Here is a 268,264-nt window from a genome sequence, read left to right as displayed (position 1 = left end):
AGCTGGGCTAGAAATAGGCACCTTGTCTCATTAGAAAAGCGGGCATCTCTCTTCCAGTGGACTCAAACTCCTCATTAGCCTTGAAATATTTCTCACTGCTCCCATCCCCCAAGTTACAGTTTATTTGGCCAATCCATTAGTTCTTATTTCCAGAACTGCTAAACTCAGAGGGCATCTGAACTGATTACAAGTGTGACTGTAACATAGGTAAGGTACCTGACCTAATTTTCGTGTAATTGGCACAGATTACTTGCTGAAGTTGCTTTCTTTTGTAGGAGATGAAAGCAAGCCTTGCAGAGTATTGGCGTACAGTCTTGGAGCTTTTATAGGACACAGATGAAACTCCTGAATTTTTCTCCTTAGATGCTTGTCTGTGTTTGCTTAGACTCTCTTTTGGAGAGTTGCTGTAACTAGTTAAGTTGGAAGACAAAACAAATAAAAACCAGAAATGCAACTGAGCTACAACCCCCTAAATGCAGTACTCTTAATTTCTGAACCTAGCTGATTGGATAAGATAGCAGGTATGTAAGCAATACGCTCCACTTCTGGCTGTCCTAGTGTGCTGTTCCTTCCCTTGCTGGGCCTATGGCCAGCAGCAGGCAATAGTCTCCTGTCATGTTTAGGTGCACAGTGGGTCTGTAACCTGAACTGTGGAGTTCAAGCAGATTAGCTCTGAGTGTATTCAGTAGGCTTGACAAAATGGAGAGCAAAAGGAAGATACTACTCTAAGGCTATGTATGTTGTCTGTAAATGTAGTCACTCACCATCTCTTCTTTCACTGAGCTGTGAGTAATCAAAAGATCCATGCTAGGTTGTTTCTGAAGAAGATACTCCCCCATTTAACTGCCCTGCATACATTGATACAGCCCGAGCATATGTACTTTGTTTCTGGTGTATTGGAAAAATGTTGTAATGTGTAAAACTGAAAATTACGTGGGAAAAACATGAAGTGCACAAAATGGTGACATTCCATGGGTAGAAAGATCTTGTTAAATGGACTTAAACTCTCACCAATATAATTTTAGCGTGGTTTAGCTCTTCCCCCCCCCCCCCCCCCCCCCCAATGTCTTATTCATGTGATAAGATGTTTTGTTCCACCAACAAAACAGAGCATTAACTTAGAGTGCTGGATTACTCACAGCAGAAACATGGCTGTTATGTGCAAACTTTCTATGTTCTGCCAAGGTCAATTTGTGGGGGTTGAGATGAAACTGTTTCCTAAACTGTGAAAGTGATCCTGGGTACCCAGCCTCCTGGAATGCTTGGGAGGTTTTATGGATTCCTTCTCCTTTAAGCCCTCTAGCAGGATATCTGCTAATGTAGGCTTTCTATTCCTGCCTGCATCACTCTAGTGAGGCTGACTTTTAAGAAAGGAAAGCACTGCTTTGTTTTGTCTCCTAGTTTTGTTTTATGATTCCTTGTTTGCCTCCAGAAGGAGCATTTACAGCAGCCTTTTCTGTAGATAGCTAAGGCAAAAGGGACTTCAGGTACTGGAAAAGATGAAAGTAACAGACTCATGGTTGAATATGAAAGCAAACCCACAACAGGAATTGGAGGGTGTTGGCTTATAGTCAAATCTATTCTCATAGCACCTAGGAAAGGTGTTATCTGTTGCCAGCAGTTCAGTGGCACTCCTGCTGCTCACCTGGCTGGGCACCACATGTGCTGTTGTGCAGGTACAGCGCATAGTGTTTTGCAGCCTGAGGGGAGGTGCAGTGGCCAGGTGCAGCATGGCCTAGGGACCCTTGCTGCCTGTGACCAGATTTTGGGACTGACAGGCTCACATGACTAACTACCTGGAGCCAAGCCAAGAGACAGAGTTAAACCCCGGTAGCTTTATGTGTCTCTAATCTGGCTCACTCCTTAGCTGAGAACCCTAATTTGGGAAAGGCTGGTGAAAGGTCTCATGTGATTCAGGTGATGGAAACTAAAGGTAGCAAAATAGGTGTTGGCCTGGGGCTGAGGATGCGCGATAGGCTTGCTCTTCTCACCAACTTAGAGGGGGTGTGTGCTTGCTGGTCCCATGACCAGGCAGGTCTTAGTAGTGCCTGAAGGTTACTGGAAAGACCACTCCTGAGGGTGCCTTCCAAAGCACCAAATACGTTGCCCCATGTGAGGGTGATTTTGCACCACCCCCCCGCCCCGCCAAAGTTCATAAACAGCTGCTGGTCTGGTTCTGCTTGCCCAGTGCTCCTGCAGGTGGCCACAGCCTCAGCCACAGCTTCCAATTTCTGATGGCTCCGAACAGAGCATGCTCTGGGAAAGCTTACTGTCAGATGCATGCAACAAAATGAAGGTGTCAGAGTGGTTTCTTCAACTGCTGATGCAGTTACAAACCATACCTCTTCATGAGCATGCTTTATGGAAGAGTGTAGAAGACTAACAGGATTAAGCTGATTAGCAGCTTTATCTTTCTAGGTGCTGCTTATGTACTGTTTTTCTATATGTAATGCAACCCCTAAGTTTTTTTTAATGCATCTCCTTGATGTTGACTGGGAACAAGTCTGACTTAAATTCAGGGCTTGCATGCAACTATGGAGAGTTTGATGCATATTTTCAGAACAACACAAGACCAAACTTTGCCTCTGCAGAAGCAGAGAGCTGTGCTGAATGCACAGAGGTGGTATGCTACAGGAGTTGACTAGAGTGAGCCTAGATGATGGAGATAATGGTCCTTCAAGGGCAGGACTCACCAAGACCATCTTAAATTGATGGTAGCCTTTGAGATGAACCCATTCTCAGCCTATGAGGCAGACAAAGTTGGCAGTATGTGCTCAGGGTGAAGTAGGGGAATCGCACTTGAGTCAGATTATATTCCTGAATCTGCATTTGTCTACCTTCTGATTTTTGAAATCATTCATTGTTTGCCTCTGCTATACAGGATGTTCATTCAGGGCTTAAAATCTAAGGGACGTCTGACTCTGCTGAGATTTCCAGGCTTTCACAATGTAGCTGGCAGACTTGGATCCTGGGAAGCTCTGTCTTGGGTCAGGACCTGAAGATGAAGGTTCTGTGTAAATACAGAAAATAGCACTAAATTTCAATCAGACCTAGAAGGAAACAGTGGTGAGCAGAAGGATGTATTCCCTCAGCTGAAGTAGTTGCTCTTTTCAGACCTGTAAAGAGGACCTTGCCCGAACTCCCTGAACTCACTTTAAAGTACAGCCGAGATATCGAGTAGATCTCAGCTCTAGTGTTATTTACTGTCTGAACAGAAACACAATGCACTACAGCCTCGCCCTAATTTTATCTGAATCAGCTGATGCTACTCTGGAGCAGAGGCAAGAAAAAACAAAATTAATATCTGAATAAACAGCCCATTAATTTGATGACAACTGTTCTTCATTTCAGGGTCCAGAAAGCAGCCTGGGCAGTGAGCTAATGAGAACACCAGAGCTATGCAGACTTGGGGGAGGTGGAGGGTAGAGAAGAAAACAGAACAAACACTCTTTTTGTAGCTTGGAGGTAAGGGGATTCAGCCAAAGGTTAATTGCTTTCTACCCTAAAATGCTGTGAAGTGTTGCTGCATGGTGTCATACAGCTGCTTTGTTCCAGCTTAGGGGTGTCTGTTTCAGTGGTGGGTGGCATGAGCCAATATCCTTTTCGTAAATGCATGGGGGTGTTGCAAGGTCTTCTGAGTTAAGACTTCCAAAAATCTGGTAGAGCTTGGTTGGTGTTGTTTAGGATGTCACTGCACCATGGAAGCAGTGAGCAAAAATACCAGATGAGCAGCCCCTCTGTCTCCTCGCTTCTCCCTCACTGGCAAACGTGTGGAGAGGGAGTGAGTGGTAAATTCTTGATGGATGAGCCCTGTGTAGCTGGGAGGAGCTGGGAACTCGAGGAAAGGGACACAGTCTAGTGCTCTATGGTCACCCGCTTGTGCAACAAGTGTGTTTGCTGCCTTCAGCTGCCAGTGGCCAACTAATTGCCCAATTCTGGGTGCTTGCTCAGAAATGGGGGTACTCGGCTCGTGTGCAAACCATCTTCTTACCCTTACCAACCTCCTTCCACTGCAGGCTTGAGTCTCTACAGGGAATAGCTAGCCATAGTCAGCCCCAAGGAAATGGTGAAAACATCAAAGTATTTTGAGCAAAATGATCGGGGGCAAAAAGAGACTGTGGGTGAGACCTGAGAGTAACCCCAACAATCCAGGCAGGACCCCCAGGCCTGCAGCCATCTGGTACACAGGAGAGGGGGATGGAGCTTTTGTGCTCATCACGTCTGCCCTGCAACTGTTTCTCTTGGATAATCATGTCCTAACAACAAGGAAAGGAGGTCTGTATGCAAGACCTGACTGTACAGCCACCTTTGTAGTGAAAGGCAGAGTCCTTTTGTTTTCTACTTGTGCTCAACTGGGTTCCAGTAACTTGCTGCTTGCTCTTCAGTAGGGATTTTTTTAAGGGATATAAGTTCATTGTTTTCTCTGGCTGATCTTTAGACTATTGAGTAAAAGATGCTACAGGAATCAAAAGATAAGTACAGAAAGGAAGTCTGGAAGAGACTTCCAGAATCAGAGGAATATAAAGTCATTCACAGAAGTCCTGGTCGGCTGGGGATGGAGAGCCCAAGGGTTAGATTCAGACACTGAACTGCAGGTCTCTGTAATGAGAGCATTCCCATCATGGTCAGCTTGCTGTACAGCAATCTGGGAGCGTTTACTGTATTTGTATATTCTCATCTTTACTGGAGGACTACTTCTGGTGCATATATCTGGAATAATAAATCCCACAAGTTTCCAAGTACTTTCAGTTTGGGACTCTTAAAGACTTGGGTAGACCACCAGTTGTGCAGAGAACACTTAACTTGTCATCTATAGTGGTTCTTCATAGACCCTGATGGCTGCTCTTGCTTGTCGCCGAGTATGGTCAAGAGACCCAGATCTAGGAGAGTCTAATAGTAAACTTCATGTTAACGGCACCTTTGTATCTTAGCCAATGTTTCTTGTGTGAACTTTAATTTTAATGCTCAAATCTGTTATTCCTAAGACTTTTTCTTCCATGCACAATTCTATCTGTCAGGCAGCTTTCACACTGTGCAGGACTTAAAGCAATAAAATAACTTTCCACTAGATTGGGGCTGTTGTGACAGCTTGGAAGTCTCCTGCTGGCTGGTGGGAAACCAAAACTCTCAAAAAACTCAGGAAACTGGAAGGGGGGAAAATTGCATGTACTGTTGTGCAGTCCTGTGGCACTGACCAGGTTTCCCTGTCTGGAGATCATCGTGGTGGAAGAGAATTGATACTTGTGTGATTAGATGGAAGTAAATGGAAATGCTTCTGGCCTCTGACCTGTCTGTAGAGTGGGTAAGGTTCTGACTTTAGTGTTTTTAGGTGAAGTCCCAATATTGCAAATGATTCTGCTGATACCACTTCTGTGACCTGCTTGTCACTGTTTCTCCTGCCTGGTCATTCTGCCTGTTTCCTTGTGAACATTGTTTCCTTGCTTGCTTTTACTTGTGCTTTCAACACCTATTTTAGTTCACGACCCCACGTCTTAAGTTTATCCTATATATGGTTTAAATTCATTACCTGTTTTTCCTAGCTAGTTTTAAGACATTCTGTAATTGGATTCTAATGATTAAGCAGTGGCTGGTCTGGGCACAGGATGGGAAAAGCTTACAGGTTTGGTCCATGCTGAAATCTGCCTGTGGATGAAGGCAAACATGTCAAATGAATAATGATTTGATTAGTAAAACAAATGTTTATAGCTCAGAACTATACGCCTGAACTTCAATTAAGCTACAAAGCTGCATGGGTGGGGAGGATGCATTGTAGCAGCCCATGTGGGAAAGGATTTTAACTTCCACTGTCCTTGCTGAGTAGATGTGAGCTCAATGCTTTCCACTGTGGTGTTTGCCATGGCAGTTGCAAAGAGTAGCAATAGAAACTCTCTTCCCTGGGAATGCTGAGGGACCCTTGATCTGCTGCAGCAGCAACTGGTTCCTGGCACTGCGTGCAGTGGTGGGTTTTTCCTTGAGTGTGTATGTGTATAACGAACTTTCTCTAAAAGTCTATGAAATCTTAATGTTCTCTCCTGGCTCCTGCGTAGTCAGGATAGCATCACTGAAAACTGTTTTGCATGAAGCTTGATGCAGGCATCCTATTCACTTGTGTTTCTGATAATGTCATGGATTACCATATCTGATTGTCTAGATATTGTAACTTTTAACTCTGTATTACGAGTATGTTATTGTAAGGGCTCAAAGTATGGCTATTGTAACTGGCAACAGATATTGCTTTGAAGAATAAGCTTTCTGCCCTGAAAAACCTGTCTGGTGCCTCTTGGTTGAAACTCTGCCTTAAACAAAGGAGTACCATAGTGAAATTCTCCTTAAACTCTTTCTTGGTCAACTGTAAAATATGACTATCTCTTCTTGACCTTGCTAATGTTTTCTGGTTGAAACTGGGTGCTAATATAAAAACCGCCTAGCCTATCTCTGTACTAATAATTTCTGCTTGAGCAAGTGTGTGCTCATTTAATGTTGGAGCTTGACTATTTTCAATGCCCAGCTCAGGTAAGGCAGAGTTGTTTCCTCTGTGATTCTTATACCGAATGACAGGATGGTCTGAGAAAGCCCTGGAGGTTTTATTAGTGTCTGTTCCTATCTCAGTCATGTGTGCATGGCTCACCTTGCACTGCTGGGTGCCCAGTCTGGTTCCACCCAACTGCAAAAAGGCAAAGTGTAGGATCACAGCACTGTTCCAGATAATCAAGCTTTTTCCAGACTTAATCCCCCTCAGTAAGGAGAAGGTGCAGGCAATAGGGGAACTAGGCATAAGTGTGCCTTGGGCTCTCATTTGCCCTCCAGGTAGATCCCTCCTTCTTTTTCTGACAATGAAAGAATAGGCCCCAGTTGGTCTCCTTCTAGAGAAGAGTGTTAAGTTACATGGTGCTCGGGCAGCTAGTGATCAAATTTGGACCACAAATAACCCTTAGTGTTTGGCTGGCTGGATAAACTGCTACTGAGAAACTTGCTGCTTACCTGACAGCAGTATGCCTTGAAGCCAATGGTATGCCTCCTTACAACGCAGAGCTGCTGTTCTTATTACCTGTGTATGTAGTCCTGTTAAGCACTCCCAAGAGCTGCATTGGTAAGGGTTGGCCTTCTCTGGTTGATGAGGGGAGGAAAGGCTGGGGTAAGCAGGTACCGGGCCTAGGTGGGAGTGCTCTGCATGGAGGAGCTGTCCTGGGGTTACTGCAAGGGCTGGGCTCTTCCAAGCTTTCTGTCCTCGGGTTAGCTCTTGCACCCTGCCCTGCCTCTGTTCTGAAGTGGAGATAAAGTGAATAGGCCTTTGCAGTTTTGCCATATGTAAAGTGGTTAAAGCATCTTTTCAACAAGGTTTTGATATGTATTCTGCTTTTGAAGTCTCCTATTTCAAATAGGATGATGAACTCTCTGCTTTTGTTAGAGCTGGGTGTTGCAAATAGGATGAGGCTCTCTTTCTGCATGTCAGTACAATAGAAAACAGTAAGTTTTTCTAGAAGAAACTTGTCTGAGTCAGCAGGATTGCCTAAACTTTTAGAGAAGACTACAGCCCACACTACCAATGGTAGAATTGCATGGTATCGATCTCCTATTTTCTTTTCGCTACTTGCTTTCTGGTCTAACTGAAGGTGCTGAAGCTGACTTGTCAGTTTGTGACATGAATGGTAACTGAACCTGTAGTCGACTGGGGAGAAGGTTTGTAATATTACTTGCATGGCTCTATTAGCAACACTTTGTATGAGTAAGTTGGTAGAATAGGGTTGTTATGAGCCATCTGCCTGCATCTGCAGTTGCTCAGCAGCCTGAAAGTGCACTTTGAAGTGAGCTGTAGTACACACAGCCCTAGTAAGCTCTTGGTTTTTATTCCCAGAACTGTTGCACAAACTTGACATTAAGTGTCATAGGAGTCTGAATCTAGTCAATGAAGCACATGGGAAGTCTGGAAGATTTTGCAGGGCCTGAGAGATCTCCAAAGTAGCTTTAGACTTTTGTGACTATTTCATGGGGAATGAATCTTTCCTTGTTTTCTTTTTTCCACTTGATAATACTATTAAACTCATTTTCAGCAAACCTGCTTTCAACTGTCTGGCTAATTTATACTGGAAGTAATTGGACACACCTAATGAAAAGCACAGCAGAATTTTGCTATGAATTGCAATGTTCTCTTCAAGCCACTGGTCTCTTCCATTTGATAATTGTCATAACAGCAGTTAAGTAACCTGACTTTTCCCTGCCCCCACCAGTGATGAAGGCTTAAAATGAGTCTTCAAGACCGTAACTATTCGCTAAAGCTTCCTTAACAAAATGGCATTTATTACTCTCTCACTGTCTTGGTATCTAACATTAGGCTACTGCTTTGCCTTCAGAGTGATCTTACTGGAATAGTTAACCATGGCAAGGGCTTTAGGCACTTTAGAGCTACTGCTTTTCTTGTTGAGGAGTCCAAGAGGATCATGGTGATCCTGTTTGTTTGACTGCAGTCTTCTTGTAGAGAGACCATGTTCATCTACTCTCAAATCCATAATATATTCATCTTATGTGCTTATCTACTCATTCCATAATGGGATCCTGGTCCATACCCAGAACTGTAGTGTTTCTGGGCAATAGCACTGCTTATTCTGCTATTCTGGTTGCAGCTCTTCCTAACGTGCCCCTAGCATGGCAGATGCCATATGTACGGTGTGTTGAGTTCCCACCCCTCTTCCGTAGGGTTCACTGAATACCACTTTTCTTGTGCTTTGTTGAAGGGATCTCAATCATGTAGATTTCTTCAGCCTTTTGCAAGGTTGTGGTGATGTGTAAAAGCCCATGGGTGGCTTTTGAGCGCAGAAGGCACAACAGAGCTGTTAGCGAGCATGTTGCTGTCGTCTACCAGCTAGCGTGGGGAGTTCCCACCCTGTGTGGTGGGTGCTGTGAGCTTTGCCCTAGCTCTGTGAGGATGTGTCTCTGCCTGGGCCTGTTCTCTGCCCTTGGGTCCTTCTTGTGATCTGCTGACAGAATAAAATGTGTGTCCTGGTTACTTCATGAAGGATCATGAGCCTAAAGTATCGGAGTAGTCAGCCCGCAGCTGCCTGCTAGGGCTGTGTCCAAAGCAACCTTTGCACTACTTCCTTCTCCAAGATCTTGGTGTCTCTCAAATGTGCATCAGGTCTTTCAAGCCAATGGAAGAATCTGAAGCACCAAGGGACTGCAGCTTAGTCTAACATGGGCTTGCCAGGCAGCAAGACCAAGTCACTCCACTGTCTGCAAGCGTTAACTGCAATGGGTCTGTCTGGAGAAAAGCAAGAGCTGAGCGGCAAACATGCAAATGCTCAGCAGCCTGTGTTAGGCGGCAAACCCATGCTCTTTCCAAAACAAAAGCCCTAGGGCAGACCTGCCTCTGAGGGATTGCTTACAGCACCAACCCTTCAAAGATTTAGTAAGTGGCATTGCTTGTTGTTAGCTTAGCAGTCTGTGCAGGCTGCATCCTTGACCTCCTGTGGCTGCCCTCTCTCCGCAAGAAAAAGTGTGGAGATAATGCTTCTGAAGAAAAGCTGATTTCTCCCTTCAGAGGTGTGAAGTTGTGCCTTGATATTCCTTCAACATGTGGTTGATGTATCCCTGAATGGTGCAGGTGTTGCTGGCCTCCCAGTTCTTGGGGCAGCTGAAGCAGGGCTGAGAGCCTGGCTGAAGGGGCTTCTTCAGAAGGAAAAAAACTCTCGAAGGAAACAGATGTCTCATCTCATCTCTTAATAGACAAACTGACTTTTCCCGTAGGTGCATTGGGGGGGGGGGGGGGGGGGGGGGGGCAGGGGGCAGGGAACGGATGTTTTTCTAAGGTTTTTAAACAGCCACCATCTAGCATAAACTTATATAGACTTACGCTAAAGGGTCTGGTCCCAGAAGGTTTTTTAAGCCATCTAGAGGGCTCAAAGGCATTTGGGCTGCTAAAGTGTAGCCTGCTGTCTGTGAGAGCTTCTGCTCCATGTTCAGTCCAGGAAGGCTGGACTGCCCATCTATGTGAGAATAGCTGTAATGCTATGAATTATTTCTTGTGGAAACTTTAGCTATTGTGCTTACTGGGTTTACAGGAGCTTTTTGAGTCTGCTTTTAATGTATTTGTGTTGGTGGGGATTCTGATTGGAATTACATGCCCGGGCTTTCAGATGACTGCTGTAAATACACAGATCCACTCCAGTCTCTTACTTCACAGTAGCAGCTGCTGCAGTGTTACAGAAACTTCATAGCTTTGACTGCATCTTATTAGTTCAGCACACTATTAATATCCCAGCAGCTTTTTGTATTAATTTCCACACTTAGTATTGGTTCTCCTTCCTTATTCCCTGCCCCCCCTTTCTTCACACTCAGTGATGAAACTAAATTCATCTTGTGCCTGTTTCATTTAAGATGCCCTTGCTGCCCACACCAAAGAGGGGAACCAGACTGGAAGCAAAACAATTGTGCTAACAGTCACCAGGTATATTTAGTGGCAGTGTCATCTGACATGCATTTATTGCTCAGAACTAGCATCTTTCTGCTTCCATTTGGAGCGTTTGTAGTGCTGGCAAAATCTTTCCAGAGAAACAGCTGCTGATTGGCTCTTCTTGTCTATTTGGGGAAGGATCTGTCCTCAAATACTTAGTTATTCTGCTTGCTAAAAATGGCATCAAACACTTGGCACTATCAGGATGGACTTGAAACTTTACTGAGATGTATTGGTTGCATTGCACGAAGACCTGGTGAATCCTTGTCTCTCCCAGAGAAACGACTGCACAAATACCAGCAAGAAAACTAGTGGGTGTAGGTGGTACTTGGGCAAGTCACTGCATGGGACTCTAAAATGCAAATTACAATCTTCCTCTGGAAGGTTTTAAAACCAAATATCACATTATTATGGTTAAGTGGCTCTGGTGAAAATGCTACAAGACTGAGGTGCATCTCGGCTACTATTTGCTCTTAAGGTAAAGAAATGCTATCCCAAATGGCAGAAATGTCTCTTTTTGCGGTCCTATATCTCAATTATCTCAATGCTCTTAAAGTAAAGAAATGCTATCCCAAATGGCAGAAATGTCTCTTTTTGCAGTCCTATATCTCAATAAGTTGGAGAATACAGGTTGTCTTCTGAGTAGAGACTGGGAGCCAACTTGCCTTTGCCAGTCTGCTAATAACCAGAAACAGGGCAGGAAGGAAGTCTCCATCAAGCATTTGGCATGACTTTCCCAGCCCCCAGGTGGGTAAACCACCTGTCTGACAGCTAACTCAGAGTGAGGCACAGGTCCTAGGTTGGGCAACTCACCAAGGAGAATAAAAGGGTTTTACCCCTTTGGTTGAGGGTAAACAGTTGCCAATTGTCCCCAGAGCTCACAAGGTCAGAAGAACATGACATCCAGACAGCTGGCAGAGTACCAAGGGATGGGTTTTGCCCTGGAGCCCAGGGGGTTTGCTCACCTCTGAGCTCTTGCTGTGACACCTCGCATAACTGTGAGCAGTGAGTGAATTCATATGATACTGCCTTGAAACAGAGGCTGGCGTAGGGCAGTTTGAGGGTCTAGGGCACTGAAATACCTTCCTGCCCAAAATAGTTTGAATTAGTTGATCTGCATGGCTTGCTGCCAGCCTTCAAGGAGAACTGGGGAGGCCTGGCTACTGGTCAGCAGGCTGGACTGGGCGATAGGAAGTTATTAATAGCAGCTCTTCCGTGGAAAGAATGAGTTTGGCTTAGACGTTATGCAAAGCTGGTACAGCAAGCAAATGCTGGACATCTTGTTGATTAACATTTGAATGAGCAGCTTATGCCCCATGGAGAGCTTTGAGCCTCATGGCCTTTGAATCCAAGTTGTGTGGTCAGGCTCTACAGGTGCAGGTCTGAAGAAAAGAGGCTGCCAGCTCTCAGTCAGCTTCAGGGTGTGGTGGGTGTTTCTTCTGTTCCTCAGTAAATTTAGGTTCCCTCAAGTTCCCTTATGCTCTAGTTCTCACTTGTAAGAGTCAGCTCTCTGTTTCTGAAGCAGCTTGATTTAAGGACAGAGAAGTAAGGAAGATGCTTTTCCACAGACTAAAATTTTAGTAAAGAAAAATTATTCAAAAAACTAAACCCAAACATGACCAGTGTGGAATAAAGGGTGGAGGAGATTTGGAGAAGGAAGCAAAGAAAAGTTCCCCTCTCGAATAGAATGGCAATGAGGAACTCCTTATGGAGATTTAGCTGGATCAAAGGTTACAGAAAAGCACACAAGTTTAATAGATGAGCTTTTCCAAGAGTCATGCGTATCAGCACATTAAGAATATGTTTATCTTCTATGAATTTCCTTAACTCACTGAAAGAATGTTAAAACTTAACACCCTTCAAGGTCTGGAAAAGCCACTTTTTCTCAACTGAAATGGGAGTCCAGTTTTCTAGTTGCTTTGGACATGGTTTCTGTATGACTTCACTTGGAGTATGATGAGGAAAATGCTGTAAGGTCTCTGTCCATATAAAAATCCACCTCTGAAAGTGTGTGGTCATGACAGCTTCTTGCCCAGCTTTGGAGACAGCTGAAGTCAGGTGTGCAGTAGCTATAGCACACCCTGGTCCTCTGGGATGGGACCAGCTCCCATTGGAAGAAGAGGAGGTGGCATAGCATTTCACAGAAGGTGCTTGGTGAGTGTCTTGATCAAACCATACCAACAGGTCTTCTCCTTTAAATGGCTTTTGGGCAAACTATGATCAGAGTTGCTTTAATGATGTTAATGCAGGTATCTGTTGGGTTTGTTCTTGTGCCTTTGATTGGAGTTAGGCACTAGTGTTTGGTTTGGATTAGTGTGGTTTTTTGGGTTTTTTGTTGGTTTGTTTGGGTTTTTTTGTAAGGTGAAGGCTAGGAAAATAAAGTGGATTGTCTTCTGTTGAGGCTTGTATTTCCCTTTGTATCCTTCGGTTCCCTTCAGGAACAGCTACCACTTGCAGGAAACTAATGCAAGGCTCTGGCTTAGTACAGAGCTCTCCAAGCCAAGCCCTGTTTCAGTGGGACTCGCGTTACACATCCCTTGTTAACGACTGGTGGTTCTTAAGGGAGCTGCTATCTCCCAGAATAACTCCATAGATCAAGTTTTGTCCTGTCCCTCATCATAAAGTTCAGGCTTCTGATTGTCCTGCTTAGAAAGAGAAGGAGGGGCAATGAACAGGAGCTGATGGAATATCCATTTCTTCTTATTAAAAATGGTTCTTATGAAAGTAGTTCTTCTCCCGACTCTTGCAGAGAAACTATTTCCTTGGTGCTTGTTGCTGATCTGTGTTCTTGTCGTTTTGATTTCCACCCTGGAAAACAGGTGTAGAGGTGCTATAAGTAGCAAGAAGTCTAATGCATGCAGTGAGTTCCTCACAGACTCTAAATTACAGTTTTCCTTCCTGTGCTACAACCTCAGGTCCCTGACCTGCAACTGCAGCATATTTTCTGTGACTAACAGCTGTAATTCCCTAATTATCATGCTCTGTTCTCCTGCTGTGCTGTAGATTTTGTTACCAAGGAAGCAAACCAAGTTTCCTCATTCCTACCCTTGCTCTGTACACTTCCAACTGTTTCAAATCCACCATTTGATGCAGCCCATAAAGACAAATTACTATCTCTTGTTTCAAATATTCAAAGTCTCCAGAACATATTACGTATCTACATGCTGGGGAGGAAGAGGGCAAAATAAGTCTTTCTGGCTGTTCTTTTAGTGAAGGCAGCTGGTCCAAAGCTATTCCTAGGTTAGAAAAAGTACCTTTATTAGCTGTAACCATCCTGTGCGGAGTGCTGGACTAAAAGTGGTCTCAGACAGTGGGTCCAAGTAAATGGTATTTCTGTAAAGTGACTGACAAAACTTCTGTAAAACTCTGGAAAACAAAGGTGCATGTTAAACTCCAAGGGCAGGCTGTATATGTGTGGTGTAATTGGCATACAAGCCTCATTGTTTGGGGATTACTGACATGGTAATGGGGCCAATGAGTCATCTTCTTTTTGCCCTCTCCATTTTTGAGGTTGGGGACAAATGATTGCGTGCCGGATAGAAATGAGAATAAAACTATGCTAATCTAGATTAGAGCAATACAGCCAGACTGTATTGTGACAAATAAGCAACTGATTAATATATCACAGAAAAATGTTAAGCAGCAGGAAAACCTAATTTCTACAGAAAGCACAGCTAAATATTAACCTACTAAATACCCAAAAGTATACTTGTCTACCGCATGCACCTTAGGCTTTATTGGATGATGTCCAGCATCCCCCTGAAGGATGCTCACAGGTAAGTCTAATGCTCTAGACAATTGTCAGCTTGGACTTGATCATTCTAATGTGGCTGTGTCCAAGACGCTTGTGTAAAGCCCCTGTTGCACTTGGTGGGAGTCAGTGATAAATGGGAATGCTTTCCATGGGCCCAGCCTCCAGTAACTAATATTTCATGTCTTGGTCCAGAAATATCATCTAAGTTGCAACATGAATGATGTCTCCTAGGTCACAGGATAAAAATTACTGACTCCAGGGGGATTTGCTCCTTGACTCTTCTGGCCATTAAGCTAAGATGGAGGAGGCTGCTCTTTCCTCTGGATCGCTGGAGTTAAATCCACAACAACTGGGTCTAGAAAACATGACACCCAAGGGGGGCAATAAAGGAAATTATCTGTTTGGCCTCAGTCAGAGGAGAAGGAAAGATGAAACACAGCTGGCAAAGAAAAAGAATAAGTTTAGGCAATACAACAGATATCCCTAGAATTAAGATTGCCCAGCACCACTTCATCTACAGACTTCACAAGGGGCTGTATAGAGTGCCTTATATAGCCAGCGAGCATGGGTCAGGTATGGATGCACATACATCTACATCAGGCTCCATAGATTTATCTGCACTACAGAATAATGGTGGGAAGAACTAGGTGACCTTTGAAGATGCTTTTGTTCAGTTTCTGCGACTCTGGTCTTGTGCATAAGTGTTTAAATGTTAAGTATTGTACCCCTTAGCATATACCTGTCAGAATACATTACTGTAACATAGAAACTCACTTTTAGGATGCACTGAACTCAAGGTTAGAGGCAATAGAGTCAAACTTTGTACTTCATAGAAACTCAAGTTATGGTGGTGGTAGCTCAGCAGATGTTTTGACTTCATGGCACCATGATATGGCATTAAGCTATAATATGCTGCACTAGATTGTAACCGTAACAATGCCTAATCTGTGCTAGCATGCAAAGTCTGAATAAAATTAAAGGGGTTTTTGGTGAGAATTGTAGAAAACCACTGGGTTTGCAAACTCTGTTGGATGAATTCAGTTTTACTTTGATCACTGTAAATGTTTGAATAAAAGTACCACTTGCATGAGCTCTGTGCAACAGAGGAATGTCATGAACTTGGAAGAAAAATTCTTGGTCTCAGTGCCTATGATATAATCTGTCCACACCTCTGCCTTGGAAGAAGAACTGTTGAATAAGGGTGCCAAGCGCTCATGGCTTTGACAGATGCAGTGGTTGTACTAATGTCTTACTGTACATCTTTATGTAAGGCAGAGCTTACTGTTTGATGCGGTTGTAACTGGTTTAGGTTTCTCTGGCTGCTTGCTGAGTGTACCCCTCTATGTCAGTGAGGCTTCCTGGGATGGCTGGCACCTGGGTTTGCCTGAGGCTTAGGTCGGGAAAAGTCAGCCGTGCATGTTGTGTTACCTGTCCTTTTCATTGTGTGACCCTTCACCAGCAAGGTGGGCAGGTCCCACTCACCCCACCAGCAATATCATTCTTTCTTGGTAGTATCAAAAGCCCTTCTAAAACAGGAGTTGGAGGTGTAATTTAAATTCTTTTTTTCAGGTATAACAAAGGACCCAAGGTGTCTTTTCCCTTCAACATGACCTGGGAGAAACGAACTACCTTGTACCACTCTACTGCTAGTACTCATTAAATTGGTAACAGTGCCTCGAAGGGGTGTAATTGGAGGTCGTCTCATGCACTGAAGATCTGTACTCCTTATGTGGCAATTCTGAGTTGTTCAATGTATCCAGGTTTCATAAAGTCTGCAGGTAAAGTTCTTGTCTTCCCCTGCACTGAGCTCTCATAGACATGGGCTGCTGGTGGCCTCAAGCTCTGAGTGAGCAACTGCTGGTGGACAGCTGTTGGTGAACAGAGGGTGGAGGGAGGAGGGTGCACTCATCTGTTTCTGACTCAGTGAATAAATAAATAATTTTAAAATCCCAAAACCAAGGGGGCAGTCACCTGTACAGGACAATGAGTGAATAACCTGATGAATGATCCTAATACCACAACTGGATGGAGTAAAAAAAACCCAGCTGGATTGCTGTGGTGGAAATGTGGAAACTGCTTGTCTTAACATAAACTTTATGGACCAAAATGGGTGTGATGGACTTGACGGGTATCTTACCGTGGTGATCCTTTATGTTGTGTAAGCATTAACTGTCAAGTGCTATGGTTGGCACATGGGTACCTTCTCTTCAAACTTAAGTATTGTAACTGAAGGTCATTCTAGATAAGCAAAAGGTACTATTTTCATTAATCTGTCATAATGTGGGTCTCAAACAGGGATGCTGGAGACAGAGACTGGCTGAGCACAGAGAGAGAGAGAGAGAGAAGCATCTAGATCTTCTGCTCTTAAACTTGGAGGTCTCCAGTGGTGGAGTCCTGCAGCTCTGACTGGGAGGCAGCTCAGGGGGTGCCTGGCTATGTACAGTGCTTGATTGCAAAGACAGAGTGGGGCCTGGTCTCTTCAGGCCTGCACCCTAACAGCAGCTTATAGTGCTTAATGCCTTTGTCTCATCTCATGTCTGTTGTCAGGTGTTGTCCATGTCCCTGTTTCCGTGCCCCCCCCCCAAGTTCAGGCCTTCACCACAGCAATCCAGGTGTTTTACACGGTCCAGGCTCCCCCCCACCCCCCCAAAAATATGGCTTTTGCACTAGGCTTGTTTTGTTAACACCACCAGGAGAGGCTAAGATGTGAGAAAGCTGGGCGTACAGACCATCTGCCTGCTGTGCACGCATGTGCCCACAGGGAGCAGGAAGCTGCTGTGTCACCAGGTTCCGAATCAAAGCTATGCTTAGCAGCCAGGAGCACTGTCCTTCCTGCAGCATTCCTGCTAAGGCACGCTCACAGCTGAAACACTCAAGCTGTGGCACCAGGGAGTTGGGTTACACAGAGACGCAAGCTGACTCTCTCATGGCTGAGCATCTGCTGTGCCACAGCACAAGCACAGCCTGAGTTGCGTGGGGGCTACCTCAGGCTTGCTTCTGTGGAGGTCGTGTCAGCTGAGGGTGTGGTACTGTGTCTCTGGGGCTCCTGAAAGGGGAGAGAGGGTGCACTGATAACCAGCTTGCTTAGGTGAAATGCTTGGGAAAGAGTGCTCATACCTGGCAAATAAAATGAAGCTCTGACAAGAGAGTTGTGACTTAAGTCAGCCAAACTGAGGCCCAAATGGCAGAGAGATGGTTGCTGTATGATAGCACTAAGATATAAAAGCTTATGGGGTTTTTTTGCTGGTTTGGGTTGTTTGCTTTTTTTTTTTTTTTTTTTTTTTTTTTTTTTTTTTTTTTAAAAGCAAGTGAAGCAAAGCTGATACTTCATGGTCATTGAAATTAACCACTGTTCTTAAACCGTTGCAGGGAAGTGTGTGGCAGTCTCCAACTTCTACAGCCTTCTATTGCTGTGCTATCCAATTGTATTTTTAGCACTAGGCATGGCTTACATACTGGTGTGCCAGCTACAGCGTTGCCTCAAACAATGCCTGAAAGCAAGCTGCTATTGCTGGGGGCAGAGGGATAAATGCCTTTGGAAAGGTAAAAGACTGAGCTGGTCAAAGCAAATGTTATGGCTATAATTTGGTTGTGGTGTTAAAGCTGATGGGCAGAGGAAAGGGCTACACATGAGTGGAGATGGATGGATGCTGCCTTCTCCTCAGTTCTACTACCGGAGACTGATGTGCTTTACATAGAGTGATGTGCTTTTTACATAAACATATTTAAAAAAAAAAAAACAAAAAAACCCACCAAACCACCACAAACTACCAAATCCAAAAAACCCCACCCCACACAACAACTTACTGTAGTTATGTTACAAGACTTTATTGAGCTTGAGTTATGGAACAGCACCTTCCCTGCACAGTAAGTACCCATGGAAGATGGGGGCCCCACAGGTGGCACAAGATGCCTGTCTGAGTTATGGGGTGTGGGAGGGTGAGGGGCACAGGAGTGCTGTGCGCAGGTGCATTGGGTGAGTGTGGAATAGGCACGTTTTGTGCCCTACATGGCCATGTGTTCACGGACTGAATCGGGGTATTGTGATTTGTGTCATGAGTAGTGTGTGATCATGTTGGCACATGCATGTGGAGTGTCCTGTGTGGAGCAGCATACATTTGTGGTGTGTCATGTCTGCAAGCACATGTGTGGTGGGGTATGTGGTATCACAAGCATGGTGTCTCATGGGTGTACAGCATCAGCTGTGTGATGTTATGCATGTGCAGCATCACAGGTATGGTCTTTCATAGGTGTGGTGTCACAAGTGTGTGGCAAACATTGGTGTTACACATGTGCAGTGTCCCACATGTGATGTTTCACACCTGTGCAGCACTATCACAGCTGCGGTTCAAGCATGCAGCACATGTGGAGCATGTGTGCAATGCAAGTGTTGTGTCATGTGTGTGGCACACACAAGTGTTGTGTACTCACAAGTGTGGTGCAAGTGGCACAGGAGTGTGGTGCGGTGCACGCCAGTGCTGTGCATGAATGGATTTTGTCTCCAGCAGGTGTTGTGTGTTGGTGTTTTTTTTTTTTTGGGGGGGGAGGATGTTTCATGTCTCAAGTGCAGTGTGCACCTTGGGCACACACACACGTGGTTGGTGTCTCACCTCTGCAGCGTGACTGGTTTGTGGGGCACATGAAGACAGCCCCCTGGGTGCCACTGAGGTTCTCCCCCACAGCTGCCCTCCAGCCTGCTCTGACTGATCACATCCCCCTCCCTCCTACCCAGCACGGGTGTTGTCATGGCTGGCTGCAGCTGTCTGGGGATGAAGCACCCTGTTAGGGTGCCAGCCAGTCTGGCTGCCGTGCAACAGGAGCCTGCCTGCAGCCCCACTGGTGTTTTTCAAGGCTGGAAGGGTGTTGTGTGTCCTACTCCCCCTCGCTAGCCCGCCCTGCTCTGTGTGAGCTGAAGCCCTGTCAAGGGAGGTGGTGGGCAGACACTCCCTCTGCACCCATCAGCAGGTTTCTGCTACAGCAGACCCACCCTGTCAACCACAGTCCCAAAGGTGAAGGCACAGGCAAGGCATACTGCTCCCATGGAGCACCTCCATTGCAGCAGGAGAGATGCTGAGGGTGCAGGAACAGGTCCAAGCATGGTGGGACAGAACGGCAGCTCCTGGGGCCAAGCCTTCTGCTCTTCCTCCTCATGGCAGCACAGCTGCAAAAACCTAAATCCAAAGAAAGGTTAATGGTTAGAGACATTCCTCACTGCAATCTGGCTTTATAATTATTTGTCTAAGGGTACTGTCACTCTGCTAGCCCACTGGGGGAGAAAGTCTTGAAAGCACCTACACCAGTCAGGAACCAAAAACTCACTGGACTTTGGCTCCAGAGCTGCGTGGATGCTTTTGACCATTTACCCTGTGTTCTTGTGTGATAACAGTCAATCCAAACACAGAGGAACATACTGAGGGGCATTAAGTGCTTGTTTTCAGCCCACTCACCTTAGTGTCACAACTCGGATTTATACCGCTTCATCAAATGGACCACAACTCTCCTCTGTTTTTGCCATTTTAACTTAGCTGAAAGAAAACCATGTATACATCATATCATGCTGAATGTTACAAGTATTCCTCTTTTGATTTACAAAGCAGCTCTTTCAATTTGTTACTAGTAATGTGTATTTAAAATACACAATAATGATAAATAAATGAAGCGGGGGGGAGAAGGTATGCTATTTGTACCTCACTTACTTTACTTAAACAGCAAGACAAACCACATGGTAACAATTTCCTTCCCTCCTTTGCAGTCCTTCAAAGATCTTCCAGTGTTTCACCATCCACCAGAAAAGGCTGATTTGGGCTGCTGGGCATGTGTAGCTGGGATTTATTCAGTGAAACTCCTTGCACAGAGGCTGTGGGCTCAGCTGCTGAAACAAGAGTCACACATTAGAGAAGCTGCAAAGCTTTGACCAAATGGCCACTGCATCTTCTGCACCGATTCAAAGCTCTGCAGCCCTTTCTCAACCTGGCAAGAAAGTCAGACATTTGATTTTTTTTAATATGTGCATGTACATAAATGCTGTATATATATACACACACACACACACAGAGCCACGCATAAGTACATATATATTTATTTACATGGGTAGATAAACAGATGAAGATAGACATATGCTTGACTAAAAAAGACACTTGGAGTGGCCAATTAACAACCAAGCAGTTCATTATCCAGTTCAGCAATCGGCTGCAATCCTGCACGCCTCACAGTCACAGCTAGTAAGCTAAAATGCAACTTTTTCCGTTTTAACCTACATGACAAATTTAACCCTGCTAAGGGCCAGCAGCAGGTAACCTGCCACCAAGGGCTGTTCAGAGACCTGTTTCCACCTCAGCAGCTGAAACTGTGGCCAGTGACATTTCAAAGCCCCCAGGTCACAATTTTTAGACAGGGAACAAAATGAGGCTGAGGGTGAAGAGACAGCAGGAGTGCGGAAAGCTGCATTTCCAGAGACATAATGGTTCCCGGTGGCAGACAAGAGGTTTCCAGCCCCTCCTCTGGGGCGAGGATTTGGGGTGCCAGGCTCCACAGCCTCCCGGGACATGGGAAGGCTCATGCCACTCAGCTGAAGCCTGGGTCAATGGCCCATCATTTCTTCCTGTGGTTTGTCCCATCCCAACGTCTTCCTTCCCCTGACCCAGCCTCAGGTACTCAGCTCCTGGTTGAGCCACAAGCATTAGGTCAGCTGCTGTCCATTTGTAGTTGAAGTGTATTCAGCACCTACTGAAACTGCCACAGCCCTTTATATATACATATATTAAAAAATTAATATATTTCATATATAAAATAATAATATATACTACTATATGTAATATATATATTTATATGTGTGTATATATACCAAAAATGTATAAGACAGATAAAAGATCTTTTATATACATGTATTTTTTTTCCTGACCTGTACAAAGACATCTGGCATAACCAACTGACCATCCAATACTGCCCAAACAATCCTGTCACCCATGAATGAGTGCAGTGACGTGTCACCAAAACCAAGGCAACTGAAAAAAAAAAAAAACAGATACAAACAGTGCGGAGTATGCTCCTACACACGGCGAGTGTGTGCGCACCAAAGCTATGCTTTTTAGCCCGTCTCTTGGAAGTGAAAGCATAGGGCAAGTTACCCTGCAACGTATGTTTTTTCATAAGAGAGGAAAGCATTCAAAATTTACAAGACAATTCTACAGCTGTAACAGGAGCTTGTACTGTACATGCTTCTTACGGTGCCTTTTTAACTAGGCTCCTGCTATAGAGACCTCACTGTTATCTGCAGAAGACTTTGTCTCACTGGACATTTTCTGCACCAAGCTTTGCATTCCTCCCCTTTTCCCCAACCATCCTTCCCCAACAAAGGCTCTTTTTTCAGGAGAATTAAGGCGCAAATCATCATATCTGTTCCAAGGGCAGAGCGTGTTGGTCTTATTTACTCTGTGAGGAGCACTGGCATTCATGGGACGCCAACAGCTGGATCTGAGCATTTCCTTTAATTGAACAGGTTTACAGTCTTTCTGTGCTGAAGCAATTCTCCACATCACACAAGCCTGCATACCAGAATAAAATGAAAATTTAAGAGCGCTGGCTAACAAGACCGAGAAGCTCATTGTTTAAACAAGAGGCCGATTGTCTGGGTACTCCAGTGCCCCGTTCCTCCAACATTAAACCCACACGAGGGACAGCAGCCTAATCCACAGCTTGCCGCCAGGTGGTATAGAAATTAATCTTCCCCTTACCCGGGCTATTAGTTGCGGTATTCATAAAGGTTTGCAGCCCAGTGAGGTTAGCAACTGAAATTTTCTCCTTGTCATGGAGGGTCGTGGCAACGTGGCAATATGAAATATCAGCCTTCGGGGGTGTCCCCCAAGGCGAAGAAAGCGTGGACCATAAGCACTGCAGGGAGACTTGGGGGGGATGGCCCCTGGGACTTTCTGCTTCAACACCCACAGCCCCAGGCTGTCTAACTGCACAGCAAATATGTTGGAGGACAGAGGATGGACTGGGAAAGCCCAGCCTCACCAAGGACCCAAGCATAGTCCACAATAACATGCAGGGCTGAGCAAGTTTGGTGTTTATGAGGAAATAAACTAAATACTGATTTTTCTCACCTTTTAGCAACAACAAAGCTTTCATTTCTAGTCTGACAGGACCCCTGGGAGTGCTGGATATGAAACACAGGGACCCTCACTAGGTCTCCCAAAAGCCCAGGGGCATGCTTCAGATCTGCTTGCCAGGATATTTAACTCATCTGCCTAAAAGTGTATTAGCAGAACAGAGGAGGAAAAGAAATCCAGTACTTTATTAGACTGCTGCTCCGTTAAAGTCCAAGGAGGAAAGGGAAAATAATCAGCAGCAAGCAGGTGATCAAAACAGAGACAACACAAGCTGGCCCACGTGAACATTTGGAAAGGTAAAACCTCACTAGTGTTTAGCTCAATCGCTTCCAGTTTTCATCTGCTCCCATTTCACTGCAGACCTAATTCTTTGCAAAGCGCTGCCAAAGTTTTTCACAACACCAAGATACATATAGTTTGATGCAGATAATATTTACAAATATTACAACTGTTTTCCCTATTCTTCCCTAGTGTTTTCCCAGCAGCTTACAATCCCATCTGGCTACAGCTCTTCTTACTGCCCTCTCAATGACTTTCCTAGCCCCAGGAGCTCGCTCTCCCGCCACAGGAAGATGGCAGCCTCTTAATTTGCCGGCGTGGTGACCGACCCACTTGCTGTGCAAATGGAAACATGGACAGTCAGGACCAAATGCAAGTCAGTCCCTTGCCACGTGTTTGCGCATGACTCTGACTTGGTGCCCAGGTATGTCTCCAGGGCGTCCCAGGTCATTCCCCATCCCGGAGAAACACTGCAAAACGCAACAGCTTTTCCCAAATGCTAATGCCACAGTCCCCCTTTGCTCCATATATTCCTCCTGTCCATGTGATCACATGGCAGCAATTTAACAGTCTATGCACCATCTTCTTACATGTCTGCTATCAAATTTCCAGCTACACCAAATTCTTATTTTTTTCCAGGGTTTAATTAGGCTAAAGGTCCAAATTCTGCAAGATTATAGAAGAACTGAACACATCTGAGAGGCTTTAATGCAGATTTTTATGGATCCCATGAATAGCAGCAGAGCTAATGCAGATCTTGGGCTTAGAGGAATTTGAATCTGAATTATTTTTGTTCCTCGTTTGGCTTGCTTTATAAAACATACAGCCAATAATTCCACAGCCTGTGTCAAACTCCTTGCTATAAATAACAATTTACCATTGAAAAGAAATGTAAAGGGTCAGAGCTGTGCTCAGAGATTCACATATCACCCACAAAAGGAGCTTCCAAGCAAGCTGGACACAGGCTGAAAAGTAAATTTCCCAAAATAGGAAAAAATGGGAAGAACGGGACAAATAAGGTGTTTAATTCCTTCTGGTCCCATATCTTTACTTAATCCAGTGTTAATCCCACCTGCAAGCATTGCCCCAGGATGAGTCACTAGACAACCACACACCCAGACCCAGCCTCCAGCCTAAACCTGAAAGGCAGGGAAAAGAGCAGGAGCAAGTCTGCAGTCCCAACGCTAACCTCCATCCTTAGCTCTCACTAGATCTAGCCTTTGGTAACTCATTCTTGAATCAAAACTAGCAAACCAGTTACGGGGAACAGCCGGGGTCCTGGTGGTGGGAGCTGCAAGGCTGTATTTAGCAAGATGGTGTATCCCTGACCAACACTGCACATGATAAAGCATTCTCCTTTTCCTCATCCAACTCCCAACTAAAGTACAAGGATCTAAGAACTGAACCAACAGCCTTGCCTTTCCTGAGCTGGACTCTCCATCTCAGCACTAACCACTACCTTAATACTACAGAATCATAGAATCGTTTAGGTTGGAAAAGACCTTTAAGATCATCCAGTCCAACCATTAACCTACACTACCAAGTCCACTCTAAACCAATCAAGGGTAAGCATTCAGTTCCATTTAGGAAAACCAAAACTTAACCCTCCTCCAAAGAGGAGCAGTTTTCTGCAAATGCCAGTTCTCATCCTACCTATGCAGGAGTATGTTCCCACAATAAATGTGTGTCTGAATCCCCTGTGTCGACAGATGTAAAGCTAGCTCCAATTCTACTCATAAACAAAGCCACAATCAGGAGACCTAGTCATAATCATCATGGGTATTTCTGGCAAATGCTGAACAGAAATGTGTGTGTCTGCTAAAGCTGGCCTTTATCTTGTAGCTGCAAACATTAAGAGATCCACCAGTTACGCAGGCTCAGCCACCTCTCTTTTTTTTTGAAGCAACCTTATTTCCCAACTTTGTTACTGATCTTAAGATCAACAGCAGCCTACCAGACAAGAGTAGCAGCCTGTGCATGAGACAGCTCATGTCTGCCCTTAAACTGCCTGGCCAAAACTGGCATAAGGCAGAAGACTTACGACCAGCTTTCATCTGAACCATCCAGAAAAAACACTACCCTAAGCCCTGACCCAGTGACTAGAGATAGCCAATTGTCCGTGACCTGCTTTGAAAGAGCAAGGTGGCATTTAGCGACTCCAACACCAGCTCCCTTTTGCGAGGATTAGCTTTATTGTGCGTCTCTGTTATCTAGGTCAAAGCAGCTCTCCAGTTCCAAACTTAATTTCATCCCCACACAGCAACCGCCAAAGTGCTGCTCTTTCAGTTCCTCCTGGCTGAAGATGTGGGAAATGGTACTCAGCTCTGCTGTCCCATCTCCCTGTGATTAATGTGAACTGTTAATAATAAGGCTTCTCTGCTGCAGAAATTAGACCTAAGCAAAGCTTGAACTCCAGACTTAACTTTAGTAAAAGAAACATGAAGCATCAATGACTATTGCTTCATAAGGTGAAAAAGATATTACATTAAAACAATACCAGTGTTCACTCTAGAAGCATTAATATTAGCAAACACGCAAGTACACCTACTTTTTGGCCCAAGGAGAGCTCTTACCCTAAACCCCAGTCTAAAGCAACTTCAAGACTTACCTTGGAAAAACTTTTCTCACTCCTACCAGATGAAAATGCAGAAAAAAGCAACCCTCCCCCCCATCCCCCAAATAGCAAGACACTTCAAGCCCTTACTTTAAGACTAATTTGAATTGTTAGTATTCACTTACTCGAATTGTAGTTACAAATATCACAACATGTCCCAGACCATTGCTCAAAGTCTTAGTTTACAATAAGACTCACACGGACTCCCAGTCTGGAACAGCAGTCATCCTAAGCAGGTACCCATTCCCCCAGATGAACCACCTCTTAATCACAGTCTCTAACTTTTTCCATCACTACTTTAATAGACACTGACTACTTAAGGTAGGATGACTGCTTCTTTGAAGTAACAGCCCCTAATACTGTTACAATTTGAGAGGGTACCAAGATTTCTGTTATACAGCCTACTGAAGGCTGGGGCTGTAACATCACTACAAGCTGTTTCCTCCTGGAAAATTTTGTTACTCAATATGAGAAAACCATTTCATTTGATACTAAACTTTACTTGAAACTATCTTTGTGTTTTACAAGCACTGAGAAGTTAAAAAAGTTGTCTCTCTATATATCAGAAATATATAATTACTAACTGAAATTTTACAGCCGGGTCCATTGTCTGGTAAGAGAGTCACCTCTGCTCCTTTATTTCTCTTGAAACACATAGCTGAGTTGCATTTCCCACCAGTGATTTGCTAATCTTTATACATAAAACCTACCTACTTTCTAGGAGCACTTTAAAATATTTGTAACACCTCCATCGCAATCCTAGATTAGCCATGTGCTACTCTGTGCAGATGGAAATTAGGGTGGAAGTGTGTGCAATGGTTTACAGGAGTGACTATCTTTATAAAAAAAAAAAATTAGCTACTCATGGGCTTTGTGCTATCAAATTGCTATCAAATACAACTAGGCAGAGGACTATTTACTTTATACATACAGCATTTTTCCACACTGTGGTTAAAACACAGCCCCACGACTGCTGCAGGCACCACAACCTCGGAGAAATACTTCAAGCCAAATTCTGCCCTTTTAGAAATCCCCTTCCACAAGCGTGAAATTTTGTGGCCATCTGTTTTGCACAAAACCAGCATCATTTGCTGGGTACACTGCCTCGGCACCCTGGAAGTCCCAGTCTGGCAAGCGCCTCCCCTCTCGCACCCTGCTATTGTCCATCAAGGGCCACTATGATTTTTTTTTTTTTTTTGAACTTACACAGCTCTCTCACTTTCACACTGGCACTTCTGGCTGTATCTTCTAAAACATGGTTCCAGTCTTGCAAAAGTGAACTCCTGTCCACACACACTTGGTCCACGTGTGATGAGTTCAGCAAGAGCTCTTGACAGAGGACTACCCTGCTGCCACCCCAGCCAGAGCCTCCCCTTCTCTCTAAACCAATTTTGAAAATGCAACAGTATCTCCCAGCAAGCTCTCCTCTAGCAAGGACAAATGAGAAAAATGACTGGTATCCAGTATTCACATGCTACGCTTACAGGCTGCAAGACACTCAGCAACTTTGAGGATCAGGGACATACAATGCAAACAGCTGCAGCTCTCCCTTTACAATCGGGGAAAAGAAGTGGCCAGTTGAGGGCAGGATTCACCCAGCCTACTGGAGATACCTATTTCAGGAAGAGATGCATTGTTATTTCTGTCCATTATCAAAGAGGAACACCTCCAATGTGGGTATCTCTTCAGTGTTTTAGGAGAGTCCATCTCCCCCCTCCCCAAATGGGAAGCGGTACTTCAGTGGGACATTTTAGTGCTATGAGAAGCTAAATATCTATCGACAATTACCAAAAGCTGACTATCCCCAAGTACTAAGGCATTTGTGGAAGTGGACATGTGAAATATTTACTATTGCTCATTCTTCATGTGAGAAATAGGAAGATCTTTATGGCCAATATCTAACACTTCATTTCTAGATTTGTCACATTCAATGGGGATTGCTGGGGAGAAGTAGGAGTCCTGGTTTTCTCAAAACATATGTAAGTTTGGGTATACTAGAAAAGAAATCAAATTTGGCAGAGCCCATTCAGTCCTGTAAGAAGGAGGGGGCAGGAAGCACATCATAACTGACCCATCTTTGACTTTTTGGCCAACAATATACACAATGCATTTTCATGGGAATGTTACAAAGCCAACTACTAAATAGAAATGTTTTGTCTTAAAGTGCAGAAGAGCTACAAAAGTCTCTGGAGAATCTGTCTGCTCATAGCTGGTTTGGGCTGTTTGAGGTACACTTTTCTAGAAATGAATAACGTTAATTTTCAGGAGACTACAAATTATGAGAGAAATAAACAGAAATTAAATGCTTTTTTTTAAAGACTAGGGGTTTCTTCTTCCAGTCATTCTCCATTGCAGAATATTCTTTATGTCCTTCATCAGTCTTGTTCTTGGTTACAGATGGAAAATATTAGCTCTGGTTTACAAAACATGGCCCCGTTTCCTGTAACACGGCACAGGTTGGACAAATCTGTCATTTGAGTAGTGTGTCTATTCTGTGGCCAATTCTGTAATCTACAAGCAATGTGATCCTAAACAAGGAATCTCATGTTAGCAGCCAAGATTGGAAAATCCCTGTTTAGTGCGATTGCTGCCAAAACCATCTCACTTGCTAAGTACAAACTAATTTTCAGTCTGCAGTTTGTGAGCTGTTGCTTTTCCTTTTTAGCTCTTTTTTTTAATAAATAAAACATACCTCACTTTCTAAGATGACACAAATACACATTTGATATTAAAAAATGCAAAACAGATTTAGAAAAAAGTTTAAGGCATATGAAAAATATCACACTGTCTATGAAAAGATTATTCCATTTTTTAATACAATTTGAACAAATGGCATTTTGCAAATTTGAAGAGTTGTATTTCAGAACAAAGAGCAACAAGATTGTTGTGTGCAAATAAGAGGAGAACAGCAAGGGAGAAAAAAAAGGGGGGTGTTATACCATACAGATAGGACACAGATCAAGGATGATCTAGATACAGCTTTAAATGAGAATGCGATCTCAGTTTTCAAGATGGATCAGGGTGATATAAATAATGGCAATGAGGATATGAAATGATCACAACTAAGATGGAAGCAAAACTCAAGAAATTTAATATATCCAGGCTGGCAGACACAGAAGTGAAAGAAAGGTGGAAGCACCTACATTAAGTATTTATGATAAGTTTTCCAGGTCACAGATGCTTCCAGCTGATAAAGAACATAGTACAAGAATATAGTGCCGATATTTAAAAATAGAGCTCAGAGATATTACTCCAAAGAATTAGATTTAAGTATTTAATGCTTTTGAAGAATCTTGAAGGAAAGAAGAGAGAAGCTTGACAAAACAAAGAGGAAAGCAAGCGTATAACGTAGACCAACTTACCAAGCATTGTGTATACCCAGTCAAATGACTTTTTTCTTCTAGAAAACTTTTATCAAAGAAATCTGATGTAAGAGATCTCTCACTTTTGGACATTAATAAACCGTTTCACAGAGTGACACAGGAGAAACATTACTCAAAAGATGATTAAGATTAGCAGAGAAACTGTAAATTGCATGAAAAGTTGAGCCAAGACAAAATGGAATTTAGTATTTTTGAAAATTATCAGGTTGGAGACAAATTACTGGCAGAAATTGTCAAGAACAGCTACAGGACAGATCTTTAAGTATTTTCCTTCACTGTCTTGAGACAAAAATACAAAATCTTGCCATGAATTAAGTTGAAAAGCATTGCCAGCAGACAGGAATTTGGGGGCTGCTGTATATAAGGAACTGGCTAAACTTAAGAAAAAAAATGCAAGCGAGGGTGACCTTTCCATAGTGTAAGACACGATGTTAAATGCACAAAACTAATTGCAACGGTTTATTTTTACAATTTGCTAACTCATTAAAAGCTGAAATGATTGAGAAACAGTTGTGTGCCTGAGCTGATCCTGCAATAGCTACCAGCATCAACATGATGCATTTATGAAAGCACTGAATGCTATTTTATGCTGTACCACAAGAGTAGTCCTCAGCAGATGTTCGGAAGTATTCATGCCGCTACGCAAGTGTTAATGGTATCTCCTTCAGTGTATCGGGTATGGTTCAACTCTCTCAGTATTTAAGAAGGAGGAATTTTACCTGCAATATGTGCAGAAGGGTCACAAAAACCATCGTGAGCCAGACCTGGCCTCATTTGGTATCACATGTACCTTTTCCAGGGTTTGAATTTTCCTTTCTTTGCCCTTCTAAATGCGCCCTCTGTGGTTTCCTATGTGAAGGGCTTCTTTCTGTTTTAAGAAAGTTGGGATGGGTATTGTGGAAGTTTTTTTTATTATTGTTGGGGTTTGTTTTTTGGGGTTTTTTGGGGTTTTTTTTTTTTTAGTTAAATATTACTAATGTTAATTTTTCCTGCCTTTTCACTCCTTGCAGAAATTTGAATTTGTACACACTACAGCACCTCACATTCTTTGCCAGCCTACTGAGCTCAGGGGGTTGAGGGCTCATCTTAGGAAGCAGGTACTCAAATAGGAGGAAGAAAAAGAAGAGGTTGCACTGTCAGAGCAATCAATGTCTGGAGCAGTTTCTCACTGAGAGACATATGAGCAAGACTCAAGGCCCTAAAAGCAAGCTCAGTGAGGTTAGGAGACAGACTGCCCCACATTTCCCATGAGAGGGCTGTACAGCACAGGAACCCCAATTTTCCATGTGTTACTGACATGGCATCCTCTGAGTATTGTAATCCAGGTGCAGTCATCAGTGTCTGTCCAGCAGGTCTGTACTTTGCCACCTGCCTTCAAATGAAGGGACACCCTGGTCCTGCCCAATTTGATAACGCAACACAGAAAAAAGTTCAGTTTTAATTCCCCAAGCTGCCTCAACTCATGACATTTTTATCTCTTATCTAGCACACTTTTTTTTTTTTTTTACACTGAAAAAATCCCTTTTAGCAAAAACACACTGCAAGTGTTGGACTCAGCAGTGGAATTGCCCAGCACCTCTCTGCATCTATCACCCTTCACCTCTGTCGTGGCACAGCCTGGTCCAGACTGGCTCCCGCTAGGAAACTCCAGTCCTGAAAGCTGGTGTGTAGGCAATGGGTACGGGAGTCTTGGGGAAATTTCCCTGGGCTCCTAAAGAGCTTCTCTCATTCCCTGGATCTTCTTTAGCAGAGTGCAGGAGCTAATAATATCCCTCTACTTCTGTTATATAGCATTTCCTCCCCTTTATTTAAACTTACTGGTTGCATTACCAGCTGCTCCTTTGCCTCTGCCACATGACCAAGCGTCAAAAGAAGCCATAAATCAGCTTTCAGTATTCATCAAATGATGAAATCGGCACTTTCTACCCTTCTGAAGGACTAGGATTTTAAAATGCAACTTCTAAATATACTTTAAGATTTTATTATTTTAGTTAATATTAAAAGACAACATAAATCCAGCTTTCCTTGGAGGAGGCATGTACTGAGATTTCTTAAGAGAGTCACAGCCACCGATCAGCATAAGAGGGACAAAGCCACAGCTCCCAACCATGGATGTGCTGGGGACCAGAGCTGGGACAGGCAAAACCCAGCGCTGTCCCACTCTTGAAGGTGCACTTGTTGGGGAACTGGAGCTAAACAGTAGGATGGGCATATGCGTACTGGGACCAAAACCCCAAGTCAAATCCTCCATGTATCTCACCCTGACACTCCCCCTGTATCCAATCCCTCACCCATTTTTTTTTTTTTTTCGGTTAGAGACAAAAACCAGCACAGCTCACAGATATGGGAAGCAACATCCTGTCCAGCGTGTCACAGTCTGACCAGAGCCAAGAAGCCTCGATACGAGACAACCATCAGAGAAGTGAGGAATTTCCAAACAACTCTTGTGATCGGCTCTATGTTTTTCTTTCAATGGCTATTTCTAAAAAAACCACATAAATTATCAATATAGGTATTTATTGCTTCCTAATACAAGTGCAGCAATTGCACATTAAAACAGAACAAAGTATATGATTATGAATGTATATGATTTCTTATCAAATTGACAAATAGCTGTTCTCTTAAAATTTATATTAAAAGGCTTTGTCTAAATAGTTTCCTGAAATATTTTCTCAGCAACAGTGATTCGATTTCAACATTAGATATAAGCAATGAACGATTGACCAAGAAAAAAAAAAAAAAGAAAAAGAGCGCTAAACATTTTTATTTAATTCAGCAGCTAATTTTGAACAACTGAAATTTAAGCTGCTTGCGTTCATCTAGGAAATACTAACAGGAGTAACAATTTGCTCTCTACTAGCAACCCGTCTTTAGTTTCTCCTGAATGACAATCCAGGCTGCTTTTGCCTTAGGAGCTGGGGGTTGTGTTTCCCGCTGACCTTCTACAGAGGCTTCCAAAAATAGGGAAAAGCAGGAGAGGGACGGCACCAAGCCCCTGCGGAGCGCAGGCAGCTCTTCCTGCTTTGCACCAGAGATGCAAAGGATTTCAGCTTTCATTTTCTTAAATGCTTTTTCACCCTGTCTCTACAAATATGACCATGAAAACACAAACTAATGAAAGTCAAGTGCTTTTTTTTTTTTTTTCTTCTGTCAAAAAACTCATCTCCTTTTCTCTTCTAAATAGTTTTACTATACTTCCACAAACACTCAGGTATGACATTTGGAGCTGTCAACTAAAAGATCATTCTTTTTAGATATTCACTTTAAGGTACATGTACAATTTTTTAAATGTAACAACTAAAATCTAATGACATCCGTGGAATATGCAAGTGTAAAAATGAAGTGACTGATGCACTGTGGTCTTTTTTCCCTCCTTTGGAGAAATAGAGAGTGAACACCTATGCAGCAAGGACAGGACAAAGTGAACTAATATTTAACATAAAAACTGGTGTGGTATCCCCTCTTCTACAGTTCTTTTCAGCTAGAAAATAAGTAGGAATACAGACAAGTTGTTAATTTTTAAGATTACTTTTAACCCCAATACTACTTGGTTTTGGTTCTCAACCAAGAGACCAAATGGCACCATACCTTTTTTTGTTTTGTTTTTAAAAGACAAGCAAAACCACACAAGTCCCTGTTACCATTCCTGAAAAGCAAAAGACTTTCACAAGGAATACTACAATAAATTCAGCCTTGCAAGTGACACTTGCTCACAAAGTTAGTCCGTATTTAATTTCGGGGATGGAAAGTTGTGTCAGAACGTCTTTAACAGTATATTTCCCATTTATCACACATTCTGCTTTAACACATTTGTTTTCACTCCTGCAATATGCTTTTGGCTAAGGCACAATAGACTGCTTTTCAGGAAGAAATATTAATTGTTTTAATTGTTTGGAATTTCATACCCCATGCAGGTGTGAAAGGCTCTGGTGACTATTCCTCCAAGTGGTGTACATTTCAGTCGTAAAACATCACTAATTATCTAGGCATGAATTACACTTTTCCATTATTCTTTAACCCCCCTCCCAAAAAAAAAACCCCAAAAACCCAAACACACCAGTCCTGCAGGGGTTTTATGTAACATTGCCATTTCTGACATTTTATATGGCAAGTTTTGTATTTTTAGTTCCACAAAGAGAACTTCACAAGGAATTTTATTCAGTTACCCACTTCTTTAAGACATTTTCAGATTACAGACCCATTCCACCCAACAAATAATGGATTTAAATAACATAACCATTAAGGGCATGAAAATAAGACTCAATACACTAAGAACTACTTAGAAGTCATAGTTCAGCTACAGCACAGAAGTCTGTCAAAAACTCAGGGAACAGGTAACTTACTCAAAACTCTTTCTTAGAGCCTTATTAAACTGAGCTTATGTCTTACCCTACAGACCCACATAATAAAGCTGTAAACAATGCTGAAATCCCCACTGCAAGGTTGGCTTAGCACAACAGACGAGATACCTAAAAGAAAACTTGTCTGGAGATAGGGAGGCACATTCCCATCCCAAATGGGGGGATATTTTTACTCTGCTGCCCATCACAAGACTCCTAGAGTTGAATTTACATTTACATTGTTGGATTTACCCACAAAGGTACACACAAATCTACAGCTGATGGACTAATTATTTATTCCTTTGGGTAAGGAAAAACAATGTCCTGAATACTGAAGGTCTGCATGCCACCTGAAGATACAGGATTTTAGACAGTAACACATGGGAGCTTTATTGAGAGCCCCACGGAGCCACAAAAACAAGTACAGAGATTTCTTTGCACTGACAAGCCCCAAAGAGGAAAGCTGACAAAAAAGTCCTGTCTGGGGATCAACTGAGCAGTGCCTCAGTTACCCCTTTGCAAATGCAGATAACAGCATTTCCTTTGCTGGTACCATGATGGTACTAGAGGGCATCAGATATTTACTTTACTACTGCTATGTGAATCTCTTGAGAGCTCATAAGCATAAAGAAGAATCAAATGAGGCTGATCTATAATACTTTTCATTTCCCTCCCCAAATTGTGAACACAGGATATGGGAAAGATCTATGAGATCAATCTGATTTAATATGTAATGTGATATAAAACATAGCCGGTCTTCATCCTTCTCACCTGCTCCAAAAAATGTTGGAACCTCTTTATTTTATAGAATTGAAACAAAACAATTTTCTTCCACAAATATCCAAACATTTTGGGTAACTCAAGTTACATTGTTGGTAAGTTTTATATCATTTTCCCTTAAAATTCCCCTAAAACTATTGCTACTTTTGAGGGTACAGGGAATAAAAGTTTTCCTATCATTTATGGAAATTATTCTCAGCTACGTCTATCAAACTTGTGTGTGCTACCAATGTACAAGTTTCCCCCCCAAAAATGTATATGCTAAATATCAGCTGCCTCCAAAGTGCACCATGAGATGTTGGTTAGACACAAGGCAAACTGTACCAGCCTGGGGATGCAATCTGCTGCCACTACAAAAAAATGATGGCATTGCAGAGGTGACAAGAAAGGCCTGAATCTTTGCTAATTCATTTACAAGCACATGCATAGATTTATATTACAGATAAATTTTCATTTAAATCACTACATCCATTTCAAGATAATGTGAATAAACTTTCTTACCTGGTATTTATTACAATTTTATAGAAAACTGCTGTTCTTGTGAGAGAACACACCCCAAAGATTATTTTGGTTCAAATTATTTTCAAAATATTTTGGCAAAGCAATTTTCTGCATTTACCTGAGACTTGTTGGACTTGGGGTTGTATCAATTCCAATCTGTTATCCAGATGCAGAAAGTATTGGTACCAAGAAGTTGCATATAAACACCAGTATGTGCAAAGGTATTTTAAGGTGATGAAAAAAGCACCACTTCAAAATTAAAACTAACAGCAAATTTAATTAAATTAATTTTCTGTCTAAAATAAATCTGAACATACAATATCATGGCATGCAAGAATGCAGCTTCGGAAGAACCTTAATCCAAGCAGAGGATGAGAATCCCAGGGGATTTCTGCATGAAAGGTCACTGACAGCATGCAAGGGATAACTTCATGTGTGCATTATCTCCACAAGTCAGTGAAGTACTTGCCCTCAGGAAGACAACAGAGCTTGATTCAAAAATAGTCTAACTGGCAGTATCTCACAAAGAATGTAGTCTATATGCATGGAAAATGTGAAGAAAATATCAATTTTTTCACATTTTTATAAAAGCAATCATCTGTAACTTTCTACAAACAAAGCAACACAAATGTGAGCCAACAGAAGAAATTTTAAAAATACTTTCTTCCAAAAATACTCCCCAATACCTGAAATCCTAAATGACAAGGTGATAATGTGGCTGAGGAAATTAGAATTAAATAATATATAGTTTTTTATATATAAAATAAATATATAAAAATTATATAAGTGATACAGATGAGAAGTCCTAACTTCACATATAAAATTACAGACTCTGAAGTGACTGTTATTATTCAGGACAGATTTTAGAATTTTAGTACCCCTTCTGTCAATCTACCAAAATTTCAGAAACAGGCTGAGCGGTAGGAAAAGAAAGCGAGGACGAATAAGAAGAAATCATTACGACTCTGAACAAAAACTCTTATCACACCCAGACCACCCCATTTCCTAACAGGCTGCAGGGGGACCTCTTGTCACACTCTGCACAGCTCCTGTGACAGGGTTTAACGAGAGGATGCTCTTAAACTTAAAAAGGGCAAACAAGTTGCTGTCAATTTGTTAGCATTACTGGTACTATCTAACAGGACTCAATGAATGTCTTCTCTAAAAAAAAAGTTGCATAGTTTTAATTATGTATGTAGAGTTAACAGACGTGCAGCTCCTACCTACTCACTGGGAATGATTCCACCAACATAAGTCACCTTTTCAATCCCTCAAAACCAGTGCAATAGGCTGAGTTTCCACCACCATCTCATGCTTTCACAGAATTTCACCAGCTTATATGTCTTCCCATTACAGTGTTATAAAAACAGTTGCCAGTAGTGATATTATTTTTTTAAATATGTCACTCCTTTTGCATAAATAGGTGCAGCACATAAGAAAACCCTGCAACGACAGTCTAGGTCCCGACCAGGTCTAAAGCTCTCATTAGTTTTTCTTCCAGGTCTCCTCAAACCCTTCTCCCAACAGCCACACTGGGCCAAACCCTGCCCCGTGCCACCAGCCATGTATCCACTGCATTGGTCCTGGGGAAGGGGGACCTTGCAAGCTGCAAGCCATCACAAGCTGTCAACAGCCCCAGCAAATCTCACAGACATCTGTGGCTTATCAAGCCAGCAGCATTTTTCCTACATTAATCTCCACTAGGCCTGCCCCAGCTTTCATTTCAAAAGGCTTGGCATGGTATCTTCAAAAAAAAAAAAAAAAAAAAAAAAAAAATTTAAAAAATTGCTTGATTTCTTCAGATGCAGCTGGTTGGGAGGACCGCCTTTGAAATCTGAGTACATCGCGGAGATGTCGACATGCTCATTGCAGGCAGCTTGCAGCATGGGGGACAGCACTAATGACTGCAAAGGGCTTTTCAGTGCTGCCCTTGGGTGAGCCCTCCCCTTCCTTTGGGGGAGTTTGGGGAGTGTTTTAAGTAGCTCTTGTGTTGGGGGGCTCATCTTGGATACAGCGCACGCGTGTTGAACACCCTCCTCCAGCCATCAGTTCTCCTAGCAGCTCTCAAAAACAAGCCAGAAGGGTTGCAGCATCCTCCCGCTGGTCACCAGCAATGGCAGTGCATGTGTTCTCCAATGCTGGCATTGGGGATAGTGCCCAAAGTAAGGCAATAGCCTTCACTACTAATGTTATGTGATTAAAGCCTGGGAAACTGCTCCGCCACACTGCATGTGTCCACCTGGGACCCCCCACCCCACTGGTTACCCCAGCCGTGCCCACGATGTGGTCCCTATCACCACCCCTGATGCTTGGGGAGATCCCAGCCTCTGCAAACAGGCTCCCGAGGGCACATCTCTTCACTGGAGACGCTTCCGTTGCCATTACACGTAGGCTCATGTTACACCACATTTTAAAAGGCAAACAACTCCACTGCACCACTCTTACTAGACACTGAAATTCATCTTTGGACAACAGAGATTAATTAAGAGAGGTTAAACTCCTGTTAGGACCAGACAGCACCAGCCTGACCACCTGCCTAGTAAAGCCCACAGACTTTTCTCAGAGCTTCATGAAACAATTTGTGTCAGATCCAAAGCATCTCTTTATGGACAGCAACTAGGTCTTACTTTTTTCTTGCCTTTTTTAAAATAATAACCTGAAGGATCTCTGATGACCTTTTCATAAAAATCTTACAGTATTAACCTAACAGTACCAAGTCCACCACTAAATCAAATAAGGGTAATTAACATTTTCAGTTAATATTAGTACAGCCAAGAAATAGTAGCACAACACAAAATTCTAGCTGCCAGTGTCTCAGTTTATCTGGCACCTTTCAACGCCCCTATGGTGTGCAAGTGGGGCAGGTAGACTGCTGTCCTTATGGGTCTAAAAGCAGAGGAGGAGCGATGGCTGCTCTCCACACAGACAGGGAAAAAAGGACTAATGGTGTTTATAGTTACAGCCTGTCTTCAGCTCCAGCTGTCTCAAAGCAGAGTGACATAAAACACGTAAGTTGGTTGTGTTTCACAAGAGGATATCCATATGCTTTCATATGACATTAAAAATGTCAAAATATCTTTCTGTCCAGAGTGTGCATGCCAGAAAACTGTCAGAACAACATTTTCAATGTTGAGCACGTCGTGCCCATCACCAGGCCAACTCTTCACTGCCATGAGAATCTCAAACTGAGTTATCAAGAGCCTTCCTCCTTACCTCTACAGTGAAGCAATGAATTTAAAAGCAGAAAGCTTAACATACACACACACACACACACACATGTAAAAGAGAGTACTACTACACCTGAATCAAAATACATTTAAAAATGTAACCCAAACTTCAGATCAATCTTAGAATCACAGAATCATTTAGGTTGGAAAGACCTTTAAGATCATCCAGTCCAACCATTAACCTAACATTATCAAGTCCACCACTAAATCAGTTAAGGGTAGAGTAGTAATTTCATGTTTCCTGCCTTGGTGGCTGGATTATTTTTAATGAAAGTAAAAACTAGGAATCATTAAGATTGGAAAGGACCTCTAAGATCATCAGTCCAATCATCAACCCAACACCACCATGTCCACTAAACCATGTCCCAAAGTGCCATGTCTACCCATTTTTTTGAACACTTCCAGGGATGGTGATTCCACCACCTCTCTGGGCAGCCTGTTCCAATGCTTGACTACCCTTTCTGTGAAGAAACTTTTCCTAATATCCAATCTAAATCTTCCCTGGTGCAGCTTGACCCCATTTCCTCTTGTCCTATTGCTAACTACTTGGGAGAAGAGACCAACACCCACCTCATCACAACCTCCTTTCGGGTAGTTGTAGAGAGCGATAAGGTCTCCCCTCAGCCTCCTCTTCTCTAGGTGATACAATTCCAGTTCCCTCAGCCGCTCCTCATAAGGCCTGTGCTCCAGACCCTTCACCAGTTTCGTTGCCCTTCTCTGGACACACTCCAGCACCTCAATGTCTTTCTTGTATTGAGGGGCCCAAAACTGCACACAGTATTCCAGGTGCGGCCTCACCAGTGCCGAGTACAGGGGGACAATCACCTCCCTGCTCCTGCTACAAACATCTTCTTCTCTGGTCAAGAGAATGTTGAAAAATTAACTTCTAATTGCTCCAGAAATTCAAGTAAGCAAGTACATTGTTAGTGTGTCCAAGAAAAGAACTGGTAGCTCACTTTTCTCTTTATAGTGGTCTACGTACATTCAAGGAAAGATTTATTGCATTGTGGGCTTAAAGTTACTCACACTGAAGCAGCTTGAAAACAGCTTTCAGTATCACTGATGTCCAATGGCTTCATTAAATGAATGGGACACCAAGACACAGAGTCAGGCAGGAAGAATTGTGACTAGAAGTGGACTAACTTCAGATGTCTTTTTACATGAAACTTTTTGGATGATTCATCCTAGTCCTGAAGTAGTGGAACATTTATAGCTCACTTACAGCCTTGAGGCAGGGTTATAGTGAGGAGAGGTTGGAGTCCCATCAACTTTGACATAGGAATTTGTTACATTCAGAGACCAGGAATTTAATAAAACCAGGGTTTTATGAAGAGGACTGCCAGAAACAACCAACCAATATCTCATGGGAACTCTGGTCTAGGCTCAATTCAGCAGTAGTCAGAAAAATATAATCTGCACCAATTTTCTAATGATTAATCAGAAGACAAATCTGCCCGACAGTCACATTTCTTTAAAAATTAGATTTCCATGTTACTAAAATGATGAGGACTCAAAAAGACAAAGAACTTCAGCCCTCTACACTGAGTTTACAGAGTGTCCTGTCTCCTCTGGGTAACACTTCCCAAGCAGGAGAAAGCTTTGGGACACTGGGATGAGCACCCCAGGGATCATGCACTCTTCTCCAAATTCCATAATGGAGAACCAACTGTTCAAATTTGATGATAACTCTTACCTTGCATTTTCAGTCATGGTGGGGGGAAGTAGTATTTCTACATTAAAGATTTCCTTCCTTCAGCTAAATAGGTAGTTCCCCACTGATAAACCCCAACAGTTTATTCTTAAGAGACAAATTTGAAAGAATGAAACCAAAATCAGTACAGTTACATTAATGCAAACACTAAGCACAACCATAATTAACTCTTCACTCTACTCTTAACATTTGCCTTTCTCTGAGCTACCATGAGTCTTTATGAAGATACAGGGGACCCACATCATTGTCCAGACTACCAACTAGTGTAAATTGACGTAACACCACTGAGGTCACCTTTACAATTCCAGGACCAAAATCATGAACCACCAATCGTTTCTTGCTGGCTTGATCTTTAAGGGAAGTTGTGAACATCAAAGAACATATAGTTTCACATTTAATGCAAAGTGAAATGCAACTCCATAAGAGCAGTCAAGCATCTTCCTAAATGACAGATTTTTTTTTCCTTTTACACATCACCCATACTACCTCATCTTAACCTATTTTCTTTATCTCAAGCACTGTCCCAGTCTTTTTGTCTACTAGAGACCAGACTGCCATTTTTTCCAATGTCCACACATGTGCAACCATAGTGGTCCATCAGCTCTTTGCTATGAACTGCAGCCATTTCTATTTCTTATTTGAAATAGTCTTACTCATGCAAAAAGGGGACGTTGTTTGGCTCGCTCTTGTTACAATAAGATTTTGTGTATATACATATGATAATATATATAAAGTACATATTTAGATGACATGTTATTTCGATTTTATTTCATCAAGTCTTCATGTAACTTGAGGATTTCAAACTGAAGTGGTATTTACTGTTCAAGGTCTAAAAGCCTTCCCACTTACTAGCAGCTTCTGTCTCTCAATGCTCATGCTACTGAGCACTAGCACAGCCACGACCTTGGCAGCTTTCCTTGGTGCTGGGTTTGCCTGCCACCAACTAAACCATAGAAAAAATAAACATGTTTCATTTACATCTTGTCTGTTCTCAAGCTTGATTTTAGGACATGTTTTAGTAGCTCTGCTTCTAGTTCATAACAGCTTTTCCATATAAATCAGTAGGGTTGTTAAACTGTTTGGCTCATTGCTTCCTCCAGCCTTCAAGCCGACCGATAAACAGTTTCAGGCTTAATGCAAGTGTTTGCTTTTGTAGCAGTAACTTACAGCGCTCCTCACTATATCCATCCCTACTGCACTCACAGTACTCAGGAGTGCTTCATTGACATCATTACTGTAAGTGTGATGTCACTGAACAGCTCCTGTACAAAACCAAGTTTCACATTTTCTTTAATTGTCCCATGCCCCTTAAAGCCCCTTTGCTACTCTATCAGTCTCAATTCTATAATTCTTCTGTCTGCTTTTACTTTTTGTGTCTCCTATGTGTCCCACCTATTTTTATGAAAGCTTTTAATTAATTAAAAACAGTAAAGAAGAACAATGTTATTTTTGGTTGTTCCCCCTACCAAAATGTTCTCTTTCCCCACATTATATTGCAAGAAACCAGGTATGCCCAACACCACCAAGAACAGTATGGGTCAACTTCAAAGCAGGCTCCTATTGACATACTAATTCCCTATCAGCTCAGAGATATCACGTGCCAATTTCTTCAATAATTAGGCTCTGCTAGCAAAGAAGTGAAGTTATTATTTCAATATTAGCCTTCCTTTTATCTTTGATAAAGAGCATTTGTTTTGGCACTATCAAGACAAACCTTAATAAATTGACTGGCAAACAGTATGTTTAGCAACGAAAATGATACCCGGGCAGGGATTATAATGTAAGCAATAAGAGGGAATAGAGAGATTTAGGAAAGGATGTGATTTATAATGACTTTAAGGAGGATAAGCTTCTACATCTGTGATTGCTTGATTCTATAATATTTTAATTGATTATCAGAGCTAACAGGTTTATTTTTTCATATGTGAATAAAAGCTGTTTTACTTTAGCTTTCGTTTGCATTTATTTTACAGCCTATATTAGCATGGATTTTTTTTCATACATTTTGGCTCCATCATGCTGTACTTATTCCATAGGCTTAGAAACCTAAATTAGCTTGGACTGGGGGAGGGAGCAGGGAAAGTCTGTGGTTACACCTGTTACTCTGCACGGTAGTGGAGGGGGTTTTCAGGATTTTAGACCAAAACCAGTATCACTCTGCACTGACTCACCCTCCTTTTCTTTACTCTCGGCTGACAGGTCCCCCAGCAATTACCGCTCTCCCTTTCAGGCCAGTTTTCAGCCATGTTGACAAATTCACTGAAAAAAACAATGAAAAAAAAACAACACAAAAACCAAACAAAACCCCACATTCTCCCTGCAATTCAGGGAGGCAGCTGAAGCCATCCCAAGGCACATTTTTTGCATGCTGCTGAAGGCAACATGTCCTAAGCTGGTAACTCAACCTCCACACCTTTTGCTGAAACAAGGTAGGGTTGGTTGTTATTTATTTCTCTATATACTAATCCTTCTCTCACCAACTCAAAATTCAGGGAAGAATTTAGGTGCTGGCAAAATGGACAGAAATGCACAGTGCCTTTCAGATTGGACTGCTCTCGTACAGGTGGTTTTAACTCACATTTATGAAAAGGGTGGGATTTGGAAATATTTTCATGAAAATTCTATTGTTTATAGAATATATTGTTTATAATTATTTACAAACAGGGTTCAGGAGTGCGGAGGGGAGCACACCCTGAGCTGTTCCTCCTCCCCTTAGCGACTTACATGGGGTGGCCAGAGGCATCTGTGCCCACTTCTTATTCAGGGCAGGTCAACTAACCTTTCCAAGATTTTTATAAATTTTTTATTCTCTTTTAAGAGTTTTCAGGAACATTTTCAGCATAATTTCTCAACTGAAAGCCCTAGAAGCCAAGAACTTTAGGAAAAATCTACTTCAGTTGATTCAAGTAGCTATGTGAGAGCGGACTCATTTTGGAAATAATAAAAATAAAAAAATAAAATCAAGATCTACATGTAGATGCTAAACTTGTTCTAAGCAGTGAGAAACACAGATATCCTAAATAAATAAGTAAAATACAGGTTCAGGTCAGGAGGGTTCTGATGTCCATGGTGGAAGGAAGCAAGAAAGCCTGCCATATCTAAGCCTACAAATTATTTCAGTGACATTAGTACATATAGACCAGCCTTTATATCTGTCAACAGAATATCTGTTAACAGAATAATTAAGTACACTCTTAAAATTCAAGATGAAATGACTGCTTACTTTTCTCTCCCTACAAATCTTGCAATTCTCATTGTGCAATTTCAGAGGAAAGCAAATAAATATTTACTTTTAAAGTACACACTTGAATGTGATTTACATACATACAAAACATTTGCTTTTATTAGAACTGTTCAGAAGAAAAAAGATCAGCCTTTAACTAGCCACTGTGTTAGATTTTTAAGGGAGTAAACATCAAATTAAAATGAAGGTCATCCCTTAAAATGTTATACAGCTCAGAGCTAAATCTGTCCCTATGAAGATTAGTAGGGATTTTGTGGGTTTCACCTGTGTGAGACACCTGTAGAGCGCCTTGCTTCTGGCCCAAGGAAGACCTGTATTTTTAGTGTACTGCAGTGCCAGTTTTACCTTTCAACACTTGATGGAGCAGTTTCCCTGGATTTCTGTTTGCCTGGGTCCCACTCCAGTCTACCTTCATGCCACCTCAGTCCATCAGGAGTGTTTCCTAGCAGCTTGCTCCCTTGGTGCTATTAATGAAATGAGCCCAGATTGAGAGCCTTGTGGAAAAGCATCCTACTGAGTGTAACCCTACACAGAAAGGAAAGTCAGGAGCTTAACATTCAATTCCTTACATTCATATCGCTAATTTTTAAAATGCTGAATTTCTCTGTTGTTTCAGTAGAAGCATTACAATATATTCTGACTTGGGGGGGGGGAACCAAACCCAAACCAACAAATTAAGCAGGGATTTGGAGAACAAGCCTTAGGGCTCTGTTCTGGAACGTCTTCCAGAAAAGAAACTGGATCACAGGCAGGCAGTGTCAGGTATGGCCAGTATCATCTGAAGGAGACTGAAGTTTGCTCTTGCCCCAGTATAAGAACAGACTTCAGCATGGGTTTCCCCACTCATGTTAACACTGTCAAAAGTTTGTCTCTCTATCACAGCAATCTGTAAAAGAAAAAGAATCAAATTCACATAGACAACTACAGAAATGGACCAAACTAATTGATTGCATCTCAGCAATGGGAGACCTCACATTTCTTATGAAATAAGGTCTCCATTTTATTAAAGATACACAGTCACAAGCTAACATAGAAATAAGGATACAGGATGCTGTTCTGAAGGCTTAAAAAAAAAGAAATCCTCTGTAATCAATATACTGGCAAATTGCAACTTTAGCGGCAGCAGTTTGGTATCTGGCTTACTTCCTAATCCTTTAATCTTGTCTGCTACAGCCAAGCCAATACTGCCAACAAATGCCATGCCATAGAAGGTGGGTATTCTCACATACTTTCCTATGCTTTGCATGATTAGAGCTTAAATCTACTCATCACGAACCTCCTGAATGATAATGGGATTTGGGCAAACAGTCAAGATTTCATGGTGACACTTGTGAACTGTAGTCAAGTCTTTGGCTAAGAAGCATCATCCCTTTAAGCATATCAAGAATCCAAGTGTCTTCTACCCTTTTCCATTTGCAAATTTTAGCAGTCTCCCTTTGTGAAAAAGAGATTGTTACTCCTTATTTTTAATGTAAGGCTTTGTACAGCTGCAGTAGTAACTGCTAATAGAGCTGATGCCATGGGTGACCCACAGCTTGCAACCAAGCAGAGAACTGGGTAGACCCACGTACAAGACTGCTGGCCGCTAGCCTAGATCTATTTTAAAGAAAGCTGCCATAAGTTTCTTGTAGTCTTGTGCTGCAAGGTATCTATTACATATTTTGGTTATGAGAAAGACATCCTAGGAACAGGCTACTGTCAGTTCACACTTCAGGAGTTGAACCAAAACTTCTTATATTTCTATTGGAGTTGACATTCAAGAGGAAAACAAATTCAGGGACCAAAAAAACACCCAATACTTCTGCTTTGATTTAATCTGATGCACTTCCAAAGTTGACAAACAAAAGGTATATGAGCAGCAGGAGAGGAAGGAGGGCAGAAAAGGAAAGAGGCAGCCCTAACATGGATGCAGAGCTGCTGAACTTAAGAATTTTTGAAAATAAAAGTCAGAGATATTTCCTCCTGTCAATGTTTTAACCTGACATCTTGGGCCAAGCCCACGACTGGCATAAGTCACAGTAGCTTTGCTGAAGTTGCCTCTATTTATAACAGACAGGGACCTGGTACTGCAGCCATGCAGAAGTTAGAAGAGCTGGTTTGTACATGTGTAGTTCCTACCAAGTTCACAGCCGAGAAGTGTACCGGAGGCAAACCTCACATACTATCATGGTGTCAAAAATCAGTTCCTACTTCTTCAGAAGCCACTGTAGTAACCTGTCCAGGCTAGTCTGGAAAACAGATACCATTTCCTCTTTTACCTCTTTCTCCTATAGCCCTGGCACTGCAGGCTTGCAAGGACACCTTCTAAACAACTTCTCTGTCTGAATGAAGGTTAGAAATTACTCTTTCCAGGAAGATAGCTGGGTGTTCTTTTCATCTGACACACACACACACACACTAAGACAACACAAGCATTTGTCCCATCATCACTCCAGGGCTTGGCTGGGCACTATATAGTCTACTTCACTTTTATTAAGTTGGAGAGCACGCCATAAACTTGCTTAACTTATTTGCTTTGTTACTCACCTTAAAGAAAAACAAAATCCCAAACCCACCCAAAACAGAACCAACACGGTGCAGGAACAACAGACCAGTGAATTTTAAAGCAAAAAAGCAGCAAGTTTCTTCCCCCACCACTTGCCAAGCTCCATCAGGAGAGTGGCAAACTCAGACCCTTGAAACTACTTGGCTTAAAGGGTTGTAGTGAAACTAAAATCCAAGACTGCAATCTGGGAGCGTACCTTGTCCCACCTTGCAGCAGGAGGGCAGTGATGTCCAAGCTCCTCAGAGACTGTACATCTGAGCATCCTAAAATTCCTGCTGTCATAACCCGAAGTGAATTGTTCTCAGCTTTACAGCCTAACTTTTTATGGTACTTCTCCTGTGTTGTTAATGGATTTCCCTTTTCGAAGCAGAAAAAGCTTTCAAGCTCATTACTGAGCAGACCTTACCTTAAAGGAGCTGCTGTCCCTCAGGAACATAGCAGAAAACATGAAATCACAACAAAAGTTATATCTGGAAACTTCTGATGTGATGAGCTGAAACTTTGTTATGGGAAATAGGCTGCTTCTGTTCAGCAACAACCTTGGCAGAGTTAATTTTTTTTCCCAGAAATCAAGTCCCACATTGCTATGTGACGAAAGTAAATAATGACTCATTAAATGATCCTAAGAAGAAAAACTGAAGCTTTGCTCCTCTCAAAGGAATTTGCACTGGGAAATTTGATAATGTCACCAACCACAGCAGCAAACATTACTTGAAGATTTTCTCTCTTCTTTGAGCCAGCCAGCAGCATGCTGAAACCACCGCTCTATGTGGTTGTGCAGTCATCTTCACAACAAAGCTTTGTTTTTCCATCCTCAAAGATCAATACAGAAAAAGCTATATGTCAAAAAGGCTGTGTGAAGAATTAGACAGAAGCTCTGCCACAGCTGGTCTTCTCAATGCCAGGCACACTGCACTTGAGACCAACTCTCTCACTGGAAGGCTTATTTTAATTCTACTTGGGTTGACTAAATACTCCAAAAACAATTCCTTTAACACCGATTACCATAGTACTCACAGCCCTTGTACCAAACTAAAAACTCGTGCCAGACTCTCAAAGACAAGAGGCAGATTCATTTAACAAAAATAGGAAAGCACAATACAGAAAGAGTGATATGGAAAATCTATGTGAAATGTCTGATACTACACGGCAAACCCACCACAGAGCAGGGACTTGAAGCCAACTCCAAAGGCATACTGAAAATTAAATAAATTATTCTTCCCCTCCATTTCACAACAGTTAAGGCACCAGCACTGGCACAGGTTAAGCAGGCAATTAGTTTACTCCGAAGTTACCTCATCCATAGTAAGTTGTCTTGGTTGGGGTTTTGGTGGGGAAGAGGGGAGGATGGGTTGTCTGTCATTTGCAACCACCACTTTGACACTGTAAGGTCTCTGCAATAATATTCTTATTAGCAAACTCTCTAGCACCTACAAGAATGGTGCCCTGACATTTGATAGAGACTACAGTAGCAAAAAGTCATATATATTAGATTGAAAACAGATAATTTCTATTTAAGAACAAATTAAACCCTTTTATGCATTTCTGCAGCTAAAATTTGTGGCATATTCAGACCTGGCACTTTAGTTGAGTCTTTAAAATGCAAAGAAAATTAGATGTAGCTGTCTATAGTAATGAGGGTATTCATATTTGCAGCTTGACTCTCAACTCTATTGAGACTTTTTTTTTAATAAATTTTCATCCAACTAAGTATATATAATTAAATCAGATACAATCTTTCTACAATGATTTCTTCACACTGTAGGTTTATAGCTACATTCCTTTTTCTTTTAATGGTCATATCTTTCTGTGTGCACTCCTTGGGTATGCATTGGCATCTCAAGGTGCTATCCATCACTGACCGCCACTGCCAGAAGTGAGAGGCAGGAGGTCCCCAGGCAATCCTGGGCATGCCCCGCCACGAGCCCGGGTGCTATTCCAGCCCCAGACTGTTCTCCTGAAATAAGCCTTGAATGCATTAACTTTGGGGCACTGCTCATTATTCTTTTCAGTCTTCATTTGACAATAGGATAGGGCTGTGTCTGTCTTAGGGGAAAAAAGTTCAACACCCACTGAAGAGGAGCATATATCCACCAAGAACCAAGAGAGGGATGGTGCTTCATGTGCAACACTGTGCTAGTGGCCATCTTGATATCAGTAGAGGCAGGGTGATCCTTTCTGCTTGCTGTGCACTGCTCTGGGCCTGGATAACATTTGCCAAATGCAAAACCTCTGCCTGCATCTAACTTTCACAAAAAGTAAGCTTTTTGTATTTAGGACTGAAAATCCTTCTTAAGAAGGATTTTTTTTTTTTTTTTTTTTTTTTTTTTTACATTCACATCCTTTAAGGTTCCAAAACTTTCTGAAAGACTTCAGTTCCTATGCCCAAAAGTGATCTTAGACTGGGACTCTATTTTCTTTTCAATACCAAACTGCTTGACTTATCTTCTCCCATGATGCATGACCTCCTTGTGGACATTTAACATATGTTTGTATACTGTGTTTATTGCAAGAGGCAGAGTGGTGGAGTTTTCCTCAGTTTATAAATATGGACATGCTCCTTAAGCCTTCCCTGATAATTCTAGATATACGGAGAGAGCAGGTTTTGTATCTACCTGTAAAGCCTTAGGTCTGCCATTTCTAAATAATTCCAGTAAGGAAAAAGCTACTGAATTTTAACAGTTTCTGTTCAGCAAGCACTATGGTGTCCCACACAAATGTGTTTTAGCCTTCTGGACTCTAGTTCAACCAAACAACTGCTTGTCATTCCTACAAGTGGCTGCAGTTTATTGCAGCTTTTTCCTTAAGCCTACTCTCCTTTACAATTTTTAGATAACAAAAATCCTTCTGATAATTAAAGTGACTAAATTCTGAATGCTGCTAATGCCATGATCTTGTATATAGACCAAGTTGCTGCTCTTTTATAGCTCCCTAGCACTTTTACAAGCTGTCTTTATCACCGCTGCAACTTCTTACACATATTTAGGCACAAATCAACTACTGTCAGTACTGCAAACAACAGTAACTGCTTCTTTACATGTAAAACACTCTTAAAAGCTTTGCGGCTATCCTCTGTTTAGTGTGCAGGCAGTCATTTACATAGTGGAAATACTTTATTTACCATTATCAGTGGGTTTGAAGCAGTTCATTTTGTGGCAGTTCCACAGCCTCAGCAAATATTTTTTTAAAAAATCTGCGTAAGAAATATTTAGATATTTTAGTCCCCTTTAAGTTGGATAAAACCACCGCCTTTTTTCTTATCTGTTACATGCACAGGGTTTAAATACAGTGTTGTGGGTACTGCTCAGCTCTGAATGCCTCTAAATTCTCTTTCGTTTTCTCTTTTCTACTCCCCACCTTCTTCCCCATGGTCCACCTCCTGCTTTCTCACATCTGTCTGACAATACTCAGAAAAATTTGGGAGGGCGAAAAAAAAAAGCAATAAAATTTTAAGATGCACTGAAAGCCAGAGCAGCATTCTCTTGATATACAAGAGTCTTATCTCCAAAGTCAGTATTTCTTGTGAATAGCATACGCATGTCAAAATTAACAGGCTGTGTGCCCATGTCCACATTCATGTCTCATTTCTAACTCAACCTTTCCAGACAGGTTAGCACAAGCTGGAGGATGCTGTGCTTCCATTCCTGCACATGGAAAGCGATGGCAAGTATCTCCAGCTCACTCTTTTCACTGCAGTCATTTCAGACCCAATGCCCAAAACAATCCATACTTGTTAGAGGACAACCTTTCTAGATGAAAGTAATGTCTCTCGCTTGCAAGAACAGCAGGCACAGCCACCCACGCTTAGCAGATACCATGTACAGCACATCCTCCTAAAGCAACACCCAGCAACGTTAAAGCAGAGCCTCCAACCACAGAAATTACTCGAGCTCTGCCGAGGTGCATGAACTGGTGACAATCATCTCTACCTGACAACCTGCTCCAGAGGACATCCTGCTGTACCAAGTTACATCAGCACATACATTTGAACCACGTGGACTACTAAAGGAAAAAGGTAAAAGGAACAACTCAAATTCTTATCAGAGACTGCTTTGGCTAGAAATACCTAGTCAGGAAAGGTTAGCAAGAAAGCATGGGGCTGTCTCTGACAAAGACCCTACCAGAGGTGCTATTAAAGGTTGAGCAACTGATCTTTCCCATAAGTAATCCCCAACTTTCATCTGCAGGTAGCTGTTGGAGTGGATTTTTCCTGAGCAGCTCAGGCAGGCCCCTGCAGTGCCCTTCTCCCAGCGAGCTGCTGTCTGATGAGGCGTAAGGGAAACCAGCTCGGCCCACAGCGGGGTGGAACTATTTTAAGTAATAGTGTCTGATACTAGAGGAGCATGAAATTCAGTCCTGTCATAGCTGAAATACTTAAACCCCCCTAAACAAAAAAAGCTATTGCAAAACCCCTCCCAGAGGCTTATAAACTGAACTCTGGAAATCGCTCTCAAGTTGTAAGCCAGTAAAAGTTAAGTTCTGTATCTTACACCTTACTATTAAAAAAATTAAACAAAATACATCCAGCCACAGCAACAGTCACAGTTTTATCTATTGCTTGAGGATCGAGTTGTCAAGATAAGTTTTCTTGCCTCTATTCTAAGAGCCATTATTGTGTACACAAAAGCAGCCCACATAGCGACAACATATAATCAGCAGTACTGCTGGCCAATTATACAAGGCAGCAGAAGACGCAGGGGAGAAAATGCACTGTCACAATAAATGCCTGTAGGCATACATCCCCTCACTTTCTAATACAAAAACTATGACCAAAGAGTGCCATTGATTTGGCTTTAGTCAAACCCTAAAACATACAGGATTCCATCTAGAGAATTAACCTCAACTAAAAACATAGAGGAAGGAAGAGTAAGAGCCATAATTATTCTTGATTTTATCTTCATCATTCCACACAAGCAGTGAAAAAACCTGTACCAAGAAATGCTTAAAGCTTATGTCTGCCAAGTTTCCCACTATTAATTTTCCCTTCCCCAAGAAAGCCACAGACAGTGCAATCATGGGCAGCCCAGGTTAGCCACACTGGTGGTTTTGGTTTGGTTTTGTTGGGGGTTTTTTTTGTTTGTTTGTTTGTTGTTTTTTTTTTTTTTTAAACCATTGCAGAACCAGAACCCCAAACTGAAATGTTAGTTGAAAAGATGACCAAGAAGAAAAAAAAAGGTAATTTTCTTAATCATGATAAACACAGCATCCAAGTGCCCCAAAACCATAGACTTTTAACCACCTCATTGATAGTGTTTCCACAGAGCCAGGAAAGTGGGGTGCCTCCTGTCTACCTAAAGGCAGAGACAGACAGGCAAAAAGGAGGTGGCCAGGGCCCCAACACCCCAAAGGACACTTTTTCCCTGGTGTGAGGTGAGAGGGGCACCTCTGCCCTAAGCTCCTGCACACTTTGCCCATGTTGTAAGCCCTGGGCTATGCTTTAGGAAGAGACCACCTCAAGCCCAAGGCAGACACAAAATCAGGTTGGGTTTTTTGGTTTGTTTTTGTTTGGGGTTTGTTTTTTTTTTTTTTTGGTTGGTTGGGTTTTTTTTTACACCTGGTCCTTTTCTCCAGCTTCTTGCACCATTCTTTCTGATTTAATACACAATTTTAGCTCCCTGTTTCATGGGTTATTGGCATACTGAGCCCTTGCTTAAGAGTGTAAGCAATCTTTACACTCTGTCCTAGCCTACTAGTTTCCTTAACAGATATACTAAAATATCTGATTAAATGCATTTACTCATTCACTGTAAATAAGTCACAAAAATATATAACTGAAGCTTTTTTCAGAGCTGGTATTCAGCCAATGTTACTAATCATAATTTGCTGCACTTTTCTGTTGCAAGCAGAATGCTTGGTCAATGTAATTCAATAGTTGTGGAGGAAAGGGCAGGCCCTTCACTAGGGTAAGTTGTCAGAAATCCACTGAAAAACGCAGAACCATAGTGAGACGCCAGCTGAGCATTTGCCCTTAAACACAGCCCTAGCCATAAGATGCAAAAGTCATTTCACTGAATTGTATCTTTGCATGATACCGTTCACAGTCTTAAAATGAATAATAATAATTAAAAAAAGAAGCAGATGAGGCAAATTTTGGCACATCATGGAGAAGTAGCGACATTGCAATGGCTCAGCAGATAGTTAGCAAATATGTTAAAAGTGCAATTCAGAATAGGAGGGAAAGCTATTCCCATCCATCAGTACAGAGTAGACTTTTACTTCCCATTTACAAACTTAGTTGTCGGTTAGTGGAAGAATAAACCTGAAAATTATACAGCCACTTCAGAAGTGAGGAATATCGCGTCCTGGGATGCTTATTCCTGTTTTGAAAAGCTTAAACAACATCTAACACACTGAACAGAGTCAGGAGACCCGATTACAAAAGCAGCAGCAGAGGACAAAAGCACTGTTATAACTCCAGGTTGCTGAAACACTCGTATACTAACATGAAGATGTGAAAAATGTTGTTATACACACATAACGCTGCCTGTCTTCTTCAAATCTAAAATATCTCAGTTTAAAATCTATATTCCTCTTGAGGATAATGCAGCAAGGCAGGAATACAAGCAATAACCAATGGGAGAGGGTATTTCTAAATATTAGTGCCATGAGTTGAGGTATTCTGCTACTCCACTCGTGAAAATAATAGCATATATAATAGCATACAACTGAGCCACAAATTAAAGCCAGGTTAAGGCAGTGACACACCATGCTGAGCTTTTAAAAACTTCGTCTTACTTGCCATTTCCCCCTGTTTCTCTATTGTACGTGCTCCAAGCCTGAACCTGCGAGTAGCTTGTTCCTCTAATGCCCAGCATTCAACCCTCCCCACCACACTCGGGCGTCAAAGGCAAATGCAGCAATGCTGCCAGCAGAAAAGCTAAGTGCACAGCTCCAAGGGCAGATGTTTAGCACGCTAGTAAATGGTCATTTTGCTATCCATGCGTAATACGTTGGGACTTTAAAACTTCCACGTTTAATGGATGAACAATGAATAAATGTACTCGGAAAGGTCATGAAAGAGAAAGCACTTCTTCAAAGTATGAAACAAGCTTCAAAGTGTACATAAATACTGGTGGCACCTACCTATCCACAGTAAGGGATCAGGGGACTACTTTGCCAGACACTATACAGACACACTTTCCTTATATTTCTTATGAATGAAGAAGCCCTGTTTAAAAAAAGCAAGAGCAGCTGTTAAGCTGAACACTGGGCTCTTTGAAAGTTATGTGACATCTTTAGAAGGAAAAGCCTATAACTCTATCCACAGAAATGTGTTGCTTATATAAGTGATGAAACAGAAAACAGTTGAAGGGTGGTGGTTTTTTGGTTTTATTTTTTTAATTGCTTACACCATGACTAATGCAAGTCCTCTTTGGTTACTTTCCACTGAAACATCAGAGCGTAAAAATATTACCCACCTATCTGGTATCTGTTGGAGTAAGTCACTTAGCCTGTGCCACACTATAAATAATGATATTAGTGGCAGGGAGTCAACTGGTCGAATACTAGCAGATCCCCAGCACTTTACTTGTCTGGGCAAGCAAATGCTTCAACTCCACACGTCTTTTAAAAGAGCAACTGTTGGTCACTAAATCTTACATTCATGCTTTTGGGTTGTGTTTGGGCTTTTTTTGTTTGGTTTTGGGTTTTGTTGGGGGTTTTTTTGTTGGTTGGTTGTTTTAAAATGGTTTTTGCTTTTCAAGAATGCAGAGGGAAGCACAATCTCCCACAAGAGGTAGGTTTTTTTAACCATTTATTTTTCCTTCTGAAGGCTACCCCCCAGCTTTCTACTTGTGTTTTGTTTAATAACACACTTGCAACTGGATCATAGGTAGAAATAATTTATTATGCCAACTCTGTAATAAGAAACCCTCTAGAGGCTTATCACTGAGCACAAACAGGTCAAGTCCTACGAAATGAGGAAATGTTGAAAAACTCATTTTAGAAACTGTCTGTATTGCTCACCAGTTCTCTGATAACGGGAATAAGAAAAAGGTTTTAAATGCGTCCTGCATAGCCTAGCATTCAGCTTGGCTACACGTTTAACTTCAAAATTACCCGAATTAAAATGAATAGTTTTACGCATTTGCAAAGTTAACTTAGCAATGTTTTTGCTAAGAGCCGCAATATGATCCTTCTCTCTGTCTGGGAAGATGTGTTAAGTGAGGGCTTTTAGGCCCCTTAGGCATCGTTGTACTTCTGCTCTGAAGCACATAAGACATCTAGAAACTGCAGAGCACACGGTAGCATTAATAGCACACGCAGTTGTATGTGACCCATTTTAATGGCACACGACAGCGATCCTTGGGTAAACCTGGATTGTCATGAGCCAGAAGAGCACTCTGCAGACAAATGCATTTAATAGAGTTTCTCCTCTGGTCGTGCAAGTGACCCAAGCATGAGTACAGGCCCCATAAAACCGGGGCCTCTGGTGCTTTTTGAGTCTGCATTTTATCTTACATGCATGCGTGCCAAGCAGCTGTGTGTGAGAAGCTACCCCTAGCCACCGCTTTAGTCAGGGCTGGCACCTGTTAACCGCACTCACTTGCCCTGGGGACAGGTAACTCAGTACCATTTTTCCCCACAGCATTCACAAACTAGACTTCCACAACAGAGATGTAATTGTTTATAAATGGATGATTTGCCAGGTCTAGCAGAGTGACACAGTTTGAACGTTACGCACCCCTCACTGGGGACTTCACCACCAGCCAGCACTGTTCATCTTCCCTACTTGTACTTGCAAACACTGCTAATTTCAGAAGAAAAAAAACACCAAACAACAAAACACACAAACTCAAACCCACATTTTCATCATGTTGTGTGTTAAGTGCTTCTTGAATTGCTAAATTTGGAACAATAGCCTTTGTTTGAGATCTGTTTAGAAGAGTTAATACATGTAATGGAAGTTTCTCCATCTGAAGTTTTAATTCATTCAAGGGGGGGGGGGGAGGGGGGGGGGGGGACGAAACCCACAAACTTCTTGCTCTTGTTTTGTATCTTTCCCTCAAGGGGGGGAAAAATCGCCATGAACTGTTTTCAGCCCCTTCTTTATATACCAGGTTTCACTGTAAAGCCTTGCTCGACTTGACCCTCTCAGAGTCAACAGCTCCTCATGCAGCACAACTGCTGCTTTCCTCTTGCTCAGACCTTCAAGAAACACTTTTGCCTCTGCCACACTATAAATAATGATATTAGTGGCATAGAAACACAAATAGAGGAAAAGTGTTTGAAGATAGGATGAAGCAAGTGAAGGGAATTCTTCTCATCTACATGCTGGACCTGCTATCTCATCCCAGCACATCAAACAGAGAGTGTGTGATTATTACTTCAGTGTCAGTTCACGCAGAAAGTACCACCACAGCAAAAATATTATAATTTCACAGAAACCACATAGAAATGCCAGATACCATATTATTAGAGGCAGGTAGTCTCAAAAGCAGTGTTGAGTACAGTCTATAGGCTATGATCGGGATCAATGCTAGGAACACATGGGTTACCCATGCTCCAGCCACAGGACACAAGGCAGAAAATCAGCATGAGGAAATGAGGGAAGTCACCAAATATTAGGTACTCTTCCCACAGGAAATAACGCAAGCCCCTGCTGGCAATTAGAATAGAAACCATAGCCTACTTATTTTCATTAGCAATATTGAGTAGGGATCTACAGATATTTTACGTTGTAATTAAAATAATTGAAAATGAAGCCTTTTGTCCTATTGAAAGGCCATGTTTCTAATAAAATTTAATTTATATAAATATTTATTTTGAGTTAAGCTTTGATTTACCTAAACCCTTTTGGATTAAGAGCCTCCAGTTGCTAATTTTTTCACAGAAAAACGGGTGCCAGATTTGATTAGGCTAATTTATACTCTCCTCTCTGTTGTGGATGAGAATGCACTTACACTTCAAAGTCTCGAAGTTGTCACTCATTGAATAAAGGAAAACGGTTTCTTTTTCAGGCTTCACTGTTATTTTTATTTCAAAAAGGATTTCCTTTTCTTTCTATGTAGCAACTTGACTATCTAAAAAGCTATCAAATGGGATGAATAACATGCTTGAATGACACATGCATCAGCTTTGTACTTACACTTGCTTGCCCCACCAGACTCATACAAATACAGTGTACAGGACAGACTCCACACTGCCTCCCATTAGTCCCCCTCTACAGTCCCTGCATTTGGCTCCAAATTCCTTGCTGGGGAAACCACCTAGTGCTGCAATATAATTAACATATCACCTCAGCCATTGCTCCCTATGATAGCAAAAAAAAAAAAAAACCAACCCAAAAACCCAAAAAACCACACCACCAAAACACACCATAAAACACAGAAAACCTAGCTTCTATCCAAAGAAATGACCTAACCTTAGCAGTGGTTTACTTGAAGCCACATAATTCCCAGGTCTCAAGTTGAGGTCAGTTTTATGAAATAAGTTCATCAATTTTGTTGGTATTAGTCTTTCAGAAAAAAAGAGAAAGAAACATTCATTTTCTCCCTCAAGCTGAAGAAAGTGAATTATGGGAGAAGGTTAAAAAGTGATCTGAGACTGCCCAGTTTCAGTTTTCATATTGAATTCAAACTGCTGCTTTTGTTGCTTGAGCATAATTTATGAAAATTTGAGAAGCTCTTTAAAAAGCAGAATTAAGGTGCAGTTACCACTATAACAGTATTACTACCATTAAGTTTCACAAGTGTACATTCATTTTTCCACTACTGAAGAGATTTTAGATATGTCGCTATCTGATGTCCTTAACGATGTATCAATATTTATAAACAAATCTAATGGATTTTTTTAATCAAAGATTGCTTTAAATATCTAAAGGATCATGCAAAAAGTTTTGAAAGATAGGATAAGAAAATAAATGAGGTTCCTTTTGCCTGCTACCGGAAAACATGGTAGTGTGAAGTGTCTCCATGCCTGCAGGATAAATTGAAAATAAATCCATTGGTTTCAGCCTACAACCATACATCTCCTGCATTTCAGAATTGACTCCCCCTAGTCAAGAGATGTTAAACATTTTTGTGAAAGAAAAAAAAAAAAAAAGGCAGGCTCAGCCCCATCTATCTAGCAAAGTGGAACACCAGTCCGTGTCATCTTCTGCAAAAGTAACCAGATATCTTTGCTAGGGCAAGGAGAGGTTGTGTTTCATGGTCCATGACTTGAGAAAGTACTAGTCTTTCCTTACACTAACGGAGGCTGGCTAACATTGAACGCCTTATTAAACATGGGTGTTTCTTCCCTGACCCATGTGGACCCACAGCAGTCGCCCAGCTCTGTGTCTGCTCCAAGGCTGTAGCTCCTCATAAGGCTGACGCCAAGATAGGGTAAGGACAAGGTTTTCCCCATGAGCAGTGCCGCCCTATGCACCTTCCCAAGAAAAGCAATCCAAGAACATTATTTCAGCTCCCCATTTCCCCCCAAATATACTTCTCCCCACCACTCATACAAGCTATGGCAGTTCAAGCTACAGTCAGGTCCGTAGCACCTTCCATGGTTTGATTTCACTGCAAGAAAGTTTTCTCCTCTCTGCTGCTGCAGGACCGGAGAGATATAACACTTCCGATTAATAAATGGGTGAGACCATATGACACATTCACCACTATCGATTTCCTCCACACATTGCCTTCACTCGCTTTGGGCAGAGTTGGTGGAAGAGCAGCGGCCCCCTTTACGCAACACAATGTTACAAGACATCTCGTTAGGGAGACCGGTGATAGCCATGAACTCTCTAGTCACTCACAAATCATTTCCACCCTGCCGTGCTACCCGTAAGCCCCTGGCTGTGAGACACTGCCACCCACGAAGCAGCGCGGGCATTAATTAGTTCTGCCCCATACCCAGTGAGCACCAATAGCACAGCCCGGCTTCCTGCAAAGGGGACCACCAGCTGCTTTTTATTCAATGCTCATTGGGGGTCCGCTGGGCTACGCTGTATCTTCATATCCAGCCCATTTTGCCCTCAAGGGGAGGGCGCAACACACCACCCCAACAGCCGGAACGACTCTGCCATGACCTGACCTCCACCTCCTGCTCTGCAGGTGGCCCCGTGTAATCCCCAAATATATTGGGGCACCATCTGCTGAGGAAGGCTACTCCTGTGCCCTGCAAAGCCCACTGTGCTGCAGCCGAAGGAGTTGCCCCTGCCCCCCAGGAATGTGTGACAAAGATGACTGAGTCCTCCCAGCAGCAAAACATCTTCGCAAAACCCAAACCGAGCAGGTCGATCTGACAGCCTACACTGAAACTGATTCTTTTCTCTCAGAGCTGTCATTTGTACTGGAGCAAAATGAAGGCCAAGAAGTATCTATACAATATCCCAGTTTGCCATCTTGTGGGTATATAAATGTTTTGGGTATAAGCTCTTTGCACACTGCAGAAGATAACACAGAAATAAAACTAGTGCTCTTGTTCACAGGGAAGAGTAATTTAAACAGGAACAAAATCCATGGCATTTAGCAAACATCTACAAAATGAACAGACAGAATTACAAGCTTCAGGCAAAATTAATTGATTTTTTTTTTCATCCCTAAGTTTCTGAAAACTTCAGTTGGGCACAAAGTTTTAACATGGCCCCAGAGACCATATGTTCGATGACATATGGAAGGGTAGCCAGTTCAGACCCAAGAGCATCTAACATAGCTCTAAGAGGTAAAAGTTTTCATTAAAAAAAAAGTGTTATTTCCACAGACTAGCTGCAAGGGTAGTAAATCCTTTACCCAAGTGTATGCAGAGGTTACTTAACTGGACATGCAGCCACAAATAACAATGGACTTAAAATTATTCAACATAATTTTTTTCCACTTCACTTTTTATACTTGAGTTAACTATGCAAAAGCTCCCTTTCCACAAAGTATTTTTTTAAATTTCTGCCACTTACCAGTGAAAGTTCCAGTAAAGAACTGAAGGTGTGGGCAGCTTTTACTTTATATACCTGTCACACAGACCATGAACCATCATAGTCAAGTTCTTTCTTGCATTCATGAGTTTGATATTTCCACTGTACAACAAAGATCTGTAATGCCAGTTCACACATAGCTGGAGGCATATAAAGCGGGCAATGATCAAACAGGGGAATATAAAAAAAAGTTTGAATAGTTTGATTTTTAGTTTTGAATACAATAGGGAGCCTGACACATGAATGTGTGTACATAGTGTAATTTTCTGTCCATAACTTTTCACATCTTTTAATCATGCTGGAAGAAAATCTGACAGGAACATATATAGCCCAGCAGCTAAAGGGATACGGTGCTAATATGCCTCTGAGTGCTTTTTGGTGAGTGAACACACTAGTATTTCTGCATAAACAGTCAAGGAAAGAAGGTACAATTTTTTAAAAATTAATAAACTGATTTTAACAGGTGGAAAACATTAGCATTATGTTATGACTTCTGTTGACAGATTAACCTTGAGTCTCAAGGGAACAGAGTTCAACATAGGCTTTCACTTATGCACGAAGGTGTAAAAGGTTACTCTCAATCTACCTGAACATTTCTAAATGAGTGTTGAGCTACTTTACACCCCATTTGGGCATAGAAATAGTAATAACATAATTCTACAACATAAAAATAAACTCTTATTATTTCAGCAATTACCTGGAATAGTATAGAAGCAAGAAGTGCAGCTGATGTGAAGGCCTAGGAGATTATTACATCCTTCGGGTTAAAAATACTGCAGGCAAGCAAGCCCAGCACCAGTCCCAAGTCACCACTGCATGGTAGATGTGGGACAGCAAAGAGGTCTCGTGTCCTGGCACAAGCTGCCAAGGACTTTGCGCAAGTTACCCTGGCCATAGACCACCGCCAGCAGTCCTCCAGGCAGCCACATACCCTGGACAATGATCATCTGCCACAGAGGTTAAACTGGCTTTTGTAGGGGAAAAAAGCACCAGGGCTCTGCAGGCACCACAGCAGGTGAGAGGACCTGAGCTCCTGAGATTTCTTCTGGTGGCTGAAGTAAGAGAGGGCTCATTAGCAAGGGAATAAGCACCACCACCCAGGAAAAGTACCATGACATATGCGAGAAGTTTTAGGAGTACCCAGAAGGGCCCAGTGGTGATTGTGTTTGCATAAAGCATTATTAGATGTTGCCCAGTTTCAAGCTCTAAACAAACCAAGAGCTGCCATGTAACTTCTGTGGTCATGCTGCCAGACCCAAGCCCAGGTAATGGCTAAACGTGACAGCATAAGCAGCATCCAGGAAAACAACCAAGAATAACTTCCAAGAAGCCAGTAAGTATATCACTTCGATTTCTGACATTTTTAACAAAAACAGAAAGAACTATTACTTCTCAGTATTTGTAAGTGCACAGCATTGCAATAGTCATCTATCCTTATTTAAATACAGAATAAGAGGGTAGTTACATCTCAAATTTACACCACTGACTTGCAACATCAGCTTAATTTTAATTCTCATACATGTGCATCTTATTCCCAATAACAAGTGAAGCTAGGCGTATACAGAGGAAAAAAACTGAAAAACCTTAAACCCCATATGCCAAATCTAGAGCACAGATCAAGTCAAAAGCATCAGTACAGCGCTGCCTGATCCAAAAAGCATCAACTGAACTGAAACAATGAAAAAGCCAAAAGGCATTACAACATGATTTTTTTTCCCCATTTGTTGCTCAAGTCTATCAGGAACAGAAAGAGGGAAAGGAGTAGATTTACCAAGTACAGGGCACCTCTAGTTATTCCTCTAACTTATCTTATAAAGAATTAGATTTGTTCCTCTATTGATGTTAATCCTTAGAATATTGACTATCATGTATTAATTAAACATTAAGAAAGGATATTAAATATTAGTTAAGTATTAATTATCCAACATTAAAATCTGTATTATCCTTAATTTAATTTACCCAAAATAATAAAATCCAGAGAGCCTTATTTTGGCAGTGTATCATACTTTGGAATAATTTAATTAATCCGGTCTTAGTAAAACTTGGAATCAAAGTACAGCTGTTGAGCCATAATGATTCCTGAATCCCTGGTATCATGCTGAAAACTTCCTTTCTCGCATTACTGCAAGATGGTTCGGTATTTGGGAAAGTTTGGAAAAATAGCATTTCAGTGAATTAATATTTGTCAAAAGTCTCATTGGTCTTTAAAGTATTGATAATCAGGACTGAAATATGCTGCCTTCCCTGGTCACACCCTTCGGTGATCGAAGCAGTCCCCGATTTGCACGCCTCTTCCTTCAGCGAGAGCCCAGATGGCAATTACTAGCACAAAAATAAGCATTGAAGGGGCATTTCGGTCAGTCTGAGGTTGTTTTTCCCTCCTATTCAACATACCCAATATCCATCTGTTTGTTGCTGTTTGCTTGTGGATGATGAAGTTCGACCCCACCAATAACAATCCACACTGGAAGCTAAAAATGACCCAAAACACACCCCACCACCGACCACCTTCGCTTTACACTTTAATTCTCTCTGCACAACCCCTGCATTAGAACTGCAGGCAGAAATGCATTTCCTTTACAGCAGCTTTGAAACAGCCTTCACAGTTTATCTTTACGCTTAATTCCCCACAGCTGTCGGGGATGGCGGTGGGCACCGGCTGCACACGGGACCCCGCCGCAGCGCCCCAGCGCCGCAGAAGCGTTTTGTCATTTCTGCCTTTCTCCCCCTAATCCCCTTTGCTGGCCGCAATCCGACCAATGCCTTGTGAAAAAACAGATGGCAGTAACCGATATGGTCCATAATTGTGGCCAGTTAATAGCAGAGGATAAGAGTGAGATAAGGACCAAGCACTGGTGGCCAGCTGCTGCTGAGTTAACCCTTCCCGGCATCGCCTCAGCAGGGCTCAGCTGCTTGCAAAATCCCAGGGATGAATTATGGTTATTTCCAGTTCCCCCTCTCTGCTTTTTGCCATTTCATTCATTTCGGGGCTTTTGTGCCTATCAAGATAATGAATTTAAAGCCTAATTCTTCCCTTCCACCTTCCAGTCTAGGATCTCAACAGCCCCTACCATTACCGAATTTCTTAGTAGAGCAAGTAACCCTCACTCCATTTTAAAGAGGGGTCAAAGAGGAGGAGAGAAGCTAAGTGACTTCTCCAAAAGCTCTGGTCCAGACTTACACCAGTATACACCCAGCATAACCCAGCTTAAACAAAGGAGTTGCTCTGTGTTTCAATCAAATTCAGACCTCTCCAAGTAAATACAAACAGAAATACCTTATCACAAGCTATGGATGCCAGGCTGAAAAAAAAAAAAAAGAAAAACTGAAAAATAAGCTTCAAAACAAAGTTAAGATACATGAAGCACAACCATTTAATGCAAAAGGAAGCTCTATCCTAAATCAAGTGATTGGGATACTGCAGCTTTATTTTCTAGTCATGTGTTCCCACCCAATTAAAAAAAAAAAAACAACCAAACAAAAGCAAGACATCATTTCATGAGGTACTCATCATGCACTGCTCATGTTGTCAGCGTCTCACTCCAGGAAAAAATCCCAACTATTGCTAAAATTTACTGAAAAAACTTCATCTTATCTACCTCCCATTTGAACTCATGGATATTTTAAAGGCAAGGCTTTTTTTGGGGAAACAAACAAACAAAGAAAAATCTTACTCAACACAGAGAAGGGGCAAGATGCTAAAACTCCATTTACAAAAGATCTTGTTTCAACTTTCTAAGAAGGAGGAATACCTAGTTTTACTTCAAAAGTATTTGGGAACCTCCAGTGTTACTGATCTAGAAAGCATGAACAGGAAAAGGTGAACTCAAATAGAAACAGGGGTTTTTTTGCTAAAAAAAAAAAAAAAAAAGAAAGAAAAAAGGGTTTAATAACTCAGTCAAAGTTTTCCTTCACAGAAAGTTTAATTTTTTTATTTTTTTTTTTTTTAACTCTGAGCTGGAAGAATGATTTTCCAAACTCTTAAAATCCTATACAAAACCCCATTATTTTCATTCTATGCAAGATCTGTGACACCCCTAAGGGTGCTCACGGAAAAGGCAGTACCGGCTACATTCAACAGGAAACCCTTCTACGTACAGCTCAGGGTAACCATAAACACACAGCAGAGGCTTATGGACTGTCTTGTGTTCTAGTCAAAAATATTCCTGTTAAAAAAAAAGAAGGAAGCAGAAGATGTGAAATAATTTCACCTTATGACATGTCACTATTTTCGTCTAAAGAGGTGATCCAGTGTCTCGCTTGTAGGCAGTCCCTGAGCCCTTGTAGGCTGTACTCCAGTAGCACCTTCCCAGTCCCACACTGGCTAGTACACTAGTGTAGTGCGCCCCTTATGTAGCAAATGCCTTTTTCACCGTTGTCTCCATTCTGAATATACTTTAAAACAGAAAGGAATTAGAAAATTCCCTTCCCCTCTACTATAAAGGCTAATAGATGAACGCCTTCATATCCTCTCTTATGGTCTGTATCTCCCTACAAACGAGAAGCACTTGCGGACCTTGAGCATCAAGAGTAAGTAAAGCCCAAATGTTGGCCTGTACGGGCTTTCTATTTGCTGTTCTCTGGCATGTGCAAGGCAGGCACAGTCTCCCCTCTCAGCAGCAGTGCATGCAGGGGTTGTTAATATTATCAGCATTCAGAAAGAAAACAGGCTACTGTTTAATCACGAAAGACACTGTGTTACAATAGTAACCACTAGCTACCACCAAAATAACTTCAGTAGCTACAGCAGCAAGAAGTCAAGATGGGATTGCGCTGTGCAGGGCAAATGCAGAGCAGCAACGTAGAGAGCGCACGTGCACTACTGTAAAAAGCATCCCGCCAAACACTGTCATTCACCTCATGGAAGAGCCTTTGAAACTGTTTTAGAGACTTCAGCCTCTCCTGCTTAAAAAGCAGAGCAGAAACGTGATTTGTGCTAATGTAGGCCTCTGTCTGACACTTGGGCATCCTGTGCAAAGAGAGTCAAACAGACTCAAAGTCCATCCTGCAAGACAAATGAAACTGCAGAAATCTAAAACATTACGTTTAGGGCAACACGTAATACAAACACAAAATCAGTTTTGCATTTCTTAAGAGGTGTTAAAAAAAAAAAAAAAACAGCAGACTTGCATAACTCAATTGTTTAGTTCACCAGTTAGTAAGGAATTGAAGGTGTGGTTGCATATACTATTGCTCCCTCAACCGTCTTCAGGCCACTCAGACTCCTGTAAAAATGCAGCTTTTTCCTTCAGCTCAGTTAGACCAGAAGTGAGTTTGGCCTCTAGCTGTTAATGACATTCTTTTCTATTTTTTATTTTTACTTCTTTGTGGATAAAAGATATCTGTTTCAGAGAATGGGATTTTTCTTCTATTGATTAGTTAGATTTTTGTTAATAATTTTATTGAGAATCAGTTCCCAGATAGTAGTTTTTAAGCTTGCTATTTGCATTGTGGTGGGTCTCTGCAGCAACATAACAGAAAAAGTATCCCCTTGAAACTACTGAGCTAAATTCTGCAGTGCCATAGCAGTATTTCTTGGGTAAAACAACCCAATGACTATGGCTTGAACCACATGGAGCATATGAAGATTTCACCCAAGTACAGAGTTTGGTGGGATTAAGCCAAGTATGAGCCACACCAGCAATGGGAGAGCAACCGTCACTTGATGCTGTATAGTGCAGGGATTGTAATGATTATACATTTTCTAATCCTGCTTCCTTCTGGCGAAACAATAGATTTACTATGACTTTATAGCCACTGTATGTCAATCGGTCAGGTTTCCATCACCAGCATTCCTCCCTCACCGCTGACACGTTGCTTCCACTTGGCCGTAAGCCGCGCGCTAAACCCTTTCGTGCCGTGGAGTTTGATTCAGGCAGGAGGAACAGCCCAGCTCACGTGCCCCTCCTGCAAGTGCAGAAGGCTGCGGTTGAACATCTTGTTTTTTCATTTGCTATAGACATTTGTTCTTGCAGCTGACCATGTGCAGGAGAATTTGCTCATGTTCCAGGAGAGGACAGCTGCACCACAAATTACCTTAAACCTCCTTGCTCCAGGGATTATCTGGGTACAGTGAAGTGTGTGTATCCAAGGGCAGGGGTCATTTCTTACTATAAACAGAGTTATTAACCTCTTATTTACCAGAGGTGTTTATAAGCTCAGTAATGGAGACAGTTTTGATATCACTAGTCACTTTCTTGTAGTAATTTTTCTGGAGGATCCTCAGTCTACACTCACAGGCTGGTTTCCTTGACTACTCTTTTTTATAGTTTTCCCTCATGAATTACATCTGCTACTAGCTACCTCTGCTTAGGGGACAACATACACCTCTTGGGGCTGTGGACACACAAGACTGGGGACTCTAGCCCCTGTTTGCCACATTCCCCTTTTTGGATCCTGCTACAGTAACCTCTCAGAGGTCTTCCACCACCCCTTACTGAGCAATCTCGATAGTAATTACACCAAGCATCAGTCTTGGCTCTCAGCATACTTAAACTTGGCATTTACAAGAGGAACTACAGGAGCAGTAGGAGCATCACTAAAGCCAAAGACAATCCAAAGAAACACTTCCATCTCTAAATTTGTAAGCATCACTTCAGCAACACAGCTACAGAAATAAATCTAAATGCAGGCAGCAAGCACTGTCATCAACTGACTACTGTTCAGCATTAGGTGAGGAACCAGTCAAGGGACAGTCAAAGTCAAAATGGGAAGCCATTTATACAGGTCCAACGAGACTACCAACTTTTCACAAATCTAATAATGAAGACATGACCGTATGGACCTTCAAGACATAACAGCATTCTGGCTATTTAAATTTCATTCTTTTAGTCTTCTATTCTTCTCCTTTTATGTTTTCCATTACTGAAAAAAAATTTCAATATAAGAGCCTTTTTGGTTGTGCGTCACAAAAACGTTTAGCATCCCTCTGGCTGAGATCAGTGTACTACCTTTTGACTCCTACTCTAAAACCAGTAGTTGCACTTTGACACTGCAGCAAATTCTCTGCTACTGCAAATAGCCTCAGAGAAGCCCTATCCATTTCCAGCCACAGAGGTCTTGGCTCACTCCCCTCAAAGTTCTTCTCTATTTAAAATATCACAATAGACAAGAGGCTGACATATTTAACATGCTCAAACACATTTGTTTTATGAAACTTCTATCTGCAAGCAATGAAGCTAAAACAAGAATGAAAAAATAGAAAGGAAGCTTAATGGGATCCCTTATAGAGAGTTCTCTGTTTTAACACGAACGAAGCAAATTATTTGTGCAACTAAAAACATGTCTTCAGTCTAAATTCAAATAGGACTCAAGAAGAAATTTCATGCATTCTCCAACTCTTCATTTATAATTGGATGCCAACTAAGACGTTTAGAAACACATGTCAATCAAAAACCTGGACCATAAGAGAGAACATGCAAATAAAAAGATACTAAAAAACGCTGTAACCAATAACTGTTTCCTCAAAATCATTTTTAAGAGTTACTGCTTTGTTAAGCACAGCTGCCCAGCTGCCACGGTACTCCAGTAGACATGCCATCCAGCATGTTTAATAGGCCTGATGGCAGTATATTCTCATCACTAGCAGTTAACTGGCTACATTGTGGCTTCAGCACACAGCTTAGCACTACACAAAGTGCAGCGTTACGTGTCACTGCAGTTCTCAGGTACTAAACCAATTCGCATCAGGTAGGAGACCTGCCAAAATGGCAGAAGGCACCATGAACCCAGAGGCCCTGACCCCATGTGGCAGTGCTGGCTTGATGGCAATTCTCAAAATTTTTAGAGTTTTTCCCTAAGTTGATCCAAAATTAAGTCTTTCAAAATTTCTACAAGCTGTAAAATTGAACATAAGTTCATATTTGAGGCATCCCTTTTAGTGCATGTTAGTAAGTCAGATTTTTTTAAGATGGCTAGGATCTCACATGTAGATCCAACAGAGTGCCAATATAGGATATATTTAGGGAGACATTTTTTACATGCAGAAAAAACACCAGCAATATCCTCAGCAAACTTAGAAGTTAGATTCCAGCTATCAGGGCAAAAATTAATCACAGCTCTTTTTTTTTTTTTTTTTTTTTAAAAAAAAGGGTACCCAGCTTCTTACCAGTGGAATAAGCCCTCCAAAGTGGTTTTCAACATTCTTCATCATAAGCTGCCCTAATAAAAGTACTATGAGCCTCCATGTTTAATGGCATGATGTGATTTGGCAATATGTTGGCTTTTATATCTAGAGCCAAACACTTCCTAGATCCAGGTAATCCTGTATTTAATTTTTAGGTCACCCTTCCATTCACAATACTTGGTAGCAACAACTTTGAGCTATTTACATGCATCTCATAGTTTCAAGATCTTATCTAATAAAAGTAAGGATATCACTACATACTAATTCATCAAAGCTTTTGCAAGTACAAGCTGTAGCATCTTTCTAAGAAGTGTTTCCATTTGTTCCAAAACTTTCACTCTGATTCCAAGCAGCATTATCACTGTGATGCTTTTATCTAGGATATATATTGTATTACACTTCTAGAAGTCAAGGGTTAGATACTGCTGGGAAAACTATGCAACATGAATTCCTGAAGTGTACTGGCAACCCACAGCCACATCAAGACCAGTCTAAAAATAAGTCAGTTTGCTCTGGTCCAGAAAGCAAAGTAACAATGCTGGCTCTTTGAAACAATCTTCCTTCCACTGTTACCCAAACAAGCCAGAATCACTATCTGTCAAAGAAAGAAATGCTGGAAGGAAGCACAAACCACTCCTCTTTGTTATAATGGAAAGTTATGAGCTTCAAGGCATATTTGAAATAAAATGCCAATGGCGCCTCCAAAATTAGATTTTCAGCCTGTTTTCATTTCATCACACAGCCCTCCTTCTCAGCATCTTGTATCTGTAGGCTACATATAAATCTCCGTCTTAAGAGATCACAAAAAACAATCTGGCAACCAAAGAGAAAATAGACCAGATTTTTTTTCTTAAAAGACCAAGAAATGAATACATTTGTACTACTGTTCTTCATGTATTCATATGAGCTAGAGAAAAATCTCCAACTTCTCTCATCACTGCTTTCCAGTGCAGCATTTGGAGAAGAAGGCCAAGACACTGGCTGCTGCCAGCCCTGCTAGCATTTCTTTGTAATAGTTTCCTTTTTACTGGAAAGTATGGAACACCAGTATCTTTTGACCTGGTGCACACGTACCCAGCACCCTCACCAAAAATGCCAACTCCTTCCTTCTACCACCAAAGCAGAACACATCTGCAGGGCGATCAACCTGTATCCTATTCTGGCTTTTACCTTTTCAAGCCTTTTTCTCCTCAGTGGAGTTTCATTGACCTAACATGGGTAAGCCATTGTTTGTCACCAAAAAAAAGTCTAATCCTTAGTGATTTAGTATAAACCAGCAACTGGGGATGGGGAGAAGAGTATCTGCAACCTGGCAAACCTTTCCTGGTGGGTCAGACTATTAGGAAAAAAGAAAAGTAGAATTTTATACTATAATGGATACATTCGAACTGGAATCAATAGGGACACACAAACGAGTGTACTTTGTACTATATGTTTTCAGAATATATTTTTCTGAATACTACATTTACAAGAAGACATGGTTCCACTAGTGCTAGAAATATTCCTTGATCAGTCCACAGTTTTCCAGAAGCCTGTGTGCTAGAAAAAACACACATCTTGGGAAACAGGAGCATGTAATTCTGTCAGCTGGAACACGTGAAAGCACACACTCAGTTTTCCCTGTCCTTCTGCACAAGAAAGGGCTCCCCAAACAGCTGGCAGAGACTCCCCTTTCCAGATATATGTGTATCTTATGGGGTCCCAAAAGCAGGGAGAGGGCAGGAATGGCCTCCTGCTCCTGCAGGATGGGAAAAGGCTGTATTTCAGCAGGGAACACCGCATTTCTTCCACCTGAGCCGGAAAGGGAGACAAGAGCTCAGCAGCTGTGGGGAAATCACTGCACCTGAACAAGACTGGAAACCTGATGGGAAAGGTTTGGCTTCCTCAGAAAGTCTTGCGGGGTGAGGAGGAGGGAGGAGATGGAGGTTTTTGTTTGGGTTTTTTTTTTTTTTTTAACCCCCTTTCCTAGAGACTTTGGAGGTAAGAAGAAAACAGTAGTTCAACTGGAACGCCAAAGACCCTGAAGTTAATGCTTCAGATGCATTTATCTCATTAATAGGCAGTTTCATATTTAGGGAGCAAAAGCTATAGAATGCATATTGACATCTATTCCCAGGAAGGAGCCACACAGCATCAGGATGTTTATGACCTGCACAGACAGCTCTGATGGAAGGCAGTGGTAGAGGCTCTTGACATGTGCACCCAGAGGGAGCAGAGGCCCTGCAGTGTGCCCCACACTCCAACTGGGACACCCAAGGGCAGAATTCACTCTTCTCATCTCCCCGTGGTTATAGCATCTGCATGATGCAGCAGAGCAAAAAAGGGGGTACTTATCACTTCTGCCATTTGAACACAGCCTGAAGCATATCCTAAAGTCCATTTTGAAATACTCAGCTTTCAAGATGCAGTCACACCACTGCTACAAGCATCGTTCAGGGCCTTCTGAACATGAGGACCTTTGTGCAGAGCGCATGAGATGCTGCCAGGCTGTTCAGTGACAATGGGGCATCCCAAACTCTCACAGCACATCCAGCACATTTCAGCAAGACAGAACGACTGGATCTTCTTTTCTACTGCTCTCAAAGCATTAAAAAAACCAAAGCCCACGCTTCCATAATGTTCATTACATTGTTTTGTATTAAACCAATAAAATATACCCCACTTGCTTTTTATGTTCTTTCAGCCCTACTTAACATGCACTAGTTAAGGAAAGGAGGCAGCATTACTGAACCAAGTGACTGCAATTTCTACACAAATATAAAGCAAAACCATCCCAACTTGGATGTCTTTTCAAAGCAAGTATTTGGGTTTTCTAAAGCAGCCTTATTTTTCCCCTCAGAGGGAACTGAGGCAAATGTAAGATGACAGTCAAGCGTCAGAAAAGGTGCACAGACTAGATGATGATTTTCCTGGCATCTCATGTCAAGCTCCACATTGTCCAGTGACTGACCCACCACAAAGCATTTGAAACCACAAAAGATGCTATCTAAATAGCACCTCTCAGCTTATATCTCCTTGCCATCATTAGGTCTAAAACAAACATCCATTTTTAAGTGTTTAGACTCTCTAAAGAGGAAAAAAAAAGACTAGGGCTGAAAGAGTTAAAGAGTTTATTGTGCTTTTACACATTTTAAGAGATCATCTTTCAACAATGGCAGTAAAATCAGCATGTAGTCTTAATTTTCTATGGTTGAACCTTGAACGTGAATCATTATATTACAATGTACTTATTGATTTCAACAGGAAGAGGATTAAGCCCAGAAAATCAGGTTAGGAACCTGAAACTGGACTGAGGAAAATGGAATTTTTCTGGTACTAAAACCCTCTTATGTTATGTAAAATACATTAGAATTTTAAATATGAGATTTGGCCATTTGGAAAATATTCTTAACATCTCTAAACCTAGCAGAGATGTGACAAGGTTAGTGAACTGAAAATCTGATTAGTAACCAGTGCTTTGAATAAAAACCCTATTAATACACTTATTATACAGTAATATCTGGTTTTACCTACTTGCAGAGACATATATAAAATGAAAGGTGTTTTAATGGAATATTCAACAGGTAGAAAGAGAAAACATCTGTGACCACTGAGTGCTGTTTGCTGGCTACCAGTACCACACTACCACGTTTCCATTGTGTGCATATATATAATGTACACACGCAGAGTATACACAGTGTATATACTCTTCAAGTGCAAACAGAACATCAAATAAGTGAAACCATTTTCAGTTATCTGTTTATTGGAAGTACCAGGTTGACTTAGCCACCAGTGCCAGCACTTGCTCCTGCTCCTTCCTCCCACCACCACTTCACTTGCTGTAGAGCAAGTAACACATTTCAGCAGCATTAACAGCCATTAACCCTCTGTGCATTATTATTATTTATTAGAGCTGGTGGCAGCACCAAAATAATTTACCTAGAACTCTCCCTTGTAAAAATCCTAATTTTGGAAGTTTACAGTTCTGACAAGCAAATCATTTGGACAGAAGTTTTCTGTAATGGACATACTCCTCTCTAAGTTTGCTCTGTGTGCTATCAAAAATCTCAGCCGAAACAGTTATTTGCTTGTCCCTATAATTAAAAGATACGTATATGTCTCTGGAGTCATTTGTCTGGGGGTTTCTAGTACTTACAGGCTTTGGAACGGACACATGGCAAGGACCAGCCTGAGCACAAAGATGGTCCCTTTAGCCTGTAAAAAATCACTTAGTTTGCCCAGATATAGCTGTTTCCCCACACCATGGTTCAGGCAATCCCAGCGCAGCCACACTCCACCATCCTGTACCTCACACACACACCAGCCGGACCATGAAGGAAACAAAACACCTGACAAAGAAGCAGGAGAGAGGCAGGTTTGGGGCAGGCAGAAGCAGAGAAACAGTGACAAGGCAGGCGGCTCTGATTATTGGGGGCTTTTTCATCACCACCTGTATTGCCACAGTTTTCAGACAACCCACAAAGGAGATTAAATAAGAAATTAAAAAAGAAAATATACCCTTTTAAAATATGCATATGTGATGCCCCAATGTGCCACTCAGCCTTGTCTGTGCTTTTCTAACCTCTGGTGACAATGGCAGTCCAGCCACCTGGGGATGTGGCACGTGGTTTAAGCAGACACACTGCTTGCCGCGAGACAACTGGGAAGTGGCTTGAATGCTAGCACAGGCTGGCACCCTGGCAGTCCCCAGGCACCTTTTATTCAAATGGTTTAGAAGAAATTTTGCCCGGATTTCACATCCAACAAACATTTCTTAAGATGCTCTGGATAAGGATTTTCTTACACAGAGAATAGCAGTATCTTCTTTTAGGGAGTATGCTGCAAACATCTTCAACTACTTTGAACTTCAAATGACCTGGTAACAAAAACAGACTCTGTAAGCAATGAGCAAGTCACATACTTTAGTGAGTAAGCACAAAACTCATTGAAATTTCCAACTTACTACAAATACTTAAAATCAGAATTAGCTGTGTCAGAGAAGAGGGAAATTAATTCTTTGAACTTTAGCAGAAGGCCACAGATGCTGGTAACACATGGGTGCAAATCACTCCTGGTACTATCTCATTTTTATTTGAAGCAGTTTTGGGCAAACACAAAAGGCTGATAAAAATATTTTGGTCTGTGCAAGGTGGCTTGAACTAGAATATGGAAGTACTGGAAGTGACAAACTTTTCATCAAGCAAAAGAAAAAAAACACAGCAAGGATGGGAAATTAATCTAAATTCACAATCACAAGGCATCTCTCTCTCTCCCCCCTTCCCCCTCCCCAGCAGCCCCCAGCTACCTGCAGACCGGTGCTGTTTGCTACCATCAGTGCTTTGATCTGCCCTCAGTGGGTCACAGGCTCTTCTTTGTCACCACCATGACTTGTGTCCAGCTAACTGGCTCTCTATCAGCTCTCACACAAGGGTAGAAACAATTCTATTCAATTCCACTCCAGTGGTGATTCACTGAAGCTACAGATCAAGAGAATAGATCTATAGGATACATATGCCAAAAAAACCCCAAACCCACCCACAAAAAAAAAAAACCCACAAAAACAAGAAACCCCCAAAACCCCACCACCACAAAACCAACCACATAATGGGGGAAGGTGCAAGCCCAGAGAAAGCGATACTATCAGAGCACTCCAAGTCACAAGACAAAAGGAAGATTTCTTGTTAAGCTGCAAATCTTGTAAAAGACCAGATGGTGCTAAGTTGGCACAGATGGCATGAAGTTGTTTAGCGTAAATTGCAGTCTAAGGTAAATCTGGACAAATACTTTAATTCTGGTTTTAATCATTCCATTGTTAATGGAGTTAATTGCATGGCCTCTTGGGAATAAGCCCTTTGCACTGAATTCAAAGGTAAAAGATTGCCTTATAGAAATAAGCAAGCGCTTCCACTAGCCACTTCCACCAAGTAACTTTCTAAGTCTTTCCAAAGTTAAATTAGCAATGTAACCAACAAAACCACAATTTTGTTTGGATTTTGGCTCTCCAAGTGTGACATGACATGTTTCCAAAGCCCTAAGGCACCATGTCTCTCTTGGGAGCTGACACAGGGTAGTGCTGGAGGAACGTCAGAGGCAGCAAGAGCCCTGAGCACCCCAGCACCCCTGTGCTAGCTCCAACGTGGCTAGAATAGAGCAGGGAAATGGGTGTGGATCAGGAGTGTTGATACCTGACTTAGGACACCCATTGTCAAAATGAAGCTTGGTGTTGAGAGTAGAATATTCAAGCTCCACAAAGGCATGGACAGGTTACACCCAGGGCATCTAAACTTTCAGCACAACTAGCATGCACTACCTACCAGCGGCATAGCTTCCACTCAAGGTAAAAGGCAGCAATAATGGAGTTTGCCACCAATTATTCAGTCATGCATGAAGTGGAGCATCTGAAAAATGTTGCTGCATTCTGGAAACATACTGCTCTTATTTGATATTGCTGTATAAGCATCAAACTATTTTGTTTTAAAAGCCATGGTAAATTTATGAATGAAACTGTGCAAGAGGGATTTAATAAGAGATCCATAGCAAGTGTTCAGTGGTCTGGATGTTGCCTGCCACCAGGGTAGCATGAAATCATTTGATAATTAGACCATGGCCATGCAGGATTAGCATACCATAAAAATATAGGGCTGCATTATTTTTATTTATATAACAGATGGATATTTAAAAAGGTCATGCATTTTTAACGAATGCAACGTCATGCCAGTGTTGACAGAAGATTTAGAAGTGCTACAATATGGCCAAATCTAGAGCCTAAAAATGCTACCTTCCCTTCCCCCCCTCTCCTTCGGTCATGGAGCCAAAAACAAAATGTGCAATAGTGCTGTGAATTTCATTCCAGAGATCAGCTTAAGTACAGTATTTATAGGGCACTAGGTTATATTTGCTTTCATTTCATGTCCATTGCAGGTACCTGAAGGCCCCATACTCCTTCTTTAGCCCCACGACACGTGGGTAAGATAGAAGAGCAACTACTACTAAAAAAATATGGTAAAGTGCTAAAACTATATTTTTTAAGCAGAGCAATAGTTGCAAAATTTTTCCATTAAATACAGGTTTGCAGAATATTTCTTCTTATTTTAAAAAAATACAGGAGAGAGACCTGGTAATGAAGTACCAGTTCCTGTTACTGTAACATCACAGAAATCACATCCTTGCATTAACAGTGATCTACAACTCTCTATTTTGGTGGGCAGCCCAAAGCTTCACAGCCAAGCTATAAACAGAGAATGAACTTTGTAGCCCTGTACAACCGCTACATCTCCATCACTGCCTACAGACAAGCCCCAAACCGCAGCCCTGAGAAAGCATGGACGCATCCATATGTGAAATAATTCACAGAGTCAGAACCCTTCATCAAAAATCCCACAGGCATTTGCTAGGGAAAACAGCACCAGTCTTCAGCCCCTGCTTTCTTGGCTTGCTCTGACCCTATCCGGCCATCACCAGCAAAACACACAGGCAGTGGGGACCGGATACACGTGGCAAACTTATATTAATACGACACCAAAGGCTTCACTCAAGCCCATTGCTATCACTGTAACCACAGAATATTTAATTTTTCCTCCATTATCAAGGGAGGGGTTTTCCCCCCTCCCTCTCTAATGCCAAAACTCACAATAGGCCCCTTAGGTACTGATTCCCACTTTCCTCTGTATAACGACTTCATGAGAATTGGGCTTGCCAGGCCAGTTTGAAGTGATAAACTTCTAAATGTTTTCTTCAAAAATCTCATCCCTCATCTCCTTTCTCCCCCTCTTCCAGAGGGGAAGAGAAAAGGATGGGGGTCAGGATCTAAAATAGTGATAATCCAACACAATATCTGAAAATAAGGAGGTTGCCAGAAAACTATTTTTAATGTTTTAGGGGTTTTAACCAAAGGTGGGATTTTTTTCCCCACTTGAAACTATCCCAAGCTGATACAATAGGCATTTATTTATTTTTTAAGCCAGCCTTTTTGTTAGGCCCCAGTTTTCTTCTAAAAAGTTTTCATATGGCCTTGGAGTTAAGCAGGAGTGCGACACGAACTTGTCTTCCTTTCTCCACAGGGTTGGTCCTGCCCTTGGTAGAACTACTACAGTCCTGTCAGACTGGCAGTGGAAAAACGCTTTTAAACAACCACTGTTTTAAACAATAGCACTGGGAGAGGCCAAGGGGATTTCCAGGTGTAGAGCCTGAAACAAGTAGAGGTGAGGGGAAGCTATTTACCAAACGGAGCATAAACACTGCATGAGTAAAATCTGCTTCCAGTGCGCTCTAGCTGCCTGCATACAACGTGGCCTTAAAGAGGGTTATGGTGAACCTGCACATAACAGTAAATGGTACCAATAGCCAGGGCCTACTCCTCACCTGTAAACTGAAAACCACCTAACTGTGAAGCCACGTGTTTCCTCACAGCATCCAATTGGCCTGTGAAATTAACCGCGAGCAAATATCACTGAAAGTTTTTTTATGATTCCTAAGAGATGGCAGACTTCACTATTACAGTGTTGGACAGCCTGTCGGTGTATTTGCCTAAAATTGCAAGTTGCACACGCAAAATTCTAAACCACCTTTTTTATTCCAAAACCACTAATCTAAAACCTCTCCCTTCTTGCAGTTTCCTCAGGAGCAAGAGGCTGGAACGAGAACGCTGGGGTATACAAGCTACCGTTCCAACACAGAACGATCTTCATGTGCTACTGACTGGGTTATCTGGTAACCTCTAATCGCTCCAGCAATATTTAACAAGAACGCTTTGCTTTAGCGGTTAATTGTCACACAGCTAACTTTTGCCAGTCACTGAAATAGTTTTGCTTTTGCAGGGTGTGGTTCTTGGGCCGGCGGGAGGAGGCGGAAATATAGCAGATCTCTTCTCCTGACAGGAAAAGGAGGAGCACGTTGTTAGTGACGCTCCTGTTTTACAATCAGAGGACACCACCCTGCATACAGCCAGGTTAGAGATCAGGCCTATTAGGCAGCTTGATGCCCTCATCTCAGAAGGTTCTTCTTTGCTTTGCCCCCCTATTTAGTCAAATAAAACATCAACATGGAGCTCAATAGGGAGTATGGTCCAGAAAAGAGAGTTGGAGGGTTAAGAACAGAGATCAAGAACAGGCATGCTCTCAACATTAGGCATTACTCCAGCTATCCTGCCTTTGATATTTCATGCTTAAGATCAGACTTCTGCATTATTAATCAAAAATAAATTTTATTAAAGTGCTCTGCTGTAATTATTTTTCTTTCCAATTTTCAACTACACAAGGCACGTACTGGAGAAATCTCACATATTCAATTCATGAACTAACATCAGTCTTGAGAAAAACCAAACACCAAAACTGATGTTCTTTTCAAGTACATTAACTGAGGTCAGAACCTGCTCCTGGGGGAAGAAAAAAAAAAAAAAAAAAAAAAAAAAGTCATACAATTGGGAAAGGCCTGTGTATTGAAAAGCCTCTCTGCTGCCTCAAACTCAACTCCAGACACTCTAAAGAGCTAAAGCACAAAGATATTTCATAAGCGGGCTTCATAACTTTCTGAAGAATTGCATTACCTTAAAGATCTTTGAATCCAAACAATTAGAAAGCAAGATCACGAATCACCCGCAAGACTCAAGCCAACACCTACACAACAAAAGGTCTGTAAAACAGAAGTACTTTAAAATTCACTCACCTTATAGATCTTTTCCAGCTAATGTAACACCTTGTCATGGCAATAAATGCATTGCATCTTTCCAAATTCAGTTGTGCTTTTCCATCTTGAAGATTTGGCTGATGACGATGCCTTTCTTCAGCTCTAGAGATACAGGGATAGTTTAGGTATAGCTGTCATATTGAATTATACTTTAAGACATACAGGAAAAACTGTACAAGACATTACATTCTGCTTCGTGCAAATCAAATATTACCATTAGTCACCCTATATGAGAGGGTCAGATAAAATATGCCATATACACTATCAGAGGAGCTGATTTTTGAGCCTGTCGAGATATCTTTAACCATTAATGGTGAATTTCATTCCAACTAATTTTAACAACCAAAAAATGAGGTGCCTAACTCCATCTTGCCATCCAGGTTCTCTCTGCAGTGAAGAGGAAAGTTGATACATCTGGAGGATGATTCATCACATCAATTTTAGACACTTATTTTAGGATGGGATGAGTCACTCTCTGGATGCACCCCTCTTTCTTTGGTGATGGATGGAGCCTGGACACCTGAATTAATTCAGATATCTATGTTTTAAACAGCTAAAGTGAGCTGACATGATCAAAGCCTTGGTCAAAAGTCCATCCAGAAAGCAGACCTGAGGGGATGGCAGTCTGTCAGGTACTATTTCTAAAGAGGTTAGATGTCTTCATCACACTGAGAGGGGATTTTTCCAAAAAAAATCACCATCTGCATAGCAGCTGTTACCTCATTTTAATTATTCATGGCTAGCCATTTGCACTGGGGAGAAAGATGACAGGGTGGGCAGAGATAAGAGAGAGGACAACATTTTTTGAATGATTTTGGTCTGACTTCAGGGACTGCATACTTGAGAGGCCCTCTGAGGAGATGCAAGTTATTTAAGTTGTGACTAATAGTTCGCATTAAACTGCAGACCAACAGATGCCAATATTTCAGATTAACTTACCAAACCACCAGGCAGCACTATCACTAATTAGAGGAAGCATTACTCAAGAGGCTGTTATCCTGACACCAGATCAGTACTAATAACCCAGACAGTAAGAGTTTAGATAGCACAATTGATATCATTATATTTCTTTTTAAAGGCTTTTCTTAATGGCCAATATCCATCATACCCAAGGCTCCAGCTGCCAAATCATTTATATTTTCCTGTGAATCATGGCCAGGTAAGCTTGCTTGAGGTAATGTGTTTTTTAAAGGAGATAACTATGAGCAATCAGCACTATAACAAACAAGCAATGTTTCCATACTCAAATTGTGTGGTGGTGCATCCCCCTGCCCCCCATTCCTCTTTCTCTTCAACGGCTTTACAACCTCAGGAATTCCAGGCCACCGCTTTTGTGTAGCGAGTTAGTCAGTTAAGCACCCCTAAATTGTACTAGAAACTCCTACATGGCTGAAGCAGAGAGCAGCCCTGTCCTTATCAAAATCTTCGTATTATGGGTAACAAGGGGACCAAGAACAAACAGCTACCCCTGACAGCCTTGAAACAGAGTGGTATCATCATTACTGGAATTCCAGCAACTACCGATCCGAACTGTGGCTCAGATGGAAATTTACTGGTGATTAAAGTCAATCATCTCACAATCCTATAAACAGCAGTCCTAAGTGAGGCCCTTTGAGCTCTGCTGGACTGCTGTGGGCTGCACCAGCATCTCCCTCTGAGCAAGACGCCTCTCAGAGCCAGCAAACTCTGAAAGTTTGCTACAACCAGAACTCCATTGCCAAAGACTGACAGTGGAGCCTGGGCTGAAACTCTTCACTCCCCGAGGCTCAACCCTCACCCGCTGAGAAATGCCAAGACATTAGACGTTAGTATTTCACTGAACTCGAGGGGAATATTTAACAGGTATACTATTATATATATATATGCATTCATGTTTGTGTGTATGGATGCATGAATCCGTTTAAGTAGTCTGTAGATGTACGATTTAATTTCAAAGTGAGTCTTATACTGCTGCATTATCCTTATTCCTATTAAACCGTTGACCAAGTCAGACTAAGAGTGGGCCCAGCCGCACCTAGACTCCTCTCTGAAAAGGAGTTTAGAAAGCAAGGGGGTCTATTCTGAAGCTTGTGACTCAACAGGAGGGTACTCCTTATCCCCTACATACGCAATCCCTTTGTGAATCATTCCAACTCAGTGCAATTTAATTTTACTTTATGCACTTCCATGTAGTAATAAAGTGAACCTTGCCATCTTCGAATCTGTAACTAAGTCACTATTTTGATCAATTTTGTCTAATATAAGCACTTTGTTAATCATTGATGATTGAGTGCTATTAAAAATACTATAATTAAATTCTGCGATTTGCTACAAGTAAATTCTAAACTGCTACTAAATCAAACTGTGTAAAGTCACTCATTCATAATAAATTGACATAATCAGCAGGATTCACAAGCCTGCATTTGTGACAAATTGCAAAATACTTTATTCAAAGATGGAAAACAATCCAGCACTGGAAAGATTTTAAATACTAGTTTTAACAAGATACAAACCTATGATGTTTCTGTACCTATGTTAGGAATCATTTTTGTGAAGAAACTCCACAGATACAGATACACATGAGGAGAACATGGCCCTCGGGTAGAGCAAAGTTCTGAGACTCATGAAGAAATGGAACAGGCCTCACTTTTAAGAAGGTCAGGGTTTCACTCCCACAGCATTTTCAATCACATTAAACAAACAAAAAAGTTATTTACTCTGATGTTAGAGATCAAGAAGAGCAAACTATTACTGCATACTTTTATATACCTATCCCCTCTCCCCCAAATACTCAGTCTCTCACGTACCTTCTGAAGAGAAATTTTCAAATTGTTTTCTTTTATTCAGGATAAACAACTTTACAACACACTCAGCCCTGCAGAGCAACAGTCACAAGACATCTGCCAGAAGAGCACCAACAGCATTCATTTGTTTGGAGGAGTCACCTGAGCACCATTTTTGAGTTTCATCTAAATTAATAAGCCTCTAGAAGTCCATTTCTGCAGATAGACTTGAAGCCAACAAGACAAGAAAACTAGAAGACATTAGTTGTTGTGTTTTCCCCTAGTAATTAGAGTTTCAGATTTACAGAAGCGAGGCAGATCTGCTCTCCAGCCGAGAGCCACCTCCCCCAGCAGAGCCCAAAGAGCTAATTCAACAAAGTTGTACGAGCACAAAGGTTTCCAACACCACCAGCATTTTTATTTATTTCTTTGCTGCTTTTGCCACCCAGAAGTCAGCTTTTACAGAATAAAAGATTACCTTTTCACATCTTCCTTCACAGCCACAAGGGAAACATTAAAGACCTCTACCAGAACCATTAAGGCTACGTGCCTCCTGTTACTTATTTTATAGCCCACAGACCCCACACCAACTGGCCATTCCTCTCTTCTAAAATAAGGGGCTACTTCAGGAGAACAAGACTCACTACACACTCATGCTACCCCCTCCATGCTGCTTTTATCCCCCAAATACCCACCCAGCCCAGCACCCACACCACCTCCACCCCAGAAACAGGCTTCAGCTGGTGCAAATTAACTTTTTAGCTGGAGGGAGGGGAGAAGGCCTCTCCTTCAGGCTTTCTCTCAGAGAGGCAGGAGGAGCATGGCAGCAGCACAGGTGGTTTCTCCTGCTCTATCCCCATGTTTGTGAAGGAGCAAAGTCTCTCTGCTCAGGCCTTCATGCCCATTGCTGCCCCAGCAGTCACCTGGCTGACGTGGCTCTCCAAAAGACTACCCAGTATCTGCTGGATAGGCAGCTTTTTTGTTTCTCTTGGGCTTCTAAACCAGTCGGGGGTTTTTTGGTTTTTTTCTTTTTTCTTTTCCTTTTAGATCCCTGGGAAACACTGTTCTCCAAAATATCACAAGAAATCTCGGTTGAACTCAGTGAAGGATCCAGTCAGTTTTGTCTCTGAACAGTGCACGGTGTGCTGCCGCAACAGGAACAACTATAACACCAGGGCATGTCACGGCAGTGCTGCTTTTAGAAAGCAAGTTTCCCTCCAGCAACTTGTTTTATGTGCTGGATGCAGGATTTAAGTTTTGCCGCTATGAGAACTTACATAAAGGCTCCAGTATTTCATTAGCTCCAAGTGCACATATGCCTTCAAGGGTAATAAAGACACAAATAAGGTTGTGATAGTAAAATGCGTGTATTCTAAGGAGCATAATTTCAGTGCTGTATACCCTTTGTATTACACCTATATATAATCAAGGAAAAGACAACTTCTTAGCAAAAAGAAAGTAAAGTTGTTTTAGGAATCGGATATTGTTACAATCCTAGTGCCTCCTGCATGGGAGTGCCAGATGAAACCCACAGCTCGTTGAGCTCCCTTTGGTTTCCAAAGATGTGGAAGTACAAATAAGGCAAAAGCTTTTTCCAGCCGAGCTGCTTTGTGCAAACACAGTGTAAGGTAAATACATAGTAAGGGCCCAAGTTGCTTTGAACTACCAACAGGCAGGCTAAGCATCCGTGAAGGAATTTAACATGGAGGCAGGGATAAAAGTAGCTTCCCCCATCAAGCCATAGGCAGTTTGGATCTTTCCCCTTGTTCCTCTCAGCAAATGTTTACAAAATCAGAAGGACAGACTTAACACAACGTTTATTATTTTACTCCTGAAGTAGAAGCAGCAGCAGTGTTTGATTACGGTTACTGGATACACTACAGTCTGCTTTCTACGTTCACTGCCAGTATTAACTTGCTCTTCAACCAAGAGTCGAAAGTTTGGCTCTCGAATGCTTTTCAGAGTAACCGCCTTGTGCTGCTGGAAGCAATGAGTGCTTTGCCATTAGCTCAAGTGGCAAGAGGAGGGACCACACCGTAGCGAAGGGCAGCGTGGTAGCTGGCCTAATTCCTGCTCTAATTCTGTTCCTCATGTTGGTGCTTGGCACTTCACAGCGAATACCATCTTGCTTGAGAGCAAAGAAACAGCTCTTTCTAGTAATTCCTACCCTCTAGGATGGCATCTGCCAGCTGGTACTAAGGGAGGCTGAATTTCACCTTTGCAAATGCCAAAGCTTGAATTTTAGGCACTTGGGTTTAGGCACTTGGCGCTGCTCAATGCCTTGTAAACAGCACTTTTCTTCCCTGCTCCTCAGTCCATGGTTTTCCAAAGGATGCACTCCTCCCAAACTCTGTCCTTCCTCACTATTTAGAAGATGTCTTTGAACAAGGAACACGTCCCTACTAAATGGGTAAGGACTGCACATATTACAGTGAGATCGTAACGACTTATCTGGCCCTAAGTACTGAAGGGTGATCATCACTACATAACAACTAGATTATAACAAAACGCCTACACTTACTCAAAACACAGTCTACTCATTGCAGTGAATCCTGAGAAACAGTTTAGGAAAAAGCTGTGGGAAGGAAATGTGCAGAAATTTACCCTTCTTTTTTCCTGTTTTTTCAGAACAAACAGCCTATCTGACACTTAAGTGTCAGAAATGTGTTGTTACACTTTGATGAGCAACAGTTTTCCTATTTTTGTTTTGAATAAAATGACATAGTTGAATTTTGCATTTCTGAGGATGAAAGTGAACTGTGATGGAATCAGAAAAAGATGTATATTTTCAAAAACCCATATGCAGGTCTTCCTTGATGTAGTATTAGATCATTAGTTCTAGTGATAGCAGCAAACCCTAAAATTAACCATGTGCACTGCTGAAAAAGAAACTAGTAAACACCGTGTGTTGAATCACATGATAGTAAACTGCTTTAACAAAGATACCAAAATCAATTGTAACAAAATAAGACTTCCTGTTGTTTATTAGATATTGTAAGAATGACATGTACAGTATACAAAATTAACATTAAAAATGTTCACGATTGATTTTAACAACACATTTTTCTTTGGATTAACTGCAGACAAGCAGCTTTCTTAAGAAGTTATGCTGAGATCTATTTTCTATTATATGATCTCAAGCACATCACTATGTGCTATCTACAATTTTAATCTACAAAATGAAAGCTACTGAATTTTTGCTGAATCTTGGTGGCATTTGTTGGAAAAGAATAGAACAGCAACATCAGCTTAGAGGAGAAAAAAATATTAGTTCATTACAACAAAATGTTAATTGTTCAAGTTCATAAGCAAAATAGCTTTTGACATTTCAAACCTTACAATTGTACATTTTCAACATCAAACACTTGCCATAAGAAGTTACATTCTACTATACTGGTGACACAGATTTTCAGCTTTTTTTTTCTTTTAGATGGATACATAATCCTGGTTTTCTTTTTCCTAATTAATTTTCACATCTTTAAAATTAGTGTCAAACAAAGTTTATTCTCCTAAAGAAACAGTTTAAATATGGTGCATTTTGTAAGCTGAATGTTTTCATTTAAGGTATATCTATATAAAGGAATGTAAAATAGTTTTCATTTGTTAAATCTGCGTATTTTCAGTTTATGTCATATTGTTTAGCAGAAAGTTAAAATAACTACCAATGAGTAATCTAGATAGCCTAAAACCAGTCTATCTGTTCCATACATTACATGTTTGCCATAATGCCTTTCACTACAATATAAAATACACTAGAAAAACTAAAATTATTACCAGGGAATATTACATACAGGTATCAGTATTGACAATGTTTCCCTGATAAAACAAAAAATCTTTACTTGAATTTCTCATACGTGCTCTACTTTGCAATAAGAATATGATTTAAACTGAAAATTCTTCTCATAGCATCCAAACAATTTTTCTTAGTAGACACTGAACGTATTTGCACAATTGCAATACACTCAAAATAATGAACTGCTGCCAGATAAGCCGGTAAATGATTGACAACAGGAATGGGTGCCTGACAAAAAGTGGCCAGCCTTCCAGAACAAAATAGATGGTGTTCTTTCTCTTGAGGTGTCGCTAATGTAAATCACTTCACCTTTTAAGTTGGCACATATCACAAGAACTCTTAAAGCAATCTCTGTGAAATGAACATGAAGACAAATGGCAATACAAATGATGCAAAGCCATTCTTCAGAAATTTAGAAGAGCCCAAAAATATTTCTGTTCTTTTATCTTTTAGCATTGAACTGGTAAAATTCAGTGCATTGTGTATTGTATTTTTAATAGAGAAACTATTCAAATTATCTTATGCTGGGAAGAGCTGGGCTTGCTGTTTTCTTTCCTTTCATGTTTTTTTTAAGACCATTGGCAAGAACAATCTGTAGGCTCTTGGATTGAATAGCTGACCCAGGTTGAATTACTAGTGCAATACAATTGCACAGTTCGTCTCTGTATTCCGAGCTCCCTGCAGCATTTGCAGAATCTTGCATATGTGTTGATGTTGTAGTTGTAAATGCTTGCAGACGGGCACTTTCCATCACATGAAACAATGTTCACCTGGTAACAAACGTGAAGAATAATCAGCAAAGTGAAGCAGCTAGGAAATAAAGTTAGGAGTTCTCAAGAAAATCCAAAGATATTAGGCACCCAAATCCAATGGCAAAGCAATGAAAAATGTGGAGGTATGTCCTCTAGCCCCCCGTGAAATCCCACTATGTCTGAGTAATAAACTCTGAAGTACATTGCCCAGACAGATCTCAATTTTTATCTTACAGAGATTAATGATGACTTTCCTGTCAATTTCAGTAACAGCAGATTTTGGCTTTTAACAGACACAAAGAAACAATTGCAGTTTTGAATTTTAAAGTATTCATAACAACTTTGGCTTGAACATAGCACCAAATGTTCTGTCCACAACTCCCTACAGTATTAATTTCAGTGATACACTGATGCAGTGTTGCTATACTGGTATCAGTAAGGAGGAATATAAGGAATCAATCCTTTGGAAAGCCAAGGGGGATAATTACTAATGATACCAAAACTGTAATACAGACTGTAACAGGAAGAGTCATATAAACTGGTAATTTTTTGAAGTTTAATAGTCACGATTTGCGTTTCTGTTCGATGAGACACTGAGACTAAATTTCCTGGCTGCTCAACAGTTTACTCTACAAAACATACTCTCACAGTCATTTTAGAGGTTACAGCTGTTTCCCTATACTCTTTTATTACAGCTTTTCCAAGCACTCTTACACATCTCACATGAGACGCCTGTCTGCACCCTTGCTGCTGCTCACACTGCCTTACTGCCCAGCAGGACACTGTTGGTGTCCTCCCACAGTAAATCCTTCAGTAGACACACAGATAGTGCCTCATTCTTCCTACGCATTTCACAGTACGCTCATACTGCTGTCTAAAAAAAAATGTCAGGACCCAAGATTCCTTTCTTCATGAAGTTGGCGTTTAAATACTTTCCCTAGACAGACAGAAAATTAAACACATCTGCAGCTGTTTTAACTGTAGTATATCACGGGCAAGATTCACTTATATCAAAGTTAATTTGCATATAATATTGCATTATAGGGTGACCTGAGACCTTGGATTTGTACTAAATCAACATGCGCCTAAATGCACACAAAAGCAGAAGTCACATCCCCCTTTTTCTTATTGAGAAGATGGTTGCTGTGAATGTAGGGAAACACTAAAACAGCTCTATGAAACACAGAAACCTCTGTCTCTGTGAGAGAGAGAAGCAGACAATAGCCTTGGGAATTTGCATTCCCTTTCTTCCTTCTTTTTATTTCTTGTCTTTTTTCCCTTCTATTAAAAGAAATCATGATCGTTATTTACTTACCGGTGTGTTACTCCTGCAGTCATTCTTGCGGATAGTCATCCTAACAGTCACCTTTTTACAGAATTTTCCATCTTCCTTACCTGCAAAATGGACATTGATTGAAAAATATCAGCTTAAAACTCTAAACATTTCAGAGAAAAGAACATTCCTGAATGTTTTATGGGATTACGAGACACAAAGAAGAAAATACCCAATGCATCACTGCACATACAAAACTTTGGCAAAGTGACATTAGCTATACATTGTATTGCTTTTAAAACGATTCTATTTCATGCATGGAAGTAGCTGTCTCCTTGTATCTCCAATAACAATTATAAAAGGTTCATTCTTCACTCAGAAGCCTTTTAAGAGTAAGTCCACTGTCTTTCAAAAAATTTTGTAAGCTTGATCAACCACTCCTGCGCGAAGGGTTGTTAATAATGCGTAACATGCATTTTCTAAGAAATAACTGTAACAAACTTTAATAGCAGCAATTGCATTCCAGTGGCATAAATGAAGTTTAAAATGAACACTTAACAGCAGAATCTGATGAAGAATAAGGCTTTAGGGGGCTTTACATTTCTGTATGTTTTTTATCAAATAAGAAAAAGAACACCAGTGAACAAATTAAATTTTTTATTTACATTTTCAGTAGCATTATTCCGACAATTTTTCTCACAGAAGTATGTACAAAGTATATGGATGAAATAAAAAAGATAAAAAGAAATTATGAAATGAAATAAGAGCAGTTAATTTAAGAAGCGAATCCTGAATATTTGAAGAAAAGCAAAGTTGTTCAGTATAAAGTTCAGTTGTTAGAGATCAGAAAGCACAGTATCTTCTTACGATGATCCTCCCTGTGCTGAAGAAACCACATCACATTGCAGATCTGTAAGAGAAATGAATAGTCCATTCCATTATAACAGATTCCAGTTTCACAGCCGATTTTACACCCTATGATGCAGTCCCACATGACTCTTCACTTAGAGAGCTGTATTTTCTTTCAGCCAAGAAATTCAAAGTTGTTGGCAAAAGGTGAATAGTTAGCTCCAGAAAAGAAGGGCAATGAAAGACTCACTGGTTTGATGAATACCCAATACTGAACTGTGACAGAGCTTTATTACATCTTGATGTGCAATGTCCAGTTCCCTGCTCTAATCACTGTCAAACCAGGTAATACTGCTTCTCAAAAAGAAACATTTTTTGTGATGTGTGTGTTTGGTTGGTTGGTTTTTTTAACATATAAGCCTGCTGCTGTTTCTAGACATAGCAGAGGTTTCTAGAATATGAAAGAAAGATCAGCAATGAATCTTCTTGGAGTCAAATAAAAATCTACCATCAGAAATGGCTGGCTACTGCTTGACTATCATTGAACTATATTTGCTTAGGCAAAAAGTAAATTAAGAAATTAAAAAAGAATTGTTTTTAAAAATAAAAAACTCACCATTATTTTGTGTTTCTCATAGTCCTATTCATGTCCTTTCTTCTTTTACATTTTACATGGTGCATAGGATGGGGAATTCAGTGCAGCTGTGGCTATGACTTCATCCAGGCTATAGTGAAAGTGCATCATATCTCATAAAGAAATAAATACATAATGTATTTCCATGCATGTACTTTAATGTCCAGTGGCTTTTAATGAGCTCTGTGACATAGTATATTTTTCCACAACCAACCTTACAAAACATGTGAGCATCTTGCGTGTTATAATGTGTTATAATGAGATTCTTTTTCACAGTCTGTATGGCCAAAAATCCTTGTTTGGTTTTTGGGTAGACTTATAACACCTTTGTCATTTAAAGTGATGTCAATATGAAATACAGATTTCAGCGTAGTACTCCTAGAGTCATGAGTGTAATTTAATGAAGGATGTATCACTCAGTGATGTACAAAATTACAGTCAACATCATTTCTTTTACAGAAATAGAGATGTTTTCACAAAATAAATGCCAAAACAATTGCATTCATACCATGTTACAATTTAAAAAAATTATCATGCTCTATTAAAAAGAACAAAGATAATCTCCAATTTTCATGGAGTAAACACAGGCTTGCTATTTTCAGTATACTGCCCTATATACAGATGGGAAAGAAATGACCTGCTTCTACTGTATACGCCACTGGAAGCAAACCTATACGATACGTCATCTGTGAAAATGTTGTTTATATATTGTAAGCTTTAACAAGCAAAGCCATTAGTCTCTATGTTCTACAGCACTGTGAACATAATGGAATTAGCTTACATTTTTAAACACCGCAATTTTACACATGCAGCAAGCTAAAGACTACACAAGTGCTTACTACCAACAGTACATTGTTGGCTAACAACAATGCGCTGCCCACACAGTGCAAAATGAAAACCAAAACAAAACCAAAATGTGAGCCACTCTGAACCACAAGCTGTTATACTACACTGTAGCTTTTGGCATAATTGGCTAACATGAGGCCTGATGCTCCTATCAGGGAGTACATTGTTGGAAATCAACAATGATGCTGTTTGAGTTGGTCCTACTTATATCCAGAAAATGTACCTGTGTTACAGCTAGCATAGGCTGTAGGAGTGACTGGGCTAACAGGGAATGGGAGGAGCATTGACACTGAAGAACCTGGTAAGAATATTACATATTGAACAGAGTACATGTTACAGAGGATTCCCTACCAGTATGAAACATTTTGGACTCATTAGATTTCGGCATATTTGAGAAAATAATTCAACATTAAAATTTCTGGATATTACAGTATCACAGAATGGCTGAGGTTGGAAGGGACCTCTGGAGGTCATCTGGTCCTACCTCCCTGCTCAAGCAGGGATCACTGTGCCAGCAGCTCAGGACCATGTCCAGGTATTACTTGCATTGCTAAGCCTACTGTAAAAACGAGGAGGGATCTGATCTACATTGTTATAACTAAAACAATCTGGTACCCTAAATTTAAGTTGTCCTCTGGGGCTACAAGAAAGAAAGAGTGTAATTTCCTCTGAGCAGTGTTTGTAAAAACTCTCTAGGTTTTGATGGAACTCCTGGGGCTTAATTTTCAAGTACCACTTGAAACTGAAAGCAAAAATCACAATGGTTTCTAATGGTAAAGTACTTCAAAAAAAACCAACCACCTGATAGCCCTTCTCATAAAACATCTCACACAGTTACAACTGAGTAACAGCTCTCATGCCAGATTTGTTCAGAGTCAGAATGGACTACATGATTCATAGAGGTACTATGTTGTCTATAAACAGGTGTGAAATCCAAACTGTATGAATCTACTTCTAAATGCATCTCAGAAGTCACTGGATTTTTCAAAGGTTTAATTTTACTTTGTGATGCATGCCCCAGATTAATAACTTACTTTTCTCTTAATTATTTACGAGTGTGGCTATGATCTTTCTCTAAGTACAGTAGCAAGATCTTCTGCCTTGCTGAAAAGTAGCTTAATGGATTTTTAACGGTCTTAAGTTGTTTGTTCAGAAGCTGGCTTATATACCTGCTAAGGCATTGAAGGGTAATGTCAGATAATCAAAAACTAATCTCAAAGAGCCTATGGAGAATCAGCTACAGAACTAGGACAAGTGCTTGAAACACAGGTCCATCAGAGTGAAAAAACATGAAGAGATGTTACCATTCCCTTACAGTGATCAGGAGCAGGAAAAAAAGCAGATGAATCTTGCATACTTTCAACAACTTTTGTACTACAAAATGTAATACATAATGAATAACATCTAAAGGTACCTCCCAGTTGGCAACATATATCCCACTGCAGTAACTGTGCATGTGGTACCATATCTGGTAGTCATGATTGTTCAAATCCCATCCCACCCAGCACAAAATATCTGCACTTTTCTCCAGCTCTCTCCCACACTTTATCTCCTACTGTCTTTAGCTTTTAAGGTCAGTATTCCAGCCACTTATGCAAATGAAACGAGATTTTTGCACCTTTTTAAAGATAATATGATACTGCCCAGTATAAAATCTCCTTTTCAATTGCTTATAACATTGTCAACTTCAAGTATTAGAGCTTAAATTCTTCAGGTTATGTGTCTGTCTCAGGCTAAGTTCTTCATGAAATCAGCCAAAATGTTTCAGCTATGTATCAGTGTGTTAAGAAAAAATGTACTTAGCTTTTGATTTATATTAAGAATTAGCATATTTGGAACCTATTCTGTAGAGAACCATTTTATTTTTTCCAGAGAACTTTTATTAGCTCTCATAGAAGTCAAAACATAACTTGGTAATCAAGCAGTGGGGAAAAGAAAAGATAACACCTGAAGCTTCTGAACTATGTCTATTAATGGAACCTAAGACTACATTACAATCAGTTAATTATTTACAGCATTAACTTACAAGCTGCATAGATCAATCTTCATTTTTACCAAATATGAAGATATGAATGTAGATGAAGCATGTTTTAAGATGTCTTCTGAAACACACTACCTTTTATTATACTAAATGCAGTAACTAATATTTTGAGGAGTCTTACATAAGAACTACAAAATACTCAAGGTAGCAATTTTAGTGACTTGGCCAGCCACAATCACTCAGTGGAGTAAACCCTTCAATGTTAAACTACTTTCTTCTGATTTAACTCGACTAGTTTCACTGGTATTCACGTGAGTAAAACTGGGAAGAGCACAGCCTTTAGAGATCAGTGTATCAAGCTTTTATGCAGGAAAGAATCAACCTTATTTCTATGGTAACAACAAATCAGACAGACTTGTGAGGCAGGAAGTGTCATTAACCACTTACATGTTTTGCAGCATCCTTCTAAGAATGGTACAACATAGCCTCCAACCTGACCAAGAGAGAAATAAAGAGGAAAAAACTTGATCTTTTCCAAACATTCATTCCCATATATCTGCACTATTAGAAATACCTTCCAGATAAAGCTCTACAATGTTATTCAGGCAAATGCAGAACTCTGGTGAATGGATGAAGGTTTGTCTGTCAATGATCGAACTTGACTGTTTTAACACAAGTGAGTATTAAGTGGTTGTCACTCAGTGCCACTATACATCACCAGCTATCAAAATGCCACATTTGGAGAAGGAATGACTGTGTTAAGTCTTACTCCATCATGTGTTACTTAAACACCTGACTTCTTGTAGAGGCCATATTGACAATCACAAAAAACCGATTCTGAATTCAAAGCAGAAAGAAATCTCATCTAAATTAGAAGCCAGCCGCTCCCCATATTGGAGAGTCATGGCTGTCTTCAGTGCTGTAGCATGAAGCGCTCCCCAGAGTCCTGTGGGAAGGATAGGTACAGCTTTTAAAAAGCTCTCTCAGGATTACATTGAAGGAGAGTTCAATTGTTGATGTCCTCCTCAGTATCTCAAGCCATGATGATCTATCTCTCTGCCTTAACTTTTTTAGTTCGCCTAGAACAGCAGAAGGCCTTTCACCAGCTGTGGAACTGAGATTCTCTCTGAAGAACCAACCCATTGTTATCCATGAGGAAGAACTACAGCCACCTAGTTCCTTTAGGACTGTTCCCTACTTATGTACCATCATGCATTAAGGAACGTATCCTCCCATCCACATGTAAATGTAGAATTACAGAGAGCAATTATGAGATTGCTCCCTGCATACATTTCCTGGCACTTAGTCTAATCTCATTTTGCAAATTCAAATAGAGCTTTTATTTCTTGCTTCTCCTGCAAAACTAGTCCACAAAACTTTATATCTCACTGTAGAAAAGGTTTTCCTAATATTCAGACAATCTTTCCTTTTCTTCAGTGTTTTTGACCACTGCAATGAATAAAATTGCTACATGCAGAAAATCAGTTAGAAAGGAGAATTCCAACCCAGAAAAGCATCCAAGTTCAGACAGCTGTATGAGGACTAGTTTGATATTACAAGCCTCTATTAAAAAAAAAGTATTTCTGAGAATAAGAAGAGTTCTCTCCAGCTGTGCAAGTGGGCAGTCTGGTGGCATGCTGTATGTGTATAGTTAGAGCTTTTCACCTTCAAATGTCTGGGCAAAAATGCACGCATTTCAAGAATTTAAAATTTCTCCCTTCTTGAGGTAAAAACATCTTTTGTCAGTGTTAATCTTTTCATGCAAACATAAATCATAGCTGGACTACGAACAATGTATTGAACACTGACCTTCACACATTCAGTTTCATTAAAGGGTGGGCAGCCAACTGAAGAGGAAACCAGAACTGGCCCTATTGCTGTGTTAGTGCATTCGTATCTGATGCAGTTTGAAATCCAAACAGTACCAGGCTGTTAAAAATTGTAAAACAGAATCTTTACTCAGCAACTCAGCAAAAACAGTATTATAAGCATTTATTATACAATTCCATTGAATGTGATCTTGTCTGAATTATAATTAATACTTATAGCAAAATATAATTTAGACGCATGTTAAAGTTGTTTAAGTACAGAACTTAAAAGTCTACTAAATATATAATCTTAAGCAGGTTCTAAGATAGCCAAGTCGATGATAATTCTGATACATTAAAATCCCTTAATCTCTGTAGACAGCTACATGATTGACTCTCCAAGAAATTAATGTTGCATACATGCAAAACTATTCCTAGTATTTGGCCAAATAAAGCTGCTCTTTGCACATTTTATATGGTAATATGTGTACAGTATCTCATAACTTTTTGTTTACTTTTAAATATTGTGAGGGAATAAGACATGTATAAACTTACCTTAAAATTGGAAACTGTGCCATTCCTGAAAGTGTGGAGACAAGACAAATTCTTACAGCTACCACAGCAAGTTGTTAAATCTTTTGGAGGCTGATAGACTTGGTTCTGCCAAATTCAAACAGATTATTCCTTGTATGAAATCATCTTGCAGCTCAACATTTTACTACTGTAATGGGCAGATTTTTTTCAGGTATCTGATTTTAGGGACGTTTTTTAAATAACTTTCAAAACTGCATAGCTTACACACTGTACATTCATGAAGCTTTTACAAAATATCTTTGATCTTAATTGAAGTAAATGGGGAGAAGTTCGAAGTCTGAGAGAATGAACTGGTCTTTCTACCATTTTCAAATGTAAGTCTGACAGCTTACTTCAAGAACCACTGAAATTTTGACTTTTTACACATTAGACATCGAGTAAGTACACAGTTAGAAAAAAGTAATCCCATGGTAATGTATCATATTTGTAAAAAGACAAGGCAGCATTTGCTTATTTTATAAAGCTGTTTTCACCACATTTAGAATTATTCTTCTATTTATAATTATTCTCTTCCCAATTCTTCTTGAGCTAATGTCTGCCGGGAATTCATACCAGTTTGCGCATAATGCAGCTAAAGTTATACAGGGATGCAAGGCAGCAGTATGCTATTACTCCAAGGTGGCAGTATGCTATATACATTAGTTTGTATAAGATTTACATGGGGGACAAAACAGTGAAGGGAGTGAGACACTTATAAACTTCTAGCAGAAGTGCCATAGCACATCATTAGAGGGAGATCTCTTAGTTACTCTTTCCATCTTGTTCCTATGGCTGTAATCTACTCAACAAAACCCAGCGAAATAGAGGCAAAACCACCAGTCACAATACACATGTCTAGAATTCTGAATTTCTTACGGCTTTGCACTTGACCGCACAGTCTATTGAAGATGTGTTTATTCGGTAGTATTTAGTGGAGGGATCAATCACATTTGTACAATAAGAAATACGGCAAATGCCATCTGCACTGTGTTCCACGATCGTCTGTCCAGGAAGCAGCACAGCTCTTTCATTACTCAGGCAAACTTTGTCTCTCACTACAAGAAAACATAAATATAAACAGCATGCTCAGGACAATCAGCTTGGTATCAAAACTTTGTTAAAAAATTTTTCAAACAGTAAAACAGGAATGGAAAAAGCTACTCTACCTCTTTATGAATTATGGGTCAAATTTTTCAAATATAAACTGTTAATAGTAGTCTAATCCTTCATTACAATTGCCAAATTATTTCAAATATAACCCATGCATGGAATCTAATATATATATAAAATATTCTATTAGCTGCACCACCAAAATGACAGTGTAGGCTGCTTCAACCAATTTGTTTTCAAGTCTACTTCAGGATAAGAAATGCACCTGAGAAATATCTATTTCTCCCCGCTGATTACTGAGGGCACAGAGGATAATTAGCTCAGAATGATACATCTTAGCTGTAGAAATCTAGGCAAGGACAATCCCAACTCTGTTGGCCAACTGGAATTATTTTTTCCTGAGTTTTCTCAGATGCTATTGGGCATGCTCTAAGACAAATTTGCATGGTGCTGAATGCTATCCTTATAGAATCATAGAATCATAGAATCGTTTAGGTTGGAAAAGACCTTTAAGATCATCCAGTCCAACCATTACCCTACAATACCAAGTCTACTCTAAGCCAATCAAGGGTAGACTAGACTAAACCATGTCCCAAAGTGCCACATCTACCCGTTTTTTGAACACTTCCAGGGATGGTGACTCCACCACCTCTCTGGGCAGCCTGTTCCAATGCTTGACCACCCTTTCCGTAAAGAAATTTTTCCTAATATCCAACCTAAACCTCCCCTGGCGCAGCTTAAGCCCATTTCCTCTCCTTCATCCTGTAAAGCACATAAGCATGTCTAACAGCTCCTGAGTAGTCCCATAATGGGTTAGTGGGACTTTTCTTTCTGTGGACATTGAGTGTGTGTTTTAGTTTCTTGCTGGAGTCCTTACTGAAGTTCAGCAATATGCAGGCTGCTTAGTCAACACCACCCAACTTTGCCAAAACTCTGCCTGCTATTTCCCTGCACAGACTTCCTACTGCAGGAACTAAAAGAATACAAGGACAGGACATAATCGACCAAACATTTAGTGAGGGGTCCTATTTTCTTGCCTTTCTTACACTATGTGTGAACTATGTCAGTCAATTCTTTCCTCCTCAGTACCATGTTCAAAATGAACATCCGATTTGTAATTCCTAATTTACCTTAACACTTGAAAGGGTATCTCTTTGAATAAAATTCTTTTCTGACTTACCACATTTGTACTTAATACAGTTACAGATATTTTCTGTACTGTTCTGAAACTGTTCATCTATCTGAAGTTTCTGCCCCTAAGTGCATAAAAGCAGAAAAAAAAAGAGATGTTAAACGACAGTGTTTTCTTATCTGTGTGAACTTTTAAACACCTTTCCATCAGGTTTTGAGTAGCAGTATCTCTTCCCCCTAGAAACCTATTTTGGATCCATTTTCATCACCCGCAGAGACATTTAATTTATGAATGATAACCAAATGGGAAGTTTTTTTACACCTGGAAAACGGGGATGGTTGTTGGTGTCAGTATAGCAGACATTTAGGACAGAAAAGACTAAGCCAGGCCAACAATGAAATGCAATGGCTTGCCTTTGTACAGAAATCTCCATGCAGTGTGGAGTGTATTCTTTCATGGAATAACTTAATGGACGTAAATAGTATTACAATAGCACAGATGTACTTTTTAATTTTGCCCTTTGTTGTTTATACGTATGCATATTAAGATTTTTCTGTTTTCTGCAAGTCCTGATTCCTTATGCCCAAAGTTCTTCATCTATGAAATGCAAGTACTTCACAACAATATCACTGACAAAGCATTTTGAAGTTCCTTTATAAAAAGTGAGTACTATTTCAAATTCCTTTCTAGGACTCCAAATTATAATCTTTATAAACTATTTCCTTCGCAATATTATTTTCTGGATAAAATAATGACAAGCAAAATCAAAGCATACCCAGTACTGACTGAGAACCTAACCCAGCAATGCTAACAAAGCATTTCTGTAATGCAAAACAAGTCACAATGAAATACAGTTTAAAATTTCTGCTTAGTCAGCAGTCTGAGTGCATGGTAGATGTTAACATATTCACTATAACAAATAATATTAACAAAACACTGATGCTTTAAAGTATTTAGTTCTGACAACTTAAAACCAAAATTTTATCTTCAGGTGCATGAAAGCAGTTCCACTCTACAAATACTTCAGGGCAGGATATGGTCATAAAAAACTCCAGAAATATCTATGCTATACAGCCATTTTATTCTGCAAGATATTTAAACTTAACTGGCTTCTTAAAAATGTATATATCTTCTTGTAAAGCAAATTAAAAAAAAAAAAGAGAATGACAAGGCATTTCATATTTCACTGATAAAACTATTAGTAAGATACTGATAAATAGATTTATTAAGAAATTAATAAAACAATACTAAGAAAGAAGACAAATTTCATACCAGTTTGCACTGAGGTTTGGGGATCGTATCGCATGCACATTCTAAAACAAAATACGATTACAGAAACAATAGTTTAGAAAGTTATATGCCATTTGCTTAAAACATAGCATCAGAAAGAATAGAAATTCCAGAATTACATGTCATCACTGAAGAAGTTCTGCTGGTTTTTGAAATACACCCATCTGGGAAGTCCAGAATTACATTTGATTGCTATTCCATCCTGAAAACTAATACCAGCTTCTATGACCACCTTTACTTACTACAATTTACAGCATTGTATCAACTGCAGTCCACCTGAACACGTTAAAAAAAAGACGATCATTCTAGCCAATAGCCTCCTTGCAGTGATGGCAATCATTGCCATCAATATAAAGCAATGGAGAATTGTGTTTAAGGCATCACGAAGAGTTGTATGATACACTACCATCTACCATCATGTAAACTGACAAATTCCTGACCTGTGAACCTAATCTTTTTTTTTTTTTTTAAAAGCCATAAATAATTTACTATCTCTTACAAAATTTCAAGACGATAATCACCCAGTTTGGACAGGCAAATTCTACTGTATGCGATCATCCTTGTGAAGCAACAAAAAACAGAACAGGCAGATTAAGAAGTTCTGTACCATGAGATGACTTCTCTATATCATTTGTTCATGAACAGATCACAGTATAGCTGGCTTAAACCAGAACTTAAACCCAAGAGGCCAAAGCTCTTGCCAGTGTTGTATTGTCTAAGGCAAATAAAATGAAAATCAGCCATTTTACCACATGTCCGAAAGGGGCAGCACTTCTCTGGGCTCCATACCTCCACCAAAGACATGCCTAGCATACATTTGAATTCAGGACAACGATGTATTTCACAAACTAAAATTAAGGAAAAGAAAGTCCAATAAACACAAGGTTGTCACATTTTGATGAACGGAAGCATGAATCAAGAGATATTAAGTGACTTACTCATAATAAATAGTTTTAGAAAACAACTTACTTGTAAAGACTAATAATAAAAATTCAATCATTAGCCATCAGGTAATAGTAGCATGGAGTGCAACAGTGTGGAGTACTCTAGGCAAATATTTAAAACAGCTTTAAATCTCCAGAATTTGGGGCCTGAAATTACTCATTTGTCTCCATGATACAGATATTCAGATAATGCTTTAGGCACATGAAGTTTTAAAAGTAAAGATTATTTGTTCAGGACTCCAGATTGCTTGCTTACATGCACAAGTGGAGCTGTATCTCTAATACACCATTTTTGGCACTGAACATCCACATTACAAAATTTGACATGTTCTCTATTACTTAAAATACCAAAATCAAGACAAACTTACTACACTGGTATGTCGGACAACACCTCTCTGTAGTGTTGCCATCCACAATAAGAACTTCTCCTTCTTGACATTTGGGTATTTGATCAGAGCAAGCCCCGCACGCTGAAGAAAACAATTATTTAAATCTAAAACATACGAAGGAATTTTACTACTGCCTAGGAGACATGGCCATAAGTTTCTCACAGACACTTATGAAAGAGAACAGAGATACTCTGCATTATAGTCCCTTCTAGTCCCTATACAAGAGGCTAATTTTCAGTGCACCTTGCTTTTTATTTGTCCCCTGCTATGAAGAATGAATACGTTGTTTGTGAGTCAGATCACAACAAACAGGATTTTCTCTCCCTTTCTGTTATGAAAAATGTTGCTACATTTTCTCTCCTACTAAGTCACCCTGCTGTATTCAGGAATGCTCCTCTGACCTAATTATAGGATCTTTGATCCCTAAAAAAGGGCATCTCCTGTGATCCCAGTGTTATCCTCCCACTTGAACACATATGAAAAACACAATAGGTACTTTTCGATATGTACAGTGCAAAAACTTATTATATCAAAAGAGACAGAAGGATGCTGTGCAGACAGCAAGAAGAGCCAAATGCAGCACATCACTATCGCATGATCAAAGTGACCCCCTGATTACTGTAAATAACAGAAATGTAATTCAAGTTTTCCATTAACACTCAAATTTTTGCCCACAGAAGAGCTAATCAAGGTGACGCGGCCTTTGATTCACAGATATCTATGTGCAAAAATAGATTAAATTCAATAGGACCTCATTATCACACTATTATCATACAGAAAACAACCATATGGTAACATAGGAACTCCTATCCTCATGCCAAAAGTGCAATTTTATTATTGAATTAAGTTATTAAAGGCCAAACCCCAAAAGAACTGAACGAATCTGTGTAATACTCTTATATGGATATTTACTGTTGAATAAGATGGGCCACAGCTTATACAACAGGATATAGGGAACAAGAGCATATATAACTTCAGAGTCGTCTTTCAGATAAAATACTCATGCAGCTAGTCCACACACTGTACATGGGCAGTCTCTCAAAAGCCCTCAACTCCCTCATCCATGGACTCCACCACCACTCCTCTACATGACCCAAGAACACAACTCCATTGCACAAAGCTGTTTTGTGACTCTTGATGGTTGTTGCCAATTCTTATGTTTTGTAAACTTAATGCCCATTTTTTAACCCCTTCCAAGCCTTACTATGTCAGGAGAGCTAAAGGAAGTACAAGGAGCCTTAATTGGCAAGAAAATACTAGACATCACTGCATATCCAAAACCACTTATATTCTCAACCAGCCAGGATCCTGTACCACATATATAGGAAATGCAGCAGGTACTCTCCACCCGAGCAGCAATTAGTGTTTGATCATCTTGACAGCTTGGCAACTGCTCCATTGGTTCGCATTTTGCTGGATCACATTCTGAAAAAAGTACAACAGATGTATTTCTTTATACGAAGTATAGCATTCCTCCTTTGTTATGCTATATCCCTAAGAAATGACAGTGCAGAGCAGAAAAATACTACAATTTAGAAAAACTTCTACCTTGTATTGCAAGAGAGCAAAGACAGATTCTCGCCTGATAAACACAAGACTCCCTCATCATTACATCTGCTCAAATTGAGACACAGACCAACCCTGAGCTTTTAGATGAAAGATGTTTTGTAAATGGCAATACTAACAATGATGTCTATGCTACCTACCTTTTTGCTTCTAAGTTGATGTATTTAGTTCACTGAATGTCTTTTACAGGGTGAACTTTTTTACCTTTTCAAAAGAAACTTACCACAAACATAGTTGGGACAACAGGATTCCTCACTGTAGTAAGTGACCAGCTTTTCCAAGCCATTACACTCCGGGATTAGGGGTTCACAGAGGCTCTGATTACAAACTGTTACATAAAGGGAAAGAAAAAAAACCCTTCTAAACTATCTTATGCATTTATAAGTCGAGTAGAGCAGTGGCAAGCAGTATTTGTAGTTTGATACCCCAAATCTCCAAATAACAACATGCATATGAAAACCACAACAAACTAGCAAAAAACTGTGAGGCGGTATTCAGAAGTGTCCGGCATGGACACTTCATGGAGACAAAGTTAAACTAGAGCTGAATCCTTCTGAGAATTTAAAAAAAAAAAAAAAAAAAAAAAAAAAAAAATTTCCTCTGGAAAACTCACTGCAACATCATCCCAGGTGGTCAAAACACGAAAACTGCTTGCAATTTCTTTTTGAAGATGGACTTTCTAAGCTAAATAAGGATTAAAAAAAAAAAGCTTTTATATCCTTTTTTTACTGCTCACTTTGTAAATTAGATAAACAATCATCTGATCTTTTTTCCTAGCAATTAGTTATGTCATTTATTTGTATTTGGACGTTAAAAATAAATCAGTAGCTTGTACAGCTGAAAGAAACACAATTCACATCCAAATAAACACAGAGCTATTTCAGTCCTTACAACCCTTGTCCCCTCCCCCTACCTCTGTCCCAAAACCTGCTGGATATTGAGCCAAATAGTACAAAGTTTCTACATTTTTCTACCTAATCTGTAAATTCAAACCAAAGTAATTTCCATTCACTTCAAAAGTAGGATGTGTAACAGGAAAAAAAACCACAGAGAAAGGACACCTGCATATTCCAGTTGGCAGTATTCGTAATCATTAAGGAATACTTACTACAGATCTTTTGAGGACAACATGTCTGATCACCAGGAACAAGCAAGGCCACTTCTGCAAATCGCTGACAGTCTAAATTGTGGATATCTGAGCAGTTGTACTCCACTGGAATAATGGTCTCACTGTCAACACATTTTTGCATACAGCATCCGCTCAAAGAAGTTTTCCAGATCTCACCTACTGCATGAGGTACTCCTGAACTGTCTGTACAAGCTAGATCAGGACAATAGAAAATGGAAGTAATTCCTTTTTACTTGAAACTTAGACCACCATTTTCTTCCACAGTGGGTGTGGAAATATGAAGTATAAAAATCCCGGAGTTTTAAAGGCATCACCTATCCCCATCACCCTCCAAAAAAGTGAAAGAGGAGACAGTCTGAGACTGAGTTTGTATGGGAAAGCAAGACACTCAATACCCTCCAGAGGATCAGGGCCTCCACTTTGTTTTGTGTCTCCACTGTGAGGCTAGTCACTTAAGATCCCAATCCAATCCTTTGTTTTTAAAGCAGTGATCTGAAAGGAAGTTACTTTTATATTTCACACATGGCAAAACTATTATTAATTTACAGTGGTTTATGTAATCTGATTTACAATAAACTGCATCTTTCAGGTTTGTGGTGTTAGTATTAAGTATTGGCCCACAATTTGGTGTGCTCACGCAGAATTGTAATGAAAATACATATCAATGCTGGCAGAAAGAACATAGGACATATACCTGTATTATTCAAAATGTGTAATTAACTGTCGCTGCATGTCTTTTGAAAGCCATTTAGTATCAATAGGTTGGACCCCTTGGCAAAGGGCTAGGTGAAAAGGAGGCCAAGACTAATATACTTAGAATACTAGAATGCATAAACATAAGCAAAAACTTCCATTTTGAAGACCATCCTCCGGCTGAGAGAGTGTGAGCAAAATCATATGTCACAAGGACATTCCCTGTGTGCTCACCTGTACAGTTAATGTTTACTGAATATCTACAGTCCTCAACTGAATGACATAGGCAGAACCCACACAACATCAGGCCAGAACTCAGCTTACTACTAATGAAGTATCTGACCACCAAATTGCAGGTAATAAAGAAAATCACATCCAAACATACCACATTTTTCTTCAGGAATACAGACAGCAGTGTGAGCTCGGTGAAGGATGGTCCCTCCAGCACAGACACAGCCTTCTGTCAACACTGAGCAGGAGTCTGAGTCCAGAGAAGCAACCTCATTATTCTGACAACTATCTGCAACCTCACAGGCAGCTATACAAGCCTGATAGGAGAAGTTTTCAGAGCAGGGGAAGGCTAGGACAGAAATAAACAAATCACTCATTCTGAAGTTGTAATCAAATGAGGCAGTACCTAAGAGAAGACATTACTGTCTTCTTGTCAAGTTCCTGTGCTTGCCAACTCAGTAGGATCTACCAACTTAAAACACCAATACAGACCAGTTACCTTCTACAATGCAAATTCAAAAAGGAATTTGCGAGCACTTTTACTTCTCCTTGTAGTAACATTTCCATCAGGCTTTGGTTTGCATTTTGGCAGTAGAGATATCAAACCATGCAACAGTATCGTCACAAAGTAATTTAAACTTCAAAAACATTTGCAAATACTACACAGATTAATAATACAGTGTTCTACATCATTCTAGTACTTTGCAGTGGCTAAAGAAAATGCAGCGATTACTAAAGGGCAAAGCTTTGTCAATTATAGAATCATACAATAGAATCGTTTAGGTTGGAAAAGACCTTTGAGATCATCCAGTCCAACCATTAACCTAACACTACCAAGTCCATCACTAAACCAGTTAAGGGTAGAGTAATAATTAATTTCATGTTTCCTGGCTTGGTGGCTGGATTATTTTTTAATGAAAGTAAAACTAAAATAGAATCATTAAGGTTGGAAGGGACCTCTAAGATCATCAGTCCAACCGTCAACCCAACACCACCATGCCTACTAACCATGTCCTGAAGTGCTATGTCTACACATTTTTTGAACACAATTTATACATATACATTTTTTTACATATATTTAGATAAATATATATGTAAAGGCAAATTCCCCATTGTTTTACATGGAATAATTAAGAATGGGATGAACTCATTACTATATTTAACAGATATCCACATAACTCACTCTCTTGTATGTGTGTGTTATTTTTAGCTTTAGACTCCATGACTATTATTTGCAGGGCATTACAACATGCCTTCGTGAAACCCGTACACATGTACCCACCTTAAATCACTTTAAAAAAGACATTAAAAAATCACTTATGATTTCTATGTACAGTGAGTTCTATTATGTTGGGGGATCATGCTTCAGCAATAACTCTTTCCCTTTTCAAGCACTGAAACCACAGACCTCCCTATGTTATCACTGTATAGGGCTTTTCCTAGGCGATCCCTGACAGCATAAAGAGATGCTGTAATTCAGTTTTTCTATTTACTGAGATCCCATCTGGCCTTCCATTTTAGTATGTTGCTATGGGAGATGTCTTCTGCCAGGATACTCTAAGCTCTCAGGTTTTACTCCTTTCTGTATTGGGTTTGTGTGGCAAGGTTTTGGTAGTGGGGGGGCTACAGGGGTGGCTTCTGTGAGAAGCTGCTAGAAGCTTCCCCTATGTCTGATAGAGCCAATGCCAGCAAGCCCCAAGATGGACCTGCCGCTGGCCAAGGCCGAGCCAATCAGCGACAGTGGTAGCGCCTCTGTGATAATATATTTAAGAAGGGAAAAAAACCTCACCAACATCAGGACACAAACTGCAGCTGGAGTGAAGAATGAGAATATGTGAGAGGAACAACTCTGCAGACACCAAGGTCAGTGAAGGAGGGGGAGGAGGTGCTCCAGGTGCCAGAGCAGAGATTCCCCTGCAGCCCGTGTTGAAGACCATGGTAAGGTAGGCTGTCCCCCTGCAGCCCATGGAGGTTAACGGTGGAGCAGATATCCACCTGCAGCCCGTGGAGGACACCACGCCGGAGCAGGTAGATGTGCCCAAAGGAGGCTGTGACCCCACGTGGGAAGCCTGCATTGGAGCAGGCACCTGGCAGGACCTGTGGACCCATGGAGAGAGGAGCCCTTGCTGGAGCAGGTTTGCTGGCAAGACTTGTGACCCCACGGGGGACCCACGCTGGAGCAGCCTGCTCCTGAAGGACTTGCATCCTGTGGAAGGGACCCACGCTGGAGCAGTTCGTGAAGAACTGCAGCCCATGGGAAGGACCCGTGCTGGAGAATTTCGTGGAGGACTGTCTCCCATGGGTGGGACTCCAAGCTGGAGCAGGGGAAGAGTGTGAGGAGTCCTCCCCTTGAGGAGGAAGGAGTGGCAGGGACAATGTGTGATGAACTGACTGCAACCCCCATTCCTCATCACCCTGCGCTGCTCAGGGGGAGGAGGTAGAGAAAATTGGGAGTGAAGTTGAGCCTGGGAAAAAGGGAGGGGTGGGGGGAAGGTGTTTTAAGATTTGGTTTTATTTCTTATTACCCTACACATGTTTTCACTTCTCTCTCCTACTCAGTTTTGACTGGTAATAAATTAAACTGATTTTCCCCAAGTTGAGTCTGTTTTGCCTGTGATGGTAATTGCTGAGTGATCTCCCTGTCCTTATCTCAACCCACGAGCTTTTTCATTATATTTTCTCTCCCCTGTCCAGTTTAGAAGGGGAGTGACAGAGTGGCTTTGGTGGGCACTTGGCATCCAGCCAGGGTCAAACCACCACACTTACTTTCCATATAATCTCAAAGGCGTTTCATTTCTCTAATCCCTTCTCCAAAGACAGAGCTTTCTGGAGCAGCATCAAGCAGACATGGCCAATTAAAAGTACCACAGAACTTTTGTGGCTTCCTCCTTTCTGTAACCAATTCTGTTGTGTTTTGGTTTTATCAGTGGAAAGTAGCTAAGAGAAATGAACACTACATTGCAAGTGAGAAGATTTGACTTCTATAGTTAAGTACATTATAAACCAGAGGAAGACTTCTGAGCAAGGTTCTTAAGCCTATCTTTTCCATCTGTGAAATGGCTATAATGATCCTGATTCCTTTTGCACACTGCTTTGAATTGTATCACAAAAAAATGCTGAATTTATTATCTCAATAATGACTTCCAAAGTATGTGAGGACTCAAGGAACACTGGTATTTTCAACTTACAGTAACACTTAACATTAGGCAAATTTTGCCTCTGTGAACACTAGAGGTACACATACATGCAGAATACTTACGGCAGTAATCAGAACTCCTCCATTCTATACAAATATTAAATTTGTTGCACATTGCCACATAGGCAGCTAGCGAAATGCATGGATTTTGAATGTACTCAGTGTCTTGAACCCATATATTACAGAATAGCTCAGGTGGAACCTAATAAAGAAAAAATAAAAAATATTGCACCTTCATAGAGACCCTGCTATGTAGTAAACGCATTGATCTTTTTAAATATCAGCTACAAACAACGAAGCCAAAAGTTCTTGGTTCACAGTAAGCAAGAAGCCACCAGCCTTCATTGGCATACAAAGAGACTCTACTAGTATTTAAAAGTAAGGCCTCCTGAATGTTGAAAAAATATAAAACATCCTTATATTTCTCAGTTTCATCTCTTGTAAGTGCCAAGGCAAGAGCTAATATGATTTTTCCAACAGAAGGCATAATTACTCATTGTTCCTTGTTCTTCCTTACCTCTATGGCTTTGTCTGGTTTTGGCCTCCTCTTCATCAAACTCAACAATATACAAAGGGTGAAATGATAAATGTACTTATATGAGCACAAACACATACTTTATTTGCACACCGTGAGTTTGTTATTTGCTTTAGGTTTTCTTTAAATCGTCTGTTCTACCCTCTCATCTCTCTAAGCTGGAACTCCTTGTCTCTAGAGCCTTTGAGAATGCAGGGTCTCAGATTACCTATTGCGATTTGGAACTTGTTAAATTACTGAATACTTAAGGATTAATTAAATCCTAAAACTATTTTATTTTACTTTGCTCTACATCATGTTGATACAGTTGAATTAGCTGGGACTGATCTATAAATGAGATGGTATTGTCAAAACTAACAGATATATATTATGAATTCTGAAAGTATTAGATGCTTATTGCAATTTTCCTATCAAGCTGGCACACTCTTCAATTATTTTTACCTTGCAACTGCAGATACAAAAAAGTATCTATCTCATTCTACAGATGTGGTTACATTTAGCTTCACATTAATGAAATTATCAAGTATACAAAATTGTATCAGAACTGCATCTCTCTCAAAACGTAAGCTTCCGAAATAGTTAACATACATAAGGATGACAGCTGCTGAAGGTCTGGTTCAACACCAGTCTTAAGCACTCTGAGCAGTCCATGACTGAGCAATTAGTTTCCTGATGCCTGTCTTCTCCAGCATACTTTAACGTGTCTGGCACTTGCCAGCTGTCTATAAAAGTTGATGGAGCATCATTTTTGCTTAAAACTGTCCTGTTGGGTAGCATCAAGTCATTTTCCAAGCTTCTATCACAAAAACCTGCGTATTACCAGAAGAAAAAAGCAGGTTAACACTGCATGGTTCATTCTGAAATATGTTTGAAATGGCATATTCAAACAAGCAAATAGCTTTTAAAAAACTTATACAACATGACAGTATCACAACCCACAACAGATGTGGAAAGTCTCTGGTAGGATCAAAACACACAAAATTCAGACAAATTAAGCAAAGCAAAAGTGAAGATGAATCTATGAATTAAGATGGGTGAAAGGGAATCTATTACATATCAAATGATCCGAGGGCTGGAGCACCTCTCCTATGAGGCCAGGCTGAGAGAGTTGGGGTTGTTCAGCCTGGAGAAGAGAAGGCTGCAGGGAGACCTTATTGCAGCCTTTCAGTACTTAAAGGGGGTCTATAGGAAGGATGGGGGCAATCTTTTTAGCAAGGCCTGTTGTGACAGGACAAGGAGTAATGGATTTAAACTAAAGAAGAATAGATTTAGACTGGATATAAGGAAAAAATTTCTTACAATGAGGGTGGGTCAAGCACTGGAACAGGTTGCCCAGAGAGGTAGTGGAGACCCCATCCCTGGCAACATTCAAGGTCAGGTTGGATGGGGCTCTGAGCAACCTGATCTGGTTAAAGCTGTCCCTGCTCACTGCAGGGGGGCTGGGTTATATGATCTCTAAAGGTCCCATTCAACCCAAAGCATTCTATGATACTATGATTCTATAAAGAGCTGTTCAGAGAGCCCAGCTATGGCACACAAGCTTCACCCCTCAGTTGCACAAGCACTAAACAAAAATGTATTTTAAAAAAGGTTACAAAGCACCTCCACTGATACAATAAATGAAAACCGTAAATGTGATCAGAAGAGGGAACTCCTACAAAATGCCACGATGCTTATCTGATACCGTACTTCAGAAATACTGTACTATTCTACTCATGCTTCTGAGCAGTCTTACGTGTCTGTTGGCTTAAGAGCTACCATAAAAGTGAAGCTTTGAGCACTTCCAGGTATGCTTGTATTACCCTCGGCAGGAAAAAATCCAACTTTTCCGTATTCACTTCTCAGAAGGCAGCATCACATTTTCTTTCTGTTTAAACTAAGGTAGCTGGCAATTTTGAAACACTTTGGAGCAATGGAAGCAATGCAACACATGGAGAGTGACTTTCATCAGCACAGAACATCCAAGTATTACAGTAATCTCCTCTGGAAGGTCCTTTTAGAGCCAGCAAGTACAAAAAAGCAGAATGATGGATCAGTCCCCCATTCTTTCTTCCTAATCACAATTTCTGGGACTTTTGTATCAGACTTCTAGAATGTTTTCTTCTGCTGTCTCCACAAACTTGCATGGCAATTATAAATCTTTATTTTTTCTGTTTTACCATTTTTCACCAATTCTTGATGACACGAGCAAGCCATTGACAATCAGTGATACAGCACTAGGCATTCAGAGAGTAAAACAGCTTTTGAAACTGTAACCATTATTCAACCAAAAATGTTTCTGGTTGAACTTTTTGAGGTTCTGAGCCTATGCAACATAAGTAGGAAGTACTTGATGGTTCTGCGAGACTTCAAAGGATTGCTGTCATGTCTGGGATACTTTTTCCACCAATTCTCTTACACATTGACAAGGAGACTTAACACAGCAAAACTAAGGCTTCGCATCTGGCTTGGTGGGATCTGGTTGCAGCTAAAACTGACATGCTTGCGCTCTCTTTCACCAGTTTTGCTATAGAGATGTCCGTGTTCCCTTCCCACATCATTCATCTTCTACACCAGCTCTTCACCAGTTGCCATGTTTGCCCGATCCTTCCACTGTAAAAGACACTGTTGCCTCTGACACAGATCCTTCCAAGGGATGCTTGCAGCTACAAAACTATAATGGTACCTTCAGTTCTATCATTTCCATGAAGCTGAGAAATCACAACCCACCAGTGCTGCAGTTCAGCCAAAAGACATCTGAGAAAGCTCAAATACAAGCAGCAGACTAACACAGAAAGCACAGGAGATCAGCGTAGACTAATTTAACCTGAAAAGATGCAGTACAACCAGCTCATTTAAAGCAGGCTCTGGCAAGTGGCACCAGACAGCACTGTGCAAGCAGATCTACACAGAGAATCACAATCAGAGATGAATACCAGAAAAATAACAGCACATTCTCTGAAGAAGTTGTACTTGGAACACCATCCACAGAAATGTGTTGTCATCTAGTTAAAGTGCCTTGTAAACCAGAAACATAATGTTCCCACTTCTCCCTATCATATTAATGAAACATGCAAAGGCAAAAGAGACTTTCAGGAATACTTGAATCAGGCTTACTAAAAAAATATAGTCTTTACTTTCTTGTTTATTTGATCTAATTACAATAACAATTAGCCAAACAGAGCAAGAATGACATTGAAAACAAAAGTTAGGGCAAATTACAGATAATAATCCAATTTCAAAATGGCAGCAAATTCAAACTCTCTTCCTTTGCGAGAAGCACATTACTGTCTGCAGGACTTGGAACTGGACTGAGCTGTCACTGGTATTTGATACTGAGCTACAGGCATTTGCCCTTTCTGAAACTGGAAAGATATTCACTGTAATTATATGAACTCTGTAACCCTGGTTTCCAGTTCCAATTTACAGCATATAAATTTACAGATTCAGGTATCACAGTACGGATTTACATCAACAAATACATACTTGCAAAAGCTATAGCACCAACAGCTTATTGAAGGCTATGTTTTTTAGAAAGAAAGAAACGATGTGCAACTATTGAGCAGACCTAACACAGTGCAACATTATGGTTATTTAACCCATTACCATTAAGAAATTCCCTCTGAACTATTTCCTCCAACAGATGAACTAAGATTAGTTCTCTCAAGTTAACATTTCCTGTGAATTCTGACCTTTAGAAACTGAAAATAGCACATATCACTTCCTATCAGATGGATAACAAACATCAAATCTGTAAATGACCTTATTTGACATTATGGATTTATGCCTGACTTACTTATTTGGGTTTGGTTACAGCAATCATGCCTGTGATTCAATCAGGTTACAGTCAGAAGCAACACTATGGGTAAAAAGTGATTACATGGATAGGTATCAAACATCATTTCCACAATTAACAAAATTAATAATAATTATTAATAATAGTATCTTAAACTTTGCAATGACCTGCAATAACTCTTTTGGGCCAGATCCTGCAAAAGACAGTTTATATAATTAGGAAAATGTGCTTCCCTAGCAAAGCATCTGAATGCCTTTATTTCTTGCACTACTCTATACTTACCACATAGTCCCAAAGCTCTTGGCTGTCTGGTACTATTAAACTCAATTATCATCACGCCTGTGTTGTGAAACCACTGAATTCTGATTTTTGTTGGGGTCTCAACTGCATACTTGAAGCCCGAATCCTCAACCTTGTACCCGTATTTTCTAACAGTAGGCCAAGCAAATCTTGAATTTACTGTTATCTAAAATACACACAGAAAAGAGGTTAAATGTCAGGTACCAAGTGCTGTAGGTAGAATAATTATGGCCAGATTCTTGCCAGCTTAGGAATCTAACTCCTAACTAATTTTGAAAGAAGTCAGGCTCACTTCCACAAAGATAATATAGGTACTAAACAGACTAATAGTTTATGTGCCTTGCTCTCTGACTTACCCCATTAACTGTCCTTTGTCCAGTTTGACTCTTTGAATTTACAAGCAGTTTACTAAATTATGAAGTTGGAACAATTAATTATATTACCTATTGTGTCCTACTCTAATCTTCAGTATCCACATGAGGAGGCAGTTGATTAGAGAAGATGCTATCTAAAAGACAAAGTAAAACAAACCCTCAAAATACTTACTTTTCTGCTTAAACGATTGATAATAATTTGGTTTGATACATAGGTTAAATTCAACATTGCCAGGCACAAAGAAGTTGATTCTGAATTACTCTGTGGAGAAAGCAAAAACACATCAACCATAGTCATGATGTGCAAAATGTTTATACATTAGCTGCTTATTGTTTTTAGGTACTGGGACATTAAGGATTTTTGGGGAGTGTATTTTTAAGAGAGGAAAACTGCTGCTTATTGTAGTTTCAAGTCTGGACTACAAAGTTCATCTAGATAGCATTCTTGCAAAATAAACAAAGTATTATGATCTCATTGTGTTCAGCAACTGTGTTGTATCACCCAATCTTGAAATTACAACAGAAAAAAAAAGGTTTTCGGAAAAAAAAAAACAAAACAGCATACTAGCTGTTTGGACATTGAAAAATATGAACTACATATCAGAAAGGTGAGCAAGAACGAGACTGGAAATGATGAAGATATGAATGATGAGATATGAACAGTACAGAAGTAATGAATCAGAAATATATGCATACTTTCTAAGGTGCTGAACAAAACAGAAAGCACTGAATACAACAGAAAAACAAATCTGAAAGTCATAAACAGATCTTCTTTTTCATATCACTCATATTGAGTTTCTGGAATTAACTTCCATAAGGTACTGCTTGGGACTAAACTTTGTGATGGACATATATATGGACATCAAAATGACCTAGCTTTCACAGAAGAGACTAGAGTCTAAAGAGTTTTGTAAAGGCTTACGGGAAATTAACTCTTCATGACATAAAGCCAATCTACACTACCCATTAGGCAGGACACCCATTAGGGTTTCTCTCTTCCCTCTCTGAAACAAGTATTTGCCCCTGTCAGAGACTTGGAATGCACAGGGTGGTCTGATTTAGTCTCACAATCCTACAGTCTTTCATGGCTCTGAAGATTTGTGTTTCCAGTGAAAGTTTCTCCATATGAACATAGATAAAAATCATGCACTGAAATACACTGGTGGTACACTGGTACACTGTGGTGGTAGTTATTACATGATAGCATTCACAGAAGGGACTAATAAATGTATATCCACTTAATCTCTCACCTCCTTGTCTATTCTACACATATAAGATAACATGGACCCACCTCTCACCTTCCAGCTGTTTCAGAAGGAGCTATGCATGTACAGTCGGGTGATAAAGTGCTATGCAATTCATAAGTGTTACAAAGTGCAAGTACAATTCATAGATATTGCAGAGAAGTGAATAATTAACCACAACTATGTAGTATTACCATGCCCTTTCTTTTAAGATACATCTTATTAGCAGTATTGAACACCATTTGTTAGCTGATAAATGTTAGTTACCATTCTACAGTCAAGGATATGGATGGTTATAGTTTCATCTCGAGTTTGACTAACAACATAGGATGCTTCTTTGAATAAAGCCAAATGATTTCCGTCATAGGTTACAATGCTCAGATCAGAGAAAATTGTGCAACGACCTAAGAAAAAGAAAAATAAATTAAATGTTTTTTCTAACCTATTTTAGAATTTCCATAAATATTACAAAATATGAAGATAAAACAATAAATTTTATAAGATTAACTAGCTTGCTAGAGTTTCATATATGCAGCACATATTTTCAGCTATATTTGATGCTGTTAAACCTCTGTAGATGGACATCAGAGTAAAATCCTGCATATTTCAGTGGGACAACCTGCAGGCCTGTGCAATCAGTTATCTTCTTAAAACTCTCACCAGCAGAGGTCTGTAATTTTTACAAACCCCAAACTAGCAAAAAACATGAATGACAGCGGATCATGCTGGGTCCTTAGTTTCCTTCTACTCTTGTTCCTAAGGCTCATGTGGAAACTTTCCTTCTTCCCAGTCTTATTGATAAAGCTTTTGTGTTTCAAAGGGCTTGGAGTTCTACTCCTAGTTATTTCAAACACTAGAGCATAAGCAGAAATTTGCATTGCTTATCTCTGCATCCTTTCTTTGCTATTATGGACTAAATTGAATTTTTTTAAGGTTTGGATTCTTCCTGCCCAATTCTAGGTAATTGACAGGAGTGACTACAGTACGCCTATGTTTCCAGAGTCCGCAAACTGTTACCAGAGCAAGTTAAGAGAGTCTAGGGAATCTTCTCATCCTGAAGTAGATATAAGATGAACCAAAAAATCCACTGACTGTATTGACTAGGTATCCTCTGATTAGACAGAGGACAAGATGGGTCTAAGTCAGACCTAGACATGTCCACTGCAGATACCTAAAGCTGGCTACGAGGAATATCCTACATTAATGCAGCATTTTGATTTTATTTCCCTGGATGTAGAACTAGAATTATAAATTGCATTAGACAAAGAGTAACCCATACAATATGCATCTTCTATTTTTATGCCATGGTACAGAAGTGTCAGTTCTTAGCCTTCTTACACATACATTAAATTGTTACCTAAATTCACTTCAAAAGTACTGCATAATTAAAACTTACATGCACATTCCCACTTTGGGCAGCATTTGTCACCATTCGTTTGAGTAGCAAATCCTAAAACTCCACAGCTGGGTTGAGTTGCATTGTACGGACAGTTCTGCGACTTATTAACTTGGATCAGTTGTCCATCCAAGCAAATGTGTTTTATGCACTCATTCTCTGTGATTGGCTAAGGCATATTTAATAAAAGACATAGGTTACCATTCTTATCAAGCTAGTATCACAATACTGCAGAGCATTTGCTCAGAAAAGGGGCTCACACTCTTCAGGTACAGAATATGTATTGAATCCCTGTGACATTGATGGAAGCTACAAGTGAAGGGCACCTTTGAAAACCTGACCATTCTGAGGACAGTTTACAACTCCTGTCCTGTTGTAAAGCAGAACAGCACTATTCAATTTTTAAATTTACCTTAAAAGAAATTGAGAAGGAAAAGCATGGAAGGGCACAAGTAGGAATAATAGGGTTCTCTGGAAAGACGTAATTTAAGGAGAGCAACGTGACAAAAAACTGCCATTGAACAATATGAAGCACCATATTTTACAAAAAAAAAATTCTTGTAACAGCCACACTCAGAAAACTGAGGCCCAAAACACAGTGTACTATAGAACTTACAAAAACCAATGCACAATGAAATCATCCAAAGTTACAGATATAATTGAGAAAATAATATGGCTCCCTGTTTGATACAGACATTTTAAATCCTAGAGATCAAAGTATGGCTCACGATTTTTTTAATCAGTATGTAAAAGTAACCAAGACATATTCAAAACCAAGCAGATATTTATAGTTACTCACTGTACAAGTCTGAAGAGTCGCTGTTTCTCTAGGCAGCATAAAAGCTGATGCTGTGACTCCTGACATGGCTTCAGCTGTTGCCAGTCCATCAGAAAATGTTGTAGTCAAGCCATAAAGTGGTTTGGTAGATAAATGGGCAAATGAGGAAACTGATGGAGCTGTTGTGTCATTTGGATGGTCAGCTGTGGTTAGTAGTGAACTCACAGAAGGCGTTTGCACCTCAGATGATATTTCACGTTTTGAAGTTTGAGTAGTACTGACTGATGATGACACAGCTATAGAAGAAAAAGGTTTTGGTTCAGAGGATGAATGTATAGTGGACAGTACTGATACACTTACATTAGAAGGAACTGCAGTTGTGTTTGTGAAATATGGAGAATAAAATGTCTGAGGTGTTTCTGGGGTAACGGTAGCACCTTGAGTATGGACAACTTGGACTTCTGTTGTTAATTCTGGCTCTTCAGATTTTACTGTGTCAACAGGCATGGCTCCTTTTGCTTCTGAAGTAACAGAAAAATAGGTAGGCTTCACAGAACTTGCGATGGATTCTGTTACTGCTTCTGCTTTGTCTGAAGTTGCTGATATAATACTAATGTTTTGCCCAGTACTGCTTATCATTGAAGAGGCTGAAGCTGCAGCTGATGAATGGGCCACAGCTGACAACATTGTACTTGCTAGAAATGTGGAACTGTAGGCAGTGGTTGAAAGTGTGACTTGCTTGGGCAACACCACAGTTTTCTCTGTACCACTTTTGCCCATTGATGTGGATGGCCCACTCCCCATCATGATAGGAATTTCTGTTGTTTCTGGTAACAAAACTGATGAAGAGGTTGACTTAGATTCTGGTGAAGCTGTAGTTGTTTCAAGTGTTTGACTTGAATCAAGTGATTCAGTGAACGAAGCCTGCCATGTGAGTTTTAGACCAGTACCTGCCTTTTGTGTGGAAAATGAAGGAAATGCTTGTTTTTTAACTGTTGCTAAAGAAGGGGAAGCTGCAAGCACTTCTGGTGAGGAAGGGAGTATTCTGGTGCCAAAAATAAAGTTAGCTGTTGTTCTAGCTGGGCCTGTAGACTGCAGAACAGAAGCACTGCCCGACACATATGGCTGCGTGACTGAATCAGTTAAATGCAACTCTTTTTCAGTTGGTAAAATGACTTGTGTGGGACCTACTGAGGTAGGTAATATACTTGAATGAATGCCTTCAGGTAGTGAGGAGATTAAGGGGTATGAGGAAGTCAATTCTACTGTAGCTTCAGTTGCACTAAAGACATGTTGTGGCTGACCAGTGGATTTTGTTAGAGTTTCTGCAGGATACTGGTAAATTGGGGTACTACTTTGGCCTGTCAACAAAGACTCGGAAGTCTGATGACCAAGTTCCATAGCCTTCTGAGTAGAAAAATGTGGTATAGCCATGGTCCCTGTGGTCTGTACTGAAAGTTTCTTTCCTGAAGATGTCTGCCAAGAGAAGGGGCCTACTGAAGATGGAGGAAAGGATGGCTGAGCTGTAGCTGCTGTAAGTTTTACTGTATCCGTTATACTTTGGACTGTAGATTTCAATGCTGTAGAAACTATTTTAGTTTCTACTGGGTATTTTGGTGTGATTGTTACTTCCGGTATCATTTGTGTCAAGGAATGTGAAGAAACCAATTTATCTGCTAGATACTGAGAGGCGGAGAAAGCGTAAGAAGATTTTGTTACTGGAAGTACAACAGAAGGGGACGGAGTTGATTTTTCTTTGGCTGTTATTACTTTTTTGGTTGTTATGAGCTCACTGCTGAATTCAGAGGATGGGGAGAATGTGGCATAAGTGATATTTAAAATGGCTTTGCCTGGTGATTTGTCATGTAATACTGTTGTTATTGGACTTGGTTGTTCTGTTATAGTGGATAAAGTAGAGAAAGTCAGGACTGGAGAGGTCTTTTCTGTTGGTAACATAGGTTTTGCTGTAGTTGTTCTTGGATATAAAGAGATTGTTTCATGGGCTGTATGCATGGGACTGAGAGCTGTCAGTGATGTTTCTTTTCCATACGAAGGTAGTGAAGGAAGAGAAATGTTTAAAGAGATTAAAGAACTTGATGGTGAAGAAGGGACAGCAGATGGCTTTCTAGTAGAGATGCTAGTAATTCTTTCCACTTGTGATTTATCAGGCTGTGTTGTCAACAATGTGGTTTCAGTTGCGCTAAGGAGAGTAAGTGGAGATGCAGTGACGGATGTTCTTTGAGCTGACTCTCTTGCTGTAGCTATGAAAGGAACTGTGGTGGTTTCTTTTGATGAGATAGAGGTTTTCATTGCTGATGTGGTAACACTACCCGAATACGCTGAAGTGCTTGTCTTCACTGTACTTGAAACCAGAGTTGACTTGTATTCAGTAGATGTTTTTCCAGAAAACAAAGTTGACTTGGCTGCTAATTCAAAAGGGGATGTTATTCTGGATGTTACCTCAACAGACAAAGGTGTCACTGTGATAGTCTCAGCCACAACAGGATATTTAGTGTATAATGTAGTCAGGAACGCTGTTGTGTTTAGAACTATGTATGAGGGATATCCTGTAGTTGAAACAGTTTTCAATGTTTTTTTCAATTCACCTGAAGCTGGAGAAGCAGGAGTAGGAACAGACACTGAAGGTCTTTTTGTAGAAAGAGTGACAGATTTTTCAGTTGTAGAACTAGGATGTAGTGAATATGGAGGGAAATAGGAACTTGATGTATGCTCCACACTAGATGTTGTTTTGGGAATTTCCTTTTTATGACTTGTAAATGATAACAAAGTTGTTTCTGATGATCTCTCTTGAGTTTGCAGAGTTGTTGTCTTCGGACCTAGAGTTGTAGTGAAAGGTACGTCTGCAGTACCAGTCAGGTATTGAACCATTTCAATACGAGGCTCTGTAATTGCCTTTCCTAATGAAATAGGTGGTGTGGATGTTGGTGAAAATGTAGTCTTCATGCTTTGTTCAGTCAAAACAATTGCTGCTTTTGTTGTTGCTGAAGACACTGGTTTTAACATAGTAGTGATCACAGGAGAAAATGATGTTACTGTAACATTAGCTACTGCAGTAAAAGACTGTCCTACACTTATTTTTGTCCCTTCTGAAGTTCCTGTTAGGTTTACTGGTGGTGTATATGAAGGTGGTGATGTGGAAAACTGGGGCAAATACACAGTAGTTTTTTCTGTTATTAATTCAAATGAACTGGGTGTAAATGTTGGAATTCCTTCTGGTTTTACTTGTGCTTCTTTTGTGGGAAGCATTCTTGTGGCTACTTCTGATATTTCCATTATTTTAGTTTTGACTGGCATTTCTGTTGTTCTAAGTATAAGTGGTGTCCCAATAAAAATAAATGTAGAAATTGGTTTGCTTTCTGATTCTGTCCTTGTAGTCACTGCATGCGTAGCAGTTACTGTCTGAGGTTCTGTAGCCCTCAAGAGTTTAGTGGAACTACTACTGATGGATTGTATCTTTGTGGAAGTTTCTGAACTGACAGTAGATGGAAACAATGGAGAAATGTCAACAGAAGAAGACAAGCTTACATTAGATTTTGTTGTCCTGGACATTGCTGTAGTGCTTCGCCCAGACGTCATTTCTGTCAACTGTGAAGAAATATTTGACGATAAAGTTATGGTTGGGAGTGTTGTATTAGATGTAACAGCTGAAAATTCAGTTTTCCCTGTAGTTGCAGTGAGTTGCAATTTTGAAGCAAGTGTTGTTTCCATGTCCTTTGCTTCAGGTACAGGAAATGAAGTTACTGCTTCACTGATCACTGCCAAATTTGTACTTGATGTTATGTGTGAAACTGCTGGTGTTCGAATGCTGGGTGGCAAAGGTGGACTATCATCTGCAGGTTCAATGCCTGAAATCAGACACAAGTAAATAGCAGTCTGAAGTTTATGAATAATTATAGTCATGAAGCTAGCAGAGCTAGAAGGAAGTTATGTTAACTCATATAACTCTGATCTTTTCAACTGCCTTTAAACTTCTAAAATTCATAGACCAATTAAAAAATAAATTCATTAAATCATTTGCTCCACATCTAATGTTACTGGAATGTTTTATGAAGAAAGAACATCTTTCTTGTTTAAAAATTGTCTCAGATTTTTGAGGAGTGAAATTATTTTAACTAAAATGTATGTTCGGTGGGCTCAAGATTCACATAACTAAGGTCACAGTCACACAAATTTAAGCACTGTTATTTGAAAATTTGACTAAAGACCTAAGAAATTAATAAGCTAAGTATCATACAAAATATATATAATTTTTCAAACATACAGTCTTCAAAATACACGCATCTCTGAGTGATTTCATCCAGCAACATATTGAGAGGACAGGCAGGGATGCATCCTTCCACTCTAAAAGAAAAACAATTAGTATTAACTAGTTGAACAGTGTCTTCTAGATTGAACATTTAATTTTAGGAAAATAGAATTTATTTATAAAGTGTTTTTAAGTAGACAGTCTTGCTCTATCTACATCTCATTACCTCAGTGTACTCCATCAAAATGCCATTGCCATGGCTTCCATTTCACTCAGATCTAAGCTAAAGCATGAACTCCGTGATACTCAGCCTTTGCAATGAACGGTCGCAGGTTCAATACTGAATGCTATTGCTTAGCAAATGCCAAACATTTTTACACATCAAAATCCAAATGCCAGTTTTACCAGACTTAGCACAAATTCCAGTCTGGAGGAAAAGGCAAGAACAGATATGGCTGTTGCAATGCCATAATGAAAAAGTAGGGGCACAGCTATTTGAACCAAACTTATAATCACCTCGGCTTTATGAATACTCTATAATACCCCCCCAGCTTGAAAGTTCCAAATATACCAGTCATTCCAAAATCTGACAATACTTACCTAACAACTGAAATGTCACTTTCATGTAGGTGCCACAGCAGGTTTTATTCTATTTCTTTTCTCCTTCACTTACTTCCTTATACAAGAACACAGTCCTGCTACACTGAGCCTACGTCTGGTCCCTCATATTCTTATTATACTGCGTACGTATATTACCTAAATTACATATTTTTCCATAAAAGTACAGATACTTACTTTGGTACTGCCTGACAGTTTTTTCCCAAAGGGTCCCTGCACGTCTTGAAACAAGGGCTTATACAGGCATCATAATGCCATTCACACGTAGAATGGGATAGAAATTTAAATTTGACATCTGAAAAACAACAAAGATCTGTTATTCTCATGTATTTCTAGAAACACACAGAGATATGTATCATTAAGAGGCATGCTTTAAGTTCACTGCAGCTCTAAATCTTACTGTTTCTACCCATTTTCTCTACAAATAAAATCAGCAACTTTTTTTTTTTCAACTGTTAAGGACTTTAAAACATAGAAAAAGTTTACGTTTAGGCAGAGTATATTAAAGAGTGCTGGCTCTGCAGCCTGTTTTACTCTTTGTAGTATAAAACATGACATTGAATTAGCCACATCTACTGCATATTACAACCACTTGAAAATAAAACTAGGCAAGTTAGAGCTGTTGTTTTTAAGTTTTAAAAACTATATCCACAATGAAACTATATGTTTGGTTATTCAAACAAAATGCAAAATTAAGATTATGTTGATTCAGTACAATTATTGCTATTGAAAAAAAAGCACCAGTTGGATACACTGATACTCTTTACAACATAATGTATCGTAACAATTGTTTACTTTGTGCGCAAAATTTGCTGATAGAGCACAAAGGCGTACAGAATTTGTATGAAACAATTCTATTTTAAAAGCCAAAACAAACACCATTCCAAATAAAGTAATCAGAAATTATACCAATTTAGGCTCCTTAAAGCAATATATCTTAACAGTTGATCTTCTCAAAAGCAGTATGACAGGCACTCCAAGAGAAATTAATTCAAACCTCAAAACATTTTGAATCTGAAATTCTAACCGCTCCTACGATCAGGAAAGCAACTCAGACAAGATGAGACATGTAGTCTTGCAAAATTTAACTCAAAACATATACTTCACCAGAAAAAAATAGTTTCACATAATTGAAAGACAAATTCAGATAGAGGAAGAGTTAAACTTCAAAGTGAGAATAAACAGAAATATGGATCAGCTACGCTTCCAGTGCTTATTAAATGATGCAGGAACTTTACAAAATTAATGCAAAGAAGAAATAGACTGAGTATAAAATCTAAAAGAAACAAATTTGTGGCAATCATCATGTGGGTGACGTGCACTTGCATGTTCAAATGCAGTATCATGCTTTCTTTTTCGCTACAACCCTGCCCCATCTGCATGCAGAATTTTTTCCCACACAATACTAGATAAGCCCAGTGGCTCTACCAACGCCTGCATGACTTATGCAATATATCTGGATTTCAGTACCTGAACTACAACAGCCCACCCCAGCTCCTTCTGTAGCAGTCAGGACAGTGCAGTGACACTTCCCTTACATTTATGCTTACAGAAGACCACCATCATGACATATGGGTACCCTCTAGATTGGTAAACCTGATCTCAGACCTATGTTGTTCAAAGCCTACAAAGAGTAGCTGCTCTTAAACAATGTTTACATTAATGACCAGAAAGAAAATGCTTACTAGTTAGAAAAAGGTTCAATTTTTGGTCTTTTGAAGTCTTTTTGCTTTAAGTTTTGCTGATCTTTGCTTGACTGAGACACAGAGTAGATCTTTTACATCTTCTCGGAGATGTTAGATTTTCCTGTGAAGATCCTACGAAATTGTTCTTCCTGCAGTTCAGGGACACCTGCACTTACGCGTAATTATCTCTGCCATTACTAACCATTAATGTCGTCTTTGTTAATACAAATAATTCTCTTAAATCAAAGGTATACCTCAAACTCAGACAAAAGAGTGTGTATGTTGCCACCTAGTGTTATGCTTTTCAGATGTCACTCTATCTAAGGATGTAACTTGTCACTGCTTTTGAAAATGTGATTCTTATGACAGTAATAAATGCATTTATAAAGTTACATTCCTATAAAAAGCCAAGTACAAGTCACTAAATTCTTCTGTGACCCCTTCTAGTGAAACCTACTTAAGTTGCTTACATCTGATGGAGGAAGGGAATTTTTTCCATACATTTTCCTGACTGATGCGTGGGCTTATGTATTCGCTGACAGGTCAGAGTGGTAATGTTTAAGGACAAAAGAAGAAGATATATGACAAAAAGACAGAACATATCAGAGACCTGTTGGCACAGGCAATCACCAACAGTAGTAATAGCCAGCAATAACAGTATATCCGAGTGGAATCTAGGAAATCTTATTTTCAGACAACCCTAGATTAAGTACAGAGACAGATCCCTAACTTTTAATTCTTGCCACAAACCTCACCATTAATCACAGAAGTTTCAAACACAATAAAGGCACAAGCTTTGTAGAACACACTGTAACGTGACAAAGAATGTTAGTTTTTCAATTTAGCAGAACAGTGATTGTGAATTAACACTCTAAGTGCTGGGATTAACATACCATCTCCCATTCTGCAAATAAATTTAGACTTTTATGAAATGATTGCCATGTTTTCCTCAAGCTTTACTACAGATCAAGTTCACGGAGTTTGCTGGTGTTGCATGCCTTGGTAGGAAATAGGGCGAATTTCTACACCACCTCATAGCGTTTGTTGAGTGGTTCATAAACATTGCTTTCAGTCAAGAATGAACAAAGTCATGCTTGTCTGCAAATTTTGACTCTACTTCTGCAGAAAGAAGTATAGACAACAGATGAATTCATTAATCTGGTTGTAAAAATTGTTTTCAAATAAGAGGTGTAGCACCAATGGACATTAATAGAGAATTGAGTATGCCAGGCCAGTCCGTATTACGTTTTTTAGTGTGTAAATTACATAAAAGAATAGACCAAATCACCACAGCAAGAGTTGAATATATTGCATGAATTAGTTTCCAGTATCTCAAAAGTTTTCAGTATGTCTCAGGCTTGTGCCTTTATTTGAAACTTCTGTGATTAATGGTGAGGTTTGTGGCAAGAGTTAAAAGTCATCAGATATACTGAAATCTCTGCTTTATTATGAATTATGGGAAAATGCCTTTCCAGCATTAGGAGAACATCAGTTCAGTCATTCATCATATTTAAAGTTTTCACTATTGGAAGCATCACTTCTGGAATGCCTAAGCAGCCCAAGGACCTAGCTGATTGACTGTGGAAGCCACTGTAAAAAAAGCCACAGGAAGATGCAGTTGCTGCTTAAAAATGTAGACTAAATAGAAATTAGACAGAAAATGAAGGGGAGGATAAACAGAGGCACAAAGCCGTGTTCTGAACTAACATGAATTCAAGAACAAGCCAAGAGAACAATAAAGTATCTCTATACCTAGCAAAAATAATAGATTATTTTGTCTCTTTTTAGTACATCTGTGTATTAACCGTGATCCCAAATACCCACAATCATCAGGGTATAAGGAAAATGAGTAACGAAGTACTTCAAAGCCATTCAAGCATCCCTCTTCCTAAACTGAGGGAAATAGTCCTCTCAATCTCTGTGTCGATTTTAGACATTAACTTCCATGCCAGACCAACGTCAGCTTTATTGTTACTACAATGCTGCTATTCCCATGACAGAAACTACCACAGCTCAGAAACTCTGGATTTCACCAGTGTCATGGCATGAATGCTTTATGCTAGCCAGGATGCTAATCAGCCACCTCCACCACATGCTTCCCATTTTTTTAATATTTAAATTCCGCCTCCAGCATCCAGTAATAGGAGCTTACTGTACTCTGTGCAACAGTACAGTTCACTCACAACAAAAGAATGAAACACAGTTTACAGACAATGAGTCAAGCTTCTTATATGAGGCATGTGTTCCTTAAAAGGATTTGTCATGGCATTTGAAAATAACCATGTGTCTCCTGGTGAAGTCTACCAGCATTTGTCTTCGGTTCAGTGACACAGCAAATCCTTCACAAAATGGTAAATTATGCCCTAGATGACAGTCGCTCCAGTTGACATGCCAACTGAGTCCACAGTTCTTTTACCTAACAGGAGCTGAGCATATCAACATGTTACAGTACTGCAGAAAGCTTTTGTATGAATGCAGGTATACATGTTGCCAAAGACAATACAGTAAAAGATATTCTCCAACTCCATTGTTTTCTCATTTGCTTGGACATCGGAGAAGTATTTTGTTCCCTGTGACTTATGGCTTTCATTCTTTAGGGCTTTCAAAAATAATTCTATGGTAATGAGAACAGTTATTACCATCTAATGAAGAATTTTATTTTTTTTTATCACTTGACACGACTGTGGTGTCCTCTTGAGTCACAACAACCTTTCTTAGTAACCTGGCCACTTTTTTGTGTGTTGACAATTCCTACTGTTCACAGGTCCATCCTGCCTTTTTCTTCTATGCTGACTTTTACGTCATAGGGACAAAATTTGCCATTCTCAGAATATGCATATTATGAATAATTTCATGCTATGCTCAAAAAATGGCTATTTACTTTAAAAAAACCCTAAAATTTAAAATGTTCTAATTTTAATAAAAGGTTGTATTCAAAATAAAGGTTTTAAAAATAATGAAAAAAATTAAGTATTTGGATTTTCATTCTCACCTGACACTTTTTTCTGTTTTGCTACTTTTCCCAAATATTTCAAAAAATCTGGTAGAAGCAAAATTTGCTTTAGAATTAGTTCTAATGGCAGCAAAACTCTGCTTAGTAACATAGATTGCCTATCTCCTCAGTTACAAGTTTAGAAACATGAAATCCTATCTACCCACTTAACACACACAAACTACTAACAAACTCTGCCCATGACTTCTAAGTTTCTGCAATGAGAAATGTAAGCAATGGAAAAATTTAACTTTGTGTCCAGCCAAAACATCACTGAAAGCGAAGTATAATTATCTACCTCTCAAATACTTTTGTTTTAGTTTACTATTACAATGTTAGATGAATATAATCTTGTTAACATGACTATTTAATCTCCTCCTATTTATTCAGTCAAAAATAGGAGGTCAAATGTTTGTGTTTGTGGTATAAATAAGAAAGACGTTATAATTCTACAGTAACCTCAGTCTAATTCCAAGAGCTACTGAGCAGTTATGTTGAGTGACATACCCAGGATTTGCAGGTACAACAGCAGTTGCTCAGCATTATCCAGTCCCAGGCCCCATGTCATGATCTTTTGGACTGACAAAGCATACAAGCTCAAATTAAACTTAAGAGCAACTCATTATAAGTAAAATAGGATGGGATGTTCTGGAAAATTAATTTTACTGATGGAAATGGATAAGAGTAAGTTCAACTTAAAATAGTCAACAATATCATGTATAAATATGCCTTAAGATGCAAGATGCTTTTATAAAAAAACATTTTTCATTAAAATTAATTTCATTTTCAGTTTTGTACTATGTTTCTGAATGTTTTTCAGTTAATTAAGATACAAACACTGAAAGCAACCAAAAATGCCCTCTATCAAACTTAAACATTGATAAATACCTCTGTGCAGTGTGCATATACTTAAGTGTATCTTGAGATTTTAATTTTAGCTGAAAATTCTCTCTGAGACAGGCCTTAGATTTACAGCAAGTTAGCTGTTAAAGCACATAACTAACATTATTAAGAACTTTGCTGCAGAATTTATATAGGGCAAGTCACAGTTTTATAATATATATAAAACTAACTCACAGGGTAAAGCATATTATGATAACTCTATGGAAGGTAAAAGGTAACTAGCTTGGGCATATTATTTTAAAAAAGTGTAAGAAAACTGCAGTTATATCCATTAAAAGATCATAAATTCCCTACATCCACTAATTTCCCAACAATTTCAAATGTGAATTTATCGCTCTTACATGACAGCTCTGTGCTTGTCCATCTGGTAGGACTAAGACTTTCTTTTGACTGAATGCGTATCAATCCATTGCTGGTAAAAATCCCTGCATAGAACGCAAAATGTATTTTCTTGTGAGTAGGTATACTCCAGATATTCAAATTCAGTTATCAACTCAAACCCTCAAATGTTGGTGGGAACAGGACAGCAGACAAATCTAAGTATAACGAAAAAAAACCAATTTAAAGGCTGAAGTGACTTCTCATGGAAAATACTTTGCAGTGTTAGCCCATCATATCTGCGCAATTTATAGTCAAAGTATTTCAGTGTGACAATATTTATTGCCATGAAACTGGAAAAAGTGACTCGTCAGCTGACTTTAAACAAACATGTATCTATTGCTGCGGTGATCAGGTCATTTAAAATTCTTCCTTTTGAATGTGCGTCACAGAGCATGAAGAAGTCTCATGAGGAACTTTCTGGCCAAGGGGATTTACTGGGCCTATTATTCTGCTCCTGATATTTATCCTCTGATTCTGCAGGAATAGCTGTTCCCGGTTGAAGAGTTTCTGATCTAATATGCAAAGCATTTACAATAGTCAGCAGGAAACTCAATACGCTTTTGCCTGTGCACTCTGGAGCTGGTGTAACTTTTCCATTAAGTTAAACAAATGCTGCTGTATTTTTAGACCATGTAATTACCCTACATCAGCAGGCTGGCCCTTGTGAAAGTACACTGGAGAAAGATTCAAGCCCTATGTTTCTCTGCTTATAAAACTCTGAAACCTAAGCCCTCGGATGTGGTGATTAATGAAATGCCTCTTGATCATTTGATCTGATCCCACTTGCTGAGGTAAATTGTTTTAGTTTTCCATTGGCATAGATAGGATTTTTTGGTATAATGACTGGAGGGTAAAGACTTCACACTTGAAAAGACATACCACTCTGTGTTAATGGACGACCACTGAGAATTGGAACATGTTTTAACCTTCTTCATTCCTCCCTCAAAGATAAAAGACTAAGGAGATATTTTTGTTATGTCCAAAGAAAGTTCTTTGCTTGAAATGCTGTACGAACATCCTGGTAATAGCATTAGCTCTATAATTCTGCTGTTCAAAAACCTCAACAGCTCTATGATTACAAGCATTTGTCAAGAGGCAACAGGCATTTGGCAATGACAAAATCTGTCATTTTTTCTGAAGTTGGAGTGTGCCAGTCAACAGCTGCATTAGGCTGTCAGCATAATGCTCTGCAAAACATCGGCAGATTCACAATGCCACCATTAACACTTTAATTCAATGTTTTGATAACAAGAAGCTCCACGAGGCATACAGTTGGCCTCTGCTGTCATAGAAGTCAGTGCCTGCTTCAGATTTGTCTGTGCTGAGATTCAACATGGTCACTGTAAAACATAGCCAGGCCATACTTCATTTGTTACAATATTTCATTTTCTTTCTTTGCTTGTAAAACAAATTGCAGTTTCAGAGAATGAAGAACTGATTTTAAAAAATGGTATTGCCAAGAATACCTATTAAAATACTTCTGCTACCCCAATAAACAAATTACTAATGCATCTGAAATTACAGCACAACAAAAAGCTTTAGAACACAAAAACAAACACTTGTATTGATTTTGGAATTTTATATACCACACAAAGGCCAGTGGTTTCCGCAAGTAGTAGTTGTTGCTGAAGTTCATAAAGTCATATGAGTGTATTACATGTATCTGATGTATCAAGACAAGCAGACACTGAAGCAAATGGTGGTTTCATGACTAATCTGCTTTGCTTTATTTTACAGGCCAGTATAACTTCTTGCATCTTGTTCTTGACCTGAAAGGTCATCTTCATTTCAGTGTGTGGTTCCCAAGTGTTTAAGAATATGTGAAAACAGCTATTCTTATTATTTCTTTTCCCTACTAATCTAAAAAAGTTATTTTTATTAGTGATATTTATTAGTGATTTTTCTAATGTGTGGTTTTTGTCATCAGTTCTTGTAGGAGCAACTTCTGGATCCAGCTCCTACAAAGGGTCCTAAGAATAGCTCCTACATTTCTGATCCTTATGTCTCAGTGGAATGGGACTATTAAAGGAATGGGAATCTCTCAAGTAGGTAGAAACACTCTCACAGCAGTCTACGTTGTGTATTCAAGAGCTGTAGCTGTCCAAGAAACAGTAGAGAAACAGACATTTAGATCCCCAAGAAGAGGCATGTATCTCCACTTAGATGGTGTCTGCAACACTAGGGGGTAACATCCCAAAAGGCAGAGCCTCTCTGAGTTGGTACACAGATAAAGGTCAAGGTGTTCTTCAGGGGAAGCATGAGGTTTGAGAAGTATAATCTACAGGCAATGTCCTTAGCACTGGATGGTATGGCCTCTGAGGAGGCCACAAAGCTTGCAATGAGAATGCACTGTACAGAAAACTCTGTCTTGGTGGCAATCAGAGGGAAAGGAGGAGAAAACACCATCCACAGACCTTAGCTTTTACAGATGCATTCAGCTCTTTTCTATTCCCTTGGCAAATCCATTTTTCACCAGCATGAATTTTTTACTCCTTAAGAATTTCCTCACCACCTACAAAGCAAATATTGCCCAGAAACCATACACTAGGGTACGTATTTCCAAAACTAGTTGGCAAATACAGCAAAGTTGTGTGTTAGGCTATTCAATGGCTTTTGACAAGAAAACAGAATCTCATCCTCAAAACAAAGCTCAGGGAAGAAGATTTTGAGCCTGTGTGTCACAGGTTATTCACAGCTCCCAGCAATGTAAGGGAGAAGTAAGCAATCTTGTCACCTCTGAAAATATCAATACCATCTAGCCTGTATTTTCACAGGGAGCAAACTGCTGTTCATAAAATGCAACTTTACCTACCTACCTACAAGTTTAAAAAGGGTCGACAGTCTGAACTCCTCTGAATGACGGTACTTCAAAAGCTCAACTGAAGAGGCTGAAAAGTGGATGAAGTATCCTGGTTTTGCAAATGACTCAAAGGAACTGTATCCTGAAAGCCATGTATTCTTGTGAATGACATATGTAGATCTGTTGTGAAACTCTTCACTTTTTTCCCATTTAGAAAGAACGAGAGAATTATTGGTGGTCAACTGAAGAAAATAGTTTGGTCTCTCAGCTGTTTCAAATGAAATCAAGTTGGAATCTGAAAAAAACCACACAGAGCTCATTTACTTGCTGATATACACATAATAAACTAAACTCATTCTGACGTACCACTACTGATATTAGTAGCATGAGCAACAAAAACTGACTTTGGCCTTATCAGTGAAAATAGCCTGAATCTTGAAGAAAATACATAGTACATAGATTTCAGAGAGCTAGATTCTGATGGATATTTAGTTTTCTAAATATCCTACAGATTTCAACAGGAATACAAGCAGATTAAAACATTTGCCCACACCAGGATAAAATAATATAGCCCCGCAGTCAAGCAGAACTTCAGTTTACAGCCTTCACTAAGCCATTTATTTAATAAAAAAATAAACTTCAACTAACTAGCTTTACAAATAACGTTTGCCATCAGGAATTTATAGCTTAAGAGCTCAGCCTTTAATTAAAAATAAATTACAAAAATGTATTTTGCATTCATCTTACAGCTTTATGTCTTAATTTCTAAGCAGTCAGCTCTCTAGCCCTTCCCCTAAGAATGTTAACAGCAAAGTCTGTTTTCTGGCAAATGTAGCCACATGATACTCTACCATGAAAACAGTACTGTTGATTGCAAGCAAGCTTCTGTACAAGCAATTGCAGAGTGGCAGATCTTGAGCCTGTTACAGGCATCTGTTGCTCACAGAATTATTTCATTCTGTTTTGCTGTAAACTCTGCTATTCTCTTGAAAACAGCCATTAAACTACTGTAAAATCAACTAACCCTCCAGGCCTGGGTAGCATTTCTTGAAAAAAAAGAATGCATAGAAAACAAAATGATCTCTATTGAATAGATAGACTATCACATTCTGGTATAACACTTCTGGAAGACCAACTTGTTTTCTGAGCATATAAACTTCAATTAATCTGAAAAACAAAGTGGCACGTGTAAGTATCTTTTTATTAATTGTCTGTAGCAAGTAGCTATTTGATAAGTAACTATGGACAGTCAGTGTCATTTATAACACCTACCATATAGCCAATCAGTACATTAATGCCCAAAACTTTCCATTGTCTGTGATTTGTCTGAAACTGATGAAACACATCCATTTTTCTGAGGTACCAAAGAACAAAGAACACAGATATATAAATGAAGACATGGATATGAAAAATATTGTACTGATTGTACAAACTCCTCCACGTCCAAATAATGAAATGCCATTCACTCCAATCAGACTATAAGGCACAAATTCCATTTGCCAGGTTAAATTCTGAGCACGAGATTTTTATATGGAAATAGAACAGTAGGACTGACCTTCCCTTTCCAAACCTAAACTGAACGCAATGTACAAGTGTCTCAAAACTATGACTAATAAAAGAAATCTGGCCCTGGATATTCTGTTACATGAGTTCTTGTGTCAGTTCTACAGACAGCAGTATTACTAATCAAATGCTTGTCATTTTTTCAACGGACCCATACCACTTCTTTGATTACACAAAGACAGCCACCTTCAGGCTGTCCAAAGAGCTGGTCAGAGGACTCTGGGCAGTAAAACTGTATTGAGACTCAAGTGCTCTGTGGGCATTAAAATTGCATATGCAGACAACTCTAGCATTTAGTCAATGTTACAAAGTGCTGAATATATTCTTGTAAGCTTTCTCCACCTGTCTGAAGGTGTGGAAGCCTTCTTTTGTCTGCTGAATAAGCAACACATTCCTTCAGTGGAAACTTACGTTGGGACCTGAAGGAGGCAAATTTGCAGTATACACCCTTACACAGCTCAGGTTAGTGCCAGTGGGTACCTCTGCACAAGTGGGCAGATGGTGGCAAAGCGAGCGAATTAGGGAGTACTTTTCTTGTATCATTACTCTCCCATTCTTTCCCATGTCCCAGTTCTGCCAGAGGAAAGCTGAAGAGAGCAACACATATCTGGAGCACTGGGCTACAACACTGGTTTGGTGCTTCTGAAGGTTGAGGGTGGGGGCGGGGAGGGGGGGCTGTTGCTTTTCAACTAGAAGTATCTGTTTATAAAGCTACAATCATCTAATTAAAACCAACCAAATGAAAATTTTGGCAGACAACATTAAGGTCCACAATCAGCTGACAGACAAAGAAAGCATTTTTTGATCCAGGTCTGTTCTTAAACATAGGCTCATATTCAAGGGTAGAATTTGCTCTGCCTTATTTAAGCCTCTACGTTACAGGGACTTTACCATGTGCTTTGGGTTTATAAAGTCCTGAAGTCAGCATAAAGCTCACTGCATGTCCAGGAACAATATCTTCTTCTCTCACTGGGAAAACCACACCATCCACCAGTTTCACTGCCATTACAAATTCTCCATTCAAATAGCTGACCAGTTTGTATGGGCCCTTTCCCAGAGCTGTTGAGAACAAAAATCAGAATTATCTTTCATGTCAAGTGTGACAAATGCTTGAGCTCTAAATATTATGATACAGCACATAAATAAAAATACATCTTTCCACTCTTAAAATAGCTTTAGGTGCCATGCACCAAACTATAATGACAACCAAAACAAAGCCAAACTCTTTTAGAAAATACCTGTTCTGAAAACTGTCCAAAACGCCTAGTTTCAATTTTCAAGATTCATGATTAGCTTCTCCTTTTCTGTCCTCTCGTCCACTTTGGTTTCATAGTCACTTTAATAAAGTTAGCTGACTCCTCGGTTATTAGATTTAGAAGTAAAAAGTGTTCTACAGACCACCCCGGGATCCCTCCAAATTGTTTATTTGTATCATTGAACTGATTACACACTTCTTACTATTCTTTAAAACCTTTTATTAGTGTCCAAAGTGTGAGGCATTTTGCAGGGAATAAAATATTGTTGTCATCAAATATCAAAGAACTTCTTGAACAGCGTAGGTACAAACATAACCACTGGGAAGCGAGACAGGAAGAAATCAGCATCATAAGCAAAAGAATGGTCACATTTTACCTACAAGTAAAAAAAGCCAAAAGCTTGCCAAGTCATTATTTCACAAATCTTACAATCTCATACCTCCTCACTTAGTTCCAATTTCACTGCAGACAAGTATTTTAAAGTTTATTTTTAAATGTTATTTGAAATTATTTTTGTAAACGTCTCTTCAAACCAGGCATTTTAGACCACACCCATGCAATTCACCTCACTACCATTTTACCCACAAGCCAGGACACAGCAAGCATACATCTAAGGTAGAAGTGTCCCAGAACTTCTCAGCTGACAGTTACAGCTAATACCACTGACCCTTAAAATCTGTTCCAACAGGTTAAAAGTTTGGACTGCAATTTGCAGCCTGCCCTCATATTCTGGTTTTCCCTAATTTTAAAATGTATTAAGAGTTTTGAAATCCTAAGGAGGCTGTACTAAAATCAGAGTTTTAGATTCTAATGGCATAAATAGGTGGCCAGTTAGGACACAAGCCCATGCCTCGCTAAACATGTACAGATCATGATACCTGGTTACCTTCAGTGCAGGGCGTTGAAAAACATTTTAAAATATACTTAAAACATCTAGTGCTCTGGAAATGTCGTTATAACTTTAAGTCTCAGACTCAGAGATATGTCTCAGGCCAATCCAAAACCTGAGAAACCACAGCTACCAGCTGAGAATTTCCTCTTACCAAAGACAAAAGGCTTCTGCTCCTGCCTCTAGTAGGACTGGAACTATTTCACTCTGGATTCAAGACAAAGTTATACAGAGAAAACCTCTCTCTGGTCTAAGACAGTTTCTTAACCTTCCTGTCTCCAAAACTAAGTAATTCTGGAGAATGCTACTATATATGAGGTAGAGAAGAAAATCTTCAGCATTGAGATCATTATTTTCCCCACTGGCAGCTCTGAAACATCCTATGTTGAATACTGATAAGCTGGATTAGCAAACAGTAGGAAGACAGCAAGTGAGAAGTATACAGTAACCATGTTTATTATATGCATAACTCTCCACTATTTCAACTAATTTCTGTCAGTGAGAATTCAGTAACAAGTAGAACTAGTAACACACTTTAAAAGCATATGTTATCATCTAGCTTCACTTTACTACTACCACAGATACTGGAGGCATGGCACTTTCTATCTGTTATAACTGCAGTAAGATTATCTAGTATCAGACTGTATTTCATTTATAAAACAAAGCAAACCAAAAAGGAAATGTAAAACTGAAGTCACCTCTTATATTCAACTGGCCTTTATTTAAATTAATTTAAAGGCTTAAATAGTGATTTAGCTAAAATTCCACTGCATTAGCAATTTGACCGCACTCAAAATCTTTTCAGCAGTCAGTATATCAGAAAATGTAAATTTCTTGGCCATATCGTTTGGAACTGGCACATTGCACGAGTCTCTTCTAATTTAAAATCAGTCCCTCTCTGAGATCTTTCTGGGGGATCTGCTGCAATACGGAGTCTAACAGAAGACCAAAATATCAGGAACCATCTGGATAGACAGGCTTCTACATGAGCTTGATAAAAAGAGTTAGAATAAATAGCAGGAGTCCTGACCATTCCTCACATCAGGCTGGCTTGCAGTGCTCATATATGTACCACGTCTAACTATGCAGACACTTGCAATATAACTTTAAAATAGTCTGAATATGGATTCCAGTGTGAACACAGGAGTACAGCTCCCAGTGCAAATTCAAGGTTTACTCTAGCACCTTGTACAAGTTTTGCACCTCTCTCTGAGAGCCATTCTAATGCAGCAGCAATGCTTGTTGCTCAGGATCTTAAAGCTAGGTCAGAAATACCGAAGTGGAGAGTTATTCCCCATTTGGGCACAAAAAGTTGAAATCTCTTAATAGCTAGCTCCCTCTGGAGGCCGCACAGGATATCATGATTGGTTTAACAGACCCACGGGGTATCAGTTTTGAACGCAGTATGCCTTAAGCAAGTAGTGCCTCTAGTACTATTGGGTTGAATAGTCTATTAATTACTTAATATTTAATTGTCTAATCATGATCCATAAATGCAAAGAAAATGAGTTAAACACGTATTTTTGGGAAAGGCCCAGGAACAAAAAAGATTATGACATTAAACCCCTTCGAAATAGCAAAATAAACCAGTAAAACAGAAACTTGGCTATTTAAATAATACAATAATTTGCAACTGTTTTCATCAACACAATTATCTTTATACAAAGTACTAAAACTTACATAAATAAACCAAAGATTCTATTGACATTTTATCAGCTCCTGTAGGACTTACCTTTGTTGAAATATTCACAATCATAAGCTAAAAAATAAAAAGAAAAGAAATGCAGTTGCAGGCATTCTGCAGATAAACAGGTTTTCTATTACCCTTTACAATTAATAGTTAAGCCAAATCTGTGGCCAAGTTAGATCATACACAAACATTTATTTAAAAAAATATTGCCAAATATTTACTGCTTTAAATAAAATACTAATTTAAACTATAATGATTTAAATAAAATATTGTTTTCTATCAGGAAATGCTAAGCTTATATACCTACAGCTGTCTTTTTGTGACCTCTAGTGGTTAAGCCTAAGCTTTGCTGTCTTTCCATGCTCACGTTAGAACAGACATACCGTTTCTATCAAAAATTAAGAGTAACCCTCTTCCTCTATGGCAAATTTGCTGTGTGACTTTGAGCAAGCTGCACACTCTCTCTGTGTAACTGCAAAGTTAGAAAAATGCTTGTTTTCTTCCATTCTTTCTATCTTGCCCTTTTTTATCACATCTTTGGGGAAATGACTGTCTCCTGTTAGGCATTTGCACGAGATGCCATAGAAAAAGGTCTCAGATTTTTTTTACAGCTTCTAAGCATTGTTGAATAGGGATACTAAGGTAATGACAAAGTGCTGCTTAAAAACCTACTTGTTTTTCTTCAGAAGACCTTTATATTTCACGCTCGCTCTGGGGGCAGTAGTAAGGCAGCTATGTTTCCTAGACCCTGTTAAGAAGTCTTCCTGAAGATGGAAATCACTTGAGCTGTTAACTTTGGTTTGAGGGACACATGCCGTATCCTAATAGAGACTTTCCATGACTTTTCCTTTCACATCACAGGACAAGGAATTAAAAATAGAAGAGTACCACCCACAAATATGGAAAGAAGCATGTAATCCAGCTAGACCAAAATGAACATGGAGGGCAGTGAGAGGCACCCACTCATCTTCCTATCAGCGTGGCTTAGTGATTCAATTCATGGCCCCAGGTAACTTAATGTGATTGATTTTTCAGGTCTGGGTCTCATGAATGCAGACAGTAGCAGCCACTGGCAATGCTAGTTAAGTAAACTTACGACACACTCTAGGGGACCTCCAGTCTACAGCAACTCCATGCTGGCAGCACTGATGGGCATATGCTGATACACTTGTACAGAAACACTCACAGTCACCTCCTTGGTTACAGCCACATGTATCTGTCAAGCAGTTTGAGTAAAACCAGGTGACGTCAATCTAGAAATACAAAGATCACTTATCAAAAATATTCATATAGACACTGGCAACAATCACCTCAATCCAAAGCTATGACTCTTTCAAAATTTAATATATAAAACTTCGAAGTATTAAAGATTTTAATTTAAATGTTTCCTGAAGCACCAGAAAAACAGTTTATTAGAACACATCATAAAACCTTGTACAGTACTTAGTAACAAAAGTCAATGACTCATTAAGAACATGAACACTAAGATGATGTGAGCTTGTGTTTTGTATGGTTTTGTAATATTTAAACCATAATGAACTACAAAGAAGCTTATGAAATAAGAGAAACTCTCTCTAAACCAATGACAAATCAGTAAATCTCAGAAGTGTTAAGAAAGTTAGCTATACATAAAATGTAAGAAATAATAAAGTAGCTGGAAAAGTCTTCTTTTCATGTGAGTGGTTCATTCTCTTCATATTATTAGCCAATTTCACAGGCAAATTTGTGATTTTTCCTTCAGATTATTTTGAAGCCTTGTCTTAAGTGACAAAATTTCAAAGAAAACTATCAATGCTAATTTCCTTATTGAATTGTTACACATTCTACACAGATTTACACTTGAGTAATATACACTTACGAGGAACTTAGCTGCTAACTACCTTATACAGTAGACTAAACTGATGTTACATTAATACAACTTTAACATCAGCTTCCATTTACTTCCAAAATAATATACAAAGTAACCCTGCAAGATTCCCAGTTGTCTTTCACATGAAATCTCCTTTCTCCCTAGGAACCATTCTGACACTTGCACTCTTTAAGCCATGCACACAGTCTCAATACCTGAACATCTTGGGATATGTCATTTTCCATACAAAACCTAGCTCTGGAAATCAGTCCCCCCTCATACTCTAGCTGAACCTGAGCCTGTTGACTGTCAGAACATGTTGTATGGCTCATTTATTTCCTTAGGTGGTTGCCTGAGTGAGGAGATATATGCATTTTTTTTCCAGGAATTACTTCTTCCCATCTGATACTGCCTAGAAGAAACTGTCAATTTGTTTAAATATGCCTGAAAAATGTGCATGCTATGTAATACATTTGAGCAAAATAAAACAAGTGGTTATGTCTATGAAAATAGTGCTTGGTATGAAAAATAAGATAACACAAATTGGGTATAATTTTGTCTGCATTAATTACAAAGGGGACTAATAGGACTATCCATTTTGTAGAATGCTAAATTGGTGCCAAAGTGGCTTACCATCTAGGTCAGCTAAGTGCAGATAGTTCTTACAGGTCCAGTTAAACATTCACATTTTAGAATCAGAACAGCTATGGGTTAGCCTTTCTTTGTGTTCTCTTTTGCTACAGTAGTCAAAATTATTATGTTACGGAAGACAAGATGAAGATTTAAAGTGATGCGAGTTGAAGAGTCGAGTTTCTCTCTAGTGCTATGTCCACTTTCACATCTTTCTGTACGTGACCACAACTCACCACTGGATGGCAAGCTTCAAATGCTTCACTTAACAGTATTCCACATTCCTTCTTGGCAAATGGCTCTCTAAGGGGATTCAAACTGCATGGATTTCGAATGTCAGAGCTGCCAACACACTTAACCAGAAAGCAAAATCAAGGTGAGAAACTTGTTTCATAACCGCTTTGGGTTTGAACTCAGAAAGCATAGTTTTGTTTTGTTTTATAAAAAAAGAGATGTAAAACACAAACCAAATGCATCACTTATGAAACTAAAGCCAGACTAAGATATGGAATTAAAAGGGGATGCTAATCTGTAGAAAAGGAAAAGTACACAATCTGAAGAAGTGTTTCATTTGCCCAAGAGCAGCAGAAAAACACATACATACATATAGGTCTAAACAGAGCTGCCATGCAGTCCCAGTCTGCAGTCCTTGCAACTGAGTAGTCTAGCTTACATAAATAACAAAGTTCCCTCAGACAATCTACATTAGAAGTGTCAGAAATCAGATCTTTTTACTCTAACTACTAGAAATGAACATTTCTATGAACACCACTAGACACATGATGTTAAAAAAGTTCAATTTTTAACTTTACAGCATACGGAAAGAGTATTTTTTCTTCCCATTGCTATGGTTTCACAGTTAAATATTCCTCAGCTATGAAAGATCAGCTAAACTGACAACACAGTCTTAAAGTGAACCCAGAATTCTTCCATTACATAAAAAAATAGCTACTTTACTGTTTAAACAATATGTTCAAAAACACTTGTAGATTCAGAATATTGTACAGCATTTTTCTCTACACTATAGCGCTGTGTAGACATAAAGATGATTATTTTCTTCTCCTTAATGGATTATGATATCTGTAAGAACCACTGATACTGCCATTTGCATTGCTGCCTGACTGATACTTCTAGGAACGAATTTCTGATTTCATTCTAGATAAATTATATGATGTAACAGCAAAAAAATCTACTAGTAAACACATTCTTTTTACTATGTACCTCTACAGCTGTCCAGCTGTTTCCAAACTCTTGTGAGTTTGTTAATTCAAAATTATCTGGAGTCCTCAATTCATTTACCGTCTTCAAATCAAAATTTCCACATAATCCAGCCAATTTGCCCTGGGAAAAAAGATACATATATGAAAACGTATTTCTACATGATACAAAACACTTCCAGCCACGACTGTTTTCAAAACTTGCTTCTTAAGTTCCTGTCTTTGGTTGCTTAATTATAAATTTGTCAGGATTTGATACTTTTCAGGCAAATTTCAGCCAAAACAGTTCAGCTCTTTGTGATAATAAAGCTATGGAAAATATTTTATTTTGACATCAATATTATTCCCTTTCAACTAAGTACCTCCAAGCCTTTCAGAAAGGAGCTGATCTTTTGTTCAGAGAAGTGACCTGTTTGCTAGCTGTGTGTTATTTTATGCTTCAGCAAAATAATACCTGCTCCAGTCACATAAGGAATGAGTGCTGAAGGAGGATGTTGCCTCAAAGATATTTGTTTCTGTTGTTACAGAAGTTAGACTGTAAATAGTGACTGGAAAAAAAAAAGGAAGCAAGATTTAATATTTAATTGACAAGGTAGTTGAATGCTTCTCTCGACTCTGCCACTGAGTTCCCACATGATTTCTGACACATTGTCTATTCTCTGTATAATGGTAACATGTCTTACTTAGTAAGACTTACATAAATACCTCAAATAAATTGCAATAAGAGTGTTGACTTCCACTTACCTGCCACTGATGACCCATCTCTACATGAACTGTTGTTCTCTGATCCCAAAGAATGGTGATGTGCTCATCAGGAAAATGAACAACAGTGAAAAATCCAGCTTTCCATAACTGTATTTTTTGTAGTTCATCTATGTAACTAGATAAGCTCTGTTCAAAATAAAACAAGGCAGCTTATAATGTAAGTAATGTCTTCACAAAATGTTCACTTGACAGGAAATGAAACACCTAAATAAAATGAATGACGGTTCAACCCAAAGCACTCTATGATTCTATGATTCTCAGACAGAAGTCAAAAAATGGACAGAAGGCCACACGGGGATAAACACTTAAACAAAAGTGGTCTGGATTTTGATTGTGAACTATGTTGTATTTTTATGATTTTCCTATTTTAAAAGCTGATTTGATATCAAATTTACAGGATGGGTAATGGCAACTGGAATGAAGATTACAATGTTAATGGTTCATCTGCAAGGCAAAAAATAATTAGTCTTAAGGATCCTGGTTATGATTTTCACTTAGTTATATACCACCGCATTCAGAAGGTCTTAGCCACATGCTTTTTTTGAATACAGATAGGTACAAAGATGCATGGAGCATCTTCTTGAAATAAGGAATTGTCTAAATATGTCCAGAGATTGCTATCTTATTTACATAAAGCATTCTTCTCTCCATCCAATAACAATCAGATTCCAAATTATTTGTAGCATGGACTAAGATGTCTGGCTTAATTACACAATACCTCATACAAAGAGACACAACTTCCTTTGCATAGTCAGTCTATGAACTGTAAATAGTACTATTTATACTAAAATTACTAAATAGACTAAATATTTACAGCAATAGTTTGCAGTTTGCCCAAAACAAAAATGAAATTAAGGTTGTGGAGGATATACCAGGGAGGAGATACCAGGGACTGCAATTTACTTTTTACAGCTGTATAGGAATACTCCTCCTATACATTCTAGACCAGACTAAACTCTTAGTTCTAGTGGAATTAATAGCAAAACCCCCACTGACTTAAAAATATCTGTTTTCTTCCTAAGATACTAAACAGGAATTAAGCCTAAACAAAAGAATTATGATCATCTCATCTAACACTTTAGTGAAATACAGACCAGATTTTGTTTAAAGTTTCCACTGACCAATCCAGATGTGATCAGCATTCATGGTAAAGATATTTACGCCTCTGCCACTTAAGTGGCACAGTAAGTTTTTGCTAATGAAAGAAAAAACACACAGAGATGTACATATGCTACCTTTTGGTCAGTGTTAAAGCCTGAAACTTACTGGATTTCCAGTTTCATCATCAAATATTAAAAAAGATTTTCCAACATTAATGAAAAGGTTTTTTCTGCAAATTATTCCAGTATTAAAGCAGTTAATATTCTCTATAATGACAGAAAAACTGGTTGACGAAGTACCCTGAAGGAAAAAAAAAAGAAATGGACACTTTTAATATACTAATATAAATATGCATATTGTTACATAGTTCAATTAGCAGAAACTTCAGTGTATAATTATGTTATGCATGATTCAAAGTCTAAGCAACATCAAAAAAACAGTATGTAGGGCTCAATAAAATGTACAGATAGGAAATAAGTAGAAGTAGAGTTTTTAACAGGTAGTTTTTTAAATCCAGTTTTACAGAGGCTTTACAAAAAAGTCTCACCTTAACTAGGTAAACCTTACAAGTTCCAACAAAGTCATATGTTAGTCCATCAAATGTTCTGTAATGCCGATCCCCATATGTAGTACACATTGATGGGCAAGGATGGAAGGTGCATTGAAATGATCCATGCTGGCAAATGCTGAAAAATGTATACCAATAATGGTAATATCAACTGTAACCACGGACAAATGATTACTATTGCACTGAGAAGCAAAAAAAACAAAAGCCAGGCAAGTATGATGACTGCAGACAGAAGCATTTTGAAATGTGAACTAGAAGCAGCATACATAAATCAATTCTCTGGAAAAGAAGTACATACTGAACTCAAACACTATGTGTTTCTTCCTGTTAGAATTTATAGGTTCCAGAATATATAGGCACTGAAAAGGGCATTCCTTTTGTTGAAACAAGAAAACAAAAAATGCCACTTGAAGTAATTTATTCTCAGGTAACTCACATCAATAACGTGCCACAACGATAAAGCTTTCTTTTCCAGCTTCTCACAGAACATTTGTTTCTATATGAGCTGAATCTTAGAATCAACAAGCAATGTGTCCTGTTACTACCGTGTCTTTATTCACTCTCTGCTTGAATGAGAATTTCACAGAATTGCAAAGGAAAAATTTCAGTAGCACTATTTTGGTGCTTAGATTCCTTAAAAGAACTGAGTTTTGGGTTGCTGTTTGGGATTTTTTTTTTTTTTTTTTTCATATGCTTAGGTATTATCATCCTCAAACCCTGCCTAACAGTTTAGGGGCTCCCAGAACAGTTCAAGTTCTGTCTATGGACACCCTAAGCATCAAAATGCTTTCATCACACATACACTAAGTGACTGTTCAGACCTTTCTGAATTACTTTTGCTTTGTAACTGCCTAATAGCAAGGCTTTACAGCACCAGATACTATGTCTCTTTCTGCATCACCCTCTTACAATCTAAGTAACGTTTTCAGAAATGATGTAAGATTTATAAATAATGGAGAGAATTTAATTTCCTGTACCCACAAGACATTTTTAAAATGTTATTTTTTATGTTTCTAAATCACCTGGACACTTAAAAACTTCCCTCAACAACGACAGCAGAGTTGTTGCCTTGGTATAGCTTTACTACAAGTGTATTTTGTAAATATAGGTTAAACTAAACATAGCATGTGATACAATTTTGGCACATATCTAACTTTATTTTCAAAAATATTGAATTTTCAATTTCCTGATTAAATGAATGCTTCACATTTTACAATTCAAGTACTAATCTGACTTATGGAAGTATTTGATAAATCACTAATGTTTGGTATCTCATATACTGAAGCATCAAGCAGTACGGAGTTTTTTGTCAGTGTAACTTCTCCTTTTCTGTTCATATTGCTATCGTATATGACAGGGTCAGAACACCACCGTTTTCAAAAGATCAGCGATTATCTAGGAAAGTCTAGGCAGCTCCAGTTACTACTAGCATCATGTTTCCTTCCGTTCCCTTACCATGTAACTTACACCAACCTGGAGTAATTTTCTAGATTTTCCAAGACTCTGCTTACCCCGTCACGGATTTGGCCCACTGTTTGTGTTTTTTATAACTACATATACACTAAATATGTAAATACACTAAGCACATGGCTAAAGTAAGTTGAAAGTACAACACCTGAAAAGTATTTGCTGTACCAAAGCACAAGTAGATAGCAGTAGGACTCACCCAGCTACCTCTAGTTACTTCAAAGCGGTACTCAAGGCAGGAACTTAAGCCAGTGGAAAGAGAGGCAAATAGAAGAAATTTTATTTGGACTGAAAGAATAAGTGCTGCTTCTCGTGCTCTCTGTGAGACATTTTGTTTTAGTTTTACTCTTGGCCTATTCAAATCTTCCTCCACATGCTGATTGGTTAAGGGCTCATACAGAAACATTTTTTAACATGTAAAGAGTAGGGAGCTCCTTTGCATACTTTCTTTTTCAGGAATCTTAACACATTTACAGTCAGAAGGAAGGGCTTAAGAGGTACACAACATCTTCAAAGTCCTCTGCACCAGTCTTGTTTCATACTAAGTAAACTAACATTTATTATCAGAATCTAGAGAGTCCTAGTTTGAAAAGCAGAGCTACTAGCATCTTCCAAACTTTGACTAGCTTTTTAAAAAAAGTATTTCCAAGAAGTATTTGTTTAAGAACACAGAAAGCCCAATTCAGCAGCCCACAGAGACTAGCCAGCATTTGCTCAGTGGTCTCAATGTATGACAGCAAACCAGCATAGCTAACTGCACCACCCATCTTACCTTGCGCAGCACAGCACCAAAATGCTGCTCTGATACCTTCAGTTAGTGTAATAACCTTTTGTGTTTAATCTTGCCAGCACGTGTAAAGAATATCAGGCAGTTGCACTGAAAACCAAACGGGAAAGCTAGAACCGCAGTTCAGCCAGACCCCAGAGCTTGGGTTCAAAGTTCCTGACACTCCACTGGTAGTTTTGCCAATTTAAGAAATTATTTTATTTGCCATTTTACTGTCCAATAGACAAGTCAGATTAGTAGTTATGTTGCTAATACTACATCAGATATGAATAAGATGATATTGAGTATCAACACACACTATTTCTGTGCACTAAATAACACTAAAGTCATCATAACTGCTATGAGTGCCTAAGTGGGTTTGTTTGCACGGGAGTATTCTCATGCTTTGCACGAGCAAAAATGCACATTTCCCTTGACATACCAACTACAGCCCTGCATAGATACAGAGCAGTCTCAAAGACTTTCTACACTTGCTATCAAGCAGAGCGTGTTGCAGACTTCCCATCTGTCAGTGGACAACTGATTGCCAAAAAGCCATTATCACTTAATCTGTCTTTGCTTCTAGATGTGGAAGACTAGAAAAGCCATGAGAACCTTAAGGATTTGGAGATGAATTGATGGGCCTGGCCTCAGAAAAAAGAGAGAAGGGTAAATATCCAGTGTCTTTCTGCCTGCACTGCTGCTGCCTTTGGTGAAGTCTCATACAGATTAAATGGGATATAATAGTTCTTTCTTATGAAAGCAATCCCACAGCAGGTCCAATTGGAGAGGCCTTTGGAAGTAAGGGGGTGAACAACCCGGGTCGCTTTACCTGCCTGCCCAGTGGAGATGGCTTGTAAGTCGCTTCACCAGTCGACCAAAGGGCTACAAATATCTTCTAGAGCAGATACTGAGGACCTGACGAGAGGCAGAGGTAGGCAGTCAGCGCAAGGCTGGAGGGGGCAACGACATCCAGACAAGGCACTGATTAGGTGACTGGACAAGCCTTCACCGTACCAGGCTATACTGAGCTGTGCAGGCCAGGAGCAGTAGTTTACCAGGTAATGCCAGTTAAATGTTCCTGGTAAGCTAAAAGAAGGGGACAAAAGGAAGGAACTGCTCTGCTGAGAAGCTGGAAGCTATATACCACTACCATAGTATCTCAGTGCTTGACAGTACAACTGATTTTTCTGAGGCTCTGGTAAGACAAATAGTGCTGCTTAGTGCCAGCTTGCAACATTCAACAGTGGTCAGAGAAGAAAACAGGCAGGGACCATCAGGAAACAAGTTTGTTTCAGGATCATGCAGATATGGTATATTTTCACATCTTTACTCTGATGAAGCTTATTGAAATGGTAGCGTACCACATTCTACTGAGAGTGCTCAAGGAAACTGCACAGATTAACGTAGCTATAGGGTATGCGCTGCATTTACAACACTGCATAGTAAAAGGAATAGGTTTCTGCATGTATTTGAGCGATCCTATCAACGCTTGTCTATTGGAACACTTCCTTTAAAAGTCAATTGATTCATGAGTTATCCACAGGCAGAAAATTAGCAACTAATTTATCTGTTACTATGCTCAGTACATGATGTTGCTCAGTACTCTCCTTAATTTATCATTGTAGCATGCATATACTTATACCTACAGGGTTATGTTTTGGGTCTTTGGACTGCTCAGTTCAATGCTAAATGTGAAAATGAATAAGTAAAAAGCTTCAACAAGAGTTACTCGGGTGTAACATTTGAAGGATTTTACCTGTACTTTAGGAACACTAGCCAAGGAAAAACACTTTAGATTACCTTGATAATCAAAACAATGATTTTTCTAAATCAAGCTTTTTTTTCCCCTTAAAATTCCTAAAGACCTGTTATTTTGTTAGGTACAAGTTCCTTGAAACAACAAATCCTAAAAAAATGTCGGTATAATAGCTCTTTGAACAAATGTAAATACAAAATTAGGGTGGATGATTTACCAGAATCTGGTGGGAAATTTATGACTACAGAACATGAAGGAATAATCAACCAAAAAATAAACAACTAAAATGAAATAATCACCTAAATAGATCTCTGCTTACCATGTATGACAAGAAGAAATTACTTTGTCACCTGGAAAGTATTCCTTTCCTTTCCATGAACATGGACATTCATCTGCTTCCAAGCACACATCCCCATGTTTAATAAGACTATCAAAAAAAGAACAAAAAATATACATTCAGCAGAAGTACACCTGGTATCTAAATAAAAAATATTTTCCTAAACTTTTAAATTATTAGCATTATTATTATTATTGAAAAACAAATAATATTTAAAATCTTCTGAAATTGAAAAGGGACAATTTTATTAATAATTATATGTAAGCAATTTGATAATGTCCTTTCACAGGTACCCAAATATTTTATCTTTAGTAAGTGCTAGCACTTTGGGCACTAGCCCTGTGAAAACTTACTCATTAACATACAAATTTTAAGGTCAGGGAAACTAAGATTTTCCACCTCCTCACCAGATTTCTTGTAACTCAGCCAGTTAACTTTCAGTAGCTTATTTATTCTAAGAATTTTTAAATGAGGATTTCTTCTTGTTCTCCTCTTCACCTGATTTAAAGAGCTTTCATTTGCTGCAGTTTTCCTATAGCTGTAGTTACACCTCTTGCTCTATGAATAATTTAATCAATATCAAAAAAGTTACTCTGTTTGCATAAAATTGAGTATATATTTCTGTACAACCAGCACCTTCATGCAACCAATCACAAATATACTTAACTTTATTAGCAGAAATATCCTCACAGACCTCAAAGATTTTCGTGATAACACAGATAACCATATGCATAGCTATTTATAGTTCAAGACTAATGCTATAAAATCTATGCTTATAATCATAACTCCTAGAGCAAATTTAAAAAGCTGTGAAAAAGATTCCATTAGCAGAGAAAGAATAGAGGAATTCTTGCACTGGCAAGACAGAATAAAGCAACTAGTCTAAATTTTAAAGTAAAATATTTGTGTTTTTTAATAATATCCAGAAAAACTAGAATATGAGAGTTAAGCTAAAGAGAGATCTCAAGCAGATTCTACAAATAAATCTCAGGAAATATACCAGCAATATTGAATGATTTTATTTAAAAAGCTATCTTTTCACTGAGGCCCAGAAAGTTGTATTTCTTCCAAACGCACATTCATTTTAAAAAAATATTGTAATGCTACTAGATAGGCAAACAGATACCGGTATAGGACCTAAAGGTCCAGTTACAGATAGAACAACACCTTCGATGACAAATCAATCTGCCAAATGAAAATTGTGAAATGTAAACTCTTCATAAGCTACAGCAGTGTATTTCACTCTAACTGCTGTAGCTCCAACTTGTTTTGGGTTCTGTATCTGTTCCTATACAGGATTCTGTTCAATACAACATAAGAAGCTAGAGCAACTACTATGCTAGTTACATAGTAAAAGGATTTCTTACAGGCACCATACAATCTACAATTATCCTTACTTCTAAATACTAATTTTGGAAATCTATTTGTATTGTGAAAGAAACAGTCTCTTAAAACGGTACTGTGGGGCTGATAATCTTTTTTCTTTTTCAAGGTAAGTTTGTTTAGAATTCCAGTACCTCTCTGTAGTCATATAAATTTTATACAGGTTTTCTTGTGTTCCTAACAGTTTTCTGAAGAAAACAGATTTAGCATTTCTGATGTTTAGCACTCTAATTTGGGCAAGAAACTGCACCATGGACAAGAGGTCATAGGTGCAAGGCAAATCCATGACAAACAGGGTGATGACACTGTTTTGTTTCCCTGGTATCCAAAAGGAAAGATTTCATCATTGCATTTATCATGGAATATTTTATTTATTCATATTAATGAAGTGGTATTCTGTGTGCTATGACTTAAACTCTTCTTCGGTGTGTTATTTATCAGATGGAAATTTACAATTCTCTAGCTCTTCTTAATGGGAATGTGCTGACGTCATAAAACCCCCTCCCTCATTAAACTGCAAAACTGTAATTTTCCCCCAGGATATGTGAAGTGTTCTTTGTAACCCATGCTTATTTCAAGTATTGTGTTGCTTGAAGACAACCAACTGTGAGACTGAAATTCCCACTGGTTTAAAGCTGCTCAGAACTGAACAGGGCACATTCAGACACAAAGAGCATCACACTAACAAGGTAACACTAAATACAGTTTTTTCCTTGTGTTATTACCCTGGCTAAAACAAGCGATAACAGCTTTCTCTCTTGTAAAGCCAAGCAAGTGGATAGATTTCAATGATCTAAGAATTCACCACAAATACCCTACAGAGAGGCCTTGTACAGCTCCCCTTTGAAGTATCACACATTTTTCTTTACACCTATATTTAGCGTCTAACCTACAATGAACTGCAAAGATACAATGAGAGCTATCACACTTCACCATGCTGAAGATTCAGTTTCATTACTATCTCATTTTTGTCTGTAGCTTTGTTCATTCACATACACACAAGCATGTAAATAGTCTTGATAAAGGCATCATTAGAAGCAACGTGTCTCCTGTGAGTCAACAAACCCTTCTTTGCTTCTGCAAAGCCCACAAATCTGGACCAGAACACTAAAATATCACAGCCTCCACCAGAGCAGTTTTCAACAGGTTGTGTATTGCATGGCTCTTTCTCCTCCCTTGGGCAGCCACCTACCACCAACCAATTTGATAACATTACTGTAACACCTAATGGCTTCATTATAGTTCACTCACTGTCTAGACAGGAAGCTACTATACTCCTGCCGAGTGTTTTCTTACTTGTTTGGGGAGCTTTTTACAGTCTATCTCTTCTTTGCCCCACCCACCCCACCCCCCCAGTTTATTATAAAGAAATATGAAGCAAATTTGCCAAGCACCAGACATTTTGCAGAATGCTTGAAGGGTTTTTAGTATCCTTGTGGTATCCTTCTGTGTAACAACTGATTTTGACACTACAGCTGAGGTAGACTCAGACCCCTGCACTTCTACAGTTTCACCCTGTATAGGGAAACCCCACTGCATTCAGCTCTACTATCAGCATCCTACTGGTGCTAAGCAGAGTGGGTCCTAAAAAAGAAAATTCACAGAAATGGTAGTAGCAGCTTAAAGACCAAAGGCAGGTGAGAATAAGAAAAACAAGAGCGAGAAATAGAATAACAGGGATTAATCTAGATTCCCATATTCTACAGCCTTGTCCACAGAGGCCTCTGAAAATTTGGCTCATCCATTGCCTGTGCCTCCTCTGAGGTCTCCTTGAGTAAAAAGAAGCTCCTGCCTCCACACACCTTCTACTGATTAGTGTGGACAGAAGAGGGCAAAATTATCTCACAAGTATAATACTCACAGCTACATAAAACCTGGGTACAGGTTTTGTGGCAACATCAGAGCAAAGCAAGAGAGGGACTGTGCCTTGAAGTCTCTCATTTTAAGCAGAAAAATACTATGGGAGTTAAGCAAAGTGACTGGAAGAACAAGGGTAAGAACACTTTTATTAGCACTTTTTTTTTCCCATAGATGTTTTCTTTTTTAGTTTGTGTTATAGGGAAGGAACACAAGGAGGCAGCAGGGACTGAAGAACATCACAAAAAAAAGAGGGTTCGAAGCAGGGGCCTCTCCCCACCCTGCTCACAGACCCATCAGGGCTATAAGGTAGGAGTCATCTCAGAGGACACATGTAGCTCTCACAGCTGCATAAAGTGGTACACACTGCCTTGTCAGCAAGTAGCACATATCCCAAGGCAAGACTGAGGGAAAGGAAGGCTGAGGTTTATACTTTGTCCCAGCCTATTTCACAAATAATAAGTGCCTGGACCATCACTGTATTGCTGTGATTTTGATACCTTTCTGTGTCAGCTCAGCTGTACCTCATATCTACCAATGCTACTTCAGGGCTATGACTCAATTTTTCCAAAGTTCAACTATTTTTAATTAAGCACACTGGATTAAAACCTTTCTCTACAGGCTCTGAAATAGCACCATTTTCTTCAAGAATACTGTGGGTGCAATTCAGTGCTAAAAATCATGTAAGGCAGGACTCCATGGGAAAGTAAGATACTAAAAAAATTGCCATCTGTGATGAAAAGATTAGTACACTTTGGGGGGGATGAACATGGGGTTTTTTATTAATTAAGCTTTTGGGGAATGAATGTGTATTTGCAGACAGATGTCACAGTACATTCCTGGTCTCCAAATTCTTAATCTGTAGTAAAAGATGATAACTTACGTGCCAGACAACTAACAGTTTTATAGCCGAAGCAGTTTTCAACATGGAAGATGATTCAAGCAGAGCTGGTGGCTCAGTGGACTTACTCATCATTGCCAGTAACTAATATCACCAGGTTTTTTTTGTTTGTTTTTTGTTTGTTTTTTTTTTACAAAGTACCTGCTTGAATTTTAGCAGATTAAAAATGAAGCAAAAGAAAAAAAAAAAAAAGATGGATTGACTGATTCAAGATCCTCAGCTCCTCTCAATGAAACGCCCAAGAAGTTAAACACTGCATAGCTACACTAATGGTATTTTAGTATGCATTTTTTCTAATTTAAGGAACAAGTTTAAATAGATATTCTTTTTATTACAAAAATGCATTTTCAGAAATTAACTCCAAATGTAACTGAGGTCTTCCTTTCAAACCAAATGACAGCAAGTTCAATGATTCTGTTTTTCTACTTGGTTTTAAGAAGGTGGTAATATGAAAAGGTGCTCAAGAATCTGAGTGATACTGTTGAAGTTTTACTATGAACTGAGTACAGGAAAAAAAAAAAAAAAGAGATATGTTTGCAGCTCGTGTAAACTAGAAAGTAGAAGACCAAGAGGGTTTTGGAAGTATTGCAAGAGGAAACAAGGAGCACTGAAATATATCAAAGTGAGTAGCAAGTCTGCAGAGCAGAAGAGGATGGAAAAGAACTGTGTTGTCTTGTTATGGCACTGCAATGGAGGTAATTTATTCTTTGGAAATTAACTCCAATCCAAGACCTTTAGCACACTGTCATTCTATAACCATCAGAAACAGAAATCGGCACAAAACCCAGTGTGGACAAATACCAGTTCCTGAAGCACCCAAATAGAGGAATGTTGATGCAGCCTCTGTAAGAGAACCATATTTTCCTAAGGAAACAGTAGAATGCATAGCCATGATGGTATCCCCATGGGGGATAATCCTTATTTACCTGGAACACATTAAATCTTCCTGATAGACCTCTCCAAAACTCTGCCTAAACCAGAAAAAAGGAAAATATTAAAAATACTTTGCATGATAGCAGCAGCAGGGCCACCCAGAAGAGAGGTTTGAACAGAACACTGCTTTTATTTTCACACTAATAATAATAAATTCTGAGCTTTACTTAAAACTGAGGAGCCACAGCTCTTTTGAAAAAGGATAACAAAACATATGAAAAGGACAGGACTTTGAATTCATCTAAGGAGACACATTTTAAGACATGACACAGTCAATGTAATTACTTCTAATAAATGTTAGTTTTCTAAAAATATTTGAAACTGAATTGCATTCTTCCCCCAATTACTAGGTTTGCTCATCCACAGAGACACTTATAAGATGAAAAACTTCATTGTTTTCTTTGTGCAAATTAGAAAGTGATGAGGATCCTTTTTTAAGAAAACCTTTCAAGAATGCGTTTAAGTTCCTCACGTGTCATTTGATACAGTACACCACTTCAGAAATATAGTGATAATTTAGAAATTTTTGGAGGAAAAACCTGGCATGATATTCCTTTCTTAGTTACAAAACTTCATTACAATTACAGTATATTACAGCTTTCAGTTTACTATCTTTTCATAGCTCTGTTTTATGAGAGCAGTCAGTGATGAAAACAGAAACAGACCTACAAATTCTTATTAGGGTAAATTGGCTCAAATTTAGTAGAGTGCAGGTTCAGCACAAAAGAGAGTATTCTCTGTCCTAGATGATAACAGTTGTCTGCAGAGCAGAACCTTGTCCTACCACACCAGAGAATGTTGTGTCCAGCCTGGAAAGGCCATGTAACTCCACGCCACTTGTTCAAGAGAGAAACTGGGCTGTATATTGAAACACTAGCCTCAAAACCTGAGCCCACAAATGCCCGTGATGTCTTAATGACTAACTCAGTGTGCCAACATTGAAGGGTTTGGAATCTGGAAGAAAATTTGCATATACTTTGGTACCAAGAAAATTAAAATCCCAGTTAACTTGTTCAACTCTGAAGTGTCAGCCACAAGCCACATCTACAGAAATCCATGGCTGTAAAGTTGGTGAAATGAGACCTCAGCTTTTTGTGGGTTTTCTCTTGTTTTGGGGGGTGGGGAGGTAGTTTAATTAACATAGCTTATAGAGGGGACAAAACCATAACAGGGAAAAAATGTGGAAGATCTAATATGTAGGTAAAACTATGAAGTACTAACAGAAGTAGTAGAAATAATTACTATTTGCATTTGGGGCAATATGTATTGCAAACTATTGACATAACCCTCAGAATCTGTATTTATTATTCATATTTAGGGGCTGGAGGGCCTCTTGGTTTTTACAGCAAGATGGCATTTATGTATAATATACAGGGAAATTATTAAATATTTCAGTTAATGGAAATATGAATGGGTAACATGATATAAAATAAATACTAATATATAATATTGAACAATTCAACTGAGTCAGTCCAAATAAAAGCATGTCTTCAAGAGATGACAGTGCTTTTCTTGTGGTAGCTTTTCTCAAATGAGGTGCTTGACAATGAATGGATAAAAAGAACATACAGCAGGCGTACCCCTAGTGTTCAGCTTTCTCTTCTAGTAGGGAGATTTAAAAAGATGCATTTAGTTATAAATAAGTAATTTTTAAAAGCTCACAAACAAAGAAAATTCTTTTACAAAAAAAATCTGTTAATACTTTTTTTTTCTTTTTTAATGATATATACTCAGCTTGACAAATTTTAATCCATTCTTCGTTGTATTAACATTTTTTGTTGGTTACTTCAGAGCATCAACTGAGAAAAGGAAGGAAGCAGCAGAAACTACCTGCCCAACTTCAGTCTTCACCTCATAACCATAAAGATATATTTGTCCTTTCTTTAAACACCAAAGTGCTATTAGAACCTGCTATACTTAAATCCACCAGAAAAAACAAAATTGATAAAAACAGGATTAGCACAGGTATCGGACATCACTGGTTGAATTCAGGGTGTGCAGCTTAACTGGACTGAATTAACATTTTTTAGTTCACGCACCTTGACAACTCCTCCACTGCTCCATGATGAGGCAGGGCCGTTCACATTTCTCAGTATTATAAGTTCTGTAATCTCTAAGATTTTTATATAAAGAAAAAAAATTGACCTCTGGTTATTCTGAGGGGCCCTCTATTAAGAGAAGTGGGGAAAATTGCTTCTTAAAAGGCATGGGATTCACAATATCCAGTAGAGCCTTAATGTTCTGTATCATGATCTACGACACAGATAAACCTGTAATATTGACATATTCTATCCCTCAGATCAATCAATTAATCCATATTTCAAAAGTATTGTGAGGTAATCCTTTAACAACAAATCCTGTGTTAAATTTTGAGTTCTTTTTCATTTCTGTGTGCCTCCTAGGACAATGCACAAGGAATATGTGCAAATCCCTTGCAGGGATCCTTGGCATTGCAGTATGAAGTTTGATTCGTTCCTGCAGCCCCAAGGGTTACATGAATCCTTCACCATTACTACTGGATCACACAACAGTAGCAGGGAAGCTGCTCTAAAATGTTGCTAAACTAGGCAAAATAATTACAATGGCAACATGATTGTAGCCTCTCTGCTGCAGTGATACAGTTAATAAATTCCAGGACATACACCCACATAACACAGTACCAAGTAGACACTAAAAGTCCAGCTAACCCTCAACTGTCAGTCTGAAAAACAATATACAGTACTTTTTTTTTTTTTTTTTAATACTGGCTCTATATAAAGTATAGAACAGCCAAATCCAACTCATGCTGCAGTCAAAGATAAACTCTTATCAATAGGGGAAATGAGAAAACACAAGTAAGGTTTTTTCAGGAAAGTGATTGTTTTTCCTTGACAGCAACAATAAGAACAGGTTATAAGGAGCAATGAACAAAAGCTCGCTGTTTGAGATCACTATCAGTCTGACTAGAGACCATGGAAAACTAATGGAATAGGACAGGCACAAACTGTATGTCCATTTGTGGTGAACACGCCACACAGTATGCAGAAATATAGCAAGATACTACTGTTTTTTTCTCTCTTTTTCTTTCTTTCTCTCTCTTTTCTTTGATTCTTCTGTGGTCTGATTACAGACTGTCTTCATGTCAAATCACATGCATCTGGTATAGTTAAAGAGGGAAAAGCCATTTGAACCCTAGTAACCCATAAGCAGAAAATGTAATTCAAAGATTGAACTTGAAAAATTACAAACTGTGTTGTAAACAGAGTATTACTTATTTTTCTGAAACACTGCATGGAAATATAGGAAATTGCCATTTAAACAGTAGCAGATGAAAACCAGTAAGAACACACACAATTAAAATCTTAAAAATAATTCTATGTCAGCAAAGCAGGGTGGAACATTAGAATGTGTGTTCCTGGAGATTTAGTGTTCGACCTCAAGAACTTCTAGAACAGATAGAATGTATATGATCGTAATTTTTACACTGTAAGAACTATAACCCATAGAATGGGAAGGATCTCCTGTAAATTTAAATATTTACAGCATAGTTACTTGCATCTGATTTATTCACTGCAGATGAAAAAGGAGGTCAAATGAATCACACTCAGAGACAACTGCTACTTTTCACTACAATTTACTTATTTTGTATTTAATTTCCATTTCATGCAAGTTCCACTAGAATGCTAGAAATAGTGAAGTATTTGAAACAATATTTCAGACTCTGCAGATACTAAAAAAATAGACTGCAAAATAAAAATATTGCCCTCTTTAAATCTTAACATCACTTCCGGCAAAAACAGATTCTTTCCCTCTTTCTGTGTTAAATATCTTTCATGGTGTCATTGAAGAATGATCATCCCACTGAACAGATTGGAAAGATCCTTCCTCCTGAAAAAACATAGCTTCCTATACAGGTTTAACTGTTACACATGCCCTTTTCTGCACCAAGTTTTTTTGGTTGGTTTTTTTTTTTTTTTTTTTTTAGTTTACCTAAATCAACCAAAACCAATCAAACATGTTAGGTTGATTTCATTAATGCTTAAATCAGCTTAGCTTACAGATGAATCAAGCTAAACTGATGCAAGATCTGGAACAGGAACAAAAGCATGAATAAAGGAATGAAACTATTTCAGGTAAAGAACTAATGTTAAGGTCAAAGAAATTTCATGGCTGTTTTACCCTTGCAAAGTAGACAATGTCACCTCAGTTTTATATTTCATCAGTAAGAACTGATTGCCTAGAAAGGTGATTTTGAAGTTGCACAAATTCACACTGCATTTGAATTCTGTATTACTTCAAACTGTCATGAACATAGGATAAGGTACTGTTTGAAGGTAATAGCATTTGTTCCATCTTTCTCTTTCAATAATATGTTTTTGTCTTACTGAGTTGCTCTGACTCTCATGTGGTCAATCTGCAGTACAAATCATTGGAGTGTGAATTCAGTTGACAGACTTAAAACATTAGGGTTATTCAGATCCAGCAGCTTCTATTCAAAAACAACTATTATTAAAATAACTAAGTCTAACTAAAACATGGTCTAAATAGAAAACCTGCATAGTTAATACATAGCAGAAGTCTTTTGTGTTTCCAAAAGCACACCTAAAAAACACACCTTTAGGACCATCTTAATTCTTCTTAAAAGCAATCTCAAATAAAAACATAAATATATATGCAGTATAGGACCATCAGAGTCAAATACTTAAAAGATAACAGATTTGACTAGCTTGTGAATAAGTCTATAATGGAAAGAACTGAATAGCATTTACAGTGATTCTCAATGTATTTTAAAATACACGATTCTTGGATTACACCTTATATTCCAAACCACGCAGTTTGTGATCACAGAAGCATGATGCTGCCATGTTACATTTCACATGAAAGGACTGGCAGAACCTGGAAACTTGTTCCCTTGCCTTTCGAAGAAGTGTCCCTCAAACAATGCCTAAGTACTTCCTTGTCAGTCAGAACCTGGAACTATATATTAAATACATAGAAATAAATCAATACTTTGTCATTTCTACTTCATCAGTACAGACCAATATTCCTGGTTCAAATCCTAGGCTTGTGACACCGTTTCTAGTTCCACCTTAAGCACTGAGGATAAAGTCCTACAAAACAAAGCAGCATCTCTCCCAAAAGAAACAGAAGAGTTTGTTTCAGTACTTTGTATTTTTGTCTCTAGGAAATTATAAAACTCTGCCTCTTGTTAACTATACAAATATATTATTAGAACTTTGGGATCACCACTACTTGACACTGAGCCTTCCAATTGTAAAAAACATTTTCATTGCTTAAATTCCAGAACTAACGAACACCAGAAAGCAGCAAAGTTTACAGCCTCAGAGGTCATGCACAGCAAAATAGATCACAAACCTTTTTATTCTCTGCTGAGTTGCCTGCCATACAGTGCTGCTGAAGGTAGCCATGGGCTTTGAAGAGTATCAGCCAGGTCCAACAGGATGAATTTTTGCAATTCTGAAAATGTCTACCTCCAGTTAATTTCAAAATCTATCAGCACTGCACTTTTTCGCCATGGTACCATATTGTGAGTTGGACTAATTACATGTTCCATTTCATGTGAACAGTTTGACACTTCATGCTTCTGAATGTTAAGGTAAAAAACAGAAGTCTGAGTAGCAATCTTTTACCATGACACACAAAAATCTACACATAAATGAGCACAAGTCCAGACTTCAACTGAGCTATTTCAACCCAGTTCAACTGAGGATCTGGCTTTTACTCTTCATTTTGAGGAGGCACTCAAGTCATAAACAGTAATTTTAGAGTGACAATACTCAAAAACTTCAAGCTATGTGCTTAAGAGGCTAAATCCTAATCAAAACAAACATAACTTGAACATACTTGCTCTTTTTATATTCAAAAATTCCTCAGCAATACAGCGCTTGATTCCAAAACATGACAACAGCTCATCTGATATAGAATGTAAGATCTATACCTTTTCATCAAAAGTTCGGCCTGTGACTTTAACTCTGGGTGGAGAGAAATTGCGGACTTGTTTAGAGATTCTTTGATATGGTATCTCTGTACTGTAAGATTAACAAACCTCGAACAAGCTCTTTGAATCACAGCCTGAAACCAGCAGACACCAAGGTCAGAAGAACCAGAAGCATCATCACCCAAGATAACTGCAGAGAAACCAGTTAGGACTAGCACGTATTGCAGCAAAGCTATGATAAGCTGTTCAGTGAGCCAGCTCATGACTATATACGGGAAAAGGATCCAGAGTTCATAAAAAGGACACTGAAAGACCCCTCTACAAAGACCACTAGGGACCCCCAAGCACCACCGACCCAAATCACCAAGTATGAGCACCTGGAGAGAGAATATGTAAATAAGATCCAGGGATTCATTATCCTAAGACCACCTTTTCCAAGAAATATGATGAATATGTATATTTCTGTCCTACATAAATTCTATGTCTTTGGTTGTGCAGCATACACATTAGGTGGAAGTATCCCCCATGCATCCAGTGCTGTAAATAAAGAATGCCTGCTTTCTAAAGCTCCCAAATGAGTCTTGGAGAGTTTTCGTAAGCCGTAATTTTTGGTATCAATCTGCATACCCTTCTGAGGGAGAGAATACCGAAAATAACGCCTAAGAATGAAGAAACGTGCCTCCCTCAGTGAAATGTTCAAATAAGAAGTTAGATATCTAAAAAAAATTATCTATGTAAACACAATTCTGCTGTAGCACAGGGATTGGATTAAATTATTTCAATGCCCTTTCTATATTCCTGTTAGTTTATTTTTATTATTGTGAAGTATTAGACCTTTGGCTCCACCTGTCTCTTGGTTTACCATTTCTTATGACTTCATCAGCCCATATTGTTGCATGGTAAGCCTTCACGAGTTGGATGCTCACCCCTTGACACCTCAAATTCTCCAAGTAGAAGTGTGGTATGTCCTCAGCAGAATTAACTACTCCATGCTACTGAAGGCAGTTGTCTATGGTTGTGCACCAAAAGATGCAAATCTGTCTGTACTCACCCTGGTGGGCAGACACAACCTGAAACACAAGGATGGTGTGCTGAGAAAGTGAGGTTTAGCAGCTGATTCTCACAAGTTCTCTCTCTGCTGAGTTCAGGATCAACTCGTGGTCTACTGCAGTTAATATATATCTGTCCAACTGGGCAGCTGTGTGCTGGGGGAAAATAATTGACAGACACATTAGTCTTCACACCTGAAATTTTGTATTCCATAAAGGTGTGCAATAGATTTAGATTGATAATATGCAACACAAAAGCATCACATCCAGTAACACCAGTAAACATCCAACTGCCTGTCTCTCCTAAGCATAGTTAATTTTATAGAAACCCTATAAATCTCATAGAAAATACTGAAATGAATATATTTGTTTAGTAAGAGACATGACTTTCTAAACAGTTAATCAGGAATCAGCCCTCCAAACCAGAAATGCAAAGTAGTACCAACAGAGAAACCAACAGAAAGGAGGGGGCAGGGATCAAGAAAAGGTTTGAGAGATAGATATGACTTTCCATGCTGGAGCAACTGACAATGAACAAAACAGTTCTATTGCACAGTTGTTTTTGGGTTGCACTGAGCATACTGTGTATATGTAACAGAAATGCCCTAAGAGGTGGCAGTGTTTAAAGCATTTTTGGTTGGTTGCTGGGATTTGTTTATTAGGGACAGAGGTTCTGCATAATTGTGAAATCAGTACAACGACCACCTTCAAGTGCATGGGGAATAAATTTCTGCTAAAGGCCAAAGAGTTGGCAATTCTAGAACTGAAACCTCAAATAAAAGCCTTTCTCACTGGAGTAAAAGGAGCACCATAACAAGAGTATGGACAATAATACTTAATGACATATAAAATATACTGTAATAGAAAAAGCACTTGTTACATTCTTTTGCTGAAGTATGAGAAAAGAAATATTTTTTTTTCATATTTCAGTTACTCAGGGTTTGTGGAGGGGAAAAAAAAAAGTATCTGAAAAATTACTGCCAGTGTTCAGTTCCTACAACCATGTTTTATGGGGCAAAGCTAACCTTTGTTTGTCCTACTGAAGTTCTGCTGTTTGTCATGCAGTCAAGCTCATCTACATTAGCAATCTTAAAAAAAAATATTTTAAAGCACTGGGGAAAAAAGTTGCTCAGATTTAACAGTATTTTGGACAGTTACGCTGCAGCTTTGCACCAGCCTTTTTTTCAATCACACAAATATATAATTCCTAAATTACAGATTCCTTCCTGCAAGTTATTCATTTGTACATATTGGGCAATCTTCTACTACAGATAAGGGATTCCACAGAGATTGGAGGATACATATTCATTGGATTTCAAGTATCTTTTCCCTCTCTCTTTTCACTCACCTATTATGCTGTTATCACAATTCATTACTCCATCCCTGCAATGGCTGCAATAAACATACATGAAAGTGTAATGAGAGACAGGAATATCTAAAATATTAATGTTTTCTGTTTAATAGTGAAGCATGGAGTATGAATCAATACAAAATAACCATATAAATGTTTGCATTGAACATTTGAACTACGGATAAAGTATGCATTGCCTTAACACATAGAAAATATTAATTACACTTCAAACTTTTGCTTTCTGCATAATATTACTATGAGTTAAAATGTCTGAGCTGACAAAAAAATACATACAGAAATACACCACTACACTGCTCCCAAGGACATCAGTGCAGTAAGAATAAAGCAAGCCACGTACATAACAGAATCATCATTATCTAAAACAAAAACGCAATAAGCAATAGCAGCAAAACAAAACCAAACCCTAAACACACATACATATATGTTACAACAAGCTCTGGGTATGTACTCTTATGTGAACATTCTTAACGCTATTATAAATGCACCATTTTCCTTGCCATCAGCTTAGAACTCTGCTGAAAAGCAAGCTACTATTTTATGTGAAAATCTTGAAGATACCAACAGGTAAGTTATCCCACAGTTGAAGGCAAAACCACAATATTGAATATAACACAATCACAAGCTGTTATGACTGCAAAAAATTTTTTGTACTGAACTGGAGTGACTTTTCCCCAAGCAAAACATAGTAACAATAGATTGATAACTTCATCTTTCCTCAACTGCTCCTGACATGGATCATGAACAAACTATCCATCTGAAAACTTCTCACAATAACATGAATTTCTATCTCATTTATAAAAAAAAGAATACTTTAATTATTTTAGTGTTCTTGGTTCACAGGAGGAAACAGCAATGCAGTTGCTGATTTTTATCCTCATGCTGTCTCAAACTAATTTTGCTTCAGCAATATGATAGGAATCTGGAATAGCAACCTGCTGTGACTATGACCAGAACCAATTGGAACTGCAGTTCATAATCAGAACCTAAAAAAAATTCAAACACCTCTATGCTAATCAAAATTCAAAATAAGAATTTTAAGTTAGCGTATCATAAAGCTTGTAGTATGTATACCCATTCACATACACAAAATATTACAGACAGGAACAGATACAACGTGTTTCCCCTGCATGAGACAATTCAGCAAAGAAACAAGAAAACTGCATAATACTCATCCCTAGAAAGATACGGTATGCAGGGAAGCACTGAGCAACATAATACTGTCTACTCCCGTCTAATTCCAGGCAAAATAGTCCAGTACTTTTACAAAATGGTAGCAGATTTGATAGCAACTCATTGTCAGGGAAAAAAATGTAGCACCACTGGCTTCATTTCAGGTCCTGTGTTTCACTAGAGGACCCAAGCCCATGAACTCCAGCACTATTCTCCTGTTCTTTTGCAATGGCCAAGATGTCCCCAGTATACCTACTGCTAGTCAGCAGATTCAGAATCAAATTCTGTACATGCCACAGCTACTCTGCTGTCATGTTTGGAGTTGTGTATGTACCTCAAAGCACTGCAGTCCTAGCTGTGTCCTAGTGTGTGTCCTAGCTCAAGAACTTCACAGTATAACTCAGCCAACAGGCAAAGCAGTACCAAAGGGAACTGATAGGGAGGCAACTCAAATGCTGACATAACATCCATATCAAAATATTTTAAAGAACTAGCTGAAAAGAACAGAACAGAAAGGCTACTCCATAGACAAACATGAGAAGAAATTCCAGTTTTAAAGTGGAAGTTCCAAAGAGGAAGCACTTAAGAAAAAGGATGGAGAAAGCATAATAAAGATCATAATTCTTTCTACTAAAAACAGTGACAGATAAAAAACAATACATCATGTGCATTTTTTCCACTTCATCCACACATATAGTCCTACATGATTCCTGATGTATTACTTAGCACAAGGTAATTCAGAGGAGCTGACAGTCTGTACCTCCATGTTTGAAAGCCTTTCTTCTCAACAGATCTGTATACACCCTCATCAAAATGTGGTAAGCAAAAGTCATGACTAAATAGGAGATACAAATCTCTTGTCTACTGGCTTACAACTACTAGTCTTTAAGATATATTTTAATTAACACATTCACATGAAACATAAGCTGCCAGATCTCAAGTAACTCCACTGAGGTCAATGGAAAGATGATTTTCACCTGTAGTAATTTCCAAAAAAAAAAAGCATTTGTTGTGATCACATGACCAGTGTGCATTCAGCTAAATATCCACCATAGCACTTTGCAAAATTAGCTATACTAAATCCTTGAGGAGGAGGATGAAAGGAAATAAATCAAAAAATCTACCAGGATAAGCCTCTTCCCATAACTGCCCAGTGCTGTCTGGCACATACTCCCTGAATAAAAACATCCAGGAAGGCAGGCAACAGTGCACCCAGGCTTTGCACAGCCCCCTGTGCAGAATGGGTTGCCTGGTACTCTCCAGGGAATCTGTCCTAGGTAAAGATGAGCTAACTTGGCAATTAAGATACAGATTTATAACAAGTATTTATGGACACTAGGCTGCTGACAACAGTGAGAGTGAGAATGAGTGTGTGTGATCACTAAGTGTCCCTGTTGCAATTGGTGCCCAACAATATTAATCTCTTATATGGCCTTTACAACAAACCAAAAGTATTACACTGATCTATCACAGACATGATTTGGTCTGTTCTGCTTTTAAAGTGTTGCAACAACTGATACAGGCGGTGAGAACTCAAACATTACTTCAAGAAAGAGTTCTGAAAGCTTGGTTTTTTACAGATCGTGTTGTCCACATTATTTAACTTTCTGCAGACAGAACTGTTGAAAAGGATGCATTGGCAGCAGCCAGAAGAGTTTAACAAGTTTTCTTCTTTAATGTCATGTCTATAGTGATGCAAATGGAAGAGCAAGAGGACAAGACACATAGCTCCATGGCTGGTGCCACTGTCACAACTTTGGGTTTTTTGACAATGGCACGGCCTACACAGCATCAGGCTTGCTGGCATCAAATGGGAGCCACCTTTCTCAAAGGGAAAAGAGGGTCTTTGCTCAGGAGCTTGCGGGGCTCACTGACAGGGCTTTAAACTAGATGTAAAGGGGGAGGGGAAACATATCAGGCTTACCTATGACAAGCTGTGGGATGGCACACAGTGGTTAGAGGGAGGGGGTGCTACTATGAGCCCTCAACCTGTTGCCCAGAGGCATGCTGGGGATGCTGCAGCACAGTCGAAATCTTGCAGAGATGAGATGGGGGCTCCTGAGGTAGTAAGAGCCAACAAGAAAACTTCTGGGAAACATCTCAAGGGAAACAAGGGGTGTTCCACTAAGAAGCAGACAACCAACAGCCCAGATGAAATGCCTCTACACACAAATGCACAAAGCATGGGAGACAAACAGGAGTTGGAAGCTACCGTGCTGCTAGAAAGCTATAACCTGATTGCCATAACAAACTTGGTGGGACGAATCCCATGACTGGAATGTGGCTCATTGTGAGCTCATTGGTGATGTCAAGACTGGAGGCAGCCTGGGCTGCAGTGATCACGCATTGGTGGAGTTCACACTCCTGAGGGATATGGGAAAAGCAAGGAGTACAGTCAGGACCCAAAATTTTAGGAGAGCAAAACTTCCAGCTCTTCAAGGAGTTAGGCAGAAGGACCCCCTGGAAAACAGTCCTCAGGGAGAGGGGAATGGAACAGAGCTGGCAGAGCTTTAAGGACACCTTCCATAGAGCACAAGAGCTCTCAGTCCCCAGGTGTAAGAACTCAGGCAAGGAAGGGAAGAGACCAGCATGGCTGAGTCAAGACATGCTGGCCAAACTAAAGAGTAAGAAGGAACTGCACAGGCAGTGGAAGCAGGGACAGGTGTCCTGGGAAGAGTACAGGGAAGCTGCCTGGTTGTGTAGGGAGGGGGTCAGGAAGGCCAAGGCACAGCTGGAGCTGAATTTGGCAAGGGATGTAAAGAATAACAAGAAGGGTTTCTACAGGTATGTCAGCCAGAAAAGGAAGGTTAAAGAAAGCATACCCGCCCCGATGAACAAGAATGGCAACCTAGTATCAACAGACAAGGAGAAGGCTGAGGTACTCAACAACTTCTTTGCCTCAGTCTTCACTAGCAACCTCTCTCCTCACCCCTCCCGAGTCAATGGTCCACAAGATGGGGACCAGGGGGGCAAAGCCCCTCCCACTGTAAGGGAAGATCAGGTTCAAGACCACCTGAGGAACCTGAATGTACACAAGTCTCTGGAACCTGATGAGATGCATCCCAGAGTCCTGAGGCAACTGGCTGATGTAGCTGCCACACCACTCTCCATCATATTTGAAAAGTCATGGCAGTCAGGTGAAGTCCCTGGTGACTGGAAGAAGGGGGATGTTGTGCCAGTTTTTAAAAAGGGAAGAAAGGAGGACCCTGGGAACTACCGACCTGTCAGCCTCACCTCTGTGCCTGGGAAGATCATGGAACACATCCTCCTAGAAGCTATGCTCAAGCACATGGAAGACAGGGAGGTGATTCAAGACAGCCAGCACAGATTCACCAAGGGCAAGTCCTGCCTGACCAACCTAGTGGCTTTCTGTGAAGGAGTGACTGCATCAGTGGACAAGGGAAAAGCAACAGATGTCATCTATTTGGACTTCTGTAAAGCCTTCAACACAGTCCCCCACAACATCCTTCTTTCTCTCTAAATTGGGGAAATACAGATTTGATGGGTAGACTGTTGGGTGGATAAGGAATTGGCTGGATGGTTGCATCCAGAGGGTTGTGGTCAACAGCTCGATATCCAAATGGAGACCATTGACAAGTGGTGTCCCTCAGGGGTCTGTACTGGGACCAGTGCTGTTTAATATCTTCATCAATGACAGACAGTGGGATCGAGTGCACCCTCAGCAGGTTTGCAGATGACACTAGGCTAAGTGGTGCAGCTGACGTGCCAGAAGGACAAGATGTCATCCAAAGGGACATGGACAAGCTGGAGAGGTGGGCCTGTGTGAACCTCATGAGGTTCAACAAGGCCAAGTGCAAGGTCCTGCACCTGGGATGGGGCAACCCCTGACACCAATACAGGCTTCAGGATGAAGGGATTGAGAGAAGTCCTGCTGAGAAGGACTTGGAGGCACTGGTGGATGAAAAGCTGGACATGAGCCAACAATGTGCACTGGCAGCCCAGAAAGCCAAGCGAATCCTGGGCTGCATCAAAAGAAGCGTGGCCAGCAGGTTGGGGGAGGTGATTCTGCCCCTCTGCTCTGGTGAGACCTCACCTGGAGTACTGTGTCCAGCTCTGGAGCCCTCAGCACAAGAAGGATGTGGAACTCTTGGAGCAGGTCCAGAGGAGGGCCACAAAAATGATCTGAGGGCTGGAGCACCTCTCCTATGAGGACAGGCTGAGAGAGTTGGGGTTGTTCAGCTTGGAGAAGAGAAGGCTGCGGGGAGACCTTATTGCAGCCTTTCAGTACTTAAAGGGGGTCTATAGGAAGGATGGGAGCAATCTTTTTAGCAAGGCCTGTTGTGACAGGACAAGGAGTAATGGTGTTAAACTAAAGAAGAATAGATTTAGACTGGATATAAGGAAAAAATTTTTTTACAATGAGGGTGGTGAAGCACTGGAACAGGTTGCCCAGAGAGGTGGTAGAAGCCCCATCCCTGGCAACACTCAAGGTCAGGTTGGATGGGGCTCTGAGCAACCTGATCTGGTTAAAGCTGTCCCTGCTCACTGCAGGGGGGCTGGGCTAGATGACCTCTAAAGGCCCCTTCCAACCCAAAGCATTCTATGATTCTAAGAACAAATGCTAAATGTAAGGAACAGTAACAAGAGATGCTTATTCACCTCTGGCTGCAGCTGAGAGTTGTGTTGCTTCTTAGTTGATAAAGGCACATTGTTCTTTTACACTGATTCTATACTAGTGGAAGACAGATTCTTAATTATTCTTCATAAACAGATTTACAATCTGGTATAGGGAAGGAGAATAGCAATGAAGGCCTAGCTGAACAGACTTGAATGGAGAGTCAGGAAATGTCTGGGGTTTTCTGGAGCCCTCCACATTAGTACGTATCTACAAAAATTATAGTGGCTTTTCTCTCTACTTTGCACTTCAGTATATTTGACTATAAGCACAGCAGCCTGAAAACTGAAGTTCTAAAGAAGCTCTGTCCAAACATGCACAGAAAACCAGTGTAGGTTTATTCTGTACATTTCACTAAAAAAAAAAACCCCAAACCAACAAAAAACCCAACAGGCTAGCCAGAATGATTTGACAGACCTTGTAAAAAAAGAGATACCATTTAGTCAGGTGAAAACACAGTTTTGTATCTTACCATTTGCCCAAAGATGTCATAACATTTTCTCCAGGGGAATAGTCAATCCCTTGAAAATAACACGGGCATTCATTTCTGGAGTAGAGAAAAAATACGTAACCGATTAACTCAAGCTGAAGGAAGAAAAAAATTCCCATTGATTTCATTGCTGTTCAAAGTTCAATTAGTTGCTTTGTTGGTCTTGGTGAGGTTTTGTGGTTTTTTTTTTTTTTTGGTTGGTTTTTTGGTCTTGGTTTGTTTTGGGTTTTTCTTTTTTTTTTTTTTTTTAATACAAGAAATTGATCTCAATACTGCCATATAACTCAAGCGTATTCCAAACCAAATCAGCAACAAAGCAGAACCTCGACATAACAGACACCTTTTGTATCCCTTCTATGCCAAAAACCAGACAATGTGTCACAACTAGCTTTAGTAATGTTGGATGAGTGTCATTACCATAAAAGAGCTATTTTTGATCAACATACAGGTTCTGTATAATTCTAAGATCCTGCCAAATTTACAGATGCATAATATCTACAAGGCTACATGTTTATTAGCTTTTCACTCTGACTTGCAGAGGCAGTGGTCTAAAATACTGGGGGTGACTATCACAACTGCAACTTTACCTACCTCTGTACACATCGTTCAGTCTTAGAATTCAAATACATTCCAGAGGGACAAGTACAGCCTTCAACACAATCACTGCTGCACGTCTCTGGCACAGACAGCGCTTGGCAGGTTTTGCCACAGGTAGATACACAAGTACTGTACTCTTTTGTATCTTCACATGAAAGAGCTGTCCAAATGAAACAAATCGCTCAAATTACAGTGCAAGGAACTCAAGTACCTCCCAAGTTTTCTGATAAACACCTCTATTCTTTCATTCCAAATCACATTAAATTCCACTGAAATTGCTATCTTGGCAGTATGCTGTATAAACTACATAGATGTAAATCCGCAGTAATAACAAGTACAATGAAGTCTGCACCATTAATCCAGATTTACACTGGGGAAACTCAACAGTTGAAGCTTTTTCCTCTCTAACTCTGAAAATGCTTGGCTCTTGTGCCTGGGCTTTGGGAAACACACAGGAGCTTAAAGAAAACATTAAAAGCAATAAATAAAATGTGCATACTTTGCACATGTTGCACAATACCATCTTAAGTTTTCTTATTTATATACATACATATACACATATATAATCTCCTATAAAGTTCTTCTTAAAAAAAAAAATCTGAAGTTCTTGAAATACTAAAAAGATTCAACTATTTTAAACTCTACAAGCATGACTTAAAATATATTCTAATAAAACCATACTTGCTTCTAGAAAAGTAAAATAAAATTAAACAGCTTGAATGATTCACTCAGTCATAGTGGACACAGCCATTCATGTCATGACTGCAAGCAAGCCAGTCTTTTCAGATATACATACAGATACTCCAGCTTGAGATACTTAAGCTGGACCAACTTTCCCAAATCCTCTTTATCATGCATTACAACATGGATAATTACATTATGTCATGAAAACTACCAGATGTTAAATTCTTGGATGTTCCTTAGAAAAGACTTTCAGCCTTGTTTATGGAGCCAAACCTACTGAAACAGCAGGGGTGTCAGTTTAGGGTTTTATAGGGTTTCCAATTCTGTAATTTTAAAGAACGTAGATGAGGGCATTACATGTCCTATCAACATCTTTTGCATCACTAAAAGTTCATATAAACTGAAGAATTTAATAGTATTATCCCACTTCTCTACTTGTGAGGCTTTATAGAGCAGATAACAGATATCACCTTCGGCTACCTCTACACTATCTATATTCCTCCATTCATTTTAAATTAAGTATCAACAATAACAATTCTCTACACTTATTTCAGCACTCTGTGTATTTCAGCGTCACTGACAGTAAGAGAATAAGCTAAAAGAGATTGTCAGACAGAAGTTGACAATAATCCAGCTGAAACTGCTAAATATGTCACCATCATTTTTCATGTAATTCATTTAAAGAATTAGATAAACTTAGCATCTATGAGGAAAAGAACAAGTCTATTTACACAGCTTATGAATAATATCAACAAGGCTATGAGATATTCAAAGCCATGCAAGAGATATAGACATTTTTAATTCTGTACAGATTTGAAGCCCTCCAACTACTTCAAAAAAATTTTTGCATTGTTTAAGTCAAAAGAACTAAAGAAAGCCAACTATAAAGGAATCCTCTAAAAACACTGGTACTAAATCTGTCTTGAAGACAAAAAAAAAAAACAAACCCCAAACCTTGTCCTGTACACAAAAGATCATGCTAGAATCAATCCTTTCTCATTTAATTTAATTTTATTTTCTGATTGTCATTCTGAAGTCCTCAAACAGTAATTATTTGAGACTAGAAGTGAAAGGCAACTCACCGCAGTCTGGGACACCTCCTCTGAAGTCTATTACAACTCCAAATCTTCGGCAATGATGAGCATAATGGGCCAGAGCAGAGCAAAAACAAATCTGTCCACATTTGCAAGTGTCTCTTCTGCACTGCTCAAAATAGGGAACAGGACTCAAATAGGGGTAGCATGGAGCAAAAAGTTCTTTTGTAAGGATGCTACAAGCTTCCGCTGCGTAAGAGGCTATACAAATAACAGATTGAACACTGTATCAGTGAGAGAGTTTAAAAAGACTTGGAATAAAAAGTGTCTTCTATACAATGCAACTGATCATAGTTACACACTATTACCATATATATCTTTGTGCCTTTGATATCTATACAACTCTATGGAAGGACAGAAAAGACATTAGATGCTCATAGTTTTCGACCTGTTCTGGGAGCGATTTTAAGGTATTCGGAAAACCTTACAATGTGCAGCCAGTGCCTATATAGTGTCTCCTATCTTTAAACTGATTCATGGGTGCAGGTTAGGCAACAGATGCGACACACTACCCAGTGCCTTTCATAAACACACAGGATTACGTATCTTTCAAGTTTAAGTTATTCCCAGTAACTGCTTCAATAAGTCAGTATTTCAAAGAATAATCCATTACCCGTTGTTTCAGTTGCATAAGGCTGCAACCACACCCAGAGCGGCTGGCTTGGGGTAGCACTATGGCAGGAGAACAAGAACAGCATCAAATAGTTACATAAGAAGCTCCAAACACAGCAGTCACCTGAATATCTTAATCCTGAATGCATTAAACAATTGTGCAACAGTGGTCAAAAGAAATAATATGCTATAGTAGCATACCCAGAAAGAGATAAATTTGTATTTCCCACAGAATAAGATAGATGCATAAACTAGGACTCGACAATTCCTTTTCCAGAATTTCCAACTTCTTGTACAGGCCACTTTTTTTCTACATTCGTGTCCAAACCCATTACGAAGAATGCAGCCTCTTAGTGCTGCATGTTGCATAAACACTTGAAAGACATGATGATGTTGTAGCAGGAGACATTATTATTATTTCCTAGCACTGCTGAAGTTACAGGCAAAACCTTAATCAATATTTTACCTCTGTATCTTGCCTAAAAGTGTGTAGAGTCCAAGACAAGAAGTGGTAGGGACTGTGAAATGGATATAACTGACGATCTACAAAGTTCATCATTATTAAAACATGTCTTAGTGACGTGGTCCTCATGGCATCAGCCACTAGCATCATTCCCCAACTGGGCCCTTTCAGCTGAACCTAACAGCTGGCAGTGCATAAGTATCTTTCTCCTACTTGTTCTCCTCCATAACAGACAACTAAACCAAATGTTTCATTTTTTCAGTACTTTCAAAAATGAATACTGCAATACTTTTAAGTCTCCATCTTAACTAGCAGCATCACCAATACTAGACATAATACCAACCTTTAATGTATGTCTAACTTAACACATTGTAACTGCAAACTAGAAATAAAAAGGACATATTTCAAGTGCCTCTGCAAGTATCACAAAATACTTTAACAATACACTATATGACTTGTTAGGGGATTGAACTCAACAAATGCTACCTTTAAGTATTCATTTTTTTCAGTGGGTAGGACTAGTTATTACTTAACCTGATCCAACTAGGAAAAGTCAGCACAGATACAATAACTAGAAATGCATTTGTCAATAACAATTGACCTTCACTGCCCACCTGTCTGCAGATGAATATCACATGGATCCATTTGTGAACTATCATGCACAAGAACACATGCTGATGAAGTTTTCCATGTGTTTCCAAACAGCTCTGGAGTGCTTTCAGTTACTCCAACTGGAGATCTTTTACAAAACAGAAGTCAGTCACAGAAGATACAGTGAATTTACAGAATGGTCTCAGTTCTACCACCCCCTTCAGCACAGCTGATTCAAGCTCCCCATCCACTGTTTCATATTCTCATGCACTCTCCTATAAAGCACTGTCAGCTTAAGTTTCAGGACTCGACTCTTTCTTTCCAGGCAAAGGCCCAGAAACGAAAGAGAAGATGTGCTCTAGAGCCATTAGATACTTTGTAAGGAAGGACAGATAAAAACAGACCAAGTTCCATTTTCACAAGAGAAGGAGGGAGCACCACTGTCCTGAAAGTCTGCACTCTCATTCATAATTTTGCCTCCTCAGTGATATCTGATCCATTTTTTTCTCTACCTATAATTTCCTGTCTGTTCCTGGGTAGCTGACTTCCCAGGCTCTCTAGTCCCTGCAAGAAAGAGGAAGGAACAGAAATCCAAGGCTCCAGAGATATGACTGCAAAAGCAATTGAAGAGATATCCACGAGGTGCAGGTAAACACAGGGGCAGCAGAAGCCAAAAGATAGAAAGACTTTGATCAAAATACCAAGGCACATTAATATCATATAGGGAGAATGATCAAAACCATGCATTTAAATATGGGATGTTACACTCTAGGAAAAGATTGCATTAGGCATACAACCAGTAGTATTACTTCTGGTAAAGTAGCTGGGGGTGGAGATGTTGCAAAAGACACCACTGTCTATGGCAAGTCATCTCCCAAATCTGGTATGGATCAGGTGTTTTGTATACATGTCAAGATGCTTGCACATTATGGTTTGTGTCACATCTCAGCACAATTCCTCAGTTCCTGTAGTTTAAGGGCTTATTTCACAAATATCAACTGTTGAACAACTTCCCACTTATTTGAGAACAAGTCCAAAGACTGTCAAAAATACACTACAAAACTTATTTGCTTCAAACGGAGAAATATTTTTAGTAGTTTTACATATATATCTCTTCATTGAAATCCTGTCTATATATTTCCTAGTCTCATTATAAACAAGAGTCTGAGAACACTTTTTAATCTCTAAGATAGAAATTGTTCAAAAATCCGCTACAATATTTGTGTGTGTATGTTTGTGTATGTTTTTAAATGGGAACTATTATGGAAAGTTTTCCCATTTTTTTCTGTTAGTTTTGATTCAAAAAATTCCAACTGTTTTAAGAGAAAGAAGTTCTCCTACTCTTTTTTTTTTTTTCCCTTGGTCAAAGAAATATTCTGTCATGCTCTAAATTCATGTTCTCCTTCTGCCACTTCCATTAGGCTGCTTGATCCTCTGGAAGCAAATTTGTTCTTTAATATCTGTAGGAAATATGCTGCAAAGAAGCTGGACAAACAGCAATCTTGACTGTGGTGCTCAGGCAGCTCTAACCACCTTTCACTGCATCATGACGAAGCGAAGCTCAGGCAACAGCCAATTCTGTTGCTGGCCTGCAGACACTGAACAATAGAGGCTCTGTCAGAGAGAGCAAATTAGAACTTGCAGCAGAAAATGGGAGGTGGAAAGAGACAAAGAGGCTTGCAAGGAGGCAGAAAGTCCCTTACATAGGACACTCCATATTTTGGACAAAACTTTTCAGATAAACTAGCACTTTTGAGTCATATGTATTTCATTGTATTTTTATATTAAAATATTTTAATGAAAACCTGGCTTGATATCCTGTATTTGAAGTTACAAATTTCTGTTAGCAAACTAAAACCTACTATGTCACTAACTCAAAACTTCAAAACAAATTATTCTTCGTGTCTATCCATTCAGCTTCAGTACATGCTTGATCTACCACTCTAACTGTAGATACTCATATACTAGCAAATAGAAATCTTGCAGCTATTCATACAAAAAATCATCTTCTGTATTTCCATTGAAGGTTCCACAAAGGCCCACAGTATCATCTTTCCACCGTCCATCAGCTTGAAGGTAAAGCCTCAGTCCTTCTCTGTCATACAGTATCTGTAATCCAATGCGTGTCTTTACTTGAACAAACACAGAGGAGAGTTTCCGTATTTCAAATAACTCTGGTAAGTAAAAACAGAGACTGTTGAAAGGCAAAGGAAATATGCTTGTAATTTGCATTTTGTTTCTTGTCATTTCACTGTTTTTATCATTTTGATGAAAGTTACATTTTTTTCCTGTTAAGACCCTATTTTCCTCTAATCATTGATTTCTCACAAAAGGTTACACTGATTCAGAATTTAAAGAAGACAAGAAACTTATGACAGTCACCACACTTTCTAAAAATGCATCCAGAGTTCACTGGATTATTCATAAAGGTTAACTAAAAGCAAAACAATTTAAAGACACAAACATTGCACATAACATTGCAGACCATTTATTTTAGACAACCTAATCCTAACACCAGCAGCGTGCTTCCTGTATTAAAGCCTTTTTGGGGAAATATCCCAAAAGCCAAGGCCCCCCAGACATCAAATGTACTAATGATCTGCATATAAAGCTCTCATTGAAGCTAACATTGAATCTCACAGAACACAGTCATATGTTCATATGTAGCATACTTAGTAATATCTTCCAGAGGGAGAGATTTAAAAACCTCAAAAGAAAAAACAAAAGAAATTTTTTGTCTGGAAATCTTTAGCTTATCTGTAAGGGGCAAGAGGGCTTCTTCCACATATTTACTTGAGTTGCTTACAAAAAAGGGAAAAAATCATTCAGTTCAAGAATCAGAGAAAAGAATTTCCCCTCAGAAAAGAGCTAACCAACCTTGTAAATGTGAGGGATGGCATTTGGACTTGTTAGAGACAGAATGTACTCAATCTTAACATAAGAGACACCAGACCAACACAGCTACTGTGCAACTCCTACCATTACTGTAAAAAGTACATCAGCAGTTAAGCAGTCAATTTGTGAAATATTTCATTAAAAGTTAACAAGGTTAATATGAACGATATACCACTTCAGTATGTTAGTAATATTGACAGTATCACAACATACACATATGCCATTAAAATACTGCTTTAGTGCTTGAGAGGAGTTATATGTTTATATATTATTCCTTACCATCTGCATAAGGCAAGTTAATTTTGTACTGGTCATATACCAGAACATCTCCTGAATGGGTCAGAGTCACTTGCCTCTTGGGGTCTTGCTTAAGAATAAGGCTGACTGACTGGATACATGATCCATCGTGGTTCTACAAGTAAGAGCAAAAATTTATTTTTTTTTTTTTTTTAAATATTTAAGTAAGATGAATGCTAAGTAAGAGTGCAAGTAAAGCTATAATTAGCAGGGAATTGAAAATTTTCAGTTGTATCTTGCTTCTTAGCAGAGCGCACTTGTAAAACATACAGCTTTACAGCTGAGTAAGAAAACTTAGCATTTTGCATTATTTCACATGTATGTTAAAATATAACGCTAACCTGTTATGCAAATAGAGCTCAAAAGAGAAACTTAAACAATTCTTATAGTTTAGTACAAAGACACCTGCAATTCATGAGACCCCCCTGATTAAAGGCCCACTGAGGTTGAGTTAATGCTCACAAACAAGGCTGCATTATCCACACAGCAGTGCACAGAAATCCAGATCTGTACTTTAAAAGTGTTCCAATATACTCAGGTTCTTTTAAAGCATATTTAAGATACAAAACTCTTTCAAAGGCAAACAGTAATGAAAGACAGAAGCATCTTGTGAATCATTATTTAAAACAGAAGTTCATTACTTCCGAGAGGAGTTGTGGTGTATGTTCATAAGCTCCCTGGATGAATATTGATGAAGAAAGGCAGCATTGTGACAGCATAAAATATCACAATATCCAACTGCCCAACTTGCTTATTGTTACTACCGTTGCTTATTCCTACTTCCATTTAGGTTTTTTTAAATCAAAACATCATATTAAAAAAATACATGAAAAGGAATACTGCATTTCAGCCTGGATGAAACACACTCCAAAGAAATCCAAGATCAACCTCATCTACCTTACCTACACCCATCCTCTTCAGCGGCACTTCGTTGTCAACATTACCAAAAGCAGCTAATTGACTGAAATGCTAGTATTTCACAACATAAAGCAGCTACATGGCCTACAGAAGAAAATTTCACAACAGCTTAAAGATCAAGAATTGAATTCAAGTTAACGGCTTTCATCAAAACAGAAGTCAACTAGAGGACATTTGTTCTATGCTAGTTAAGCTGCATTTTTTTTCCATTCAAGAAAGTCCTGAAACTGGTTGATACCTAAATGAACTACTTGATATTCCTGCATGTTTTATGTTACTCTAGTGATCTTTGACTAGACACCATACCACACAGCTGGAAAGCAGCACAAGTCTGAGGGCTACTGAATATTGGATGTTTTCAGCATATTGCAGTAACAACTAACACCTGTACTAAATAACATGGAACCTAGCCAGACAGAGGATTAACACTAGTCAGTTCCTATCAAAGTTTCCAGACCAGGACTTCCACCTTCCAGAATAACTACAGGTACTTTGGCTTTCAATGCCAATAGGAAAGAATGTTTATTAAAGCATGTTTATCAATCACAAAAGATTACTGGATTTTTCTTAACAGAATGAAGTCGATCACTGCTTAATTTCTTAAAAAGACAAATGTTCTATCACAGAGAATCAGGCAGAGGTGGATCGAGAGATTACTTGAACTTTACCATGGTCAGCATCCTGTAATTCACCTTGCTGCATGCTGAAAGACATCAGAATCAGTCCACCTTGTACTTTTCTCTTTCCTCTAGGAAGGAATTAAGTTTCTGCCACTCGTGCTATACTCAAATCTCTTTACTACAGCTTCCGAGACATCACCTTATTTACTTTGGCATAGTGTGGCTAGATGAAGTTAAGAGAAGACTGTCTATTCCCTGCCATCTACTGAGGAAAGGGGGAAGCACCCAACTGCTGTTTCTTCTGTTCAGCCTCCTTCACTCCAAGACCTTGTAACCATTTAAAAGGTATTCAAGAACAATGACAAAAATTGGGTCTGGTGACTTTTGGCACAGTATTTGTTCATTTTCCTCTCATCTTGATTATGCATCTTCAATGTCTCATATACCAAAACATACACAGACATGTCTGAAAAGAGCAGCCTAGGTCTCACTGCAGGAAAATTCTCATTGATTGGATCTGGCCCTGAGCTGCAGTCCAGGAATGTCCAGCAGAGGTGCAGGAGGCTACACTTTCCAGTCCCACTGCCTACAGTGAAGGCATACCTGATAATGAAATAGCAAAACATTAAGCATCTTCAGTGCTGAAAGAGGCACTGAACAAGATTTAGTTAAAATATCCCTACCCTCAGAGAGTCGCACTAACAGCAAAATTATACTACGAATAGGACCATTTATAGTGCAAGCAGATTAGGATGTTCAGTTCAAAGATTTACACTTTTATCCAACTCTCACTGATTTTCACTGGGACTTCCCTAGTACAGGGCAAATGCTGCCCTACTTCATGAAAACAATTATAGAGCTGCAAGGATCTCTGAACACTACCATGTGATAGATGCTGAAGCAGCACAGAGCAGATCATCTGTCAGTCCTTCAAGTATCATGGACATACAAGTACACACACTGGTCTGTAAAGATTAAAAACTACATTCAGAATTTCCCTGTCTCTAAATAATAGTGTAACAGTGATCCTTCACCAACAGTGATAAAACAAAACGTAAAGATAGCAAATTATAAAAATAACTGGAGGTATTTCATCAGCTCAACCAGCTCTCCTGGACTGATGGTGAAGAGAGGTATCTGCATTGTGAAGCCATGCTCTTGTAGTTTATCCTGTTCTCTTGCCTTACTAAGAAATTAGGTTTCTGCACATACCATTCAGCAACAGTGGCTATAAATTGACAATTTTGTCAACCTTATAAGCAGCTGAAAATAAAAGAATACCAGCTGGTACACAGCAGACCAGAGCCAAGAGAACAACCCTCCACAGCACATACATTACTACACAATATTGACACAAGTTTTATTATTCTTTCATGCTGAAAGTGAAGGAGAAATTCTGCCTGACAATTATTCTCTGTTCCAATGAACTGCTTCTTTCACAGCACTGCCCCTGCCAACTTTCAGCAGGTGTTTTCACAGGAATGGCCATTTCTCTCACTAGACACTTAAAAAAAATCCTATATTCAGAAGACCTTGTCATCATACAAACTACAAAGCCAGTGAGGTTGTCACCTGAAACTCAGATAAGGTTAAGCTGTGCTGATCACTTGACTGATTCTCCTTCCAAGAAATGCTTAAACAAAATTTCACATTGTTTTGAAATAACTTGTTGCCTGATGACTGTTTATGTCACCAGCTCTAAGGCTCTAGATGACTGGATTCTTTGTGATTCAGAGAGCTAAAATCTCCCCAGGTATTTTCTTTCTGCATTTTTTTAATCTGCTTGAATGAGATGGGACTGATAAGCTTTCTTTAAAACAGCCACACAAAATATCAAACCATCAAGAAATATGAGATTCTGCACTACAAGTCTTTTAGCTTCTCATTTCAATTCCTTAATTTTTATAACTAGGAAAAAGATAATGGATGGTGCCTAGGGAACTGTAAAGCAGCTCTTCTGCCAAGTAGTACAAACTAGTTGATAGTTAGACACTTGAATAGCTGCAGCAAAGCCCCACATTCTTGTGCTATACTACACAAGCTGTTCTCACTGCCCTCTCACCACTTGTAGATTGATAATCAAATTAGCAGCACTTAGCCCTGGAACATACCACATAGGCCTCTGATCACCCACCTGGCTGTTAATGTCCAGAACACTTCACTCAAACCTCCCTAAAAGTCTATACCTATTAAGGACTGATCAGGCTAGCTTTGTTAAACTAAGTGAAATATGAAGCCCAACATGTAGTAACAGCCAAGAGAATCTGTTTTTTCACCTACAAACCACTTGGACACAGAGACACATTAAACAAAGTCCCTAAGTCAGGATGAAGAATATGGAAGAATTACCGCAAGGCTTTGTGGTCTCACAAGTGCTGCGGAAAGCAAACTAATCTGATTATCACTTTCCCCAACAAAAGCATCACCACAACAACTACACGAGGGACACTTCTGCCTGTTTTGCACAGAGGTAAGTGTTCTGTAACACAAAAGGGAATGAGAACCACAATACATATCCTGCATATTACCATAGCAGATATTTGCTCCAGACCTCTGTTGTCTATTGATAGGCTTTTCAACAGGTCACACTGAAAGGTATCTCACCATGGGCTTCTGCAAGAAGTCAATCATGACTCAACCTTCATTTGATAAAAAAGTTGCCTAGGATGTTTCTCCTGGGATCCCCTCCTTTGCTTACCTTCAACCATACAGCACAGGACACAGCTTCAATACACAGCCATCCTTCTCAAGCTTCTTGGACTCCGCAAAGTTCTGAGAATATTATGCTAACTGAACAGATTTATGCCTATATTGAATGTTTATGTTTTGTTTCACAGCTATTCTATTTTTTTTCCTTCTAGATTATGATACTGGCTTAATCAACTCTTCAGGATCCCAAGGTTAGCACAGAATGAAGCCAGCTAAACTCATTAAAATCAGAATAAAGCTAAGTCAAATATGCACGAATTGCAGCAATGATCAGATACATCACATCTTGAAACAGTCTCAATCTTCCCATAAATAGGGAATACTAGCAGGATCACCAAATTCTCCCCAACCCAAAGGGTGATGCACATAGGGATTAAAGCCTAGAATCATAGAAAGCTCTGGGTTGGAAGGGGCCTTTAGAGGTCATCTAGCCCAACCCCCCTGCAGTGAGCAGGGACAGCTTTAACCAGATCAGGTTGCTCAGAGCCCCATCCAACCTGACCTTGACTGTTGCCAGGGACGGGGCCTCTACCACCTCTCTGAGCAACCTGTTCCAGTGCTTGACCACTCTCATTGTAAAAAATTTCTTTCCAAGAAGTTTTTTTAATGTGCATGTCCTCACCAAGATCTCATTTCACAGCCCCCACTGTACCTCTTCTACCTCAAGGAGCTAGAGGCTATTAGAGCATAATAAAGCAGTCGTATTCACAATGCCGGAATCCACTTTTTCAACACTGGTAACTTCTGTGCCCTGTCACATACCTCATCTGATGTTCTGATCACTTCTTCTAGGAACCATAGAAGAGACAGTAGAACATTTACTTGCAGAACATCCAGTTGGAAAATGTATTTGGTCTCTATCCAGTTAAGCTATTTTTCTTACCTCTCAACTTTTATCACTGAGATGAGAAGGGGACTCCATGCACTCAGTCTCCCATCTCTTACCTGGACTGCAAATAAATCATTTCTATTATAATAAACTTGTCGATGCTGCTTTAACATGACTGCCTTCTGCTTAAAGGTCTTCTCTGTCATACAGATAAGTAGGTTTTAGTGCACAAGGACAGAAAGACTTTACTGAAATACGCCTTTAGAAAGTGTGGCATGACAACTTATACGACCATTTTTCTTCCCAAGGAAATCTGAAGTGCACGAACAATGTAAGCTGCAGAGAAGAACAAATGCAATCATTAGTGTATAAGGACTTACAGAATCACACATTTATTTAGAACACAAAAGAAAACTACTATAATGAAGTGTAAGTAGTTACCTCCACAAAAGTAAAAAGAAATGGTGCTAAATCTGGTTTTATGCGAAGTACGTAACTGCAACAATACGGAAGCTCATCATGCTAAGAACCAAAATCTGGGCCTAACATAGTAGGTGGTCTAGAAATACCACAAAAAGAATCACATTTAAGTCTATGTACACTTCAAATATCTATACAGTTGCTCCTAAGTAAAAATCCTTACACAGACCAATGGAGACAGAACATAAATCTGGCCAAGATACAAAGTTTAACATCTTGCTCCAGCAGCAAGTCCAGCAGCTTAGTAAGTAGGCATCCACAGTAGCATTATGACCTTAATACAAATGTGGGCCAAATTCTGCCCTTATGTGCATATGTAGAACTTAAAAGTCAGTGAGAAAAGCCCAACTCCAGAAAACAGCTCAACTCAGTCAACTACATTTCTCACACCACCTCTGTATGTTAAAGATCTATTCTAACTTGCCTTAACTTCCTCAAAATTACAAGGCCTATCAAGACTGTAAGAAGAATGAAATGCTGTAGTGAAAATCTTACCAGTGTCCATACCTCACAAGTGCTCAGAAATCCACATACACAACAACAAAAGAAAGAGAATGGGTCTCGGACATAAGCAGATTAAATATTTGGAGACTTCTGTGTACAGTATCAGAAGATTTCAAATATAAAGTAGGAGCACCCTTAGTATCAGCTATATATACACGCACATGGACATCTGGCTGAAATAAATTGTACAGGATACCAACTTAACAACAGTAACACAGATGCATACATATACCCAAATCCAAGAGACCTGTCCTAAAAGCTATCCAAAGTTTTTCAATATAAATGTAAGTAAAAGTGAATTTCAAGCTGCAAGAACAAAGCTAAGAGAAATCTATACTCAAGGCACAAAAAAGTCATTTTTCCTTCAAGCAGTAGGCTTATTTTGTGCTGGCTGCAAATCCACAAAGATGTGCTCGGAAAGCTCAAGAAAACAAGTCATCATCCAGGGTTTGCTGCATGAACCACCATATGCTACTGAATGACCTCAGTGAACATTGAATCGGAATGCTAGCATAATCTTTTCTATTTACCACAAGCAAACATGAGAATTTACCTACAGACGTCCTCTGCACTGTTGTTGTTCAACTATTTCATCATTATGGAAAATTGTTGCTACTGATTAATTTTAATCTATTCAGTTGCAGGTAGGGTTTTTTTTGTACAAAAAACCACTCCCTCCCCCCAGTTAATAAACACTTCAGGATATAAACATTACAAGAAGTTTCTAAGCCTTACCTGTCCACAAGGAGCATTTTGCAGCGATATAGTAAATGCTCCAGACGTACGGCTTTTTGCTAGAATATATTGGCAGGTAGCTTGGAAAGTATATTTGCGCCCATCAAAGGTCATGAAATGAATGTCTCCTGAAACTGAGCATTCAGCTGACAAACATAGTAAATAATGCATTTAAGTACGTAGAAAATACAGTGTACTCTCAACAGTTATTACTGCTGTAGAGTTCATACACACTGATGCACGCTATAATTTATAAAATTGCATTCATATTATAACCAGGTACTAGGAACACTGTTAGGAACTGAACCTTATCCTTGCTTTTGTTATGGAGTTCCTACCTGATGCCAGGCCAGGATACCTAAACAATTCTTCCCTCAGGAGGAGGCAATAATATGTGTGATCCTTACATTCTGGGTATTTGATTTGTGGCTCTGAAAGCTGATTTGCAGAAACATTAAGCACTCCCACAGTTAACTGATAACTCTGAGACCAGTGCTTGAATCTGTTGGCAGCTCTAAGAACCATGAGGCCATGGATACCTTTAAACTGCAAGTCTTTTTGACCTTAATCTCTGTAGTTTATCTGCCTGTCTCAAGTGAGAAAAACACCCCTCATTCCACAAGCATGTTGTGAAAATAATTAACTGATATTTGTACAATACCTAGACACCATATCGCTAGCCAGAAACACTGGGGGACCCCTCATTCCACAAGCATGTTGTGAAAATAATTAACTGATATTTGTACAATACCTAGACACCATATCGCTAGCCAGAAACACTGGGGGGTGGGGAAAGTAATCTTGCCATAACTCTGTCAAGTGAAGATTGCAGAGGAAACTTTAGTTGAATGACAAGAATGACCAAGTAGTACCATCTACCAGAGACATTATAGTGATATATAGGGAGACATGTTATTGTGCTAAGCTGAAATGCAGATGCCTGCTATTCAGACCATTTTAATATTTAATCTACTGTGTGTGTAGATGCATTTATATGTAGCTAGAAATAAATATACAAATTATATAGTGAAATATCACATTAAGATCTAACAGTAATATTTTACACCAAGTAAAAATTCAGTTATTAAAAAAAATTAAGTATTCAAGACTTTCACATACCTGGACATGTAAGATTTGTACAAATCCACTTTCCTCCAATGCAAGTGCTGAAATAAAAACACAAAGGTTTCTACTACTTTTTTTTTTTTGTGAAGTGTGTATGGCTGTGTCCCTCAGTCGTTCCTCATGGATCCCTTCTCTATGAAATGAGCACCAAGTGTCTTGAGTCTCACAAAAGAGTACAACAGAGCTATCACAGTCACTAGAATGCCTGGAAGCTGTGGCAAGAGCTTGTCTTGAGGATACAGTCAGGTGAAATTTCATCCATGCATCCAGTAACGCTATCTTTAGCTCCTTGATCACCATTATAAAAGTTAAGGATGATTAAAATTGAGAAGAATAAACACAAGCAATTTGAATCTTATTACTTTAAAAAAAAAAAAAGAGAACTGTTGTGAAAAAAAAAAGTTGCACATCTTCAAGCTCATCCATTTTCTTCAATTAAGTTGATCCAATAAAAGGCATTCTCTCCTCTACAAACTTTTCTTTCCAATGTATAAAATTAACTTAAAAATTCCCAAAACAGCAGCTTAGTGTCACAATAACATTAGGTTCTTCGTGTCCAAGTGAGACAACACAAACGGGAGACAAAGTAAAGTCAAAGTAATTCTCCTGTTAAGATGCTGAATACTAGATTCCTTTTAGTTTGAGGCAGAGTTCAAGATGAAAAGAATATTAAACATTACAGTATTCTCTGCAATAGCTGTCATTCTTCCTCATTAATTAATTACAGTTTCTTTTAGAATCATAGAATCGTCTAGGTTGGAAAAGACCTTTAAGATCATCCAGTCCAACCATTAACCTACACTACCAAGCCCACCTAAACCAATCAAGGGTAGACTAGACTAAACCATATCCCGAAGTGCCACATCTACCCGTTTTTTGAACACTTCCAGGGATGGGGACTCCACCACCTCTCTGGGCAGCCTGTTCTAATGCTTGACTACCCTTTCCGTAAAGAAATTTTTCCTAATTTCCAGCCTAAACCTCCCCTGGCGCAGCTTGAGCCCATTTCCTCTCATCCTATCGCTAGCTACTTGGGAGAAGAGACCAACACCCACCTCACTACTACCTCCTTTCAGGTAGTTGTAGAGAGCAATAAGGTCTCCCCTCAGCCTCCTCTTCTCCAGGCTAAACAACCCCAGTTCCCTCAGCCGCTCCTCATAAGACTTGTTCTCCAGGCCCTTCACCAGCCTTGTTGCCCGTCTCTGGACACGCTCCAGCACCTCAATGTCTTTCTTGTATTGAGGGGCCCAAAACTGGACACAGTATTTTATCTTTCCCTTCATTGCAAAACATATGGAACAACGTTTTTGTATGTAGAAACAGTGAGGACTTACCAACTTTATGAAATTTTTAACTGAAATAGGCCTTAAAGAACTTGTCTCATGACCATGAAAGGATTAAGTCCACAGTGTAAAAAGAAAAATTACTAACCAGTTATTACATTCCTCATAAACCACTGAGCCCATTTCAAAGAAACTTCCATGGTAGTCACAAGGACAGTCCATAGGCTGGACACACAATTCATTTTCATAAATTAAGCCTAAAAGAAATAAAACCAGGACAAAAAAGTGAAATATCTGTACAAATGGCTGATGGAGCACTAACAACTATACCCGAAAACAACACAAATGTTCATCTATGACAATAAAACTCTGGATTATTTGGTAGTCATTTTTGCAGAACAAGTGTGTATTTCAAGTATATTAAATAAATTACATAACATGGACAAAGTCCCTAAATGGCTTGAAATACACTAACAATAGTATGAGTAACAGGTATTTAATATTGGGGGAGAGGAAAGCACCCACACACACAAACACCAAACCATGCTGCTTTTAGTACCTTTGGCTTCTTTTTTGGCACCTTTACAAATCTTTGCCTCTATGTTTTAAAGCACTGTTTGGTCCTTATTTTACTATAATGGATTTTTTACCTTTTTTTTTTTTAAATTATTCCATTATTAGAGAGCCAGAAGCTAAAAGACTTTACTAGCCCATAAAAGATAAAAACATATGACAAATGTGATTATACTTATAAATCATCAGGGTATGTATAAAAGGCAGGACTTGAAAATCCATGGCATAACTTTTTCTGTCCTCTTTTAGATAGAATTGTGTACCCAAGAGAAGCCAGTAACAAGGGCACCACTGGACATCAAAGCATATTTTGGTAATAAGGATAAAGTTTTGCTACAGCCCACATCAGTAAATACCTTTCCAGAACCATACAACAGTGTAAGACTTTCTATATAAAAACCTGTTTCTCGTCACGTGAATGAGTTTTATTCATGTCACATTTTTGAGCTCTAAGCACCTGACCTTGCAGACATTCTTCAGGAAAAAAACCCCAAAACCCCAAAAAACAACCCACACTTGAAACAAAAACCCCCCAAAAAACCCAGCAACCCACTAAAATACACACCACTCCCCCCTCCCAAAAAAAAAGCAGCAACCACCAGAATCAGGAGGATGGCTGCCCTGTCAACAACAGAGCAACCCCGTTTTTCACTCAAATTGTGGAGCTCTATGGCTAGAATGTGGATCTGTGCTGAAACCTATTCCCACTTGTTAAAGAGAGGAAAAGGCTCTTGTCACTTACAAGGAAAACAAGGTCATTCATCCACACTCTGTTGGCACTGCATTTATAAAGAGCTCCTGGGAATGCCTTAATCTAGCCAGGCCATACAGGTATGTGAACTTGGAGAAGAACAATCTGAAAATTATATGGAATCAAATAATATGTATTTGAGAAGCAAAAGATACCATCTGGACAGTAGCACCCATCAACGCAGGGAAGCTCACTGTCAATGCACTGTGATTGCTGATGACATGAAACAGGGCAACAGTTGATGCATTCATTGTAGGTCAAGGGTTCAGCACAGGTAATCACTAAAAAATAAAAACAGGTAGAGAAATTAAACGGTATTGTGCTACTGCCTCAGGGCTTAAATAGTTGCACACATTTCTTTCAGGTATTTAATTTTTAGTAAGTCAATTGAGTATTTGTTGTCTAGAACAATGGCTTTCATAACACACACACAGAATATACATATATTCATATTCTATCCATTAAAGGCACATTGAGAAGGAATAATCTTAAATTACACCAAAGGAGACTCCGGAAAACTCTCTCACAGCAGAGCTATTTCGATACTCAGACCAGCACAGGAAGTGGCAGAACATCCATTAACAAACACTTTTGGAAACACGGGGAAAATCTTCTGTCATGAATGACAAAGCAGTTTTGCTCCTGTGTTCCATTCAGGCAAACAAATTAGATGATCTCCTTCAAACTTACTTTCTGTGACTTCTAAGATGAAGACTTATGCAAGTGTAACTCAAATTTGTTTTTAACACTCATGACACACATTTTATGTATAGAAAGCCATGAAGACTTTGACAATATTTGAAAGAGTAGCTCTGTGAAAAAACAAATGGTTAAATGTCTTAAAGAATCTCTAATGTTTCAGTAAGAAGGTTCTTGAAACACATTCTAATAAGCTTATTGTTTTAAATACATTCAGTACAAGTTACACATATAAAATAGAAATTCCATTGCATTTATGTAGCCTCAAAGCGAGTCCATCATTATGCTTTCATTGACAACTATATGAGTTCAAAATAGGAGGAAGGACAAAGAAGTAAGAGTATGAAGAGCACTGTTTTCAAAATACAACTAAGCAGTATTCAAAATATTCAATATATTCAAAGTATATATTTCAAAATACTAAGCAGTATTTCCAAGTACAAAAGCATCTGCATACCACACTGCTGAAAGTGCATTCGCCATCCATGAAGTGGCTTTCCTGCTTGGGCACATGCTCTGGCATATTCAGTTAACGCTCGACACCAAGTTGCATTATCAACTGCTGACCTTACACAAATAAAAATTAACATATTATTTTCTACCTATATTCAAACATGCAATCATAACCTCATGAGTGCTCCTGCACTGCATACAGCCACATTGTTTAAATCTACTTTAATAATGTTCTCAAGGACTGTGTTTGGCTAGGTTAAAAGTCTTAAATGGGTAAGACATTCTGCCACACTTGAAGACATGTCACTGATACATTTGAGACCCAATGCTAACTTCTTGACTAAATCCATGAAAGCCAGAGATACAGCAGTATAAACAGACCTGAATACAGGTCTTCGTTTTTACAAAAGGAATAACATCCTTCAGAAAACTCACAAGAAGAAAGTGTAAGATCTCCACCAGTGAGTCACCATTGTACAAGAAATGGAAGTTATCTTCTCCCGTCCTGCCTGTTAACTTAACTAGTCAAAACTGCTTGGACAAGGAGCATAGCAGGCTGTGAAATGACAGCATAAACTCAAGTAGTAATCAAATTCCTCTTTTTCAGTGGATTAGCATATGGCTTGCGGATGCCAAACTGACCTATTCACTATTACTTTTCATTAAGGTTTGAAATACTAAGGATGTTGCACACTTGGAACCAAAACAGATGCCATATTCAAGGGAAGGTACACTAACAAATTATGAAAGTATCTGGGCCTGATTTTGGTCATCCTTATACCAAAGAAAGCAGGAACAACTCCACAAACATTTCTGGCAGTAAAACTAGAACAAGTGAGAAAAGCAAGATAATAAAAGAATGTTAGATAAAAAAACTGATATGCAGAAAAAGACACACATTAGTTCTGTTAACATTTACAATTCATTCTTACGATAGAAGGACAATGTTTTTTATAACAGCTTTGGAATTACCCAAAAACATTCACTTACATGCAAAGATCATTGGTGCAGCTTGCCATAAAAGGAAGAGGACTCACATATTCATGACATTGTTCAAATGGCAGATGTAACAGGATATTACACAGAGCATATGCCCTCTGAAATGAATGAGACAGCTGTTGTGAAGAGAAGGTTTTCAAAAAAAAAAAACCCAAAACCTAAGCAGAACAGAATACTATGGAAAATCAGAACACACATCTCAGTCCATGACTAGGAATCACAACTAGAAGCAGTGACTAGCAACACATTGCTCTCCATGCGAGTATTCATAACATTGAATCTTTTATCCAAGGTCATACCAATGGTAGTAAAACATATCCCTTCCCCAAGAAAGGCATAGACCATGTTGCAGCTAAGCCCAGATGACCTGAAATAGTCTTCATTATAGTTAAATTACACAGTAAAAGGCAGCAGAAATAAAACATGCCTAGCATCAGCTTTAGTTTCAAAGCACTTCATTTCAGGGTTGTATCTTGAAACTACTACTTAAAAGGAAAAACTACTTCAATGTGATGGATAAAAGTAACAATTTTTTTTTTTTTTTTAACCACTGGCAATTAACTGTATTCTCATTCTGGTTCTGTCTGCCTGTTTCTTTCTATCCTTCCTAAGGGAAGGAATGGGAACCAGCTCTAGAATGCATCCCTCCTTGACAACTTTTCACTCTTTTAGCCCCAGATTCAAATACTTCTATTGGCTGCTACGCAGACAACATAATATTTGAAAAGATCAAGAATTAGATTATAAACTCAGAGAAGTAAAGTGGGGGGGAAAAGGAGGGGACAAGGGAAGCTCTGCTACAGCAACCATTTTAATCCACCTCTCCAAAAAAGAGCTGAGAATATTTCCAGTATCCTTCAAAGTGTTAAGTCAAATTCTCGCTCTAATTAGAATCACCAGCTACTGTAATAATCCTTTTTTGTTGATCCAAACCTGTAGAGATTCATGGCTTTGTGTCAGGCAGGGTGGTTCATTGAGAAGAGATTTATCCCAACTGGGTGCCCCTTCTGGTGGATTTTCCTGCCAACTCTCTACGAATTCTGTTACATCATCTGTCAGTTTTCCTAAACAAGACACACACAGAGTCACTTGGAAGAACAACAACATTTCTATAGGATTTCCCAGGAACACATCTCAATAATCAAAACATCATATTAAACAGAGAGTACCAAACCCTTCCTACAGCTAAATGAATTAGCTGTTAGTCTGAAGACAATGTGGTCCTTTAAGAAAAAAAAAAAAAACAAAACAAAACACACACCACCAAAAAAACCCCACAAAACAAAAACCAAAAAACACCACACCCCAACTTTTAAAAGGCACTATAGTAGGAAGGCTTTAGAATGGCAGAAAGAAGCTTACTCATGCAATTTGGTACGGAAGGGCTTTAGGGAGCAGGACTATACTTGCCACAGTCCTTCAATGGAAGAAAGTAAAGAAAAGCTGTAATAAGCTGTATATACATAGGCCTATGCTGTTACTTCATATGAAAGCCCCAGAGTCTAAAACCCAAGAAAGATGAGGCATTCCTAGGTCACTGCAAGGGTACAAATTATTATATACACATTAACCAAGTAGAGGTGTGACTTCTTCACGTAAGTAGAAATGTCCACGCTAGCTTTAAACTACCTAAGAAAGGTATTAACCATCATAGACAAGTGGTGACATTGATTATTACTTGGATTACCCACAAATGTGTATCTTGCCATATTTTTATTACTACTGTTCCCCAAGCTAATTGGATAAAAGCTAGTATGCAGTGTATCGACTTGTGCTACAATCACAGCTTTATGTGACTGAGATATCCCGAGAAAGACGAGAGGGTAGAGGAAAGTCTCTGAAGGCAATGCGGACAATGAGCTTTTGATCTTGGTATTATTTTAAGCATTTTAATTTAGTGAGCAAACTACTCAATGTGGGTAAGAGCTGATATTAGTGCAGGGCAGATGCTTTCTAAAACTAAGTGGCACACTTAAACAACAGAGGAAGCCTACTACACATTGTACTCTGAGCTTTGAAGTAGTACTCTACAGAAATACCCTAATTTTAAAGAGGAGCAAAGAGTTAAACAGCCCAAAGCAATTACCTCCAGAAGTTTTTATCACCTAACTTGAGATACCTTTCAAGGGGCCTGATTTTTCCCCCTGGTTCTTTTTATTTTATAGAGGTCTTCACTCAGTATTTATTGAAAGCCAAGACTCTTGGAAGTATCTGAAATTGGTATGCAAACATCACTGGTCACTTCCAAAAGTGTAAGCATAAATGAAGTGCCAGATCAAACAAGATTTGGCAGTCCTTATCAATTTGATTTACTAATTAAAATTATAGATTTATTTCCAATAGCAATATCTTGAGTTTCCATAGGCTCCTATACAAAATTACCAAGAGGGCAGTGAACATTTAGAAGTATATTTTACCTTTCAAGTCCTAGGAAAGTGAAGTACAAATACCATTGTAGGTAACAGAGAAAGAGAGCTTTTTGTCATGCTTTTCAAAGATCTTCCTCCTCAGAGCCCCATCTATATTGAAATTTGCCCTCTTCACTAATGGTATCATCTACCAGAAGTATTTCCATATCATACTTTCCATTTCAAAAGTTGCCCCTCTTATATTTCATTGGCATTACAATTAAAAACTAAGCAAAGTAACATTTATTTCACCTGATAGAAAACCTGTATTAACACAAGAGGAAGTATTTTAAATACTCACCATAACTAGTTTCAAGATCATCCTGCAGGACAGCATTGTTGTTTCCACACAGTCCATGTGTTTTGCCCAGGTACTCTGGTGCCATTTTGATATACACTGCAGATGTACCATCCCAAGCCAGAGTAAAGGCATACTGATGCCTGACTAGGAAGTATCTGGCTAGCTTCTGGATGCGTAAGCTTCCAATAATACAAGGTAACTGTACTCTGAGAAATGAGACGGAATCAAGAACAACTTTACATGAGAAAGTGTCACTATTAAAAATAAATTACTTGCGGATTTAATTACTTCCTCATACATCTGAAAGCCCCTGACATAATAAATATTGAGTAATTCCACTAAAAAAAGATGAAGTTGCAAATAAGAACAAAAATCAAAGGATCAATGTCAATGGTTATGCTTCTTAATACTATGTACCACTCATTTAGATATCACCTGCCTCAGACACTACTCTGTAGATGGGGAGTAATTATTACAGCTGTGGTCTGGAAAGTGGGGTTTGTTTTTTTTTTTAAGCTACCAACAAATAAGTGATCTAGTTTACATCTCTGTTATCAAATTGGTATCATGAGATTAGTTCCCGTGTAATTACAGCATCAGAAACATGAGTGCAATTACCCAAATCCTTTATAGGTGACTTCGCTGCTCATCTTTATCTCTTCATCTCCAGACAAGAATAAGCTAACAGACCTTTTGCAGGAGTAAGGATAAGAATGGCACTCAGGATCGTTATTCACCTGCCAAATAAAATTACTAGCGTCAAAGTCAAGATTTTCATCAAACTCTTTGTAACCTGCACTACACAACTAATACTCCCAATCCCGCCCTCAGCACATGAGCAAGTAGTTTGGTCCCACTCTTCCCCAAAAACCCGAGTAATTAGCACTTTTTAGAGCAGTCTTTTCACAGCAGCAGCAGGTTTTGAAAGTACACACATCAGTTTCCTTCCAGCTATTTACATTTTGTGCTATAGTAACTGGTAGCCCACATTACATTAGAATTACATCTAGATTACATTCTAGAACCCCATACTATCATCACAAACTATTTTTAATCTCTAAATATTAATGCATTATTAGCAAGCTCAACAACAGCTAAAAGGAACATAGAAGTGCAGTCCCCTACCTGTATGGAAAAACTCTGTTCATCTAATTCAGTATGTCTCACAAGCACATATGTGGATTTCCCAGAAAAATAATAGTAGAGTCCATCGAAAGTTTCAAAATTATATTGACCCCATGTTCTGCATATATGATCTCTTTCAGCACCTGTATTATACACTAACAAAAGGAGAGTCACTTGAGAAGTACCACTGGTTTTTGGATTCAATCTGTAGTTCAGATGTTTGTACACGGTATGCTATGAAATATCACACAGAAAAGAGAGAGAAAAATACTAGGGCATAAAGGACTCTTTAGGCAGAGTGTAGTCATTCTTGTAGCTGTGGGAACCCAAGTACAATCCCAGAAACCCAGTTAGTTTTCTCTCTTTACGTACCTATCTGGCATCTTGGTCCAGTCGCATTAAATCGACTGCAGTTGCACAGATCTCTGTAGACACACTCACCTCCGTTAAAACATGTAAACGAATCTGAATGGAAGAAAACAAGGCATGTTAAAACTAAATTAGATAATTTTCATTCTTAAGACCCAGTTCTGTCACCAAATGTAACTCCATGAATGACAGGAGATGCTGGCTTAGCATTTAAATGTCCAGGAGAATCCCACAGGCCTCCACAAACAGAAAACGTACTGCAAAAGCTTTACCTCAAGAAATACAGATGAAGTAAATCTATCACACATTTAGAGAAGCCAAATCAAAATGGCTGTGATGTCTGTTAGTCTAACATGTTTTTAGTCTTCTAAGCAATGAACAGAGGAAGTGAGCAAGTATTACACAACAAAAAGGCATGGTGCCTATATCCTTATATAAAAGACTGCTACAAATAACACTGTATGGATAAGGTTTACCAGGATGAGAGCATACTACCCTAGAAATACAAATGTGGAGATTCCAGACATAAATCTTTCAGCTGCCTGCCCTCCTTCCACCTTACAACTTTGAAGTATACCAACCACAAACTCTTTCCACAGAGACCACTGCTCTTGTTTCTACTTTTATATGAGACAAACTTTTAAGAAAGGAAATATTTAATGCTTAAGTATAGTGAGCCTACTGTAGAGAAAGCAAGCTCCCTAACTCGCAATGACAGGTTTGGGGGAGGGAGAGGTGTTTGGGTTTTTTTACTTTTTATTTTCCCTGGGAAGATCCCCAAAGTCTAACAAAACAAGTATTCACAGTCTAAGGAAAGATGTGCACAAGAAGAAACAAAGCTTCTTGCTACTAAATTTAAACTTTGTGATTAAATGCTTTTCTAACAATTGTGATATATTCACTTATTTTGCTAATATTTGATCTTTTAAAGTTTAAGTCTTTTTAGGAAAGCATTTGGATTTTAATAATTGAGTATTATGCAATCATAGTAATTTTTGTGTTTGGAGAACAAAAACTGAGACTGTATTTGTTCCAGACAAGCTGCTCAGAAGAAACTAATTCAGAAAGAGACAAACTGAACACTGAGCCTTATTCTTTATCTTTATAAAAATTCATATATAAGATTATTTTCAAGAATGTGTTTAAGTGCTGTCATGAAAACCAGAATTCACAGAAAAAAAATATTTTCTCCCATTTCAGTAAAACCCTTGCTTACAAAATATCTACTCATCAATAGTATACATAAAAGTCCATACCTAGATTACCTTCAGGCTTTTGACAAAGCTTTGCTAAAGAGAGTTTGAAGCTTTGCTCATGTGGGCAAAATAAAGCAAGCTCCACTTCTGACAATCCAAATAAACTCTACAATCAATTTAGTCTTGACAGAATTAGACTTCAGAGGAAAGCCTTCTAGGATACAGACCACTGTTTTATGATTTCATGGGTCAAACCATCTTTAGGGTTTGTTCTCACTATTAGCATTCACTAAACATACATGAAAAGCACCAGCATCAGAAGTAGACTCTGAAGTACTTTGCAGAACTGTTGATATTTTTTTTTTTATAAACCAATTTCAAGGAAACAAATGCTTTCTAACAAGTCAAGAGTTGATCATTGACATCCTACTGCCATTAAATTGATGCTGAATTCTTGATTCCAACAACAGCAACAGAAAAACAGATCTATTTCAAAGAGTGTTTTCAGCCTACCTAATCTTTCTCCCCTCTTCCAGAAGCTCATTTTATTAATGTTTTACCAATACCAATTTCCTACCAACACCTTCTATGTCTTTTTTTTTCTTCAACACCACACCCCCCCCCCCCCAAAAAAAAAAAAACACACCAAGAAAAAAAGAGGCTAATGCAGGTAGACTAAGTAAGAGAGAACGCTCCTCTGCCTAGCTAGCCCAAATATCTAGCTCATTTCCCTGCTTGGCCAGCATGAGTTCAATTTAAAAACTAATACAAAAACCATGTAGAAAGGTCCCTACTTATTCTGACTGAGCCATCTCATCTACATATTCACAGTGACCCATCTTGTCACTAATGCAAGCACCTTATTTCTCTTGTCAAGAGAGGCAGACATTGATCTCTTTCATCTTGAGTGTTGCAAAAGCTGTGTAATCAGAGCTCAGGTCTCTGTTCTTTGCTTCTTTACGATTATGCCCTACTGCCCGTCCAGTTACAATAATCTGCAATTAGACTGCAAGTCATGTTCCTCTTAGCTGTAGAGAAAGTTAGCCCCCTTTTGATGTTTCAGGTTGAATGATTCCCCTTTAAGTATGGCTCAGGTAACCTGCTTCGAGCCACGTTTATTCAGACTGTGCACACGGTCAGCTGATCTCAGGACCTTTGCTGTCACTGGGAAGGACCTCCCTTGCTCCCTTTTAGAGAGAAAGGGAGTTAGTCAAATCTGAACTGGAAGTCAAATGACTCAATGATGAGCATTTTCCTCTTTATGAAGTCTCTTCTGTCTGTGCACATATGATTCTAAGAAAGTGTGATAAACATAGCTCTTGTATTTGCTTATATCCCTTTTTACATTACTATAGTATCTTTCCTTACACTGCATAGAAGAGCTCTGTGTGTAAAGATTAGTTATCCTTAACCAGGTAAGGAGAAGAATACAGCATTGATTCAGATTGCATTTAGTGATCTTACTAGTGCAAACAATGTGGCCTCCTTTAATCATCCAATTTGCTCAATTAACACAGAAGTACTTCCTCAGGTATCCAGAATAAACATCCTATAACAAAGAGTTCTCTCTGATCTTTGTCATTAAAGGAATATAAGCTCCTTAAATAAGCTAACCCATATGATTGTTTCACAAGTTTAGGACTCTCCTAGGGAGATGAGAAACATAGTAACACCTGCAGAAAGGGGATAAACATCAAGACTAAGGGAAGGTTAAAATTAGGAAAGGTTACGGAAAAATGTGTCCTTCATTTACCTGAAAGTGACCTCTATTAAAAAGTCCCTAGGGCCTCTTTTTCCTTTGGCATTATGCCAGTTGAGTGCACTGGGTTAGAATCTGAAATTGAAAACTGGTGAGACTTTTCTATCAGAAAGTGGTAGGCCTAAGTAACATGATTCGACTTGCATAAGTAATAATGCTATTTCTAACCAGTGATGCCATTACAACCTGCAAGTCACTCTGATAATATGACCATTGTTACCACAATGCAACTTGTCTCAAATTCCTTCTTTACTGAACAGGGTGAAGACTTGGAATCATCTTATAATGCCGATCTGAATTCTTCTCTACTCCTCTCATTGCTTAAATACTCTAACCATCTGGTAATGACTGAATAGGCTGCAACCTCACTCAATACGTGGATAGGGTTATTTTAGTCCCCTGGGGACCCAGACCTCCGTTTAGTTCATCCCCCTTCTTAATTCTTTAGTGTCAGGCAGTGAAAGCCTTCAGGCCAGAGCTAGCACCCTATAAGCAGTAGCAGAACCTCATGGCCATTATTTATCACAGCCTTTGAAAAAGTGAGACTGTAATCTCGCCTGCTTGCATTTCATTGCACGTGTTTCTGGAGAGAAGTGTCCAGGCTTCACAGAGGTGATTATTATTGTTGCTCTCTGAAAAGAGATGCTTTAATAGCATCATGTAGACCTGACAAGAGGAAGTTCCAAAATCCATTTTGAAACACAGTTCATTCCCACCCAACTCTGGTTGGCCTTTCAAATGTTCTTCACGTGGGCTCCAAGCACAAGTTCTGCCAATGTCATACGATAACTGTTCAAAGGCATCTTGCATCTTCATCAAAACAAGCATTTATTTTGAAATATTATTATAGATGAAATATATTTCGTGGGTTTGTATCTATGATACTGTGCCCACTTAGTTTATTATGCTTTCTTACATTACTACTTCTCTAATGAGTACTTAATATCTCCTGAACTTATTTCAGTTGAAAACCAACTATATGTCCAGGTTTGCTCACCCATTCTGGTCTTCTAACATGTTTATTAGGAATAAAATAAGTATAGCTGAAAGTAATTTATATAACGTGAAGCCCTGCAGCATGAAGTGAGATATAGTCACTAAAGAACAGCTCTACTCTCGGAGCACAAAGAGGTAATTGCAAAAAAAACTTTTATATGGGATACAAATATATGCTAAGAAACTAAATCAGACACATCTAAATTGAAGTTTTTTCCACAAAAGCAAGCCAACACATTCAGGAACACATCTGACTACTCAAATTAACATGCACATCAACCTAGAAATATTTTTATTTTAACCATCACGTCAATCCAGTTGCTCCAACTGAATTTTGGCCTCACTGTAATACACCATTATCATCAATACACTATTAATTCTTTTAGATTTGTGATTGATGCAGACCTTCCTATGGGTATTTTTCTGTAAAACATTAAGCATCTGGAATTGTGTAATTTGTTATTGTTTTTTAAGACACAGCATGAAAAATTTGTTTTATGCAAATCACTGAAGACAGGTTTCCTTTCAGGATACTCATTATTAGATTTATTTGGACAGAAAAGTTGAAGCATGAAAGATTAATTTAGAGATCTCAAAGTGATCAAGTTTTACTTAAGCTAGGTAGGTAAAAGGTCCAGCCTGTCCCCTCAGTTCTTACAATTCTGCCTGTTTACCAACTTTGGTCCAAACAGTTTCAGAGCTCCAGAGAGTCATTTACAGAAACAGAGACTTTCTAGTTTTCAGGATTCTTTAAAAGATGACATATTTTAAAAGCTTTATGCAAGTGTAGAAGAGAGGTCTGCCTGAAGGTTATCAAATTAATAAAAAGATCAATTACTTAAATATCAGCAAAATTTATTCTGAAATGGAATAGTGAAATAACCAAGCAGTTCGGGATAAGAACTTGCAAGAAACATCAACTAGACCTATAGCCATGCATAGAAGAGTAGAAGGTACGCTTAAAATTGAATATTTAAACTTTTGCTCTCAAGACTCTTGAAATTTTGTATTTTGTAACTCTGCATAATTTCCATTGCACAAAAAGCTTTCAGGTGTCCTTCTGACTATGGGAGAACTAATACAACAAGTATTTCTTGCATTATCTTTTATCCTTCAACTTCATAGTCTTTGAAAGCATCTGCCTGTAACAGCACAAGTTTTCCATGGCATACAGGCTTCAACAGAATGCAATACAGCCTTGAAATGTGGACAAAGATCTCATTACACCAGGATGTATAATTTTCCTTTTTGGGATTCTGAGGTGATCAGTAATTTTAATCCTTCAATACTAAGAGCCTTCCAGTTAGATGCAGTTTTTCTGCTCTGGTGCATCTCTTCAAGTCAGCACACATACTGTAAGGGACAAGTACCTTCTATAGTAACAGTGACTTTAAACGTTAAAGACTCATGCCTTCTACAGCATTTCAAAACAAGAAAATTTGACATGTTTAACCTGTTAGGAATTCTCAGCAGTAGTCTGAAACTTACTTGCAGAAATTATTTGTTTTGCCTGTCCCAGGTTCTTAATATGCATTAGCTCAGGAGTATTGTTTGGGTTGTTTTTTTTGTTTATTTTGGCTGGGGTTTTTTTAGCTTCACATGAAAAACAGGTTTGTGTGGAAGGAAATTACAAGTTTAAAAGCTATGTAAAATACATATTAACTCCTGTCAATTATTCTGATAAACATGTCAAAACTCAGATCCTATATTGCCTGGGTACAAGAAACTACCACAAGAATTTATCTCTTGGTGTTTACTCGTACTATACCAACTTTTTTGTTCCATTGACATATAAGGCATTACATTGCTTTCTAAACTGCTTTCAGTTGACTAATATAACACAAAGGTAAAGAGATCTATTGCACAATAAATCACACACCCATCATGCAAAAATTCCCCGTAAAACACTGGTTTATCTATATACAGAGTTATAGGAAGCGACAAAAAAAATGTTACTGCAACAAGAATTTACTGTAATAGGATGAAATATAAGTCTGTTATAATCACCATAGAATAATTTTCATATAGACATCACTAAACTAGATAAAGAAGCTGGTAACCTACCTTGCTGGTTTTAAAAAAAAAAAAAAAAAAGAGAAAAAAAAAAGAGCTTTACTATTTCATATATCCCCAGATTGGTGCAAATCCCAGTCCGTGGGCAGACCTATAGCAGCTTGCATCTCTCTTCAAATAGGAAGGGCCAAAACGAAACTATTGTTCTAAGTATTTAGAGCATGTTACCGAAATTCTTGCACAGAGCAGACCAGGTTGTTCTTTTGCTTTGTTTTTAATATGTCTTTTGCACACAGACAGCAATGGATTCCACTTCCCATAGAGAGTTTACTGGGATTTAAAAAAGGAAACTTCCAAGTCTAGGTATTCCACTGTTTAAAGAGTTTAATAATCCTGATTTTATTTGCTTTCAAGTATGGGCAATCACCAATAATTTTTAAAGAATGTCTCCAACAACATTGTCTTGCCAAAGCAAGTACATCAGAAATGGAAAATCCTTATGAAATATTTTTGCTCTATAGAAATCTGAGTTAGAAAGAAACCAGGAAATCTATCCTATTACAACTGCAGAGGGCAATGAAACCTAATTCTTGCCGTCATAACTACAGCCTCTTAAAAGTTTAGACATGTGATGAGTTAGCATGAGATACTTGCTACCCATTTCATTCTTCCTCCTTCTAGATTTATCCTTCCCTTTCTTAAATATTAGGCCTATTTAAGAAGCAATAAACTTGCACATAAACCCTTTTCAAGAGTTCTGTTAAAACAGCACAATGCATCTTAGAAGTCTTTTTCTCTAGCTTGTTGCTGTGAAGCAGAACATGAAATCCACTAGTCCCATTAAAGGAATTTTCACTTGGCAAAATGTAGGCCTAGGGAACCAAACAATCATTATAGCAACAAATTTCCCAGTGTGATTTGCACATCTTCTCTTTGGAAGTTGCTTTATTCAGTTTAAAAAAACGATAGAGCTAAGAAAATAACTATTTCTTGATCAATAAGGTAGCGCAAGCCCTCAAAAGCAGAGGGAGTTTTACAGGTATAGACTGCTATATTTGTAGAGCAATTTTATCATACACTATATATATACACACACACACAATATTTTGCATATACTGGAGAGGTTCATAGGTAACAGTTTTTATTTGACTAATATTATGCTTCTCTAAACCCTTCTATTATTCCTCCACATTCAGCTACGCACTTCTCAAAAGCTTCTGAAAACAGTACGTATTAAAGAACTTAAAAGCTTTTGATGATGATGACAAAAAACCCTAATCACAGTCAATAGGAGTTCAGTCCACACATCAGTCTTGCATTTTGTGATATAAAGACGCAGATGCAAACCCAGACTATTCACTGTTAGGTAGGTCCCACACCCAATGCAACCAGTCAGGCTGACTGAAGAGAAACTAGAGGTTTTGTATCACTAACTAAAGTTACTCTGAATTAGTTTGCCTCATGTTTCTCCTTTGTACAAGACGAGCATGCACAGGCTCTACAGAAGAGCTAACACAGAGGATCTTTACCCTTGAGCAAAGAGATTTAAGCCTGTCCACCGCTGAAAATAAGATGAATCAAAAAAGCCACGATACAAATCCCTCAAGCAAATGCCCACCACTACAAGCTGGTGGCTAAGAGTACCTCATCCCTCTAACCAATAGATTACACACACACAAAAAACATCCATGAATTACCTCAGCAAAAGAGTAACAAACAAAAAACCTCCAAGCACAGAAGAGATACAGGACAGGTAATTTAATGGCACCTAAGCAGCAATCCACATCTTTAGGTATGTCACTACAAGAGCAGATTGCCCTGCTGAAAGCTCTTTGTTAGAAAAACTGCAGTTCCAAGACAGTCTTCCAAATGATCAAACCAGAACCAGATGTAAACTTAAAGCCAGGTCAAATCCCGTGATAAATTGTCATACTCCTGCAGTCCTTTGAGACCAATCAAGGTAGAGCTCCCTACCCTGAAGGCCTGTATTAGCTATTTTAGGGTTTTTCCTTCATAAAAATAATTAAGTCATGAACAATATAATGGACTATTTAAGATATTTCATGTAAAAACATAAATAACTTACTAGATTGTCCACATTTCATACTGTGAAGTCTCCTGTTCCAAGACAAGGATATTTTAGTAGATGAAGCATTGGAAACTGCCATTCCAGGCACCTTTCAGAAAGAACAAAGAAATCAGGAGCTATAACCAAAAAACCTTGAAAATCTCTGCACAGTCTATCAATAAGTTTACCATTTTTATAAGCTCACTGCTTCATATTGGCTTACTAAAGAGTTATGAAAAAACACCATTGTAAAATAAAAAGTATAGTCACTCTACTCAAGACTCCAGTAGAAGAGCATCAAAGTACATTATGCCTAGAGACAGCAGGCAGATTTTAAGCCAGTTAAGCCAACACACCTAAAACTGCATATCCAAACACTGTCCTCTGTGCCCTTCTCCATACTCCTTTTAGTCTCAACTACAGCCTCTATACCATCATGTGTATTTAACATAATCCTTGGTCTAAACGTTCTGCTGTTTTGGAAATTCTTATCACTCAGTTACAGTTATTTAAAATCATTTTAAAGTATATGCATGCATAAATCACTAAACAACATTGTAATAATTAACAAAGTGTCTTGTAAGGTCCTAACTTCACACTATTTTCCAAGAACCTGATCCAAACCCAGCAAAACCAACAGGGTTTTTTGTGGTGGTTTTTTGTTTGTTTTAAAAAAAAATTCATCAACACCCACATTAGTTTTCAAAACATTTCTCACCGTCTTCTCCTTAATCTTTTCCTGGTGTTCTAACATTCAAAAATATATAACAGACTAAAGCTTTTATCCTCTCGTGTTTCCTTTCTCCTAAGCACTTCTGCCTTCAACAGTCAGCAGCAAGATCATCTTGAGTTTTCTTGTATTAATTCCCAATATTGTGGTAAATCAAGCTTTCTTTTTCTCCAATAAATTGCCCTTTGGAATCCCTGTGTTTCTAGTCTATTATACTTCGTAATAATTTTTATAAATTGGTATGTCATGATAGCATTGACTCCCCTCCTGTTTATTGCCATATTCATCTGTTAATCCAACTTCCACTTCATTCTTCCATCTAGCAGTGGTGCTAGTCACAATCCCTCTACCCTCTTTCTGAACCCAAATTATTTACACAGTGGCACCTATATCACTTCTAAACCAGAATGAGTCTCACCAGAGTACCATGACCAGAACTCAACTTTTTTTTTTTTAATTAGGGAGGGTGGGGCAGGGAGAACCCACAGGTTAGTTGTTAACAGCTTAAAAATCAATCATGATAATTAGTCATCTGACACCTTCTAGGTAAATTGGAGGGACAACATTCTTTCATACCCTTTTGCCCAAGGATGGTGCATAGTTTAGGTATGATGTGAGAACATACAAGTTCCTTCCCATCTTCTTGCAAGTGCAAAGTTTTAGCACTTCACTTACAAATTCATTACATTGTCTACCCTATTTACAGAGAAATGGGACTAGGTACAAACTCAGTTATTTATACAAAGAGGTACCGTAGATAGTATTTTGCAAATTGCTCTTTAAGATGCAGCTTTGAATGGCCAGGTCCAAGGAAACTGGTGAACAAAGACAACCCATCTTAAAAGAAGCATTTTAATGACAGAAAGAAATAGGACAGCACCTGAGCATGTGTAACTTGCTTAATATTCTCCACAATCTTTCTTTGAGAGGAAACAATATCCAAGACAATTTATGCGTTACTCAGCAAATAATTTCCATACCAGCTCTTGCAGAAAATATGCTTTAAGGAAATAATATTAACTTGTGGTTTCAGTGCGCACGAAGCAACCAGTCCTGTAAAATAAACTATCATGCAGAAGGGAAAGCAGGATCAGCATTGACCCATAAAGGTGCCTTAAAGAGTTCTTCAAAACCTAAATACTTACATTTCCGTAAAAAAAAAAAGCAGCCAGCAATACATCAAATCACAAAAGCCAATTCAGCCTATATCATCTACTTGATAAAACAGAAGAGCAGAGCTGCTTAGCCAAGTTACAAAACTCTGTCAATATTTTGTTACAATGCGATTATATTGCCATGCTGATGACAGGTAGAAGTATACCTCCTAACTAGCATGCCTTTATTAAAACCACATTGCTCAACTTCTCTATAACTTCCTGTCTTTGTTCTAAAACTGTCTCTATCTAGGCTGAGTAACATTTTTCTCAACTTAATACGAGCTCTTCCATCCTCCAAAGCCAATGACTTATGATAGTTTTTCCTCATTAACAAAGCACCTAATTACATTTACCTAGTTTACTTAATACACTAACACAAATGTTACAGCCACTTTAGATTATATCTTCACTTCACCTCATGAAGAGCAGCAGCTATAGCCTCTAAAACATTTATATTTCAGTGACACATTAATCATAGAATACAGTTTTCATTAAGGAAAACCAAGTGACAAACACAGTGTCTGTTTATTAACAGCATTAGCTACAATGCATGATGTCTACAGTGATACAAATAACTGAGCAAAATATTTCCAAAATAACATTATAAACACCACCAGCTATGTCTACATAATTTCACCTAAGGACTTGGTTAGATTTATTGCATTTGATTTTCATGCCCTAGAATTTTATCATTCAAATTTCTGTCCTGTGCACGATTCTGTAAAGTATTTTTAAAATAGCAGGTGTTTTCTGTGTTCTAAATACCTACTTCAACATTTGACTGAAAACTGATCTCGGAAACTACATCATTAACCAAGCCTTCATGGACATAAAGTTCTGCAGAGGGCTTAATCACCATCACTTAGCATTGCCCTACCTCCTCCTCTTGAGGAAGCTTATTAAAAGCAAGAACATGTAAAAAATGCATTATTGTTAGTTTTAGACAGTTCAAATGGCTAGAACAACTACTCTTCAGGTTCTTACCTTTTTAAAACTAATATTGAATTTTTTTTTTCTTTCTCCTAACCGTATTTCTTACTGAAGTTTTCTGCTCAGTAGGCTAGCACAGAAGGAAACAAAGAGCCTATTGCTGTATCTTGAATTCTTTGGGGGGGGGGGACCTCAATCCGCAAGCATTTGCTCTTATCAGTGGTTGATTTTGTTACCCATTTGCAGTCATGTGGCACGTTTTTCCCTCCACTAGCTTTTCCCAGAAAAAGTAGGGAGAAAACAGAAGGAAAGGTGACTCCTCTGCAGAGCCATGAGCAAGGGCTACAAAGCACACTTTCCTCTTCCCACCCTCAAACAAGGGAGCAAGAGCCACACACCCTAATTACATTTCAGCAACACACCTCGAGCGATATAATCGGGTTGCCACGACAAACCACATCCAAAAACCAGTACCGAGTTGTAGCGGTCTGATACTGCCAGCTCACTTTTACTGAGAAGCGAAAAGACTCTCCCACAAAGCAATTACGGCTGGATGAGCCAGACCGGACCTCAGCTCTCCTTGGCACAAGGATGCTTCATACGACATGTAACTATTTCTGAACAAGCTGAAGCTCTAGCTACCGTCTTCCCTCACTACTTAAACACCTTAAACCCCGAGTTGCCTTCCGTTCACGACTGACACTCCTTATGGCTGGGATAAAACAAACAATCAACGCTATTTGAAGGACAAGTCTCAAAGAACCACAAAGGGCTGAACAGCCATCAGAAATACTGACGGTATCATGGTAACATACAGATATATTCAGGTAAAATACGAGAAACACAATATCCCGATGACAACGGGAACTCCCGTCCCTCAGAGCGGCGCCGCCAGCCACACCTCAGCTGGGCCTCGCCGGGCGGCGGCGCAGCGCGGGAAAGCCGGGCGCCATTTCGGGTCACGACCGACGGCACCGCCCGGCCTCTTCAGCCCGGGTCGCACCGCGGTTCGAGGCCACCGACGGCGGGAAGGGGCTGCTCTCCTCACGGGGGGCTCCTTAGGGAAGGGTCCCGCGTCCCGCCGGCCCCCCTCCCCAGCGCCTGGCCCCGCCGTGCCCGCCCGCCGGCCCTCACAGCGCCCGGCCCGCTCTCCCTACCTGCGTCGCCGCGGCGAGGCCGCCCCCTCTCCGAGGTCCCGCGGCGCTGCCTCGGCTGAGGGCAGGAGAACAAGGCAGGGTTTGCTCGGCCCGGGCAGCCCACCCCGCCCGGCCCGCCTCAGGGCTGCCGCCCGCCCGGCCGCGCAGCGCGGAGGAAGGAGCCCCGCTGCGCCCCGGCTCTTACCTGAGGAGCGGTAGGTCCCCGCCAACGGGGAGCTGCGCCCGGCCGCCCCGCGGAGACATGGCTGGAAGGCAAAGGCGCAGGTTAGCGACGGCCGGGACTGGCCTCTCCTCCCCCCGAGCCCGTCCCGTCCCCGCGGCCTGCCCGGCGGGAGGCTCACCCGGCGGCAGCCAGGCGCACAGCAGCGCGCCGAGGAGGAGCCGGGCCTCCATGCGGGCGGGCGGGCGGTCAGCGGCTTCCCGCGGAGCTGCGGCCCTCAGTGCCAGCCGCTACCTGCGCCCCACGCTCATCCCGCCCTGCCGGGGGGAGCGGCCCTGGGGTTTATCAGCCGCCTGCCCGCCCGCCCTCCGCCGCCGGCCCTTCCCCGCCGGCCCTTCCCCGAGCACCCACCCCGGACACCGCCCCTCGCCCCGCAGCAGAGCTCCGGGCCCCGGGCCGGCTGCTGCCCCCGCAGCCGAGGGGCTCCGGCCCCGCTAACGCTTCTCCCCGATTCCCTGTGCCGGGCGGTGACCTCCTCACGTTTATTTCCACTTTTCCGCCCTTTTGGGATTTAGGAAACGATGAGCGTGTCGGATTTTCAGCAGGGGCTGACACCCTCGCAGTGGGGTGCGGTGTAAGGCTGCGCCCCGCCGCTAAGGCGAGCAAACCCGAGGCTTTGCCTTCGCTCCTGGGAATGTCGCCACGACTGAAAGCTGCCAGCTTGCGGGGAGCTGCCTGCCTGCGCTGAGAGGCAGCAAACCTTGTCCATGCTTAACACGGAGCATTGGCCCAGACCCACTGAAAACAGGTGTCAGAAATTGAGTAATGAAATGAAAGACCCGAACTGAACGCAGCATGCAGCTGATGTGTATGGACTATTCCCATAGCTTCTGATAACTTTTTTTACTATAAATTCACACTCTTGAGTTTCGAGGTCTCTGTGGACCCTTTTCCAGGTTTATTCTTTTTTTTTCCTTTGTGATTAAATTTGCTGCCTGCTTTACCTTCCTTCCATTATTTCTCTTCCCTCTTCCTATTGCTGTTACCTTTTTTCTGTTCTTTTCCCTTTCCCATCTGCTGCTGCCTCTCCCCGTCATTCTTCAGGTTTGCATATCTTATAACAGAAGCTTTAGAAGCTGCCCATACCAGGTGAGAAACTGTCTCAGATGAAAAGGGGCCTTTTCTGAATGCTTTGGGAAGTCTGTTAACAGTAAGTCATTAAAAAGATCTCTTTTCTGCCTTTGTAATTTGTCCCAGTGGATTGTGTTTCTTGCTGCAACAAGTGTTTCATTTCTAATGAAATGATGGAAAACTAGTGATGTTTTCACTGAGAATTCTGTTCTCTCCTGTAAACGTTAGAGGGAGAATGTGCATGAGAGAAAACAAAGTGAGGCAGAAAAGATGTTCTTGAACTTCAGCACAGCCTTTTCCCCAATAACCCCAAACAGCTTTTTAGAATTATGTGCTAGCCTCAGCCTGTAGCAGAGCCCATCTGCTCTGAATGCACCATGCACTTGGCTTTGGTGCACTTTCTCTGATCCAGATTACATTAATGGAAGTAGAGAAAGTAGATCAAAAGCAGCAGGAATCAGTTTACACAACACACATTTTAATGTATTTCTTGCCTACTAAATGGGCTGCCCACTTTATTAATTTTCCCTTAATCCCACGAGTAGCAAACAATAACTGAAACTAGTTTAAAGCTAATTTGGATGCAAATTGATTTCTTGCTATGAAAGATTTCATTATCCAAAACTAATAAACAGTCATAGTTGTACCATCTTTTAATATGATGTATTTGAAGTAATAGAAACTTCAGAACCATCTCATAAATTTTCTGATTATCAGACTTCCAGTTTTGGAGCATGGGGTAGCTTTGTGCGTTTGTTGCTGTGTATATATGTACAGCAGAGCACAGGAATTCATGTAACAGAGCAGACTAACAGCCCGCCAAGTTTGTTGTCCTTTCTGTGGTGTGTCCTTTACCTGATGATTCAGGGCAGTTTTCACATCACCAAATGAAGTTAAATCCACAATATTTTACTACATGGAGGTGTTTCTGACTCCTGGAAAATTTATCTATATGATAAAAAAAGTCGCTTTCTCTCAAATGGACATAACTGTCAGCCTGTAAAAGATCTATTCCTTTAAAGTCTTCTAGAAGTGATTGGTAGATATCAATGACTGTTATAGTCTATAGTAAATTTAAAGGAAACATACATGGGTTTTTATGTGTCCTTTAAATTTCATGTATCTCCTTCCCTTTCAAATATAAGACAATTTTGTTTTGCGTATACGGGGAAGAAATTCTATAGCTGTGTGTCTAGTGCTTGGATAGAATAGCTTTTCAATATTGTGTGGTACTGGAACTTAGGTAGAAGACAAATGATTTGTGTACTAGTAGTTGCACTTCTAAGAGAAAATTGTTTTCTGAAAACAGTTTTTGCATTTGTTTGTACACAGGCTTAAAATGCATTCCTCTCTTATTCCTGACACCTGATACAAGAAATGGGTAACATACATGTCATTGAAATGTTCCAATACAGCAAAACCATCTTCTGAAAGGGGTAAGAGCAATTTGTAAAGGAGCTGGTATAGCTTAGGAAGGTTATCACGCAGGAATAATAAAACAGATTCCAGTTTGTATTTGGCAGTATGGAATTTTTTTGTCATGCCTTTATACGTATTCATACAAGTTTCCACTCTGTTGGAAGGAGGAGCAGGGAAGCTACCTGTGCTTACGTAAACCCCATTCTCTCTGGAGTTATGTGGGTAAAGCTGATTCTTCAGGGAGACTGAGGGACATAGGTTAGCTGGGCTCCTCCGCTTGCTTCCAGCCTTGATTGCAGAAGTCTTTATGATTGTGTACTGCATTGGGGAAAGTGGGAGAAGAACCAGCCCGAGACAAAATTACCTAAAAGAGATTAGTGTGAAATAGGCTCCTTTTCAGGTACTCTGAGCTTGACCTTATGCAGTTACTCACGGTAGGCATGTCAGAGGCTACATTTGTAAGCAACTATACTCTGTTAGTGGGAAAGGCTGGTGGAAATCGGACTTAGTGATACATCAGATTCACCCTGCTTACCTAAAACTAAAAAATCGAGATTATTTGCAGTAGCGCAATTTATTGAAGCAAATTTTTCTCTTTTTCTCCCCTCCAGGAGTTAGCATGCTTTAAATTTCACATCTTTGTGCTTTTCTTAAATAGTAGGGCTGGTAGCATACATGCCTACAAATACAAAAGAGAAGTTTGGGTGTGAGCTCCGTGCTGTAGAAGTACTAGTTGTTAAAATCAGCCCAGTGAAAAGGCGGTCGGCGGAGGCCAGGTAGCGCACTGGGCAGGGGGGTGGGGGGTGGTGTTTCTTTTTCTTTTTTGTTTTTCTTTCTCTTTTGCTTTGGCCTTGAACAACCAGCACCTGGGGTGGGCAGGGAGGGTATCGCTGCCCGGCGGCTCGTACCGCTAAAGCAGCGAGAGAGGGGAGCGGCGGCCGAGGGCTGGGGGTGCTGGAGGCGGCGGCCGAGGGCGACGGGCGCTCCTCCCGCCGCCCCGGGGCGCGGCCTCGCCGGCGCAGCCGCCCCGCGCCGGGCCCGCAGCCGCGCCGGGTTCCGCAGCCGCGCAGCGCCCGCAGCCGCGCAGCATGGAGCGCCGGGTGGCCCGCGAGTTCCGCCACAAGGTAAGGGAGCCGGGACGCGGGGCCCGCGGACACCCGGGGGGGCTTCGCCCAGGCTGCGGGCAGAGCTGCTCCCCGCGGCCCGGAGGGAGGCGAAGCGCCGGGCTGGGGCCCTGCTCCTGGCGCCGGGAGGGCCCCGGGCGCGCTGCCGGCGCTGCCCGCCGCCGAACGCCGCCCGTCTGTCAGTGAGCGGCGGGAAGGGAGAAGCCCGGGGAACTTGGCTTGCCAGTGGCGCGGAAAAGCCTGCGGCGGCCTCCTGTGAGGGGGTGGTTGTTAAAACCCTTAAAAAGGGAGGGTGAGAAGAGGAAGAACGTTCCCCGATGCATGAGCTTTCTCAGGGCTTGATACAATACATTTTATTTTAATATCATGAAAAAAAAATGTTGCACCCGGTCCAGTTGAGGGAAGGCAAAAGCGCAGATGCTAAAGTCCGGGTCCAGGCGGTTCACGTTCGCAGTCGTGCGCGCTGCCAGCCGGTGCTCAGGAGACTTCAGTTCCACCTTAACATTCACGAATGCAGCTATGCATGTGCAGTCATGGGCGAATGCACTTGATCCATGGGACGGCTCCCTCTGCCTGGCGCGTCATTTTGTCATCCACCCGGTTAAGTAAGTGCTCAGCAGAGTTCAAAGTCGTATGAGCAAAGTAAGCTCAAAAAAGCTCCCTTTAAAGAAAGGAGGAGGAAAATGGTTTACACGTTTAAGAGGTGTTTTTGCATAGCCACTTAGGACTCTCTCAGATGAAGGTTTTTGCTACTCTTTTGTGGGGTTTTTTTGGGGGGGAGGTTGTGGTTGGTTTGGGTTTGTTTTATAGAATCATAGAATCATTTAGGTTGGAAAAGACCTTTAAGATCATCCAGTCCAACCATTAACCTACACTACCATGTCTACTCTAAACCAATCAAGGGTAGACTAGACTAAACCATGTCCCAAAGTGCCACATCTACCCGTTTCTTGAACACCTCCAGGGATGGTGACCCCACCACCTCTCTGGGCAGCCTGTTCCAATGCTTGACCACCCTTTCCGTGAAGAAATTTTTCCTAATTTCCAACCTAAACCTCCCCTGGCGCAGCTTAAGCCCATTTCCTCTTGTCCTATCACTAACTGCTTGGGAGAAGAGACCAACACCCACCTCACTACAACCTCCTTTCAGGTAGTTGTAGAGAGCGATAAGGTCTCCCCTCAGCCTCCTCTTCTCCAGACTAAACAATCCCAGTTCCCTCAGCTGCTCCTCATAAGGCCTGTGCTCTAGACCCTTCACCAGCTTCGTTGCCCTTCCCTGAACATGCTCCAGCACCTCAATGTCTTTCTTGTATTTTGTTCTCGTTTGGTTTTTTTGTCAGCTAGGGAAGGGAATTTCTTCGAAGTAGTGTAATGTTGTGTTTTATAGAAGTATCACCTGGTAATAAAGCCATTAACTAAAGAATTGTTCGGATGAAGTAGAGGGGCTGCAGAAAAACACCTATATGACAAACAAGTTCAAAAACATTAGGGACCTGGATACTCCATAATGATGACTATAGCCATCCAGCAGGTTGTTTCTGCCTTGCTACCTATTACTGTATAACTGAATGGTGGGTTGCGCAACATGTCTATAAAGACTGGCTCCTAGGCGGATGGTTACTGTCTTGAACTTTAAACCTTTTTGCTTTCATTGCTGCTATAATTCATAAATTGTTCTAGTCCCACCCCTGATAACGTAGGACTTACTGTCAGCGTTTGTTGGTGCAAATAAGTAGGCTGCACGTCTGAGTGAAAACCTTATCTGAGAGGATACTGGAACAGGTCTTTAAATTATTTTGTATTGTCCTGCTTCTAGTGGCCTCTGTGGCAATCTTAACATCTTGGACACTTACTTTTTCTGTGTCAAAGTAGTGAAAATGCTCAGCCAGAGGATATGAGTTTCCTCAATGATTTACCACTTTCATATTTTTTTTCTTAGTAACTTTAATCAGTTCTCCCTATCAACCAAGCAGCAATGCAAAATACATAACATACGCAAATATATCGGCCAGTTCTTTCATTTCCCTCAATATTTTTTTCAAAGGCTGTGTAGCTTGATTAGAACTTTGTATTATTCTTCGAAAGCTGATAGATTGGGCTGGTGCTACATTATTATAATCTGCACTTTCTTCACATCAAAAAGTGCTTTTTTTCCCCCACAACTTCTATTCTACTGAATAAACTTATATAGACTTGTTGCCAGATTTTATTTTTCTTTTGTATGTAGGTATAGCTTTTGTGATGACTCCTTATTAATTTCTATGAAAAACAGTGTTTTATATATATAGTGAGAAATGGAGCATGAGCAACTCTTCATTTATGTTTTAGGATTGTAAATTATACAACTACTATGAAGATACCCTTAAATAATCACAGAAAGATTGAGGTTGGAAGCAACCTCTGGAAGTCCTCTGTTCCAACCCCTCTGCTCAAGCAGAGCCACCTAGAGCAGGTTGCCCAGGACTCTGTCCACATGGTTTTTTTTAATATTCTCGGTTTAAAAGCTGTGAAATCATCTATCCCATATGTCCACAGTTATTTTCCTGAGAAATAGAGAGATAGTAAAATACTTCTCTGTTATACCACATCACCACTGATTTTTTTTTTTTTCTTAACATGCAAGGGCATGATCTTTTAGGATTTATGAAATTAGAGTCAGCTCTTAGAAGCTGTTGATAAGCCTAGGTAAAGTGTACGTCTACAGTAAGACTCTGTCCCAAGGAGTTTAGAATTAGGAAAATGGTAAGAGATGCAGGTGGCTACAGTGGAGTGATAATTGGTGGAATAGAAAGCAACAGGAGAAGAATGGCCTATTTAGAGAGATGGCCCAGGAAGATTAACCTAGCTGTAACATTCTGAATATATGAGAAGGCACTGGGATGCTTGTTTTAGTCAGAGGGTGAGGAAGTTGGTGGTACAGGGTTAGAAGTGTAGGAATCAAACAGGAAGACTCAATGTTGTGTGAGAAATGGCAGAATTTAGATATGGTCCTCCAGTTTCTGGGAGGGAGTGGAGATGTCTCCATCAGCTAGCATATTCGAAGAAAAATGTGATGTTGTTATTGGTTTCTTTCCCAATCAGGAGAAGAGATTGTGATGGCTTTGCTGTATAGGGTTGATGTGCTTAAAGATTTACTGTTCTTAATGAGACACCGCTCATACAGTACCTTAGCTAGCACTAGGGATTGAGTTCAGTATGCCAGAACCAAAGCTGATTTATGTGTTGTATTGTTCCTAATGGGGAAGGGACAAATGGGTGTTGGACTTAGTTTTACATGTATCGTCTTGCCTGTACAGTATTGGTGAACCAGTCAGTTTTGATTGCAAGCATTTTATTTCCTTTTAAGGCAGACTTTTTCTTCTGTGTTTTGAAATTCACTGTGAAGAAATTGTTTTACTCACTAGTATTACTGTCAGGTAGTCTTGCCCTGTGTGTAGCTTTTTGGCCTTTTCATGTTTTGAAAGTGTCTTTTTCCAGAGGAGACAAGTAATAGAAAACCACCTGTATGTGGAGTCTTGCTGGTTTTAGAAAGCGAAAAGGGACAAAGGGAATATGAAGCATGTATTTAGTTTAGGATATAATGCAAACCTGGAAAGAAAGGGCCTTTCTTTAAGTATGCAAATTGGTCCTCAGACTTCATGTCACAGTAATATTAGCCTTTAGGTCAGATGTAAATTGTTTTCCTAAACATTAAGCTTGTCCAAATGTAAAACTAATGTGATGTGACCTCTCGCTGCGAGTAAGATCAGTGGGGGTCTCACTGTCGCTTAATATAAATTGAACTCCTCATATGAGAATACTTGGGTTTTTTTGCTTTATTTTACTGTAATTATCCAAGAGCAGGCATAGTAATATGATACTGGTCTAAGTAAATGTACTATTAGTGGTGGAGGAAAGAGTAACTAGCAAGTTCTGTCAGTTAAGAGCTGGAGCAAAGAGGAGCAGAAGTGCAGCAGTTTGCATAATATTAGAAGTGAGATCTTGAAATCATTGGTTTGGATGACAGAACATAGATTATAATCATCTCAGTGTGGTGGTTTTATCTGTGACAGCATGTGCTATATTAATGAATGGCCCAAAAGGTTTCTGAAAACATTTATTCAACAGTACAGTGATTATCAGGTAAGGCAAATGTGATATTATTGTGATAATATTACTGCTGAGGGGAAGTCTAGCACACAAAATATATCAGTATTTACCACCTTGCCCGATTGTTGTAATACTAATTTTAGAAAGTCTTGTTATTGTGAGGTAATACTCTATTGCAAAAATGTGGTTTTTCTTTTTTTTTTTTTTTTTTTTAAAAAAAAGAAAGTCTTTCCCTGTTGAAATCTTTGCTCTATGGCTTAAGGATTTGTGAAAGCCTTGTGTGTTTAATATTTGTGGCTATTTAGTCAGAGATTTACAATAATGTCCTTGGGTTTTCAGGTTAATCTACTAATTGACAATGAAGCGGAGAAGGATTACCTTTATGATGTGCTGCGGATGTACCACCAGTAAGATCTAGCTTTATGTAGCTTTGTGTAGAATTTTACTAATGTTTCTAAATGTAGTGAGTGAATATTCAAGATTTTAAGTGGTCTTTCCATATGCTACTAGAAAAGTAGTTGAAGTAATAGGTTTTATTCTGTTTAATGAAGTCTTATACTTTTACAGCGTAGCCTGCAGACAAGGAAGGAACATGTCTGTAATCACCCATAAAGTTACTTTGGTTTTATGACTTGGCAGTTCTGTAAAAGAATTTTGTGGATTTGCAGGGGAAGCTCTTGGATGATAAAACTGTTCTTAGGAAATGGGAAGAGAGCATTAATCAAATTCATTAATATCTCCAAATAATGCATATTTATTTGCAACAGAGGTTTTCATTGAGTTTACTTTTCAAGGATTTTTGCTAACTATTCAGATAAAAATTTGCAACTGTTTTATTTGAAAGTTGAAAAAATTTAGTCTGGGAATCTGTTTGGCATGTTTAACAACTCTGGCTTATTATGACATGGGAAAAAATGGAAAGGTGATAGGCCTATTAGCAATCCTTTTGCTGAACTGATTTAAACCACTGTTGCTTAGGACCTGTATCATTGCAAATGAGACCAACGTCTGATCCATTGTTTTTCAAAGAAGATGAGAATGTATTTTCCACTCATCATAGACCAGTGGCTCTGATAGACATTGTTTCCATTCATATCTTAATTAATAGCATATCAGCTGAGTGAAATGTAGACGTTTCCATCTGATGTTTGCACTGAGCTATAGTTATGGGTGTATTCAGCTGCATATCTGATTCAGTTTCACTCCGGTCTGTCTAATTGCTTCTCCACTCATAAAGCGTGTTGTTTGGAAAGCCAGTTGATTCAGTAGCTCTTAATTATTTAAAATCTTCTTGCAGTTACAAAATTAACAATGCATATAGTAACTTTTCTTCAATTTCCAAAATTGCAATGACTTGAGCAAAATTTCCGGTGTCTCTGTGAACACATGTTGATGATGTCTTACTGGTTTTTTTAATACATTATGAAGTATTCCACGGCAAAAATGTGCGATTGCTGTTGGAGTTAACATTTAATGTCTGCTTCACTGTGAATAGCATTTCCAAAAGTATTTGACTCCTAATCCCATGTAATACAGATTCCTGATCTGTATTTTCAGTGCATATGCCTCAGAAATATTGTATGCAAGGAAATGTAAATTATAAGAGAGGGAACAGCAAATCATATAGACTAAGTTTAACTGAATGTTGGGTAGGAATAGCTCCACTGAGTCTTAGGGAGCTGTTACTCCACTCTTGCAGCTGGGCAATGAAGTACGTTTTCTAGACCTGTTACTATCTCAGTGCTGACAATATCAAGGAGACATAAAACAGATGTTCACAGCGGTTTAACTTGTGTGGATTTTGTTTATTGGTTGATGGCCCTTCAATTTTGATTTGAAAAAAAATTTAAAACTTAAATCAAGTCCTTGCTCTAGCTTCTGAGTATCATGATTTTTTTCTGTGGATCAAAACAATTTGTCAGTCCCCTAAGTTCAGGAGAGGAAGGAGCTTGTAGCCTAGATTCACTTAGAAGGATTGCTAACTAGTAAGGAAACAAAACTCTAGTAGGCAGGCATGTCTGATCTGGATATTTCCAAATGGTTCCATAAATTTTGGGGGGACTCTGAGAATGAAATTAAAGAAGTTGTTATAAAAGTGATGTGTGTGACCTTAAAAGATAAAGGCATTATATAGGTGACTTCAGTTATTTTGAAGGAGGTAGTTGTTATTCCTCTTTGCTTACAGAAGGCTTGCTTTCTCAGAGGCTATTTTCCTTTGGTTAAACCAATATCTACAAAAATAACTTTTTTAGTAGGTTGAAGGGACATGTGAATTTTGAAGCCACATGTACAGTAAGTTATTAAATGATGCTTTGTGTTGGTATGTTGATTACCTGTGTCTGTTTTCTCACTGTGTTTTTGTAGATCTATGAATCTCCCAGTGCTTGTGGGGGACCTAAAACTTGTGATTAATGAACCAAGCAGATTGCCTCTATTTGATGCTATCCGCCCACTTATCCCATTAAAACACCAGGTAGAATATGATCAGCTTACACCCAAAAGATCACGGTAAGAGAATGCAGAACAACACAGCTAACTTAACTCAGTCAGTATTTCCTGCTTGTATTTTTCAGATAAAATCTGAGTAAAATATTGGTCACCTGTGTATTTTTTTACTTTTGCTGTTTTTGCTAGAAGTACAGTTTTGAGCTACTGAAATTGTTTTCCAAGGAGTTTAACCTAGTAAAAGCAGGGTAAGGGAGTAAAAAGCAATGCTTTCCAGTTGAAACAATCTTTTCTCATTTTTTGTGCATTTAATAATAAAAAAAATTGTTATATCTGTAATCCGCTAGAAGCAGACAGCTTTAGTGATTGCAGACGTCTTTTCTTATCAAAAATACTTGATGGCTTTAGCTAACACACATCCATCCAAACTTCATTCAACTTGCTTTACCATGCCTAAACATTGTAAGAGAAAAATAATGTGTAACTTTCATGTGAAACATTGTTGCCATGAAGTGTTATGCAGCTAAACCGTCGAGTATCTTCCATTTTTGCAGAAAGCTGAAAGAGGTGAGGTTGGATCGTTCGCATCCTGAAGGTCTTGGAATAAGTGTGAGAGGTGGAGTGGAATTTAACTGTGGCCTCTTCATCTCCCAGTTAGTTAAAGGAGGACAGGCAGACAATGTTGGACTTCAGGTAAGAAAATTATATACAAGGCTGCTGTACTGCAAAAAGCCTTTTGCTACCATGTTTGGGAAGCAGGCAGTAAGAATTGTTCTTTAATATTTAGAAATAGCTATTGTTAAGGTGTTCTTTGTCTCTTGTAATTCATAAAATATGTAAGTCAATGCCATAGTAAATACCATTATACCAATGATGACTCCAGTTATTAAAATTGTTCTTTTCTTTTCACCAATTTTAACAATGTGTAAACCTTTTTTTTTGCATTTGGGATATGATGATTTTTGAAGATAAAAGGGCTTTCTGGAGTGTTTATACTTCATGAGTAGCAACAGTTAAATGCAAGCAGATGGAAAGTTCTCTAACTAGACTGTGGAAGAGTGTTTTAAGTTGCCAAATTCTGCTTAAATGTAGAATAGAGCATATAAATACTAAAAATGTTAATTCCATCTTGTACAGATATAATTCGTGTAATCAAGTGTTTCTTTGAACTTCATGTATAAATTGTGGGGTTTTTGGTTTATGCAGTGGAAGTACATAAAAGAAAGAACCTATTTTTAACCACTTCCAGTATCCTTTGTACTGCATAGAATTGCACTTTCAGTGACTGCATTTTAGATAGATGAACTGTTACAAGATTGGCAAAAATAATTATGTATAGAAACACATCTTTTCTGTATCAATACTTATGCAATTCGCATTAATGAAGTTTTGGTTGTTTGGTTTTTCTGAGTGTGTCATTTCTTGCTCGTATATGTGTTAGTGAAGGAAGAAGTGAGCAATTGCTATGGCAAATGTCTGCATCTTTCTATGCTTTCAAAGCTGATAAAGTGTACTAAAGGTCTGTGTTTCTGAGTAGAAAGGCTGACATGCCTGGCTAACTTCAATTTGTCAAATGTGATGTTTAAGGATTATACTTAATACTAGTCCAAAATGTATCAGACTGGTATGATTCATTACAGTGCTTAATTAAACTAATGTGTTATGTAGATATGCTTCAGTGTAACCACACAACCCTTTTGAGATTTAAAAAAAAAACAAAACCACAAAACCTCTGTCAACAAGGCAGTAAAAGTTAGGGTACCGTGTTTGTATAATTCATGCTGAGAGCTTTCTGAAATTTAAGTAGGCATTCCTCTCTGTGCTTGCATACATGCACGTGCCCTTCGGTTTGTGTATTCATACCTACATGTTCCATTCACAAATTCAGAATCACCATTGAATTAGTTGCATCTTCTGGCAGCCTGCTCTGGATAGGCACATGACTGGCTCCCTGGATGCTTTTAGAAGCTGCTTCTTAGAACAAACCCACAAATTCAAGGAATACACCCCCACAAATTTTGTATTCAGTTAGAATTGAGAGGGTGGCATAGGACATCACAAACACTGTGCTGGATGTGTCAGTAGCCTACTTTTAAACATGGGGTTTGCCAGTGGGTGACTTCAGAAAAGGGCATTGATGCACCTTCCCAGAGTTTGCGCTACAAAAGCTTGTGTACCTTGTGCACTACATTATACAGTGAGAATGGGAAGTGTAGACAAGAGAGTTGTTCCTGGATTGTGATCGGCTCAGGAGAGAGATTCCAGCTGCATCCTTCCTCCACTGCTAGAAAACGGAGAAAAAGATGAAGACCAGTCACTTATATGGCTTTTGAAAACATCTCCTGGAAAATACTGGAAGACATTAATGATCCTGAGCATAAAGGACTTAATAGCCACTGTCTTAAACTGTCATACTAGTACATTCATCTTAATGCTGTGTTGTAGCTCTGCTCCTCTGCTTGTTTCAGACTAATGTTTTGACATGTTTGATAGATAAGGAGTTATGCTCAGTTGTTGCGCTACCATAAGGATGTCAATTTTTATTTTTAATTTCATATGCAAAAAGGCCTGCCCCACTGGCTTTCTCTGACTGAGGCCATCATACTACATGTTGCTGACAGTGAATGAGATTGTAAAGGATCTTTGGACTAGGTTGTACAAGTTGTATTACAACTCAGAACAGAGTTAGAGTTGGAGTTTGGCAGACAAAGTAGGGACAATAAGGGGGAAATATGCTTGAGACTGACTGTGAATTTGTTAGATTATATGTATTAATATGAACAGGTGGTGCTTCGCAGCTCACGTAACTGACTGACTGCCATTTTTTGCTATGTGGTGTTAAAGCTCAGCCTAAAGTGCCTTCATAATAGGTGGCACTAGGCACTTTCTGAACCCCACTGAATAACAAGAGCTGACAGGCAGCCCATTGTTCTAAATTGCTGTCTCACAGTAAAGCCAACTGCTTCTGAAATTTCACCTGCCTGCTTTATTTAACTAAATCTCTACACATTTTATATCCCAAAAATGCTGTCTGAGAAAGGTATAATGATCTTCTATTATACCATCAGTTTTATGTCCTGCTGCTCTTTTAAAAAATTCAAATTCATTTTGCATGATTTCTCCTTGAAGTAGTTTCCCAGTTACATTAAAATGATTGAATAATCATGAAGGCTCACTGAGGTGTTTGTAGTTTTGACCCTTTTTTAACTACAGTTTCTCTAAAAGGCAAGTGTTTTGTCCTTTCATGAAGAAATGTACTTCATTATTTTTTTCTTTCCCCCCTGCCCGCTGCTTTCTGGTACTTATGTCTGTGGGGATTCTGCTAAATGCAGAGAGATGGAGATAGATATGAGTGAGATTGGAAGAAGTATACAAAATGAGAAATTTGAAACAGTGATGATGTTATGTAAAACCCTTCAATTTCCTGGAAGCACTAAATATTATATTTCTTATATTAAAAGTTACAAATAATAGGCATTTTTACTTGGGAAAAGTTAGGTTTGTAGCCTTTCTTTTGAAAGTGTGTCATCTCCCTGTTTGATAGGGAAAGCAGAAACAGTGATATATAATAACAAAATAATTGTTGCTATTCTACTCTGCTCAATCCTGCAGACTTTTATGTCTACTGCTTCTGTTTCAGAAGGTTGGTATACAGTGATACCAGTACAAAAGTAACAAAATATATGAAAATAACTATTACTTACTTCAGTATATGGACACTTTCTTGCAGGAAAAGCTGTTCAAGTGTCCTAAAGAGAAGCAGTTTGTTACATGCCTGTTTCCTGTAGTTCACCCTAGACTGGGGTATTTCTAAAGCACCATCAGTCATACATTGTCAGTCAGTAACAGAAATGTCATTAGGATGAGTGAAGAGTACTAGACTGTCTTTTCATTTCATTTCTGAAGGTCGGCAAGGAGGAGTGTTAAAAATATCTGTATGGGAAAAGCTCTTTCCCATATGGGAGGAAAAAAATAAAATGCTCTTGGCTGCATTTATAATTTTGTAAGTGTGTGGTTCTTAGGGAGATGTGTGTTATGGCATTACAGTTAATAACAGTAGATTAGGTTACCCTTTTAAAAAGCTGGGTTTGTGCAAACCCAGGCTCCATGGTCTGTTATAGCCTTCATGATGCGGAAGATGTGAGTAAAGGAGGGATCTTGAACTAAACTAAAAACAAACAAAAAACCCTACCACCAACAAATATGTAAGATCAAAAGAAAAGTCTAGGTAGATCAAGTGAGGTCAATATTGCATACTTGAGGTTAAATAGTTATACACAAACTTCTGATATTTTTGCAAGTGAATAATACAGAGGGAGGCCAGAGATGGTGATGGAGGAAGCTTTTTCAGCATTTTACTATTGAGGAACTCAAACTTCCTTCAAAAAGCAGAGGTCACTTTTTTTTCCTACCATCTCGTAGAATAACCAGCAGAATCCTAAATAGGCTGAGAGTCTTTATGGTTTGTAGAGGATATTAAGTCTTTATGCACAGTGCCACAAGTCTGACTTATCTCTGAGCCATTTTGCTTCTTGGCAGTACAGTCACATTGCCAGTGCTAATTCCACTCCTAAAAATGTGTAATTTACAATAGATTTCCTGAAGTGTTGAGGGCAATGGAACAGCTCTAGACTAAATTCTTGCATTTGGGGTAGGGAACTAGCTTGGAATTTAGCAGAGGAAAGGGGAGTGCAATGACACAGCTGCCAGGCCTTGGGATAGGTGGATGGGTGGATGGATGTGGTTTTGAACGTTTGGAACAAGTTGATGAAGTGAGTGTTCTTTCATAGTGAGAGCTATTGGGGTGTGACACTAAACTGCAGACCTCATGTGTTTTTCCTTGTCTGATTCTGCATTTTTACCACAGGTTGTGTGTTCAAAAGCCTTCAGTACTGACCTATTTCTGTTAAAGATCATATTAAATTCTGACTGACTTAAATGAAAACAATCAAGCTTTTAGGAGCGCTGCAAATTGCACGCAGGTCATTGCCTTGGGTGAGATTTTTTTGGCTGTCCAGCAGGTGGAGCAGCAGTCCCACTGGTTAGGGGCTGGGGCCCACAGTCATGTTCTGCCTCTGCAAATGTGTCCTCTCCTACAAGACAGTCACATATTGCATTTTTTTTTGCTTTTGTAGTCTTCTGATGCTGTGTTGTGTCAAATAAAAATCTTTAAGTTCAGTGCAGAGGAAACTGCACTACGTGAGAGCCATGCTGCTACAGTGGACATGTTGTTAATGTTTTGTGTACTATTGCAGAACATATGGCACTTCCCAGAAGAAGTAGAAAAGTTTGTGAAAGAAGTGAAAAAGATAACTAGTATTAGATAACTAGTACTGGGTGATTTGTTGGGTTTTCGTTTGGGGTTTTTGGTTTTTTTAGCTGAACAGATCACAGTAGGAACATTCAATAATACTTATTACATATGAAAGAAGGCGGAAGGTGATGGCATGCCCAGTGTCCTGTCACCCAAGGGTAGACCTGTCACAGTGTGTGTTAATGGGACAGTCTCTAAGATATAGGCTGTACTGAGGAATTCCTACTTTCAGTTCCACTCCCTCCTCTTGCATAAGTGTGGTGATGCAAATTTAGGCTTTTGGTGCTCATCTGTGCAGTGCCAGAGGAAGAGTCTCCAACTGTGCCCGTTTTTTCCGTAAAATTGTCAGAAAGGTACAAGGAAGCTAGCCCTCAGTGAGCTAGACCATGACTACTTCACTTTTTTTTCAGGCACAGATACTCCCATCAAACTTGTGTGATGGAGAAAACAGTGGATACACTGTATGATTTGGTCTGTATGGCCACAGTAGATCACTTGCTCAGTCTAGGACTGGTGGTATTACCCTCTATCCTTCCAGTGACAATAAAATTGGAAAGTGTCTATGGGGGAGACTAGAAATATCTGGCTCAAAAGAGGAAAAAAAAATACTGTTATATTAAAAAAAAAAAAAAGGGTCACAGAGTTAACTAAGGTGGCATTTGCTTGCACAGTCTTAAACGCGTTAAAAATTACAATGTTTATTGTAATACTGTTGTGAATATTGCAATGAAGTCTTTAATTCTGTAAGCAGATAGTGGGTTTTTTTGCACAATGGCTTTTTTTTTTTTTTTTTCCTCCACCACCTTAGTAGTTAGGGCTGAATGAATCTTCTCATCCCTTTGTGTTCCTGGTGAGTCTCCTGTGCCCCCTGCATTCTGGAAGAGCTAACTCTTCTGATCTGCAGCAGCAGTTGAAACTGTGTTCACAACTGATCTTGGTACCAGGGGCTGGTGCACTGGCAGTCCCAAAGCAAGTGGGTGAAAGGGAAGTTCCCCCCCAGATCAGAACAAGTATAGCCAGAGTCTTTATGTTACTTTCACCAAATGTGTTATGATGAACCTGCCTCTTCCCCTAAACTTTTTGGTCAATAAAGATGTGTCGTGGTTTAGCCCTAGCCAGCAACTAAGCACCACGCAGCCGCTCGCTCACTCCCCCTACCCCGATGGGATGGGGGAGAGAATCGGAGGAGTAAGAGTGAAAAAAACCACTCCTGGGTTGAGATAAGAACAGTTTAATCATTGAAATAAAGTAAAATGATAATAATAATAATATAATAATGACAATATACAGAGCAAGTGATGCACAATGCAATTGCTCACCACCCGCCGACCGATACCCAGACAGTTCCCAAGCAGCGATCGCTGCTCCCCGGCCAACCCCCCACCCCCCCACCCCAGTTTATATACTGAGCATGACATCATATGGTATGGAATAGCCCTTTGGTCAGTTTGGATCAACTATCTTGGCTGTGCCCCCTCCCGGTTTCTTGTGCACCTGGCAGAGAATGGGAAGCTGAAAAGTCCTTGACTAGCATCAGCAGTACTTAGCAACAACTAAAACATCAGTGTGTTATCAGCATTCTTCTCCTACTAAATCCAAAACACAGCACTGTGCCTGCTACTAGGAAGAAAATTAACTCTATCCCAGCCGAAACCAGGACAAGATGTTCGCTAAGACTGTAAAAATTGTGCTCTTAATTTGTAGTATAAGGACCTTTTCCAAACCTAAAGTGAAAGCTTTGTTCTTGTGGAGATCAAAGTACAGTGGTATAAGAGGGTATTGTTGATGATTTGTTCTTAAAACCATTTCCTGCTAATCATGTTTGTATCCTACTGTGCAGAGGATTGATTTGCATTGCCTAATGGAAGAGAGTATGCACTAGTTTTCACACAGCCATGTCATGTGGTTCACATTAGGTAAAAGTCTTTGCTTATGATGCTCTAGCCAGGGCCTGGCATTTTTCAGTGTTGCCTTGAGCAGCTAATAAGATACAGCCTGAAATGAAGTGGGCAATGTCTCCATCCCTGATTCCTTCCCAGTCTACCTAGCTAAGGGGGTCTTTAGACAGAGTTCACAGAAACTTGGAAATTTCTAGTCTAGTTGTCATATAGTATCAAATTTGGATTTGTATAAGAGGGAGGGAAGCCTTTTGAAATAAAAGCTTTCCAATGATGTCCTGTCATTTTATCACCAAATAAACATTAGTTCTAGTAGTTCTTTTGTGTATTCTGATAAATAAGATTTGAAGTGGCTGAAAGCTTATGGCACCCTGTCTATTCTACACTAGTGAACACTGTCGGGGAATATTCTTGAGGTGCTGCCATTTGATTGCTGATAAATGTTAGTGTGGTCCCCAGTGTGGCCTTTGGTGTATGCCAGCAAGCACTCTTGATCAATTCCTATGCAGTTCAGGTGTTAACACATGCCAGGGGTGATTCCTAGAGACCAGATTACATGGAACCACCCTGCTTTGGAGAAATTTTCTTCAGTGCTAGCGAATGGTCTTTGTACTTGATTTACATACCAGGGCATATGTAGTATCTGTGAAAAGCTGGCCTGGTTTAGGATGAGACAGTAAGTCTTGGAAATAAATTGAATGCACTGCACAGATTTGTTTCTACAGTCTTTTGCTTCCAGATATGTTACTTCTTCCTAGTGCAGTATACTAATATAAAGATGCTGGAGGATAGTTCAGTTGGTTTTGTATTTCTGCTCTCATTGCTTCATGAGAGTTTTGTGATATGTTTTTCTGTGACTTGTTCAGAACGATGTTGAACTGTTTTGAGGCAGGTGGTACACGCTGACAATGAGGGTTATCTTTTACACTAGTATACACTTAGTTATCTAGTACTATTTTTTTTCTCCAGAATACTTGGTTTGGGATTTTTTGTTGGTGGTGTTTTTTTTTCCTATTAGTAAAACCCCTACATCTTTTCCTGCATAACAGGTGAAACCTGGATGGAAAATTGCAGTTGCTTTTCAGTCCATTGTATAACCAATTTGTGAGACAAAAGGCACATAGATTTGGAACATCATCAAAGAGGGCCTGTATTTGTACAGAGACCCAGAGCCAATCCTTTAGGGTGGAGGACAGAGTGCAAATTACTGCTCCTTTCAGTCAAGTTATCTTCATCTAAATTTGCCTTAGGGATAACACCAGTTTTGTCTCTGCTATTCAGAGTGCATGTTCTTGGTCTGTTCTGTAGCCGACTATGCTCCCTGTCACCCCTGGAGCCCAAATATGAATATATTGCATACACATGGAGGCCTGAGTAAGCCTGGGAATAAGTGGTTGACTTGCCTTCTATCTGGTGGGAACTTCCTTTTATGTTTCTGTCTCAAGTTTTCTCCCTTCTTTCATGTCATACAGCAGGGGGAATGCTACAGCCTGGGGGGCACAGTAAGGTGGTGGTACCATCTTTTTAGCCATAGTGTGTGATGGGTTGCTGCTGTGAAACACCTGAAAATCTGTCATACAAGTAGCATGCAATTTTGTAACTAATGTAGATGATCAAAGAAGACTTAAGCTAATGCACCCCAGAATAAGCATTCATTATGCTAGTGCATGACTATTGTAATTAATCAGATGTTGCACCTAAAATGGAGGTAAATTCCATTAAAATAATGCGTTGTTCTGAATCCAGAATCAGGCAAGGTAATAAGGCCAAGTTTAGTTTCCTATTGATCAAAATAGTTAAGAAGGTATCTCGGGTATCTCAGAGAACGTATGGTAAAAGCAAACTTGAGCTGCTGACAAAAGAAGAAAATCACTCCAAAATTACTTGAATTGACATACAGACACTTCTATTTAAGGTAATCTGTGGAGTACAGGTCTGATGTGTAGAGACTAATTTTTATGCTTTCCACTAGATATTATTTATAAAATTGTTATTTGGCCATTAACCTGCCCTTTTGGTGTTAAATATTAAGTTCAAACAAATACAGGTAAATTTGATCTCGATGCTACCTGAAATTCAAACAGTATTCAGGACTCAATGTTATCAAACCTTTGCATCAAAATGATTGCCAGATTGCATCATTGCTTAAAATTTTTTTAACATTAATTCACAATTTAATTTTTCTTCTCCCTTTCATTTTTGAGGTTGGAGATGAGATAGTTCGTATAAATGGATATTCCATTTCATCATGCACACATGAAGAAGTCATAAACCTCATTCGTACAAAGAAAATAGTGTCTATAAAAGTAAGACGTAAGTAACATGAAAAAATCACCTGTATCACTAAAGATTGCTGTGAATAGATTGCTAGTGATCTGTAGAAAGTGTTACTTAACAGAGTATTTTTCTTTTTCAGATATTGGCATGATACCTGTCAAAAGGTAATGGTATTTAATTTGAAAATAAATTAGATTATTCATTTTTACATAGACTCTTCAATATCCAAAGAACCTCTGTGTTTATCTGTATATTTGAAAATGTGTGAGTGGGCACCTCTGTAGCTGATTAAAATATGTCCTTTGTGATAAACAGGCAGATGTCTTGTTTGATGAATCTGACTTTTTATGCCAGTTGCCTACTTAATTGAACCAATTTCTATTTCCTCATTATTCGTGGATATTACCTGGAAATTTCATTATCAATGCACCTAGCTTAACAGAGCGTTCCACTGCTTCTCTATGTACATAACATTTCAGGATTGCTTCAGAGCTTAGAAAAATTTCAAATTATTGTCCTCTTCCAATTTTTGTTGAAAATAAGTGGAATGTTTGAGAAATGTTAATGATGGGAGTTGTGGCTCTGCATAGACATTTATATAAGCTGTCCAAGTCATTATTTTCACAGTCTTTCTTAGAGTTTCACTTGAAGAGATTTTCTCAATTTTAGGTTTGACCAGCTTTACTAGCATAAATAATTGTATGCTTGTTTGATGATCTATTTAAATTGCCAGAAAACAAACCAATTGTTGTGAATGGTATCCAAAGGAACTTGTGGATGCAAAATAGGAGGCCACATTCTGAAGTAGCTTCTTGAATACATCCACATTTATTTTGTCCCCATTATTTTAAATTCCTTTTTCCTTCCAGTTCAGCAGATGAACCCCTTAAATGGCAATATGTGGACCAGTTTGTGTCAGACTCTGGGGTAAGCGATCAATATTTTGTTAAGGTGTCTTCTGGGAAATCTGTAATGGTTCTGAAACACTTTCTCCTCTGACCTTATCACAGAAGTTATTGTATGTATTTCTATGACGCAATACCTTGTTCCAAGTGTTCTGGGAGAAACATCTTTTGTGATATGAAATGATTCTAGAATCATTAGATAAGGAAAGGGCAGGATACAAATGAAATATCTCTTACTCCTTAATTGGTACTTACTTACCAGACTATAGTTCTACTGTATAAATCTTTAACGGATTATTTTGGCCTATCTTAGCTATATCAGTGGAGGAATGACAGGTATGAATGCAAGTGACTTCTATGGGTTGCAGCAATGAGAAGAGAGACCACAATTACCGTTCTTTTGCTTTCAGGAAGAAAGACTTAGTCAAATAGTGAGTACTGTCATGTATTTTTCCAGTTCTTTTGTCAGGGAACATCTAAATGATTATTTTGCCATATCGCTTTCCTCTAATTTTCCTTCACCCTTTTTTGAAGACAAAGTTTGACTATTAAACAATCTTCTCCAAATAGAAAGATAAGTTTGGTCTTCTACCTCAGCCATGCAGCTCCACTGATATGACTGTACTTCACATTCATCTCCAGCAGGGCCTCAGAGGAATCTTATCTTGATGTTGGCAGGGTTTGATCCTGGCTTTGTGAAGTTTTGTAGTAATCTTGATACGAGTTCAACAGAGAGTAACATCTGCAGCATTTTTTAATCCCCCTACAGGAAGGGAAGGGCAGTGTTGCTGGTCTCGCTTCTTCTGGAGGGAGAGACAATAAAGAGAAGAAAGTCTTCATTAGCTTGATTGGTACAAAAGGCATGGGATGTAGGTGGGTACATGTTTCTTATTAAATGTCACTGGTTTGTTAAATGAGACATCAAAGGCAGTTATTTCCATCTTTCATTGATATGATATCAGGAAAATGGAGATCCACGCTAGATCAGGAAGGCAAACTGGAACAGGAGGATATCTGTGGCACACATGATGTATTATTAGACAAGGCATAAATACCTGTGTTACAAGTTATGACTTAAAACAAAAAAAATCTTTTAAATTTAAAAGTAAGAGCAGGCTGAAAGTGACATAATACAAGTTGTCATGGAATTGGATCTTTTAAATGCTTTTTACATTTTAAAATACTTTTAAATGCTGCTCTGTGATGTAGCAAGTTCCAGCACTGTCCAGTATGAGGTTAACTCCCTGAACTTAGACTGCTTTCTGTGACCCTTTTCAAAACTGAGAAGCCATCACATAGCTATATCTGGTTCCTAAAAGTAATGTTGAATTTGCAAGATTTTTGGAAATACGAACAGATGTTTCTTGGACTCCTGTCCTTGCAGCTAGTTATGGAGATGCTGGGGTAGAAGGGATACCATAGGACATCTTGTATATTTAAGAATATATAGTTGAAGTTACCAAGATTGAACTGCACAGAATATTTTCTAAAGTGTAAGGTTTCTTTCATATTATTTGGAAGATCTGAAGGTTTTTTAAAAAAATTATTTACAAACCTGGAGACGTGATTCAACATCACCTGCTGGATATATTATCTACAAAAATCATTGCTGTGTTTGGGCCCAGCTTAGACTGCAGCTTAGAGTTTCCAGGCTAGATGTTGTTGGCCCCTGGTTGAAACATCCTTCTTGGTTCTAATAAATAATCCTGAAAATAACTTTGTATTATACATATAGTATATAACAGTTCAGTGAGTAAAAGCGCAAGCAATTGGTAACTCTTCATTGTGTTACATGCTTGCTTCCCAATGTCATTAGTGTCCCAGTCCATTAGACAGTGTAGGTCAGTATACTTATGTTAGTTTCAACATCTAAGGAAAAATCCTGAAGCCTGAATATTTTTCTTTTAGCTTTTTCTTAAATCACAGTTTTGTGGTGTAAAGGATAGAAAAGGAGGATGATAAACCATTGTGTGTGTACTGGCAAGCTTTTGGTGTTTGTTTCAGAGTAGGCTAATACCACAAAAATGTTCTCTAATCGGAAAAAAATTATGAGAAAAAAACTAAGACTTCTCACTGTATTACACTGTATTATTCTATAAATACCATCCTGTAAATGTTTGGTTTTTATATTACACCAGTATTTCCAGTGGTCCGACACAAAAACCAGGCATTTTTATCAGCAACGTTAAGCCGGGTTCTCTTTCAGCAGAGGTGGGCTTAGAGGTAAGTATGCCGCCTTCCAAGGTGGGTACCACAAGGAAGTCTTGTTTGTTATGTACTACTTCAAGGATTCTGGATCACTGTAAAGTCGCTAGCTGTGGGTTTGGTTTTTGTTTTGTTTTTTTTTCTGTGGGAAAGAAATACTGTGTGGTTACATTTCAAATGAAGCGAGTTTCCTAAATTTTAAGAACATGAGAAGTGCCCTCCTGGGTCAGACCAATAGTTTGAGCTCCATATTCAGTCCCAAACAATGGCAATAAGAAATGCTAATATGGGAGGTTGTGCAGGCCTGCCCAGATTCTGCTCTGTTTCCCTTGTACTCTGCCAGTACCCATGATTATTGTATTAAGGATGTTAATATATCTTTTTCTGTTTTCATTTAATGTATGTACTAATTTAGCATCTGTACTAAAATTTGGATTAACTCCTTTAGGTTGGTGATCAGATTGTTGAGGTAAATGGAGTGGACTTTTCTAATGTGGATCATAAAGAGGTAAGTCTTATTCCCTGAATACATAGTTGTCAGCTTATTAAACATCTGTCTGATCTTCCTGGCTGCAAAAAATATGTTTTGATATTGGGCTACTTGACCAAAGAGATTGTGTATTGAACATGGGAATTTGAAGATCTGAATACCTGCCACCCTGTTTACTTCTGGTGGGTCTTCTGGACATTTCAGCCTTGACAACCAGCATCTTTCATCCTATACGTACAGGCCTTTTATCACTTAATTCAGACTGATTTTTGTTTTGTTTTAATTTGCAGGCTGTCAGAGTGCTCAAAAGTAGTCGTACTTTGACTATCTCTGTGGTAGCAGGCGCTGTAAGTAGTATATTTATAAAAGCAGAACACTTGTGAAAATGACTATGCAGGCAAATAAATGGTAAAAATAAATAGATAAGAAGTAAGGGGTGTTTCATTATAATGTCTATACCACTAAATTCTGTCAAACCAGGGCAGTGTTGAGTGGCTTTTGATTATTTTATTGGTAGCTATCTACAGTATTCTCAAATAAAACAGTTTCATGACTGTGGGCCAGTGCAAACCATTCCCTGGACAAGGAATGGAAATTAACTTTATCGTAATGGTTTCTCATGTTTGAGAGCTTCTGTTCTAATAGATAGCTGCTTCTGCTGAAACATGAAAGGTGGAGTGGATTGGATTGAATTAATTTTTCCTTGTGAATAGCTGATGTCTTAGTCTTATTTCAAATTAATTTCTTTTGTAACTGCTTATCTGATCTCTTTAGCGTATCAACACATTGAAAATTGTTCAATTTTCCATTTCCACTGTTTTGTACAACAGAACTATATGCCTTTGGGGCCTGATCTAAAGCCAGCTGAAATTAATTAAATCTTTCCACTGACTTCAATGTGGCTTTCAATAAATCTTTTAATGTTTTTACTGCTTTAATCATTCGTATAGTAAAATGTATACTTATATACAGAAGGATACTCAAGTGCCATAGACTAATCAAAGATTGTATTTTCTAATTGCCTTGCAACTGAATTAAGTAGGGAAAACAAGATTTAATAAATCATTTAAGCTACTTCCTAATGACGCATGTATACTGTGTAGTGTTATTAAGGAATTCATGGTTTAATTGAACTACTCTTACAGTAACAAAAGATGCAGTTGTCCAAAGGCATTGTAGACATTGTTAAACAAATGCTCCAGACCAGTTGATTAAGCTCCAGGAACTCAACAACCTAAGGACTTAGTTTCAACTCCCAGATATGTTACCAACTGTTAGAAAAGATGGGATCTATTCCTGCATGTACCACTGGGATTGCATCCTTAAAATGGTGAATTTTTGCTATGGAACTCTTCTGCTCCACCCTACTTCACCTCCATGTCTCTCCTTTCCTCAGTACACATCTTTGTGCTGAAGAAGAGATTGCAAAAGGAAACAGCTTCTCTACCTCTGTTTTTCGGTCAGCAAAGACCATGGTGCAAAGGCATTCCTCACTGCCTGTTTTCGTTTGACCTGTCTACTTTGAGCCTTAGAGACATGTAAAATTCTGTCTTCCTAATTAACATGGGATTTTAATTTCAGCAATGAAAATTAGATAAATGTTATCAAAGTGTTCCACAAATAGCACCATGGAAATACCTTTCTTGAATAGAAAACAGTGTCGGTGTCTTAATTATAAAGTAAGTGAAACGGGGACAAGACCAACTGAAACACGTCAACTATATAAACTTTTGGCAGTGTACCATTCCCTGTATCTGGGTTCCCTGAATGATGGTACATTTCCACAGCAGCCAAGCACAAGAGCATTAAAATCCAGTAACTGTGTAGTTGTCTTCCACATTGGAATTCATTCAGCGTGCTGTTCTCTAGCATTGCATTGCTCAGTTTATTTCAAGAAAGTATAATGTGGAGGGTTTTTGGGGTGACACCCTGAGCACCTCAATGGCATGACCCTTACGCTGTTGTTGCTGACTTTAGTAGTTGGATGCCTCTTCTGAGGTGTTTAGCACATCATAACTTTGAGACTGAAACTGGAGTAGCTCTTTGGAATTAAGTGGTCAGATCTTTCAGGGTCTTTCAGAAAGCATTCCTCAGAAAAAGTAATGTGAGGAACTGGCAGATTTGCTGGTATGTAATCAGTTTTGAATTATTTCCTAGAAGAACTACATTAATGAGACTTTAACAACTGATTTGGGTGGCGGTTCTGATTGCAGGGAAAGGAGCTGTTCATGACTGAAGAAGAAAGGCAGAGAGAAGCACGTCTCCGTGAGCAAGAGCGCCAGGAGTTAATGCATCAGAAGAGACTTGCACTGGAGACGAACAAAATCATCAAAGAGCAGCAAGAGAAAGAGAGATTGTAAGGAGTCTGTATAGGACAGTCTGCAAAATTTAGCTTGGATTTGGAAAGGGCAGGGAAGATGGGAACAACTCTGAGAAGATTCCCAACTTAGATTAATTTAATTTTGCTGTTGCAGAGTCTCTGTTCATAAATCCTTATCCTGTGGTGCTTTTGATGTTCTGGGTTTTCAAAGCTTATATCATTAAAACACACCTTAGGTAGAAGGGTCACTTTGTTCCCCAACTGTCATACCCCTATGATTCAGTGTGATATTAGGTATTTTCCTGATGCCATTCCCTCTTTTTTTTTTTTTTTTTTTTTTTTTTTTTAGCAGGACAGTTACAAATTTTATACTCTTAAAATAACACACTATGGAACTGTCTCAGAAGGAGATAGTGACTTACAGAATTAAATACATTATATGCCCTTATTATCCAGGTGGTCATGAATGTCCTCAGGGTTTGTATGGAAGTATATTGAACCCTTGGTATCTTAAAGATGACTTTTAAAAAGGAGCATTTTTCCCCAATGCGTATGTATTTACTGTCTATATCTTTTACTAACTATATGCTGGCACATTTTGTGCAAGTTCTTACTCAGAAAATATTATTTCTATCATTGTGTCCTAATTCCTCATATTACAGAAGAAAACTGGAGATTTCCCAGAAGGCTGCAGAGGAAGAAGAGAGATATCGCAGAGAAATAGCGCAGTAAGTAAAAACCTACATAAGCAATATGCTTCCTGAAAAAGGGCCCTTATAGTATCTGGCTGAAAACACTCTGCATATTCTTTTCTAATACAATTGTATACATTTTCATTTAGCGAAATGTAGGGTCCAATGCATATGAGTAAATATACCATCGTTACAGAATAGGAAACTGATCTGAAAATCAGCACCTGGAATACATGAAGGTTATGGTGATAATAAATTCAATGTAAAATTGAAGTTGGGTGCTTAATTTAAAAATGTTATAAATGTATACAGAAACTTAATCTTAAGGGAGTTCTTTGTCTCAGAACTTGTTTATTCTGTTGTCACTGAACCACTACATTTAATTCTAACAGAAAAAAGAAATGAATACTGCAAGGAAATGGATCAGGGAAGAAACAGAGAAGAATGACTAAAGAGTTAGAAAACATGCATATACTGAGGGGCTTGATGACTTATCCACTTGGCTTATATTTAAAAAAAAACCAAAACCAAAACAAAACACAGGTGGCTTATTCACAATCTGTAAGAGTGTACCCAGCATGGAATTTCATAGCTTTTTCAGTCTATCAGACAGTTCTGAGAAAAAAAGCTATGTAGATTTAGACTAAAATAAGGACTATGTGATGCTAATTGTCTTGAGTAGAAATTTCAGTCATTATAAATTTTAAGTAGGCTTTTGCTTTTCTGTGGAGAGAATTAATTAAATTTAAACTGTGGCACCAAAAGCAGGAAGTTCTGTAACCCATTTTATTCAGGAAATCTGATCTTCATTATCACAGTCTATTCTGGTTTTAAAAATCTGTGATTCTAGGATCTAGACACATTCAAAGATTGTATCATAATAAGGTCAGTACTATAAATGTAACTTAAGGATTGTTTTACATTTGGAACTTGAAAATTAACCAATATAACATGTTATTGTTATCACAGTAGTTAATTTCCCTTCTAAATTATGTTGGGAAATTGCATGAAAGATAGTGTGAAATTGCACAATACCTGTTTTGGTCCAGCCTTTTATTGCTAAGAGTGACCCTGAAGTATTCAGCTTTGCACTTTTGACATCTAAGTCATTTAATTAATTCATGTTCATTCACTTAAGTCCCTTTTCATGTACCTGTATTAGCTAAAATTCTCTGACAGAAAAAGTGCAGGGATTTTTGAATCTGTGAGGTGCAGAAGGGAATATATTTCCCAGCTGTCACAAGAGAAAAATCTTCTGACAATCCTGCTGTGGGCTCTACTGCAGCACACACATGAATTCTTACATGTTTTCCTTTTCAAATTCCTGGGGAATAGATAACATCCTGTTCTTTATTGTGGTCTGCTGTAGAAATTCCTGCAATAGCCATGGAAAGCTGCTATAAAAGCAGACCATCACAGGTGAAGAATGATTCCTTTCTCCAAATCCAGATTGCCTGTCTGTTTTAATGAATGTTTGCTATCCACAGTATCCTTCTGAACTAAGTGTGTCTTTACTCACTCAGTGAGGACCTTCATGATTAGGCTGCCTTGAGGGCTGCTCATTGTAAGGTCTAGCATGTCTTTACACGTTCTTGTATAATTTCCAAGTGCTGCTCAGGCAGTTGTTATGTTTTTCCATATTACAACCCAGACTGGCTAAGTCAGTGTCAATCTCCTTGGTGTAGGGGAGGGAGGATGGTAGTATATATGTCTTGTAAAGCTTAGATTTAAAAAGCAATTGCAGACAGTTTCACTAGAATATAATGCTTTCCTGTATTAACAGTTTGTGAGGATGACCCTTTGCTCCATTTTAAAATTCCTTTCTGCAGAAATTCCTTGTATAAAGTCACTGTGCCCTTTATTAGTATCCTGGATATGTTTTAGGAAAAAATTTCAAATGTGTCAAAATGACAGAGGTCCTTAACTCAGTATACTTCAAGTTACATTGTAACCCCATTTTTTTTGTAATTAAAATGAAATGTAATAACAAATCTAAACATTCTGTCCAATGTTCCCTGCTATTGACTATGCCTCCAAATTTAAATTAGCAGCAGATTTAATAGTGATTTGACCACATGTGGATGCTTTTTAAATTTACCTTAGCTAATTTAGAGATGCAAAAGATAATCCAAGTATAAATAGCATCATATATATCTAAGACCTAGTAAATTTTGGCAGCATATGTCAGTTTACGAGTTCAATACAGGCTACAGCCAAGAATAGATCTTGGATCACTTAAAGGCACCATATATGAAGCTACAAGCTGTTAGGTTATATGGCAGTTCTTTTGTGACCTACTTGGGATTTGCTGAATTTTCCTTCAAAATGTCCTTTTTTGATCATCGTGCCTTTCTAGGTACCTTCTAGGTAATTTCTTAATTTCCTTGTTTTATGAGCTCCTTTGTCCTGAAGTGTAACAATTCTCCCCTCCCACCCCGCCCTGAATGCTGAATTTAATGTGATTTGTGTTTCATCAGTATTTAGTTCTTTTTGAGAAGAGTCACTTTTTAGTGTAGCCTAGGACTATAAGTTTAGGAAGCAATCATTAAAATGGAGATAAGATATAGAAATAAGACATAAGATATAGAAATGACACATACTTTTTAGAATCATAGAATCGTTTAGGTTGGAAAAGACCTTTAAGACCATCCAGTCCAACCATTAACCTAACATTATTACAAAGTCCACCACTAAACCAATTAAGGGCAGAGTAGTAATTTCATGTTTCCTGGCTTGGTGGCTGCATTATTTTTAATGAAAGTAAAACTAGAAGTCATTAAGGTTGGAAAGGACCTCTAAGATCATCCGTCCAACCATCAACCCAACACCACCATGCCCCCTAAACCATGTCCCAAAGTGCCACATCTACCCATTTTTTTAACTCTTCCAGGGATGGTGACTCCACCACCTCTCTGGGCAGCCTGTTCCAATGCTTGAGTACTCTTTCCGTGAAGAAATTTTTCCTAATATCCAATCTAAACCTCCCCTGGTGCAACTTGAGCCCATTTCCTCTCGTCCTATCGCTAGCTACTTGGGAGGAGACGAGCACCCACCTCACTACAACCTCCTTTCAGGTAGTTGTGGAGAGCGATAAGGTCTCCCCTCAGCCTCCTCTTCTCCAGACTAAACAATCCCAGTTCCCTCAGCCGCTCCTCATAAGGCCTGTGCTCCAGACCCTTCACCAGCTTTGTTGCCCTTCTCTGGACACGCTCCAGCACCTCAATGTCCTTCTTGTAGTGAGGGGCCCAAAACTGGACGCAGTATTCCAGGTGTGGCCTCACCAGCACTGAGTACAGGGGCACAATCACCTCCCTGCTCCTGCTGGCTACACTATTCCTGATACAAGCCAGGATACTGTTGGCCGCCTTGGCCACCTGGGCACACTGCTGGCTCATGTTCAGCTGGCTGTCTACCAACACCCCCAGGTCCTTTTTGGCCAGGCAGCTTTCCAGCCACTCTTCCCCAAGCCTGTGGCGTTGCATGGGGTTGTTGTGACCGAAGTGCAGGACCCGGCCTTGTTGACTTGGCCTTGTTGAACCTCATACAGTTGGCCTTGGCCCATCAATCCAGCCTGTCCAGATCCCTCTGTAGGGCCATCCTACCCCCAAGCATAATTTAGGTATAATTTACCATTGTAACATCTGATTTAGGCATGTGGTAGATGTTCTGTCAATTAGTATTTTAGTTAAAACTGACTATTTTCTAATAGATACTTCCCAGTTCTAAAAATGAAAAATTATTAGGTGAGAGATGTTTTTTTGCTTCAGTTAAGGTGACAGTCAGTATTGTAGTGTACCACTCAGGGCTTAATATCTCTGCAGGTGTTTATATAACTGGCCTTAGAAGTTGATATTAAATAAGAATGTTTTACTCAGTTATGTTGTATTTTACAATCATCTTAGTAGCTTAGTAAATGAAACTTAGATTGATGAAAGTAATTTGGTTTGGGGGAAGGTGCAGTTTATTATGCTTTATATTAAAGAGAAAAAAACAAAGGTACTGCACACTAAATAATTGTAATGAATTTATATTGATGCTGTTGTTTTTATGCTCAGAATTCCTAGCTGCATTTTTTTTTTCCCCCTATAGGATAACAGAAGAGGAAGAGAAATTTAAAAAAGAGTGGGAAGAAGACTGGGGTCCTAAAGAACCTCCCAAATATCTAAAAACTGTAACTGCAGAAGTGCACCCTGCCCCTTGTTCCAAACACAAAAGTAAGTAATTGATTTTGATCTGCTTCCTAGGGAAAGTATTTGTTTCAGACACATCACTGAGCTGTATGGAATACATCACCAGTTTGCGTCCAAGCCAAGCTAGCTATGACTTGGTTATTTTCAGAAGGCTGGAAGCATGTGATTAATTTAATAGCTCCTATTTAACAGGTACCTAGCTCGCAACATCTACATCCACTCAAACAGTCATGCTTTTTAACTATCAGCAGTGGCATGAAAAAGAAGAAAAAATAAAGCTCACTCAGAAATTGTCTGAAATGTCAACTTCTTTAGCTTGGGGTTTTGGTGCATTGCTTTCCGTGTTGTTTCTGTTCAGTTTTTGCTTGTCAACCTTTTCACAGAGCGGTTCTTGCATCAGTAGACTTGTGCTGATTTCCACTATTTGTCCAAATGGAAGTAGTGCTGCATCTTTTATACAATACATGATTATGTTTTTATGTCCATGTGGATAAGCTGATATTCAAATGCTAATTTATATACATATGAGTGCTTTCATCTCAGTAAAGAAAACATTACTTCTAGTAATAAGTAATATTTTAGGTTTTATGGGCATTTTGTTACTGGGTTTTGTTACTTTTGAAAATGAAGGCATGAAGAAGGCGAGACAAGTGTTTGGATTTGTTCTTTCATTTAGAATTAGGTTTGAGCTTTCTGCATTAATCATATCAGCAAATAATTTAACATTATTTTTATATTTGAGAAGAGATGTTGGGAGGTGGAGTGTTTTGAAAGTAGAAAACTAGTACTAGATTTGCAGTCTTATTTGGAGTGGACGAATGCACTTTGTACTATTCCTATTGTTACCTTTCTTTCTTCTCCCTTACTCTAAATCAGTGTGGAGGTTAGGGTTTTGAGTATTTTTGTCTGCTTGCTTCTAATGAGAAAAGATAGATATGGAATCCCTGCTTTTGCTTTGGAGGAAACTAATTCAATGTTTAATTTTCAGAAAAATCTAAAGATACTTTCCCTCATCTCTTCACCAGCACCTCGGTCCTTTCTTACTTTGGCAGTCTTCGGGGGCTGTAGCTTGAAGCTCCCTTGCTTCTCTTCCATGAGGAGGAGCAAACAACTCAACTGAGTAAACAACTTAATACATTGAATGTGATTTAAAAAAAAAAAAAAGCAACAGAAGCCATTATTGCAAAACAACAATAAGACACGGGACAAAAAAAGAGAAAAATCAAAGATTCTTAAGAATCAGCAACTTTTTTTTTAAGTGTTTTTCCTAGATCTTTTGACAAATCTGTTTCTTGCCAGCATGCCTTTCACATCTAATTTATTCCTTCCCAGGCTAAAGTATTTACCACATCATTTTTCTGCATATCACTTTCTTCAGTTCATGCTCTTCTGACAACTATCTTGAAATGGTGATGGCGTAACGATGTTTACAACCATTGCAAAAATAATCTTGCATGCTAAGAGCTTGGGTAGCAAAGCATGTAAGCATGTACTAATTAAAAGCATGCAATCAGAACTTTGAAACAATTCTTAGTGACCTAATTGTGAGAAAGCTAGGCACATTTCTAAGAACTTGCAAAATTCAAGCATCTGTCTGTGAGGTGCTGTAGCAGACCTGTTAATATCTTAAATAGACCATCTGTCAGAATGGAAGAAAAAAAAAATCCTGCTTTTTCAAATGTGGATTACCTATAGACTTTGAAACACCTTTTCCTTACTTCTTGTTTTTCTATCCACCCCCCACTATCATTTTCCTTACTGAATCTATCTTATCTTCTTCCCCTGTTCTCCTTTTTCCTGTCTTTTTTCTCTTTTCATCCATTGCAGCAAATCTTTCACAAACAGGCTGTAGTCTGCACAGCCTGAAAATTGATTTGATATCATTGGGCAGTCTGCTTCAGAATTAATCAAGAGACTGATGAGGTACTGTTTGTACACTGCAACTTTTCCATGAAGAATTGCCCTGAAGTGTAAGTCTGAGTTGTCCAAAAGAATTTAAGACACTTGGAGCTTAATTTGCAGTTAAGAAGCTAAGTTGGAAGCTATAGGTAGTAGGTGGAGAGTGTACTAAAATGGTATTAGACAAAGGAAAAAGTGGAAAGTGCTTGTGGAGCAGGTATTGCATAACTTAAGGGAGACCTGGGGTGGTTCCTAACCTGATTGTGTTATTTTTTTGTGTGACTTTGGGGAAGTCACTTAACTTTTCATGGATGAGAAACTGAGATGGGGAAATATTTCTTCTGCAACTGTCTTTTATCCATTTAGTTTTCTGATTCTTCAGGACAGCGTTTTCTCTGTATAGCATTTACCCCAGTGACAGCACAGTAGAACGCTGGTATTTCTTTTTGAAGCCAGATACCCCAGAACAGCTGATGACTTAATTACAGGAAAAGCCACCTACCTCTGCAGGCTTCCCTTCATAGCAGAGCAGACTAATTTGCCATATGCAGATCCTAACTGCTCTTCAGGGTTGAAGGGGATTGGAAATTGATTTGATTTAAGCAGGAGTTCTCTCTCCCTGCCCACCCCCCCACCCCCCAGTTACGTGGAAGAATATCCCATTGCTAACTTTTTATTTCATGGAAACTTCTAGTCAAACACTGCTGATCTCTCTTTCATTTCATGGGAACCTCCAGTTAGACTGTCATTTCTACCTCCTCACTCCTTTCCTCCTTTGTTTCTCTAGTAGATTTAAAGGGAGTTGCACATGACCAACTTGAAACAGATGACATGGATGAAGTGATCATGAAGCAGGACAAACAGGTTTGCTGCTCAGCCTTAACATCCTATCCTGATTCAGATTCTTCCTGTGTTTCCCTTCCTCCTGACAGTCAGTCTTAACACTGAATTGATCATTTGGTTTTGCTAGGGCAATACGTGTGGTCCTTTGGTAAATGATGAAAGGTTATGACACTGTTGCTGTCATTGCTTTCTAAAGATACCTTGATACAAATACAAAATCTGTCAGTCCTACAGAAAGGTGGATTGTATTGAGAGCTGTGTGTGTTATCAGTGTTTCTTATATAAAATTACAGTAACAAATTCTTTTGTATGTTTTTACTTAGCAATGTATTTTTTTTAATATTTATGCACTTGGCTTAAAATATTTTATCCTAGGACATCAAGCTTTTCTGGTCTCCTCAAATGCCACTGTGTTCTGCCACAAGCTTGAATGAGTTTGAATACCTGTTTCATTTTAAGAAGGCTTGTTAAATAAACTAGTGTAAAGTAGGACTGTGACCATAAAAATCTTAGCAATGCATATGGCTGTATGGTTCTGTATGAAGATTACTTGTTGCATTTGCTTTGCTTAACATAAAATGTGTATCAGTAGAGTAAGGGTAACTTGTGACTAAATGTACTAGCACAATTGATCAAGAAGTTGTCTAATAACTTGCCATGTAATATCGAACCTTTGCTGTTGCGCCTTCAAATAAATTTTAATTAGATACATGTATTGGCATGGATTGATCTGAATCTGAACCAGTCCTTGGCTTTTCTTCAAAAAACAACTTTTCCTTTACCTTTTTGTAGCTTTTGGATGGTTTTATCGGTATGAAGGAAAATTTCCCACAGTCCGCAAGGTACAAAGTTTGGCATATGGATTTGTTTGCTGTGCATTTCAATTTTAATTCCTCTTTTTTCTTCTTCTCTGTTATTACTAGACATTCTTTATAGTCAAATGCTTCTTCTTTTAACATGTGCATAAATTAAGATGCGTTTGGAATGCATCTGCCTAGGAGTTTGTCCTTTTGAACACTTTGGACTTTTCAAGTCCTGCTAGCTGCAGTGGGAAGTGTATGTCAATACTTTGCAGAAGGTAGGCAGTGCATGTCTTCATGTTCTCCAAAAGTCCTCAGAATAATGTATAAAAAAAAGTGCAGAGACAAAAATTGAATGGTTCCCAGTTACGCCTTTGCAAATGTCCCAGTAAGAGGAGTGCTGAACGCAAAAGGCTTTTAAGCATGTACATCACACAGAATGAGCAAAAACAATTGAAAATGTTTAAGCTTGATAGAATTCTTTTATACCTGTAGAGTTATTGCTAAAGTATTGCCATTTCAATTATTAGAGTTTCAGATAATACTTTATTCCTGCTGTTGCTTTGTTCTCTTTATTTCTTTCAATGTACATTAGCCATATTATAGGGGTTTTGTGTTTGTGTTGTGTGTTTTGGGTTTTGGTTTGGGTTGGGTTTTTTTTGGCTGGCTGACTGTAATTAACTGCAGTAGAAGTGTCAAGGAGAGTTCATATGTCTATCTCCTGAGGACTCAACGTTTCTGAGGTGGTCAGGATTGTATCTGATGGATGAAGTATTTGTGTCACTATTTAGGACTATTAATTTAACCTTCTGTGTAGATGGAAAATGCCTATTCTCCTTCATAGAGAATAGGAAATGATGGTACACTGCGATTCTATTTTGTACTGCTATTGACTGTAAGTCATCATGGATGTGTAACCTGTATGAAAGCCAATACAGTTAGGATTTCTATCTGAAAATCATAAATACATGTTATGAAAACTCAGTCTCTTCACACAAATAGGTGATCTTCTGTATTGCTGCTGATAAAGACAGTTTAGAGAGCCTCCAAATACCTTTTCATATTGTAATGAAGATCTTACCCAGTTCCTGTTGAACTCTACTACACAGTGTGGACTAGAAGGTTGAAAAGATGTATTTTTTTAATCTTCTTCTTAGAGAAATATTTTTAAATCTGGAAGTGATGAATTTTCATCCTACTCCAAAGTGCCAACTGTGTGTTTCATTTTGTTTTAAACCCAAAATTTCACTCTGTACTAAAAATGTCTTTAATAGGAAGTAAACTGAATCCATGGGGAAAATGGATGGAAAGGATGACTCATCCTGTTGTATCTGAATGCAGTGAATGTGGCTAAGATTGTCTGATATATGTTCATATTCTGGAACACTTTGGCATGTGTACTGCTTAGTGTGCCTTTAAATTCAGTAATTTTTCAAATGTTGTTACCTAGCAGGTTGACCTGCCAGATGTTACATTTAGTAGACAATACTAAATGTATCTTCTAATTTATTAGAGGATAAGATAATATCAGCAATTATTATTAAGGTACAAACTAATTAGCCTTGAATAAAACATGCCAACAGAATTATATTTGTGTTAAAACATTGATGTGAAAAGTTGGCTTTTTTTTTTTACTTAAAATTTTTAAAAATTTGTCTCCTATTATTGATCCACCACCACCACTTAACCATGAAGCAATAGACAACATCCCACTGAACTCAGCAGTACGAAGCTCCAGTTCACTACTTGACTGAGAGAATTGACTTTTGTAGCTGCCAGGGAAAATGTCTGTTTTCCAAGGCTTTATTATCAATATTATATGTAAAAGGTGGAAGGAAGACAAATAATGCTATGTAGGACGAAGCAAGTTCATGCTTTGAATTCCCAAAACCACCATGAAAAGTCAGTAGCTGATGGTAATGAGCAGAGTAAACTCAAACCCGAAGCTTAGCCTCTCTGGGCACTGGCAGTAATTGACAGCGAGTGGCTAGCTGCTCCTCCTTTTTACTTTTTGATGAATAAAAGGAGAACATGGGCTTTTGAATATGAACTAGGCCCTACCAGTACAAGCGGGAGAGGGTAGCAGAAATGTGACATTGTTAAAGTTAGAATGAGGCGGAGGGTGTATTTCGAAGGCAACAGGAACAGAGGCTCCAAAAAGACTATGTAGTTTTCCTCTTTGGTTGCACTCCACATGAGTAGATTTTATCCAGTGCTTGTAGGAGCTACTTGGTCTTTGTGATGTAGTGTTCTTTCCTGGGAGCAGTTCTGTTTCTGCACTGATCTAAGCCTTTCCTTAGTAATTGCTTATTTCAGTTGTATTAAGGCATGCAATGCTGGTTTTAGGACATATGCATTAAGATGTTTTATGCATAGAATAGTCACATCTGTCTTTACATGAGCACCTGTTACCTGAAAGCAGTCAGTCTTGTGTTTATATAAAAATGCCAGAACAGAGAGATGGCAAATCAAGACCTAACCAAAACTCTTTGAATATTCCAAGTTTTCCAGTGGGCCTTTGTGCCCTAATGTTGTAACTTTGCAGAGGAGAAAAAATGTTGAACTGTCCAATCTTGTCCTACTTAATGTTAATGTGCACAGGCTCTCCAGATAAGGTATTCCTGCAAATTGCTGGGGAAATGGACTTTAGATTTTCTTTTAAAAAAACATCCCCATACTTGCACAGACTGTAATGAAATTTTCAAGGCAGGCACTCATGTACTGAGCTTGAAGTTTGCGATGTTTTTAGCTGATGTAAGAATCTGTTTAACTAAGAAAAAAAAAAAAAAAGAAAAACAAAGCCATCAAAACTTCTCAGAAAGGGAAAGAGCGAAAGAAGTCAAAAAGTGACAGTCTGTGTGAACAGAAGAAGAATAAAAAGGAAATGGAGTTTGAGCAAAAACTTGCCAAAGAGAAAGAAGGAATGTTGGAGAAAGAAAAACAACTGAAAATAAATCGTCTTGTGCAAGAGGTATGTTGTGGTCTCCTATCAAGTGCAAAATTACATTGAAAGAAAATGAGCTGAATCTTTGGTGGAATTATCTTAGCAGGACACTTGTTTAATTATGTCAAAGATAGTGAAGTTTAAAAAAAATGCTGTTGCGCTGCAAAACTCTGTTACCAAGGTTGCTTGTTTCTACAGTCAGTTTTTGCCCAAATAAGGATACCTCTGCAGTTAATGAGTGTCCATGTGTAGTGATGAATTTAATGAAAGACAGCAAAATAGGAAAGCATTCTCGAAAGCATAATTAGTTCTAAAACTAATTTAAATGGCATTTCATACTTTTGAAATGTATTTGTATCGTAACTATACCTATAACCTTTTTTTATGCACTGATGTTATGGTTAAGGTATCTGAGACAGAACGAGAAGACCTGGAAGAATCAGAAAAGGTACAGCACTGGGTGGAAAGGCTTTGTCAGACGCGGTTAGAACAGATTTCCTCTGTGGAGAATGAATCTCCTGAGGTAAAATTCCGGCTTCTCCATATATCTCATGATCTCTAAATAACTCGCTAGTTGTCTCCTGAAAGCAACAGGTTTTTACCAGAGAAAAATCTGTGTTCATCTTTCCCACTCAGCCTTCATTCTAAGAGAGGGCAAAAAAATGGCAGTAATTGATGAATTACAATCTATAGCATGAATTACAATCTATAGCATTTGTTGCTCCTGTATTTTATGGAAAAAAAATTATTATTTTAATGAGCTGATTTTATTTTGTTTTATATATATGTGTGTATATATATATGTATACATATATATATGTATATATAACCACAAAATTGACAATTTTATTGGCTTGTGAGCTGTTCGGGCTAGGTGGGACATGCTACCAATAATAAAACTGAGACTAGAATACCCAGCCATATTTTTTAGTATCCTATGCAAATAAAAACATCATTGATGTTGAGCTATTGGATGCTTCTTTGTATTGCATGGAATAAAGGTACAGGTTAAGAAAATGACAAAAAGGTAAGAAACTCCCAAAGAATAGGGTTCAGTTTTGTGTTTTAAATAGTGCCCTTGAACAAAAGCAGTTGCAGATAGTGATTGTGCCTTAGAGCCTGATGGTTCTAGATGTGGAGTGAGGCTTTCCCACCATTCTGCTGCTCTGGCTCTCTTCCAAGCACAGCTGCTTTCAAAAGGAACACTGCAATCTGCTGAACTCCCCCAGGGTCCCCAAGAAACTGCAACCACAAAGGGGACCCTTGGGGAACACTCTTGCATGAATTTCCTTCAGGTCAATGTGGAGCAGCTCTGAAAAAAGCAGCTGGTCTTCTGTTCTTCCTGGCCTCAGGCTCAGATCCATGTGGCTCTTCAGTGCAGGTCTCTAGGACAGTGGGATGATTATACTGAGTTTTCTCTCGCTACCTAAATTTGGCTGCCTGTGTTCTGCTAGATCTTTGTCCCCCTTACTTTGTAAGGTAAGAGGCAACATTACAGATTAAAATCACTGTTGTATTTCCAGAGCTCTACCCTGATTTAAGACAAGCGCTCTGTGTTGCATTTTCTCAGTCAATTTTTCTATTACATTATATGTAAATATTCTATTACGATTCTTCTACAAAACTACCCAAGCAGTTAAACTCATGTAAAACACAAAACCAGAATGCTTCTGAGGGATTACTGAAGCTGAACAATATTCAGATACTACAGGCTTAAACTGCGACTTGGGTACAAGAGCTGTCAAGATCTCTTGACCTCTGCCAAAGAAATACCTATTTTTTTAGTACCAACAGGCGAGTATGGCAGATAAGGAGATCCCAAAGAATGTCAACAGAGATACCCACTTGAGGGAAGTATTGTCATATTAGACTAAGATGCGTGTGTCTGTAGGACAGCTCATATCTCTAATATTTCCTAAGCAGAGTGCACAGAATAGCAAAATGAAAGACTATCAACTGGATTTCCTTAAATACTTCAGTTGGATCACTGATAAAAGAAATGTTAGCAACTCTAACAGCATATGTAGAATCCTTCTTCATGCACACGAACTTATTTTTTGGGTGAGCTGCTCATTATGTTCAAACTCTGGAGTTTGTTAGCCCCACAATGCATCTGGTGTTGATTAACAGAAATTAGAAGGTCCAGAACCTGCTAAGGATCTGAATTTCATAGCACCCTAAACTTTTTGTTTTGATAGCTGCTTAAGCTTACTTCCCCCTCTTGTATTAATGTCTGGTTATGTTTACACCAGACTTTAGCCCCTTTCCCCTTTTTAATGGCGTGGAATTTCAGGGCCTGTCTTTGATTACTTTCCTTTTATATAATCACCTTTTGAAAGGAGTAATTCTTCTCCTGCAAGGAGCAAATTGCAAGGAGCTTTCTATTCATAAGATCTAGAGAGGCAAAGTTGTGATATCTCTGTTTTGTCCTATGATTTTTACCTTCTGAAGACTCCATGCAGTGGTTTGTTTGGTATTGTTTTTTGGGTGTCTGTGTCATCCCCCCCTGCTGCAACAGCCAAGGCTAATGTCACAGCACTCCAGTTTTCTTCTTTTTAAACTGGAATCCCAGGGAGTGCTTTTAAAAAGAGAAAAAGTTTGTGTATTCTGTGTGGGAGAAGCCAAGAGCTTTCTGTGCAGGAGCAGTTAGGCTGAGTGGTGTTCTAGCATTTGCCATTAATTTATTCAGACCTGTTGCAGGCAGATGAACTGTTAAGCCAGATTTCTGTTCTGTTGCACGTAGTGGGCAAGTAGACGACCTTCCACTTCTCCTTCTGCCACATCAATGCGGTGTTTTGCTGGTGGCCTGCAGCTTCATACCACAGATCTTGATGATATAAACTTAGATGAAGTTGACAAGCCTAAACAATGTGTGGCACCACCTCTGCCACCACCACCCACTGTTACTCCAGCAGCATCAGCTCATCCACTTCCTACATCAAATGTTCTACTTCCAAGAGGTCCAGCCCTGGCAGTAACGCCAGCTTCCCAGGTGACCTCATGATCTGTTTGAATGCATGTGCCTCTACCTCCCCTGACTGTCCTCCCTCCCCTGTTCCATCACCCACTTTATCCACTGGATCTACCCATCTGCCATATGCAGTGTTAAAAGAAGGAATGAGGTGGCTTTGTTGTTTCATAGTAGTGAATGCCGTCCAGAAGTAGTTTTATTTTCATTCTTTTTTTTTTTTTAATTTAAGTCGAGAGGGTTTTGCTCTCTCCTTCCTATGTACTTTGTAACCCTACCACATGCAGGTAACTTGGGCAGAATGTATCAGTTAAAAAGACAATTTGGACTTGAGTGTTTAAGGATTATTTAAAAAAAAAAAAAAAAAAGCAATGGCAGGCAGTAGATTTAACTCATAGTTAAATTTGAGAAAAATATTTGTGTAGTGAAAGTGACTTGTGAAAGTGTTTTAAATATGTCATCAAATTGCTTTGTTAGATGAGAAGAGTGGACAAAGAGAATTAGCTTAAAATCAGAAGCTCAAGCTTGTAAAACATCAACACAGTATAAATTACCAGTAAAATACTTCTAAATGAACTAGAGTTGGTAACTGGTTTTGTATTTTTTGGATGCACAGGAGTTAGGAATTTCTATGAGAAAATATTTTGACTTTCTCCTTATTACAATCTCGGTCCAAAAGAAGATCAAATATAAGAAATTTTGTGCCAGATCTCACTTTAGGAGAGAAATGGCAGCTGTTTCATCATAATTCCCTTTGCTAAGCGCTGTAGTGGGATTCATGTACTCACTTTTATGGCAAAAGATTCTGACTTGTTTCGAACTGCAAACGAGGATCCCATATGGTCATTTCTTTCCTACACAGTTTTCTGCATGGATTGACTGGCTGCATTGTTGGTTTTTACTTTTTTTTGCATGCTTACTCGGAATTACTAGGCTTTGCTTTTGCATAATTCTGGTTGGTGTGGGGAAGAATATGCAAATTAATCAGGGGAAACTGGCAGATTATTTCTATGTGAATAATTGCCCTAATGTGAATTATGAATCTCTTATAAACTGAAGTAGACCTCTGATAGTGCTTGATCTATGTGGTTTGCATGTTTGAAGTGCCAAGAATATGCTAGATCCACTGAAATGGAGATGTCGGATGTTCTTATGGATAAAAGGTTTTCCAAGTTATTTGCAAAATAAAAATGATGTGAAAAGCCACAAGTGTACAAAATACTAGTGTTCAGAGGAGGAATACATTCTCCTAACACTAATAGAAAATATTCAGATAAAAGAAGTAATATAGGAACTGCCATCCTGGATCTGACCCCAAACCCATATATTCCAATACATGTTTCTGGCAGATATGTTACAGAAAAGAGGTTAATGATTAAAGAAAAATACATCAGGCATCAACAAACAACAACAACAAAAAAAACCCTAGCCTTAAAAATTAAGCCAGTTACACTGAATATAATTAGTGTATATAAGGAAAGAACTAAGCTCTTAGTGAAGTATTAATACTGAGCCAAAGCTGCTTTGTTTATAAGTAGATAACCAGTATTCCTGATGTGGTTTCAGACATGGAAGAAAAATCACAAGCTGGACAATTTATCCTTGCCGCTTTTTAAAAAGTTTTTAATACCACAGATAAGCAGAAGCAGTGCATTTATTTGACTTCAGCGATAAAAGATCTTGTGTTTATGCCGGCTAAAGCCAAAAATAAGACAACTGTTGTTGTCCCATAAGTTTATTTTTCTAATATTATTCAAACTGGTAAATCTTCTCTATGTTGCTAAGTTGTTGGCCTTTTTTTTTTTGCCCCAGATCGTTTAATTTCAAATTCAGCTCAAAAAATACCTGACAAAAGGAATGAAATGCTGTCAAATATATCCTTGGAAAAAAAAAAAATCTAGTACAAATTGATCTGTTTCTCAAAATTATTATTAGCTATATACTTTATATGGACCCAGTACTAAGTCTGTTACTGTTTAGGTTGTAAGAAACACCTCCCACATCGGCAAAGTATCTTCTGTGTCAAGCAATCCACTGGTATGTCATGTACTGTTAATAATGACTGTAGTTTTATGAACTTCTTCCCATGTAATGCTAATGTCAAGGGTTTGACTCTGCATGGCTAATTTATTTAAAGTTCAGCACTTGCATTCATGTGCTAGGATCCATAGCTGTGTTACAAGCTACCTAACACCAGGTAGTGGAAATGACTCCTAATGGTCTGAGGACTTCATATTTCAACGCTTCAGGAAGATCAAATATAAGAAATCTTGTGCCAGATCTCACTTTAGGAGATGGCAGCTGTTTCATCATAATTCCCTTTGCTAAGCGCTGTAGTGGGATTCGTGTACTCACTTTTATATACAAATACACAGTCCATGTTTGCATGCTTGGTGTGTCTGTATGTCATATACTTTGTTCTTCTGTCAAGACAGACAAAAGGAGCTAGGACCAAACTATATTTTAAACATAATGGGTGCTAAGCAGCAAGCTTTCTTCTCAGAAGAACCAATATTTGTTTGATAACTCTTTGCACTGATTTTGATTCAGGGTGGCTGGATGTCAGGTTTCCCCATTCTGAGGCACTCTAGAAAAGTCTCTCTAAACCATAGAATCATAGAATTGCTTAGGTTGGAAAAGACCTTTAAGATCATCCAGTCCAACCATTAACCTACACTACCAAGTCCACACTAAACCAGTCAAGGGTAGACTAGACTAAACCATGTCCCGAAGTGCCACGTCTACACATTTTTTGAACACTTCCAGGTATGGTGACTCTCTGGGCCACCTCTCTGGGCAGCCTGTTCCAATGCTTGACTACCCTTTCCGTGAAGAAATTTTTCCTAATATCCAACCTAAACCTCCCCTGGCGCAGCTTAAGCCCATTTCCTCTCGTCCTATCACTAACTACTTAGGAGAAGAGACCAACACCCACCTCACTACAACCTCCTTTCAGGTAGTTGTAGAGAGCAATAGGGTCTCCCCTCAGCCTCCTCTTCTCTAGGCTAAACAATCCCAGTTCCCTCAGCCGCTCCTCATAAGGCCTGTGCTCCAGACCCTTCACCAGCTTCGTTAAATTGTGCAGCTCCAGGAGAAATCATCCAGTTCCAGTACAACTTTACCAAATTGATATGTGTGAACCTGCAGATTCTTTTAAGATCAGAAATCTTAACTATACAGTATATTTTACTGTGTGGAACAACATTAGTTGAGGGATATCCACAAGGACTTTCAAAGATCTGGTTCCAAAAATTTTCTTAAATTATTTCAAAAAGGAAAAAAAGAAAAAGGATAGACAAACAAAAAACACCCCCAAAATTCCCCTATTAAAAAAAAAAAAGTTGGCTTAACCAATTTGCTGGAAGCAATTCAAATAATTTCAGAGGATACAGCTTGTACTATATGAACAAAATCTGGAATACATCACATTTCCTATGAGAAACATCGACAAGCGTGTGCTGAGAGTTGCTGGGGTTAAGTCAGAAACTAAACCCACGGGGCGCAGTTTTGAACTCTTTTCATGAATAAAACTATGCTTGACGTCAGTGGGAGTTTTGACAGTGAGAAGTGTACAATCGGGTTAGTACGTGCTGGATGATTAGGTCTCAGATGCCTCTGGGTATCTCTACTTTGTAGAGTCAAGGGTAGGTAATTAGCATAACTAACCCTTGCTCTTAAGTCAGGATAAGTTAACTTGAAATTCTTTATGGGAAAGCTGATCACTGCAGTCCTGCTGAATTTCATCTTAAAAGATCTATTGAGCCATAGATTAGTTAAAATCTCATTTCAGGTTCACTATGTTCTTGCACTCAACTCTAGCATTTTTTTTTTCCTGTAGTTTCTCATTCAGTTCATTGCCTTTATGGGATAAATGCCAAAAGCAGGGATGAGATTTTTCCATAATCTTGCTGGTGAGGTCAGAGTTTAGGGGAAAAAACTGCTATTTGGATGCAAGAGAAATTATGTTTTGGCTTGTTAACTTTGTAAGTCTTTAAATAACTCTGTAAGCCCTTTGTTGTATTACTGTCATCAAATTAATTACCATAAACTATTTGTATTGAGGCATCTTGGTGAAATGGCAGATTTGTACAAATTATATTGTGAATTGTAATTTTCTTAAATTAACCCCATAGCAACTTGCTCCAAGTCCACCTACCCAACGACATCCAGGGGTACCAATAGTCTCTAAACCAGTCATGCTGCATCCTGACCCAAACTTTATGGTTAGGCCAACAATCAAATCGGAGGCCCTGGTAAGCCTTTTAATGTTCTTTCTCAGAGTGCTACAGTACTGTGGGATTTGTTGTTGACTTGTCCTCAAAGAATCAATGCTTATCTTGTTTTCTGCTAACAAAAATTCATGTAGATTTTCAAATGATCACTAATGGTAAGTACAAAAGGGTATTTTTCCCTTTTTTTTTTTTTTTTCCCCCATGATCTAAAAGTCACTCTTAGTGACAATTTTTGTACTGGGGTGCATAATTCCAGAGCAGTGTAGAGCCTTAGACTCTGTAGACCTTATTTTTCATTTATTCACATGCCGGTATATTTTTATAAATTCTGAATTCGTTTGTCAGAAATGAAATAATAAAAATTAATTACACTGTATTTTTCCTTTGTAAATAGTCATGAACATACTTGAAATGTAGATATATAACTCATTTAATTTCCAGAGAAAAAAAGTTTATTGTTTTATCTTAGACTCCAGTATACTGGTCATGCAGTGCTACTGCAAAGTTGCCTCACAATCAGATTCTTTTTCTTATTTTTTTCCATTTCAAATGTAAATGAAGAAAAACCCCTTAGGCTAAATACTTTAGAACCAACCATGTACCATCTTTTGGAATTGTGGTATATGAGGGAAGGTGAGCCAAGGCTTACCGGGGGTGGGGGGCGGGGGGGAGGAAAAAAAAAAAAAAAGAGAAATACTGCTCTGACAGGTGATAGCTCCCAAATAACAGCCCTGAAAATTCATCAAAGATAGCTAATGGACCAGTTAGTAGTATTTATTCTCGAGGGTCATCATGACTTATGCTATTACAGTTAGAGTTGTGTGTCTGTTATGTGCATGTGTGTGGACATGTGCGCATATGTACATTTATGTGAGCAAGGCAGTGTATTGCAACATGTGAGCTTTCTAAGTGATGGAAAATACATCACATTTGCATTTCATTTATTTAATTACATTATAGCTTATGCTATATCTGACAATAAATGATGGGCACAATATTCCTGGCTGTCTTTAATTTAAGTGGGATGGATTTTTTTTGTCATTTTCTGCTTTAATAATTTAGGTACTCGTTTCTTTATTTTCCCAGTTACAGTTTGAACAAATTTTAGTGATACTTAGTAACTAGTTTTCCCACAGACATGGTCATCTTGAAACTTCTATATTATAAATGGATTGAAATGAAAAATGAAAGCAGTTTTTATAAGTCACTCAAGAGAAGGCAGGTACACAAACTAAAAATAAATTCAAATCCCTCTAGCATAGACATTTCCTTCAGTTGTATGCATTGGAGCTTTGGAGCTTTCATTTTGATTGTGTTCAGTAATTCAGCATCTCTGAGCAATTTGAAATTCCTTAGAGGAGGAATAAACAGAGTAAAATCATAATCTGCAGCTAATATAATCTAGCTCTTGAAAATAAATGCCTGGTGTGCAAATATAAACTAGCTTGCAAAATTGATAATACCCTTATGTGTGATCAGACAGTCTTTGTAAAAATTGAAAATGTTGCTTCTGTTTTTTTGATACTGACTGCCTACAGTTAGTTTGAGAAACTGGCAATAAGATCCACCTCCATAGGGAAATTTCTTATGATTTGTTATGCATGCATGCATATTTTCCAAATCACAAGTCCGCTAAAATGTTTCAGAAGTCAATCATCTTCATTCCCAAACTGCCTTGTATTAGTTGGAAGATCACAGTTTCAGTGGGAGCAATATTCTGATAGGACTTTGAGAGAAACATCAGTCTATAAATTTTTTGTAGACATGTTGCCTCTTACTTCCTTTTATGACTTAATGCAGTAAGTAACTCATTGGCTGCAATGAAGTCACAGTAGTATGTGGGGTAAGACTTGCATGGATACCAAAGCAAAGAGGGAGGCTACTTCTATTAAAAAATGAAAAGGCCAGTGTATGACAAAACAGACAAGGAGGTACCTGCCTGTCTCCAGAAATCTATGAGAATTATAATTTGATTTTATGCAGAAGGAATGTGGGGTTTGGGGGGGACTTTGGGGGGGCGGGGGCAGGCGGACGATCCTTGTTTAAGTCAATGGTTCAGATACACAACCGGTTCAGCTTCTCTTAGCAAACAGAAGTATCATCAAAGGCAAAGGTATCTTCTGCTATTTCTTGTCTTGCTAGATTTCACACACCTTATGGAACTCCAGTCTTTGTCTTAATATGACATAATGCGCATAATTTCTTCTACCTTGTTTTTATGTGAATTTAGCTGTCCTGAATACCAAACTCTAGAAACAATTCTTGTTAGATTTACTTGATTCAAACAGCTAATCAAGTGAGCCTATACTTGAGCAATTCACTAGTAAAGAAGATGAAAAGCATGAACATAAGAATAAAATAAACATACAAGACTGGGTAAAACATTCCTGTTATCTGGAAGGTAGGTGGGCCAGATAGGAACAGTGAAGTTTGTGACTTAAGTTTTCATATTAACTGAACTCAGGTCAGAATTCCCAGATATTCTAATAGTTCATGAAAATGAAATTGTTTGCACTTGTAAGTAGGGAAATGATGGGTGAGGATTAAACCTTGAGTGTAGCCTTGAACACTAAGGGCTGCTGTGGGTCAAAATCAGTGATAACTGTTTGTCTCTGCTGTACTAGAGTGAATTGGAACACACTCATAGCAAAGCTAATTATATTTTGGCTCAGAGAACAGGAGAGGATTGTTATGATTTAGTGGTTGGGTTTTCAGAGATGCAAAACCAACATGAACATTAGTCTCTGCTCTCCAACTATCGCAAACATCCTGTTGTGCAAGTTAGAAGGCTTTGATGTGCTTGCTGCTACTAAAGATTTTTTTTCACTCCTTTGTGGTTGGATGCAGCATTTCTGAAAGGAGGAATGAATATTTAAGCTTTCCTCTAATTTGCAAGATTTGAAGCCTGATTCTTCAGGACTGCAGTCAAGGGACCTCAGACAGGTGCTTAGATACTGTGCAGTAAGACGTGTGATGATTGGAAATTTCAGTAATTATTGGCCATAGCTATACCAAAACCATCTATGTTGAAAAGGAAATATTTTTTTTCTTTTTCAAAGTGGCTAAAGAGAGGCTGAAGAGTTTTGTGGAAAAACTTGCCAGACTTGCCCCAAAAGTCCTTCAAGACAAAAACTCAGTCTTTGTTTTAATTAAATGCAGACCACAAATCTTTCATTAACTCAGGAATATATATATTTTTCCAAGTAATGGTATGACTATAGGACACTGATAGAATCAGTAGTGAAACTGATACATAGTCATTTGTTTTAAAGCAAATTGAGTTTGGAAATGTAAATACTATAGTTTAGTCTGTAGAAAGTTGTTCTTTTGTTTCCGAAGACTCAGGTTACCTGATTTGATACAGGGTTTTGAGTGGAGGCTAGAGAGGTGCGAAGAGTGTTTTGTACAATTTTTTTTTTGGCCCATTTTATTTTTGAAAATTTTTGTAACATAATAAGAGGTTCTTTATTTTAAGTGAGTCCAAACTACAGTGTAACATTTTGTTAATGCCCTGGAAGTGAAAGAAGAACAGAACCGATACGGGATTAAAATCATTGAAGCCCAACATAATAAAATAAAATCCAGCAGTGATTAATCGATATTGTGAAATTACTTGTAGATATCCAAATTAAGCAAGACCACTCAGAAATAAGTCAGTTAAGTTCAGGAGGAATTTTTCTTTATGTACAATGAACCTGTACTAGTAATTGGTATTTAGATAATTGCTTCTTTCAGGATGAGCCCAAATACACATATCTTTTCTTTCAGCTTATCAACTTCATGAGGAATTTAGTAATGGAATTCACCTTTCATTATAAGATATTCCCTGCTAGGAGAGCAAATCTTGAATGTATAACATATAGTTGTCATGTCTTTTCAATATTTTGGAAATTACTTGTCTAGCATTTTGTCCACATGTTTTTCAAAAAACATGGAGAAGAGAACCCAGCACTGTTCTGTAGAGATTAGGGATAAAAGGAGTCATGGAAAATATTTTAACGAAATCTTATGGTACGGAAATGTGCATTACTTACGTACTTGCTCTAGAATTCTTTCCTCTTTATATTCAGTACTATTTCACTGGGTGTGTTCTTTCATTTTGAAATGGTACAGTGAACAAGCACTAACAAATGCAAGTGTGGTTCAGTCCCTAGAAGAGCAAAAAAAGCAGTGAGATTATTTGTGAGTAGGTGATACTTATTTACAGCAAAAAGTTAATTCCTGGTTTGGCAATTTTCTTTCTTTTGCAGCCACAAGAGATGTTTAAAAGGATGGTGGTTTACAATTCATCATTTAGATCTAACAAAAAACAAGTAAAATAACATTTTCCATGTTTTGTGTGGTACTTCTTGTTTTGACTGATCATAGATTTAAAGCTTTCCTTTCTAATCCTGTTGTCACTTTCTAAAACAGAGGATGCAGGACAGCCCTAGTGCATGAAAACTGCTAGTCTTTGTAAACTTTCAGTGTGTGCCTGTGCCTCCTGTTAGTCTAGACAGATAATGAATGAGAGGACAGTAAATCCTTCAGGTTGAACCATCTGTGACTAATTCTATGGTTAGTGCAATCTTTAAGATAGTTGAACACTGATAACTGATCTGATACTGGCAATTTTTTTTATTATTATTATTATTAAGGTTTCCTTGTTTCTTTTAGTCTCCAGTTGCAATGTTTTCTATGATAAAATATTTTCTTAGTTTAACAAGCAGAGCTATTATCATAACATGGTTATTGGTAGGAAATCGGAGGAACTGGTGGTGGAAAGCACTTATTCATATAGCCTTTCTGTGTTGTGTAGGATTTTTCTGCTGTATTGCTACTTTTATTGCATTCCTCTGTCATGGTGATGAAGTTTTCATCTCTTCCTCTTTGGTTAACTGGTGTTCAATAGATGGTCCCTTGAAGTGAAATTCATGCTCACCTTCTCTGCTACTGTTCAATGTGCCAGTTTCTGTGCAAAAAACTTAAGTTAGATGCATTGCCATGTTATATGAAAATGTTGGCACGCAGTTGTGAGCTCATAGTGTGAGCTTTTGAGTAGTACACCATTAAGATTAACAATTTTTGTCTTTTTGATCAGTTTAATCTAGATCTAGAAGGGAAGACTGGATTTGACTGAGATAAATCAAACTTTGAGATTGTTCAGTTGCCGTTGAATGTTAGTATGTTCTGTATATACAACAGCTGTGTTCTCAGTAAATGTGGGTTTTGGAAAATTTTATTACATCTCGTCACAGGTTTCTCTTTAATTCTGTTTTGTTTATTTCAGTCAGATCTCAATTGCTATTGACTATTGATGCTAGAAACTTCAGTAAGCAGTACCATTGGCTTAGATGCTTGTGGTTTGGTTGGGGTTTTCTCAAGGAGTAACTTTATGTTTCATCTAGAAGTCCAGACAGATAGTTGTTTCAGTGCAATCGAACATTTTAATGTTCCAGATTCTACTTATGTTCAGTCCTATGAATGTTATTGCAAGTCAAGAAAGGATCGGAATGGTCTTAACTCTTTTTCGCTTGAGATGTCCTGAGTAGTGGGAGGGTAGGCTTAGCACTGTGGTTTCCACTTGGTGTTGCTTGGTTCATTAGTCCCTGCTTGGATATAGAGTGCGCTGTCTGCTCTCCAAATTTGTGATGCCCATTTCTGGGAAGATTTATTACAGTTCAGTGGATGTCTTCATTGTATCATAGCTGTATTTGTACGTTATTGGATCCAGTTCATATCACTTCTTTGTTTGCAGGTTTTTGTGTTGTGAGGTTTTTAGGGTGTTTTTTCCTGTTTAAAAATTATTTTCCCAGGAAAACTTTCTTCAAGGGTAACATCTGTTTTTCATGAGGGCAACCTGGGACAAAGAGAGTTCAATGACTTCCTTTAGATTACATAACGAATTAGTGACTTGGCTGAGATTGGCGTTCTTTCCTCTAAGTTGCTTGCTCCAAGACCATAGATGTCTACTTCAGCCATGATTCCAAAGGACAATACAAATTCCGCTATTCAAACTGTTAGTTGTTTAGGTAGCTGTCGTTGTAAAATGTTTCTCTTAGTTTTAGTTTTAGTAAGAGTTTTAGTAAAGAGTTTTAGTGAAACTCTTCATAATATCAATACACTTTGTAAATGAATGAATGATTGAGTTTTTTTCCCCCAAGATGAAATTGTACCCTTGCTGAAGTCTGTGATCAAATTCCCATTTATTTAGTTCCTCAAAGTTAGCAGTTAACAAATGTAATGCAACCCATACTAATTGAAATACTAAATAAGGTCTCTCGTGTTCCTATTCCCAAAAGATGCTTTAAATACTATTTCCCTATGGAAAAAATCCACACTTGTGGCAGTAAGTAAAAGTTCTGCAGTTGTGCCCTGAAGATTTAGCTCTCTGGAGCCTGAGGAGACAAAGTCATGCTTCAACCCTTGCAAATGATTCTTCTGTCTCGGAAGAAACGCAGAACAAAGACATGATTTGCTCAAGTTGGTCTTTGATCTCGGGGAAAAGGTGAAGAAAGAGGCAGCCTGCAGGAAAGCCAGGGTTCACGCTATGCAACTTAGTATGCCTGTGTGTAATGACTGCCAGTCCACGCAAGAGTCATCAGCACCACTGTTGCATGGTCTGTATAAGTGTGGTTAGACAAATAGGCAGCACTGTTGTACATGTGAGGGTCTGCTAGTGCAGACCTGTGTAGTAGTGCTCACTGACTTTGTCAGAGACAGTGGTGGTAAGAATGAGATCTGACCCCAGAGGATCATTCATAGTCATGTCAAAATTATACAGGCAACTGAGAGATGATAAAGATGATAACAGGAGGAGGCATTAGTGTTTTCTGCTGCAGCTTTGTCATTTAACAGCCAGCCCTTAAAGATACCAGAGGAACCTTAAGCTGTGCATTTAAATTACAAGTGGAAAAAGGCTTAGCTGAGTCTGAGAGTGGAATAGACTTTTTCATCAGGTGGATCCAGTAGAAAAGAGAGCAATAATGAATATATCAAGCCTGATCACGCACTGAACCACTGGCCCGTGTCAGATATTGGCTTGCCTGCTGTGTCAGCAAAGGGTTGTGTGGTTTTGTGTTGTTCCTATATGCCCAGGTTATTGCAGCTTGAAGCCACAAGAGTGATACAGCATTAAGGTGCATCGGTAAAGATTGGTGTTAAGTCCTGAAGCCGTTAATTTAACGTGCAGGTTAAGTGCAGAGTTTTTATAAATCTCCAGCATTGCCCATACAGTCTCACCTAGAAACTCCTAATCCTCCTCAAGAAACCACCACCCAAACACCATTGATTCCTGATTGCTGGTTCAGGAACTCTCATATTTGCAGAAAAAGTAACTCCTGCTTTTTCCCCTGCAGTGTTGGTCTGACAAGGGTAATGCACTAGGTTTTGAAAGTTTAAGAAGGTGTGAGTCCTCACAAAGCTTAAAACTTGCTCTACCTAACTGCAGTATTATCTTCCCCATTTCAGATGCTCCCTGCCAAAACTTCTCCACAGAACCATATGAGAACAAAATCGGTTTCTGTCCTGTGTTTGCTTGTGGTAGGGAGCCAACTCCCTGAAACTCCATGGAAAGGAAGAGAGAAGGGGGCTGGAAGAGGGTCCTAAAACCCAGACACTGTGGAGTAGTGCTGCTGGCAGACGAATTGGAGCCTGTCACTTGTGCCTGTGTTAGATAGTGCCCAGCATGGTGATAGTCCCAAGAAAGGTTGCTCAGAAGAGTGTGGCAGAACATATGTGCCCATGATGCTTTCAAGATTTGTTTCTGTTCTGTCAGGTGTAGAGAGGAAGTGTGGAGCTGACAGGGTGGTAAACCATCCTCAGAATTGCTCTATAGTATGACCAGCTCAAACCGCTGATCTGTCGTAAGGTTTTGAAATGTCTTCTGACTGTCAGGGCAGGCTATTTGCTGCCTTTCTGTGCTTTTCTCCATTTACTGTCTTCTTTCATAGCTTACAGAATTACATGTTCTCTCACTAATAAATAAAATGGAATGTGTGTGTTAAGTGTGTGCATGAGCCTGGTGTTTTTACAATTAAGTATTGTTTTATTCTCAGGGCTTCCAGAAATATTTGGAAGATTTTGATCCATATTCAATGGTAAGGAGAGAATTCAAATATGTCTTGCTGTTTAATATGAAATACACTGGAAAAAGCACATTCTTGATTTTGAGGGCTGGGAAGGGGGTACGGTTCTTGCTTGTTGGTTTGCTGGGGTCTGCATGTTTGTCTTTTCTAGTCATGTTGAAAGGGAGCTTTCTTACAGGAAAAGATGATCTGGTATTCTGATCTTCCTCTAACACTATTTTGGAGGAGGGAAAGGTCCCTTTTCTCCCATGAACTGCATAGATCAGCTTAATTGATTTGTGTTTCCAAGGTGGAAATGACTAATCATATCTTTTCATAGTTTACCCCAGAGCAGATTATGGGCAAAGATGTACGGCTATTACGAATTAAAAAGGTAAATACTATATTATTTGATTGATATTTAAAGGGTTCATGTAAGCATTTCATGTACAGTCCCATTTACTGGGAAGAGGGAAAAAATAAGGTCCTGTTGATTGCAAAAATTAACAGCCTTTTCTGAACTAAAACTTTTTAATAGGAGGGATCATTAGACCTTGCAGTCGAGGGAGGAATTGATTCTCCGATTGGAAAGATAGTTGTGTCTGCCATCTATGAGGGTGGTGCTGCAGACAAACATGGTGAGTAACAAAGGGGAATTTGAATGCTGCTGCAAAGTGGCTCCTTACACTGGCTGAGAGTTGTTGACTGACTTCATAGCTATGCCTAGTACTGAGAGGCACGCTTAGATTATCCAAGGCAGCCAAGTTCTGTCTCAGCTCTAAGGGCAGCTCAGAAAGAGGCTCACGGTTTGAAGGGTGCTGCTTAAATAAATAATTATGTAAACTTTATGAATATTGTTTAAGAAGAAATGATCACTGCTGCTGTATTTTTATCATAACAGAATTTTCAGTAACATGGCCTGAAAATGTAGAGCTCTTCTTCTAATGACTCCCCTTTTTCCAGTCTGATACTAAAAAAGAAAAAAACAAAAAAACAAAAACAAACAAAAAACCCAACAAAACAAAAAACAAACCAACACCTAATTCTCTGGGGTAGTCTGTTAATTAAGGAAAGTAGAGTATGTCTTCATTATTTCATAATTGCCAAGCAATGACATTTGTAGTACTTCCATGTGCAAATCAATTACTAGACCATGGCTATGCTACACTGCTTAGTTTTTTGTTCTTAATGCTACTTTCAATAGTAGTTTGTTTTGTAAAACACCTGGCTTTACTCCCAAAATCCCACTAAAGGCCAGAGCCTTCTGGCTAACAGCTTAGCCCTCTGGAAGGCACAAGCACATGCATACCAATATCCAGGCTTTGCTCTTGGTGGCCAGTATCTTTCATTCTTTCCTTGAGAACCCTGGTGATGACCACCAGGTAGATGGACAGGACAATATCTCCTTATGTTGTCTTTGCTGACCTTGTCCCAACCAGCACCTAAGTTCAAGTCATGCTTGCTGTGAAAGCATCTCAGCCACTTGATCTCTTAAGTACTTTGTTTCTTTTTGACTCTTCACTGTTGTGAGGCTCTCCTATAGCTAAGGCTGTCCCCTTACCATCTGTGTTTTTCCTGCTTTGAATCCAGTCCCAGTTAGCTGATTGTGCTTCATTCCAGATTAGCAAGTCAAAATCAGTTCGAAGGACTAAACGTTACACATGCTATTGCAAAGGAATGACAGCCATGCAAACCCTTGACAAATGCTACTTATACCTTGAGGTATTTAAGTAATGATGCCATTTTCATAGTAGTAACACCCTACAATCAACCACAATTTGTAAGCTGTATAGACAGATTACCCAGACAGGCAAACTGCTGCTACAGAAAATCTTGTTGAAGTAGTTTCTTACTGGTCATGATCAATGAGATTAGTGTGGCTTTTCAATGCCTAAAAATTCCTTTTGCTTTTGCCTGTAGCAAACTTTCTTGTCTATATCAATTTTTAGTGTAAGCCTTCACATGTAGTGAAGACACTTTCCATTATACTCAGTACTGCATAAATATGGGACTGAAAAGACTCGCAGAAATTTTTTTGCTTACGTGTATGTATACCATATTGGTCTCTTCACCAGGAGGCGTAGTGAAAGGGGATGAAATACTAGCTGTAAATGGCAAGATATTAATTGACAGCAGGCTGGCAGAAGCACAGGCAACTCTAGCAAAAGCTTGGAACATGGGTGGGGTAAGTAACCTGGAATATTTTTTCATTCTACTTCCAATGCTCATACGAGGTATATTTTTCTTTCATAACATTGTCACATCAACGCCAATAAGATCGCAAGCGTCAAAAGTAACAGGTATGCCATGTACTACCAAAGTGAGCTGAAATCTGCAGAAGATACTGATATATAGCATCTCTGAAAATCATGCACATAATTTACTGTGAAAGTTCATGGCATTTAGCCACACGTCAAGATTGGTATTTAAATACATTACATTCTGAGTGTTTATAGTACGTTTATCTGTAGAATTTCTTTTTGATATTGAAAATGACTTGCAAACTTATTGGAATTTTATGATAATAGTTTATCTTATCTTTGATTTCTTAATGTACAAGTAACACTGCATTTCAGCTACAATGAATGTTCTCTCGTCAAGAACTGCATTAATTGCTAAGGTGACCAAATACAGGATGATTCCTAGAACAATTATTTTTAAAAGCTTGTTGCAAGACCAGTAGATTTTTCTTTAATTTCAGGGTACAAATCAAACAGCTCAATCTTGAAATGGTCTTCCTATAGAAGTCTTTAATAGAGATCTTTCTGCTGCTCCCTGTGGTTTTCCAGGAATAGATTGCCTTCCTGATTCTCTATCTGATATTCCATGGTGGTCTACTAACCATCTCTAAAAGCAGTATTTGGCAGTACATGTTTGCTTGTGCATTTCTTTTTCAGGATTGGATTGACTTAGTCATTGCAGCATCACCTCCAAAGGAATACGATGACGAAATGTAAGTGCATAAACTTTCTTTCTCTGGGGATTAAAAGGCTAGTAACAATAGTCTATACACTTTGCTTTTTTTATCAGACATATTTCAAGTATTTACTTCTTGTGGACTGCATAACCTTCTGCATCATATAGTTGCAAATTTGATAGTTATAAGTAGCTATCATGCATTACAGCAGTGGTTTCCAGACTTTTCAAAATGGTGATTCTCAGAATTGGTTGTAGGTGACTACGCACTCATACTTTTGGTTTAAAGTTTGAGAATTTGGGGGGGGGGGTGGTGGTTTTTGTTTGGGCTTTTGGGATTTTTTTGTTTTGTTTATGTGTTTTTTGTTTTGTTTTTTTTTTGTGGAAATCGCTTACTTCAGTCTGTATCACTTACTGTGGTCCCATGGATCATAATTTGGGGGAACAAATGTCCGTAAGCATTCTTCATCACAACCAGACATTTAATTCTGTTTGGTAGTTTAATTAGATTGCAATTACTATCCTTGTCTAAGCTGACCTAAGTGTAAAATTTTCAAAAGAGCTAAGTGATTTGGGTGTCTTGGCAATTTGTGGCATTCTCAGAGTCCTTTTTTTAAAGATAATCATCATAGGTGTGAAACAGAATCTATGGCTTAAAGTGTGATAGAGCTATCAAGTCGATACAACTTGCTTTACTTTGGACAAACAGTTTCAAAAGCATGACCAGTGTTTTCTAGCTTGACTGAAAGAAAAGATTTGAAGATATCCTTGCTACCAAGTAAAATGGCAGAAGAAAGTTTTGAAGTCACTGTTAACCCGGACTCTTGTTCTATGTGGAATACTAGAGTATTAGTTGCTGTAAATCAGTATAGTTTCACTGGCTAACACCGACTGAAGATTGCTGTAAAATTGTGTTTGATACCTGTGCATAAACTAACAAGCAAGGAAATAACTGTCACTGTTATTTTTGTTTTCATATTCTGTATATTTAGCCGTACTATTCCCTCATCAACAGTCAGTCCCAACACACACAGAAAGGTTTTTGAAGGCAGTGCACCTGTGTACAGACAAGGGTATCTCCTGCAGCTGTAGCCACTGCAGTGTTCCCTCATGGTGAATAGCCAGACCTGGGTTAACATGACTGTCCATCGTGAGGCTGCATTATTTTTTCAGCATGTGCCTGCCTGTGCATTGCATGCCACACTTGCTTTTGTTCTGGCATGCTGGAGTGTTCTTTGGGCTTTTGCCATGCCTGTCCTATTAAAATATAAGTATTTAGTTTCTATTTCATAATGTCCCTTAGAGGTCTTCTCCAGAATTAGTTTGTGATCTGCCAGACTATGAAATAAATAGGCCCTTCCTAAACAAGTAGGATTTATCTAATTTTTTTCCTTATCTGTGGACCACTGCTGTGGCTTTGTGAATTCACAAGTATATGAGTAACTACAAATTACTTCCTTGTTACGGCTTGTCCAAAGAACAAGTTTCCATTTGTGTTAGATGACAGTGTGCCTGTAAACAAGTATTCATGACTGTTTGGTTTTCACTGAAGTTTGCCTGTGTTAGTTGTCACTATACAATGGGGTTGTCTCCAAATTATCCTTGTGTCACAAACTCAGTTTACTGTGTATGGTTTCTCTATGCTGTAATTACTGTAAGTACAGCCATAGATCTCTAGAAGAACCAAGGTAAGATTTCTTGTTGCATGTGGGTATTTGTGGTCTTCTCAATTATTACTTACAATAGAAAGCAAAATGAGTCAGCTGAGATCCAGTTATATAAAACTGTGCTTACCAGAAAGACTAAAAATTGCACTACAGCTAACAGCATCTGTTTCACTATCTCTTTTTCTTTTTTTTCTGCAGGACATTTTTTTAAAGAAGGCTACGCTGGAGAAACGAAGTCTTTCCCCTGCAGAAACCTGCTGCTCTGTAAATTAATAGGAAATCAATAACCACATGAAATGTGTCTTTATTTGAAAGAAATGTGAATAATCAGACCTATAAATTGAACTAAAGACTTTAGATTCTTCAGGTAATTTGAGTAATTTCAAATCATTCTATAGACATACAGCAAGAAATTCTTGCAAAATCATTGAGAAGGACTGCCAGTGAGCATAGTTTGGTCTGTGAGAACTCAGTCTATTTTTTGCTGTCTTGGGGGGCCAAATTTTCAAAATAATCTTCCAATTTTCCTGGAAATAGACACCAAAGTGATAAATGAAGATAGAACACAGATGTCTGTTCCCACATGCAACACTTGTGATTGCACGTTCACAGGCCAGTTTGGGTGTGAAAAGGATTATATTTTTATTCCGTACATAGTGATTTTTTCCATGGGGAAATGGGAATATATATATATATATAGGTAACTTCTGTTCTCACTCATATTCTTGTAGCTCTCTTAATGTCCACTTCTGTTGCTCAGTTGTAAGTTGTTTTGAGTTTAAAAACCCTGCTGGTGGAAGAACCAGTAATACCAGGAGTGCTAGTATTATAAGGAATAATTTTGGTGATGCTTATACAGTATAAAGAATCTTCTCTATCAGCAAAGTAAATAGCTAGCAAGTAGTCCAGATAAAATCATTATGTGTAGTCACAGTTGTACTACTGAGTATTTGTATTGGTTGCAAAATTACTCCCTCATATAGTCATGGGTGTGTAAAATTTGGGTGTGATTCACTGTCTGCAGTTATGTACTTTGTTCTCAGTGAGGCTATGTGAGGCTCAGAGACTAAACCGTGCAGGAAGTCACTAAGTGTAATATTTCATTCTTGGTGACTGTATGTCTTCTGTTTAAATAAATTCCTGAAGACCGGAAAATCTATACTAACCTGACTTTAAATAAGTATGATTACAGTTACAGACTTAGTAATTTTGTTATATTATTAAGATATCTCCTTAGAAATGTCGGTCTTCCTTCCTTGTATCTGCCAGTTTGTATTCTGGTTTTCATATTGTGGTTAGATTTTTTTTTTTTTTACCTGGACTAATGAGAGCCAGTTTATAGTTCTTTGGTATACCAAATTCCCACTGAAGTCTTGCCTTTTCAAGGTTTGGAAACTCTCCTTTCTGTAACACAGAAAAATAGCAATTGTGTTCCTGAGAACTCTGTACTTACATGGACATGATTAATTACATCAACTTTCTTCATTTGCAGTATTGTTCCAGTATGCCAATTAATGTGTCTGGCAGAGTACACATGTTAGAATGTTTAAAATTTTAACTCTTACAACTAATCCAGAAATAAAATTGCATTTGCCAAATGGAAGAAGTCGTTTCCTCTTTGTCTCTGGGTTTGTACATCATGGTAACGGTTAATCTGCTGAAGTACACAGATTTCTGAATTGATCTTTAATAACAGACCCATTTGCAACAGAATGCCACCCTTGTGGAATTCAAAAGACAATTCACTCTGCACAGTAGGGAATTGTCACTTGGCTGAGCTGCATAATCTTTTACTGAGTTTTTATGGGCAAATCTGGCTATTTGATAACTGGCAAGCTACTGAGTGCAGCTGCTCTGGTTTATTTCGTTTGCTAGGTCTTTGGGTGCATCTACCCAGAGCTGTAGACTTCCTAACCAGCAGACTAATCCAATCCAAATGCATCAAGATTAGCACCAGAGGGAAAACTGCAGCAGGAGGTACTCCTCCTGCTGCTCTGGTTCCCAGTTGCCTACATACTGCAACCATCTGGACTGTATGACAATGCAGATAGATGAGTGATGCTATCAGATGTTCTCTTAAGGGATGCTCAAATGCTATGTACCAGCAAATAGAGCGCCACAGTAATGCACCAGTAATGAACTTCAGCCTGCAATCAGTGCTTAATTGTGCTAATCACTGTCTCAGCACATTAAGAAACATAACACAGAAAAAGGTTAGATATTAGAACTATTTTTACTGATGTTATTTTTTCAGAGACAAAAGGAGCACAGAAGACTGAGCTGAGAAATCTGTGGGAGTGCCTACAGTCGAGTTGTAGCCTTGGTTCTTAGTCACAGTTATCTTTCTTCTCCCCATCTACCCTGTTAACTTGATTTGCTTACCCTGTTAACTTGATTTGCTTGGATACAGCTTAAGATGCATGAGAGGCAGTCGAGGAAATTGTTACTGCTCATTACTTCATGTATATAAGAAAGCTTTACTTTGTGTGTTTCACCTGTGTTAGGATGGCAGAGTTGCTCTAGGCAACGTAAGGAGGTGGTGTTAGAAAAAAGGAGGCTGATACTTCTGAAATCTTAAAATTGTCTTAAGTCATTAGTCAAGTAGTTTTTTACTTCTCTTTCTGGCTTTCAGTGCCCTGGGACTGGATCACATCTTTCATTTGCCAGCTAGCTCAAGGACTTGGAGAAAGCTACAAGAAAATACAGTTTTCAAGCAATTTCCCTTTCAGCTACGTTGGTGCGTGTAAGCAGAGTGTCCCAGATGTAAATCATTTAAACAGGCGCCCATTTGAGTTGCTATTGCATTGTTTGCTGGTGGCTGTAATAGTCACTACATGTGCCCATGCCTCACTCCTGTTCAGTCAAGCCAGCTGTGAAAGAGAACAGTAGGGTAAATGGGACTTTACTCTTTTCTTTTTTTTCAGCCAATGCATAGTTTCCTTTGGGAGTATGGAAACTCTGGCCTGATGCTCAAAGCAGGAAGAAGTTCAAGTACTTCACTGACAGTATCATGAATGCTTCAAACTGCTTTTAACATAAGATGTTTTTTTGTTTTTCATTCACTGTAATCTCAGAGGGAATATGTCTAGTTTCTCAGAGGTGTTTGTTTGGTTAAGACCACTAAAACCCGCTCGCTCTCTCTATGGGATAATAACCCAGAGGAAGAGTTTCTCAGAACTGTTAAGTCATTCTTATTCTCTCAGGAATTTCTTGGCCATATTAGTCACAGCGTTGTCTTCAGCACACCCTCACAGTTGCTGAACTGGAGCATGAATTACATTAGAGACTTGTGACTTCACATCTGCTCTGTGAGCCTGTGCGTGCCTGTGTGCAGGCAAAAAAATGTGAAGCCTTGTGGATCAGGACCATGACATGCATTACAGGATAGAAAATACCATTGTTTATTACTCATGGATATTAACATTGGGAAGTCTTTGATCTAGTTATTACTGCCATTCTACTACTTTAAGAACTCATAATTTAGCCATTATTTATCATATGACCATGGCATCTTTTAAAACTTATAAGTACGTTTCAAAGAAGCTACGATTTTTAAAAAATGCTCTATTTGTAAACAAATTTATATACATAAAGGAAAGGTGTATATGTGTACACACACCAATAAGATTTTTTTAAAATCAGTTTGAGTAGCCCGTGTACAAATAATCTCAGCACTTCACAAATATGAGATTTAACCTCTGAATATAAATTAAGTTTGTTATAAACCCTCTGGCCTTAAAAGCAGGACTGAAAACCATGGTTTTGTGTCAAAGGATGTATATCTGGCTTTAAGGAGCTTTGTATGCAATAGCTGACACATGTTTTCTGTATGCCTTAGCTGTATGTTGACTTTGATAAAGCAGGGTCAGACTCAGGGGAGCTGCTATGGAATTCTTAGCGACCTTTCACCAAAGAAATGTCCCCCTGGGATCTGTGCTGATGTGAACAAACTGTCACCTTTACACCATCTAAGGACCAGGTCTAGTGGAGAGAGGCCAGCATCTTACCTGTAAGGAGCTGACCCTTAGGATTATAAATCCCTTATTATCAATTTACAATAAGCTAATAAGTGTTTGATCCTGATACCATGTTTGTCCTCCAGTGTTTTTTCTGCCCATCTGCCCATTTTATCTTTTGCCATTGTTCTCAGGGGTTTGCTCTTTGTGCTGACCTTCAGACGTTTCTGGAGCAGATTCCAAAATTCCCTTCCTGCAGGCTTGAAATATGAGGAGGCTCCAGGTGGGCTGCTCACAAGTCATGCAAACTATTTCCATGGAGATTGACTAGGATGCTTTCTTTCCTTCTTCCTAAGGCAGGCAGCAAAAAGTTTGCCACTGCTGGCATACTGGGGGCCTCTGCTGGCACACTCCTTTCTCTATTACTGGATCTGCATTTGCTGCATTATCAGAGGAAACAGATAATAGTACAGCACTTCAGTGGGGCTCAGGGTCTATCTATACTTACAACAAGGCAACTTGGGCTACTTTTGATCTTCTCTGAAAGCATTTAAGATGAAAGAGGAAGTGGAGACAGACACAGGAAAAGCAATCAATAAGATTTCTGTTCTCTAGAAAGGAACTCTGTGAAATGTGATGCATGTTCAGCTTTAAGAAGATCATGGATTACAAGTAAGAAAAAGTTCTCTGGACTGTGATGCTGGATGTGTATGATAATTTCCAATGAAGGTGCTAAACTATTAGTGTAACAACCACTGGAAGGGAGTTTTAACAAATCAATTTTGTAGTAGTGCATTGCAGACTGGCAGCTCTCGGATACTTAAGTCTGAATGGCTGGTGTTCAACTCGGACTGTTTGTCTACATGGAAAAAATGTGGAGTCTGATCTGTACCGCAGATAGCTGTTTCATCCAGTATCATAAAACCTGCTGCGTGATTAGCAATGGATATCCCTTACACATTTGAAATGTAATTGTGCTTGATAGATAACTTCCCACTTATAAGGTCACCATAGACTAGAACAAGCAAGGCTCTGATCCAGCAAAGCACTTAAGTACATGCTTAAATGTAAGCATATGAGCCAATCCCATTGACATAGGTTGAGTTCAATAATACTGCTCAGGCTTAAGTACTTTGCTGGATTGGGGCCTGAAGTAAAAATCTGAAAGCAAAGGATGCCTTAGCCCGGGAGATGCTTATTATGGAAAGTTGTTATTGTTAATGTTTAGGTTCTAGTATTCACATTGAATATCAATTTCTCTTCATTTTCTCAAATAATCTTTAAAGGTTATTCCTCCCATCCAGCCTTTACTGCCCACTAAGTAGATTATAATTTTTCAAGTAACCTTTTTTTTGTTACCCTCCTTCCTCCTCCAAGCATAAAACCTGGAATTTTCATAGGAGAGAGACCCAGGAACGCTTTTTGATCAGCAGCAATTCCAAAAGCAAGAAGGACAGAGAGAAAGAGAGAGAAGGAGATATGTTTGCATTTTTGATTATTGACAAAGAATTGTGATGAAGCAGATCTTTGAATGTGAAGTATCAACCTGGTAGAAGAGAAGAAATTGGATACTGTTCCTTAGTGAAAATCAGGCAGCTCCATCTTAGTGCAAAGGAGTGACGTGCATAGCAGGAATCAAAAACTGAAGAGTTCTTCAAGTTATGGGTGAGAGAATTCCAGTTCAGAGCAATTACTTATAACAGATATCAAGCCATTCATGCAGAGATTGTAGCTGGTTAAGAGAATAGAAGGAACCGAGATGATTGAGGAGTGTTCATTGTGCTCCTGACTCCAGGTTGCTTTTTATTCACGCAGGGGAAGGCAGCTTCCCCATTACATGTCTCGTACATCTGAGTATGTGCAAATTTTCTATTTTCAAATGAATCAGCATTGTTATAAAGAAGTCAGTGTATGTGGCATGCTGCGGTCTACAAATCATGCAATTTATCAAGGCACAAAGTCCAGATTGAGAGAAGGACAACAGAAACAAGTCTATTCTCCAACCAACATAAAAATTTCTCAACAGTGATTTCAGAGTTAACAGGTGGGTACAATGTAGTTTATAATGTTGCTTTTCTTCTTAAGAGAATTTGACTGCAACAAATTTATGTTAACATTCATAGGACAGATTAAAACAGAGTGGGTGAGCATATTTTTTGATTGGATTGTTCACAAGGAAAAGTTATTTGAGTGTATTCAGTTGCTTGGCTTACTTGTAAGGGTTTATCCTAGATTGTACTGCTGCAGGAAAACTGTGTGTTTGGGTTTTTTTTTTTTAAATTGTGTCAGTATTCACATTTCTATACCTCTAGCCAGACAAACAGATGCAGAGACATTTTTTCTGTTGTGTTACTGAAGTGCTTCATGAATTACATACCTTCTCAATGATAAAATTACTCAGTATTGCCTTTTCTAATGGTATATTTAAACCCATGTGTACATGAACAGATATGTTTAAAATACCACAGTAAATGGAGAAAAGTGGCTAGACTTGTAAATGACACAAAGGGACAAAATGTTTACCCTTCTTTATGCTAGGACAAGGCAAGTGACTTCTATACGAGGCATGTCACCATTTTCCTAGAAAGCAGATTACACCCGAGGATAAATCTCAGCTATTATCTCTTTATTATTGATGTAGTCTCTTAATCACAGGGCAATGACCAGTATAGTCAGCCATGTTCCCAATAGTAGAAGAGAGCAGAGTTTTTATCCAATTCTAGCATGATCTATTCCTTATCTTACAATATCTTGAGCCTTCATGGCCCAAAATACAAGTAAATGGGGAAATGGCCAGTGCTGGTTTTGTGATGTGGTGATACCCTATCTGAAAGAACAGGCAGTTCAGCATTTGTTAAAGAAGCCCTGGCCAGTTTCAGGATTGGGAATGTGTAGAAAGCAATCTTACTTTTTCTGCCCAGTTACATTGAGCACGTGCTGAAGATGTACCCCTGGCACATGTGAGTAAATCATCACTTGTCAGTGCTTTCCAGCTGGATGTGGTTGTTCTTGTTGTCTCCAGTGCATTGCTGTTGTGCTGTAGATGAAAAACAGACAGCAGAGTATTGTACGTGAAGAACTTCCACGGCTGAGCCTTAGCACATGACATCCCCCTTCACATTTGGACTGCTAAAATGCAGACACGCAGTAAGTTTCCACTAGCTTGTACGGCTGTCTTATCACGGAAGACAAATATAGCCTGGGGAAAGCATTCTGAGATGGGCTACTTACAACCATGAGAAAAAGAGAGAACCGGGTAATAATTTCATATAGCAGGGAAGATTAGAGTCTGGGAATTGTACCCTGCATAGGTGGTTCTGATACATCCACTTGTGGTTTCAAGTGGGGAGAGTGTGCGTGCCCGCACGTGGCTGCCCAGGTGCCTACTGGGGAGCCATGGACTTGGGCTGAGAAGTACCTGGGACTACATTGGGGCATCAGGCTTCTACCAAGGAGACCCTGCAAACCATTTCCTACAAACTAATTCCTGTAAAGTAAGGCATTTTGCTTTACTATGTTTTAAAAACTGGTCTCATAGGCTATTTATTCTAAAAATTTTAAGACTGAACACAATGTTCATTCATGCTACTTACCAATTCTCTTTATATCCTCAGCGTCATTTTAGCTCTATCAATCACAATTGTGTGCAACTTTGAAGCTCTTTTACAGTTTTAGCACACTGTAAATTGACGGTTGTGCTCTGTAAATTGACAGTTGTGCTCACGAGTCAGGATTGTTTTCTTAACTAATGCTATAGAATGAAACAGTGGGACATACATTCTTATGAAAAGAAAACTTTGAGAAAATAGATTTCCCCCCCCCCCCCAAAATCTTCTACAACAAAAGAATAGGGCTTCTCTTTTAAGAAGAGATGTACAATGCAAAGCATTTTCTTTAGCATTGTGTTACCACTAGTCAGCAAAAAATTAATACATGTGCTGAAGGGGAGAATTACTTTTGAAGGAAAAGGGATTATTCTCTTTATAACCATTGTCAGGAAAAAAAAAAACCAAAACCCTTTTCCAACTTTTTTTTTTAACCAGAACAGTTTGTTTAGATTTTTTTAAAATTAGAACATGAGTTTTCATATTTAGGTGCATCATATTGCTACCAATAGCTCATACTTCCCTGAGAGCAGTTCTTAGAGAGAGATCTACAGCTGCTTTACATCCTGCAGTGAAGTGGGTACCTAGAGTTGTTTGCTGCCATTTGTATGATAATAGTGCACATACGTGCCACTCAGCATCAGACTCCTGGTGCATCTTAAAGATGGTCCCACCTCTAAATCTTCTTTTTTCCCCAAGAAATTTCACAGAGAAACAGTCCTACATAGGGATAAGATGAGCTGTAGTATTTTATTTTAAATGCTACTGGAAATTAATCTCTCTTCACTATTTTCAACCCATTCTCTGCTACTCTAAGTTTAGAGGGATGCTGTAGCTGTACAAAGCCCTTGTTTCTATTATTCACTCTTAAAAAAAGAAGCTTGTAAATGCACAAAGAAGCTTGTAACATGGTGTTATGTGCTGGGCGGTTGCTTTTGCTCCTACATAGAATTATCCCTCTTTTTGTTTGGCCAAAAATACTAATTTAATGTGACCCAAACTTGCAAATAGTTTTAGCCCCCCTGATGCAGCATTATTTTGCCCAGTTTAAGGGTTTTTTTTATAGTGCACACTGATTTGAGGGTTTGATATTCAGTTTGACTTGTTTATTCTTGTTACAAATTTGTGGGCAGAATCTATGGACACTCAATACTAAAAAAAAAAATATTTTTCTCCTGCTGTAGATGATAAAGAGTAGTGCCAAGTTTTATTACTGGAGAGAGTTGTGAAGCTGTCTTGATTCTCTCTTGAGCTATTTGATTCCTCCTAAATACTGACAGTATAAAGAATCCCTATCCAGAGTAGAGGATCTCTGGCTGGTTTGAAGGCTGAGGCTGTGGACCAGTTGCTATAAGTGAGAACATTCAGGATTTACTGCTGCCATGTAACAGTATCACAGACTACAGTTATTCCAATGCAAAGCTTCCGTACCTACGAATGCAGGTACAGGACTTTGCTATACACAAACAAAACTATATTACTCCAAGAGATAATGAGCTTCAGGTTAAGATTGTCATGGAAAAAAATGCAAAACAATACGGAATAAAAAAATTCCCACTGGCTAGGAGTTCAATTACTAAGTAGAAAGTTAATAAATTGATTTTCTTGATATTTTGTATGGATATTGATTGTTCGAATTCCGTTGAGCCTCTGACAATCCCAAATGTAATCTGCATCTGGGCTGAACTCAAGAAGAAAGCTTCCTGAAATAGGCCTTTGACAATTAGTTATATGATAAATCACAACAGGGAATAAACAGTCTTGGCTATACGGGATTGAGCTTTTTGTTCATACTCATGGCTTTTTTGTTGGTGTTTTTTTTTTTGTTGTTGGTCTTTTTTTAAACCACAATGTGGATTGTTTTGGTAGTTGTTTTATTTTAAGAGCTGGAACAAATGCCACATTGCAATCTATTCAAAATAAATAGAAGAAAAATTCATAGTGCAAAACCTCATTAAACTGCAACACTCTTTTTGTTAATTTTTTGTATAATTTTGTCAAGTAGCAGCACAAGAAAAACACATTCCAAATCCAAGTCTGAACTGATAGCTTTAAGTTCTCTATAAGTTAATTATTGTGGTGATTTTACCCACTGGATAAATTGAGGATAACTTGGAACAGTTCCCAGGTGATGAATAAACAAATCAACTAACTACAACTTTCCAGTGTGCCTGAACAGAAAACTGTTTTCTATTCCGGAAATGAAAGATGCTTCATTTGGGTTCTAATCATCTTTAACAAACAATTCAAATCTTAGTTTTCGGTCTAGTTTCTGGTTTTGGAAGAGTTCCTAAAAAGGCCAGTGACTTTTAGCCCTGTTATCTTTTAGAAATTAATGCTGGTTTTGTGTTTATTTGTTAGCACGTGATTCTTGTAGTATAAACAGGCGAAATAATCTTTTATATACAAGAGTCTATCTACAAGGCAAGCACCATCAAGGCACTTGGCTGAATTAGTAACTAAAATAACATTTGGTGAAGGATACCACGCTGGAGCCAGCATGCCAGTTGTTTATTGGCATGTTAGTCCACAGCACTCAACTTACTCTCCTGAGGAAAACACACCACTTGTAGTACAAGTACTATGCAGGGAGTACTCAAAATATTAATGATTTAAATGCTAGAAAATAAACCAAGGTACAATGTGATCGGTGAGATCATGGGGAGATTGTAAGAGTACATCTATGTACAAGGATAGTGAGGAGTGAACAGGAAGTTGGTGTAGGCCTGATTTTTCCAAAATTACTGCTGCTTTGGTTGCCTCAGCGTCTCTCAGCTCAGCTTAAAATATTTTAGTGTTGAGCACCAAGCCAGTGGAAGCTGGGGTAATTAATCACCTTCCAAAATACTTATAGGATGAATCAGAGCTGTAGGTGGAATAAGTAAGTGGGAAGGTAAGAGGAAAAGCAAACCTTGTACTGAAAAGCAGCCCCTTCTTTTGGGATGAGAAGTGGATGCCTGGAGGAGAGGGAACTGTGGAGTGCGACAGTAACCCCTCTGCCTCGGGAGAGCAAGGTGCAGCGTACTGTCACGCGAGGAAAGCACTGTACCTGCGGAATATCGTCCTCATTGCTGTGAAGAATCCTGGTGATGCGGGAGGGCAGTGGAGCATCAGGTGTGTCCTTAGGTCAGGCTCGTAAGGGAAATAGCCTGCAGCCCTTCAGCTGAGTCACCCGGCGTTTTGCCGGGTATCACCAAATGCATGAGTGTTTAACGCTTCAAAGGAGAGTAAGCGAAGAGAAGAGCAAGCTTTTGCCCCTGTATTGAGCTAGGAAGCTAGCGTTCAGCTGAGGAGCTAGCTCAAAGCAAGTAGAACCGCCTGAATGTTCTGCTGTACGTTGGAAAACGTGCTTCATAAAATGACTTAACCATAGAGGTCATGCATGTAGCTGAAGCCACAAGATGCCTGAAGAGTATTCAAGGACTTAGGTGTTGTTTGGCCTGCAATAACATAGCGTGGCTTCCCCAATCATAGGTAACGGAGAATGGCATTCCGTGAAAATCAAGTGGAGCGAAGAAGCGCTGCTAACCATTCTTGCCATGTAAAATATGGGCAACAAACCAAATGTTTGAATCGGTAATATGTATGCCGCTATTTCTGGCGATGTAACAAGTGGATGCAGAGGAGTTCCCATTCATTAGTTTCAATGGAATTCTGTGGCACACGCTTAAAAATAAGCTGTTCTAATCTAAAACACTTACCAGAGTATTTGCCTAAAGACGATGGTCCAACAAAGAGCTTGTGTTTTGTTTCCACTCTAAGATAGATCTGCTTACTCATAAGTTAATTCTTCATTTTTAATAAGGGCCAGCAATTAAAAATTAATAAGGTTTATTTAGAGAAAAACAGCCATTTCTGTGAACCCCTGCACTATTATGCTTATCGCACTATTTTTAATAGTAGTACCTTAGACAATTTTTACAAAGAAACTTCATTTGCTTTGTCAAATGATATCTTCTATGAAATAATAGAATGGAGTTCTTTGTTCTACAGTAATAAAATAACAGTTTTCTCTAGAGGCGATTTTCTCCGGTTTTTTCCTCTCAACCTTTCTCAGTGGGCTTTTGATTGGTATCCCTTGATCAGTAGTTTCCTCCCATTTGTGTAGAGTGCTTTTCCTCTCTACATCTAAGAGCAGAATTTAATAGGAAGCTAAAGTCATAATCAGTACATCTTGTTCAACAAACTCTAAATCACAATAAGGATTTGCTTTATTAGTTTTTTTTCTGATTAAGATTTCCTCTGGATACTTGGTCCCATTAAGGACTTTAAAATTCATGCTTGATGCCTAAACTTATATGCCTAACTAACTAATTTTGAATATGGGCTGTGGCTGTTCAGAACTTTCAAAAATTTATTTTTCTTTTGTACCTGTGTTTCTAGATGCAAACAAAAACAAAAACCTGCAGAGTGATCCATGATAGCAAAACATGATTTTTAGGGATAGACCACTTTCCCTACATAGCACTGTTGAGAAAGAGAGGTCAGTGCAAAGCAGCTGAATAAGAGGAGCAAGACACAAATGACAAAGGTGGGAAAGAAAAATGAACACTTTCATTTAAATGAATATTCTTATCTGTTAAAAACAACTATCAGGTTTTAAATTCTGAAGTGTCAATACTTTACTGCAAATACCAAAACCTGTCTGCATCCTGTAGGCAAACTCAAATTCCACGGCAAGCATAAACAGTGATTTTTTTCCTGGAATAAAAATATTCTCCTTGTCAGTCTGGAATTTGATTTCAAATAATCAAGGTGCTTCCAAAATATTTCCAGTCACCTGTTGAATGTGCTGGTGGCTGCCAGGATCTAACTTGATTTCTCATTTGTAACAGATGTGCTGAAATGATGAAGTAGAAAAATGACTTCTTGTGATACGGAAATAGTCAGAAAAGAGTGAGGGGGATAAAAAGTTCTAATAGGACTTTTGAGAAAAAGTAGGTTGCACTTGCAGCATGTGGATAAACATAGCTGTCTACCTGTTGGTTTCATATTGTTCCCTTTGTCTTTTCTGTACTTTGAGAAGTAATTCTGTTCTCACAAAGCTTTGCAAAAATGCACCTTTGAGAAAAAACCCTATTCCTCTGTGACCTGCTCCAAAGCCCATTGGGCACAGGACTAGCAGAGATAATCTGGGTAAGTAGATTCAGTCCTTTGACACCACAGGCAATCATATCTAAGCTTTTCAGAAAAGGATCAACCTCTGTCTTACAACTAATTTGTGAAGTCAGAGAATAGCTCTTTTGCCATTTGTGAGTGAAAAAGAAATTGTCATTTGATGCTTTAGTGAGGGAAACCAGTATCAGTCCAAATTCAGCACTCTCTCGATTTCACTGTTGCAGCAGGGACAAAAGTGTGGCATTGTTATTGGAAGTATGAGCTCTTTAAAAAGTTTGTGTGTTATTGCTAAGAATGCTCAGCTTACCAATTTCAGTTTACCAAATGTTTTGATTTCTGTCAGTGGGTTTTTTTTTTTTCAATATTTCATTAAGTACTTAGTTGTAACCCAGGACTCTTACCCACTTAATCTATCGTCTTTCTGTTCAGGTTGCCAACACATTTCTGACTCAACTTGGTGGGTGGTGGGTGCACATCTGTTGTAGGACGTGAACTGAGACCATGAATTTTAAACCACCGTGTTATTTATGTAATCTTGGCTGCATTTGAAAACGGTCGAAAAGATAAATTTCAAATTCCAAACTATGGGGCCTCCTGATGTTTTGTTGTTTGAGAAATATGTTTTTAAAAATATTGTGATTGACACCTTGTAGTAAAGGAAGATGGTCTCAAGGTCCAGAGGCTGTGCAGAGGCTAGGGATGTGAGCTCAGTTCCCAGATTCCTTTGGAGACTCTGGCAAACTTCAATTTCTGTGTTTAGTTCTCCAGCCACAGTGAAGGTGATGATGATTACTCCCACAGCTCTTACCCTATGATTTCAGTCTCTAGAATGTAAACTGTTAAGTGTTCTTTGCTGCTATTTGTTCATCCATAGCATAGAGCTTTTGTATTACTGGGGGCCTCAGGAAGTACTAAAATATAAATGATTTTAAAATTATCTACATGTAAACTGCACATACTGTTTATTAAATAACTATTAGGATAACAGAGAGGAACTTAACCAGAAGCTCAGATGAATGCTGGGTTCTGTCCAAAACTTAAAATAATTACAGTCTTTCCAGCGTGGGTGTAACTTTAACATTTGAAAATATGTATATGCAGGATTTGGCTTGGGGTTTGTCTTTTCATCTTTATTCTTAACCACACTGCTCTAGCCCCAAAAGACCCTATATAGGAAATAATATGTTGCATGCAGAGAATTACCTTTTCTTTCCTCCTGTCTGACAGCAAAGTCAATAAAAGCAGCATGACAAAAGGAATTTTCAGGTCTATTAGTGGAGCTGTCTGTCCTAGAAATGGAATGCTCTCTGTTGAGCATCCCTAGCGTGATCATTAAAGGAAAACCAAGGAACCTTTTCATTTAGGGGGTTATTTCCCTAAGAGGCATTTAGCCAACTTGTAGCTTTTGCAATTTGGAGGGTTAAGCGTGGATATGTGGGCATTTCTGTTTGTAGGATGTGGCAAGTTGTATTAAATGCTCAGCTAAGCAATGGGTAAGTGTGACTGGGCATGGAAGGAGCTCCGAGGTAAAGGATTTGGTTATGAATCTTAGTGTTGAGTATTTCATGGCCACATACCAGAGATATTTGGATCTCAGGCTTTGACTCAACCTGTGCTTGGAAGTGTAAGCCAGGTGCAGACTTCCGATGCACGCCACGTTTTACTTTGGATCCAGTATTATCCCGCAGCATGGAGGTATTTGATTAGAGGGTTTTTTTGGCTTTGGCTCAGCTAGGCCTAACTTCCACTCAAGACAAAAAGGTTTGAAAAGTTTGATTTATAGATTATTTTGGTATACATAAAGTTGCTTAGGGAGTCATGCGGAATCCACTCAAATTAATGGCTTGATTCTCACAGGCTGCAACAGTCTCGGGGGGGCGGGAGGGGGAAGTTAGGTTTGAACTCATTTTAGGGGTAAAAAAAGGTAAAGAATGAGCGTAATAGCTGTTCAGGATGTGATGTTGAAGTCTCCTTTGAGGACAGGGTACAGCTGTTTACAGGATTTAATCTAATAATATCTTCATCAAATCTAATAATATCTTCATCACAGTGGAGAAAAAAGCGCAAAGCTGACAAGGTTCAAAAAATATACTTCTTGTAGTCCGTAGTTCCTCTGTCATCACTAATTTAGTGCCTTTTTTTTTTTTTTTTGGATGTTCTGTCTTATTAACGAGGCATGAAGTGCAGAATTACCGAGCCCCAGGAAATCCGGGACACCGTTTCACGCTGCTCTCAGGTACGGGAGGGCTGTCACGGGGCTTTCGCGGTGCTCTGCGGCCGTGCCAGGC

General features: G+C 39.2%; 2 protein-coding genes across 2 annotated transcripts; one reads left to right on the top strand and one right to left on the bottom strand.

Annotated features, from left to right (window-relative positions):
• Positions 1 to 82,743: 82,743 nt before the first annotated feature.
• On the bottom strand, positions 82,744 to 196,717 carry OTOG (otogelin). Its single transcript, XM_075712101.1, has 56 exons — positions 196,666 to 196,717; positions 196,509 to 196,569; positions 196,325 to 196,379; positions 192,369 to 192,459; positions 184,322 to 184,414; positions 183,950 to 184,104; positions 183,443 to 183,561; positions 182,825 to 183,030; positions 181,049 to 181,179; positions 180,107 to 180,213; positions 179,121 to 179,230; positions 178,120 to 178,245; positions 176,789 to 176,897; positions 175,352 to 175,398; positions 174,233 to 174,378; positions 167,420 to 167,552; positions 166,242 to 166,419; positions 164,269 to 164,393; positions 162,568 to 162,780; positions 160,796 to 160,961; positions 160,187 to 160,261; positions 153,885 to 153,928; positions 152,539 to 152,692; positions 140,458 to 140,565; positions 136,126 to 136,264; positions 135,744 to 135,878; positions 134,457 to 134,603; positions 133,717 to 133,836; positions 132,732 to 132,848; positions 131,113 to 131,269; positions 130,059 to 130,085; positions 127,073 to 127,240; positions 124,635 to 124,913; positions 116,035 to 116,152; positions 115,255 to 115,334; positions 110,994 to 114,838; positions 110,195 to 110,363; positions 109,066 to 109,202; positions 107,727 to 107,816; positions 107,163 to 107,346; positions 103,694 to 103,914; positions 102,634 to 102,772; positions 99,529 to 99,723; positions 98,430 to 98,642; positions 97,545 to 97,649; positions 97,070 to 97,180; positions 95,735 to 95,836; positions 95,172 to 95,270; positions 94,405 to 94,445; positions 93,181 to 93,256; positions 91,767 to 91,945; positions 90,873 to 90,977; positions 90,319 to 90,438; positions 88,957 to 89,002; positions 84,242 to 84,321; positions 82,744 to 82,944 (listed from the first exon to the last, which is right to left on the bottom strand). Exons 1-56 carry the CDS (start codon positions 196,715 to 196,717, stop codon positions 82,744 to 82,746), a joined length of 10,749 nt encoding a protein of 3,582 aa, XP_075568216.1.
• A 3,405-nt stretch (positions 196,718 to 200,122) lies between these two features.
• USH1C (USH1 protein network component harmonin) lies at positions 200,123 to 252,722 on the top strand. Its single transcript, XM_075712427.1, has 26 exons — positions 200,123 to 200,158; positions 204,587 to 204,654; positions 206,612 to 206,755; positions 207,247 to 207,385; positions 216,109 to 216,217; positions 216,321 to 216,345; positions 217,051 to 217,108; positions 217,865 to 217,959; positions 219,225 to 219,309; positions 219,740 to 219,799; positions 220,072 to 220,128; positions 221,995 to 222,137; positions 222,764 to 222,829; positions 226,883 to 227,007; positions 230,518 to 230,567; positions 233,344 to 233,496; positions 233,876 to 233,992; positions 236,213 to 236,461; positions 240,571 to 240,690; positions 244,920 to 244,982; positions 248,706 to 248,747; positions 249,055 to 249,108; positions 249,253 to 249,352; positions 250,790 to 250,899; positions 251,612 to 251,667; positions 252,623 to 252,722. Exons 1-26 carry the CDS (start codon positions 200,123 to 200,125, stop codon positions 252,720 to 252,722), a joined length of 2,424 nt encoding a protein of 807 aa, XP_075568542.1.
• The last annotated feature ends 15,542 nt before the right edge of the window (positions 252,723 to 268,264 follow it).

This window comes from Pelecanus crispus, chromosome 6 (assembly GCF_030463565.1).
Source record: "Pelecanus crispus isolate bPelCri1 chromosome 6, bPelCri1.pri, whole genome shotgun sequence".
NCBI classification, from domain to species: Eukaryota; Metazoa; Chordata; class Aves; order Pelecaniformes; family Pelecanidae; genus Pelecanus; species Pelecanus crispus.
Note: the sequence above shows the minus strand (reverse complement) of the source record. Positions and strands in the feature narration are given on the sequence as shown.

Excerpts from the sequence above, each read along its gene's own strand:
- OTOG (XM_075712101.1), bottom strand. The coding sequence starts at position 196,717 with ATGGAGGCCCGGCTCCTCCTCGGCGCGCTGCTGTGCGCCTGGCTGCCG. Across the intron at positions 164,394-166,241 it reads AATACAGAAGATGATTTTTT|ATCTCCAGTTGGAGTAACTG; the intron begins GTATGAATAGCT and ends GTTTTGTAAAAG. Across the intron at positions 160,262-160,795 it reads ACTGAACGATGTGTACAGAG|AAATGAATGCCCGTGTTATT; the intron begins GTAGGTAAAGTT and ends TCTCTACTCCAG.
- USH1C (XM_075712427.1), top strand. The coding sequence starts at position 200,123 with ATGGAGCGCCGGGTGGCCCGCGAGTTCCGCCACAAG. Across the intron at positions 216,218-216,320 it reads AGTGTCTATAAAAGTAAGAC|ATATTGGCATGATACCTGTC; the intron begins GTAAGTAACATG and ends TTTCTTTTTCAG. Across the intron at positions 251,668-252,622 it reads AAGGAATACGATGACGAAAT|CCGTACTATTCCCTCATCAA; the intron begins GTAAGTGCATAA and ends CTGTATATTTAG.